The sequence below is a fragment of the Ambystoma mexicanum genome, chromosome 2p, assembly GCF_040938575.1.
Source record: "Ambystoma mexicanum isolate Mex_15411 chromosome 2p, UKY_AmexF1_1, whole genome shotgun sequence".
Classification (NCBI taxonomy): Eukaryota; Metazoa; Chordata; class Amphibia; order Caudata; family Ambystomatidae; genus Ambystoma; species Ambystoma mexicanum.
Window position 1 is genome coordinate 582,646,756 of NC_090923.1, and position 288,358 is coordinate 582,935,113.

The 288,358-nt window shown below is 47.0% G+C and overlaps 2 protein-coding genes across 5 annotated transcripts; one reads left to right on the forward strand and one right to left on the reverse strand.

Annotated features, from left to right (window-relative positions):
* Positions 1 to 10,072: 10,072 nt before the first annotated feature.
* Positions 10,073 to 132,603, reverse strand: DAG1 (dystroglycan 1). 4 transcript variants are annotated; one of them, XM_069644079.1, is made up of 3 exons: positions 132,345 to 132,601; positions 58,281 to 58,680; positions 10,073 to 13,956 (listed from the first exon to the last, which is right to left on the reverse strand). In XM_069644079.1, the coding sequence occupies exons 2-3, from the start codon at positions 58,560 to 58,562 to the stop codon at positions 11,554 to 11,556; spliced, it is 2,685 nt and encodes an 894-aa protein (XP_069500180.1). In that variant the 5' UTR covers positions 58,563 to 58,680; positions 132,345 to 132,601; the 3' UTR covers positions 10,073 to 11,553. The 4 variants fall into 4 exon arrangements, with proteins under 4 accessions (XP_069500180.1, XP_069500182.1, XP_069500183.1 ...); XM_069644081.1 differs by lacking the exon at positions 132,345 to 132,601 and adding an exon at positions 130,929 to 131,108; XM_069644082.1 differs by having other exon boundaries at positions 11,087 to 13,956; positions 132,391 to 132,603.
* Positions 132,604 to 169,246: 36,643 nt separating this feature from the next.
* On the forward strand, positions 169,247 to 169,827 carry LOC138565905 (ran-specific GTPase-activating protein-like). The gene is made up of 2 exons (XM_069643036.1): positions 169,247 to 169,752; positions 169,807 to 169,827. Exons 1-2 carry the CDS (start codon positions 169,285 to 169,287, stop codon positions 169,825 to 169,827), a joined length of 489 nt encoding a protein of 162 aa, XP_069499137.1. The 5' UTR covers positions 169,247 to 169,284.
* The last annotated feature ends 118,531 nt before the right edge of the window (positions 169,828 to 288,358 follow it).

A 288,358-nucleotide genomic window follows, 5' to 3' on the forward strand; every position in this document is an offset into this window, starting at 1 on the left:
ACCCACGTTCAAATTGCAAAAAGCAGGGGGGAAAAAGCTTCCCGGTCCTCTCAGCGAAAACATGGAACATTACCACCTATCAATAGACTAGAACTTTCATTCCACAAATTCCAGAAAGAAGCAAAATCCTGGCTCATACTGAATGAAAACTAAACTTCACACATCAATCCTTCTTGTGAATATCCTCGTTGTTTTCTGGCACTACTGTGTAAATATTTTGTGCCTTATAAAAATTGTGCCTATATAACCTGTGTAAGGAACAAGTTACTTACCTGTAACTGTTGTTCTCCAGCATGGGTCTGGCATGGATTCACATGCTCATGAATATTCCCCGTCGTCAGGCTGGGAATCCTCGGTAAAGAAAAAACCAGTATCAGTTTCGTTTCTGATCTGTCTTTCGTAGCAATAACCAATCACTGGTCTCTGCGTCATACTGACCACAGCCAATGACTGCCCTCTACCTAAGCACCGCCTCTGGCAGCCATCTTCAGATTTGGAAGCACGTGAAGTGGCAGTATGACCAAGTGAAGAGCCGCAGAGTGGTAGGCGGGAGGGTTCGCATGTGAATCCATGCCAGACCCATGCTGGAGAACAACAGTTACAGGTAAGTAACTTGTTCCTTCTCCAGCATGGGGTCTGGCATGGATTCACATGCTCATGAATAAAGAATACATAGCAGTACACACATGCACAACCACGGGAGGTGGCAAAGGCTCAACATTAAGCATCACATCAACTCAACATTAAGCATCTTACCTCCTCACCAGGCCCACCTCAGGCGAACAGGTTGCGCAGCACTGCTTGGCCGACCCTGGACTCCTCCCTGGAATCCCGGTCGACGCAGTAGAATTTCGTGAAGGTGTGCGTCGACCTCCACGTAGCAGCCCTGCATATGTCCAGCAGGGGCACACCAGATAGGAACGCCGTGGTAGCTGCGATCGCTCTGGTGGAATGGGCTCTCGGACGGCCAGGCAGCGGTCGGTTTGCCAACCGGTGACAGTACATGATACAGCCGGAGAGCCATCTGGAGATGGAAGCCTTCGAGAGAGCCTTCCCCTGATTGACAGGTCCAAAGTTCACAAAGAGTTGTGACGTCTTCCGAAAACCCTTCGTGCGGTCCACGTAGAACTTCAGCGCTCTAGCTACATCCAGCAAGTGCAAAGTCCTCTCAGCCGGCGACGAAGGCGACGGGAAGAACACAGGTAACACCAAGGGTTCGTTGAGATGGAAGTCCGACGGTACCTTGGGCATGAAGGAGGGGTGCGTCCTGAGCACTACCCTCGTGTCGTGGAAAGTCAAGTACGGGGCCTTGCAGGAAAGGGCCTGGATCTCTCCCACTCGTCGTGCGGAGGTGATGGCCACAAGAAAAGCTGTTTTCCACGATAGAAACTTCAACGGTGCCGAGTGCAGAGGCTCGAACGGAGGTCCCATGAGCTTGGTCAGCACCACGTTGAGCTCCCACGCCGGGGCCGGAGCCTTCACCGGCGGGAACGATCTGAATAGTCCCTTCATGAACTCTTTCACCAGACGATGAGACCACAAGGACGTCCGCCCCGTGGTTCTGGTGTATCGGGAGATCGCAGCAAGATGAATCTTGATGGACGCGTGTGCCAGTCCAGCTTTGGCCAGCGTCAGCAGGTACGGCAGTACTTGGGAAGCCGTAATCCGTAGAGGGTTAATCTTCTGTGCGTGGCACCAGACAGAGAACCTCTTCCATTTGTGTCCGTAGCATTTAAGAGTCGAGGACGCCCTGGCCTTTGCAAGAACCTTTCTGCAATCGGCCGGTATGTCGTATCCTCCAAACTCTAGCGCTGCAGGAGCCAGGCCTGCAAGTTCAGCGACTTCGGGTCGTGGTGGAGGATGGCGCCTCCTTCCCTGGAGAGTAGATCCGCGTCCGCCGGCAGCTTGATCGGCGGGGACGCTGACAAGTCCAGAAGGTCCGGGAACCAGATCTGCCTCGGCCACGCAGGTGCGACGAGGATCATCCTGCACCGTGACCTCTTGAGCTGGTTGACGAGCCGGATTAGCAGAGGCAAGGGAGGGAACGCGTAGAGGAACAGGCCCTCCCAGGGGAACGAGAAAGCATCGCCCATGCTCCTCGTCTGGGGAAACCTGCTGGCGAACCTCCGGCACTTGGTGTTCGTAGCCGTCGCGAACAGGTCGATCTGGGGTGTGCCCCACCGTCGGAAGAGGCGATCCACCAGATCCTGCCGTAGTTCCCACTCGTGGCACGAGCGCAGCTCCCTGCTGAGTGAGTCGGCGATGGTGTTTTTTATCCCTGCCAGATGAAACGGCACCAGAAAAATCCCTTGGGCGACGGCCCAATGCCACAGGTCCTGCGCCTCCTTGGACAGCGCTGGGGACCTGGTTCCGCCCTGTTTCCTGATGTAAAACATGGTGGTGGTGTTGTCGGTGAAGATCCTCACCACCTTGCCCTTCAGGGACGGAAGGAAGGACCTGAGGGCCCAAAACACTGCACGGAGCTCCAGGACGTTGATATGCAGGGACTTCTCCGTCGGGAGCCAGAGTCCCCTCGCGTGCAGATTTTCGGTGTGCGCTCCCCACCCTTCCAGGGAGGCATCCGTGGTCACAGTCTCCTGGTGGGCTGGGGTTTGGAAGTCCATGCCCGCCGTCAGATGCGCGCGGGTGCCCCACCACCGTATCGCTCGTCGGAAACTCTCGTCGAGCTTGATCCTTTCTTCGAAGCTGCCCGTCGTCTGGATCCAGCGCGCATCCAGGAATTCTTGCAACGGGCGCATCCGGAGCCTGCACATGGGAATGAGGTAGATGCAGGAAGACATCATCCCGAGGAGGGACTTGATGGATCTCACTTTGGCCGCGTCGGCCACCAACATCCGTTGCACTTTGCCCAAGATGGTCCTGGTCCTCTCCTCCGACGGGGAGGCCAGAAGGGACACTGTCGAGCCTCGCTCCCAGAAACAGTGCGACTTGCGCGGGCACCAGGTGGGATTTGGCGTAGTTCACGGAGAATCCCAGGTCCGTGAGGAGTTGGACGGTCCTTGCTGTGTGGACCACGGCGAGCTCCTTCGTCTTGGCGCGGATGAGCCAGTCGTCCAGGTAGGGGTAGACGTGAATCCCCTCGCGGCGCAGCTGCGCCGCCACCGGTGCGAGGCACTTGGTGAATACCCTGGGTGCCGACCGTAGTCCGAAGGGAAGGGCTTTGAACTGGTAATGACGCCCTTGGACCACGAACCTGAGGAATTTTCGGTGCCCCTTTAGGATTGGAATGTGGAAGTAGGCATCCTCCAAATCCAACGACGATAGGAAGTCTCCTTCCTCCAGTTGACCCAGGACGTGCTGTAGGGTGACCATCCGGAACTTCTGCGCCTTGATGAACTTGTTCAGCCGTCGCAGGTCTAGGATGGGGCGCCATCCTCCCGTCTTCTTCTTCACGAGGAAGTATCGCGAGTAGACTCCGGGGCCCCGAAGCCTCTTTGGGACGAGTTCGATGGCGCCCTTCCTGAGCATCGCCTTTACCTCCAGGAGAAGTTGAGGGACGTGAAGTTCTTTCCTGGCCACGGGGGGGACGCGCGGGCACCTTCTTTGAAACTCGAGCGCGTGGCCCCGGGCCAGGGCGTCCAGCACCCAACGGTCGGTGGAGATGGACTCCCACACGCTGACGAAGCCCGCCAGCCGGCCTCCCACCGGGGTGCTTCGGTGGGGGCCCGACCCCACGGCCGGTTCAATCCTGCTTGGACGCGGCCTTGCCGCCTTGACCTCCTTGGCGACGACGGCGGGGTCCGCTAGACTTGCCTCGTCCTCTGTAGGCCTCTTGCGACAACGAGCGGGCCGCTTGACGGTAGGAAGAGAAACCGCCGCCGGAACCTTTGGAGGCGCCCTTGCCTCCGCCGCTCCAAAAGGGCGTCCGTCGTTGCTGCAGGACTCCAAGGGCCCGGGCCGTCTCAGTATCCGCCTTGATGGCCTGGAGGGAATCGTCCACCGTCTTCCCAAACAGGTTGTTCCCGTCGAAGGGCATGTCCAGGACTCTGGTCTGGACGTCCTGCCGAAAGTCCGTAGCTTTGAGCCATCCACGACGTCGAAGGCAAACGCCGTTGCCCAGCTGGCGGAACCCCGCGTCGGCGATGTCCGTCGCCACGGTGATGGCGTGGTCCGAAGCCACTTCACCTTCCTGGAGGATCTCAAGGGCCTCCGCCCTCTTGTCGTCCGGCAGAAAATCCAGCAGGGGAGCCATCTTGTACCAGAGCTCCCTGTCGTAGCGGGCCACGATAGCCAAGGCGTTGGCCGCTTTAATCGTCGTCGCTGCCGACGAGATGACTCTACGTCCCATAGTATCCAATTTCTTTCCCTCGCCGTCCGGCGGGGAAGTCGATGTGGAGGCCGCACCCCCCCCCGCTTTCTTCCTGGCTGCCGCGGAGACGACGGAGTCCGGGGTAGGCTGCGCCCGGAGGCATAGGGGGGCCGTGTCTGGGACCCGGTACTTCTTCTCGTACCGGTCTCTTCTAGCTGGCGTCGTGGAAGGGTTCTTGAGGAGGGAAAGGCCCTCATCCCAAATGTCGTCCAACAGAGGCACTGCGAGGACCGTCTTCCTCTTGGCCTCGCGCCGCTGATAAAGGAAGCCTTCCTTTTTCTTCTCCTCAGGGCAGAGTTGGAAAAGCTCGGAAGCCCTGGAGATCATGGAGTGGAAAGATCCGATCTCGTCGGGCGGAGAAGCCCTGGTGGGAGGCGACGACGGAAAATCCTCGTCGTATGCCTCGTCGTCCGTACCCGTCGCTGCCGTGTCAGTCCCCGTATCATCCCCTCGGGTGGATGGGGAGGAGGGCTGGACGGGGCGCGACGGTTGAAAAGGAGGTGGAGGATGGATCCTTCTTTTCTTGGTAGGGGGAACACCAGAAGGTCCCGGTTCTGGATCCCCCGACGGGAGAGGTTCCTCCGTCGGTAACGGTAGCCTCGTCCTTATCTCAGTGCATAAGGACTGTATGGCCAACAAAATGGCCGCCGAGTTGTCTCGCGGCGTTGGCAGAGGGGAATCCGACGGGCGAGCAGGGGCCCCGTCGGTATCCTCGACGATGTCGTCGTCACCTGCGTCGGGGCCCATTCCGACGGGCTGGTCTTGTTCCACGCCTAGGCCGTGGCTTAAGACCTCGATCAGCTCCTCTTCTGAGGTTGAGGCCGAATCTACGACGACGCCCTGCCCCCCCTTCTTCCCCACGGAGGGTTTCACGGGGGTCCTATCGATGGGCACAAAAGAAGACTCCCTCCGAGGAGGCAGGGAGATTCTGGGCCCTGAGGTCGCCACCACTGGTGCAGCCTCCACAGGCTGGGCCAGGGCCGCCGCGACCGTTTCGATAGAGGGCTTGGTCGGATGGATCAAGGCCTTCACCACCTTAGGTGCGCTCACCGCCTTATCCTTGAGGGAGGGGGCACTGCCACGCTCCTCCTCTGCCTTAGAGCTCGACCGGGGCCTCTCCAGGAGCTTCGCCGGGTGCTCGGCCTTCCTCTTACCCGACCCAGAGCGTTGGCTCGTGGTTGATGGCGCCGGGGAGGGTGCGCCCTGCCTGGCGCCCGTAGAGCCCGACCGTTCGGCGCTCCCGGTGCCAGCGGACTCGCGGTGCTTGGCCTTATGTTGGGCCCCCGTCGCCGGGGCGCCCTCAAAGGTCTTAGAAGACCGCTCGGATTTCTTCTTCTTCTCGCCAGACGGGCTCTTACCCTCCAGCCAGTTGGCGAGACGTTGATGACGGTCCTTCATGGTCCGTTCCGACATGTTGCCGCAAAACGCACAGTCCTTTTCCACGTGCGTTTTGTCCTCATGAAGGCAGTAAAGGCAGAAAGAGTGTTCGTCCTCCTTAAAGACGTTCTGCAGCTGGCATCCAGGGCAGACCCTGAACAGCTTTCCGGGCGTCGAGCTTCCCTTCTCCTGGGCCATCTCCGAGACCGGGCCTGAGAAGCTTCTGGAGTCCTCCGAAGTGTAGCTCGACGAAATCTTCACCCTTGAGGGGCACAGACGAATCCGACACGGGTCCCCGTTGATCGGATGTAGGATCGGTGGAGCTTGAGGCTCTTTTGACCGAAGAATCGAAGTTTTTTTGTGAAAAGCGCGAAAAAATAGCACTAACGCTCGAGAGCAATAGCACGAGGATCCCAACACATGAACGTGCGGTAAAAATCTGAAGATGGCTGCCAGAGGCGGTGCTTAGGTAGAGGGCAGTCATTGGCTGTGGTCAGTATGACGCAGAGACCAGTGATTGGTTATTGCTACGAAAGACAGATCAGAAACGAAACTGATACTGGTTTTTTCTTTACCGAGGATTCCCAGCCTGACGACGGGGAATATTCATGAGCATGTGAATCCATGCCAGACCCCATGCTGGAGAAACACACTACCTGTATACTGTATAAACATTGTGTATGAATACGCCTGTAACTGTAAATACTCTCCATATGTACAAAGATATGTGCCCAGTTGCCTCAGAGCGCTATATAAACACAACACAACACAGATATAGCATGCTTTGTTCTTCCGTGGTCTCGGTTACAATCACCTCACCACAAGGCATTCCATCTTGGTGTCCACGGTCACTTGACAAAATCTTTGTGCTTAAAAGCTTGTGTACAGTGCAGAATTGTTTAATAATAGCACAAAGTGGCCCTTGATTTCATTGTGCCACAATTAATGCTTTGTTGTAATGTGTCCATCCTCTCTCCACGGCATGCTGTTCAGGACGTTTGCACGTGTGAGGTAACGAGTGACCAGGGTATGGAATGCCATGCAAGTGCGCTGCTTTCCCTGCACCACTCTAAATTCTTTAATACACAGTATGAACCCTACCAATGGTATGTATTTTGACAACATCTGAAGCCTGAAAAGTAGATCCACGCAGGCACCAGACCTGTAGATTACTTGCCTGCTGTTAAATCTCAGTTACCAGGTTAATGGTATCCACTACAGAGTGTAATTTGCTTTCTGACTTTGAGAACATTCCGACATGTAATTGCTCATTTTACTATAGCTGGTAAGAGAGCTCAGTGGATTGAGCGCTTGCTGCTGCAATGTGTGTGTGAACTGCAGGTTCGAAACCAGTCAAGGCCGACTCAGCCTTTTCATCCTTCCGAGGTAGATGCATCAGTGCCAACACAGGTTGGGTGATATTGTATGTATATTTGTTCTATATAAAGAGCATAAGTGCTATTTAATAACACCATTATCATTTGGCATTGGACGTCTGCTTGCATTCACACTAATTTGGTAATACGGGCCCATACACACTGATTAACGATACATATGGTGATCCATTCTTGTATAAAATGTATATCACATTACAGTTATTTCATGACCTTATTTTTCATAGTTTACTTAGGGACAATGCTATGTGATGCCACTTCCTGTTTTGTCAAGGGGCGGAAGGTCGTGTTCCATCTCTTCCCATGATATCACTATGGGTTGGGTCAAATGACATCACTTCCTGTGATGTCAATTCTGCTACCCCTTGAATTTTGTCCCTGGGCCTTGGTAAGAAAAATTAATCTTTTAACAAGATATGAGGCTGCTACAACTTGGAGATGTTGTTCTATGCCAATTGACGTGTACTTTGACTGCACCCAACATGAACAAAATAATTTGTTCTAGGCTTTGATGTATATCATTTTCTATACCCAAAAACATATTTGCTAATTATGGATTCCACTTATTACACCAGTCTTACATGATTTGTTACTCTGTTTTAGGAGTTATGAAAGGTAAGTTGTGCTTTATCTTAAGCCACACTGTTAATGTAGATTGCATTTGGGGGACTTTAAACTGATGTTAATAACCAGCCATTTTGGTATTGTCGATACTGTCTCTTCAATATAGAATGCATTAATGCTATTACCGTATTATATTGATGTGTCAATATGATGTGTTACTTGAATTGACTTTAATTCGAATATAGTGACTGATAGATCGTACCATAGTAAACATTGCAGCGTATACCCAGAAAAGAATCTGAAAACCGATAGATTAGCAGTGGAAACTAGGTATGCGTCAATTTATATTGACGAGGAAAAACCAACACACATGCAGACTGGATACAAATAACTAGTTTGGAAAAGATTCATGTTTTCATGACACTTATCACTGCAGTCACCCAATTCCCTCCATAACAAGACTAGTTGACAAGAATCAAAACTATGCAAGCAACAAGCATTGGATACACAACTTCCAAGTGAATTGGTATTTGTCTCCCAGAATCGGTGATCAAAGCCCAACATTAATAGAAAATATAGGAGATCCAAACCATCTCCTATAGCACATGTTGCTGTCTTTGTTTGGTGAGATTGTGCTCACTCCTCGAACCTCTTATTCAGTGACATGGCTTCTCGCCAAGTCGACGTTGAAGTGCAGTGAAAGAAAGGGGAATTAAAGTTCTCAATTCAGCAGACTGTAGCAACGCACATTGGTTTATTGAATTGATTTGTTTCTATACAGAATGTAGAAACAGCTTAAAAAGTAATCTTCTATAAGGAAATAAAAAATAAACAAATCCATGGTTGGTGAACACTTTTAATACAAGATGTCGCCTCAACAGTGTATGGTGGCATAACAAACAGCCCCAGTGCTGAAAGTGAGGAAGACTCAATTTGTTGCCCCTCAGACTATATGGCCAATAAGCAATTTCAGTTGCTAGTATAATAGAGCTTATTTGGAAGGTCTTTCAAACACAAAATTACCCCATTTCCTTTGAATGGCTTGAAGACTGCTATGGATGAGATGTGAAACCTAATCCTACCAGTTCACATATCAAGACAGATGATGGCATCTATGTGGTTGATGGAAGATGGAGACTATTTTAATAGTTCTGCATCAATGCAATTCATATTCTGCATGACCAAAAGCTCATTTTGTAACTAGCACAGTGAACTGAAAATGTAATTTTGTGATAATTAACTATTTGGAAATACTTTAAGAGGTCATTTAGATAGCCCTTGGAGAAACAAAACAGATATTGCTCTCTACCATCAAACCTGTCGCACACAGTTAAACAAGCTGGTAAACGGGTGACTTTATATATGATAACACATGTGGCTTTATTTAACCCGTCAGTGGCACAGAACTTTCTGTTCACACCACTCGCCTGGTATGTAATCAAATTCCCCAAAACAAGGAATCTTCCGATGACCGTCACACCACTGCAACCTCACTTTATGTAAAGTACAGCACATTTTTCTTGCAGGGGTATCATTTGAACACTTTCTCGAGCAGGATAAATGCTCATTAGGTTTGCACTGAAAAGGAAAGACGAAGGACCAAGTCATTCAATTAAAACACAACTAAAATTGGCTAATAATTCTGAGATTTTACTAAAACAAAATGGCGTGAATAGCAAATCAAACTTTCACCAACTTTAAGTCAGTGACCACGCCATCCTAATTGAAGGCTTGAGTAGGTTATATTTGTAGGTCAAAACAATTTGTGATATTTAGCAGTTTGCGGTAGCTCAACAGGAATATCACAATTTGATGTTAATCTATTTGTAAATGTCCTTGTTCCCCCATTCCTATATTCCTACACTCTGCATGACGAGGCAAATTTTGTTTGGCAATCTGACCGGCTCATCAACTAATGCATCTCGACAATGGGTGAGACACAAATTCAATCTGTGCCCAAGCCAACAACTATAACTACAAATACTGTGGTCTTGAGTCGCAAGGCACAACAGAAGCCAGAACACGATTTAAAAACTTTAAAAAAAAAAAGGCAGGGAGGGCATATTGTATTGGTTCCTAAACACAATAAGTACTTAAAGAGGCCAAGTGGAAAATGGGACCTCTGTGTGCAACAAGATAAATTGTTTAACTTGTGTCTTATTCGGGACATATCTGCTCCCAAACACTTTGAAAAACAGTCATATGGCTTAAAAGTGTCAGCTTTGCGTGCAGTCTTCCAATCAAGTCATCACAACAGACAGAATATGGAATAATTATTGCAAACAATTCTTTGCTTCCTTAATGCACCAATAACAATCTGCTCTCAGACAAAAATCATGCTTAAAATGTTTAAGCCTTAATGGAAACCATACTTTTTCTTGAAGCTCAAAATTAAATGATAAATATGTTAGAATACTACTTATTTAAACTTTATTTTAAAGCCAAGAAACTTAAAACAGAACCTTAAAAATTTAAACAAAAACAAAGGGAGAAAAAAAACGCCATTCTGTGAAAACTAATAAGCTTAAGCTTGTACAAACAGCAAGCATTTACATCTTTTTTTAATAAAACGGAGGTTGTATCAAAAATTTAGTTTAAAAAAAAAAATCAGTTGCTTTTGCTTGCATCTTTGAACTACTCATGACTATTTTGTGTGCATTTTCATTTTGTAACTACTGAACATCTCCACGTCTGTGCATGCACACAGAAGAAAAACTCTGTATAGGAGAATAGGTGTCTGGATTGTGGAAGTTAAAGTATAGGTGAAAGTTTATTTCAAATTTCCGTAATTTCTTTAAGTGAAGAAACAGCACACCACAAAAATATTGCACCTTTACCAAAAATACTTCCCCAAAAAGTGTTTCAAAATATACTTTATGGATTTTCTCCTTTCCAAGCTCAAGCCCACAGCAGTTACAATTCCATGGGACACTTGCAGAACAAACTATGTGGAAGGCAGGCGTACACTCTTATACTCGTTACTCCTGTGTTTGAAAATTGCCGAGTAGTTTTGTAAGTGAAAACGCAACCATTGCAGAACCTAGTTACCCTAAAAATAATTGAGAGAACATTTTTCTGCCCCGTTCCTTTAAATCAGCCACAAAGCCACAGCAGTACTGTTCACAGTTTAGATGTTTCAGGGCAGAAAACAGCAAGAGATCAATATCAATTCCTCTAATCCAGCTGAAATGAATGTATACATATACACAGAAGTCATGATGCAGAATGCGTTGCTCTTTCTTTTTTCAACTTAACTCGTTTTAATGAAGTCCCCATATTTCTCTACTCTGGAGTGAAACACCAAATGGCACATATTTTTAGCAAAGCAGGACTATTCACTAATTCTCTGGCCCATCCTCCCCTCCAAAAACCTAACATACAAGTTTAGGTAAAGAGCAGATTAAATGTAAAAAACTCAACATTGAAATCCATTGTCTTTTAATTTAAGTTTTTAGGCTACCTTTATAATGTTACGTCATGTAGCTAGACACACGTGAATAGAAAAAAACAGTACAGTTAGTGTTAAAGGCAAACAGCAGAGAACCAGAAGGCCACCCACAGTGCTGTCTGCACATTCACTTTTCTCTTTGCATGATCTGCTTGACACGCCTGCTGTCAGAAATACTTCGGAGCAAAGACAATTTCTAAGATCAAAAAAGAGAAATCAAAGCCGTTCAGCAAACTGTGCACCAGAAGTTCCATAAGTATCTCTTGAGGGAAGGGGTGATGTTGAAAAAGTCTCCATACATCAACAGACTCTGGACTTTTTGCTTTCAACAGCTTAGTCTTGAATTCTTAGCAATGATTTGCAGATTTTCAATTGATACAGACAACACTGGTGTGGAACTTGTACAGCCCGCCACCCCTCCCGCCCCATCTGTTTCTTTGTTAAGGGGGCACATAAGGAGGTGGCGACCTGTATGGGGTCATGTTCTTAGGCCGAGACCCTTTTCCCTCCATGGGTGCTGTGAAAGGCGGGGGAGGCTGATATGGAGGAGCATTAGGGTCCTCATCCCTCAGTGGTGTATATTCTCCTAGGCTGTCTTGGTTTAAAGGGGTAGTCTCCGGCACATTCTGATTTGGGTATTCCGGTGGAGGGAGAGGAGCTTTTTCTTCCTGAAGGATCAATGGCATACTTGAGGAAGGAGGGGGTTTTGAGTCATCCAGTTCATCTGCAAAAATTATAGGCACACCTTTTTTGATAAATGTTGCCTGATCTTCAATAGTAAGTTTTCCTTTTCGCTTCTTACGGTAACAGATCATAGCAATAATCCCTGCAATAAGCAGTATGGCAGCCACAACAACTGCAGGGATTACAGTGTGAAGGTAAACATCATCTTCACTGCTCTTCTGTGGATCCCGGTCAGCATCTGGAGTTGGAGGTGCCACAGAAGGGATCCTTCCATCTCTTCCCACTGGAACAAACTGTACATACTTACAGCTGCCTGTGCCAATGACAGAAATGTTTACAGGTTTGAACTCTGGCACCATGACATTTGTGAATATCGGGAGTGGATAGCCACGATCATCTGCAATCTTTCGACTCATGGCTTTTATCTGTTCCTTTGGGCATGGCTCCAAGGGAAGGGTATTGTTTGTCCATTCCACGACAATGGATCCCTTTGTGATATTCTTTAATGTAATGCTTGTGCTGTTCCGGTCTCCAAATGCAAAAGCTAATTTTTTGACTAATAGGATTTTCCTATTTATGTCATTGATCACTGAATTGTAGTCACCCTCAAACTTGGCCAAAAATGTTACAGCAGCTTTGTCAGCATTTGTATTGTTATGGACATGGATCTCAAATGCATCAACAGCCGTTTTCCCACCTTTGTCTGAAGCATACATAAAATACTCATGTTTTCTTCCAAGATTATTATGAGGCATGCCATACATAAGTTGGCTTGTACTATTGAACTGGACCCATGAGTTATCTGCTATGATCTGTTGGTCTTTAGTCTTCAGCGTCAGTCTAAGTTTATCAGTAGTACCATCCTCAAAATCATAGAAGGTATCGGAGGGTATTTTTACTTCGAAATAAGTACCCACCCAAGTGTTCACCTTGTCAATATGATTTTTAAGAACTGGAGGATTGTTTGGTTCCAACAGCTGGATAGTACCACTAGTGCTGGTACGCACACGGCTTTGAGTAGAGGTGGTTTCCATTTTGGTGGTTGGAGCTTTGGTAGTAGTGTGAAGTTTGGGTTTTGAAGTCCTTGTTTTTTTAGTAGGCCTTCGTGTTGTGGTTGTTGAGGACTCAGTCGTTGGAGGTGTGGCTGGCTTTTGAGTTGTAACTCTTGATCTCTTAGTTGTAGGGGGTGTGGATAATGCAGTAGGTTCCACATAGCCAGGTCTGGTCATTGTTGGACGAATTTGACCAGGTACTGTGGTGGTTGAATCCACAACTTTAGTTGGCTGGATAGGCCCTGGTGTTGGTGTTTGAACAACTACTCTACTTCTAATAGTGACTGTAGGTTTCACAGGCAATGGCACAGGATCTCTAACTGGAGGAGCTGTGGTTTCTGTAGGAGGTGCAATGGCTGGGGAGGTTGGGGTGGGAACAATTCTCGTTGGTGGCTCCTGGATAGCGGTTGTGGGAGGTCCAATGGCAGTAACAGGTGTAGGTGTTGTGTTTATCTGACGCCTCACTCGTTTAGGCAGTTGGGACTTTTTATTAGCAATATGCCAACCAACAACTGGGACACCGAGTTGTGCAGACATTGTGCCTTTTTTAGCAGGAGACTCAACAGTCTGAATGTCAGGGACATTGGTCTGGTCCAAAGAGCAGCCAAGTTTCCATGAAAGCAAGGCACCATTTTCCACAACTTTTTTAGCATTACCTGGTCCAGCCATGAAGGCTGACATGTCAAACAGTCTATTATTTATAACTGGTACAAGCTTCATATTAATTAATTCTACTTTGGAGAATGGTCTCATTCGATCTAAAAGTTCAAATCTCTGCTTTGGTGTCATTTTCTTCAAGTCTGCATCCAGTATTACAGTCAAGATGGTCTCTGGTTCATCTACACCACACAACAACGGTGCAATCTCATTTGTATCCTGCATGGACGTCCGCACTGATTGAGGCTCATTGTGATCCTCTGGATGAACCTCTACAGAAAAAACATCTGTTGCTTGTGGTATGTGGCTTCCATTGGATAAAAGCTGCATTGCAGTTACTTCGATGTAATAGACTCCCTTGTCTGTATCAATAGGAAGGCCCAACAGAGAGCTACTCTTCAACTCCCATTGCAACCAAGATGGCAATGTAGTCTTTCCAACTTCAGTTATCTACAAGTGGAGGGAGGAAAAAAAAAGAAAAAAAAGAACATTAACGGAAAGAAAAAGCACCATCTCAAGGTACAAAAACTCACTTTCCTAATAAATGTTCTATAATACATTTATTAACTAATGCTTAAATAACTCAGAAAGGCACTTGTATAATTAAAGGCTATGCATTTGCCATTCAACGATCAAGGTGCAACAGATTGAGTGAGTAAACTTTCTGAACGAAAATGCCAACAAGTTAAATGCTAAAGCCACTAGCAGCTCCAGGAGGAGCTGAAAACTACTATAACCATTTTGGAACATAATTTTCATGTTTTCACTACTCGTTACAGGCATCACTAAAACCATGTTTTCTTTTTTTAAATAGACAGGTCAAATACAATTGTTTCCAATTGCTTAACACAATGATGGCATTTGAATACATCATCACTTAGGCATTTAAAAAACCAGCATACTAGGATCTTCTTAACAGTTAGGTTTCAATGCACCTCTAAACGTGGTACGCACAAAGGATACAAGCATTGTCCAGTGAATTATCAATAGGAGCACTTCCACCATCAATCGATATAGGTTTGGTTCCTTTATGCTTTGAATACTGGTACAATTGTCAACTTGTAAGCTCCTAGCCAAACATAAAAAGTCACTCGTCACCTCAATTGAATACTTGCACACAACCGAATTATCATTAGCCAATGGCTTGTGCAAATTGTACGCCCTGCTTTGAACACAAGATATAGAGCAAACTTATAGAAGCTGGTTATATTTAAGGGGTGCCCCCGTCCCACAGAACTGTGAGAATCCAGCAAAACTTCATAAAATGCCCGACATTTGGGCATTTCTGCAATATAGCCAGGCCTCAAGAACATTCTCGAGTGGGAACATTTTTACTCCATTTATAAAATGTGAAGCATTTGCCTGCGTTTACGGAGTTGGTACTCTGATGATGTGTACGACTGAATATTTTATTTTGCTTGCTCATTAAGGAATTCTAGGAAGCAGAAACTTGTGAAGCGCAAAGTAAATATAAGGAAAAGACAGATTTCAGCACAAATCATTGAATTATCATCAATTACCTCTCCCTCGTCTAGTGTAATTTCTGTGTAGGTATCACCCTGACCGATATTTATCCTGAATTAGAATGTTCCTATTAGGGGTTCAGGTTTTTTGGCCTTTATACGGTCTTCTGGGTATTCACGTTTCCTTTTCACTGGCGGCTGTTTCTAGTATTCAATCAAGGAAACCGTGTTTGCCATACTAGTATTAATTTGCTCTATAGAGCAATGCATTTGTTTTTCGACCTGGGACAATAAAGTTGTTGCAAGAAATCGCCCCCGCCCCCCCCTCTAACTCTGAAATGTATCCATCCCTTTTCAGCATTGGTGAGAAAAGGGAGGCTTTCCCTCCACACATGCCTGTGGACGGTGCAAACGTGTTTCTCAACATGGAGGCCTCATTATGTGTCTTTTATGGTGTTTGTTTTCAACAGCTGCTGTCGAGGTCGATATTTCATGTCTGCCATCCTCTGATGATTTGTGTGTGGACGGCGAGAGGTGCGTGACTTGGAGTTACTTTTAACCATTTCAGTTGGTACATTTTAGGTTGTTGCTGAAGCGGAGTGTTCGGTGCAGCACTTCGGCCGAGCATTGCCTGCTTTTGGGACTTTTTAGTTGTACAGCCTTGTGCACGTCAGGGGTTGAGTCCAGAGCCCAACTTAAGTGTGCGCTACGGAGCGTGGGTTGGCAAGCAATGTCTCCTCAATGTGATGCTCTTTGGTACCACTTGCATAACAAATGCTAGACTCCTCAATCTCATGGCCTACCAGTAGTCTCATTCTGATACGTTTTCGCCTGCAAGGCATATGTGGCCCAATGCTTGGCTCAGTGCGCTAGATTTTTTATTTGAAGAGCTGAAATGACATTGTACCTAGTTGTGGTCTCTTGGAAGGATACTGTTGCACAGGCAGTGCATGCTCTTCCAGGGGAACTTTGTTTTAGAACTCTGCCAAAACAGTGGTATTCTCCATGGGAGCCGAGGAGAACCATGGAGTTAACTCACAATGTATATGGGTTTAGGGGCATTCTACAAATAGACCAACTGTATGAACCTTACAACCCCCCCCCCCCCCGCCCTGCCTCCCACTCATCCTTACTGTTGGCAGAGCTTGCAAATTCTACTTGCCCACTCAAGTCAGCAAGATTTTATGTAGGTAGAGTACCACCAGTTGTATGTTATTTGTCCTGGCTGGAGAGTATGGGGGGGATGTTTGAAACGTATTGGATAGTTACTGCAAACAAAAAAAAAATAAAAAAAGTTTCACTATGTGTGGCTGGCCTCTATGAAATGTGCTTATGGCGACATGCACTATTTTACAGAAAGCACTGGGAAAAGCTTTATCAGCATTCACCATGGGATGGGAGCTCTTCTCTTTGGTCGAGTATGAAAACTAAGGACCTCTACCTGTAGGTCTAGTGCGATTTCTTAAAGGATTTGCAAAACCTGTTGCACCTTTTGGCACCGTGTAATGCTGTGTAATAGTCCGGTCATATCGACTCCACTTCCTGTCACATCATCAAAGTAAGTTGGACTAGATTCACTGATGAAGTCGACAGACGAAACCTATCACAGAAGTCTGCCAATGACAGTAAAATCCCAATGAGGACTTCGCACGCGTACATGAAGGACCTTGGACACCTTTACACATATGATAGGGATAGCATTTCAGGAACACTGTACTCCACTTTTCGAATAAAAGAAAAAAAATGATGTAATGCTCAGAAGCACAACTAGATGGTGGCCTATGCAAATCATGTGAATCTAAGCAGACTCACACGGTACACCCTCTGTTGGCACTGCCGTTTTGGCTCGGGCTGGTTTGGCGCAGCCAGCTTGCCCCAGTGGCCGATTTGGAGCAGGAGCATTTCTGGCGCGCCCAATTTGGCGAGAGGGACGCTTGAATGTGGCTGACATTGCAGCCACGTCTAAACTCCCTCACGCCAAATTCAACAGCATCATTCTTTGCAAATGCAGCACATTGAGGTACTGTGCTTGTTGCATTTGCAAATAATTTTTATGATTTTATGAAGAATTGCAGAGTGGAACATGTTCTTCCTGCTTGGTCGACATGTGAATAAGCATCCTCAGAGCCCGCAACGAGATGGTGCAGAGGTTTTTTGTTCAGAAATAGGCTGTACTTCTCCTGCAGAGCAGAAAGGCCACCCTTTGAAGAAGAGAAGTCCCCCCCCATCCCTTCATGGTTGTGCTGATTTTAGTGACCACTGAAGGATGAATGTCAGAGTAACTTGACTGCAGCAGCCACACATCTGTAAATTAACGTCTTTAACTCGCTGAGCTATTTTCGTTGGCACACGCTGATACAGTTAAGACAGCACCTACAGGTGACGATAAGTTCCTACTACACGTGTGTAATGGCAAACTGCGCACAATTCGGGGCGGCTGAGAGGTGCGCACCCTGAAGCAGAGGATTCGGCGGTTTTTGGGTGGGTTATGGCATGGGTTAACATACATTGGCATTCCAACTCGGACACCGGCGGTGTTGGCGGGAATGCAACCCATTCTACAGCCCAGAGAAGAAGAGCGTTGAGGGTGGGGGAGGGCGGGCACAGGCCAGGGGACAAAACGAACGACACTTGGTCAGAGGGGGCAGGGGATGCACGTTCTCATCTCAGGGTCAGGTGTCACTGGCTTTCAGTGCGTGGGGCAGTTTTTCCATATGTGTCTTACAGCCATCTGGTTGGCAATGGTTATCCTGCCTGCCAGGGGTTCTGTGTCTCAGTGCCATGTTTTACAGGTTCCATTTTTTTATTGCTCGTTTTTTTCAGGGATTTTGGCGGAGGCGTACAAAAGGTTTTGTACTCCTGTTTTCTGCATTCGTCGACCAGTTCATGCGTCCTCGCAAATTGAGTGTGTGGGTCCCCCCCGCACCCTCGTGTGTGCATCAGAGCACTGGGAGTTGGTCCAGTGTACATTACTGAACGATCAAATGAAAGTAGCAAATCGAGAAACTGAAATAGGAGGGGGTCTGCATAGGCCAGTTATAAGAATGCTGGAGGGGTCCATGTTTTGCAGTGTTTGGCTTGTTCATGCTTTGCTTTGCCCCTCACTAACCCGCTCACCTGTTTAATGTCTACCTTATACTAAGCAATAACTAGCACACACCCTCGTGAACATTAACACAAAGGGTATACACATTTCAAGTTGCAAGCTACTAACCTGGCATATAAAGTAACTTGCTCCCTCAATTCTCCATACGCAAACAGCACATCATTTCTTTCTTGCAATGAGTTAATTACCAATAGCTAGTGCAAGTTTTGAGGCCTGCTAGCACCTTCCCAACTGTACACCTGCCCCATCAGTTAGCAGGCAGCTGCACTCAACCTCACCCTAAATTACTATCGTTTTCCGCTAAACTGACAATACCATAAACGAGTAGGGCAGAGTGCACGGTCACTGTTCAGACTAGACTCTGATCCGAAGCCTGGGACGAGGCTCAGGTACTTCTTTGGGGGCAAGGGGGGTGTTTGGCGCACCCCATATCCCTCCCCCCTCCCCATGAGTCAGCAGTGTTGATTCCCAAAGTGGGGCTAAGTCACTTGTCTACAGATGAAGTTGTACAAGGTGAGCCAACCCCTCCGTTTCTTTCCCATCTTTGCTCTCTCGCTATATTCAAGGTCGAGTATTACTATACCAAAATAGTTTTAGTGGTCTAACCAAGTATTTGTAAAGGTGTTCTAAATTCATGGAATGTCCCCTTCCTAGAGCAGGGGACAGTTGCCTACCCTGAAGCTTCAGCTATTGGTTACAAAACTAAGAAGCAGTCCCCTCTTAAACTGTTGAAGTTTAATGGTTAACTTTTACATGGAATGTAAGCGGTTTAAGATCCTATGACACCAAAAGGTAATAGAAGCACATGTCCCCCTTGTACAAGAAGCCGCTTCCTGCCAATGAGGATGCCCGACTTAAAGGGCAATTGGGGCCGGGGGTCGAGTCTTTCATTCAGAAGCAAATTGTGCCGAAGGAGGAGTACCTAGCCTCTTCCATAAGAACCTATCGGTCCCAAATTCTTACTTAAAAAAACAAGATGATGTAATGGTGAATTGCTCGATTGATAATGCTCCCAATTATTATCCTAAATGTATGCAAGCTCAATTAGATTTAACCTAAATTCTGGAATGACTTGCGGCAGATATTTCAATCACTAATTAACGCTTCCATCATAATCAGTGGTGACCTCCCTCTGGATCCCATAATGGACAGGAAATCGCTCGGCAGGTTTAGCCCTTCCGAAATGAAGGCTTTTGAGGAGTATATTCAAGTTAGCAACCTAGCAAATGCCGGGCGTATATTTAAGCCAGATGAGTTTGAAAGTACATTTTACTCCCCAGTGCATTCCTCTTACTCTATTTGTTCGAGAAAGACCATGATTAGCTGAGTGTAGGTGGTCATGATCTCACAACTTGTTACATCTGATCACGCCTCAGTAGGTGGAGTCTCAACACACGACAATAGCAACAATAGAGGATACCTATTAGAGGGGACAGCGGACAGGCGTATGGAGGAAAGGGGACTATGAACTAGGAAGTAAGGTAGTCACTATGGTGAGAAACATTGTCATACTCCTACATCCCGTCCCATTTCCTCCATACTTCTGGGAGATTCCCAAGCACCGACCATAGGAACCACGGGTGGAAGGAAAGTCCCTTATTGGAACACATTTTTAAGAACTGCGTGGCCGAATTGGGCATCAGGTCAAGACAGTAATGTCTGCAAAAAGCTGATGGGGAAGCCCACATAGCAGCCTTGGCTATGGACTCCCAAGGGACATACTTTTGGAAGGCAACTGCAGCCGCTTTGCCATGAACAAGATGTGCATGAATGCCCTTTGGGGGCTGAAGGCCTTGAATTTTGTAGGCCTCGGAAATGCATGAAACTATTCAACGAGAGATGGACGCTTTTGAGGTTGGTTTCCATTTCGGGTCACCAAACGTAACAACGAATTGTAGAGCACTTAAGTTTGCTTGGTCTGTCGAGGTAGAACTTCAGAGCACGTCTGATATCTAGATTGTGTAAAACCCCCTCGGCATCTGAGACTGGGTTCGGGAAGAAGACCAGTAAATATATGGACTGGTTTAAATGGAATTCAGAAATCACTTTGGAAGGAAAGAAGGGCGAGCCCCACTTTATCCTTGTGGAAAGTTAGGAATGGATGTTCGACAGAGAGCTTGAAGCTTGCTTATTTATCTTGCAAATGTCACCGCAATCAAAAAGACCACCTTCCAAGAAAGGTACTTGAGCTCAGTAGTGGTTGCGGGTTCAAAAGGCTTATGACAAAGTAGTGAAGACCCCATTCCGATCCCATTTGGGATGAGGGGCACGAACCGGCGGAAAAAGATGAAGACCTGCAAAATGTCTCTTGAAGACTGGGTTCGCCAGTGAAAAAGAACAATTGTCTGTAGACAGATAAGCTGCAATGGCGCATAAGTATGTCCTGCATGATAAGACATGGATGCCGGAGACAGCAAGGTCAGTTACAAAAGACAAGACGCAGTCAATAGAAGCCATTCTGGGATCAAGCTCTTTGGCTAGACACCAATGACAAAAACGGAGAAGGCTTTTGTGCTGCTTGAATTATATGCATGTTGTCCTCGGAGAGGTAACTGCGCTAATGATCTGAACTCAGGCACCAGGCCGCCAAGCTGAAGGATAGTGGGGAGGGGTGCCACACTGGTGGTTGCTCTGGTGAAGGTCAGGAATATGCAGCAATCTGATCGGGGAGCACACCGACAGGTGCTGTAGTTCCCAAGACCAGAACCTGGCTGGCCACCAGGAGCCATGAAGAGGAGAGTGCAGTTTGATGCACTCCTGAGTTTCCAGAACGACCGATGAATCGCGGCAAAGGAGGAAAAGCTTAAGCTTTCATTTTTTCCCCACAGGGTCTCAAGAGATTCCCCCAATAAAGACACTCTGAGGTGGTCCCTGAAGCATTAAGAGCAAGTTTATGGTTCGATGAGCTTGCAGAGGTCCACCGCTGGAGAACCCCATTGCTGGAAGATCTTGGCGAGAACATCTGTGTTCATCTCCCACTCGTAACCCAGTGTGAGTCTGCAGCCGCATTGATCTGACCTGGAATGTGCACAGCTTGAAGCCAGACATTATGTTGGATAGCCCAATTCCAAATTTGGATAGCAAGGTCCACCAGAGGGGGAACTTGGTGCCCCTGTTTGTTGATGTAGAACATCGCTACGGAATTGTCTGTGTAAATTCCAACCACGCTGTTGGTAATGGACGGTTGAAAAGCCTCGAGCGCAAGAAAAACTGCCAGAAGCTCCAGGTAATTGATATGCAACGCCTGTCCTGAGGTGTCCACAAATCGTACACCTCGAGGTGCAGCAGTGTTGCTCCCCACCCCAGAAGGGAGGAATCTGTAGTAACCGTTGATTGTGGGCAGGGCTCCTGAAAGGAGGTCCCCACTGAAAGGTTGCTGGCGGAAGACCACCACTGAAGAGGCGCCATCATGCTGAATGGAACTGGAATCATCTTGGAATCTGGATCCGTAGCCTGGGACCAGCAGCTCCGAAGAGCAAGAGGAGTGTGCATTTTCAGGAATGCAAGAGGTAGAGCTAGCAAGCAAGAGGCCATGAGGCCCAGGAGTCTCTGGCACCACCAGGCAGACATGTGGGAGGACTGTAGGAAGAGTTGGCACGTGGCTGAAAGGTCCAAATTCCTGTCCTCCGTCAGGACCGCTCTGGTACTGACGGTATCCCAACAGAAACCCAGAAAGATCAGATCTTGAGCAACCGTCAATGACTATGTCCGACAGTTCACCAACAGCCCAAGGTGGAACAGGAGCTGAAGAAGTGACTGAAGATTGGCCGTAGCGGCCTGTGGGCAAGGACTGCGCAAGTATGGATATACATGAACTCCCTGCAGTCTGAGGAATGCTGCGATGACTGCCATCATCTTTGTAAAGACACGCAGTGCTGAGCTGAGACCAAACAGAAGCACACAATACTGCAAGTGTTCCGTTCCCACAGAGAATCACAGATATGGGATGCTGGCCCCAGATCAGAATATGCATGTAGGCATCCTGAAGGTCTACGCCGCTGAGCCAATCTCCCTTCCAGAGAGAGAACTTTATCTGGTAGGGTGTAATCATCTTGAATTTCTCTTGGGGTAAAAGAGATTCAACTTGGAGAGGTATAGGATAGTGCGCAGGCCAGCCTGGTTGGGTTTGGGCATTGTAAACAGACAGGAGTAATAGCTCTCCCCTTGCTCCCGCAAGGGAACAGGTTTGACTGCTCTGATGTCTAGAGGTTTCTGTACCTCCGTCCTGAGGGCAGGAAGCCCAGACTGCTGGAGAGGAGGGTGAGAGGGTGGGGCGGGGCAAGCAGAAACCCGCCCGGGCGACAGACAAAACCCATTGGTCTTCTGTGATGGTCTGCCACGCCTCCAGATGAGAGGAAATACGTCCTCCCACCAGAGTCTTGTGCGACCGATGGAAAATATCATTTAGATGTTTAAATCAGCGGGAAGACCACCCGTTGCTGAAGAGGAGGCTGTTGACCGAGAAACAAACCGGCCACCTTGCCTTTGCCGTTTACGCCGAGGGCCACCAGCGGGAGCCTCTGCGCTGCGCGGACAGCAATCCTGAAAGCCTCGGAAACCAGGGAAGGACTGAGACCTCGACCTCCAAGTATAGGGTGCCTTTGCTGGGGTTATTGCAAGGACCGACAATGACTTGGCAGTTTGAATGCTTGCCTTGGTTTCTGCGAGATCCTCATCCGTGGAGGAGGAACTGTTCTTTATTCTCAAAGGGGTGATCAAGCACCTTGTCCTGAACTTCCTTCGAAAACATAGTAGCATGCAGCCACGCTTGGCAAGAAAGGTCTACTCCGACCCCAAGTGGATGTGTCTACATGATGGGCCGCAACCTCAAGTAGATCCTGCGGCAGCACCGCAGCATCGGATAAGCTGCCCTTAATATCTTCAAGGTTATCAGGAGGAATACATTCCTGAAATTCAGCGAGATCCTTCCACATTAGAGACATTAGCAGCCGCCAGCATAAGGTCAGCATTAGCCCGACTCAGCTAAAGAGCCGAATTGGAAAACCCCTTTATTCCCCCAATGGCGCCAAGAAGCTTGTCCTCTTTGGAAAAAATCTGAGATGCTGCAGTGGAGGATGTAGAAGCCGGCTTCGACTGGAGCATAGCTGCCTTCACCACAGTCAATGAGGGGAGTTGGCATGCAGACAAGGATATGTCCTCAGATGCTTGTAGCGAGCGTCAATGTTCTTTGTTTAGGTGTTCCCTTAATGAGGTTTTTCCCAGACCCTGCAGGTTTCGACCAGAACATCGCTTTTAAGGAACAGGCCAGTGCGCTCCATTGTGTCAACAGCATAAAGGCTCGAGAAAGTACCCCTTCTTGTGGAGCCGGAGCCTCAGGTATTGGGTTGTTTAGCAACACCATCATATCCACAACCTGGTCATGGAAGGCTCTAATGGAGTGGGGGGGGGGGGGTTGTCGCTGACCTGGTCCGCTTGATGCTCATCCAGTGAGGCGGGAGCAGAAACCTGACCCACGGCACGTGGCGCCTCATTGCCCCGAGGGCAGGGTTGACTGCACAACAGAGTTTTCCACAGGAGAAAGTGAAGGCATAGGAGGCAGTGGAGGAGGCCGCACAGGAAGTGGAGGAGGTGGCCCTACTGGGACCTGCAGAGGGATTACCAGAGAAGGGGCCGGTATAGGCGGCTTTGGATATATTTCCTTGGTATTACCCGAATTGTTCGTTTACAATTGTTCGAATGACACAATTGTTTGATTAATAGGGGTCTTAATTGACCTTCTGCACAATTGGCCGTATGGTCATTTTAATATATATTATGGGTTGGTGTAATAATAATATAAGGGGATTGGGAGGGGGGGGTTGGGGTTGGATTGAGTGGGGGACTGCGGGGGGTTTCCTCCCCGCATATATATCCTAATTGACCGTTTAAATTCGGTCAATTGTGCAGAAGGTCAATTGTTATTCGAACATTTGACATTCGAACAATTCGTATACAACCATTTCCTTAAATAAATCCTTCAAGTACACCTTCATGGGATCAGAATGCATAAGCGTATGAAACTTGCCAAAGAACGCATCCTCAGAAGGCGGTCTAGGCACTGGAGTGGGCATAGGCCGCTAGGAAGGGGCATAAACCCAGGAGCGCAGAGGATGGTTGCCAGGATGGCCCTCCACCAACTGAATCCATGTAAACCAAAGGAACAGACGTAGGAGGGAGCAAGACTGTCCGGCAGCGGAGTCCGAGCACGCCAATCCAATGGAGAGCAGAACGTATTCTCGTTATCCACAAAGCATGGAAAAGGTTGCTCAGCCCCAAAGACTGGCCACTCAGTACCAGCTGTTGTGAACGTTGGTGAGAGGTAGACAAAATGGCCGCCATGGACCGCAGGTGTTGGACCGACATTTTGTTAAAGCCCGAGGTGAACTGTGTCACAGATGCCAGTGAGGCTGTGGTCACCTCAGGGACTTATGTTCCATTTTAGCCATGTGACAAGGAACCTAGGCAGAGCCGGCGCTAGCAGAACTAGAGTGTTTCTAGGACCCCCTTAGAGACTGCTGATAAATTGAGGGAACCTCGACGGACCCAGTACTCGAAGACTTAACCGGCTTCTTTGCCCCCTCAGTAGGATCGGTTCGACCACAGGCCTGGGTGTGGGAAGGCTTCGAGTCACTCCCTGTAGGCAGAGCCCTCTAAGGGTGCCCCTGAATCTTGCTGGTCTTAGATTTAGCCCCAAGATAGGGAACCTCAGGGTAAACCCGGTACGTTAAGTCACTTTAACAGGAACCTCAAGCCGAGACTGGGTACACTTTGTTCCAGATGTGGAAACCTTGCGACTGACCCCGGTCAAAACAGCCCCAGAATTACTGAGCCTAACTTTAGCCCCTAAAAGGGGAACCTCGGATGAAGATCCGGTCCTGGCAGCCCCTCTGCAGGGGACCTCGGAGCAAACTCCGGAGTGCCTATTGGATCCCTTTCGGGAAACCTCAGGGAGCTCCCTGGTAGCAGAGCTATTTTAGCCTCTCCCAGACCCTGAAAACCCTGGGAAGGAGTCCCCTGGCGTGGGTGCCCTAAAAAAGTAACAAACTTACTGGTTGCTTCCTTTTTTCTTCAATGAACTGCTGAAAATGTGGTGGAGGAATTCGCAGGAACACCTCCTCCCACCTGACAAGTCTACGCTGGAGTGCCCGGTCAGAGAGGGAGTCGCAGTAGAAGCACTAGTTCCACCAGTGCTCCGGGCCTAACCACTCCAGGCAAAGAGTGAGTATCTGCTCCCGCGAAACGACGTTCATACGATGAACAGGACACAAATCCCAGACGCTTCCGGCATAGACAGAAGAAAGATGACCGTGGAACCGGAGCAGGAAAATGAAGGACAAGGGAACAAAAGAATATTCCCTGAGATGCAAGTGCGTCTGACACTGACTGCGCAGAGAAAAGGACTGAACAGCGATGTGCGGAGCTCAGGAAGGCGAGGCTACGGTCACATGCAGTGGCCCTGCATAAAAAAAAGTTGATGCTTTAAAAGTGCCCCAGCTCCGTCCCAATGGACGGAATGTCCCACAAGTATGGAGGAAAGGGGACGGGACGTAGGAGTATGAGGTTTTCCATCACCAGTAATAATGCCTTCAAGGCTAAGGAAGCCACCTTCAATTCTAGAAAGATTGTGTTCCCAAGAGTCCCATTCACATGTTTACTTTGAGATCCCCCAGGTTGCTCCCTACCAAGAAAGGGAAGTCTCTGTTGTGACAGTAAACTGATATGGTCGTGGAAGGGTGTGCCTATCCAGCAGTTCCTCATTATGCCCACCACAGAAGATCCTGCTGGAGTCTGGGCAGAAGCGAGACCACCTTGATTGACGGGTCGGAGACCTGGAGTCCAACTCGCTGCCAGATTTAGCTGGGTGTGGCACATCCGCAATCTGGTTATAGGCACCAGCAGAACACAAGTAACCATCGGACCCAGCAGATAAAGGAACCACAATGCGGTTGTTTGAGAAGACAGGAATGGGGCTACAGTCTCCAAAATATGGTTTATTCATGCTTCTGTAGGACGTACTTTGCCTACTACTCTCAAACCTAGCTGTGTTTAGCATTGCACCAAACCGCTCAATAGTCTTTTCTCCCACTATATAGAACCCTCAAATCTAGCTGTATGTAATATTGTCCCAAACTGCTCTGTAGGCCTTTCTTCCACTGTACAGGACCCTCAAACCTAGCTGTGTTAAGCATTGTACCCTACTGTTCAATCGACCCTCAAACCAAGCCGTACCCAACTGCTCTGTAAGCCTTTCCTCCCACCATACAGAAAAGAGCTTGGCTGTACCAGCCCAGCACCACATTAATATCCACCCTACTAAACCTACACCACTAGACAACCAATCGCACAATAACCCACGGACAGTGCGATTGGTTGTCTAGAATCACCCACCCCACCGACTAAAGGACAGAAGGTACCGAATAATTCTCCAACATAATCATCAGAGGAAACACAGACACCCCTAGCATAAGACACTACTAACACCACATCAAGATCCGAAATGCCACGACACAGACATGGACATGGACGTAGACTAAGAAAGACGAATCAACAACAAACATGGACAAACAAATCCCACTACCCCCAACAGAAATCATATTGGAAACAGGAAACACCCAGTAACATCAACACCATCAGAAAAACCAGCGCAACACCCAGAACAAACACCGTAGGAGAAGAATCGTTATATCTCACACCCAACCTCGCATCCACAACAGAATGTCGATATATCGACGACAACGAAAAGCTAAGACAAAACAAAAAAAACTCCCCATTCGACCGGAGAAAAAGAAGGTAGGACCAAAGAAGAGAGCTGGAAGACGCCAACCCACTTAACCCATTCATTACAAGCACAGAAGAGACCAATATCACCAACAATCCGCACAAGACGTCAAAGCTCTAATAAATAGCAACCCAACCACTAACCTAACTAACGGACCGATTTAATGAAGAAGCGATTGCTGATCCTCAACCAATCGGCACCGTTCGAGAAGCACTGCGATGGAACAATCAAGCTACCGTTCTAGCAGACCGCTTTAATGAAGAAACGGCCTTTGTTGATCTTCATTCCCATTCAATCAACATCAATGCAGAAAAACCTCGATCAAACAATCACAAAACAAACCAAGGAACAACCAATAGACAAAACCAGACTGAAAAGATCCATTGCAATTTAATAAACGCAAGGTCAATGTCCAAACATGCCACCAAAATCTACGACCTGCTATGAGACGGGGGTATCGACATCCTATTTGTCACTGAAACATGGCTAGACAATAACTACAAGATCACCCTCAACAACTGCCTTCCCCGACAACTTCAAATGCATCTAAACAAACAGAAAAACCAAAAGAGGTGGGGGACTGCCAATCATCCATAAAGAAAACCTGGCTATCAAACGGGAAGACCCATTAAACTTCGACAAACGTGAATCCCCCAATCATACGTCTGTCAGTAAACCCCAAAACTAATCTGAAATTCATAATGATATACAGACCAGCAACATACGATGCAACCTTCGTGGACACCTTCACGGAAGCAATCACAACCCTAGCCATCGAACACAATCACCTGATCGTCCTTGGAGACTTCAATATCTGGTTCGATGAAGAAACCCTAACCACACAAAAATCACTAAGCAGTCAATTAGCAGCAATGAATCTACAACAACTGGTCAAAGGAGCAACTCACTCGGCTGGTCACACACTTGATACAATTTTTGCCAATAAAAAAAAAAACTATCACCACAGCACCCCCTATCCAAATAATCTGGAGCGACCACCTCATCATTCCCTTCGTAATCACAATAACCACCCCCACAAACAAGCGACAAGACAAACTACCAACCAGCCTGAAAAGAAATTGGAGAACCATAAAAAACAAACTTAATGGAAGACCGGGAATGCAGCAACCCACAAGTAACAATCATGGAAGAAGCCGACCTACACAAAAAAGTAACCCTGCTCCACACCTGGGTCACATCAACGATCGCCAAAATCGCCAAAGAAAAACCCTTTACCCCTTCACGTAAAAGAGCAACGGCTAAATGGTTCACCCCACTACTGAGCGACATAGAAAAAAGAAACCGAAAACTAGAAGGGAGGACAACAAATGACGCAAGAAATAAAATTAAACAGATCTGTGCCTACAAAAAGGAAATGGCAAAAAAGGAAATACTACGACAACCGAATCTTCACTGCTCCAAACACCCAAAAAGAACTCTTCAAAATCATAAATGAAATTTAAAAAATCCACCATGCTGCAACACAGCAACACCATCGAGGAAACTGTGCAATGACCTCATAGATCACTTCAAAAACAAAATCATCACCATCCAACAAGCCATACAAAACATACCATGTGATCGAACGACGGATCCCGCAAACCCTCAAGAGGACCCCTGAACAAACTGTGAAACTTCCCAGAAATATCAGTGGAGACTTTCGTCAAACTGGTGAATCAAAGCAACAAAACAGACTCCCCTGAGGACACCTGCCCACTGGGCATATACAAATCTATCCTCACACATTGAGCACCCATGGAATACCACAGAAATCTCCTCAATCTTTCAATATCAACAGGGAAAGTGCCACGATCCTTCAAATCAGCTTACATTAGACTGCTACTGAAAGACTCAACTGGAAACGTAGAGGACCTTTCCAACTACAGACCCATCTCCAACATCCCATACACAGCTAAACTGCTTGAAACGTACATCTACAAAACAACCCAAGATTTCATAGAGAAACATTGCCTACTAGACCAGGCACAAGTTGGTTTCAGGCCAACGAGAGGAACGGAATCAGCTCTCCTCTCAATATGGGATGATATGGGATGATCTAAAAACAAACGTGGACAACAGTACAGGAGCCTTGATACTTTTAGACCCCTCAGCAGCATTCAACAATTAATGATGACATCCTCATCACAAGACTAGAAGGAATAGGAATAACAGGCAAGACACTACTATGGATTAATTCCTTCTTAACAAACAGAACAAGGTGTATGGATGAAACCCTTCAAATCAAACAAGAGACATGCGGCGTATCACAAGGATCATACTTCTCCCCGCTTTTATTCAATATCTACCTCTCTCTGCATATCAAAATCAAAGTACATGCCCTCACCTGCTACAACTACGCCGACGATACACAAATAGTATTCAAAATACTAGAATCGAAGAAAACACTTGAAAACTGCTTTCGTGATATTCAACTGGATTAATTCGAACTACCTCAAACTCAACCTGGGCAAAACAAATAATGATCATCACAAAAAATGGAGAAGACAACCAATACATCCCCTGGCCAAGAGAACTAGACACCACCCCCATCCCCTTCCCCATCAATGACCGTACAAAACCTAGGAGTCCTGATGGACGACAAACTCACCCTAGAACCACAAGTGAACGCTTCTTCTTACTGTGTGCGGCAAAAAGGATCCTACCGTTACCATCATTTGTTAACAAAACACTAACCATCATCGCTCTCTTCATGTCCAGAATTGATTACGCCAACAGCCTCTACCTGGGTATGCCAGAACGACTCCTAAAAAAGCTACAACGCATACAAAATGCGGCAGCCAGACTGCTCCTCAAAATACCCCGAAGAGAGCACATCATTCGGCGCTAAAAGCGCTACACTGGCTACCAATAAAACAATGAATCAAATTCAAATCAATATGCATTACGCACAGAGCAATCCAGAACCAAGACGCAGAATTTCTGAGCGACAAACTACAGCGAAATCAACCAACGGGAACCCTCAGATCAAGCAACGATATCCGTCTGGAACCAAAACCTTACAACAAAAGAAAAAACTAGGAGGATCCTCTTTCTCTCACCTCACACCAAAAATTTAGAACAGCCTTCCAAAGACCATATGCAACACAAGGGACCACCTACTATTCAGGAAACTGCTCAAATTTTGTCTCTTCACGGAATAATTATATGAACGCTCACACACTCAGGCACACACTCATCAGAAACATTGGTGAGTGTAAAACACCAACGTGGACCCAAACAACCGACCAACTACATACAGATGACAATGTAGACAATCTATGACATATCACATCACAAACTTAGAGTTAGCCATAACAGGACGACACTAATGACCATAAACACAACTAAACCATGATGTAAGACCATAGATGAATATCAACAACATCCTGAAAGTTGGACCCAAACCCAGCAGACTGCCGTCAAGAGAGACAGCAGCAATATAGGTGCCAGCCAGACCACAGCACCAACACCAGAAGGAGAACGACTAGTCATAGCCAACCTCTACCCAAAGATCCCAACGACACACCCAGGAACACTGCGATGCATCATGACACCTTAACCTAATGAACAGATGACGAAGAATCATAACCAGCTACTAAGAATACCCACAGGTACGCCACCTGTCTAAACTGGAATGCTAATAACCAGGGCACACAGCATACTAATTCATCCTCCATCCTCTGCTTACCTAACGTACCCAGGAAATCACACTACCATCTCTCGCCCAGCAAACTGCACCGACTTCATCACACTCCAACACCAAACACATAATCTGCATCAACAGCACACAAGGTCTCGCTCCGATCCGACATCTACACCAAAGCTCAGCGTACTGTGAAAACCGAACTGAAGCCACCAACAGCAGGTCACTCTCCTCCTCCCTCTTCAGCCGACTAACCTAACCCTCCCCCCTAAACCCCATAGAGATCCGCCTGAGCACCTGGGGACCCACTCCGTTTGTGACGGTGCGCTACATAAATGCCTTTAACATTAACATTACTGCATAGTCACTTAGGATATGAACTGTCAGGTCTTGTTTGAAACAAGGGTGGATTTCATTAGATAGACCTAGTGAATAAGTCGGGTCAAGCAGGAACTGCAGCGGAAGATGCTTAGACAGGGGACTGTGCTCCGATTAGAAAGTCATCCAAGTAGGGATGGAGATGAATGCCTTTGAAGCATAGGAGCATCAGCACCAGAAACTTCATGAAGACCTTTGTGATCAAACGGAAGCTAAAAAGTTACATTTTTGTACTGATAGTGGGCATTGCCTTTAGGGAACCGCAGGTAACAGCGATGAGGAAGCCACAATATGATATGCAGACATGAGTCTTGCAGGTCCACAGCTATCAGCCAGTCACCCAGCTAGAGGGATGATCAGATAAGAGTGAGTCATCATCTTGTACTATTCTTGGGGTAAAAACGAAGACTGAAGCAGGAAGATCTAGTGCCACCTGCAGAAAAAACCTTTTTGGAAATGTAAATAACCTAGAGTAGAAACCCTGCCCTTCCGGGAGAAGAGTCTTAGCCTCTTTGTAAAATGGGGGGGAGGGAGGGAGTGGTAGAGGATAGCCGTTGTGTACCACCGAAGGGGACCAGCTGTGGCTTGTTCTTTTCTTCTATTGAGCAAAATGACATACTCTTCCTCCAACCGATGAGGTGTGGATCTACACCCTCACGTCACTTAGTCCATTTTGCTTTTCGAGTCAAGGCGGACTGGGAAAAGAATTTCAGGAGTGATGGATGAGTATTTTTTTTGCATGGGGCCTTTGGAGCCATGCCTAGTTTACTCCAGAGGTTGTGGACCGAAAGATTCCATAACTCTGGCAGTGACTAACCTAGCCCTCCACAAAGCCAGCCTTCAGAGACAGTCAGAGCTGTTAAAGAGTTTGCTGTTTGTGCACAACTTTTCTTTTCAACTCATCTGTACCAGGGCTGATCAGCTGCATTCATCAAACGGGAGACCAATGATTCACTCCTGCATGTCTGGTTTGAATTTGGCAGTTGGAGCTTAAGGTTGGCTGTCAATAGGATTGCTTCCGGTCTGGCCTATCTGAAGCTCAGGCCAGAGTTAACATTCCAAATAGTAAAGCAAGACTAAGCATGACTCCTCCCCATCATAGGAGCCAACACGATGGTAGAATGAACTGGGTGTGGCTCATCACAAATAGTTTTACTCCCGGAAGGGATCTGCATCTCATGCCAACCGTTTTTGCGACTGGTTGTAAAGAAGCAGTTTTTGCATATTGTATTGGCTTCCCCACCACATCAGGTTGTAAGGTGTATGCCTGACTTCTGTCACTTTTCGCTTTCCACGAGAGGCCAGAGGAAAGGACACCTTGATCAGAAAGGGCACAGTTCTGTACTGGAATCCTCAGGTACTCCATGAGCCATTGCCATCTGTCATGGGATGCGTTATGAGACAAGGGCAGAAAAAGGGCATAGCCGGAAGCCATGAATCACCCATGAGGGCAGTGGCGGTGCCTAAATGAAATGGACACTGGTCACTTATGGGACAAGTAGGCCGCTAGAAATGTGTATTTTGAGAAGGGAAAAAAAACTGCCTTGGGTATAAACCCTCGCTTTGGTTTGGGATTATATAGGACAGAGATGGAAGGTCATGCCATGGACCAAGGGTCCAATTGGCAGAGCTACCTGATGGTCCTGCCAAACATCTACTCTGTACATTTCCCAGTCCATCAGCTTTGTGGCCACTTTGGATCCGGGCTGGGCTTTTAGCCCTCCCTTAGGCCTAATGAACATGGTCTAGTTATTGCCAATGGAACCTTTCCCATGCCCCCAATGGGTAGGGCCTTCCAGTGCCTTCTTTGATGGGGACAATAGCCTTTGGTCCTGCCTGAAGAGTTAGTGAGACCCCCATTGGACCTCACCTGGGGGTGCATGAACCGGGGCAAGGGTTTCAGGTCTACCCTGGGAGCCCCCTAGTCGCTCAATAGACTATTGAGACGCACCCTGGCCCAGAACCTTTTGGTGCCAGAGGCACGTCAGATGGGTGGACTGCTTACTGAGTAACAGTAGTATTAGAGAGAAGTCAGCAACAACAAAAAGATGTAGAGTGCCCAACCTCCTTTGTAAGCCTTCAGCTGATGGTGGGTAATTCTCTCTCGAATGGACTCTCGAATCCATCACTGCTACTCAATTGTGTACATTTTGATCTTTATAATTCATTTATGCGAGAAGAATTTCAGATCTTTCCAAGGAGTGGAAATCAAGCTGGGATAGGCTGGCAAAGGTGGTGGCCGGGACTGAATCCATTTCTTTGAGATGGATCTTGGCTCACTTTATAGAATGCTACATAGGTGATGTATTTGGTCAATACTCCTCTGTGTGAAGGAGCCATAAACCACAACTGACAACCAATCCTAATCACTGAACTATTCCTGCAGAAGTCTGCAGTGGAGTGCCATTTCAAATCAACACTCAAAAGGGTAATTGTTTTGAATCTCACAGGGGTTGCCTGTGGTGATCCAGATACCTCAGGTGGAAAAACCGGAACAAGAGAAAAACCCATTGGTCCTTGGTGCCAGATGTCATGAAGTTACACGTTACACCTATTTCCCCCCTCACCCAGTTCTATAGATAACCCAGTCCCGGCTGCACTGTATCATGTGCTTGCCCTCAAATTAAAAATCAGAAGTGAACATAACCTTTCTGTCTGAAATATCTCAAGCTTCGTGTAGTGTAGGAACTGTTAATGCGCACATGTCCATTTGCAATGGCACGTGTGGAGTCCAGAGAAGTGCATGGCAGTGTCTGAATTACGGCTCCTCTGTGAAACAAAACTAGCATATTCCTGTTTTGAACAGCAACAAGAATGCCCTTTTAACCAACTTTTCTGCACTAAATTCCCATGTGGTTTAAGGATTTCCTAAAAATAAAAAATCAGTGGCACTGGGCACAGCCCCAATGCTTTTTTCTTTGCATGGTCTTTCTGCCATGCCACTGGCAATTGCAAACCATCCAGCTATTCCACTGAAGTGGTCTACAGACATACCCAATAGAGGATGCTGCAGGCAACATAACTGGTGAATTGGAAACTTTAAAGAACCCCCCTCCCCTTGTCCCAAGCAATAGCTTTTATGCTTCATGATATATTCTTCTGTACTCTGCTGGGCGTAGGGGTTGCAATATAGGAGGAGCAATCATACCCTGTCTCGAGGCCCGTTATTATATTTTTGGCCTTTAGAATTTTCCTTTTTCGTGTTTAGAATTCTACCGCTTTAAACTTCTAAGTGCATCAGTGTACTATGCGCTATTGAGTTGAAGTCTGCCAGTGAGACAGACTATTTACATTGAAATGCTACACTCTTGCGATGCCGTTGGAGTCCGTTTTCTAGCTCAGGACTCCCGTCAGCAGTGACATACATGCCACGCTGGACGGCATTCCATATTGGTCCGTCTTTTGTTTTGGCGACGTATGCTTGAAATAGTCCTCATCTCTCGGGGGCCTGCGTATTCGGCAACCGTTTCGAGATGCAGTGTGCAAGGTAAGTGGTTCGGCCTTATGCGACTGTTTGTTCACTTAAGTAGCAGCTCCTCTATAACGAAGCTGATCCGATTCATTTATTTACAGATCGCTACATGAGCAAACGCACACGTCTATCCGGGAAGAGCCTTGTTTTCTTCTTCTCCACCTCCGATGTGTAGACAGTGCCGTGTCCTGCAGTGTAAACAAACCGGGAGCGGTCGAGTGTGGAGAAAGGACCACACAACTGAAACCAATTTCCTCTGACCCTAACAGGGAACGGGCCAGTTGGAAGACAAATTTGCGGAATGAAGGTACACTTCCTATATGTTAAGGTCCCATTTAGGGAGACTAATATGGGTAGTTTGTGCCGTCTGTAACTGATATGGAGGACTCTGATGTCGTTCTGCGTTTTTGCATTTTGCTCTTATATTATTCCTCTTTGAGAGATCTAGTATTATAGACACACACCAGAGGCTACTGGAATACAAGCCATTAGGCGAACCAAATTGGGGGGGTGTGAATAGAGTGGGTTGTACAGCACTAAGGGTAAGTGCTTTTGATTAGGAATCGGTAGTAACATATTCCGTTTGAACCACGGAGTCTCAAATGAGATTAGGGCCCAGATGTGTATACGAAACTAGACAGATTTGGTAGGTTCGTTTTTTTTTCTAAATTGGCTGCATTAGGCTTAGTTTTAAACATTTAATCATGTTTATAAGATCGTGGCTAAGGGCACTTCCACGTGGAGTTAGAGATAGATTTATTCTGTCCCCTAATGTCTGGTTCACATTGTTAGCGAGGTAAACTGACAGAAGGTTGACAGTAGCATATATTTTAAACAATGTTTTAATTGAATGTTTGTTTGCTTTTAGAATTGTGTTAATGTTCATCCAATCCTGATGAAGAGACACATAATTTGTCAAGTCGAAACTATTTACCAACTGGGAAGCCCTTTTCTTAAAGAAGATCGATACTTATGGGCACCAATAGTCGATATTTTGTCTGGAATTAACTGTCATCTACAATGATATGTTGTTTGGAACCATTAATATTATAATGGAAATTTATTGTAATTCTCTTAATATCCTAGAATATCTATATTTTTTAGAGATTCAATTAGTGAGTGAATGTATGAATGCATGATTAGTAGAATCTTTAAGAATGGATTAAAAGTCTCAATGTTTTTACACAAATCTAAATAAAATGAAAATAACGATTTGAGCTTTATATCCTTCTTCCTGCCTTCTTCAGTTGCTCTTGCACTCCCGGTACCACTCTTGTTGTATTGAATTGGAAACTTTAACCACTGCAAACTTTAAGCAAGGTTTTTTCACATTAAATCTTTTTTTAAATGGTATACTATCCTACCTTCACAGGGCTTTCAAAGGCAAGGAGATTATGATAAGGGCAAGTACCATTTGCATAGTAATAGACATTGTTGGCGAGTATGGGAATATTTGAAATTTAGTACAAAGAAACTTTAGCAGTAAATGGCAATTAAAGGTTTTGCTGTGTTTGTCTACTCTTCGGGTGGCAGCATTGCACCAAAGAATAGTTACCTCCCTGTAACTGTTCTCCAGCATGAGTCTGGCATGGATTCACATGCTCATGAATATTCCCTGTCATCAGGCTGGAAATACTCAGTAAAAGAAAAACCGTTTGTTTAATTTTTAAACTTTCTCCTATAAACCAAACACTGAGCTCTGAGTCATACTGCCCCCAGCCAATGACTGCACTCAACCTAAGCCCCTCCCCTGGCAGCCATCTTCAGATCATCCTGCATCGTACCGTCTGAGTTGGATGATGACTCGAAGAAGCAACGGCAACGCATACAGAAACCTGCCTTCCCAGGGGAATGAATTCCGTCCCCCATGCTCCCCGGCTGGGAGAACCTGCTAGCGAAACTCTGGCACTTGCAGTTCGTCGCCATCGCAAACAGATTGATCTGGGGATTGCCCCATTTGAAGAAGAGGTTGTCCACTTGATCCTGCCAAAGCTCCCACTTATGGCACGCGCGCAGCTCTCTATTGAGAGCTGCATCAACAGTGTTCTTTACAACTGTCAGGTGAAACAGAGTGATGAACATGACCTGGGCGATGGCCCAGTCCCACAAGTCCTGCGCCTCTTTGGAGAGCACTGGGGATATGGTGCCCCTCTGCTTCTGGGCTGTAAAACATTTTGGTGCTATTGTTCGTGAAGACCCTCACCACTTTGCCCGTGAGGGATGGCAGAAACGATTTGCGGGCCCAAAACACTGCCCGTAGCGCCAGAAGGTTGATGTGCAGCGCCTTCTCCTCTGGCTGTCACAGACCTCTGGCGTGAAGTCATATGGTGTGGGCTCCCCACTCTTCCAGGGAAGCTTCAGTCGCGATTGTCTGCTGGAATGGGGGACACTGAAAATCTGTGCCCCCGGCGATATTGGAGCGCACGCCCCATCTAATCGCTCGGCAGAACTCATAAAGTGTGATCTTGTCCTGGAAGCTGCCGGACATCTGGACCCAACGGGCTTTGAGGAACTCCTGTAGTGGGCGCATCCACAACCTGCAGAGCCAAATCAGGTATATGCATGACATCATGCAGAGTAGAGACTTGATGGTCCTCACCCTGGCGATCTTCAGTGCCAGAAGCCGTTGCACCTTGCCCAAGATGGCAGATATCATTTCCTCCGACGGTGATGCCAGGCATGACACCGTGTTGAGCCTGGATCCCAGGAACAGAGCGTTCTGGGTTGGAGTCAAGCAGGACTTTGCATAATTCACTGAGAACCCCAGTTCCGTCAGCAGGCGGACATTCTGTGCAGTGTGGTTGACTGCAATGTCCTCTGACCTGGCCCCGATGAGCCAGTCGTCCAGGTAAGGGTACACTTGGATCCCTTGCAGTCGTAGGCGCCAAGCACTTGGTGAACACTCTGGGTGCTGACTTCAGTCCGAAAGGAAAGGCCTCCCACCGGTGTGCATGGGTGGGAGCCCGTCGTCCCGGCTAGTTCAACCTTGCTTGGTGGTTGAAGGGCTGCCCTGCAGTCCCCGACGATGACGGAGTCTGCCCCTGAAGACCTACCTTGGAGCGACGCCGGTTGGTTTCCTGGGTCAAGGAGCGGGAGGGCTGGCGGTAAGAGGAAGAGCCCCCGCCAAAACCCTTCGAAGACCAGATTGACTTTCCTCCTGAGGAACGAAAGGACAGTTGTCGTTGCTGTAAAGTGCCTAATGCATGTGCCGTCTCCGTGTCAGTCTTGATGGCCTGGAGGGATTCATCCACAGCCGTCCCAAACAGGTTGTTCCTGTCAAAGGGCATGTCCAAAACCCTTGTCTGGACATCCGGTCTGAAGTTGGTGGCCATGTGCCAGCCGGGAAGGCAGACGCAGTTTCCCATCTCTCGGAAACCCATGTCCGCAATGTCCAGGGCCACCTGCTCACTGTGCTCAGAGACTAGCTCTACCTCACGCATGAGGCCAAACAAGGCTGAAACATGTGCATGGGGTTTTGGTTGGTATTCTTGTTCAGAAGGGAATTTCCACAGCATTTCGGTGCTGGACTGCCCTTGTGGGCGGGACAAAGACTGATATGCAAATGGATATTTCCCATCTGTGAAAGGTACAATGAGCAAAAAGCAGATGGCTGCAAACTCTCAAAGTGGTTAAAAACCACTCAACAGGTTATCATGCCATATTCTTTCGAGAGAGGGTCGCCTGCTACCTTTTTTGTACCACCGGACCTCGCCCCCCTTGAAGGATCTCCAAAGCCTCTACAAGCTTGTCATCGGGGAGGAAGTCCAGTAGTGGAGCCAGCTTAAAACCACAGCTCCCGGTCGTATCTGGCCGCGATTGAGAGGGCGTTTACCGCATTGATGGTCATCACCGAGTAGATAACCCTTCTACCCATAGAATCCAATTTCTTCCTTTCGGTCTCTGGAGGGGTGGCAGACGAAGAAGACGCCGAACTAGACCATTTCTTCCCGCCGGCCGCCGAGACCACCAAGTCCGGCGACGGTTGAGACTGTAAGAACTTGGGTGCAGCGTCTAGCGCCCTGTACTTTTTCTCTAGCCGGTCCCTCTTCGCTGGGGCTGTCGAGGGGTTCTTCAACAGAGCCAGCCCTTCATCCCAAACATATAGGAGTGGGACCTAAAGGATTGTTTTCCCCATGCCTCCCGGAGTGGATATAAGAAGCCTTCCTTCTTTTCCTCCGGCGATCATTGCATGGAAGGATGCTACTTCGTCCGGCGGGGAGGGCGTGTGCGACGGGAGGCCGCCCATCCCGCCGTCGTCTGTGCCGATCGTCGCTGTGTTCGATTCAGTCTCCCTTGGTGGAGAGGGAGGGGGGCAATGGATAGCATGGGTGCCGCCTCGTCTTCTTGGCCGGCTGTCCCCCGGTGTCAACGGGGAGGCCGTCGGCATCCTCCTCTGTATCTCCGACACCAGCGTGTGGAGGGTCAAAGGATGTCCAGTGAACGATATTTCAGTGGTACCTGGGGGGAGGCGCGCTGGGCACAGGGCCCTCGTCGTCGTCCCCATATATGGTCCCCGGTGTTCCCCTCGTCATAATCGCCTCCTGGACAGTGTGGACAGAAAGGGGCTCAACCTCATTGGCTGAAGAAATGCCGTTCCTCTGAGGCCCTCAAAGCTTCCCCCCTCCCCCTTTTCTTCAGGTCCTGAGGGGTCGGTCTCGGGCTAAGGTCCGTCATACTCTTCTCCGGGTTCTTCTCCACGGGCTTGCTGGAAGCCTCCCTCCTGGAAGGGAGAGACACCCTGGCCGTCGTCTGGGTACCCTGGGTCAGGACCGCTCCTATGGCCTTCAAGAGGGATGCCACCACCACCTCGATGGAGGGTGACTATTTTGTCTGGTGTACCTGGGCCTTCACGGAAATACCGGCTCCCTGGTCTTGCTCCTGCTAGGCCTTCTCCGTCGCGGTTAGGCCAGAACCCGTACCCTGCTTGGACTTCTCCTGTTTGGCCCTCTCCGGATTCTCTCTCAGCTTCCTGGGGTAGCTGACTTCTTCTTGGACGATGTGGTGACTGGAGATCGATGCAGATGGGAATGACGATCGTGCCCTGACCGTCACAGGACCCGCAGCAGCAGCGACCCCGACGGAAGCGGACTCACCGTGCTTGTCCTTGTGTTGGGCCCCCACAGGTGGGGCACCCTCAAAGGGCTTAGAAGCCCGCTCAGGTTGGCCAGATCCGGGAGAGGCATGCCCCTGGGTGTCACCCGGGGCAGAGGTCTGGGCCTGCAGCCACAACTCCAACCATTAGTGTCAATCCTTCATCGTACGCTTAGTGAAGACGCAGCAAATCATAAAATCTTCTACCTTGTGCGTTGGGTGCAGGCAGTACAGGCACTGGGAATGTTTGTCGTCCATGTACACATTACGCAAACTGCAGTCCGAGCAAAGCTTGAAGAGGGAAGTGCCGTCGTCCTCGTCCAACATGATCCACGCGGTGTAAAAATCTGAAGATGGCTGCCAGAGTAAGGGCTTAGATAGACGGCAGTCATTGGCTGGGTGCAGTAGGACCCAGAGCTCAGTGATTGGTTTATAGGAAAAAGACAGTTTAGACACTAAACTGATTTTTCTTTTACTGATGGTTCCCAGCCTGACGGGAATATTCATGAGCACGGGAATCCATGCCAGACCCCATGCTGGAGAAATGTGTTTATGGTGACGGGCAACATTTTACAGCAATCACTGGTAAATGTTTCACCCGTCATCATGGGGAGAGCGAATTTCTCTTAGGTTAAGTAGGTCTAGTGGGATTGGGTGGCCCACTACAGTTCCGAATGGCCATTCCCAGTGGGCGCATTGCCCAAGCATGGTCTTCAGCTAACCCTCTTCCATGTTAAGTTAATGTGCTTTTATACTGTGCCAAATCCTCACTGTAGTAGTTTGAGTGTATAGACTTGACCAAGTGGTGAACTGAGGTGCCGCCAGGGGTATTGTGACCTTCTGCTGGCAGCAACAAAATGAACAAGAGGAGGATGCGATAGTAGGAAAAAGGATACCAATACAGAGAGGGAGGCATGCATTCGGGAATTAATGTTTTGTGATAGCACAGGTGCATACCAGTTCCGTTAGTTGGACAGTAATACTGCAAAAGTCAAAAGGTCCTAACTTGTTGGTAAAATTGGGCTGTTTCTCCTAGGCAGATTTGGAAGTTAGCATACAATGTAATGATGCGTGCAGAAGAGGCTAAAGTGTGTGCACAGTCAATTCTGAACGTATGGTGGCTTTTTTGCACAGCCACCTCCATAGGTTGTATCTCATATCAAACTCCAGAATGTTATTTCTGTGACTGCCAAACCTGAGCCAGGAGTGGAATAGTCGGGAACAGACTGATTAAACGTGAAAGCTAAGGTAATGGAGTGGTTCAACTAGCAAAGTCAAATTGAAAAAGGCTGGAACCTTGATGTCAAAGGGATAAGAATTTTTCCAGGTCATGCTGGACTATTTTAGTTCATGGTGAGACAGTCTGTTGCTGCCTTACTTTGAAGTAGGCCATCAAAAGATAGTAATAAATTGTCACTTGTAGCGAGAAAATATACCCAGAGTGCCCGGTGCAGGCTGGCTTGGACTGAAAAGCGGTGGTGGGTGTGAGACAGTGTACGCAAGGCAAGTTGGCCCAGATGTCGATCTGATCTACATAGCGTCACAGTCTGCCACCCTTCTGTTATATGGTACTATGCATTGTATATACTATGGCACGCTGATGCTTGCAGAGTGCTTTATGTATTAGTAAGGCCACCTCACAGGACTGAGGAAATCGGTCAGGCCGCAAGTCATCAACATTAATACCAGTGACCAAAAGACCAGCACTGAAGGGCCACTCAGGCAGCTAACGCGGAGAGAAGGCATGAAACTGGTGAATATGCCACAAAACAGACTTGTTGCCACAGAAATTGTGATCTGGGTACTTTGTTTATTTAAAGGTTTTTGAGGTGTACAGTTGGGAGTGGGTGCATGTCAAAGATGCAAATTAGCAATTATTGCGACTCCCTGAAACGTGCACATTTTTTTCAATATACATTTTGGGTCACATTTTACGTTTTCTCCCCATTTGCTATGTTACAAAGTGTTTATAATGTCCCAAAGCACCACCATAGTAGTTCAAGTGCATATGCTTGTAATTTGTGGAAATTGTTTAAAGAGAGCTCAGCAGTCAGGCTTTTAAGCCTTCCACAACTGCCAATATCAGCTGTAGGTTGATGCCACTTCCCACACACTTGGTTGACTAATCCTTTAGGTAGCCTCGATTGAATTTTGCTTTCATTACCCTATGAATAAAACTACTGGTGTGCGAGCAGCATTAGTGGTTTGGATGCATCCATGTATCACTAGGGTCAATTACTTGGTCTTTGGTATACCCCAAAATTAAATTAAAAAAATAAAAAATAAGTTGAAATTGTGGTAATGCCTCGATACTCAAACAATTCCTGACAGGTCTTTACCACCTGCACAGTGAGTGCTTCGGAAGAGCAACATTAAGAGTAATTCAAAAGTTACTTAAAAATGACGTACATTATACAAAGTCGTTGACTTTACTATGAGTCCTTAAAAATGAATTGCCCACTTCCGACATAACTGCGAGCCATAAAACTGTAAAAAGAAAACAAACATGTACGTTTTATCTCACCTTCTTGTTTTCACTTCCTGTAGACACAGCAAGCCATTGTGATACTCTTTTTGCAAAATCCAAGCCACACCAACAACGGTGCGATGGGAGGATTAGTAGGACTAAGACAAGGAACAGTATGAGTAATTAAGACCAACTGTGAGTAATCCAGACATTACCTCCTTGGCCATGTTTAACAGGCTAATGCCTTCAAAATAAGGCAACAGAAAAGTATGCCGACGCATACTCAGTGAAGGCTTTAATAAAGGAATTCAAGATAATCCAACCAACATAAATCCCTCCCAAAATCTCTGATCTGACACATTACAAATGTGTAGGGAAGAGTCTGAAGGGCCCCAATCGGCTCACAAAGCATGGTTGAGTTATGGATGGTTCATGACAGGAAACATATTCTTGCTTTAGGAACTACTAGCAAGGTTGTGGTTTTGTCCTGCAACCACAGTCAAATGTATGCAATATGTATACAGATGGGAGGTTACAGTTAATCTCTGTACAACATAAGATGCCTAATAAATGCCAATACCCACCTGTGAGGAGAAAGGGCACATGTAAAACCGACAAGAAATATTTGCCTTTTGCAGGTCGGGCATTGGTTTTAGTTTCATCTGCTGTGCATGGTTTAGCAAGCATAATTCACCTCCTGGTGAAGGTTATGTGATTGGGACAGTATGAAGTTACTTTGTACTGCTTGTCCTACTTGTGAATCTGCCCTTACTTGCGCATTGGTGCAGTAGTGGTGCAGCCTTGCATATGATATTAAGTGGTAAATTTGCCAGTTAGTCAAGTCAAGCTGGTCTTCCAATTATTGGAAGAGCATTGGTTGATCAGGTAGCAGCAGGTTGTTTACTCTCTGAAACCATTCTTGGATACATGGATATATACCATATTTTTTACACACTGAAAAATAGGGACAATTTGTCCCATCACCCCAGTGGGGAGCCACCCCCTCCGAGGCTAGGGAGGCGAGACTGCTCAGCACGACACTCCCTAGGGTTCTGGGCAAGTGCCACCTCACTGGAAGCGACTCCCCTCTCAGGCATATGGACTCTGTGGGAGAAGGACCTCCCGGACCAAACTACTGAGCCAGACTATGTTAAAAGTATTGTTACATCGGTTTTAAAACCACCAAACAAGGACACTGCTTTAATTTTTTACCCCAAGGAAATGGTGGATCTCGTCCGAACTCTACAGCTGAAGGACACACCCCTTTTACCATGATGATTAAGCACAGAAGGAACTGAACGGGGAGATCGCCAATGCAGGGAGGAAGAAGGAAAAAAAAAAAAAGTCCCGTGCAGAAATGCACCTCTATTGAAGAGATGTCAGAAAGGCAGTGATGTCAAACCGTGAAGCCTGCGTTGGTGTAGCTAGCGAACTGAATGCTAGCCGAACTACCACACAGTTGGACAGCGAGCTGAACGCTAGCCAAATGCCTGAAGACTGGCGTCCCATTCCACTACGCAGACAGTGTCGTAGGGAGAGGCAGAGCTGGGGAAGCCCTCATTTCTTTGGTGGCACGATTGCAAACTCAAAGCAGTAGGCTGGGGGTCTGGCAACCAACGCCAAGACCAGATCGCCGGGGATGATACTAATCCCAGACATCCATATCCGATGAACGTCAACCGTCGAGGGAGACCGTATGAAGGACGCAAACAATCCCATCGAGAGGAACAGACACTTTGAGCCAAGGATCAGAGAACCTACCACGTCAGGGGGGAGCTTGGGAAACCCAAACGAACAGACCGCCACTATGTAGCTGGGGAAGAAAGTATGAACACTTTGAATTGAGAGAACATTCGAGCAAGCGTGCGCTCAATGTAAAGGACAGAACCTAGTCACTTTGTACATTGGTTAAAAGAAATGTAGAGGTTCCTGAAGCCAGAGAAACCTGAACGGGCAAGCTACAGAGAGAAACTCTTTATATCCCAGTTGGAAAAATCAACAAGGTTGGGAAAGCCTGAAAAGTCAAACAAGGCAGGTGCGTATGAAAGTCGAATTGGACAAACTCTGTATATCCCAGTTGTGGAAACCAACTAGCTTATGAGAATGTAAGATACCAAGAGGGGCAAGAACTTTGTGGATTTCCGAGCCAACTAAAGAATAGTATTTTGCTTCCTTGGTTTCCCTGTCTTGGAAGCAAACGCTCCCACTGAGAGAATATCGTTGAGATGAACAGACACTTTGACTCGCGGTTAAGAAACCCAAAGGAGCAAGCACTCTGTACAAGGCAGAACAAGGAGGAATACAGACATTTTGTGCACAGGTTGGGGAGAACCTATGGGTACCTGAGAAACCTGAATGGGAGAGCGCCCTTTTAAACCCGAGCGACAGAAACACAAACCTTATGTATTCAGGTTGGGGAAACCGACAATGTTACAGAGCCTGAGAAACCCAAAGGGGCAAGCATACTGTGTGAACCAAATTGAATTGAATACAAACATTGTGCATCCAAGCTGGGGAAGGCAGCATGGTAACGGCAACTTGAGTGAGCAAACACCCTATATAAAGTTTATACCCGAGAGTGAACAAGTCTCACAGACAGCCATAAGACTTGGAGGGTGGGAAGAGCGAGTAAAGGAGCTACAGGCTTGTTCTCAAGAGACGGCGAAAGCATATTGAAGAACTTAACCAAGGTCTCCAAGAAAGATCTGAATTACTGTCGAGCTTCATGAACTTTTGAGTTGGGCCAGGCAGAAGTCCAACCCAGAGATAGTTTCCTGGACTCCTCCTTTCGGTTTGTTTTTCTACAATGGTAGGACCAGTTAGAAATTAGGATTCGGGACGGAAGAACATTGTTTTGGACTAACACCAATCCTTAGTTTTGCTTTGATATGTAGGGGCCTTCCCTCATAAAATAAGGCAAGTCAGGCATTTGATTCTTTTTGCTGAATAAAAACCATTGAACCATGACCCAAAATCGTCAAGAGTCCTTCTGGATCGCCACAACACTCATCCATGTATCGTATGGCGAGAATGGTTACTAATGTTTGTGAACATGTTAAAATCTCCTTATCAAGGTTTTGCTCAATGATCTGTACAGCACTCCATTTCTACAGAGCTAGGTACTCAAAAAGGTATTAGAACTGTACCATCTCTCTTGAAATCCCTGTTTTGCTGAGGACATATATTTGTACAATGGTAAAAGCTGCAGCAAACCGGCTTGTCCTTCTAATGGGTCTAATTCTGACCATTTAAAACAGGATCACTCTTAGTAGGTCTATTGTGTGCACAGACTTTCCGAGAAAATCACTTACTGGTCAGGAGATTCTTATCAATAAAATTAGCCGAGTGCTGAAATTCCACTCATAACGGTGCAGTCTTCAATCGAGTGGGCATATGGAAAGGGAACTGCAGTAGAAACAGGCTCAAACCGGTCGTAAATAATCAAGGAAAAGTTTTTTTTTTTTTATTTATTTTTTGATTTGTATAGCACGCTAAACCCTGAGCCATCAAGGCACTGCTTACAACACAACAGTATCAAGCAGCAAAACATTGTTAGATCATAATAACATCAAGCAAAAGGTTTTTGGTCCGTAGCCACTGTGGCACACTTCTATCAGGGTCCAATTTGGTTTGAGGACCTGAACTGCATAGTGACACACACGAAGATCACGACACAAACCCTTTTACTGGCATAGACGGTGGGAGAAGATGGTTTGTGGAACACAGGCAGGGGATCAACAATACATTTTTGAAAAGAATAGTTCTGGGAAAAAAATATGTAGGTTGTAAAACTCGACAAATCCTGTTGAAATGTTAGGAGTCTCTTAGTTGGTGGCATTTCCCTTTGGTCACAAATGTCCTCAGAAGCCTCTTGAGTCTACGGTAGGGACGCAAGATTCATTCTCGAGTACTGTTCCTATATAGAAAAAGGTCCTTTGTGTAAATATCCCCGTGTAGAGATTCTATTCGCTATCTTGAGACACCCTTCTTTGGGGTATTTACAACTTGTCATTGTCTTTACGCAGAAAACAGATGTTTGTTCAGGGGGTTAGACGCCGAGTTTGAATTTTCAAAAACATTAATATTCTATATCATCTGTTCATAGGCACAATCGTCAAAACGTATCCAATAAGTGCAAAGGTTTCAATGCATTTCTTCCACTCTGAAAAAAAACCTGGAGCAAAGCACTACTGTGGGCCTAGCAGAATCAGATTGAGTTGGTATACCACCGTTACATAATAGCACTCTTCAATACTTGCACCATCAAGTTCGATAACACAGCTTTGCGGATTGAACATCCTTTTTGTACCAAACTAAAGGACAAAAACTGGCTTTTTTGTGCATTTGATATGATGGATTATTTATAACTCGCTTAATACCCAGGTTAACTAAAGGTTTCTAAGCGCGGTTTAATTTAAGGAAAACGTTATTTGCCCAGCAATAATGTTTATGCACATGTGCTGCAAATTCTGCTTCCTAGTGGTTGTTTGGGGGCATTACAGCCTTTTCCTCAAAAACGGAAAGTAGGAGTCGACTGGAGCATTCTTGTCATACTTGCTATACTATCCCCCTCTGTGTGTTTTTAGATTTTGAATACATTCGGCTCAATAATCTGACTCTGCACGTTCACATGACACATCCCTTCCGTCTTCTGCTACCCACGAATACTCGGTTTGTGCGTTTTGCCCTGTTGGCGCTACCATGCCCTCGAGCTCGTCTTTATTTATATTATTTGTAATGTGCTAAAGATTGTTAATATGTTGTGCAATTGTAAAAACATTTTTGCAAAACTAAACAGATCTAAGCAGCGCCAAGAGTTACTCGATAAGTTTCTAACTTAGCTTCTGGAGTTTGTGTATATGATCAGATTCACATCCATCGCATAAACTAGATAGGTTTGAGTGCAGTGGTGGGTTTACCAAAGGTATAGTAGAAAAAGTATTTCTGAGCACCGTTTGTCCAACATGCAAGTTTGCCCTTGTTGTTAGCTACACAGTAATGTTTTGTGAAGTTATGCGTGTAGCACCAGGTTTCCACAATGCAATTAAATATAGGAACAATGGCTTGAAAAGATTGGAGAGCCCTTTTTTGTGGAGTGGTGTTGCAATTAGCAATGTGTGTGAAAGTGAAACTCTTGAATGCATCTTCTATCCCACCCACCATTGCTCGATTCTGTGACTGGGTAGTCCAAGTAGAACATTGCACTCACTAGATTCAAGGAGGAGTTTTAATGGGTATCCCTACATATTATCCCCTCCAGCAATATCGCCATACATTTGTTTGTCTCGCCATTGGCGATTTTTTTGGGGGGGGGGATAATTTGTGGGAGCGGGGGTGTCCCCCGCACATTTAAAAATAATGTGGAGGCTGCAGGGGGTGTCCTCCGCAGGATCCATGGCTCAATATCGCCGCAAAAATATGGCAATATTTTTGCGGGGCTATTAACACATGGAACCGTTTTAATGCCTGTTAAGCTTTCGATTATGATTTTTGAAAGAACTTTAGAAGGTCCGGAGACTGGCTGACAGGTGATTTTGCTATAAAACACAAGTGAAAACCTAGCTTGTGTCCCAAACACCATTATCTACACCACGTGTGTATTATAACATATTCCACTGATTTAAGTAAAAGCCACTAAAAAAGCCAACGCGTACATAGGGTGCCTTAGTGTACTTTTCTGCAGGATAGCTCAGGGGCAACGTGCTCGCCTTGGAAGCAAGACGGCACCGAGCAACACAGCCTCGGTCCCCGGGTCTGCGCTTAGAAAACCTCTAGGTATTAAGCACGTTATAAATAACCAAATTACCAATTACAAGGTCTAGGACGATTGGAGCACCCCACCAGATAATCTTTTCTTGCTATGCGGCTGAGACTGCTAGGGTTGCCAAGCGTACCTTAAGAGAATTGAAGCCCAGACCAGATTCAAGTAGGAACATAAGACCTGCCCACGTATCTAGGTATGCAATCTAGTCGGACCCTATGTTTCACACCAGATTACAAATATTTTCCACTTGTTGCATTAGCATGTGCAGGGTTAAGTTTGCATACCTCGCAGAGAATTATCATGAATGTTTGGTGTACGTTCAGGAGGCCAGATTCTATGAGCCAAGCTGCTAAATTTAGCACAATGCTGGTGCGTGTGAGCAATGTCTGCATCAGTGTTATTTAATACCACACGTCTCATCCACATTGGTACAATTAATACAGGCAATTCTGTTGAGTTGCAGCCCCTCTACTACCTGTAGATTAAGGTAAAAGCATGTTATGTTATGTTATTTTGCATTTATATAGCGCCTTATATACCATTGGTATGGTCTGAAGGCGCTGGTAGGTTGAACGCCCTCGGGAACCGAAGTTCGGGTCAGTAGAGAGAGGAGAGAGTCAAAAGTGCGTGTGTGCACCAGGTATGTGTGCAGCTGATGCGGAATTCAGGTGGTAGCTGCTTCTTAGCGGTAGGTGTGGTGGTTGAGAGATCAGGAGTATGTGTTCGCTCTGGCTGGCTTTATCCAGGACGAATGTGGCTGCGTTAGGCCTGAGGAGAACGTTAGGCCTGAGGAGAACGCCTGGCCGGGGGGTGTGAAACCAGCAGTGTTTACTTAGAGTGTTGTGGAGTGAGCAGGAGATGTAGATATGAGACAGTTATACCGAATGGTGTCATAGTATCTCTGTGTTCTAGTTGAGTGGTGATGTAAGGGAGAGAGTAGGCGTGAGGTGTGTTATGATAAGTACTCTTTCAAATGTTCACTGCATTCCAAAACATATTATGTATGTCACGTAGTTCCGAGCGGGCAGGTCCGTTCTATTCATTTTGTTCATTTCAGGCGTTCGGGATTGTACTACACATTCATGCTTGCTTGACCTATTCTTCTCCAGTGTGCCTCACGCATGCTCTCATGTGTTCCATAAGTGTGCACTTCTGTCTTTCTTGTGCATGCATTCCAGTCTGCCCAGCGCATGAACTCCTGTCTGCCTACGCACTCATCCGCTTTGTATACTCACAACGCTTTCTATACACTCATCCGCCCTCCACATTCATCCGCACCCCACACATCCGCTCCCCGCACTCATCGGTCCTCCACATTTCTCCGCTCCCGCACTCATCCGCTCCCCAACACTCATCCGCTCCCCAACACTCATCCGCTCCCCACGTTTCCTACCCATCCGTTCTCCATACTCCATCTATTTCCACGCTCGTCCACTCTCCATGCTCATCCGTTCTCGGCGTTCATCCGCCCTCCTCGCTCGTCTTTTCAACATGCTCGTTCACTCTTACACTTTCGTCTGGTTAAACGTCGTCCGCTCCGCACATTCGTCCGTTCAGCACACTCGTCCGCTCCACACTATTCGTCCGCACCAAAACGCTCATCCATTCCACACACCACATCCATTTCACACACTCACCCGACACCACACATTCATCATTTCGCACATTCGTCCGCTCTATCAGCTCATCTGCGCCGCTCCTACCTCTGCTCCACGTATTCGTTTGTTTCGGGACACTCATCCGCTCTCCACACTCATCCGCTCTCCACACTCATCCGCTCTCCACACTCATCCGCTCTCCACACTCATCCGCTCTCCACACTCATCCGCTCTCCACACTCATCCGCTCTCCACACTCACTGCATCCTACGCTTCTGCGCTCTTCACTCAGTCGTTCTCCACACTCGCTCTGTGCTTTCCATACTCATCCTCTCTCCACACTCATCTGCTCTCTACACTCATCCGCTCTCACGCTCTCACACTCATCCGCTCTCCACTGCCATCCGCTCTCCAGGCTCAACTGCATCCTACGCTTCTGCGCTCTTCACTCAGTCGTTCCCCACACTCGCTCTGTGCTTTCTACATTCAGTCGTTCTCCACGCTACTGCGCTCCTCACACTCATCCGCTCTCCACACTCTTCCGCTCTCCTCACTCATCCGCTCTCCTCACTCATCCGCTCTCCTCAGCTCTCCTCACTCATCCGCTCTCCTCACTCATCCGCTCTCCTCACTCATCCGCTCTCGCGGCTATACTGTATCTTACGCTTCTGCGCTCTCCGCTCAGTCGTTTTCCACATTCGCTCTGTGCTTTTCGACATTCAGTCGTTCTCCACGCTCCTCCACTCTTCATGCTCCTCCGCTCTTCAATATTCATCCGCTCTCCACGCTCATCCGCTCTCCACGCTCATTCGCTCTCCACGCTCCACACTCATCTGCTCTCCACGCTCATTCGCTCTCCATGCTCCACACTCATCTGCTCTCCATACTCATCCGATTTCCACGCTCGTCCAATCTCCATGTTCGTCCGTTCTTGACGTTCATCCGCCCTCTTCGCTCGTCACTTCTAGATTCTCATTCACTCTAACACTTTCGTCTGGTCAAGCGTCCATCTAGATCTCCTAGTTTTCTGATGATTTATTCATATTATCCACTTCACTGTTTTGATCTACATTATTCGTTTGGTATTGTTTGTCTTATGGTTTACATTCGATTTTATTTATTTATTTATTTATTTATTTTTTGTTGTACATTTCTTGCTTCCGGTCAAAATTGCTGGTTAGTTTTAGGGGAAGAGCCAGGTTTTCAGTAGTTTGCGGAAGGCCGTTAAGTCTTCAGTTAGGCGGATGCGGGGTGGGAGCGAGTTCCATAGGGTTGGGGCTAGCGTTGAGAATGATGATCCGCCTAACCTGGTTGAGTTTGTTTTAGGGATTACTAGGAGGCCGGCTGAGCTTGATCTTAGGGTGCGAGTGGGGTGATAAGGTATTAGCTTGTCTTGAAGATATTGCGGTCCGGTTTGATGTAGTGCTCGATGGGAGAGGCATAAGGTTTTGAAAGCTACCCTACGGGCTACTGGAAGCCAGTGCAGTGTCTTAAGGGCTGGGGATACGTGGTCTCTTGGACCGAGCGCGAGTAGCATTTTGGCTGCCGCGTTTTGTGCTCTTTGGAGTTTGTTTAGTTGGTAGGCATGAATTCCGAGGTATAGGGAGTTTCCGTAGTCCAGTCTTGATATGACAATTGATTGGACCGCGGAGACTCTGTTGGGAAATGAGAGATATGGAAGGATGCGCCTAAGATTTTTGAGGTTGTAGTGGCAGGATTTTGAGACATTGTTGACTTGGCGCGAGAGTGTTAGGTCGGAGTCTAAGGTGCATCCAAGATTTTTCACTGTGTTGGAGGGTGTCGGTGAGTTGCCCATGGCGGGTGGCCAGGGTAGTGGGTGCGGAAGAAGATCGAGCTTGCCGCAAATCATGATTTCTGTTTTGGAGGGGTTTAACAGGAGGTGGCTTTGGGTCATCCAGAGTTCTATGTTAAGGAGGCAGGATGCCAGGTCGGGTCGGGTTTCGAGTTCAGGATTTTTAGAATTAGTCGAGTGTCGTCGGCGTAGTTGTAACACAGGATGTTGTGTGAACGAATTATTGGTGGGAGGGTGATCAGGTAAAGATTGAACAGGAGGGCGGATAGACATGCTCCCTGAGGGACTCCCGTGTCGACAGGTCGGGGTTGTGAGGTAAAGCTGGAGAGTGTCGTTATTTGGTGCCGGTCTTTGAGGAATGAAGCTATCCATTTAAGGGCGGTTCCGCGGATTCCTATGGAGTGGAGTCGGTCTAGGAGGATTGAGTGATTGATCGTGTCAAAGGCGGCCGATAGGTCGAGGAGGATTAGTGCGGCGCATCCGGCGGAGTCTGCTGTCATTTTAAGGTCATCCCAGATCGAGGTTAGGCTGGTTTCAGTTCTGTGGCGTGATCTGAAGCCTGATTGCGCTGGGTCTAGGAGGTTGTTGGTTTCGACAAAGGAGTTTAGTTGGGAGTAGGCGGTTCGGTCAATGAGTTTGGCAAGGAACCTAGTGTTTGAGATTGGGCGGTAGTTTTTTGGGCTCGAGTGGGTCGAGCAATGGTTTTTTAATTAGAGGTTTGACGTGCACCGTTTTGAATGCGTCGGGAAAGATACCGGAGGAGAGGGAGGAATTTATGATGGATCTTGCGTATTCTCCTGCGCAGGTTGAGGCAAACATTTCTTTAAGGGTTGTGGCTGGGCAGGGGTCCAGTGGTGAACCAGAAGGTTTGCGGGCAGATAGCAGTTTGAGAAACTGCTCTGGCGATATTGGACTAAAGGATTCAAACGTTGGTTGCGTGGAGGTTACGGTTGCAGGGCTGGGCGGTATGGGCGGAGGATTGCTCGGTGGCTGAAGTTGAGCCATCTTAGTGTTTAGAGTTTTTGTTCTTTCGATAGCCGTGTTGTGAAAGTGGAGGGAGAGTGAGTCGCACAGTGATTGTGTGTCGGTCGGGCTGGTTGTATTGCAATCAGGATTGGTGAATTCTGAGATGATTTTGTGGAGTTCTTTGCTTGGGTTTTTGCAGTTTAGGATTCGGGTGTTGTAGTGGGCTTTTTTTGCTTTCCGGATTTCGGACTTATATTGATAGAGGTGACGGGCCAAGGTGGTCCTGTTTTCGTGGGTTTTCTCTTTCTGCCATTTGCGTTCTAGGTATTTGTAAAGTCGTTTAGTGGTCTTCAACTCAGGAGTGAACCATCTGGGGAAAGGGGCGCAGCGGGTTGATGGTTTGCATGGGGGGGTGAGTCGTAAAAGAGGTGCGTTGAGCCATGAGTCAAAGGCCTCAGGGGTTAATTTGTTGTCGGGAGGGCAGGTGGGTGGTGGAGATTGGAGGAGTGCCTCGGCTAGGTCCGGGGTGATCGTTAATTTTTTCCAGCATTTGCGTAAAAACAACTAACCATGAGAAATGTGCATAAAGGGGCCTAACGATACCTATTCTGGGTACCTAGAGACAATGGTTTGTTGATGTTTTTGTTTCTATTCGTCAAAGAGATTTACATTTGGCTCCCCTCCCCCCCCCATTTAAAAATGAAATTGCCATGCATTTATGTTGAGCTCCCACTAGTTTTCCTGTAGCAATTGTCTGCTTAGACTGTCCAACAGGCAATGCTCCACTTACGGGACAGGATGGGCTCGACTCCAAATGTTCTTGGATATGCACCATTTCCAAATTTGCTGTGCTATTTGGAAAGTATCAGGGAACACGTTGCCCTCAGCTTGTCTATGTAAACATTGCATTTATGCTGCCTGTCAATAGGACGACATGCATGTGTTGAATGTGTGTAGTGAAAAGGCAAGCTTTCTGCATATCCTTGTGCATCATAAATCTTTCATGCAAAGAAGCAAAAATGTGTTGAGTAGGCAACCTTAAAGATCTTAAAAATCAGCAAAATGTAGGACTTCAGGATCCAAACTGATGGATTTCCAAGCTGCTCAGTTCAGTGTATGGATTTAGGTGTGCGATTATATTTTTCTCGAAAGAGAAGATTTTTAAGTCTATGCATTTTAATTTGTGATATTGCTGCAATCTGTGGCAAATGTGGATGCCCCACTTACTGTGCCCTAGGTTGGAGCCAAGTGTAGAAGTGTGTGTTTGACCCCATCCTCTTTTACACTACACAGTATTATCAACTAACAGTAAAACCACAGACATTGCCCAGAGACCCTCGGTTGTAGATATTGTGGAGCACAGGTGTCATTATGTGCTGTCCATTGTCGCTATGTGCACCAAATCGGGAGTTCCCGCTTGTTAAAATTGTCAGTACCATCTCAGAAAGTAAGTCATTAATGCGCCTCATTAACGTAGATAGTCTGCCAGGTGATCCTATCGCTGGTACATGTTGTGCCACCAAGATGACCCCTTCTCAAGACACCACTTGCAGGTTCATGGCATACTTTGAGGTGTGTTTGATGGCGCTCGAGTACTCTGCACTCGTTACACAATACGATAGACCACGCATACAGGAGTGGAACCCTAAGCTGATGGTTCACCTGCACAGCCAGCATTTTGAGACTTGACTGCTTCGCTTCACCTACCTACAGACTGCCACACCAAGAGCACAACAGTGACCTTGTGATGCATCTGAATACACAAGCTGTGTAAAAGTGTCATCTGGTTTACCGCACATATGCCATTTCTTTACCCGACATCAGGGTACCTTTTGCATTGGGTGATGCTCTGCCTCGCCCTAAGAGTAACTGCAAGGACCCCCTCTTTTAGGGAACCATATAGTGACCCCCAATCGGCACCCACCAGAGCATGTACGAATTGTGAAAGGGATTAAATTGGACTAATATGAAACCTCTCTCTTGAAGAGAGAATTTATCCCGAAATGCGTTGAGCTTATGAATTTATTTACATTGGATATCTCAAAGATTTGTGTTTTATGCATTACAGACTTTAGATAATATTGTGCAAAAGGAATGAAATATTGTAATATGACAATGATGAAATATAACCACACAAAAATATTTAGTGAAAAATTGAAAGGTTTGCGACTATGAAAGTGTTTGTATAATGCAGGTGGACATTGCACTTCACTAACCTTGGATTAACATTTTTATAAATATTGTTTGCTCAGTTACAAAACCCATAGTGTGCTTGGGACGCGAGTGACCACAGATCGAGGACACCGTTTCCTTTTATTCTTTCAACCAAAATCTAGTGTCAAGGTTGCTTCACACTCCCTTGCACCTCACTATAATCACTAAATTTGTGAAATACATACTACCAACAGGTGTGCATCTGTATAAACCTTTGATACTTGAGGTGCTGCAAGCCTGGTCCACCAGTCTGTTGATGTGGCGAATTGCACTGCCTTGGAGGATATATATATATAACACTAACACACACACACACACACACACACACACACACACACTCTCTCTCACACACACACACACACACACTAACACACACTCTCTCTCACACACACACACACTAACACACACTCTCTCTCACACACACACACACACACACACACACACAGATTTCTGTCAGTTAGACATTCCTATTTTGATGCAGGTGTCCCACATCCCTTTCCAACTGGGCAGCAACTAACAGTCCTTTTCTAGGATGTCCTCGATGACTGGGTAACATGGTGACAGTTTGTATTTATTTTCAGGACATGTTGCAGGAATGACCATGATGTGTTTGAACTGCTTGACCCGTTCTTCCATGATGGCAATCGTTTGAGGCATTATTTCTGGCTCATTGAAGATTGAAATTAAACAAGAAAAATGTTTTTTAAAAAAAATAAATGTAAGAAAAGGAAATCCACCAAATTATGGTCTTCCTCCTGCTGTATATCAATTTAACATTTAATTGTGGCCCTTCTAATTTAGTCCAGTCATCATTGGAGACTAGGTTAGAGGAGAAACTGGCCAACAAAGGGATCTTCCCGCCATGTGTGGCATGTTACTGGCCCATTAATGGATTTAGATTTCCTAACTGTTTCAAATAAAAAGGCTTCCCTTTTGATGGGATTGATTAGGCTGCTTATGGTAAACCTCAAAAAAGTCTTGTAAATGTTGGAGCTGTGGTCTAAATAGCTCCTCCCGAGATGTTTTGTGCGATATCTTTGAGACAATTCGCTCTCGTTTCTCAACTGCATGTGTACACACTGGAGTAGTGTTTCATGGTGCCCTGACATTCATACCTTTTGGCACCAAGAAATGTTTCAGCTGCACGAGTTCTCATGGCACAGTTGACCTACTCCGCACACTTCACTGTTCCGAAGACATGTTTTTCACCACCATGTGGTATACTTGGCAGCATGTGCTCCATTGATGCCACTTTCTGTGGCAGCACCCTGCTTGTGGACTGCTTTTTTTGGGCTAGATTTCATTGACAGGTGTAAGATTGTTTCATAGGATAGGTCTTCGGTGTAAAGTTACTACCTCTGCTTTTGATGATTTTTTAACTCTTTATTTATGAAAGTGAAGGTCAACTTCTGCAATACATCAATGCACATGTGAGTAACATTCTGTCGCTTAGGTATTGTCATAACAAAGAAAAGGGAAAGCATTAAGGAAAATTATTGTCCACAGACCGCGATGCGCTCCATAGAAAATAAATGAGACAAAAAAGGAATAGTCAACATCATACATTACTAGACATTCGATCGCGTAAATACTCTAGGAATGGCCCCCAAATATTTTTAGGTCTGCAAGATGGTACAACTAATGAGATATATGTTTCTTCACATTCACAAACATGAGTCATTTCCTTCAGCCACAGATTAATCCCGGGTGCCCTCACAGACTTCCATTTCATCAAAATACATTTCTTGGCTACTAGGCACCCGAGGTTAAACAGCCGCCTCTTCTTTACTGTTGCCTTCCCAATATCACCAAATAAATACTTAGGAAACAGCAGTGCCGAAGATACATTGGTACATTCGTGTAGAATCATCGCCACCTCCTCCCAGAACCGGACAACCGGAGGGCAGTTCCACAACATATGATGTGTGTCAGCCTCCGTAGCCCAACATTTGACACAGCTGGGAGAAGCCGATGGTGCAAACCAAACGACCTTTGCAGGTGTATAGTGCAGCCCATTAAGCAGTTTAAATTGGATTAGCCGGTGTCTCGCATTCATCGAGACATCTTTAGTGAGCCTGCACCATCGCGCCCATCTATAGTCATCAAGCGGGCTGTCTAGACGCCTCTCCCAGTACAACCTGGTGGTGCCAGGTGGTCCCCGCCCATCCTGACAGCTTTTATATAATGCTGAGATCAGACCATGGGTATAGCCAACCGTGACTACAAACTCCAAAGGCTGGCATTCAATAGGCTCTGTTGGAAATTATGTCCACTTACATCTAACTGCAGCCCTGATTCTGTAGTATTGTAGTGTGCGGGTTGGGCCTCCCCCAAACTTTGCTGTATAATCCGGTAGAGTGATGAAAGTGCCTTCTGAGAAGAGATCCCTTAGTGTCATCCCACCTCCCGGGTCCCAACCGTCCTTAATGGTTTTATCATAGGTGGCCGGAAGACCAGGGCACCGCCATAAGGGAATAAAGCCTGCATATGGCTCAGAGAAGTGTAATATTTTAGATATCCTAGCCCAGGTGTTGACAGTGGTGCGAACCGGGTCAAAAGTGCAAGTGTCTAGCTGCTTGTTGGTGCTTTTGATGACCTTTGATGCTTCTTGACCCGAATGATCGGTCATGGTTGTTTCTCCACACCACATACATTTTATTTTAGAGATGTAAGAGTATGTGTGTGGCAAGTCATTATTGGTGCATGTGGATTTCATAGTACTGGTGACCTTCACAGAATGGTGTCCCTAACTTCTTTGGAAATAAAGGATGACTAGCTCATTGAATTCTGCACCTGCCTCGAATGCCATTTTGGCTGTTTCCCTTCATCGTGATGAGTTCTCCCGACATCCATACTGTAGGCTGCTCAGCATATTTCCTTGTCTGTAGCATGCCTTGGGGGCCTACACTTCGTACACGCTTTTCTTTCGTTGTTCCATGGAAGCAATCAAGTGCAGACCAAATGTTGGTCTATCCACAGGACCCTGTGATGACGGGATGGACAGATATTTCTTTTCAATCCAAGATAATAAATAGGGAAGTTGAAATCAAGGACCATGGCATTAGAAGATCTGACTTTGCATCCTTACCAAGAAACCCTCACAGCTACACTAGTCATGTCAAAGGTCTCAAAGCCATGTTGCCCATTCTCTGCTCCCCCACTGTCGATGTAGAGTTGTGAAGTTCTGAGCAAGCAAGCATATTATGCATACGGTCCTTGTTCATTAATGCACATAAAGCATATGCATATAGTTTTTATGGAGAACGTTTGCAAATGTTTTCAGTAAACTTTGGGTTATGTGCAAAGACAGTCTTGCAGCTCCCCCAGCACTAGTTTTCTACCCAAAACATTTAGCTCACAAAGAAAAGGCGATTTCCAACAAAATAGAACTGAATAAGACTGTTTAAACATTAAAGGCACAAATAGAAATTGGGAAGGTTGTAGAATTAGGCATAAAAAACCTTCTGCATGTAAAAACAATAGGGGAATGCTTGGAAAGTGTGCTCAGGCAAGACTTCAATCATTCCTTCTTTGTGCATGAAACAAGAATAACGTGGAAAGGACAACCATATCTGTATAACAAGCCATTCCTTCAACCAGATATTTTATGCAGAATGGGTGATATAATATAGTGGAACAACTTCTTCCAAAATTGGTGCTCTTAAATGTACCCACTGTTAAAGGAACTGAACAGTCTGTCTCTTAAACAGGTTATTTTTAATTCTCAGCAGCGTTTTGTCGGCCGTCAAAATCACCAGTAGGCGCTCAGCCTGCACACTCAAGTTCTACGTTATGCAGTCACCAGCAAGGTCTAGAAGATGAAAGCTAGCCAGAGGGGCAAAAACAAAAAAGGACGTGCATGTCTTGTACATACAACCTTACCTTTTAGGATTACTTTTACGCCACAAAACTTCCAACAAACAGCTGTTCAATAAAAGGACTCAATTTCTTGAATGGAAAATACACACCTGTTAAAACGTGAAGTGAGGACATTTTATTATTTCTTTGAACTGGTCTCACCTTGATCATTCCTCCATTAGAAGCAGCCATGTCTGTTGGGATGGTCAATCTGAATGGTCGCCCAACCACGGCAGAGCTGTCAGGAATTCCCATCAAAGGTCCAACAGTTTCCCTGGGCTCAGAAAATGAAGAATGCATTGATGCTTCTATGTGGTGCTCGAAATCCCTTATGCCTTCCACTGGGTCGTTGGGGGTATGGGACCGGACAGAGGTCGACAGCAGGAGCATCATTAATATGGATGTTCTGAGCGGAGGAAACCGCAATACAAATCCAGCAGTCATTGTTGCCCTGTTTTCTTCTGCAGTATTCCAAATGGGATAGCTAGTACCCGGTAGCGTCTGCACCCCAAATGCTTTTCATGGATTCGTTACATCTGCTTCAATATAGTGTTTCTGAAACCTAAAAAGAACGTAAAAACAGGACTTTAAATGGCAATTAACTACAAAAAGATGTCAGACTAGGCATTCTTGAAAATTGAAATATCTAAACAAGTAATGTATGCACAATGTACATAGTATAAGCTGGAGAGAAGCATATCCTGCCAACCAGTTATAATTATGAACTGTACGTTCTATGTTGTAACTTACTATAGACTGGAATTACATTTGGGGGCAGGGGGAGGGGTCAAGAACAGAGGGCTGTGCACTATTTGACCAGGGCTCCGTATTTCTACACTCACGTGCTGGACAGCATGAATTTGTATTTTGTTTCCATTCCAGATTAGTAAAGTGTAGAAAAACAGTTCAACAAGAACATTCAAACCGAGCTAATCCATAGTTGGGGGCTTTACAACAGTGGGTGTGAGTAGTTCTGTTGAAGACACGGTAAGGGAGAGGACTTATTAGGGAAATTAATTGGAAGGAAACCTGCAACATATTTTAGAGCAGTTTGTAAAGGTTACTCACCATACAGACCCATGGTACTCTTGCCATAGGTTAAGCCCATTGAGACAGGAACTTGCTTTGTACATCAGAGCTACACATCCAAGTGTGGCCAAACTCACGCTCAATGCCACATCCTCCTCAGTATTCAGTTTCACCCAACAACACAGGGACCAAATGATTGAAAAGTATAGCAGAGAAGGTGGAGGGGCCCATGGAGGAAAGGGCTATGGAGAAGGGGTGCAGTAGTCACTATGGCCAATTTTCCATATTCCTATATACTGCACCATTCCCTCCATACTCAAAGGAAATTACCCACGGAATTACACTCGGGGAGGTTGGATTAACCTCTAGCTAAAAGGTTTGCGGAGAGTTGAGCCCATGTTGGGCATCACCTCTGAAAGACAAAGGAGCCATTTTACAGATATATCAATGGGTACATGTCTTTAAAAGACCACATGCTGTATAGGCTTTAGCCGATACTCCAGTCGCATGGAGACCTTTCCAAACAGGAATGTTCAGTGAAAAGCCTGCAGAATTGAGCCAACAACCCACCTTGCAATGGAAGCCTAGGAAGGTTCACAAAGTTAACAAATCTGTCAGCTGCTATGGTTTCCTTTGTTGTGCCAATGTAATATTTGAGGGCTTTCTGCATCTGAAGAACAGTTTGAAAAGAAGGTGGGAAGCAATATTCCTTGTTTCATGTCGAAATCCGACAACATTTGTAAGAAAGGCTAAATGTATCTGCAGTAACACCATGCCTTTGCGAAATACTGTGAAGGGATTTCTAGCAGAACCAATTGCAATTCCCCAATCCTGAACATGGAGATCATGGCCACGGAAAAAGACATGGGTTCAAAGAGCTTATAAGTCAAAGTTAACAAGAGTCCGATAAGAACCCAGATAGGATGGGGTCTACTGAGCACAGCAAAGATGGACACATAAATGGCATCTGACCATTTATTTATTTTACATTTTTAAAGCGCTCACACAGCCCGTGGGCATCGAGGCACTGTTACAGAAATTGTTTGTTTTTTTAGTTGGGTAATTGTTTTTTTTTTGTGTGCGTCTTAGTTGCGTATTTATAACGCGCTTAAACACCCAGAGGTTTCTAAGCGCGGACCCGGGGATGAACCTGTGTTGCTTCGTGTCGTCTTGCTGCCAAAGGCGCACACGTTGCCGCTGAGCTATCCTATCCATGTTACATGTGCAACAGGGACATATCTAGAATCTGAATTCTTGTAAGCTCTGAACAATGCCAGGTAGGTGCTGCAGCAGTCCATCTGGATAGGTGGATGCTATACGAGAAATGACAAACACTTTAGTGAAAATGGTAGTCAATAGGTGCACACCTAGTTTTCTGTCAATAGGTGAAAACGTTACATAGACAATTTCAAATGATTCAGGGTGCTGGGGAGGAATACAAGCCCTGACACTGGAGCCTGAATAAACCATGAACTAAACAAAGTGTCTAAATTTAAAGACACTCCCGTCCCCTGCACACCATTAAAGCTGAAAAAAATCAGTCAATACAATGCTTAAATTTTCAAAAGATATGTAATGGAATATTAGATACATGAACAAAAGTTGAAAACATCAATGTTTGTTAATTAAACCTTAAAATGTACATAAATATAAATGAATTGCACATATGGCCATCGTAAAAAACAAAATGAAAAAGAGCAACCACAGTGTTCTTATGTTGCGATGTGATTTCCAACTCTACGCGTTTTGGGGGAACTCCCCTTCTTCAGGAGTAAAAGAAATCTGCAATTACTCATATACATACAGTTAATAATCACCTTTACATATGTTAAACACAAAATTACTGTGAACAAATCATTATCAATCATCACTCTAAACCAGCTACAAAGCAACCTAGCTCATACTATATAGGGTCATTATCATTTTCTTCATAATCAGTAAACCAAAATTGAATACTGGTATGACTCCAAAGCATGAAATTAGAAGCAAAATAATGGAAAGAATTGCCTCTAGTATGTCTTTCTATGTGTTCTTGCACAATACATGATTATTAAATCGGGTCAATACGCTTCAACTGCTGAATCAGATCAAAAGGGAACCATCGAGTTCCGGATTTAAAAGGGAAGGTCATAATAGTAAAGTGAAAAAAGCTCAATTCTTACGCAGAGTTTAGAAGGGAGTAGGAATACACTCTAAATCCACAATGAAGAGACCACCGGACAACGTACCTCGTGTATCAAGATGAAGTATATAGGAAGTAGTGAAGATCCTAGAGCAAACCGTAAAACCAGCGATTCCACCAAAGTTCAAAGCCCAAAGTTCCACCAATCCACAGTGAAGACCCCAAGGTCATAGAGCCCAGTACTGGGAATGTTAAAGATATTTGTACCGCGCACCGTCACCAATGGAGTTGGTTCCCCAGGAGCCCTGGCAGATCTGTGTACGAGAAGGAGGGATGGGTTAGTAAGGTGAAGAGGGAGGCTAGTGAGCGGAGTGGTGTTCTGTTGGCAGCTTCAACACAGTATACACCGGGTGCTGAGCTTTGGTGCGAGTATCGGATCAATGTCAGTCCTTGCGTGCTGTTCCGGCTTATGTGGTGTTGAGGTGTGGGGAAGTGTGTACGGCTTGTGCGAGAGATGGTTGTGCGAGTTTTTTGAGTGAGATAAGTATGCAGAAAGTTTGAGCTTTTTTAGTGGGTTATGACATTTAACGCGCTACCATTCACAATTCTGTCTACTTGCTAGCCTTCATACTTCTATCCAAGTGTGGCCCTTGCTTACCTTCACCATCCAATATAGTTGCTTCGCAGGCTAATGTTCACAATTCTATCCAAGTGTGGGACAAGGTAACATTCACAATTCCATCTAAGTGTGGCACATGCTAACCTTCACAGTACTGTATGTGTGGCACATGCTAACATTCACAATCCCGCCTAGATACAACGCAGGCATGTTCACAATTCTGAGTGTGGCACTTGCAAACCTTCACAATTCTATCTACGTACGGGACTTGCTAACATTCTAATTCGATCTAAGTGCGGCAAATGCAACATACACAATCCTTTCTAGATGCGACACAGGCTAATGCTCACAATTGTAAGTGTAGCATATGCTAACATTCACAATTCCATCTATGTGTGAAACATGCCAACATTCACAATCCTATCTAGATGTGACACAGGTTATTGTTCACAATTCTATCTACGTGCGGGACATGCTAACATTCGAATTGCATCCAACATTCACAGTACTGCTCAGATAAGACGCAAGCTAGTGTTCACAATTCTAAGTGTAAGGCATGCTAACATTCAGATATGTTTATACGCAGGCAGCATATACCATCCCGTCATGCATAAATTCCGGCTGTTGGTGACAAATGTATGAGTGGTGCGAGTGATGTTTGCCTGACAGACTATGTTTTGGAAAGGTAAGGTAGAGTGGCAGGGCTTTCTGGAGTACAGCAATTGCTCTACTCCCCACCCAAGCCACACTTACTTTGGTGGCTGAGACTGGCTTCCCCTGCCGACACGGTTAGGAGCCGCCATTGTGGGAGCCACCCTTTGCCACAGGGGCTGCCGGGCAGGTCAAGTATGACTATCAGGTAGCCAATCACGGGTGGGTCGTGAGGAGGTAGGGAAAAGAGAAGGGACAAGGCTGCACATGGCCAGGAGAAACATTTGATAATTATAAAAAACGTGCCCAAAGCAGTCCCGGGGCCTTTCCACTCACCTGGCCTGGATGATCAGAGTGGCGAGGCAGCCGGTGGCTAGGCCTGCACTCGCTTCATGGCAGTAGCCAATCACTGGGGGGATGAGGGCGGGTTGGAAGGCGGAAGGAGGTGGGGAAAACGAGGGAGACAACAGGACTAATTTTTCCCAGCGAGAGCGCAGAGGAATTTTCCCCAGATGGCGCAGAGGAATAGGCACGTACAGCCAGCCAAGCGCAGCAGGCGGTGAGAACACTGAGCACCCAACAGATCAGAGTGGGAGAGAGAACTATGTTTGCACGAATGGCAAGCGCTTTCCTGCGACTTGTGGGTATTGCAAGCAGTGCAAGGCTTGTCCCTAGAGTTCACAGGTGAACCAGTGCAAAGGATAGAACCCCATCCAATTCACATGCCACAAGAGCAAGAGCTCCTACAAATCGAGCTGTGCAAGCTAGTAGAGAAGCACGCAATAGAGCGTGATTCCCAGGGGCGACCAGGGTTCCTCAGCAACATGTTCTTAGTCCACCGGGGAGAAAAGAGAAGACTAGTAATACATTTGAAGGCCCTGAAAGAATGGTTGACATACAACCATTTCAAGAAGGAAGGAATTCACCTTCTCCGAGATCTCCTGCGTTCAGGAGACTGGCTAGCGCGTTTAGACATCAGAGACGCGTACCGAACAATTCCGATAGCGACAGCCCATCGGAGGTTCCTCAGTTTTCTGTGGAACGGAGAGACGTGGTGCTTCATAGGTCTCCCTTTCGGTCTGGCATCGGCTCCTTTGGCTTTCACCAAGATAATGAAACTGGTAGCTGCAGCCATAAAGGAAAGGAGGCATGGACAATATCCTAGTCTTAGCCCAGCACGAGGAGGCCCTGCAGGAGAACAAACACTGGCTATGTACCCTACTAGCTTCACTATATTGTGAACACAGGCAAATCGCAGTGACAACCAGTGCACAAGAAAAGCAGTGTTTGAATTGCCGAACAACAAAATCAAAGCAATCAAGAAAGAACTGAACAGTTATAGCGAAGAAAGTTATTTCACTTCGATGTCTAGCCAGGATAGTGGATCTACTGGCAGCCTCAATTCAGGCAATCTTCCCTGGGCCCCTTCATTACAGAGCCTTGCAAAGGCTCAAAATCAGGCATTTACAAGGGGGATTAGGCTACCATCAGATAGTGAGCCTGGACCAAGCATATGCAGCATATGGATGCCTGGAACGGATCTTCGGCGACGTACCAGACTTAGTTATAGAATCAGATGCGAGCAGAGCAGGCTGGGGCACCTGGTGCGACCAGGCAGAGACAGGAGGGAAATGGTTGTCAGAAGAGTTGAAGCTCCACATAAATTGTCTCAAGCTGTTAGCAGGTTCTTTCGCTGTGCAAGCCTTTACCAAGGACAAAGCCAGGTGTTGCGTCTTGTTGAAGATGGACAACATTTCGGCAGTATGCTATATAAACAAGCTGGTAGGTACAAGATCCAGAATGCTAGCAGAACTTGCGAAAGTCTTTTGGCATTTCTGCCTACAGCATCAGATAGTAGTGTCAGCCGAGTATCTACCAGGCACTCAGAACTGTAGCGGATTGAACTCCCGGTATCTCACAGACTCACAGTCACTGGAGGCTGCATCCCCAAAGCAGATACAAGAGATTTGGGGCCCCCTAGACATAGACCTGTTCGCATCCAGGTTGAATGCACAGAGACCAAGTACTTTAGCTGGAGAATAGACCCCGAAGCAGCAGGGATGGATGCGTTCTTGCATCCATGAAGCGTGGCAGTGCACTATGCCTTCCCGCCGTTTGTGATGCCGACGAGGGTGCTAGCGAAGGCTCGCAGGGAGGAGGCTGAACTTGTGTTGATAATACCGTTCTGGAAGTCCCAAACGTGGTTTCCAGTAGTGATAGAACTGAGGATAGTTCTTCGCCTCAGCCCGGCCGGCCAATCGCAACCCTAGTGGAAGCAGGCACGCTTCACCTAATAGCCTGCAGGGTTTCAGGAAACAATGGGAGTTGCGAGGCATTTCGCAGCTCGCTGTTGACTGTATCAGAGACTCCTGGGCACCTTCCACTATACACAGCTGTGGCGCCACTTTGAGCAAATGGTCCCAATGGTGCTCGGACCACGGTTTTCATCCCGTTTTGTCCCCTATAGTACACGTCCTCAATTTCCCAGCTGACAGGTTGCGCAAAGGTTGCGCCTACAGAACGATAGGAGTGTACAGGTCAGCAGTATTGGCCAGGGCACCATAAAGTAGAATGGAAGCCGGCAGGGAAGCACCCAGCAGTCAATCGACTGCTCAAGGGCATGAAGATGAGAAAACCGCCAGAGCCCAAATATGCGGTACTATGGGACGTCAGACGTGTTCCGACTTTTTCTCTGCTGGCCGGAGAATATCAGTTTATCCCGTTCGCAGTTGTTAGGGAAGCTAGCTATGCCTTTTTGCTTGACGGCATGTAGAAGAGTGTCGGATGTGAAGGCTCTTTTTTACTGCGAGGGTGTAGCATTTAATAAAGCCAGGAGAACGAAAACAGATTCTAGTATTTCCTACCCCTATTTCCCAGAAAACAACAAGATATCCATAGCGCAATGCATGAAGGATTATGAAGCAGCGACAGCACACGTTAGACAAGCGGGGGTTAGACCAGCGGGGGTTACGCAGCTGCAAATTGCGCAAAGGAAACCATACCACACAGTAGTCACAGAGACTATTGCATGGTGGGTTAGAGAAGTGATGCACTGGGCAGGCATAGACCTGTCCTTGTTTGGCGCGCATTCAGTCAGGGGAGCTATGGCCTCTCGAGCACTCTCAGCAGGAGTGTCCTTACAAGACATTATGAAATCAGGTTTAAAATAAAACGTTTTAAATGTCGATTCAGAAAACCAGTCAGCTGTGTCTGAAATTATTAATCGAGTGGTGGCGAGCGTTGACCAAGCATAATGCTCGCCTCATGTCTTGACATAGAATGAAGATTGCCCACGCGGATAGCGGAGGGAAAGTCTGGATTCTATTAAAGACACAAAGGCAAGCATTATATCCCACCCTGAAATGATAGACTTCAAGATTGTCAAATATATGCATACTGTTTTGGCTCCAACCATCACAACATCCTCTCTATTTTCTCGCAGGAGATGACCAGAAAGCGACTTAATTAGTATCAAGAGCTTCAGCAAGTTCATCTCCAACTACGCACGTTGTCCTGTTGGACCAATGCGGCCGAGCAGTTAGCACGAGAGTCGACAAAGACAGGCTGCTGAAGTTTACAGACAAAAGTTTCTATAGTTGGAATCGGGCAGAGTTTGCTGTCAGAAAAGAAAGAGGAAAGAACCTAACGCAGGGCTTCTTATACCAAGGGGGAACTCCCGATAGGTGGAGGAGGGAAGCCCTAGACTTAGAGACTGGAGCTTCATGGGGCTTAAGTGTCCAGAGTAGAACTATGGGAATTGCGTTTTTGAAAACACCTTAAACTTTCAATTTCCTTTCCTCAAAATGGACTTATGAGTAAATAAAAAGTTTAAATGTTCATGTTTTTGAAAAGCTGCGAGTGGCAGCATTAAAGAGAGTTTAAGCATAATGCTTACCTCCGCATCTTTAATACAATCAAGACTTTCCATGCGCCATCAGCGTGGGCAATCTTCATTCATTCCTACTGAATAACCAACAGCCAAAGACTGCTAACTACAGGAGGGCAAAGAAAACCAAGAAAGGAAACCTGGAAATAGAGTGCCAAACCAGTTTAACTTTTTATCTCACGCAAACTACACACCTCAGAAGATAGGGCAGCACATGATGCCAACCAAACCATGGGCTGACATGCACCACCTCAAAGAGTACAGAAAATAGTTCACATGAAAAACCTGTGACCAGAGGGTACCAAACAACGAAAATTGAAACTGCACCAACATGGTACTGAAAAACACCTTACGCTTGCCATGAGCAACAACTGTGTACACCGAAAGAGAACATTAAGAGGGAACTAAGCAATGCAGGACCAAAACAAACTGCATCATTACATTTAATACTAGTCCACGGAGCACCCCCCCGACCCCCATGTATGCTGCATCCGGAATGCCATAACTCGCATGCAGCACCAATCGCACTGCATCCAACATCCTTGCACCAAGATTATTCAGGTCTAGGGATGCAAATCAAATTCAAACACCAAACTAAATATTCAGATTATGCAGTCCCTAACCAAATAACCAAAACTACAAAGAGATATGCAGTCTCATTCATAACAAATATCAAATACTTTCGAACAACACCACCCAGCACTAGGGAAGGGACCGAAAATCCAATGGAAACCCACCGAACTGAATGACCCGACCATGCACTGCATCCCCAAGCCACTCATTCTGATCCGTGAACCCAAGTCACACTACATCCAAAAATACTAGGTCACCAGACGATCCAGAGTTTGGGAAGCACCACAACAACAGAACTATGCCATCACAGGATTAGGTAAAACATTCAAGATGCCAGCTATTAAAAAGTCACTCTCCACCTCCATTCTATACATACAAAGCACACCATTTCTTACTCGACAAAAGTAAAATATCACAAACCAATGGTTAGTGGCAAGTACAGGTTTTCCACCCTGGAACAGGAAGACCTTTTCTAGAACCGACTCGGTTGTTTGGGAGGGTAAACTGCACTCCAGCATGCGTTACTCACCTCTCCACAATGTGCCACATAAATAAAGACCACATTTTTCAGGAGATGTCAAACATTAAGAATTCCCATAGACCATACAGGAGGGAGGCCTGCTCCCCAGATCTTTAGACCCACCCCAAAATGTACCAAAACATTGTCCATATTGTTCTAAAGAACCGCACTGCCATTCCATGGATGTGATCAGCCAGGACTAACAAATAAAAAGAAAAATGCGCCCAGCACTCCCCCACCCAGTCCAATAAAAGTCTCAATACATGAGAATTTACAAATTCAGCATGGACCCTCCTCTGAGGGCCCCAGCAAATGCCCCTTGCTAAAGGACCCAACCACCATGGAAGAACAAAATCTCACCTAAACATATCAAGGAGGCCACCACATTGAGAGGACGACTGAAATATATTTAACAGGCACGGCATCCAAAAACTGACATTAACCCCATCTCAACCTACCAGGAGGAAAATTCAATTCCTAACCTGACATGAGACCACTAAACACATGTATAAAACCAAAGGTGCCAAAATAACAACTGGACCAAAGCAACTATTGGTTAACAACCCCTTCAGCTCCTGAACTAAAGATATCAGTTCAGGGTTAAATTCTCACAGGCCAGATAAGCATGCAGTCTGGTTGAGAGACCCAGCAACTGTGCAGTGTGGACTGGGCGTTTGCCGTCACAAATACACATGATCATTTCCTCATGTGAAGTTATCGGGTCCAAGCATTACTCCTCTTTGGGTTAGTGGAAAACATTCTCAGGGTCAGTAGTATCATCAAGTCACTTAAGCGCAGAACCGAGCAGGCATGCGCAACCTAGTCAGCCTCAAAACCAGGAGGTCTGCAACTATCACAGAGAGCCAAAGACTAGTCTGTGTACTGCTGCACAAGGGACACTTGTGTTGCTATATTTGCCTGCTCATAGCACCATTGTAGGTTCTCATTAGATAGATATCGGTACTCGCTGGGACTGAGGGTCTGTTGCCTGAGACCAGGACAGTCTTGGTGTCCGGCGAGTTCAGCCATTGGAAGTGCCAGCGCACACAAGGCCATGAGACCTTAAAGCCACTGAAACCACCATGCTGCCATGGACCATGCGCTGAGGAAGAGATTGCATGTCTTGTGAATATACAGTAATCTCCCCACTGTTGCATATACTCTGGTTTGGGATATGTTCCAATGAGAGCCTACAAATATCCGGTCATGTGCTATATATTGGTTTCCTACAGTTCATGGACCATCCCAACCTGTAGAGCAGATCAACAGTATACAAGTGTGTATCCACCATTTCCAAACACTAAGCACTACCCAGATGCAGACACCTTTGCAAAAACTTGAAGATGTGGGTTAAAGCCAAAGTACAGCACGCTATAATGAAAATGAGCCTGCCCCACTCAAACGTGAGGCATTTTCGATATGCTGGCCATATTGGGATATGCAGGTATGCATCTTGCAGCACCATTGCACAGATCTAATCTCCCAGTTGAAGGGCAGACTATCTGTGTGGGAGTTATCATGAACCTTTTTGCAGAGAGTGAAACATGCCAGATCTAATATGGTGTGCAGGCCTGCCTGGTTTGTATGGGGCACCGTAAATAGGTGCAAATTAAGTCCCTTGCCTCGCTTGTTCTGGGGAACTTCTTTTTCACAAGGGTCGTTATGACTTCCTGCAAAGAGTGTGCACACATCTGCTGGATAGAGGAGGGACAGTGGCAACCAGAAGCTGTTGCTTGCTTCAACAGTATCTAAACCATCCAGAGTGATGATCCTCTTAGACATGGCATTACAACTGTGGGATCATGCATGACCCTCACTTGCTGCACTGGTCTGCTGAGGAGGAAGATTATGTTGTGGGACCTCCCCCCACATATCCTTCCTGTGGTGTTCTGGACTTCCAGAGGATACTAGGAGTCCTAGCTGGCAAGGCTTGCAGCCCTGGAAGTCAAGAAAACCTGCAAAGGAGAGGAAGCAGAACTTCACTCTAACTCTTGCTGCTGGTTTGGCAGATGTTGATTTTTGTGAGCACCCACAGGGACATTTGTTGTGAGGTTCCTCGCTTTTTTATGTGCTAGCTAAACATCAGTTGAACTGTGGAACAGGTCCATGACATTGAAGGGAATGTCAAGAAACTCATCTTGAAATTTCAATAATTTCTTTGCATGTAGCCAAGCTTGCCTGCATAAGTCCGAGCCCAATTGCCACCCCTCTTGAACAGGTAATTTACATGGTGTGCCACTGACTAGCAGGTTTGAGCAATAACTGACATCTGCTGGACCACCCTTGAACTTTGTTTTCCTGAGGAAGAATGTACATCTCACCACAACTAAGGTCTCAGCCTTCGCCCGATTAAGTTGAAATGCAGAATTAGGAAAGATTCTCTTGCCTCTAAGGCTCTGTACTTCATACTGAAGGAAGACGACGGATTTGAATAAAGACTGCCACAAGCTATGAATACCTATTTATTGGTGCAACTGAATGTGGCATGTCCTTATTTCTCTTGCTTCATCAAGGACATCTTTTTGTAGGGCGACTCAAGAAGTTTCTGAAACCTTAAGAGAAAATCCACTTGAAAAAACAATTTCTTTTCGTGGTGGTGGTTCAGGAACAGCAATTTGCAAAATGCACTGGCTTACGTGGGAATCTCATACTAATCCTCTTTGTCACCATTGTCCTAATCAGTCTTGGATGGTTCCCCTCAAAGAGTCTTTGGGTCCATCGGACCAAATTTCGGCTCAGTATTTCGATCTCAGCAGTGAAGGAGCTGCAGTGGCACCACAGAGGTTGAGCAGGGTTATGAGGTCCTGCGGGTGTGCAGAATCTTTCCATCATTTGCTTTAAGTATTCTTTTATGGCAACAGAATACATCAATGTTTGACATTTTGTGAAAAGGCTTCTTCAGAGATTTAGGAGTGCCACAGTGTTTGGGGTACAGGCCTCGGCCTGTCCATGACAGTTGCCAAGTTGGTCTGTCCAACCATAGATCCCATAGATCCACAAATTACATTGAAGCTGATGTGGAAGGAAGAGAGTGGTTGGGGAATGACATCAGTATCTAAGAAGACCATAGAACTCTCGGAAGTAAAAGGGCCTCTACCCAGATATTGAGCTGGGTGCTGATCTGGGGAATTGCGGATGACTTGCAGCTTAAATTTAAGCATACCTCACGAAGTTAAACTCACTGAATCAGGAACCCATGTAGGAGTCAGTTATATTTTTCATGTTGTGCTTTCTCAATGAAAAGCTCAACCTTTTGCATTTCTGTTGATGCGATCCACCATTAATAAAAAATAAACATTTTTAAAGTAAAGCAGCTCCTGTGGATGGTAAGAGACTCTGATAATGCATTTCTTTTTTCGTTTTCCCACGAACCTGCCTGGCAAGTCGAGTGCCTTCTCCGTAAATGTCAACTAGAAGCTTAGTATCAGCATGTTTTAAACCGAGATTATTGATGAAAGCATTAAAAGCCACTGCAACAAGCCTGGTCGCCAAATCGCGGCCCCACTCCAGTGTATCTAAACCTACAGCATCCTATAACTTTCACAACATGCAAATTATGTACAGATTTCCCTCGTATTTACTTCTAAATGCTCAGCGTCCGTTTGTTTGGTTACAGGATGGCGGAACCCGACCCAAATATGTGTGGTTTGTTTACAATTTGTTCCAATCGTATGCGATATTTTTCATCACGGTGTTAAGCATTTCATTAACAAGACGGTTTACTTTTTTTAAACCTTTATTACATTAGTAAATTGATTTCTTAAGTAAATGTGACCCCCCCCCCATTTTCCTTTGCCCAATTCCGTCAACGTTAATGGATGAATAATTTATTAGCAGTCAAGTTGTAGACTTCGTTGCAATATGGTAGCTCGTTGCAATGCGCTAGCTGGAGCGCACCTTGCACGGTTTCTTTAAAAAAGGGGCAAGTTGAGCTTCAAGAGAAACCTTATCTAAATGAAAGCACTCAATTGTAGTACGGTTTCAGAACACATTTAAATCAGTATCCCTGTGGATTCCCACCACCCCCTGCCCCCAACGAGGCACGGATTGGTTTATTTCGGTATTAGGCGCATTATAAAAAAAAACTATGAAATAAATAAAAGCCCATCTTTGTCATTACCGGCCGCAAAAGCACCAATCCAGCCTGTCGAAAGCAGACACCAAGTGACAGCAATACGGCTGGGGTTCTTGAGTGCAGATTCTTGTCGATGACATGCAGAAGCCACTGGATATTGGCATAGGTATTCCTATTCGGGATGAAGAAGTTAGCCTGATCTTGGTCCATCAATCCCGGCAGGGCCCTTTCTATTATTTTAGCCAGGATGCCTGCAAACCATTTCACAGCCACATTCATCAGAGAGATGGTCTATATGAGGAGCACAGCTGGTCATCCTTTCCCTGCTTGGGAATGATAGCGAGCTGGGATTTTTCCTTTGGGGGGGAGGTGGGGCGGTAGCTGCCGGGTCTCCTGTGGTTAAAGAGTCCTTTGAGTCAGCGTTGCCGCAAACGTCTTATAGATGTCCGTGATAAATACATCGGGTCCGGGACATTTTTGCAGCTTCAACTTTTGTATGGCCTCTCCGACTTCCTCTCTGTAGATTGGGAGCTCCATCAAACCCCTTTGCGCCTGTGACAGTTGTCCCAGGGGTGCCTTGTCTATACGGCAATGTTCTGCTGAGTAAAATAACAGAAAACCTTGAACAGACCCATCTTCTCACCTTCCTTTGCCACCCCTGACCCGTCAGCATTCCTAAGAAATTGGATGAACATTTTGTGTCTTTGTTCCCTTAGCTACCAAGCCAGTACCGCACCACTCTTAATACCATATACAAAGAAGCAATGTTTTGCTCTCAGTAACACAGCTTCTGCCTTAACCGTGGACAGCATGTTCAGCTGCCCCCTGGCCACAGCTAACTTCCGATACGTCAGAATGGAGGCTGTGTTCCTTCTCCAGTTTAGCCACCTCCCCCCTCAGCTTTTGAGTCGCCTTTTGTGATTTTGCCCCGCTAATTCCATATGTTTACCTTGCAACACCGACTTCATTGCCTCCCATGTAGTCCCCTGCAATGTATGCTCCTGGTCGTTATCCTTAAAGATGTTTTCCATAGTCTTCTTTAGCTCTGCCCTGTACAGAGGATCTCGAAGGAGATAGTCATCCACCCTCCATCCTGTGGCCCCCTTCCTCTTTTTTGTCGTCACACATCCCAATCCACATGAGTGCTTGGTCAGACAACAGGACACCTATCCCAGACTCTTCCACCCCCTCCCACAAATGCACAAAATGTGGCCGATACTCTAGTACGACCTATGCACGTGGGAGTAGTATGTATAGTCTCTGTTTGGGGTGCCCTGTTATCCATATCAGTCAACGCTAGCAATCTTCCTAGCGTTGAGAGCTTCTCTCCCGAATTTCCTGGGCTGTCCATCAGAATGGTCAACTCTGTCTCAATGTATTACATGAAAAAACTGGGAGGTGGGGGTGTGGGGAAGGGGTTAAATCATCTCCTCCAATACCTCTGGCCATGCAGATATGAGAATGGAATGAGCTGTCATGGGAAGTGGCTTCAAACTCTTCACCTAGACTGAGGAGGTTTGACTGATGTGAACAGTCGGCACAACCCCTCAAAGTGTACCTTTGAGCTGCAACTGTAGCTTACCACAGGATTCCCCATGGAGAAGGTTTGTCAGTCTGAATTCAGATGGGCACCCAGTGCTGACAAGTAAGTTCTGCAGATGTCAGGCTTATTGCCAGACTCCACAAGATAAGAAATAAAGGAAAGCACTTGTAGCAAATGTGGAAGAGGCCAACCTTTTCTCACGGTGGGGGGGGGGGTTTCCCCAGTTGGACCTCTTTGCAATTAGTCTCAACACTGTCCCATGTACGCTCTCTGGTCGCGATTGCTCTATAGTGGCCAGCCAGATTATGGTTCTCAAATCTAGTGATCCTGTCCAAAAGGAACCTCTGTCTCCTTTCCAGTTCATCTGGACCGGTTGTCTGTCTCTGTGGTGGAGGATCCTCCCCTCATAATCGTTGAGATTGGGAGCATGGTTTCTGATGACAGGGCTCTAGGTCATCCCGGCCTCTCAGAAGAGAACATGAAGATTAAAGCACACTGGAAAGACTACCAGTATGCACTACAAAGTTAAGTGGATCAGATTTTGCCACTGGGGTCTTGACAGGCAAAATAATCTGTTGGCATCTTTAGATGATGCAGTTTTGTTTATCTTGTGCATTGCGACTTCGGACTGTATTATGGATACCTGTAGGACCTATCAGTGGGCACTAGGTGCTTACCCTAGTTCAGTGGAAAAGCGTTTTTCTATCTGAAATCCAGTGATCAAGCAACATTTCATGGTCTATGTCACCTTTTCCCTACAGTCAACCCTCCACATCAGAAATGGGATCTGAACGTTTTTTACGACCTTGTGCAATGAACCATTGGTGCCGATGGCTATGGCGGATATAAAACTTTCTTTGAAAAACACGTTTCTGGTCGCAGTCACATCTGCTAGACAAATAGGCAGAAGATCCGTTCAACCTGAAAGAGAGGTTCTCCACACTTGCTCTCCTTCATGCCCAAAAGTAGTGTCGGTGTTCCACATCAAGCAACAGATCTCACTGTGTGTTTTATCCAAACCCAGACTCTGAATTGCAAAGAGTCCTTCTCTCCTTGGGCACCAGGAGGTCTCTGAAATTTTATCTGGACAGGACCAAGGAATTCAGGAAGTCACCTCAACTATATGAAATTTGGAGGCACAGATAGAGGTTCTTCAGCCTCTAAAGCTACAATATCCAGATGGGTAGAGGCAGCTATTTCATAGAGCGACTCACTACAAAATAGTCTTTAGGATAAGGGGCTTCATGCTCACCTAGTCCAAGCGATAGCCGCATCAGCGACTTCCAAAAGGGATGTTTCAGGAACACCATCGTCAAATCAGCAACTTGGCCGCCACCTCCGCTTTTTGCAAGCACTATTTATGTATTGATTATTTATAAGGGGCACTATACAGCAAAATTGTGTTTTCAGACGCCACTACTGTCTTCACATGAGCTAGAGGGCAGCGTGACTAAATCCAGGGATTTGTTAGTGGTCCCTTAAGAGGAAACCCCCCCTGTAAGAATAGGGAGTTGAGACCACTCCACAAGATCCTCCCTAGGGGTCGGGCAAGTGGGACCACACCAGGTGAGATGCCCTCTTTGGGGACAAAGACTCCTGTTCCTATGAGGAACTCCAAGGCAAATACCATAGTGGCATATATGGGACTGTGTTCTATGAAGAAAACTATGTCGACATCAATGCAAAAAGAAAAACCTTTGAAGAAAACAAAGAAAGTGTCTCTAAAGTAAGACGTGCATTTAACTGCGACTAGTCAGAGCAGATGTACATCATGCAAGTGCTATGCGCAGGGACAGCCCCCTGATCTCATCACGCCTTGTTCAGGTAAAGTGCAAGCAGAAACGGAACACGAGAATGTGAGACGCCGGAGCACAGTGTGCAGGACCGCAGAGGAAGCGATACAAACAGTAGAAGGAAGATCCCTGTAGTGGCGAGACCACACATGCAGCGTGGTGGGCAGGACACTCAAAGAACAGCGCAGAGACTACAGCGACGGGAAGTCTGAACACCTTCCGAGCACAGAAGGTGCAGACAGCAGACAACCGACAATGAAGCAAGAATGGGAAACCCAACAGTGAGCCCTGTAAATCATTGTACACATGGTGAAAGTTACAACGGGAGGCCTCTGGGGATGATCCATATGAAGGAACTCGTCCAGTCCCAAGGACGAAGGAATAACCAGAAAGTTAAATTATTGGAACTGTAAAAATCTAAGAACGAATAACAAATAACTTGGTAGGGAAGGACCGGGACATATGAGGAGAGGAACTTTTCCCAGTCCTGAGGACAAAATATTATTGAAAACTCCAGTTAACAAAAAGGAAGTGAACACGATATAAGAGGAAGATTTAAACAACCAAGGTGGCCAACAGAGACTGTGAAGGGAACCCCAGGGAAGAAGGGCAAGGACCCTAGATATTCAAAGTTGAAGCCTGGAGAAAGTGCAACACTGAAATATATAACAAGAGAGGAGATCAGGCTCGCAATTGAAAAGGATAAAAACAGCGAGTGTCAACAACAAATTATAATTTATAAAAGGCTAAGCAAATGGACTGGAGAGCACATGTGGCGACAGGAGTGCGAGTACCTATTGAAAGGATAGGTACTACAGAGAGGACCACAGAACGCACAAGATCCAAGAGATATCTTGAGGAACTACAAGCGTTGATAAAGACCATCAAAGGAGGCTATGCTAAGAAGTATATTAAACAAAAGGAAACTTCTATATAAATATGACTATCCAAAGCAAAGAGAAGACCCAGGGAAGAAGAGACAATCTATTGGTCTATTGCCTTTAGTTAGATTTAGTGGTAGGGCCAGATAGGTTTGATTTGGACGGAGGACAGATTTACTTTGGATTTATCTAAGAAGCACCTTTAGTTTCTTTAAGATGGGTAAGGTATTCCCTTTAGCCATAGGGAGAGATGGGCAGATTCTTGAATTTTATTGAAGAGAACACAGAATGTCCTCAAAGTGTCTTGACTCCTTCCGACCCACCACAGCAGACCGGCAATTCGGTCAGGCAGTCCTCAAGAACCTCCAACTAAATTGAAAATCAGACCTTCCGCCCATTGAGAGAAAAGTGTTCATTAACCCTCCACGAGTATGGAGGAAAGGGCGGTATGATGATGGAGTAAGGCTAGTCACCAAGTCCATAGTCCCCTTTCCTCCATATGCCCTCCCTACTTCTCCCTAAAATGCCTTGGCTTCAGCTGACCTACAAAGGTCGAAAAGGACCGAGGCATGAGGCCCGAAGGTGGGGCTTGAAGAGGCAGAGCCTGTGGCTGCACATACAGCTGGACCGAATAAACTCGAAATGATTGACATTTATTGTAAGGTGCTACAAAAAGCTCTGGTCCCATGCTGTACGCCAGAATGTCACACAAGTATGGTGGAAAGGGGACTATGGACTAGAGAGTACAGTAGCCACTACATCGAGTAACATTTTAGCAATTTTGTAGCACCAAATTTGTTTTAATACTGTGCTGAAGCATGCACTGCCTTGGCCCCGCCTGTGACCTCACACAGTGCCTTTCCAATCACAAAGGTCTGTCCCTGGCCGATAACAGGCTTTTAGTGCCAAGGGAGGGCAGGCGTATGGAGGAAAAGGGACTTAAACAGGTACAAGGAATACAGTAGTCAATACTGGGGTAACTTTTCCTTACTCCTACATCCGGACCCCTCTCCTCCATATTTTTGGGAGACTTCTGAAGCACTTGTGAATTTCAGGAGTGGGTGGTCCCATTTCCAGACTTAATTGAATAGGTTAAGGACAGTTTGGCCAAACTGAGCATCATCCCTCTCTCGAGCTGGTATCAAGAAAAGACTAAAGGGGGGAAAAAGGAACAAGTAAATTACCTGTAACTGTTGTTCTCCAGTAGGGGTCTAGCATGGATTCACATGCACATGAATATTCCCCTTTGTCAGGCTGGGAATCCTCGGTAAAAGAAAAACAGGTTCAGTTTAGTTTCTAAACTCTCTTTCTCCTATAAACCAATCACTCAAGCTCTGGGTCATACTGCCCCCAGCCAATGACTGCCTTCTACCTAAACGCCTCCTCGGGCAGCCATCTTCAGATTTGGTAGCACGGTATGTGGCAGTAGGAACAAGAGAAGAGCTGCAGAGGGGAAGGCAGGAGGGTTCGCATGTGAATCCATGCCAGACCCATGCTGGAGAATAACAGTTACAGGTAAGTAACTTGTTCCTTCTCCAGAATGGGGTCTGGGATGGATTCACATGCTCATGAATAAAGAATACACAGCAGTACATAATTACACAACCACGGGAGGTGGCAAGGCTTAACAGAAGCAGTTATTACCTGCTCACCAGGCTCACTTTCAAGCAAACAGGTAGCACAGCACTGCTTGGCCGACTCTGGACTCCTCCCTGGAATCCCTGTCGACGCAGTAGAATTTCGTGAAGGTGTGCGTCGACCTCCATGTAGCAGCTCTGCAAATGTCCAGTAGGGGCACACCAGACAGGAACACTGTCATAGCAGCGATCGCTCTGGTAGAATGGGCTCTCGGGCGGCCAGGCAGTGGCCTGTTTGCCAACCAGTGACAATGAGTGGAATGATGCAGCCAGAGAGCCACCTGGAAGTGGAAGCCTTGGACAGGGCATTCCCATGGTTCACAGGACCAAAAGTTCACAGAAAGCCGAGAAGTTTTCCAGAGAAACTTTGTGCGGGCCACATAAAACTTCAGCACTCGAGCCACATCCAGCGAGTGCGAAGTCCTTTCAGCCCGCGGCAAAGGCGTCACAAAAAACACGTAACACCAAGGGCTCGTTGAGATGAAATTCCACGGAATCTTGGCCATGAGGGAGGGATGCGTCCGCAGCACCACCCTTGTCTCGTGGAAAGTAAAGTAAGGCTTTTTGCAGGACAAGGCCCGGATCTCACCTACTCTTCTTGCAGAGGTGATGGCCTCGAGGAAAGCGGTCTTCACGACAGAAACTTCAGCGGAGCTGAATGCAAAGGTTCGAATGCCGCCCCCTCCCCCCATGAGCCTAATCAGCACCACATGGAATTTGCACGCCGGGGCAGGAGCCTTCAGCGGCGGGAACTAACGGAAACAGTCCTCGGATGAATTCTTTGACTAGACGGTGCAACCACACCGATGACAGTCCCGGAGACCTGGTATAGCAGGAGAGAGCCACCAGATGTACCCTGATGGAGGCGTGCATCAGCCCCGATTTAGCCAATGACAGTAAATACGGAAGTACTTGAGGGGCTGTGACCCTCAGAGGGTTGATCTTCTGTGACTGGCACCAGGCAAGTCGCAAAACGCTTCCATGTACGTAGCACTTCAAAGTCAACGACGCCCTGGCGAGTACCTCCCTGCAGTCTGCTGGAAACTTGTAACCACTGAACTCTACTGCTGCAGGAGCCAGGCCTTCAGGTTCAGCGATCCTGGGTCGTGGTGAAGAATTGTGCCTCCTTCCCTGGCAAGGAGGTCCGCAACCACTGGCAGCTTGACTGGGTGGGTCGTTGACATGCTGAGAAGGTCCGGGTACCAGATCTGCCTCGGCCACGCTGGTGCGACAAGGTTCATCCTGAACCTGTACCATCTCAGTTGACTGATCATTCGAAGTAGTAGTGGCAACGGAGAGAACGCGTACAGAAACGGGCCTTCCCAGGGGAAGGAGCATGCCTCCCCCATGCACCCTGGCTGGGGGAACCTTGCTGGCGAAACTCCAGCAGTTGATGTTTGTAGCTGTCACAAACAGATCGATCTGGGGACTGTCCATTTGAGGACAAGGTTGTCCACTTGATCTTTCCGAAGCTCCCACTTGTGGCAAGAGCGCAGCTCCCTGCTGAGAGTGTATGTGATGGTGTGGTTTACTGCTGCCAGGTGAAACGAATGAGGACCCTCCACCCTGGGCAACGGCCACCCCTGCTTCAAAACATTGTGGTGGTATTGTCCGTGAAGACCCTCACCACTTTGCCCTTGAGGCATGACAGAAACGACCGGAGGGCCCAAAACACTGCTCGTAGTTCCAGTACGTTGATGTGTAGCATCTTCTCTTCTGGCAGCCACAAGCCTCTGGCGAGAAGACGTCCGGGCTGGGCTCCCCATCCTTTCAGAGAAGCGTCCATCGTGATCGTCTCCTGGGACAGGGGCTCTGGAAGTCTGTGCCTCTGGTGATTTTGGAGCGCACGACCCACCACCATATCGCTCGACCGAAATCCGTGTCAGCGTGATCCTGTCCTGGAAATCCCTGGACACCTGGACCCAACGGGCGTCAAGGTACTCCTGGAGTGGACGCAGCCGCAATCTGCAGAGCCGAATCGGGTATATGCATAACCACATCATGCCGAGCAGAAACCTGATGGTCCTCACCGTGGCAATCTTCAGTGCTAACAGCTGTTCCACCTTGCCCAAGATGGCCGCTATCCTCTCCTCCAACGGAGACGCCAGGCATGACACTGTTGAGCCTGGATCTCAGGAACAGTGCGTCCTGCGATGGAGTCAAGCAGGACTTTGCATAATTCATGAGAACCCCAGGTCCGTCAGCAGTCGGACGGACTTTGCTGTGTAATCGATGGCAATGTCCTTTTGACTTGGCCCGGATGAGCCAGTCATTCAGGTAAGCATACACATGAAACCCTGTAGTCGTAGATGGGCTGCCACTGAAGCCAAGCACTTGGTGAAGACTCTGGGTGCTGACTTCAGTCCGAAGGGAAGAGCCTTGAACTGGTAGCTGCTTCCCTTGGATGACAAAGCGCCGTAACTTGTGATGCTTTTCATGTATGGGGACGTGGAAGTACGCATCCTGTAGATCCAGCGATGACAGTCTTCCCTCCTCCAACTGGCCGAGAACATGCTGCAACATGACCATTCCGAACTTGTGGGACCTCATGTACTTGTTGAGTCGTCTTAGGTTGAGAATGGGCCACCAGTCCCCGGTCTTCTTTCTTACGAGAAAGTATCTTGAGTAAAGTCTGCAGCCCCAGAGTCGCCGTGGAACCAGCTCTATCATCCCTTTTCTTAACATGGCACAAACCTCCAGTAGCAGCTGAGGGCGGTGCTGTTCCTGTCGGGCCACTGGTGGTATTCGCTGACACTTCCGTTGAAATTATAAAGTGTGTCCCTGGGCGAGAGCGACTAGCACCCATTGATGGGTGGAGATGGTCTCCCACACGCTGACGACATTCGCCAGCTGGCCAACCACCGTGGTGCGTGGATGGGGGCCGGACGTCCTGGCAGGTTCAATCCTGCTTGGAGGTCGGCGTGCCACCTTGGGGTCCATGACAACCACCACCACCGAAGGCCTTCGTAGACCTGCTAGCGACCCCGGTTGGCTTCCTGGGTCGAAGAACGGCAGGGTTGGCGGCAAGAGGATGATCCACCAAAACCCTTCGTAGACCTGCTGAACTTCCACACCTTAGGAACAAAAGGCCGGTGTTGTTGCAGAGTGCCCAAGGCACTGGCCGTCTTGATGGCCTGGAGGGATTCATCTAAGGCCTTCCCGAACAGGTTGTCTATGTCGAATGACATGTCCAGGACCCTCATCTGGACCTCCTGCCTAAAGTTGGTGGTCTTGAGCTAAAATATCACAATTTGCTTAGATTTTAACAAAAAACACCCCCTTGGGTACTATTCAAACAGTCTGTGACTAAAGGAATGAATATCCATTTGCAAATGAAGGCCACTATCATTGGTGCCTGAGACATGTGAGGCGCCCCTGGCCATTTACTCCAATCTAAAACTAAAATTAGATAGATATAGATATTTCCCCCCCCCCAATTTCATGCTGGGCTCCCTTTTAGCTCACTGATTAGGAAGGATTATTGCACAACTCTGCTTAGAAACTGGTGGACACTCATTTCCCTTCAAAAACCAGCTGTGCTAAGTTCAAACCATCTGCCACTTGATACATTCCTCAAGCTTGCCTCCAAACACTCGCTCAAAGCACTAGAGAAACGGTGGTGCAAAAACTAAGATCTGGAGACCTCACCAACCTGAGCAAACCATAGGATTGCGATTACTCAAGCCAAAGCTACTTACTACTTCTCCATTGTGGCAGCCTCCAACAGGAGCAAAACCCTCTTTGAAGTAGTAAAGCTGTGTACCAACCCCTCACCTGACCTAGGAGGTACCATCAACTCAGAAAAAAATGGACTGAATCAACAACTTGTTTTCATCCAATTTCTTAAACATACTAAATGCGAGAGCTCATCCTACTATTAGCGCCCCCCCAGAACACTGTGCATCAAAGCACGAACACTGCCCCCGTGTACTGAATTCTCTCCTGCCCTTTCCACCCAGACCTCCTAAAACAGATAATCTCCCCTAAACAGACAAACACTTTTGGGGGTGGGGGGGGCAACAACCTACATGACCTGGCCAACTACAGGCCCATTACAAACCACCCGTTTATTGGCAGAATCTTGGAAAAAGTAGTCTATACACAACTAATAGCCATAATTCAACAACCTCAACCCGCAGTCGGGATTCTGTATAGCATGGAGACAGCCACCATTCAGGTGGTGGATAAAGCCTTCCAATTCATGGATAAGGGCAACTAATTCCTCCTCAGCTACGTGACAGTCAATCACTGCATCTTCCTTGTCAATAGGATAGAATTCTCCGGTATTGTCCTGAATTGGTTTACCTCCTACGTCTTGGGCAGACACCAGGCTGTGCAGATGAATTTGTTGCAATCGGACGCCCAGTCTCCTGAAGGGACATCTTCCCCCTCCCTCCCACCCTGCCAAGGCACCACCCGCCCACCAATCATTTTAATCTCTACATGGAGCCCCTGGGCGATCTCCTCGAAGAGCCCAAAATAGCCATCCACCAATACGCAGACAATACTCGGTTGTACATCAGAGTAAAAACACCACAGGACATTGATTAGCCATCACCCAGTCCTGGATGTTGACTGCCTAACTCGCACTTAAGCCATCCAAGACTAAATGTGTCCACACCGGTCCCCGAGCTAAACAACAACTTGTCCAACATTGGCTAAATGAGATGCGCCTAGAAGAATCTGATCCACAAAGCTCAGATTCTGCTAACTCCTTAGGCTTCACCATTGGCAGCAACCTGCCCTTCTAGAAAAACATCGCCAAAAGTCCCAACAAGCCTGGCTCTAAATCTCAACCCTTAACAAAATTAACCCTTCATCCCGGGACCATTCTGCAGGACCTTGTGGTCTTGAAAAATCGATGCAGGAAATGCCTCCTGACAGGGCTCCCTGCTACACATTGAGCTCCCCTAAAACCAGTCCATCGCTCTGCAGCACATTGTATTACGGATGCAGACATTTGACCAAATCACCCCAGTCTCACGAGAACTACATTGGCTTCCTCTCCAGTCCAAGATATTGTTGGACTACACAGCAAAAATTGACAAACCAGATTGAGTCACAACTCATCCGCAAAGAGCACACCTGCCCAAAACAATCCTTCTCATGTTATTCACCTGCCCTCTGGAACTCATATCACAGTATGGGCTTGTAATGCCCCCACAATACTCCAATGTTGCAAATCTCTGAAAACATGGCTTTTTCAACACCTGAACAAGAACTAATCACAATGGACGGTCAAACCTCAATTCACAATACTGCATTGTATAAAGATGCCAGTCCAAACGTTGGCTACCCACACTCTGTACAGCGCTTTGCAGCATTTTTATGATGGTATTTATTGAGCACAGACCTAGCTTCGAGAAGCATCAGAGCCCTTTACAGAGCTATATAACAGTATAGATGCATAACAGAGCTTTTCAGAAGTAATGGAACAGATGTACAGCAGGGGTGGGGGGGGGGGGAGATACAGAGGGGCACAGGGGAGGGTTACAGCTGTAGCGGGGTGCAGGGAAGAGAGGGGCAGGCGGCATCTAGCGAGTCAGGTGGCACGAGGGGGAACCTGATGGCCTAGGCGTTGATGGAGAGAATCCTTGAAGAGGTGGGTCTAGAGTTCTTTTACTGTATTGTCGGAGTGTGGAGGAAGAGTTCGATGCCGACGGTAAGGAGGTTCCATAGTCTTGTGGTGTAGGCAGTGAAGGCTTGTTTTCTGGCCCTTTCCTTTTTTGCAGCAGCAGATTTCAGGTCTGCACATGTCCTGGCTTCTGGTGGAGCGCGGTCTGCCGGAGATGCAGAGTTCCTCCACAAGGTAGCTTGGTGACTTGAGGGCAACTGCCTTATAAGTTTATGCATCCAGATTTGAAGGCGATTCGTGCATGCAATGGGAACCAGTGAAGGCTGATGAGGGCTGGAGTGATGCTGTCTGAATCTAGTTCAAGCATATGTGCAATACTTAAATTAACAAGTAGTTCTTTCAGCGTGCAGTGAAAACAGGAATACACTTGGTGGGCTAGTTCTGTTGACCTAGCTTGCGGATGCACATTCCAAACTGTGAAGAGGCAAACCAGGTGGCTGACTGACAACTGTGTGCTAAGAATATGTCTTGTGTGCATTACGTTCACTGTGCTCCTTTTTATGGGTGTCATGTAATCCTGCTGGTCAATGTGTATAAACATGAAGACTTGGCGCCAGAAGGCAGAGGTATGGACGAAGCATTTACGGTCATTTTGTTCTCCGTTTAAACACATTCTGAATGAATAAACCTTCGACTGCCAAATCGAGCCATTTCGATACCTCATCCTCTTGGTGTTTCCACGAGCAGACATATTATTTCCCACAGGTTGAATCTTCGTAGACCCTTCATGAGGCACACGCAGGACACCTCAGGGGCACAAGGGAGGACTAAAGGAGGCATTTGAGGCGTGCATTGCCGCCATCCAGGTGGGATAGGACCAGTGCTTGAACGGCGGATCTAAAGCTGCCTAGATGGAGGAAGGGCTTACCGCAGGAGGGAGAGCCAATAGCAATCTGTTCGAGTTTGACAAAGTTACTCACTGTAGTGACTACCTTACTCCCAAGTCCACAGTCTCTTTTCCTCCATACTTTTGGGACATTCTGTCCATTGGGAGGGGGGCACTTCGAAGCATCAAAAGCATTGTCCTTTAATTTTTATGCGGGGCCACCGCACGTGGCTGTAACCCCTCCTTCCTGAGCTCTGCATCGCCCTTCAGTCCTTTTCTATAGCCAAAGTCGACGGACAATTAGCAAGAGGAAACGGCAGGCGGGTGTATGCAGAAAAGGGGACTATGGACCAGGAGTAAGGTAGTCACTACAGTGAGTAACTTCGCTATACTCCTACGCCCCCCATCCCCTTTGCTCCATACTTTTGGGAGATTAGCAAGCACTAACCATAGGAAGGGGAGGATTCCCTTTTCTGGAACAGGTTAAGTACTGCCTAGCCGAAGTGGGCATCAGCCCGGGAGCTCAGGTCAAAACAAGGAGTGTTTACAAAAAGCAGAGGGAGAAGCACTGTAGCAGCCTTGGCTATGGACTTCCAAGGGACATATTTCTGCAAGGCAACAGCAGCCGTTTTGCCTCGGACCAAATGTGCATGAACGCCCTTTGGGGCCTGCAGGAAGCTATCCACCGTGAAATGGAAGCTTTTGGAGCTCGTTTCCCTTTTGGGTCCCCGAAAGTGAGAGTTGTATGGAGCTTCTGAAACCGCTTGTTCTTTGAAGATAAAAATTCAGCGCTCTGACATCCAGGTTATGGAGCACCATTTCTGCATCCGATACACCTTCCAGAAAGAAAACCGGGAGGGACTGGTTTATGTTGAAATGTGAGAATTTTTGGAAGGAAAGAATTATCAGTGTGAAGCACAACCTTATCCTTGTGAAAGGTCAGGAAAGGATTTTCGACGGAGCTTAAAGCTCGCTTATTCTCCTCGCAGATGTAACTGCAATTAAGAAGTCTTCCAGGAGAGAAACTTAAATTCTGTAGTGGCGAGTGATTTGAATGGCTTGTGACACAGAGCAGTAAGGACCATGTTTAGACCTCATTTTGGGCAAGGAGGCCTGACTGGTGGAAAGAGCTTGAAACAGACCTGCAAAATGATTCGACTACTGGGTTTGTGAGAGAAAAAGAGCAACCATCTGTAGAAAGATAAGCTGTGATGCTGACGGATATGTTCTGCAAAATAAGACGTGGATGCCAGAGGCCACAAGGTCCAATATAAAAGTCAAGACACTCAATAGAAGCATGTCGAGGATCAAGCTGTTTAGCAAGACACTAGTGACAAAAATGAAGCCATTTACTTCTGTACTGTGCTCTTGTAAAAGGCTTGCGTGCCACCTGGATTATTTACCCATTATTCTCAGAAAGGTTAAACTGCGCTAAAGCCCTGAAATCAGGCAACAGCCTGCCAAGTTGAAGAATTGTGGGGAGGGTTGCCACACCTGGCGATTGCTCTGGTGTAGGAGACTGGGGATCTGCAGTAACCTGATTGGGTTGCATATTGATAAGTGCTGAAGTTCTGAGAACCAGAACCTTGCTGGCCACCAAAGAGCTATGAACAGGAGAGTGCAGTTGGAAGCACTCCTGAGCTTCCAGAGTGATCGATGAATCAATGGCAGATGAGGGAAAGCATAAGCCTTCATGATATCCCACAGAATCTCGAGCTGATCGCCCCCAGGGAAGATGCTCTGAGACGATCGTTTCCCCCTCGTGATTTGCCATAGACTGGTGGTTCAGGGGAATCTGCTGCAACATTGTTCAGTCCTGGGATGTACATGGCCTGTAGCCAGATATTGTGTTGGACTGCCAAATTACAAATCTGGGCGGCTAGATCCAAAAGGAGGCGCCCTGATGTCCCCTGGTTTATTAACGTAAAACATGGTTACATTACAGATGATGATACAAGGCCCAAAAGATTTCAATGCCAGGAATACCGTCAAATGTTTCAAGTAGTTGATATGAGACATCCTGTCTTGGGTTGTCCACAGATCATAGCCCTCAAGATGACCAGACGTAGATCCTCACCCCAGAAGGGAGGAGTCCGGGTGACCGTGACCTGCGGTGAAGGCTCCTGGAAAGAGGTTCCGACAGAAGTTGCTGGGGGTTGTCCACCACTGAAGATCCGACGAAGATGGGATAGGTATAATTTTGGAGTCTGGGTCCAAAGCGTGGGACCAGCAGCTCTAAAGCACTAGCCGTGTGCGCTGCCTCATTTTTAATCTTGCACGAGGCAGAGCTAGAACACATGGGGCCAAAGTGGCTTTGGAACCACCAGGCTGACCTGTGGAAGGAGTCGAGAAAAAGATGGCTAGTGGTTGACAGATCCGCAATTCTGTCTTCAGTTAGAAAAACTCTGGCACTGACAGTATCCCAACACAAAACTAGAAATATCAGGCCCTGAGCTAGCGTCATAGACTATTTCCGCCAGTTCACTGACAACCCCAGTTGGAACAGGAGCTGGAAGAGAGACAGAAGATTGGCTGCTGCAATCTAGGAGCAAGAACTCTCTGCAGTCCGAGGACCGGTGCGATGAACGGGATGTCCATAAGCGTCCTGGAGATCTACCACACTGAGCCAATCACCCTTCCGGAGAGAGGACTTTATCTGGCTGGGCGTGATATTCTTGAATTTCTCTTGGGGAAGGAAAAGGTTGAAGCTGGAGAGGTTAAGGATAGTGCACAGGCCAGCCTGGTTGGTTTTGGGCACTGTAAACAGACAAATAGCCCTCCCCTTGCTCCTTCAAGGAAACAGGTTCTACTGCTCTGGGGTTCAAAGGTTTTTGTACCTCGGCTCTAAGAGAGGGAGACCCAGTCTGCTGAAGAGGAGCATGAGAAGGTGTGTGGAAGGGGGGTAGGGGGGGGCAGTCGAAGCCCACTTGGGCGATGGACAAAACCCATCGATCATCTGTTATGGTCTTCCACGCCTCCAGATGAGACGATATATGTCCTCCCATCGTAGTCTTATGTGACCGATGGAAAACATTTGGACGATTTATCGTGGGCGAGAGCTCCCATTGCAGTGGAGCCGGCTGAGGAAAAAAACGGCCACTCTGCCTTTGCCGCTTGCATGAAGGCCATTCAGAGGACCCTTCTGCTCGGGGTGCTCGGTGCTCCCGGAAACCTCCAATGCCTTAAAAGGATCTGATTTGGGTCCCAGACCTCTGTGTATAGGCCGCTTTAGCTGGAAGCTGTTTGGCTAGGACTGAAAGATTTATCAGTTAATGTGCTTGCTTTTTGTCTTTAGTTTCTCGTCGCTGGAGGAGTGGAAAAGCTCTTCCCTTCAAAGGGGAGGTGGAGTACTTTGTCTTGAACCTCTTGAGAACTTTGCATGAAGGTATGCCTGGTGGGAAAGGTTTATTCTAACTAAGGTCTGAGCGGATGTGTCCACATGATGGGCCGCATCCTCCAGCAGGTCCGGAACCAGAAATCAGATAGCCCTTTAACAACAAATAAAATAAAAAAATAAAATCTTCTAGCCTGTCCTGTGGCGTACAACCTTGAAATTCCGAAAGTTCTCTCCACTGTTTGAGGTTTGTAGTTGCCAGAATGACTTCAGTATTCGCTTGACGCAGCTGAAGACTAGCATTTGAAAAAAACCTACCCCCTCCCCCCCGACCCTCCCAATGCCATCAAGAATGTTGTCCCCCTTGGATAAGACCCGTGAGGCAGCCATGGAGGAGGTTGAAGGCTTAGCCTGGAGTGTAGCTGCTAGTGTACGAGTGGAGCTTATAACTGAACGCCAAGATTCCACTGCGCTGATCACCTATAATTCTAATAAACCACTTGTTAATAATGGACGGCACAAATAGGCAGCAAAGAGTGGGGGGGAGTGGATAGCTTCCAGCCCTTGAAGCTATAAAGAATACAATGAAACAGATCTTCCGTTCTGCTGCAGTGCCTAATTGATAAACAACACAATGGTAGTGAAGTTTAAACCACCGAAAGCAATTTCATACTAATGTCATAATCTGTAATTATTCAAACATTGGGTAAACTTTGCCAAATGCCTTTAAATTTTAGAATTCAGACAACAGGTGATCTTTGCAGACACGTTTCGAACTTCACATTCAAAGACCTCATCAGGGCCAATTAGGATTTTCCCCAGACCTTTTGGGCTTCGGCCAGCACTTCTTTTTGAAGAAAAAGACATGTGCACTCCTGTGAAGTAAGGTTAAACACTCCTGATAGAACCTCTTGTGGAGCCGGTGTCTCGGGTATCGGAATTTCCAGCAACACCATCATATCTGATGGAGTGGGGCGGGTCTTACTGTCCTGGTCCGCGTGTTCCTAGTCTGTTTTGGCAGGAACAGATATGTGAAACGTGGAACCTCAGACACCTTGGGCATATCCATTTGCACTACTAGCATTTCAAGAAACGGTGAAAGCGGGGGCAATGGTGGCAGAGTAGGAGGAGGCTCCACTGTAAGAGGCACTACTGGAACCTGCTGTGGAGGAGGCGGCAGCACAGGCTTTTTCTCAAGATGCTTTGACATGAAAACAAGCCTAAGTTAAGACAACTTTCCATATATCATGCGGCCTGAAGCCAGTGACACAATGACAAATGTAGATGACAGCTGTTTTCACATCATGCAGGCCTACAGCCATTGATCGCCGAAGAATGGCCGTCAAACATACAGAACACATTTTAGACAGAAGTTTAGTGTGCACGCTTCCTGGACGAATATGTTGGACCTAATCAAAGTCCAGGAAGTGGTGCCTTCCTGTTCTGGCAGATGAGCAAACTATAAATGGCAGAGAGCGTTTATTTCACAAAATGTTATATCTTATAAGGATCCAAGGACAGGAAATAGGCAGATACGAATAGAAGCGTGGTGCACGTTTGCAAGGCTGTGAAGCAACAAGTGACAGAACTGTCTCTTCGCTAAGCCAAGGCCCATGGAATAGTGGAAGCGGTCACTGAACGAGTAGAGAACTCTCGCCAAAAGTTGCTAAAACCCACTTAATGGAGCTGTACATAGGAGACTGTACTCAACGAGAACAGTGACACGCTGAGCTCTAGGCCTTACTCTTCCAGATAGCGGATATGATGCACGCACAAAGGCAGGGGAACCATGTTCGTTCATACATATAAGGTCCAAGCAAAAAGAGTACAGGGATCAGCAGACTTGCCTGTCCATCGAGCCCAGCGGGGCTCGGGAAGAGTGCAGAGGAGTCCTGAGCATAGCAGCAGAAGGAACGGCAGCCAGGTCCAGCTAAGCAGAACTCAAACCCCAGAAGGCGCCGTTTCATTTGAAGCACATTCTGCTCTAAACGTGACTGAAGGGCACGGAGAGCATTTAGACTGATGGTGTATAGTGTAGCAAGCTCCATGGTTACACATGCTGTTGAATAATAGAACAAGTGGTAGTTTTAATTTATCTATTCAAACATGCTCTTTGCCCACATAGCAATCTTGGTTATTGGTGTGATGTTATATTATAGTATATCTGCTTTTCCTTTACCTTGTGTAGTGAGAATAAGAGCCCTCAGAAGATAGGGTGTCATATTAAACACATTACCACGATACCTCCTGTTTCAAGTGTATAATTCAGAGTAATGTGTCAGAGCGGCATCTCTTTGAGTCCAAGAACTTTATAATTCCTGGCTGTACATGTTTAATCATGTTACTAAGCAGACAAACGTATGCAGGCCTGTCTTTTAGCGCTGAGACACAGCCTTTAGTGAATGTTGGCATGAAACGACTGATGATCACGTGTCTATTTTCACAGCCTCAAACGAGGTGGAGCTGAGAGGCTCATGGTCACGCCTAAATCATAGGCAATTAAGTCAGCTTAGGATATATTTCTTTGAACAGATCCTTAAAGTAAGCCTTCATCGGATCTGCCAACAAACGTGTCCACAGAGGAAGTTCTAGGCAGAGGAGTGGATAGAGGTCGCTCTGGAGGGGCATACCCAAAGATTGCCTTGAGGCTGGTTGACAAGATGCCCCGTCCCACCCCCTCCACCTGGATCCACAAACTAAAGGAGCGGACGTAGGAGGAAGCGAGACCGTGTGAGGCAGCGGAAACCTTGCACGCCAGTGAGTTGGTGGGCGAAAAGGGTTTCCATTATCCAGTTTTGTGGACAAGGCTGCTCGGCCCCAAACGTAGGTCCTCCTGTCCCAGCCATTGAAAAGGTTGTTTTGGAGGAGCTTGTCAAACTAGCCGCCTCGCGCATCATGGGTTGGGCCGACATTTTGTCACTGCCTGAAACGATCTGCGTCACAAGTTTTCACGAGGCCAGTCACCACATGAATCATAAGAGCTTTGGAGTCAGTTTTAGCCCTCCGACAGGGAACCTCGGAAGAGCAGGTACTCGAAGACATGGAGCGTTTTTTTCAGCCCCTTTAGCCTTGCAGAAGTATTAGCCCTCAGTGAGGGAACCTTTGCGGGGCTGGTACTTAAAGACTTGGGACCTTTGCCCTTTTTGCACCCTCAGCAGGACCGTTACGATTCATTCTGGGAAAGCTTAGGTTGACACCCGGAAGCCAGAGACCCAGAATGGGACCCCCTGGATCCTGATGGTTTTTATTATAGCCCCAATTTGGGGGATCCTCATGAGTGATCCCAGTATTTTTAGTCACTTTATGGAAAGCCACGAGACTAGGCTCGGTATATTTAGTCCCAGACTAGGAAGCCTCGGGAATAATCCCGGTTGAATTAGCCCCAAAAACCTTGGGCTTAATTTTAGTTCCCAGAAGGGGCACCTCCGAGGAAACTCTTGCCCATTTTAGCCCATTGACCGGGAACCTCGGAGGAAACTCCGGAATCCAGATTAGATCACTTCGGGATACCTTGGGGAGAACTCTGGTACAAGAGCCACTTGGACCGCTCCTGGACCAAGAAGACCCCAGAAAGGAGTTCCCTGGCTGGGCTGCCCTAAAAAGGAAGGAATTTACCAGACACTTCCTTTTTTCGTCATTCAATTGCTGTAAATTAGGAGGAGGTAGCCGCTGGAGTGCCCGGACAGAGAGCAAGTTGCAGTTGAGCCAAGAGTCCCATCAATGTTCCCGGCAGAAGCACTCCAGATAGACAATGGGGATCCACTCTAGCGAAGCGACGTTGCACGAAGAACAGGACATGAATCCATGACGCTCCGGCATAGACGGAGGTGAACACAACCGTGGAACCGGAGCAGGAAAATGAAGGACAAGTGGAGAAAAGAAGAAAAAAAAAAAAAAATCACCATGATGCGTGTCCGACCCGAGCGCACAGTGAAAAGGACTGAAGGGTGATGCGCGGGTTAGAGCTCAGGAAGGCGGGGTTAAGGCCACGTGCGGTGACCCCGTGTAAAAAAGGTTGTTTTTGATGCTTAAAAGTGTCTGGTGCCATCCCGATGGACGGAATGTCCCAAAAGAATGGAGGAAACGGGAAGCGAATATTCTTAGTTGTGTGTCTTGAAGGAGAGGTGTTTGTCGATGTGGAACCAGTGGGACTTAGCACAGAAGGCGAGCTGCTTTCGAGCTAGGTACACGCTTTAAACCAAAACAAATAAAATGGGTCGTATCTGCCATTTGTATTTTTGAATTTCTCTTGAGACCCAGGTACCGGGGGTCTCTTTACCTCACGCGCGTACACCCATAGATTGTTAAATGAGTCGACATGAGTTATATGCTTAGTACATTTGATGTGCATATGCCAATGCCGCTATCTTTTCTGCAACACTCTTTTGTAAGCCATTCTGCCACACTATTCTACCACTTTAGATCAAATGTCACTAAGGTTTACCTCCAACAAACTCACAAAAAAGATTAACGAGAAAAGGTTTAAACACTACAGAAATACCTAATAGGTTTACCACTGAATTAAACCACTTACATAGGGTACTGGGATTTACAATTTCAATGAGGAACTGCACCCTTTTACAGCCTTCGAGAACCCAAGAAAAAGCTACGATTAATGGCATAACCCAAGTATAAATGGAATGCAAAAATCACTAAAGATATGGCAAAACTATAATATGAAGGCTTAACTGTTATAGGAAATGCTAAGGCAAAACAATCTTCCATACCCCCTGCGCTAGCCCCTCCAACCTTTGACCTCCCAGGCCCGAGATGGGCAACATCATTTTTTTCTTGGAATTACGGGACTTCTCGTTTTTTCTTTCCTATTCTAAATTTAGAAAAACTAAGTCCCAGAATCCAAAGAGAAAAACAAGACTAGATGGATTGAGAGCTATGGCGCCATTCACGGAGACACAACCAACAGTTTAAAAAGGAATCTGGAATAAATCTGCATTCAATTAAATATTTTTGTTATTTTGGTTCCCAAGAGATCAGACAAGCAGCATACCACCAATTAGTTCTTAAAAGCAGTAGGTTACCCAAGGACGCTTTCTTAAACCCCTGCAGAAAATCGCATCAATGTGGAAATGTAAAATGTGCCACAGAAACCCGCCCCCTGTCCACAAACCAGAGATTTGTTTTTACAAAGGGCAACCTCCACACGTAGGTGAAAATGTGCACAACTGCTTTTTTGTTATCTCTCCGTGACTGAGCTCGCCGGGCCGTGCAAATTATGAGGAGCCGCAGAGGTCTCTAAAACAACAGCCAGAGACAAAGCAGCATCTATCCCCACGCACTTGCATGCCAATCTATTAACGCATCAACCGGAGTCAGCTCAATCCTGCTTTCCACATTCTGGGAATGTGTTCACATTCGTCCCCAACACCTCTCCCTGCCCTCCATTTTTTCCTGAGAAATTGGGAAGTGTCTAGTTCAAAGCGCGTTGAAACTGCAGCGATTGTAAGTAAGCCTACTAGTAATTGAAACCAATTTTCAAAATGCAATCTGGGGCTTTAAAGTGGTTATGTTCAATGTTCTTTGTTAGCTGCTGTTCTCATGAAGAATAATCGTCTTATTCTAGAAAAAGATTACAAAGATAATAGTCGTACATTCTTTTTGGCTTCCTGTTGTAAAAGCCGAATGCCTACAGGCAGACCAGACCGTCTGAAAGAAATATCTGGAAACATTATTTACATGGTCTATCAAGACCCACTGTACAAGTATCATCACATGATCAAGCATTTGTAGAATAAGCCCAAGTTACCATCATGTGTTCAGTGAATCACTACACCTTACTCCAATGGGCAGCACCACACTGTTAAATAGTAAAGGAAACACTGCATGCACCCCAACCCCATCACATGATTTAAGCAAGGTCTCGTGAAAACTAATATCTACGCACAAAGCACATAACTTGCTGAAAAGAGCAATGTAGGTTCACCCATAAGACAATGGTATATCCAGTGAATAGTGGTATGCGTTATGTTCATGGGTGGCAGAGCTGCACAAAAAGGTTCCATGCAAGATGTCCTTTAAGTCGTCAGGTTCTGGCAACTTTTTCCTGGCTATCAAAGTTCTTTCACCAAATATTCTAGGAGGGGTATAATTATATATTATTACCTCCAGGCCTAGAAAATTTGGGGAAAGTGTTTGATAGCCTGGAGGGTGCATCATTTTTTGAATTTATTATTATTATTTTTTTAAAGTCGCCAAACGGATGACTTTTTTCATGGAGACATTATTACCCGATGCCCACAAGAAGCACAAAAGCAAATTTCATAAGGTATATGCAGACGGAGGCGTCTGCTGCTCAATCTTGCATCATGTTCCAAGTTCGGCATCACTGCCTTGTTTTCTTTCACCCTCAAATGCAAAGATGGGTTATTAGGCACCAGCTGCATACACAGTTACTTCGTGGCACATACAAAGCAAATGGTACATTCATTGCATTGGATGTCCCCCATTTTTGGAAGATGTTTGGATCATCAGAGGAATGCAGCTAGGGAGAGCAATGATGCCACGATATAATGGTAAGTGCAGCGTATTGAGAGCAATAAAATAAAGTGCAATACAGTGTGGTGCTGCCCCTTTAAGGGCACACGGCGGAGTGACTTTGCACTCTGCCGCGTGCACTATAAATAAAGTGGGCGGTCCTGCCGCGGCAGTGAGACCAGGGAGCCCGACCCAGCAACAAGTGTGTCTGTGTGCCTTTGTTAGCGGGGGAGGGGCACATGGTACTCCGTGAGCGGAGACTTGCAGCATACAGGTACAGGGCAAGGAGTATAAATGTGAGGAACAGCTTAGATAATAAAGAAATGCCCACTTTACGCCTACCTCCCTTACACCCATGTCTTGATTTTTTTAATACATTCTTGAGCAAAGGGCAAAACATACTAAAAGCAGGATCTCAAGTCTTTTCTTGAACCAAAGATGGATCTTTTCAAATCAGAGTGCCAACGTGCGTTCATTTAAGGCAACTGTACCGGAAGAGTCAAGTGCTTTGCCAGCTGGTTTATTTTTCCAGAAGATCAGTACTACACTGATCTTGGGGGTTTTGCAACGACAATGCCTCAGAGTATTTCACCTTCTGGATGAGGAGCCAGGGTCAGTGCTCCAATAATCTGTGCACAATGCTGAGAGTCTTTTTCAATAAGAGCTACCACGGAAGCCAATGCGATCTGTGCAGGAGCGATGATTTCAGGCCCAGATTGGTCTGGCCACCTTTTTAGCTGACTGGAGTTGGTGTTAGGTGTTTAGGCAGACAAAGTTGAGAGGAGTTCTATAGTTAGATTGCACGATTACCATTTCCAAAGTCTCAGACATGTGCAAAAGAGGGAGAATATGCTTAAAATGGATGGAGAGGCGATTTCTTCTTGATGGTCCACCTGGTGATAAGAATACCACTTGTTTTTGCAAGTCTAATGCCAGGAGAATGGAGTGAAGAAGAGCAATAGGTATGAAAGTGAATGAGCTCTGTTTTTAAGCGTGCATTTGATGTTGTACATCTTCCCTTCTTAGGTTTGGAGCAAGCAAGAGCCAATGCACTGTAGGCCCACAAAAAAAAAAAAAATTCAAAAAGTAAAACAAAAATAAAAAACAAAAAAAAATATTAACAATGCTTTCAAAAGTGCCTGGAAAATAAAATGAGGTCTGCTAGAGGTTGGAGGTGGGCGTTAAAAAGTGAAAGGCGAATATAGGTCTGGGGGGAGGGGAGTATAAGGGGACACTGCAGTCAAGAAAGAAATGACAGATGTGGATCTTCTTGAGAAACTCCCCCGATGATAAAACAGTCAAGCAAGGTAGTTCATGCAGATGCCGAGGAAGAGATGTTCTCTTTAATGGTCATGGCTGTGCAAGGTGGTTTGATCTGCTTCAAGTCAGCTTTGGTAAAGCATGATAAAAGTCCCGATACTGTAATTCCCATCAAACAATTGTCATAAATTTGGAGGATTTCTATCTAATGCCACATCTCAGAACGGTGGCATTCCACAAGGTTTGTCAATTTCACCACTCTTGTTCAACATTTACATGCAACCACTCCTGGCTATCCTGAGAAACTATTTCACTTTTAAATCATATACCGATGATGCACACATTTACCTTAAAATTAGGTCATTTTGAGGAATCTCTATAGAGTAGTCAATGTGTGGATGTAGCAGTTTAGTTTTGGTTGTTTATTTGTATAGCGCAGCCAAACCCTGGGGTAACTGGGCGCATTAACTTGTAGAACAGCATAGTAAATGATTACACAAGCAGTAAGATGCAAATGACAGTAATAAACACAATAAATAGCAAGGGACCAGGTTACATGATGGTCCGAGTCAATGTGTAGCACAATTGTTACAAAGAGGACCAGGTTACAGAATGGTCCGGGTCTATCGACAGCATAGATGTTACAACAGGAGGGGATTAGTGAAGATAAATATCAACTGTGTAGTGTCGCAGTGGTGTCTGAACAAAATTAGTGTTGCTGGGACGTGAACAGAACCTTCACCTTGGCTCTGTATGACCAAAACGAAGGGTCAGCTCTAATGTCAGTGGAGTGTGAGTTCCAGCATTTTGCAGCAAGCACAGGGAAACGTGCACCCCCTGCTGTTTTCAGGTTGAACTTTGGAATGTTTAGTTGGTGCAGATATGGGGATCTGGTCGGTCTGGAAGTGCCTTGTCTGGTAAATTATTTCTGCTAGGTAACGTGGTGCTGTCAAGGAGAGGCATTTGTGAGTAGTAACAAGTGATAGTACTTTAATTCTGTCACAAATAGGGAGCCAGTGAACTTCCTTTCTAAAAGGTGGAGATGTGGGCCTTGCATGGTAGATTGAGGTCACATTGGAGGGTGTTGTTCTGGAGAACCTGTAGTCTATTCAGATTGTGATTAGTTGAACCAAGAAAGAGTATTGCAATAACCCAATCTGGACAGAATCCGGGCCCTAGCCAAGGTGAGGCATCTGTTGGTAGATAAAAATGGTTTACAGGCATTAATAAGTTTATTAGTGTAAGCAGTAGATGAGATATTGGTGTTTATTTGTTTTTTAAGCGAGAGTGTGGAAAGATACACGCCCAGTGTTTTGACTTCTTTTGAGACTTTTATAATGTTGCCGTCAAGTCAATGGTGAAGGACTGGTACTGTGGGTCTAGTTTGTTGAGAAGGGCCTGGGAGCCCACGATCAGCAGTTCCGTCTTGTCGTTGTTGAAGCAAAGGCTGTGGGTAGCCACCCGGGCTTGGATTTCAAGGTAAATTTCATTTAGTTTTACAACATCTTTCGCATAACCTGCGAGGGTGATGAGGACCTGGGTATCGTCAGCATAGTTTGTGTGGCTTGGATTTCAAGGTAAATTTCATTTAGTTTTACAACATCTTTCTCATAACCTGTGAGGGTGATGAGGACCTGGGTATCGTCAGCATAGTTTGTGTATGTGACACCCAGATCATCAAGAAGGTCGAAGAGGAGTTTAGTAAAGATGTTGTAAAGCGTGGGGGAATACAAGACCCTTGGGGGACTCCACATTGGATGGGGACAGGGTCAGCTGCAGCCAATGGGGCGAAGACCCTGGTCTTTCTGTCAGACAGGAAGGATTGAATCCAATTAGTGGCATCATGGGAGAATGCAGCAGCCGAGGAAAGGTGTTTGCTTAGAATTTGATGGTTGACCAGGTCGAAGGCTGCAGACAGTTCCAACAAGAGCAAGATAGCCAATTTGCCCTGGCCTTTAGCTTCGTCCATTTGGATTTTTAGGTCCAGGAGGGCGGTTTCCGTCCCATGCCTGGGCCTAACACCAGATTGTCGCAGGCATAAGAGGTTGTTCTCTTCCAAATGTTTTATTTTGAGGTATGCCACTCTGTCTATGTGGCAGAACCCACGCTTCTTTAAGATTGTTAGGGTCAGACAAGTTCTTAAATGATGAATTGAGCAAGGTGGTGATGAATGGAGCCAAGTCTTTAGCCCCGTCCTTGATAATTGGGGTGGCTAGCTACTTCATCCTCGGTGACTGGGGAGAATTGGAAAGCGTGACGGTCAGGTCGAGGAGAGTTGTGAACATTGTGAGAGTGGTCTTTGGGTGCAAGGTGGCTTTTTTGGATTCTATCTTGGCTTATAGGAGAGGTATTTTTGTTTGATAAAGATTGCTGGATGTTGTCGCACCAGGTTTGTGCTTGATGCAGTCATCGGGGGGAGGCACTGGCGTTTCCAGTTCGCTTAAGATAGAGAATAGCTCTTTAGTGCCAGATTTGACGTTGTGGATTTCTAGTATTGAAAAACCCTTTGGCAGCTTTTTAGGTGGCGGCTGTGGTGGAGAACCTTTCTTTAGTGGAGGGAGAAGGGGCTTTTCTCCAGCTAGCTTCAGATGTTCTTTTAATATTCCGCAGCGCTTTCAGTTCTGCCGAGAACTATTTTTTCAAATGAGCGATTGGTTTAGCCTTTCTTAGTTTGAGAAGTTCTATTTGGTTTAACGCTTGTTGCATTGTGTCATTGTAGAGGTCGACTAAGGAGGTGGGATAAGTGTTAGAGATAGTCTGGGTGATGGTCATCGGTTGTAGAAGGGGTCTTAGATTCTATATGGTGATATTGCGTTTGTTCCTAGAAATAATTTGAGGTGCAGTGGTTGTGGGTGCATAGGACACTGGATATCCCTGAAATTGTTACAGCTAAACCCAAGCAAGATGGAAGTGTCTCCGTTTGGTCCTAAACACCCGCTGACCAAGGTAGCAAAATGCCTCCCCGCTCTTGCTTTCTGGGGTCAAATATGAACTATGCTGCCAAAATTAAGAACCTGGGCTGCCTCTGATAATCCAACCTAGGGTGTTATAGCCAGGTGGGAGATAAATTACAGTCGCCATTTTATTCCTTGCGACTTTTGTGACCTGCCCTTCTGTATATCCCACAAGAAGACCATGCCAATGCAGTGGGGACCCCAATTAATTCCAGTTTGGACTATGGAAACTGCATGTTAGCGGGAATCCCCAAGAGAAAGTCAGACAAACTCCAGAGAGCCCAAAACACGGAAATTATACATTGTTAAAAAGACTTAGATTTATGTACTGGCTTTTGGTTAAAGACATAATTGATTTTAGATTTTGTTCATGGTTTTTAAGTGTCTACATGATCATGATCCTCTTATCTAGTGAAGAAGTTGCCTTTGTACAAACCTGATCTACTTCTATGTTCAACCGATAAGTTGCTACTGGTTATTCCGCCATTTCGGTGTGCTTCCAGGAGAGACTTATCTCAGTGTATAGACCAAGACAGTGGAATACTCTTCCCTGTAAAATTAAAACTTTAAAAAAAAGAGTTTACCCAGTGCCATAAAGACACATCAGTTTAAATAATCCACAGAGATAAGTTGTTTTATTGGCTCTTGGTTCCAATTGGAATGGTTTGAGCCTCATTTCAACATCTGCGCCCAGATGCAGTTAGGTCTACTCGGCCATGGGCATTATAAGTAACAATTGTTTTTGTAATCAGTTCTCAATTAGATATTTGTAGCAGTGGTTGCTTTTTTATCTCTATATGAAACCCTTACACCAAAGTCTTGCACTTTCCCCACAATACAGGTGGACTCTGGTGGGACCAGCCCACTTGGATGCAGCAGTTCATCCGCATTTGGTGTAGCAGTAAGGTGAAGGTGCGGTTTAGGGTACAGTGAATATTAAGGACAGTAGGAAAGGAGTGGGTGGGGGTGTGGAAGGGGTTATGGAGGGCCTGCCCCAAAAAGAATAAAAAAAGGGCCAAGGCACATGTACCAGGAATCTTTTTTGGACCAAGCAAGATTCCCTTGCTACCAAAGCCAATTAACTCTTACAAATACCCTCCATCCAAACTTCAAATTACACTTTCGACCAGAATGTTGTGCCAAAAGGAGAGACCATGCCATTTTAGCTACACGGTCCAAGAAGTTAGTCTCACCTCTTACTGGTCCACAGGGATAGAGGCTCTGAAATAAATGAGACGAGTCCATGCAAACAGAAAAAAGGTTATTTCAATCTGAAGGGAGCTGGGCAGGCCAGTCTGGGTGAGCGAGCAACGGGCATCTACCTGTGGCCAGAATCAACTGCAAGATGGCGCCCAGTAGCATTCTCCAGATTCTTCCAGGCCCGGGCTGGTTCCGAGCTCCCTCTTTCTTCATCCCCTGCCAGACATGGGCTGGCTCTAGAATGCTCCCCCCTTCACACCACAGACCCCCGGGGAACACCACAGGTTCTTAGGGAGATAGAGGATAAGAAGAACCCAAGTTGTGCCTGGGAGGGTCGATCAGAAAGAAAAGCGGTCAGCCAGGCCAGGGCCTGATCGGTGATACCCAGGATGTCACGCAGACAATTGAGCAGGATAGTATATGGTTGACCGTGTCGAAAGCAGAGGAGAGATGAAGTAGGACGAGGACAGAGGAAGTGTTTAGAGTCAAGGTTGGAGAGGAGGTTTTCATGGATGTTCAGGAGAGCAGTTTCCATCCCTCTGGCAGCTTGGCTTCAAACCCTATTTTCCGGGTTGTAAATGTTGTTAAAATGTATGTAGTTGCTGGTGCAAACTCAGCGCGATGACTAGTGATTATCACCCCGATCCGTCCTTTCCTGTGGCTGCTGCGACCTTCCAATCTACTGGCCTACACGTGACGGTCTACACGCCTAAATCACCTCGCCACCTGCAGCAGCGCTCAACTGACGGTGCGAAGGTCATCGCGTGAAGGCGAAAGTGACGGCTCAACCATTGACACTGCCATAGTGGAGCCTGTTGAGCCCCCCCTTTTGCTGCCTCAATATTACTGTGGACAAAATAAATTAAAAAAAAAAAAAAAAATAAAATAAAAAAAAAAAGACTCCTAACAAAGAATCCTGGAAGAACAGTGCCCCAGAGTTGCAATAAGGGCTATGATGAGTGAGGAGGTGGGGGCAGGGGTGACTGTTTCCTTCTGTCACAGGGAGTTTTCAGCAGCCCAGGGGTCGGGGTGTTGTCCGAGGCCAGGCACCCCTAGTTATCTGCATTAGGCCAGTGCACCCCTACCGATGCTGGCCAGCCCCCTCATATATTGAGAGACAGGCTCTGGTGGCTACCTCTGAGGTTGCCAGACACCGAGGGCGATCAGCTCCCTCGCCGCAACAAGGCAGTAGCAGCTCTACATGATTTTACTACGGATATGGGATGCACGGCTGGTGGGCCCCATTGAGGGCTGCCGACAGCTAGAAGACCCCTTCTACCCAGGGCATACACACAGTACTGCTGCCCCCCTGGTGTGCCGTGCCAGACATCCTGAGGCACGGTTTCAGTGAGTAAGTGCGCGCGGGACACGCGGGGGCTGCCGTTTAGAGAAGACATCCACTTCCAGGCTGTGCTGCTTTGAAACTGGCCACTGATCGCATGCAAAGACAGTAACCATGCCATCATGCAGCTACAAAGGAATACAACAAAGACACACCCCTAAATTGTACTCCACTGCTGCAGAGCAGTCACACTTTGAGATCCTTGTGCCCGTACCCCCGGCTCAGGGGTGCATTACTGACGAGAACCGCAGTGTTGGGTTGTCACTTTTTGGACCCTGGCCGGCCACAGCAACAATTGGGCACCAAGCACCTTGTGCAAGCTGAAAGGGCAGCCCACCTCGTCAACTATTGGAAGTTAAATGGACATACAACCAAGGAGTGACGACACCCTTCCCATATATACAGTCCTCGCTTCACTGGTGAGTGGAGGAAGAAGTGGCTGGCACAACTCGAAGCGCAATTCAACGGCATTGCGAGGAAGCTGTAACTAAACATAACCTATCAGGACAGAATACCGTGGCTATATAAAAACTCTCCCACAACATTAATAATACTTTGTCACAATTGCTAGTTGCAAGAGTGCAATGACCAAAGGAGTGTGAAAAAACAAAGCTCCAGCAATACGTGCAAAGACTACACCTAAGGTGGTCGAGGGGGCAGGAAGTACGAATGAACCTCTAGGGGATGGAACCGACAATCAAGGTCCCAGCGAGCTCCAACGTATGATGGAATACATGCGAAAGGGGTTCACTACGCTACACTCCAAATTGGATGACACAATGTGCTCTATAAAAGCCTAGATGGACAAAACCAATACAGGCATTACAGAACTTCAGAACAGAGTGGGCACGACTGAAGATTAAGCGGCTGCTCTCAGGTCGCACATCACTGCACTGTCGAATGAGGACCTAGAATCTAGATCTCCCCGCAACAACCTTCGAATAATTGCCATACCCGTAGATAACGCTGAGTGACTAATAGAAGACTAGATGGAACGAATGCTGATGTCACTACTGGACGCACCAAAGATGTCGCCATACTTCGCTATCGAGCGGGCCCACCGCACATTAACTCCCAAACCTGGTGCCCCTCCACGACCGATAATATCCAGTATGCTAAACTACGGGCGACAGGGACAAGTTACTCAGCGCTGCAAGGGCAAACTACTACTAGGCTATAGCAGAATTCACCTCTACCCGGACTTCTCTGCATCAGTCCAACGAGATCCTAAGTCCTTCATGGTAACCAAAAAGAGACCCCATGAGCACAATGTGAAGTACGCCAGGCTTCATCCTGCCAAACTACACATTGAACAGGACAGCAAGGTATTTTTTTCCACTCTGCCCGAGGAAGCCATGCGCTTTGTGGACGAACACTTTCCGGTGTGACCGGAACGATTGGCTATGGTTTCTTAAAGTATTCACTTGCAGACCGCAATAGGAACACTGAAATGGTTGGTGAGGTCAAGGTGAAGGCAACCCGCCCCCACCATACAAACAATGGCTACTTACTACCCAGAAGCTAACAAGTCGGAAATGTTATACTTGTAATGGAAGATGCCAACGCCAGCAGTGCCGGGCCGGAATTATTCAGCCCGCAGCCCTCCCCATGCAATATTGCAAACGTAGTTGGGGTGTTCATAATGGGGGAAATCATTCCTGATTGGGAGAGGGATCATTGAGGGGGTGGGCGAGTTGGGGTAAAGTTATGTAAAATGTGTTTGACATGTCCATAATCATTGATAGCAAAAGTAATAACTGCATAAAGAACATACTTTTATATTTAATGAACAGTACTATGGCATCTAGCAATTACATCGGGAAACATATCAATGGGAACTAAACCGATACACCTCATGAGCTGGAATGTACAGGGATTGGGCAACCAGATTAAGAGGAGACGCCTACAACTATATTTAGAATAGCATGAAGTACAAATCCTGTTTCTGCAAGAGACGCATGCACTAGCAAAGTGCAGCGAGGCCTTCGTCAAAAGATGGGGCCCACAGCGCTACTATACCATATACTCGACCCAATGCAGAGGGGTAATGACCCTTCTTCACAAGTCCACAAACTACACACACACAAAGGCGCACCTAGACCCTTTGGGGCGGTACGTGCGGATATATTATATACAAGGCCAGGAGGTAGTATTGCTAAACACATATGGTCCCAACACTGACGATCCCGACTATTATATGTAGATGTTTGATCTGCATGCACTATACCCTTTGGTGCCTGTCCTTTGGGGAGGCGATTTTAACACAATATTAGACCAGAGTCTTGACCGATCTGGCTCCAAACCTCGGCAACCGAGCAAAGCCGCTCAAGTGCTACATAGGGATTTTAAAGAGGTGGGCCAGGTAGATGCCTGGAGTGTGCTTAACCAGGCGTCACAGCAATATTCATACTATACAACAGTTCACGACTCCATTCCCGAATAGACATGCAGTATATATCTGACTCAATAGTTAGTCATTTAAAATGGTACTGGTATACTGCCCAGAACATTGTCTGATCATTCCAGTAACGATGCAGCTAGTTCTTGGTGAAGCAGTAAATGTGAGGAGGCGGTGGAGACTCAAGCCACAATCACTGTTGGATCCCATATTCAAGGCTGAAATGGCAAGGTGTATTGATTGAATTGCGCTTCGAGTTGTGCCAGCCACTTCTTCCTCCACTCACCAGTGAAGCAAGGACTGTATATATGGGAAGGACGTTGTCACTCCTTGGTTGTATGTCCATTTAACTTCCAATAGTTGACGAGGTGGGCGGCCCTTTCAGCTTAAGGCATATATACGAGTGGTAGCCCTAGCAAAGGAAACAGGTATTCAACACACAAAGGGACATAAATGATCGAAGCCCATCCGCGCCGACTAGAGCAGACATACAAGTCCATCCCCAGAAGCCCATCCTAGGAGAGGATCAGTTCTGGGTGCATGTGGATAGGGAACTGAGATTCCTAGACATCCCTAACCTGGCAAGGAAGTATGGCTAGAGTGAATCCCGGCAGGCTGCTTGCCAGGATGGTTCAGCAGGCTGAAAAGGTAGCCAATACATCCCATTCAAACAGGATTTATCGGGGACACTGGTCCACACCACATCAGGGATGAACCAAGAGTTGCAGGCCTTCTAGTCAGAGCTATATGTTAACACTGATACAGTGACCCCCCCCACCCGCCCCTCCAAGATATAAATAAATATCTAGATGATCTCCCGTTGACATTGCTCTCAAAGGTAGCTCTTGCTAGCCCCATTACCTCTGAGGATATATCCCGCACCATTGAGGCTCTTCCAGCCGGCAAAGCCTCCGGCCCCTGGCCCGGAAGGACTAACGTTGGAATTTTACAAACACTTTGAGCACCGCCTCATCCCTGAATTAATGGCTGTATGGTCGGAAGCCTGCACAAGGGAATACTCCCCACCCCCCTTACACTAGGAGAAGCAGTGATTACAGCCTTGCTTAAAGCCGGCACTGCATTTTTGGAGGTACTTAAAACGTCAATTAACAGCTTCATGTGGCATGCCAGCCCAGTACGCCTCAAATGGGATACGCTGACGAGATCCTACGACATAGGGGGGCCTATCTGCCCCAAACTTTGAGAGATACTGGGCTGTTGTAAAGAAGCACACTACGCAGACTACTGGTTTCGATGAGTACGCACTATCGGCGATGTATGGAGCACGGATTCCTTCATTGCATTTTCGAGACTCAGTTAAACCCCCACGTAGGCAATCTTTAAAGTGGCTACAATATGCTGGGTGCCGCCGAGCAGCTAAAAAAACATGGAATACATTCCCGGTACAACCACCTGATGAACCGCTGCTAGATACCACCATGAGGGGTACCTCCACGAATGGGGTGGTGGCTAGATTGTAATAGGTACTACAGAGCCGAGGTTGTAAACTATTAGAGAAGCTTAGAGAGTCCAGGTCAAAAGACTTGGGTGAACATATAGTGATGAATCCTGGGAGTCCATGGGCCGCCAGACCTGAAAAGTAACCTTTAACTCGAGATTTCAGTTAATACAAATCAAAGTATTACACTACAGCTCGGCTACACCACTTTCACACTCAACAAGGTGTCACATGAATGAAGCAAACTATTTTCACATGCTCTGGAGCTGTCCGAAACAGGAAGAGTTCTGGGCGGCGGGGCTGTGACACTATGTCAGTTATATTGAACTCTACATTAGACCCTACCCCAGCTAACTGTTTCATCAACTTCAACATTTAAGTGGGGGTCTCTGTAGACTGACAAGCCTGTGCATGCTACTGGCAGTCCGCTGTATATTACTGTTGTGGCTCCTCCCTATCTGTCCAATGGTTTCCATGTGTCTGAAAGCAGTCCCATGGGTGTCAGATATGGAAGAATGCTGGTACACACTACAGCCAATGAGCTGCAAACCCAAAGACATATGGCTACTGTACTTCAGTTCTCTCACGACTGTCAAGACGAGTGCAAAAGACATTGAGAACTCAACCACCAGTGTATTCCCCTATCCTGTGCACCTAATCCCAAATGTATTGTTCCACAAATTTCACGCATTATTAACTGAGTTTTTCATTGCTGTATAATGTATGTCGATACCCAAGGAAGGACTGCATACTCTATTCTGTACTACTCTTGTTGCAATGTCAATCACTCTCAAAATATATCCATCAAATCCTGTAGTGAAACGCCATTTCGATGGTCTTTGACCTCTTTATAATCCGGTTAAATTTCCTGATGCTAAGTGGGATCTCAATGTAGTGCTCTTCATGCAATATGTCAAATCATTTGAGCCTGTGGCAGCTACAGATATTGGAAGGTCACTTTTTTTGTGGTCATCACATCTGCAAGAAGGGTTGGCAAATTGTGGGAACCTTTCATTGAGATCAAATTGTCCTTCTGGTTCAATCTTTTTTTATTGAAATTTGTGATGGAATTTCATATCAAGCAATGCACTTACCAGTGGTCATTCTTAATTCATCTTCTGACGCAGAAAGGGTCCTTCATAACTTAGACATTGAGGGCCCTTAAATTCTATCACAACACGATTATTTTGGACCATCTGCACACAATTATATATCACCTTGCACACCGCAACAACCTTTTGAATGCAGCTATCCTCCACAATGAATTTGGCCTTGCTGCACACATGATCGGCCATACCTCCTACACACAGCGCAGCACTACCTCCACTAGTATGCAGCTACCCCCATGAAAGATTCGGCCTAGCTTCACACATACTGTGCCTCATATACCCTGCACACCACTTTCAGCATTAGAATGCAGCTATGCCCCACAATAAATCTGGTCTAGCAGCACACATACAGAGTGCACAAGCACACACTTCTACTTATCTCCACTTACATTGACTCTGGTCCCCAATGGCGTTCAACCTACAGCAAATTGAGATCACACCAATGGTGAAAGGCGCTATATGATATGATAGTTTATTTATACAGCGCCTATACACAATTTGTTTCAAAGCGCTTCGAGGGAAAATACAATGACATTCTTACAGGTCATGAGCAGTAAGGATGTGAAATTAACTATCGTACTCGGCCTGACGACATTTCAGATAGATAGTGCAAGAGCTAAGACAGATAAAGAAGGGAGTGGGGAGAGTGGGAAGTAAATGGAAACAGACAGGCGACTACCGTACTAGGCCTGATGACATTTCTGGTAGAGCCAGAGAAAAACAAAAAGGTGAAGGAGAGGGGTGCAGAAAGAGAAGGGAAAAACAAAACAAGCAACTATCGTACTAGGCCAGATGACATTTCAGATAGTGCGGGGGAGGGAGAGGGGACAAGTAAGGGGGGGGGGGGGGGGGGGAGACAGACGACGCTGCCATCATACTAGGTCCAGGGACAATTCTGATAGAGTAAGTGCATAGAAGAAAGTAAGGGGAGGAGGGAAGGAGATAGGAAAAGGGAGAAGGGGAGAGGAGGAGAGAACAGAGAGTAAGCAGTCAAACGAGTGGACAAGCAAGAGGGGGATAGCGAATACAATTGGAGAAAATCAGTAGTCACACATAATATTGCATGCAAGGATACAAGATGAAGATGCGAACAGCATGATTCAGGGACACCATGAGTACAAGATGCAAAGGAAGTCCAGCATGAGAGTTGAGAATGGGTGACGCAGTGTGAATCAATGAAGTCCATAAATGTAAACTCCAGCATTGGCCACAAGACGGTGATGGTGAAACCAGAATGCATCAGGACAGACTCCTGAAGAAGGGCCGGCGCATGTGCAGTCTTATTCATGCCTTCCTGTGCCCCGCCCCAAGCTTCACCCTTCAATCCTTTTCTAGTCACAAAGCTTGGTGATCTACTACAAATACTTTACGAGTAGAAGATAGGAAGGCGTATGGAGGAAAGGGATCTATGAACTGGAGTATGGTGGTCAATACAGTGAGTAACCTTTTCTAAAAGTCCCTAAGGAAATGCTGGACCAGTCTTGTGAACCTGGAGATGGCAGCCAAATGCACCTTGATCGACAACAACGCCAGGCCCCTTTTCACCAGTAGCAGAAGATACAGGAGTATCTTGACTGGAGACACATTCAAAGGCTGGAAGCCCAGCTGCTCCTTGCACCAGGCACAGAACATAGTCCATTTCCTACTTTAAGACAATGGTAGAAGGCGCCCTTGCTGCCGCCTGGATCGGACGACAATCCTCTGGGATCACTAGATGTCCACTCAGCGTGGTCAGGAGCCATGCTGCCAGGCTGAGTGACGCTGGGTCGTAAAGCCACACCTTTCCGTCGTCCTGCAATAGCAGATCCAGACCAGACCCCCGACAAAGCGGCTCATCCACTGCGTGGTGAAGGAGATCTGAGACCCAGGTCTGGGTCAGACAGAGGCCGCCAAGATCACTTTGCACTGGTACTGGCGCACCAACTGGATTGTCCTCAGAAAGGGAAGCAACACGAACAGGTCCGTCCACGGGAACGAGAAGGCATCCCCCTTCGATTCCAGATGAGCCACCCTGCTGGCAAAGAGAGGGCACTGCTTGTTGTCCGACGTGGCGAACAACAAACAGCAGAGGAGACCCCCATTTCTTGAAGAACTGTGCCACCTGCGCCTCCTTCAGCTTCCACTCGTGCAATTGACCCGCGTCTCTGCTTAGAGAATCCGCCTTCACATTCGGAACACCCGTAAATGGAACGCAGTGATGTAAATCCCGTGAGCAATGGCCCAATGCCAGACCGTCTGAGCCTCTCGAGATAGAGGCCGGGAGTCAGTGCCCCCTTGCTTCCGCAAATAAAATATTGTTGTGGTGTTGTCCATCAAGACACGAACCACTGTACCCTGAATGAGAGACAGGAAAGACTTTAGAGCCCAATGCAGCGCCCTCAAGTCCAACAGGTTGATGTGCAATGACGCTTTGTGGAAGAACCATAGGCCCTGAACCTGAAAATGTCCGAGGTGAGCTCTCCAACCCACCTGGGAAGCGTCCGTCACTATTGTGAACTGAAAGTCCTACTGCACCAGGGACATGTACAAGGTTCTCCAAGCACTTCCACCAACTCAGAGCCTCCACTAGAACCTGGGAGATTACCACCTTGTCCAACTATGTGACCACCTGGATACTAGGAACTCCTGCACGGGCCTCATGAACAGTCGACAATCCGGGAATTAGCGGAATGCAGGATGCCATGGACCCGAGAAGAGACATGCAACGCCGGACCGAAACCACAGTTCCCGGCCCCCACTCACCCGCCTTGGAGAGCAACTTTCCCACTCTTTCAACGGACGGCTGCACCAGATTTCACTGCATATGGAACTGGGCCCTGATAAAAACCAAATCCCTGGATGGAGTCAGAGACAGGATTTGGCAAAGTTGAGAACAAAGCCCAGCCGCTGTAACAGGAGAAATGACGCCTGGAGGGATTCCGACATCCTTTGTGGAGACACACCCCTGACCAATCAGTCGTCCAGGTACGGATACACATGATGACCCTCCCTGCGGAGAAATGCAGCCAGGCACTTGGTGTACTTCCCTGGACCAGACTTTAGTCCAAAAGGGAGCACCCAAAACTGGAAATGTTCATCGCCGACCACGAAGCGCAGATATTTGCGATGTTCTTGCAGCATCGGGATGTGGAAGTAAGCGGCCTTGAGGTCCAACGGTGCAAAGATCTCCCCAGCTGCACAGAGTGAATGACGTACTGTAACGCGAGCATCTTGAACATCAGGCGTTGCAGATTCTTGTTCAAAGATCGAGACAGGGCTCCACTTTCCATTTGGCTTTTTAATTACTAAACATCGGTAATACACCCCCTGGCCTTGTTCTGAAACCAGAACTGGTTCTATCGCCCCTTTTTCCAGCATGAGACGCACCTCTTGCCGTAAGGCTTGGAGATGCGGCTGCGCCGCCTTAACAGGATGAATAAGGAGTTGCGGACGACAAAAGTATGAGTGGCTGTGTTGCACTGCATCCAGCACCCAACGGTCCGTTGTAATTAAACACCACTCGATGTATTTTGCCACCCTGTCCCCTAGCTGAGTGCCCATATGGCAGTCTATGCTGTGGCTTGGACTGCCGGCCTCGAGCAGCCGAGGCGGCTGGACCGCTCTTCCGCTGCGCCTGATAGTGTCTGTTCTGCATGGATTGGAACGACCGCCGGAACCATTGGGACGAATAACCCAGGGCGACCGCAACCCCTGTCATGGGAAGCAGTAAATCTGGCAGTTCCAGAGGCACATCGAAATGGGTGAAAAAAACAGCCCCTCTGCAATGTGCCCAAGGATCTCGCTGTATCAGAGTCCTCCTTCATCCCCTTCAATGCCTCATCAATTTTTTCACCAAACCATTGCTCACCTTCTTCACACGGCATATCGACTACTTTATGTTGGACCTCTGGCCGAATGTCAGTGCAACGCAGCCATGCCTGCCTCCTGAGCAGCACTCCATTGTTGATTTGCTTGAATCCAGATCCCCCCCCCCCCTAGTCCACCGCAATGTGAATGCTGTGGTTTGAGGCTTCCTCCCCCTCCCAAACCAGCAGCATAGCCTCCCTGCGTTGTTGCTCCGGGTGATGATCCAAGAGTGGAGCCAACCGGTGCCACATCTCCCGGTCATAGCGTGCCATAATGGCCAAGGAGTTGGCGGCCTTGACAGTCGTAGCGCCCACCGCAAGCACCTTCTTGCAGAACAAATCCTGCTCCCGGCCCTCACTGTCGGGGACGTAAAACACTAGTACCGACTCCTTGCCTTTCGACTAGCCGCTGACGACACCACCGACTCCGGCATGGGCTGTGACGTGAGGCATTTGGGTGAAGATTCTGGCGCTTTAAGCTTATCAAGGCACCCCTTCATCGCCGGTTCCGAGAAAGGATGGCGCATCATGCGCAGGCCCCCCTGCCAGATGTGGTCCAATATGGGGACGGAGTAGACCGCCTTCTGTTGCTTTCCCCGTGTGATCAAAGAGAAAACAGTCCTTTTCTCTCCTTCAGGAGTAAGGCCAAATTCTTACAAGCCTTCACCATCATCGCGTGAAAGGCACCAACATCATCCGGCTGCGACGGCTGAGCTGGGCTACTAAGAGGATCCACTTCACTGTCCGTATCCCACATGTCGGCCCTCCTGGGCGATGAGGACACCAACGACAGCGAGTCACGAGAAACACAACCCGGATCCGAATCTGCTAGTTGCCCCTCCTCCGGATGACCAATGGAAGGCCCGAAACCAGCCCCCCGGGAGACCCAGCTGAGGGGCATCCACGTCTGGGCACCACGTCCAGAACCACAGGAAGCCTTGCATCCAGTTGACCTAACAGCGACTGCAGCGTGCTTAATGAGGATAAGAAAGAAGAGATAAACGAGAATATAATAAATGAAGAAAAGAGAAAAACAGTCAAGAAATTATAGAGGGGTAATCAGAAAGGCAAATATGCAAGAATATATACATTCCTTTTTTTCTTCAGACCAATGTTGCATCCCCGTGAAGGCATAAAAGGAGAAGGCCGAAACTATACCCCCCTCTAATGGGCTACACAGAAATTTTGCTGCAATTAAAAAGAAAATATACTGCTCCGAAAGAACAACAAAAGTGGACAAAGAGGAGCTGCCTTTCGTAAAAATAATATTTGTCTGTCCTTATGTGAAGATCGGGGGTCTGATCTTTTACAATCAAGGCAGTACTGAAAAAGAACAGACTGTTCTTAAATCAAGCACAGATTGTCACTAAGAGATTCCAAAATTAAGAGTAATCAATGTCTGACTGAGAAGAATTTATTAACAAATTTGACTATCATAGTACACGTGAAATCTAGGGTGGGGAAACATTCTTAATTTTAGGCTTTGATATCCAAAAGTTGACAATGTAAGATTCAAATAGCAGGGGTTCTAAACGTGACGGTTTACTCCCAGAACATGTTGAGAGGAATACACTTTTCTTGGCTGCCAAAAATACTCTTGATAATTCCCGGTTTATGACACGGATGAGAACCAGAGGGAAAGTAATGGTTGTCACAAGTTATTCTGTCCTGGAACACTAGAGGCTATAATAGCTTCTTAAGCAATGCAAACTTTGAAGCATTTAAGCGGTAACCACACCTTGTACTTCCAGGAAGTATGGCAAAAGAATAATGTGGCTATTGATGGTTATGTAAGCTACCTCAATTCAGACTCTAGGCGTCGTCCTTCAGGTGGATAGTTGGATGCGATCAAAAATTAATTTAATAGAAAATCGTATGCTTTACCTAGAATGACGAAGGAAGTGCTTGCAGTACTTCTATATTGGGAGAACAACATACTGTTAAATATAAAATCCTGTCAGCCGGATAGAAAGGTAGAAATACTAGGAATTCAGTGTGCGAGTGATTGGGGAGTGTCGAAAAGTAAGTTAGTAGTTGGTGCTCTGAATGCGAAATGCCTGGATATTGCTAATTAAATGTTTCTAAATGGAGGAGTTTTGAATGTGAAGAAATTCTTATTTAATCAAAAAGGTTGATTAAAAAAAAAAAAAAAGTGATCCATATGATCACTGCGCCGCCCATAATGTCGACTTTCAAGAAGCGGACTGGCACGGCGCAGTGATCACATAAATCATTGTGCCCTGCGTCCCCCTACCCGCATCCTCCTACCCACTTACATTTCCGGTGGCACACACAGTAGTGTGCTGACGTCTCAACTGTAACCCTGCAGGGTCAGTTCGGTCCCACTAACGTGGGTTAAAACTCGCACTGCAGTCTCCTTTTTTTATTCTCTTTGTCGTCATCCGCTACCATCGAATTGAAGCAGGGGACACCCCTGCAAACCCCCCGATATTGATATTTTATTTGTATTGCACTCGTACACAAGTGTTTCAGAGCGGGACGAGGCACGGGAGAAGAAAAACAACGATCTTACTAGGCCCAGTGACATTGAGAACGCGCAAGTGCATGGGAGGGGGGGGGGGGGGGGGGCGAGAAGTGGAAAGTGCAGGTCAGAGGAAAACAGAAATAAAATGAATAAAAAAGGCAACACAGTGGTAGTGCAGCCAGCAAGAGGCAAGTGCTGGGTTTAAGGCAGCAGACAGGGTATGTTTGATTAAGTGCAGGGGAACAAAAAAGGTGTGGGGGTGGGGGGGGGGGTGAACTGTATGGTTACAGATACAGACCCCAGTACAAGGGATTGCCCGGAGGCAGTGCGGGTGGGTGGCAGGGTAAGCAGGTACCTGGGCCCGGAAATCTGAGAGTAGGCCAGGTGCATGGTGCCGAGAGAGAAGATCAGCAGGTGAGAGGAGGTGTGAAGGAAGAAGCAAAGAGGAAGGTATTGAGGTGCTTCCGGAACCGGAGATGGTTATCCTCAAGTTTCAGAGTGCAGGGAGGCTGTTCCAGAGGGAAGCCCCAGCCGAAGACTGAGCTCTATCCCCCAGCTCATTTCTTTGAAAAACGACTGACCCCGAGAGAGAATCTTTTCCGGCGCCCAGGAATGGGCAAATACCGGGTCCGGCAAGGCCGTAATGACCCGGTAATTGCCCATTTCTGGGCGCCAGAAAAAAAAATACCAGCGGCAGCCGTGCCTGTATTAAAGACACGGCTACCGCCAGCATCGTAATGGGGCCCCATGTCTCCTAAAATAATTTGTCCTAAATTTCAACCAAACCTGCTGTTCTAGGTTTAGCACCCAGGCCTGATATATGATAAAATGACAAATATTAGTTCCCAGTAATAGTCTATGATGCTTGCATCTGCCAAATGTTCTGTGTCAGGGTGGAGCACTTTTGAATGAATTCTGCCCTGCTTGTTGGTATAGAACATTGCAGTTGATGTATCTTTGTGTAAGGGCGATGATCTTTTCCCGTAGAACAGGAATGTAGTGCCATCTTTATCATTACAAGTTCTAGCCAGTTTACGTGATCTGCTTTTTATTTTGCTCTCCATTTCCCCTGGGCAGTGCGGTGAATACAACGTGCTCCCCATCCTGCCAGCGATGGGTCAGTTATTGTGGCTGCTCATGTTGCTTGGTACCCACCAACTGAGACTTTAGTTTACTTTTTGCGAGACTAACGCTAGATCTTCCCACTGGTCCGATTTCATTGACCAGTGTTGCACTAGCCACTGTTTTATTATTCAGGTTCTTTGTTGTGCATGTGGTATTATGAATTTGTAAGATGCCATCATGCCTAGGAGTCTCATAACTTTTCCTGACTGATAACATCTGACCTTGCTTGAAAAGGGAAAATCAGAGTGTATGAAGTCTTTACCCTTTCTGGTGCTGGGTACGCTGTGGTTGTCTGAGTGTTTAGAATTACCCCAGTAAAAACCCTCTGCTTGGGGGTCAGGCTGGACTTTTCTCGTTGATTGTCAAACCTATGCTGTTTAACAGTTGTACCGTCTGCCGGGTGTCCTAGGTACTCTTGTGCATCCCTTCCCGTTAGGAGCCAAACGTCATGACATGGGTATACTTGTATGGACTTGCAGGGTAGATGTGCTGTGAGCACTGCGAGCACCTTGTTGAAGAAACGGTGCATAGGCAATTCCATAAGGAAGTACCTTGAATTGGCAGTGTTTTGTTAGTATTTTTAATCAAGAGTTATTTTCTGCGACTTTGGAACATTGAAATAAACCAAGTTACTCACCATAGTTATGTTATGTTACTTTGCATTTATATAGCGCCTCATGTACCATTGGTATGGTCTGAAGGCACTGGTAGGTTGAACGCCCTTGGGAATTGGAGTTCAAGTCAATAGAGCGAGTCAAGGGGTGTGTGAGCACCGGATGTGTGTGCAGCTGGTGTGGCATTCGTGTTATAGCTGCTTCTTAGCGGTAGGTGTGGTGGTTGAGAGATCAGGAGTATGTGTTGGTTCTGGCAGGATTTATCCAGACTGAAAGTGGCTGTGTTAGGCCTGAGGAGAACGCTTGGCTGGCGGGTTGTGTAACCAGCAGTGTTTACATAGAGTGATGGGGAGTATGCGGCAGATGTTGGTATGAGAACAGTTATACTGAATGGTGTCATAGTATCTCTGTGTTCTAGTTGAATGGTGGTGTAAAGAAGAGAGTAAGCATGGTGATGTGATATGATGGGTTACATGCTCTTTCAAACGTTCCATGCACTCCAAACCATTCCATGTATGTCACGCAATTCTATGCACTCCAACCCGCCCCACACCCTCCAATCAGTTCCACGCACTCCAATCTGTAGGCCACCTTCTTCCATACTTGTCGATATTCCGTCGTTTGGGATGGGACCGGAGAACTTTTTGAAGCATCAAAAAATTATTTGTCCTACGCACGGGAGCAGCGTTTTTAGAGGGGAATGGGGACAGACATATGGAGGAAAGGGGACTGTGGAGTACGTTAGCCACTACAGTAAGCAAGTTTGTTTTACTCCTACGTCCTGTCCCCTTTACTCCATAATTGTGGGTGATCACAAGCACCAATACTAAACTGAGTGGGTGGAACACCTTTACTTAAAAACAGGTTCATTAGAACATCCTGACCACACGGAGCATCCGCTCGTGAACTAAGGTCAAGGCAGCAGTGCTTACAAAAAGCAGCGGGAGAGGCTCTAGCAATGGCTTCCCAAGCAACATTTTTGAAAAGCTTGGGGCGGCAGCTTTACCCCTGAACCTACTGGGCATGAATGCCCTTGGGGCCTTTAAGTCCTTGAACTGAGTAAGCTTCTGAACTGCAGGAGGTAATAGTGGGAAATGGAAGCTTTAGATGCTAGAGTTAGCTTTGGATTGTCAAAGGTAACGAACAGATTACAAGAGGCTCTGAAGTCTTTCGTTCTTTCTAAATAAACCCTGAGAGCCCTTCTGACACCCAGGTTGTCAAGGACCCGCCCCAGTTAGATACTGGATTAGGGGGAGAAGAAAAAAATTTAAAAAAAATAAAATAACTCATTTTTTGTGAAATTTTTCCAACTAAATTTTCGGGAGAAAGATGGGTCGTGCGAGGAGCACCACTTTATCGTTATAAAACCCAAGAAAAGGCTACTCTACACAAAGAGCATGCAGCTCCCCTATTCTTCCGGCTGATGTAATGGCAGCCAGGAAGGCCAGCTTCCAGGTGATGAGCTTTAGCTCCACTGTTGACTTTCTGATAAGAGCATTGAGAACCACACTGAGGTCTCATTTAAGGTGAGGTGAGGTGACTTGACAGGCAGAAAAAGGTGAAGACCAGCAAAATGCTGTTTTATCACCGGATTCGTTGGCGAACAAGCTAAGCAGTAAGATAATCAGCAACAGCAGACAAGCATGTTCTACATGACAATGTATGAATGCCCATAGCTGCAAGATCCGAAATGACCAAAAGGACACAATCTATACACGCCTGGCGAGAATCAAGCTGCTTCTCTAGGCACCAATGACAGAAACAGAGCCACTGGGTTTAGAAGGTTTGCTCATTTTGAGCCTCGCCCGAGAGAGGGTCAAGACACATGTAGCCAACACCCCCCCCCCAAATCTCTGAAACCACCACGCAAATCTGTGGGTAGAGTTGAGGAAAAGGGAGCATGTGTGCGATAGTCCCTCACCCTGTCCTCAGTCAAAGCCACGGGCACAGATGAAAACCCAAGAAAATCAGGTCCTGCGAGACCACCATTGAAGATTTTCGCCAGTTCACTGATGGGTCACGCGGAACATGCTGGAGAAGCAGCTGTAAATGGTCTGCTGTGGGCTGAGAACAATGACTGAAGCAACCAGCCGTCCAAATACAGGTAAACATGGACACTCTGGAGCCCAAGAACGCTGCAATTACAGCCATAAATTTTGTAAAAACTGGTGGTGCCGAGATAAACCCGAAAGGGAGGACTATCAAAAACGCTCAGCACCTACCGAAAAATCAAAGTAACTTGGGGGTGTTGGGGCCAAAGTAGTGCATCTTGAAGATGCCAGACGCAGCGCCAATCGTACTTTTGGAGGCAGGAGCGGATCTCCTTGAGCGTGATCATCTTGAATCTTTCTTGGGGAATGTGAAGATTGAAATTTGACAGGTCCAAGATAGTGTGCAGACCAGCCTGGTTGGGTTTCGGCACTGTAAAAATGCAGGAATAAAAACCTCACAGCCTCTTCTGCCGGAATAAGTCTAGAAGCTTCGGAACTTCAGCACAGAGGGACCCTCTCTGGTGTAAAGGACAACAGGCTAGAGGAATCACCAGAAGGGGGAGCCGGAAACTTGAACAAGACCCACCGGTGGTCTGCGACGGTCCTCCACGCTTCCAGGTGTGAGGAAATTCAGCATCCCCCACCGGAGTTCTGTGGGACTGGTGAAAACCATCATTTGGCAGGTTTATCCGTAGATGGTGTTTTGGACCCAATGGAGGAGGGATGAGTGGGAGGTAGCGGGGAAAAATGTGCCTGCTGCTTTCGCCATGGACCACTTCGGGAGCGGTCAGGCAGTCCTGCGGTCTTGGAACCCCTGAATCCTGAGAAGGAGCTGGAGAGGAAATGTATCTTCTGAGAATAGAATTATTTGGCGGGAGTAGGCTTTGCGAGGACCGGAAAGGATTCGTTGGGCCCCGGATAACACCACTCATGCATTGTCAGGGGATCAGGAGTTGGGATGTCTAAAAAGCCATCAAATCCTGCACCCCATCATGAAACGCCACAATAGAAGAGGGCAGTTTCTCGCCGTCCTAATAAGCGCCTGCTCCGTCGCCCTAGGCGGGAACATCAGCAGGCGCCAAGGAGCATGCTGGATCGGTATTTTGGGCTCAGGATGTCACTCAACTGGAGGGGGCAGCAGAGGAGGCATCTCCCTAGGGGCCAGAGGTTTAATGAGGATTTCTTTGAAGAGGTTCCTAAAATTTACCTTCATGGAATCAGCATGCATTAGGTTTTGGAAGAGACGGAAGAACGCCTTTTCTGAAGACGGCCTAGGCTGTAGCGCTGGAATTGGGCGGTCCGGCGCATTGTATCTCCACGAGTCAGTCAAAAGTGACTGCCACGACGAGCACCCCCGTCCACGGATTGACATAGTGCAGCATGGCTGATGTCTGTGGAAGAGAGATTCTCGTATTCCAGTCCAACTGCAGATTGAAAGGATTTTCCCCCATAGGCAGAGATGGATAAAAACACTGTCACTGCTCGGCTGCCTTACTTTAGACGTCAATACAGCTTCTTCAGTCTTTGGCATAGCAGTAGATTAATGCGTGTGTCTGATCAGTCTTTTTGGTGCAGGGGTTGTGTTCACAGCAGGATCAGACATCGGTCCTATGTAACTGTGGGCCAGCTCAGAGGATACAATCAACGTTTCCTCTATTTTTTGCTCCTCCGTTTCACTAATGAAGCTGCTGCCCATTTTCTCTGCCTCAGGTTCTTCCATGTTAACAGTCGACTCGGCTAAAAGAGCCTACAAGCCTTACATCGAGAGTCGCCGTGGTCTCTTGGAAGGCAGCTGTTGCACACACCGTTTGTTTACTTGCAAGGGGATTAGTATTACAGCATGGACAACATTTAAAAGCAATGTTGTCCATCGGGCTGGCTGAGACCGAGCAAGCTAAACGCTGTGCAAGACTGCAATGGGAGTTAAACGCATGATCTAATTTTACAGAAAGTTTGAGAAATATTGTGCCTCACTCACTCTACCTACTGCATCGCCTTTTCGGCACGTCGCCCCTTCCGGTGTTTGTTGGCTGCACTGCCAATGCAGTCATTCAATCAGAGACTTTGCGTTTAGCACCCAACCACATGGATACCCATACAAGTAGAGCAAGGATAATGTTACATTCACTTTGATTTTTTTTAAAAATGCAATACTCTGTACCAACCTTTAGATGGCGGGCTACGCAAAGCATGTGACTAAGCACAGGGTGCACAATTTTAAATGTGAAGGCACTAGCACCACGAAAAATTCCCTGGCTCCCATTGTTGAAACAAAGGGCGGTGCACGATGAAAACGATTGCACACATAACCGTCAATACTAATGTACAGGTGTAGCACCCCTACATGCAGTAAGTACCGAAAGATGGCAAAGCCAACAGGTTTTTGCTGTTGCCATATGATTGTGGATGTGGCTTGCCATTGTAACTGCTCCGTATGCCTTAATACTTATCAAATTAGATGTAAGCCAGGAAGACCGCTCAGCAGGCTTAATCACTCGCAAGTCAGGTGGTCACCTTTCAGATCACAAGTTCGGTCTGAAGCAGGGAAATCTCAGCACTATATCCTTCCGAGGGGCAGAAGTTCAGCACCAATAAATTGTCCAACAAAAATGCTTAGAAACAGGAGGAAGCATGGACGGTTATATAGAACGTCATCTCTTGTTCTTCGTGTTCGTTATATTGCTATCCATGGTTCCACTTCCACCACGTATCAAATCACATTTCCAAATTAAAGAGATGAAGCTATGTGGCATTGAAGCCCTGATTTACCTCTCCATTCTGATTTGGTGTTCATGGTAGTTTATAAAATTCTGCTTCGAATGCACATGTTTTAAAGGGGGCGGTGGGTTGGTTGGTTAAGGCAGAGAAAATAAACTGCTTCCTGTTCGGAGCAGTTCGCTGTGGCCCAGATAACACTGCACACCATCATGCGTCTTTTGACAAACCTCCGTGTTGAGCAAATGTTTGAGCATTTTAGAAAAATATAAAGTGTCCACTGCAAAACACAAACCCAATAGATCAGGATTTTAAAAAGTATATTTTTTACTCTTATAAATAGGGGCATGCCACACAAGAAGATCTGACCTTATTATCTATTTCCCTTTTTAAGAATCAATATAGCGTGATGCTTCTTTTCCTTTCCACTTACTCAGTTTGTCAGCAGGTTAATTAACAAAAGATTATGTATGGGCTGTGCGAAGTTGAGGAAAATAGCAGGGGTAAAGTGGAGGGCATAAAACAGTGAAGGGGGGAGGGGGGCGGCAACCAAGATTACAAAATAGTAAAGGGTTTCTTTGTAAATCGAGCCATCATTTTTAGCCTCTGCCGTTTGCACTCTGCGGGTCCGACAGTCTGGTTGGATGGACAGAATGCAGCTCGGGTGAACAGTGCGGAGCTGGCACATGTGCCACTTCCAGTCTCTCATTCCTGTAATTCTGTAATAAAAACAGTCAGAGCGGTAGAAGAATAGGATTTGAAATACAAAATCAATTAGCGAGCAGGTGCTCTTTCACTCGAATTTTAAAAAGAGAGAAGTCAGAGACCGAATACACAGTGAGGACATTCCAGTACTTAAGGCCAAGGAGCCAACAGGAGCAGCAAGGAGAGGACGCACAGGGCGGATAAGGAACAACCAAAAGAAAAAAAAGCGGGAGCAAGAGAGAATAGAAAGACCAATGACGAGAGATGGGGGAGAGCGAGACCATAGGGACACTTGAATACCAAACAAAAAATGAAAAACAAACATCAGGATTCAAAATTCAGCCACTGAAGAGAATACATGGTAGAGGAAATTGAGTCATAAAGGGAAAGGGTGCAGAGGATACAGATCAAAGTGCAAAGTGGAGCAAGGAAACCAAGTAATAGGCTGGAACAATCTAATTAGAGAGAGAAGACGAAGGATGAGATAACAGCATGAGAAGTTGAACTGGCTGGCTTTACGGATGTAGAAAAATGACTCCCAAGATTGCCTGCAGAGGTAGAGATAGGGAGTAAAGAGTGGGAAGAGAGCGAAGGTGGAGGCAGAGGTGGGACAAACGGTAGAGGTAGGGAAAAACGACTTCCGTTTTTGAAGGATTAAGATCTACAGAGACATCCAAGAGTGGATAAATAGACGAGCTGAGGGAGAAAGTAGTGGATAGATTATGAGGAGGAAGAGAAAGGCAAAGATCTGTGAATCATTCAGAGATGGTAAGAAAAAAAAATAAAAGGAGAAGTGTAGAAAGAGAAAATAATTTTTATTTAAAAAAAAAAAAATGGGGAACCAAGCACAGACCCTTGAGGCACATCATAAAAAGGAGGGAGAGCTTGGGGGGGGGGACAGACCAACCCAGGAGACAGAAATGTTGTAGTTGAAGAGATAGGATTGAAACCAGAACAGAACCGTATAGGCCAAGATGAGAGCGCAGAATAGAGTGATTGGCCGCATCAAAAGCCACCGATAGGCCAAGGAGTTCCAGCAGAGAGAAACGTTTAACATAGCGTTAGGATAGGAGAGCCTCTGAGACTGCAAGAAGGGCTGTCTCAGTAGAATGATGGGGATGAAACCCAGATTGAAAGAGGACAAAGAATGTTGATTGACAAATGAGGAGACCAGAGGCTCCAAGTGAAAAACAAAGAATGTATGTACCACCAATATTGCTGCAATAGGTTCACAGAATACTGTAATGAATAGATTAGGCCAAAACCCACAACAGTAAGGCATTCAGCGTAGACACACAATGGGGTCGATGTATGGTTGGCAGGGATCTGATGTTCCAACAAGAAACAACACTTTCCTAGACTGCCATATTGGGATCGAAGTCATTAAGAGGGTATGCGCGGCTCACAATAGTTTTGCCCAAGTTTAAATGGACAAAAAAGAAGCAACTTTAAAGTGCAAGTCTATGCATGGGGAGCAGAATATCGAAGAAACCAAATGTAAAATTGTAGATCAATCCTTGTTCAATGATTATAAAAAAAAGGATAGGCCTCATCAGAGCAGCATTCGCCAATTCAACAAAATTAACTCACCATTGGTTACAATTCGTGGATCGAACTGAGCAAAATGTGCGATGTGTAAAATGGTTAATCCCCACCCCCTTTTTAAAAAACAATTTGAGATTGTGCAACTTCTGGGTGTGATACGCTTGCAGGGATAACTGGTTTCACTGGTTGGAATCACTCGGTGCATCGAACGTGCAGTTGACGCGAAACTAACATCACCAACATACTACAGATGCATGCAGTCTGCCGATGATTTCTCAGTACACACAGGTTTCCTTATCACACGCCATTCAAACTTTACCGAATTCACTTGTATTCAACGATGGAGCTCCTTCGAGACCTTTTTTGCTCGCCCAAACGCTCCTGTTCTCACAACTCTATGCTTATTACTCCTTAGTGGTCGGTGGGAGCCTCCCCCTCATTCCTACACAAACCGCAGGTAGCCCACAGCCCACCTCCCTTTTCAAACAGAAAGCTTCCCCTGACCTGCCTAATTCGGTCTCAGTGCACAAGCCCATATTTCCGCTCTGCTTGACAGTCCCTCGCTTTGCTTATGCCACGTCTGGACAACAAAAACTAAATGGACTGTGGAAGCAATGTGCACACTTTATTTGTTGGTTTCCCTCAGATGGGCAAGCAAGACTTTCTATACACTCTACTTGCCCCAAGCCTCACTAGGTTAATCTAACCTTTTGAAGTATACACTTTCATATTTTGTATTTTTGGTCAGTCATTTTGTTAGCACTCCCAAACTGTCCATCACTTTTTGTCATCTTTGTACTATTGTACAGGCACCCTTTTCAGAGAATGCAATCGACATCTGTAAATTGTTATTGCAATTAATTTAAGATCGAAATTGGCATACCGGTTCTTCAAATATATATCAACCCAGTAACACTTTCAGGAAACGGTCCGTTTGTGGCAGCCGTACATTACAATACTGCTTCAGATGGCAATAATGACTTCACAAGCTCTCCTCTGGGCTGCAAACCATCGTCACTTACACAGGCCCGCTTCCATTAACATACACAACACTCTTCCAAACTTACGGTCATGCTCGGCTACATCCTTTAACGTAACCAAAATGTCATCCTGGAAATACTTCACTGCTTTGACCTTTCCCCCAACAAGTTGTACATCGCTCTCTGAAAGAAAGCAGCACCTGACACCAAGCTAACAACATTTTTTCCGAACCTTAAGGTACCCTCATGGGAAACAAATGTGGCGATGCCCTTATACTCAGGGTGGAGCTTCACTTGATGGTAAGCCAAAGCTAAACCCAGGGTACTAAAAATCGTGGCCCCAGCAGCCATGCTTACCACTTCTCCAATGTTCGGGAGAGGACATTTGTCAACCACCAACTCACGATCGAGTCCCCTTAGGTCTACACACAACCTCACTTGGCCACTCGCCTTTCACACCATCACCACTGGAGAAACCCATTCTGGCACCTTCACTTCCGCACTCAATCAATCTCCAGCTTTTTGATCTCGCCGCTCACCTCATGCAAACAGGCACTGTCCTAATTTTCGCTATAACAGGTATGGCACCATCTTTCAGGCAAATACGATGGTGGTACCCCTTCAAGTGCCATACACCCTCTCTGAGCACTGTTTTAAAGCTCTCTTCTGGGCATTTTTCATCCCGTACAACGGCCACATGTCCTGGAACACTAGGATCAACAACAATGGCCCCCATTTCACTCCGTTTATACCATACTAACAGGCATCCACCTTTCTTAGAGACATAACATCTACCACAGTAGAGTTCCCTCTACACTCCAACTTGGCCTTAAACACTCACATCTCAATGTGTACACCACCATAGGCACTCGCTTGAATGCTGGCGAAAGGGATTGTTGCCCCCTTGAACTTACTGGTCCAAAAACGATCAATAAGAGTGTAGTCAGTCCCGGTATCCACAATATTCACACTACAATTGTGTGCAATTTCTCACACGCTCCAGTATTAAGCTGGTTTCTTATGGTGCACATCCATTTTATGGGTAATAGACTCAAATATTAAATTCTTAACCAGCAGCCGGACCCTTACCATTCACTGCAGTTCAGCACAGATCGGGTAAGCTTTTCAAGATCCTGTGGCCCTCAAACCACAATGAGAAGTACACAACATATGTAAGTTAGACAAGGGTCCATGTATAGCCAGGACATAATCCTAGAAGTCTCCTACTTTACAAAAGTTTCCTCTGGATTCGTCAGAAACTGGAGAGGAAGGCTGCTATAATATGAGAAAGGCAAGCTGCTATGACCATACCATATTACTGCGCCAGAAAAGATATTAAAGAAAAAATGCTGGATCAGAATGAAGTTCGGTAATGGGGAAGTTTAATTAACAATGCCCTCTGGATAACACGTGTTTCGGCATGGTGCCTTTATCAAATCAGGGCATATCCAGTGATGTTTCTCATGAGCATGACTGGGTAGGTAATAACTGGGGTCAATCCCAATGTTGTGTAATGGGGAAGTTTAATTAACAATGCCCTCTGGATAACACGTGTTTCGGCATGGTGCCTTTATCAAATCAGGGCATATCCAGTGATGTTTCTCATGAGCATGACTGGGTAGGTAATAACTGGGGTCAATCCCAATGCTGAAAATAGCCTTGCTGCGTCCCGCGCCCTGCCAAAATGGTGCTCCAATGGTGCTATAATATGAGCACTTTCTGCTGCCCCTGAAATCCACCCCCTAACCCCAATCTGAATGGGCTGCCAATGCTGTCCCATCCTCAGAGGACCCCTTCATCTGAAATGACACGAAGAGACGTGAGACAGTAAGGGGAACATTGGAGGCATCTTCTGAACTGCAGTGCTGGGCTGACAATCATCTAGACACAGAGTCCTGATCCATCTGTCCAACCGCAGCTTTGCCGAGAGCTTTCGGGGGGTGGGGGGTAAACAGAGGGAGACCTCCACTAGAGTGCGGGTACTACTATGTTCTGCATCCTGCTTACTCATCGCCCCTTAAAGCCAGCATCAAAGCTTTCTGCATGCATCAGGTTGATGCGCCTTAGTCTCCTGCGAGTTTTCTTTTCATTGTGCATTTAACTGAGCTGTAAGGAGGCAATACATCTTTGATCAATCCAGAGTTTCAAGTTTTTGGCAATTGACACACAAACACAAGAAAAGGGCTGCGGCTCCATGCACACGTGGTAGCCATTTTGGAGCCATTCCAGAAATGTCCACAAAGCTGCATGGATTACATTAAATATTGGAGTGAAATGATCGCCAGGTTTTGAGGGCCAGCGGCTACAATTAATGCCTCCCGCACGAACATCTTGTAGAATATCTGCACATGCGCCCTCAACCGAGAGCCTGGCCGTAGGATGAAGACGTTGCTTAAATGTGTTAAGGTGTGCACACCTTAAATCTGGTGAGATCAATAAATGAACAAGCAAGGTTTGAAATTGCTGAGAGCTATTTAGGCCCTGTTTGTAACCCAGCAGAGCCTGGTAAGCAGGACGGCAACAGCCACTGTTGACTCCCTAAGTCCACTGGTCCAAAAAGAAACATTCCTACGTGACATTAACTCTGGGTTTTATGGGATTTGTTTAAAGGACCATTAGAGCCCATCAAGAAGATATTTACATAATAATGGGCCATATATAATGTTCATGATATGCCTCCGTTATTATTACCACATTTATTGAACAAGGACCTAGCTTCGAGAAGCAACAGAGTGCTTTACAGCGGTATACAACAGAACATATGGATAACTGAGTGCTTTTCAAAGCTAACAACAGAACAGATATACTGCAAGGGGAAGGATACAGAGGTACAGCTGTACAAGGTAGCGGGGGAGAGGGGCACGAGTCAGGTGGTGTGTGGGCAATGTGATGGCCAAGTTGTTGAGAAGGAAGGCCTCCTTGAAGAGGTGGTCTTTAGTTATTTTCTGAATTGTAGGAGCAAGTCCGATGCTGATGGGGAGGAGGTTCCATGGTCTAAGGGGGTAGGCAGTAAAGGCGTGTTTTCTGGTCCTTTCCTTTTAGCAGCAGCAGATTTGAAGTCTGCACGTGTCCTGGCTTCTGGTGGTGCACTGTCCACCAAAGATGTTGAATTTCACCTCGAGATAGGTGGGGGACTTAAGGGTGACTGCCTTATAGATGATGTAACAAGAGTTGAAGGTGATTTGTGCAAGCAGTGGGAGCCTGTGAAGGTCCATGAAGGCTGGTGCGATGTGGTTGTACCCATGCAGACCCTTGATGAGGCGTGCGGTCGCATGCAGTGCACTCATGAGAGGACAATGGTGGGCCTCGAGAGGGACACTGCCCCCCACCTGACGAGTGCTTGAGCGGTAAATCTAAAGCGGTCCGGAGGGAGGAAAGGCTTGACTTTCCCCAAGAGGAAGACCCGATACCAAGCAGAGTTTTCTTAGCTTTGAGTGTCTTGAAGGAGAGTCGTTTGTTAATGAGGAACCCGAGGGACTGGCTGCTGAAGGGGGCCTCGGCGTGAAGTCCTCAGGGTTCATGGTAGATACACATCGGAATATCTGGGTATTCATGGTTGGTGAGGGGTAGGAAATTTGGTTTTGAAGGGGTTGAGGATCAACTATGCACTGGACATCCAAGACTGGTTCAGCAAGAGGCAGGTTTTGAGCCGGTGGATATCCTTGATGGGGTTAATCTTGAGATACAGCTGTGTGTTGTCGGCGTATTGGTGGATGCCGTGTGTGGCAAAGAGGACTCTGAGCAGCTCCATGTATAGATGTGAAGAACACGGGGGAGTTATTTGTAAGTCACTATGTACAAGCTCCTAGCTCCACAGAGGAAGCTCCTGCTTACTGGGTGATGCCAGATACCTGGGAGCTGAATTAGCTGCTGCTCAACAACTCTTCATTTTGATGCCTGTACTGGTCAACCATAATTTTACTTTGTGAGTTGAACCCGCTTAAAACTACTCCAGCCATAAATGTAGCCCACTCTGTACGCTAAGCTCTACAAGTATATCAGGGTGATTGGGAAGTGCGGCGCCCAAATATGCTGTGCCATGCTGCCACGCTCTCACAATCACCCACCCAGTCTCGCAGGGAGCAAATTGTGCATTCACCAGTGCTAGTGGTAATTGACTCTTGGCAAGTAAGAAATTGAGCACTTTGTGCATGTGCAGAATTGAGGAGGCGGGTAGCTTTATGGCTGGCTAGTAGCTTGCAACTTTTATTCTTACCACTGAATTTTTAAATATGCAATTACTGCATAGCCCGATAGGAGTAAGCACCACTTCTAACACTGTGGGGTTGCCAAAGAAATAAAGACGGACTATAGGGAGTGGACGAAAAGTATTGTCAATATTTACGTTTTTTCCTCCAATTCAAGAAACATTAATGTGCCACCAGGTAGCTAGTTGCCCCCAGAAAAGCATTGCATTCTTGATCCAGTGAACACAGAACGTATTAAGTAAACCAGTACTCAGCAACACACTCTGCTCTGTAACCGAAGTTGCAGAAGCAACTCCTCCACAAAGCCCTTCACAGCCTATGTGCGAGTCTACCCCCAATAGAGCCAAAACAGCCATCACTCCTGCTTTTGGTCTGGTCAAAGAGATAGTCAAACCCAACTTCACCTTCCAAACAGTGCTAAGAGACATCACCAGTGGAGCTTTGGGGAGAAATTGGCTCTCTGAAACACTTCATGACCCAAACGTAGGACATTCAACACATCAGTACAGATTATCCGTGCAATCAGAGCCAGCCTTGACAAATTGGATATCCGTTTTGAAGCTGCAAAGAACAGAAAATCTGTCTTCAAGGTACAACCATTAATACAGTCAAATTAACAGCCAAACGGGGAACACTAAGAACCACAATGGAAAACCTTGAAAACAGAAGTTGTTTGATTATTCCAAGAGTGCAGTGAGGGAGACCACATCATCAAATTCATGAATAAATTCTTAACAAGGAGTCCTACCCTCTCCCATGTACTGTATATACACAGCATGCCCAAAAGAGGCTGCAAATCAGGCGGTATTAAAAGTTACTCACTTTAGCAACTACTGTACTCAGAGACCCCTTTTCTCCATACGTTTGAGACATTCGTCCATTTGAGATGAGACCGGAGCACTTTGTAACACCCAAAAAATAAAGGTTTCATCCCCATTTTGGAATCCTCAGCTTTGCCAGCGTTTGCCTTAGCCCTGGAGTGGGAAACCTCAGGAGAAGCCTCTGGTAAGGTTAGCTCCAAATACAGAATGCTGTGCTTTGCAGGTGCATTTAGCCCCTCAGTGGGGAACCTTGGAGTTAGCGCCAGTGAGCAGTTCACTTTGCTTGCAGGATATCTCAGGGTGAATACTGGTACACATTGTTTGAGCTGGTCCCTTTGAGGACAAGCCCGGGAGCCGTCTGTTGCTGTGTCCCTAATTTTCTTCCTGTGCTGCTCGAACTGCATAACTACTGGACTACGTAATACCACTTTAAGGCAGAGTCAGCACCAGTCCCGATGATGCAGGATATCTCTGGGCGAAGAACGGTAGACATTGTTTGAGCGGGTTCCTATGAGGAGGGAAAGTGATGTCACACGGCTGGCTAGTAGAGCAACCTTTTTACCCCTGGATAGTTTCTAGTGTTGCACACACATACTACAATGGTGCAGCCACTCTTGCTAAATGAGGCAAACGTAGCAGGCTTTAACGCCTGCTAATTAAGAATGGAAAAAGCTGCAATTAACAAATAAACCACGCTGCATTTTGGGAAAGGCATTCAATGAACCATATTAAAACAAAAGTAGGGCTGCAGCAACTTAATTATGGCAATATTTTCACTTTGGACTCCGGCATTGCCAATGCCAACGTCTAGCAGCATCTGTACGCCTCAGAGGATTTCTCCTCACCTGAAAATATTAACTCCTTATGGCACATCCCCAAGTTTCAGCACGATAAATTCAATGTAGTAGAATGCTCCATTCCTAGAAGAAAGTGTGTCTGCAATTTTAGTTATTGCCTAAGGCAGAAGATGGACTGGAAAACGCTCCTTACCAAAATGTATTATACATTTTCTGACATACACCCACCTTAAAAATCATCTTAGTTATGGACCTAGTACAGAAGTCCCGCTGATGGAATTCCCCCATGTCTTCAAACCAAAAACTATCCGACTGCTCTCCTAGGCTACAAGCATAAAATAACAGAAAATCGCACAATCAGAATGAATACCATTCTGAATTTATATCCACAGATAAAGTAGGATTTTCATTAAAATGCATTGCGTCTCTCAACACTGAAGATGGGATCAAAATGCCAAATCAAACACTATACTAGTCGGGCATAAAAAGTCACTTGCCTGCTCAGTATATATGCACAGAGTACCAGTTCTTATTCACCAAAACTCAGTTATCACTAGCCAGTATCTAGCGGGACGTGCAAATTGCGGCCTGCTAGGTTATGTAAAATATTCCACTTTGCTGGCAGCAGGCCAAAACCGGCAAGCATAGCCATGCATCCTAAAAAAGAAACTGATCAAGTTGAGCGTGGCTATTTTTCTTTTAGGTGCTGAAACGGAAATGATTCAGACAGAAGATGCTACAATCCACACCACCCTTCAAAGATAATATCAACAGCACCACGTCAAGTAGTTTGCACGTGGTACGAGGAACAGAAACGTGGCTATACTCTTCTATTCTTGCCTTTGAACTTTTATTCTAGTGAATTGTATCAATCATGAAATACAGGTAAACATTATACCGTGAAGGAAGGTGCATATGCTGTCAAAGAACTAGACCAATCCATCCCAACTTTTATGACGTTGATCAAGTCCCATGGAGCAATTTCAGGTAACAAAGCAAATATGGGACAAAAACAGACGTTCGTCCCCATAAATAAAAATTGCTTCCCACACCATTCTTTCGGCATCACCCCATGAATATGAAGCCTTTCACCTTGCAGTTAAAATTGCCGCCACACAAATCACTTAACCTGAACCATCTAATCCTCGATTACTCAGTGGTACCAACTACTCCTCTCATGGTGGGGCAGATGAGAAACTGTTATAATGGACTAGCACTTGTACCCGTGATTCGCACATAATTCCTACTAAAAAAAATAAGCAAAAAAGGTATATTTGTTACATTGTCTACACCACTGAATCTACCCCCACATGCCAAATTTCAGGTTTGTAGCATGTCGGGAAGTATGCTGAACATTTCGAACACATACATATCCACACATTTGCTAGGATTGTTGGATAGAAGATATTACCCAGGGTACGAAATAGCTGGAAGCTATTAAGCTGTTTCTAGCCTGGTTAGCTTGAAACCAATAACTACCAGGAGCCAATGTTCGCTATCCAGGCCAACTGGTACCATACATATGTGAAATTAAGTTTGAGCATTTGAGAGTACTAATAAAAGGACAATTGTGACATCTAGTGCACATTTAAACTGATCAGTAGAAGTTAGTTTTGCTGTGCACCCTGTACCCTCTCCTGGCTCCCTGGCAGTAGCACCTGCCTACTGGGTGATTGATGTCTGACACCAAGGAGTGGGTTTTAGCCCTTGTTCATGGAGTCTTAATTTCAAACCCCAATTACCATACCAAACATGTTGCCCATCATGGCCAATTTATCTGTTGCTCTTCTCACCAATGTTTTGTTAGATTTACAAGACATTTACCTCCGTCCTTTGGACCGAGGTGTTAACTTTCGCAGCTTTCAAGACCACCATAACAGGACACCCTGTAGATGGACAAATGTCACTTAAATGCAAAGTTATACTCGTCAGTGTCAATCCAGATTATCAATTAGTCTGTATCTCTAAACCATGGCAGTTGATTTTCTTCCAGTCTTAACCGAGCTCAGACACATTATCGTGAATGGATTACAAATGTGTATGCTGCCGTTAGTGGGGAGACACTTTTCTCAACAAAAGATTAGCCAATGCGAAAACAGATACACTCGTGGGGATTATTTAAGGAGATCTTCCAGCTAAACGGAAACTGTGTGCAAAAAAAAAAAAAAAAAAAAAAAAAGCATTCACACAAAGCAAAAGAATGTAATACCAAAAATGAATAGTCACCAGGAAATGTTGTCATTTTTGTAGGAACCCCTCCCTATATTGCACAAACAGTAATGTTTGAATTAAATAGGGGTTGCTAGTTTCTCGCTGGTTAAACCTGCAGCGTACCCAAAAACATTTAAATTTAAAAACACAAAAAAAGACAATTCATACTTCTGACAAGTGATTAATGGGTGAATTTAGGAGTCAGAGATAAATGAGCCATGTCAACTTAGATCGTTCCATATAATTCAGACAACTCTGCTTGCTAACAGGCAATATAAAAGCACGCACGTTAACTGAACTTCCAAACCATTAGTAATAGGGACAGTGCAAACCACTGTTTAAAATGTCAAACCTTGACCCTGAAACACACGCCCATAGTACCAAAGAACCCCACTGCAGACGGTGAACACAAAAGTGCGTCCACCTTGATCTCATCTTACAGGACCTTCAACACGCTGGTAGTGGGCGCACTTCTGGCTTGGGAGAATAACTCAAGGGCAACGCGCTCGCCTTGGAAGCAAGACGACGCGGAAAAACACAGGATCAATCGCCGGGTCCGCGCTTGGAAACCTCTGGTTATTACGCTCGTTGTAAATAACCAATGTGTGCATTTAAGACAATTAGTCTTTCCGCACCATATACAAAATCAACATATAAAATTTAACCTTTGACAATTGTAAAAAAAAAAAACACAGCAGCTTTGTTTTTTTTCTCCACGTATTACATATGTTATGTATTATGCATAAACTCACTGCATGATATGATATATACATTTCTAAAACATTACATTAAAAAGAAGTCATTCGCACAAGGTGATCTAAAAATATTACTTTGGGACTGTTTGCTGTGTGTTGGTATTGGGAGATTTCTCATTGTAAGGACGCCTGTCGGCCCCCGAGTTAACACATAGTGCACCATTGGAGGTCTGGCCCGACTATATCATGGGTCTCCAGGTTTTTCATGGGGGAGAAGATCTGCCACCTGCAGCCAGCCTAACATTCCCGGCGGCGCCCCCGCCCTGCCTGCCGACTTGAAGAATGCGTCTCCGGCTGTGGACTCGTTGTGGGCCTAGGAGATCCATTTGAGGGAAAGGGGTGGGGGGGGGTCTGTTCGCTATGTGGTGGCCTTGGGAGATTTCTCCTTGTCAGGACGCCTGTCCCCCTCCTTCCTCCCCCCCTCAAATGGATCTCCTAGGGTCCCCCAAGGCTCACTTGCTCCAGCCCCCCGCCCCCCCCCAGGCTGCCAAAAGCACTGCGGTACTTAAAGGGGGGCTCCAGTAATGAGGAGGGCTACTAGAAGCGCGGAATGGGGGGGGGGGGGGGAGGAGCGGCGGGAAATCGCCTCCACCAACAGCCGAGCGAGGGCCAGGCAGGCAGGCAGGGTGCGGTGTGCACTCCCCGCCGGGCGCCCGCTATCACGTCCACACTCACCTCCTCTCGAGCTGATTGCTGGCCCGATGCTGTGCCAAACATCCACAGCAGGGACGAGCCTGCTCCCCACTCACACGGTCTCCTTATGCCATCCTCTCGACCCGCAGCTCTGATTCCGGACGGGCAGCGGCCCAGCCAGCAGGCAACCCGCAAACGCTGGGACAATCCTGAGATCTGAGGAAAGAACCCTCCGCAAACGTGACCAACGCGTCGCAGCCCGTGAGAGACCGTGTCAAAGCGCACTGCCAACAGGACGAGCCCGCCCACAGCAGCTAGCAGCAGCCGCCGCCGCTTCCGACACAGGCACAGGCGGCTGCTCTATGCCAATTACCAAGTGCACGGCGTCCACCCTCTGCACCGGGGTGCATGTGACCCCAAGACACCGCTGGTGGACTCTGGGGATGTCCCCTCTGCACCAGGGAGCCCCTTGAGAGGGATGAAATAAATCATGTGTTACACAGCTTCCAGTGTATGTTAATATTGGGCCACTGTAAAAAATAAATAAAATAAAAAAAACACATTGACAGAGGCACTCTAAGTTCCCTGTCCAGCCCTGAAAGACCTATACATCAAATGAGGATAGCCAAGTTCGCAGGATGTCAAATGTTTTTGGTTGTTCTGCACATTTGTCAAGTACAGCAAATTTAAAAAACCTAAAAAGAAATTAAACACTTGCCAAATACGTCTGGCTAAACTACAACTCTGGTGCCACTAAACTCAGAAGGAAGTCGTCTCTGAATCGAATCATTCACAACGCGAGGGTACAGGCTGTCGCTCAACCGAAACGGATACATTAGGTCTACCTTGCGCGAACAGGTTTAATTAAAAGGGTACCGAATGTTCCAGCAATGGGGAAAGGAAGGAATGACAAAGCAAGCGACATGAAATGGCGAACGCTCTGAAGGGAAAAGGCAGGAACTAAGTCTTCTGGACAACCTTTAGAGCTCAGCCACCAAACCGGACATGAGCAGCTTCTGCAGGTGCCGCGCATAGTCGCAAAACAGCCATCTTTAAATTCAATGCAATCCGTGTAAAGAACACAAACTCCCAAGCTGGCAGCGCCTAGTTCGGCGCGGCTGTAATGTAATCCTACGAAGACAACCCCACCCCCTCCCTGAGAGCAGGAATAACGTGTTAAAAATAGGTACCGGCAAAGCCCAAGTGCCTCGCTGCATTCCGTGGGCCTGCAGAGGGATCCGGCGGTTCATGGAATTTCTGCCCCAACGGAGGTTCTTCTCTGATCCAATGCCAGCCTGCAAATCAGGCCTACAACCTGCCAAGCACAACCTTTCAGGGTTCCCCTGCTCACCCCTGAAACCCGCACATAAAGGCTCTGGACCTCTAGCCAACACCCACGCGCCCTGTTCCTCACAACCCCAAATGCAAATCGTAAGCAAATCAAGACCTCTCCCTTACCTAGGTTTCTTCCCATGGATTCTCTCATTTTTTGTGCATCCCTTACTTTGTTAGCTAGGTTCACGCACGTTACGTAAACACACAAAAGGACCGCGGAAGCTCCTGCCCCTCCATCCTGGGCTGCAGCGACTGAAACTACCCTTTGCCTCCAACTGGATCGGCTCCAAGTCCACAAAAATCCCTACTCTTCTGTTGGCAGGTTCCACTTGCGCTTCGACTGTCCCCGGTGTTACGCTCCTGGTGTTGTATGATAGTCTGCATCCCCCACAGATGACAAGATGGGCAAGGGCGGAGCTACAAAGAGCATCACTGGCCAATCCCTCGAACAGAGCTGTTGGAGGGCGGGCTATCACGCTGTATTTTCATATTTTCATTTTCACGCTGTTTGTATGGCTGTGGCTATCTGTGGGTGGGCGTGGTATCCAAGTGGGCGTGGTCCCGAATATTGCCCACTGCCCCCCCCCTTCATGCTGCCATGGGGATGCAGGATTTCATACAACACCGGCCTTAACACTTCGGCATCCCGGGTTTCCCGACCCCTGCCAAAGTAGCTGATCGCCCTGATCTCGGGGGCTGCCTAGTATTCGCTGCACATTCCCGTACACAAAGAATCTTCTGAGCTAGAACGCAGATTGGCTCCCCGCAGCCTCCGTTCCTTCGCTGCCGCCCAAGAACCAGACACGGCTCACAACTGGGTCACATTGCAGTTCCCGCCGAACCAGAAGAATCCCAATTAGAATACCGTGTGATGCACTAACTACGGCTCGCCCCTACAAAGTCCACAAGGCCAGCTTCTACACTGAAGGTGACATGAAGTAAACGACTCTTAGCGATCAGGCATAGCTCTTGCACACCACGGGTCGTGTGAGTGTTAACACCCTGCCAGCTACCAATGAATAGATCAAGGATCAGCACCCCTCACCTGTGACACATCCCACAGACTGCCCCCCACAGACTGGTCAACATCACCCCTCACCTCTGACACACCGTGCAGGCATCCCCCTCCACAAGGTACACCTCCACAGGCAGCCCCCTCCAGACTGGACACCACCCCCCAGCACCCCTCACCTGTGACACCCCCCCCCCAGGCAGCCGCCTCCAGACTGGACACCATCACCCCTCGCCTCTGACACAACCCGCAGGCAGCCCCCTCCAGAAGGGACACCTCCGACAGGCAGCCCTCTCCAGACTGGACACCACCCCCAGCACCCCTCACCTGTGACACCCCCACAGGCAGCCCTCTCCAGAAAGGACACCACCTGCAGGTAGACCTCTCCAAACTGGACACAACCCGCCCCAGCACCCCTCACCTGTGACACCCCCTGCAGGCAGCCCCTTCCAGAAGGGTAACCCCCCAGGCAGCCCCCTCCAGAAGGGACACCCACCACAGGCAACGACCCCCCAGCACCCGTCACCTGTGACACAACCTGCAGGCTTCCCCTCCAGTTTGGACACCACCCCAACTCCCCTCACCTATGACACCCCCCGCAGGCAGCCGCCTCCAGACTGGACACCATCACCCCTTGCCTCTGACACAACCCGCAGGCAGCCCCCTCCAGAAGGTACACCCCCCACACGCAGCCCCCTCCAGACTGCACACCACCCTCCAGGCCCCCTCACCTGTGACACTGTCTGCAGCCAGCCCCCTCCAGAAGGGACACCCCCCACAGGCAGCCCCTTACAGAAGGCATGCTCCCCTGCAGGCAGCCCCCTCCAGAAGGGACACCCCCCAAAGGCAGCCCCCTCCAGACTGGACACCAGCACCCTCACCTGTGATACACCCCGCAGGCAGCTCCCTCCAGAAGGAACACCCCCCACAGACAGCCCCCTCCAGACTGGACACCACCCTCCAACCCTGTGACACCCCCTGCAGGCAGCCCCCTCGAGAAGGGAAACCCCCCAGGCAGCCCCCTCTAGAAGGGACACCCCCCACAGGCAGCCCCCTCCAGAAGGGACACCCCCCACAGGCAGCCCCCTCCAGAAAGGACACCGCCGGCAGGCAGCCCTCTCCAAACTGGACACAACCTCCCCAGCACCCCTCACCTGTGACACCCCTCACAGGCAGCCCCCTCCAGAAGGGAAACCCCCCGCACTGGCAGCCCCCTCCAAACTGGACACCACCCCCCAGCACCCTACACCTGTGACACCCCCTGAAGGCAGCCTCCTCCAAAAGGGACAGCCCCCTCCAGACTGGACACCGGCAACCCTCACCTGTAACACCCCTTGCAGGCAACCCCCTCGAGAAGGGTAACCGCCCAAGCAGCCCCCTCCAGAAGAGACCCGCCACAGGGGCCCCCTCCAGACTGGACACCACACCCCCAGCACACCTCCAACTCCCCTATGACACCCCCCTCAGGCAGCCCCCCGCAGGCAGCCCCCTCAAGAAGGGACACCCCCCACAGGCAGCCCCCTCCAGACTGGACAACAGCACCCATCACCTGTGACCCACCCCGCAGGCAGCTCCCTCCAGAGGGGACACCCCGCACCGACAGCCCGCTCCAGACTGGACACCACCCTCCAGCCCCACTCACCTCTGACACCGCCTGAAGGCAGCCCCCTCCAGAAGGGTAACCCCCCCCAGGCAAGCCCCTCCAGAAGTGACACCCCCAACAGGCAGCCCGCTCCAGACTGGACACCACCCTCCAGCCCCCCTCACCCATGACACAGCCCGCAGGCAGCCGCCACCAGAAGGGTAACCCCCCCAGGCAGGCCCCTCCAGAAGTGACACCCCCCACAGGCAGCCCCCTCCAGACTGGACACCAGCACCCCTCACCTATGACACAACACTCACTCAGCCCCGTCCAGAAGGGACACCTCCCACAGGCAGCCCCCTCCAGACTGGACACCACCCCCCAGCACCCCTCACCTGTGACACCCCCACAGGCAGCCCTCTCCAGAAAGGACACCACCTGCAGGCAGACCTCTCCAAACTGGACACAACCCCCCCAGCACCCCTTACCTGTGACACCCCCTGCAGGCAGCCTCTTCCAGAAGGGTAACCCCCCAGGCAGCCCCCTCCAGAAGGGACACCCCACACAGGCAGACCCCTCCAGACTGGACACCACGCCACAGCACCCCTCACCTGTGACACCCCCCGCAGGCAGACCCCTGCAGAAGCAACACTGCCTGCAGGCAGCCACCTTCAGACTGGACACCACCCCCCAGCACCCTTCACTTGTGACACCCCCCACAGGCAGCCCCCTCCAGAAGGGACACCCCTCACAGGCAGCCCCTTCCAGACTGGACACCAGCTCCCAGCAACTCTCACCTGTGACACATACCGCAGGCAGCCCCCTCCAGAATATAGAACCCCAACAAGTAGCCCCCTCCAGACTGGACACCACCACCCAGCACCCCTCACATGTCACACCCTTCTCAGGCAGCCCCTCCAAAAGGGACACCACCCTCTGGCAGCCCCCTCCAATAGGGACACCCCCCATAGGCAGCCCCCTCCAGACTGGGCACCACCCCCAGCATCCCTTTCCTGTGACACCCCCTGCAGGCAGCCCCCTCTAGAAGGGACACCCCCTGCAGGGAGCTCATTGCAGACTGGACACCACCCCCCAGCACCCTTAACCTTGGACACCATCCGCAGGGAGCCCCTTCCAGAAGGGAAACCCCCCACAGGCAGTCTTTGACAGAGTGACACATCACCACTGCAATGATTGTGTGTTGCTCACCTGATCCTCCGTGGTGTGACCGCACCATGAATTTCAACATTAACATGGATCCTGCACATCCAAACAACTGCAATCACCAGAGCTCCATCCATGAATGGAGAATCTGCTCACACACACACTTCCTGGCCTTAATCATCCCCCAACATACATATGTGACAAGTTATTGCTAAAACAGGTGCATGATGACCATGCCACATTGCCATAGCATCAAAGCACAGTGACCGAATGTGTGCCCACGGCAGAAGCAAGCATACCAATACTTTGTGCAAGATTCACAAATAATGGGCAGTAGTGTCACAGCCCGGGCATTAGTGAGCTGCGTGGCAAAAAGTCTGTCAGAGAACTATTACGTGACCGATCCATGCATAGGTGATGGGAGGGCAGTCGGAGAGATCATGACTCACAGAGAGTGATTATTTGTGCAGCGACTCAGGAATATTAAATATGTGCCACTACTGCATCCCAGTGATAGAGGTTGACCAACACCTGAGAGAAGGCATTGGGTGATTGCACATGCTGCTAAAGATGTATGCACGACGTGTGTATTACACAGCAACAACAAAGTTTAGTGCCATGACAGTGACCATGGAACACTCCCACAGTGAGCCCACCTCCCTCTACCTCAACCACAGTGATGCGATGCAGCACAGATCAATGTTAATCCAAATAGACAGTGCACACCAAATTGTCTGATTGATATACCACCACATGTCAGGCACATGTGCATTCTGCCATCTGCAACCATCCCAGCAACAACAATACATAAGCATGCACGCAACAAGACACATGACTTGAAATTGAGAGTTGCACTGGCTCAAAATAGAACTAGCAAACAGGCCGACACACAAATGAAATGCACGAAGTGTGGAATGTATCAAACAGTAAGATATATATTCAATAAATATGTACATGAAAAATTCACAATTGAAACTTAAAGTTGTTCATGTAAAATTTTACAACAAATAAATATATACTGTAAAAAAGGGGAAGGAATGTCCAAAAAGTCTGGTGAAATTAAAAATCAACTAAAGGAAACCTACACCTAAATAACTATATACACAGGCAGCGGGCTAGTCCATCTCCTCATCCCCAATCTCGCTCAGTCTCTCATCCAGGGCATCGGCCAGTGCCACGTCCACTTCTCCCAGGTGGGCCTCCGTTGTTGCCTGGAGGGCTTGCAGGGCCTGCTGGGAATATGTCTCTATCACCTCTGCTTCCCTGCAAGTGACCTCCAGGATGGCAGCTCCCCTCCTTGCCCGATACAGCGCAACCTCAGCCCTGGTGAACAAAACCCTTGCCTCCCAAGCCCACTGCCACTCAGCTCCGATTTGCTGCCCATGGCGCCGGAACACGGAAGACATCCTTTCCCTGAGGCCCACATCTTCCTCCCACCTCACATCTCGCACCGGTCCCCTTTTGTTGGGCCCTGAGAAAAGTAGCCTCTTCCTTAAAGCCTGCTGCTGCCACAGTGCCCAATGCCTGCTTTGTGTGTACGCCCTCTGGACTGATGACGATACCCGGGGGATTACAGCCTGTGCCCTGCTTCTGGTTGCCTGCTGTCCCTCCATTGCCGGTGACCCTGTCGATGCCTGGGTAGGCATGCTGACCACCTCAGCCGATTGACCTTCGACTCCCAACTCTGGCAGGGATGTTGGCTCCACCAGACTGGGCAATCTGGGTTGAACAGGTGCACAGAGGATGTGCCCCGGAGGACAACTGGTGCACAAAGGACGAAGACAAGGAGGGGGTCACATTAGTAAACAGCCCAGGCAGCATCAACTGGACTAGGAATGTTCCAAGCCAGCTGAGGAGACGGCATACCTCATCATGATGACATGCAAGCAGTCTAAGTGTAGCCTGCACATCATCACGTATGATGGATGTATGCCTCGCCACCCCGGCCTGCAGGGGTATCACGTAGTCCTGAATGGCAACAGCAGATAGTAATGGGGTGTCGGTCTGTGTGGACACAACCGACACCAGAGGCTGGGCCTGGGGGGAGGCATCCCAGCCCATGCATACAGCTGCATCTGCCGGCCCAGGGACAAGATTGTGCACAGGCACCTCCAGGGTGGCATGCACAACCTCATGCCCCAGGGACAGGACTGCAATAGGCACGCCCACCTCAACGCCCCCACCGGACCCCATCGGCTGTGATTCAACGGCCACCCCCACAACCTGGATGACTCTGGGGCGTCTTCAGCAATGGATGGCTCCTGTTTGGCATCACCTGCCCCCCCCCCCCCAGCTGCTGAGGAGTCCACTACCACCTTCTCCTTTTTTGACTTACCCCCAGCAGCATTGCTCAATGGTACTGGCGTGGCCCCAGCCACCTCTCTCCCGGCAGATGTGCTCTCATGGGGGCGTGGCTGGGCTTTGCGCCTCTGCCTGGTGGAGACATCCCCGCGGCCATGCTCCACACCACTGGTCCCGCCCTCTTCATCCGATGCAACCGTGGAAATGGAGACACAGAACAGAAACATCAGTGTACTGCACTGATGTGTGCATGGCAATAGCAACATTCACATGAACTTGACTAGTCAAGCGAACAACCATCATTCTCCACCCCCGCACACATGGATATGCAATCCACATCCATGCAGATACGTGCATGCCTATCGGTCCAGACATTCACATCAGTCTACCTGCCACTCTCACGACCAATAAATTGCGCATGATACACACACATGCATCACGTGCACATACATGTGTCATGCACAGACATCAACAGAGAGTCCTCAAGCAGTGTGATGAGCAATCACATCAGAGAACCCGTTAACTGTAATCGCGCTACATGACTACGTCACACATCCAAAGGCACGTGTTGCTTCCATGCGTGAGTGATGCCAGTCTCAAATTCCCATCTTTGCAACATTCACATGAACATCATGCATGCACATGACACGGGCCATACTACCTCAACTGTCACACTTGTCAGACAGGCACGTCTCAGACAAAAAGAATAAAACATGTGCACGGTATGAAAGGCATCAGTACAACACACAATGCAAGAGATATCTCATTCAGAAGACATATGGTCCAAAGCACACATGGAGAGCAATGTCTGGGGCATGCACGCAGACATCCATCTCATTGCTTCAAGCCTAAGGGGCTCACTGACAACATGCAGCAACATGCACATGCACTGTAGAGCATCGCAAGACATGGATACTCACCAGTCGACTCTAGACTTTGATGCAACTCGCATTCTTGGGTGTGCAGTGCCGGGTAAAACTTCTGCAGCACCCGCATGTTGGTAATAGTCAGCCGGCACCTGCGCACATGGTGCACCTCTGTGGTGGCACAGGCCTGAATGCAGTGCAGGGCCTTGCTGTGGGCCCTGGATTTCAGGTACACCCAGCGCTTGTGCACGTTCTTGAAGGTTGGGGATACCACCCCTTCCGCGTTGATGGCATCCATTTTCCCAACCCAGATCAGCTGACGTCCTTCCTTGCCGCATTGCATCTGTGGGTTAAAGAGGGCATCAAAATTCTCCAAGACCTTCTCAACCAGGATGTCAACTTCCCTGGCAGTGATGTTGACAGCCCTCTGCCTCGCTGCTATGCGGTTGTCACTCTGGCCAGAGGATGATGGTTCTGACATGGTAACCCCAGAGGCAGGTGTGGGAGGGCAAGGTGATCCTGGAGATGGGCTGTGGAGCGGTGGTGGTGGTATGGCACGGTGGGAGTCTGGTGAAGCAGCTGAGATGGTCACACGGTCAAGGACAGGAGCACTGACAATGGCTGGGTAGCAAGCATTCAAAATGCAGGGCAGGTGGGCAGCAGGCACACACACTGGGCAGGCAGCAGCAGATTGGTCAGTAGGAGGCAGCTCAGGGCATTAGGAGGCAGGTTAAATGACTCAGAGTCTTCCATGTAGAATGCCTGGGCAGCGGGAAACAGAGTGATGGTTACTTTGCGCATTTGAAATTAGCGTGAACACATGAAATCTGAGGAAAGGCCCTCAGCGAGTAACTTGCGTCCTCGCACTGCGTGCTGGCGTACAGCATGCCACATTTGGGGATATAGAAGTATGTGTAGAAGCAACTCCGACCATTTGTGCGATTGGGAGTAGACCGACGAGTGGAATACTGTGATTTTTGGGGTGCCACGCAATCGTTCACTTCTGGGACTGTGCAAAATTCTTATTTTGGTGGGGGATTTGCCTCAGCAGATACACGCATCTACTTTTGTATTTTCTGAGGCTAACTGTGAGTCGTGTATGCATTTTTCATACTCTGGATGCCCCTGTGTATCGGTCACCTCCATTCATACCTTTACAGTAGCTTTCCTTGGTTCGTGTAAGCATTATTTGTGTTGCTGGGTGCCACTGCGTGTCGCATAATGCCGTTTCTTATTACGGAAGCTATCGAGGTCTTTCGTACGCAATGTTCGGCTTTTTCTGGGGTGCCTGTGCATTACGTTTCCTGTATTTCTTTCACCTGGGATACTTCTGAGCCTTGCTGGACCTCAGAAGTACGTTTTCCATCACATACACTGCCCGTCACTCGAATTGCCCAGGACAGTTGCTTGGTATGCCTTCCATTGTTCAAGTACACCTGTAAAATGAGTGGGAAGGCCCCAAGAGGGAAAGGTGGTGGCCGGGGACATGCAGTGGACGCTGCTGTCCCACCCCCAAGGGTTCCGGGACCTGCAGTGGAAGCTGCTGTACCACCCCCAAGGTTTACGGGGCCTGAAATGGAAGCTGCTGTCCCAGCCCAAAGGGCAAGTGTCCCTGCTGCGAAGGGTAAGGGATGTGCAGTGGAAGCTGCTATCCCAGCATCAGTGGTCCAGCATCACCAGGCAACTACTGGTCCAGCATCTCGGGCCCTGAGTGGCCCAGCCACACAGGGTCAACACCAACATCACGTGCCAAGAAGGCAAAGCCTGCACAGCAGGAACAGGCTCAACCCCATGGCATGGCACAGGACAACGGCATATTAAGGAAGAGGAACTTCAATGATGAACTCCAGATCCTCATGTACTACGTGATCGATTACCACCATGAAATGTGCTTGCATTTCGGGAGCACACATACACCTGCTTAGCATATGGTGCATTGGCAGCATGTCATGGATGAGATAAATGCCTTGGGTATGAGAAGCGCCTGGCTGCTCAGATCATGAAGGGCTTGAATGACCTCACCGTCGCACCAAGTCCAAGATGGGAGCCACCCTTGCCTCTGCTATGGCAACTGGAGGGGGGGTCACCAGAGGAGGAGGTGCTCACCCCGCATGAAGAGGCCATGAGCCAATTCATTCTACCGGAGCAGGTGCAAGGCGTGGGAGGCCTGGTAAATTATGAGGGCACTTCAGGTGAGTGACCAAGATTGTGCATCCTGAGTACATGTGGTGAAAGATAACAAAGATGTATGATTGTGTTGCACTTCTGCCTGCATTTGATTGACTGCCATGGGTGAAGCATGTCGTGGTCTACTGACTCCTGTTCAGTTTACTCAAGAGTGGATACAACCCATGTGTGGTACATCAGTTGCACATGCATGGCATTGTGACAGCACTCATCCCCCACTAGCATACCCACTCAGCATCTGCAACATGATAACACAACGTGTCATCTTGTTAGTTGCATCATTGATGTCAGTCACTCTGTCTGGCTAGACATGTGCTTGTGTCTGAAGCATGAGTTACGCTTCAAGAACTGCATGGTGTAGATTCTATATTCACACATGTAGGTAGGTGCTTCCATGCTACATAGACCTTCCAGGGAGACTACCAACACGCCTCGTGGCTTGCCATGAGCGAGTGTGCATATTTCTAGAATGTGCACATCCACACTGCCGCTATGGCAAAGACTATGGAGTTGATTTATTGTGAGGCCTGATCCCTGTTACCCTCCCACACTCACCATGCACTCCATGGGCCCATGCTCCTGTCCCTCATGTGGGTCACTGTACCTTCTTCCTATCTCCAATTGCATGTAATTACTCTCTCCACTTCACAGACCTTGGCTAGGTGTTACTCTTACAGTCATACTTCAACCCGGGACTGTTTCCTTTTTTTCAGACTTAGGGCATGTTCCCATTGTGTGCTGTTCCTGTGCCAGTTCAACACTGGTGTGGCATGTGACGGTTGCATACTAGGGTGTCAATAAATGTGTCTGCCTGTTGACATGTCATTTAATAGCAGGTCACTGAACCACATGACCATGCCCATTTCACAGGTATTCGTCAATATATTGTGTCGTCTGCCATGTTTATTGTCATTGTGCCCACTGGCTGCATGTCCCTGAGCATGCAATGTTGTAACCAGTCTGCATGCGCCATGATGATATGGCTTCTTGTGCATAGTCTGTGTATGCTGCTTCTCTCATGGTGACATGCCCTGCATTTTGTTGCATGACATCAATGTGATACACATGTTTACTGTAGACACGTTTCACATGACTCCTCGTGTCTTTTTCGGTCGTTGTGCAGCTGATGAGGCACCAGAAACAGAGGAGGAGGAAGAGGAGGAAGTAGAGTCTGTGCCGTCCAGGCCACCAGTGGAGGACGTGGGGTGGCAGGCCAGGAGAATCCACTGGTGCTACAGACCATCCTGGGACTTACGGCATACGACACTGACTCTTTTGACTCCAGTAGCTCTGGTGCTGAATCGGATGTGCAGTCTTCAATTCTGGTGGGGGTAAGTGCACCAAGTGTTGGAACAGTTAGGGCCCATGAGTCTGCAGGGGTCAGGTGCCTTCACAAGGCCAGTCAGTGGTGTCAGGGCCGTCTGTGGTAGTTACGGATGCAAGTCCAAGCTCCCATGTATTGGTTTCTGGTCCTGGGCGAGATGTCCAAGGGGGGATTGCAGTCCTGCAGCCAGAGACAGTGGCATCACAGCAAGGGGCATGTTCCCTTGAGTAAGGCAGGCGTGGGCCTCGCACACATGGGGAACGTGTGCAGCCTTGGCAGACCGAATGGGAGCAGCAGATGTTGCATTCCGCACACCGACAGGGTGCTGCCTTAGAGAGCTTGGCTGAGGGCATGGATAGGGTGGCCAGTTCCATGATCCCACCAGCAACAGAGGTGGAGCAACAGCTGCAGGTAATGCGGTCCACATGCCTCTCACACAGGCTGCACATGGAGGCCAACAGCAGGCGCTGATATGCAGATCTGAGGTCTCTGCAGGCAGACCTGCTTGCAGAGGGGCGGGCACACAGGGAAGCCCTGAGGCAAGAGTTATTGGCCCACAGAGCAGCAGTCCATGAGGAACAGGCAGCCACCAAGGGTGATGTTGTGCATGCTGACCTCCAAGCCCTCAGTGTGATGGTGTATTCAGCAGTGTCACGCATGGCCGCTGCCACAGAGAACCAGGCCTGGGCACTGAGTGGTGAGCCTCCAGCACCACTACCACCAGTTGAGTCAACCCAGGAGGGTAGTGCCAGCAGAGACATGCCTCCCATTCCACAATAGCAGTGTGGTCTGTGAGCCCATGGAGTTTATTTTGATTTTCTTTCAACTTCCACCCATGTGGAAGTTGACATGCACCTGCCCCTCCCCCTCCTGAGTGGATCCTCTCCCCGGTCCATGATGGACATTTTTGATTTTTATTTATTTTGTTTTATTTAATTTTTGGATACTTTTGTTCACCCCATGGCTGGAATTTGGCATTTTATTTTTGAGTTGCCCTTTCCTGGTTTTATTTTTTTGCATTATATTTTCCTTGAGGTGTGCTGTTAACATCCCAAGGCCATGCAGTTTGGTGGTGGACATGCAGGCATGCATAGTGAGGTCAACTTGCATGTTTGCATGGTGGTGCACAGGATGGCATGTGCAGGTAATTATGGTTTCTGTGTTCCATGGCACATGTGTGCTGTATGAATGGTACTTCACTGTGCCTGTTGTAATCTCTTCTCACTTGTTGTTTCAGTAATCTGTGCTCTGGCGGTGACTGTTGTCCAGGGGGAGACACCCTGCAGCCTTTGACGTCAATGTTCCCCATGCCCTCCACCAGGCACTGTCCCTCCTGTACCTGATTAGGAGACACAGTTCCAGGTGAAGGTGATGTGGGAATCACACCATGCCATCGCAGTCAGCGGGTAAGTATGAGCACTGTCTTGCATGTTGAGCATGCATCATTGGTGTGCATGTTTGCTGCATGTTTTATTCAACTTATATGTGCTTTACGTGCTGACATGGCGTTATGGTTATTCGAGTGGTGCTCATTTCACTGTGTTACCTATTTTGATGAATTCCTCTCTTGCTGCACCTACTCTGCTGTAGAGCATGTCATTCTCCATCTCTGATCTAGGCCGTGTACTCCGTGATATGGCATTTCTTTGCCCTTCCCTCTCAGTGTCACGCTCTCTCCCTCTGTTTATTGTGGTAAACTGATCTCCTGGTCTGATCACAATCTATTTCCTGTCATCCTCTGGCACCCAGTGTTGCTCCTAAAGTATGTGGTCTCTGCATATTTTGTATAGCAAATCATGTGTTTTCATGGATATGCGTATTGTTTCTGTTGTTACTGTGCATGTGATTGCATTTAGGAGAAGCGTCTCATAATGATGTGCATCGTATGCAAGGCAGGTGTGTACCCTGGACAGGTAAGCGAAGGGTATTATTAGACACTTGTGTGGTGTTTGCGTGGGAGTCTAGCACACTTGGGATTGACTTATCTTGTGGGCCACCAGTACTTCTTAATGTGTGCATGTTTCACAGGGCATGCTTCTGATGATGGGTCTGGGCATGGCGTAGTTTTGCTGCATTGGTGGGGCCACTGTTTTAGCTTTCTACATTCTGGGCTTTCCAACTGTGTATGCCTTTCATGGGTGTTTGGTAGTTGGTAGCATGACCGGATGTTTGTGGCCTGTGACAGGTGTTACTGGTTATGATGATGTATGTCTCATGACACTTTCATCGTGTGTAATGAGTGACACTTCAGTTACCTTGCAATATTTGTGGGTTTATGGATTGAGGGCACATTTGGACTGTCTTGATTATGGATCAACCATGTCGGCATGCTGCACCAGTTGAAAGACACAAACATGCAGATATTTATGCAGATTTATGGGATGCTATGTTGTGTACCAGCACATTAGGGTTAGTGGTGTTGGTGCTTTCCCATGCATGGTCCATACATGCTGCACCATGTTGGGAAGCTGCTATTGTTGCAGCTTCAAGTTCACCACAGCTGGGTGCATGGTACTGTTGCATTTGATGGAATGCAGTATTTGACCATTTGTATGCTGTGACAATTGTCATGATTCACCATTTCCACCCTTTCTGCACTACATGGTCCATCAAGTACCGCAATATTGTGTCTGATATACTACCAACAGGGCCGGCGCTGTTGAGAAGTCCGCTGTCTAGTGTTTCAGCTAGACCTGCCACTTCCTAGAAAACAGACACGCCCCCGCGGCTCTGCGCGTCTCAACGCTACCTCTCTGAGTTACCGGCAAGTGCGTACCTAGCTTTTTCCCCTACTCCGGTTCTACCCCCCTTTTTTGTCCGTGGACCCTAATTCCTTCCTGGTATCCACTTAGTACCGCTCCTCGCGGTTCCCACTTGTGGAATTGTTCGAACCTCTTTCCTTCCCGGCGTTTCGGCCCTGATCGGTAACCGTTCTCGCATTCTGTTTTCGGCACAGTGCGAGTTCCTTGATTCCTTCCTGGTTCTCAGACCCTTCCCGGACTTTAGATCAATACTCACCTGATCCTTCCTGGACCTCTGAACGTCTACCATCTCTTTGAGGCAGGTATCCGGTGTGCACACTGGCGACAGAGGATACTTGTCTGTACTTGTACAAGTCCCGAACGACAAGAAAGAAAGACCTCCAAGAAAGAAGACGTCAAAGGACAAATAGGTGAGACAAGAGGCAGAGTGTGACAGTTTGGGACGCCCAAAACTTCATATTGAAACTAACATGGAGGCTGCTGTCCAGGACCTCATGAGAGGAATGCAAGAATTAACAACAGAATTTCAGAATCTCAAAGCCGAAAATGCAGCACTAAAACAACTTGTGCAATCCAGGGACTCGGCATTCCAGGAAAGTGCCTTGGTAGGGGGCATAGTGGACAAATACGACGGTACCTCCAAGGCACTGCATTCCTTCCTTGATTCATGTCTGGTGCATTTTACATTCAAACCCTACTATTTTTCTAGACCCAGGGCTAAAGTGGGATTTATAATCTCCCATCTCTCTGGAAATGCTTTTGCCTGGGCAACTCCCTTAGTGAATGCGGGAGACCCGCTCCTGGACAACTATGAAGGATTTGTGGATGCCTTCAAAACCATGTTTGACCGTCCTAAACAAGTGTACAGTGCCCAAGAGAAGCTGTTGGAATTCCAACAAGGAAACCGAGATATGCTGTTTTATGTAACCCGCTTTAAGCAATTGGCTGAGGAGGCAGATTGGACCCCAGAGGCATGTTTTATCTTGTTTCGTCGTGGGTTAAATGACCAAATCAATGATGAATTAGCTAGAGTGGCTCGTCCAGGTTCCTTCCAGGCTCTTAAAGACCTGTCCTTACAAATCGACTTTTGTATTCAAGAGAGAAAGGCAGAGAACAGAAAAACACGGACATTACCACCAAAGGCCCCTTTGGATTATCATGCCCTAAAGAAACAGACACTCCTCACTCCCCGGATCCTGACCTATACAACTTGGCTCCTTGCGGGGACCTATCTCTCCAGAGGAAAAGACTTGCCGGATCAACACTGGACTCTGTATGTATTGTGCCTCTAACAAACACCTCATAAGAAACTGTCCAATAGCCCCACCTCAGCGTTCGGGAAATGCCAGCTCCCGATCTTGAACGGAGCCCAGCTTCGGGAGAAAGGAACTTGCTCCAATTCTTCTTCTTCCTTGAACTGCAATCATCTAAACACCTTGGTGGTACTTCAGGTATCCTTGTCAACTGCCAATAAGGAGAAACATTCCATCCTGGCCCTAGTGGATTGTGGTGCAATGGGTATCTTCTTGGACCACAAGTGGGCCTTTAAGCACAATATTCCCCCAGAATCCAAAGGAATTATCCAGGTGGTCGAAGGAATAGATGGGAAACCATTGTCTTCTGGACCCATAACCCAGCAAACCACGGAATTACTGCTTTCAATAAACAACCACCAGGAGATGATACTTTTTAACATAATAAAGGCAGCTCATTAACCAATGGTTCTGGACATGCCCTGGCTTCAAAAACATAACCCATACATCAAATAGGCAGCTGGGCCTTTGTTGTTAGGTTCAGAATGTTCTCATTGTCTGTCCCGGAATTTGATGCAACCCATATCCGTGGAAACGCAGAACCCAGAACAACCACCTATATGTGTCTCCAACATCACCCAGGTACCTGAGAAATATCATCAATTTTCAGATGTATTGTTCAGTCCCTACCTCCCCATCGACAAGAAGTCTGTGCTATCGATACTGAAGTTTCTGCAGTTATACCATTTGGAAGGATGTTTATTCTTTCAGAACCTAAGAAAAGAGCTCTACGAGAATACCTGGACACCAATCTCGCCAATGGAACCATTCATTCTTCTAAGTCTCCTGCTGGGGCCTCTTTGTTCTTTGTGCCCAAAAGGGATACCAAGGAACTCCGACCATGTCTGGACTATCGGGGTCTTAATCAATGCACTGTCAAGGATGGCACTCTGCCAAGAGTGGCACAGGGCACCCAGGTAGGTTTTGGGTGGATGTGCCGATGTAAGGTGACAGATAAGCACACATAGCAGGAAGCTCAACAAGAAAGAAGAATAGGCAACAGTAGCTGTGAACCAAAAGGGGCAGGGAATACAAATGTACAAACAAACTGGATTACCTCTTGGGGTGTATGCAGAAATGGAAAAGAGTGTTCCACGGACCTTTGGAAACTCCAGCCTTCTGCACAGATTGCTATTACAGGGGCCCACTCTGTATGCGCATGGCTGGGAACTAAGGCACGAACATGGTAACAGTACTTCACAAGACTGAAGCCTGTACGGGTCCAGCAGGAACCATACAATGACACGAAGTACAACACTGAAAACGCGACAAGGGAAGGGGCAGAGGTTGCCGGCTGTAAACCAACAGTCAAGTTCTGTACAAAGGATTTACATAAGACACAAGTGAAGACAAGAAAAGAAATATCCAGGGCAAAGGAAGTCAAAGAGAACAAGGTTAAGAACAGAATCCGGAAGAAAGGAAGGGCAGAAGCCTAGTATCTAACTGTGGTGAATGGTGACCGGAAACTATACACGGAATAGTAGAACAGTATAACTGAAATGGATAACCTAAGGGGAGGACAGAAGACTCAAGGAAGAGAAGAACAGGGATCAAGAACAGGGAGTTGCAAACAAGGAAGAGCGCAAGGGAGCATTAGCCAGGAAACAGGGGGGCTGCAAACAAGGAAACAGGGCTGCAGTAACGGATGGCCAAGGTGCAGGCAAACTGTAGTGGACTGCAGAGGATTGTAGTAGGCTGCAAGGCAGGGAGTCCAGAGGAGCAGGTCAGCAAGGAGCGAGCCCGCAGGAGCAGGGCAGCGAGGCAGGGAGTCCAGAGGACCAGGGCTGAAGGCAGAGGAGTGTAGCAGGCTGCAAGGCAGGGAGCCCAGAGGAGCAGGGCAACAAGGAGCGAGCCCACAGGAGCAGGGCAGAGAGGCAGAGAGTCCAGAGGACCAGGGCTGAAGGCATAGGAGTGTAGCAGGCTGCAAGGCAGGGAGCCTAGAGGAGCAGGGCAGCAAGGAGCGAGCCCAAAGGAGCAGGGCACTGATCAGAAGCAGGATAATACGGCAACAGGAACAGCATACAATCCGTGGCTCAAGGCAAAAGGGGGCTGGGAGACTGAGCTCCTGCAGGCAGCTGCTTAAATACAACCCTGCCCTGTAGTTAGGCAGGCTAATTGGCAGCACCTGGAGCAGCACACCTGAAGGTAATATGCCTCCTCCCTCTCTGGTCATGAGAAGGTGGAAGCAGCACTGATCGCTAGGGCTTCTGGGGATTGTGGTTACAATACTGATGAATGGGAATAGCCAGGAATTGATAACTGTAGCAAGGTGCTTTATGGTACATGTAGTTAGCTGAATTAAATAAGAAAGTACCAAAGTCGTGCAAATGGAAATTAAGGACCAAAGTGTGAATAGGGGTTGTTCAAAGAGTATTATGAAGATGAATGAGTTCCAAATAGTCCATGATGGTTGCCAATGCGTGCGCCAGTGGCACAGGCATGACATGCACACTCAAGGACCGTTATCCATTATCACTCATCTCTGACATCTTGGAAGCGGTACGCGGCTCTGTGATCTTTACCAAACTCGACTTGCGGGGTGCTTACCATTTAATCCATATAAAGGAAGGAGATGAGTGGAAGACAGCCTTCAGGATTCCCTTTGGACATTTTGAATATTTGGTTATGCAATTTGGTCTTGCCAATGCTCCAGCGGTTTTCCAGCGCTTTATGGATAGAGTCTTTTCAGATGTGCTGTTCCTTTTTTTATTGTTTACCTGGATGACATATTGAGATATTCCAACGATCCCATCCTACATCAAGAACCCGTGACCTTTGTTTTACAACGCCTGCAAGAGAATAAGCTGCTGGCCCAACCAAAAAAGTGTATTTTTCATGTCCCTACAGTTCATTACCTTGGATTTGTTTTAAGTCCCCGAGGAGTAGTAATGGATCCTGCCAAGGTTGAATCTATTCTTTTGTGGCCTGCTGCTATATCAGCAAGACAGATACAATCCTTCCTGGGACTTGCAAATTTGTATAGGAAGTTCATTCCTACATTCTCTGCCATAGTACAACGTATAGTTGCATTTTTAAAGAAAGACATACCCTTCGACTGGTCAGTTGATCAAGAAACAGCCTTCCAACAACTAAAACAAAGATTTACTCAAGGACCCATCCTGGCTCAACCCGACATCAATACACCCTTCCTGGTAGAAACGGATGCCTCAGATTACGTTATTGGGGCATTGCTAAAACAAGAATCTGAGGATAAAGAAGAACATCCCATTGCATACCTATCTCGAACTTTGAATCCTAGTGAAACACATTACTCAGTACTGGAGAAGGAATTGCTCGCTATCCGACAGGCTTTTACTGAGTGGCGTCATCTGCTTTTGGGTGCCAAGTTCCCTGTACAAGTTCAAACTGATCATCGGAATTTACAGGTCCAGCAATCTCTGCAGTGCAGAAACAGTCATCAGGCTCGTAGGGCCTTTTTTGGCCAATAACAGTTTCACATTCAACATGTACAACCAACATAATCGCTGATGCATTATCTAGACGTCCTGATTACGGAACAGATGAAGCCTGCACCTTTCCTAAGATGTTTCCCGATACTGTATTTGTAGCCCAGGCCAGCTCTCTATTGGATAACATCCACACTGAGACCCCACTTTCTGATCTCTGGAAGGATTGGACCAAGACCAACCAATGGTCCCTAATTGCTAAGGGTGGTGTCCCTAATTGCTAAGGATGGTTACCTTTTCAAGGACAAGAGATTGGTTATACCTACATAGACCCTGAGAACCAAGATAACAAACCTCTGTCATGATACCTTCCATTCCGGGCATCGGGGCATTAAAGCTACCCTTCGACTCATCCAGAGAAACCTTTGGTGGCCTAGAATGATTGATGATACAAAAGCATACATCCAGCCCTGTGCTGTCTGCAGTCAGTACAAATGTGACAATAGAAAACCAGCTGTTCTTCTCCATCAACCTGCATTGCCAGACCGGCCTTGGGAGATAATTGCCACTGATTTTATCGTGGATCTACCTCCTTCCAAGGGTTTCACTACCATGATGGTTACCATCGACCTATTTTCCCATATGACCCATTTCATTCCTTTGTTTAAGTTACCTTTGGCACAAGAAATGCCAGGGATATTTTTGAATCACATCTTTAGACTAAATGGTCTCCCTTCCAAAATCATTTCAGACAGCAGGCCTCAATACATTTACCGTTTTAGGAAGTACTTTTGCCAAATGTTGGGTATTTAACGTGCCCTATCTTCAGGATACCATCCTCAGTCTAACGGGATAACCGAACGAGTAAATCATACCCTAGAACAATACTTACGATGCTTTGCTTCCAAAGTCCAGGATGATTGGTCAGTTTTAATCCCAGTAGCTGAATTTGCATACAATAATTCTGACCACTTTGCTATCAAGACAAGCCCTTTCTTTTGCAGTCAATGTTTCCATCCATCTGTTCTGCCAACTCTCCTGCCTCACTCCACCCGGTTACTTCGGTTGATTCCTGGATAGAGCATTTAGTCACTGCACACAAGGACGTAAAACGACATCTAGAAAGAGCCAGGATGGATGTTAAAAGACATGCTGATACCAGGAGGAGACCTGGTCCTATGTATGCCATTGGCGACAAGGTCTGGCTTTCTTCTAGACTTTTGCCTCAACACCTACGACCCAATAAGTTGGCCCCTTGATTCTACAGGTTCTTTGCAATATAGGAAATCATTAACCCTGTGGCTTTTCGACTTCAATTACCAGAATCCTGGGAGAAGATTCATCCCGTTTTTCACACTTCCTTGCTCAAACCATATCCTCAATCCATCAGGACAGCTCTTTGACCTACCCCTGTTCTCGTCAATGATCAATCAAATTTGAGGTTTCCAGGATATGTGATTCCAGATATAGGAGAGGTCGACTGCAATACTTGGTGGAATGGAAAGGTTATCCTCCCAGTGAACGAACATGGGAACCTGTGTCCAACATGAATGCCCCCTGTTTGGTACAGAGGTTCCATCTGACTCATCCAGGTAAACTTGGTGGATCGAAGTTTAAGAGGGGGCATGCTGGGGGCATGTCATGATTCACTGTTTCCGCCCTTTCTGGACTACATGGTCCATCAATCACCGCAATATCGTGTCCGGTATACTACCAACATGGCTGGCGCTGTTGAGAAGTCTGCTGTCTAGTGTTTCAGTGTTACCCTAATTGCATTCTGGTATCCACTCAGTACCGCTCCTCGCGGTTCCCGCTTGTGGAATCGTTTGAACCTCTTTCCTTCCCGGGCCTTCGGCCCTGATCCGTAACCGTTCTCGCATTCTGTTTTCGTTACAGTGCGAGTTCCCTCGTTCCTTCCTGGTTCTCAGACCCTTCCTGGACTTTAGATCAATACTCACCTGATCCTTCCTGGAACTCTGAACGTCTACCATATCTTCGAGGCAGGTATCCGGTCTGCACACTGGCGACAGAGGATAATCATCCATACTTGTACAAGTCCTGAACGACAAGAAAGAAAGACCTCCAAGAAAGAAGACGTCACAGGGCAAACAGGTGAGACAAGAGGCAGCGTGTGACAACAATGAAGTCTGCATGCACCCTGCTGTTTTGGTTTGCATCCTACACTTAGTATGCATTTATCCTTGGTTGCTGTATCACATTGCTTTGTGGCGTCTGCTTATGTTTTCCATAGCTGTTCCCTCGGTGGCCAGCATTCCATTTGGACATCAGCCTCTGTGCATTTATGCATCAAGCATGGTTCTGCCCGGAGCGCAAAAGGTATTTGTGTACTTGCATTCTAGATGTTTGCATCACGGCTGAACTCTATGAAATGTGCTGTCAACTTGCCAACCCATCTACTGTATCTTCTGCACCTATTCCTTCACAGTCCCTTTGTAATGCACATGCATCTCATTTATTTACGAAAAGCCAGGACCTACTAAACCTCCTTGTGACAGGCTCTTCCACCAGAAACCTCCTCCCTTTGCCCCACTACCACTCACCCTCCTCATTCCTCCCCCTCCTTCTTCGCTCCTGTCTCCCCTAAAAAAGTCACCAGAGTTGTCAACTCCATGAAGGTCTCATCCAAACAGGTGGGCCCATGCTCATCCATAACCATTGAGGTCAACATCTCCTCTCTGGCACTTGTTCTTGGTGATCTCCGCAACAACCCCTTTGCTGCTGTTTCCTTTCTATCCTCCGTCAAGCACTCCCTTGTGTGCCCCATCCTTACAATACCATCTGCAGAGCATTCCTGCTCAGCCAACTGCCGCCCCTTTTCAATCACCACCTTCCTGGGGAAAGTGCTGGAAAAGTTTGACCTCCCCGAAGTGAACACCAATGATGTAATTTTTGGTGGTGTACATGTACACCGGTGTGGATTCCAACCTTCCTGAGCCATGGACACTGCTCACCTGAACACCCATAAAGAACTGGTAGAATCCCTCAATTCATCATCCCTTGCTGTCCTGATCCTCCTTAATATCTCTTCTGCATTTGACACAGTGAAGCATTCCATACTCATTAATATGCTCCATGAGCGGGCAGTGGATTGGCTTTACTCATTCCTAACAAACCATTCCTACGAAACCATTCTGTGCACTTTCTACTGCCATACTTCCTAGTCCACCTGTGGCGTCCCGCAGGTCTCCATTCTTTTGGCATGTGTCTTTAACATATACATTTCCCTGCTGCAATGCTTCATTGCCTCATTCTCCCACAAATTCCAGTACTACCGACACACTTGCACCTTCATTCACCCTGACTGCCTCTCCACCATCCTGGTCTGGTGCACTGCAAATGACCTCGGCTTGTACGCCATCCGAAGTGGAAGTCTTCCTATTGGATCACCTGCAGCCTACTTCTTCCAATCACTGTGTCCTTCCTCCATGGGCTTACCCACAGCCCCCTCATCAGAGGCCAGAAATCTTAGAGTCATCTTCGACTCCACCCCTTTCCTTCATCCCTCATATTCTGCACATTGTCAAGAAGTCCCACTTTCAGCTATTCCTTCTCATAGTAACTGTACCCTTCCACACCTTAGCACAGAGATTCAATGTTACCCGTAAGCTGGTTATCTCCATGCTACACTACTGCAACAGCCTTGTCTTTATTGGTCCTTGGTCCACCCTGCTACCCCTTCAGTTTACACAGATTTGGGCAGCAAGACTTAGCATTGGCCTCAGGCCCAGGTACCCCATCTCTCAAGCACTGCAAAGCCTTCAGTGGCACACAGTCTCAACACAGATCACATTGTATTCCCTGTGTATCATCCACTGGGTTATTTGTGGGTGGAACCATTCTATCTTCAAAGCTTCCTGATCAAATACTGACCTTCTAGACTCATGCGTTGCTCTGGCTATAGAAAGGGCTTTTGGTGTGTCCATTTGCTCTGCGTGCTGCCTTCTGTATTATAGCTTTGCTCTCCCTCTGCGTCTTGAGCAGGAACTCCTTAATTTCCCAATAAGCCTCAGGTCTTTTCTCTTCTCCTATTCATTCTCCCCCTCTCTTCCGTGCTAATCATACAGTAGCGTGCCTGATGTGCAGGGCCCTTATGTGTCCTCGGGCCCTGACTCCTCACATGTATCATTAAAGCAACTGAGTATATACTGCACTTGCTCACGCTCAGCATCACCACGGGAGGTTGTACTTATGTTTGTCTTTTAATTTCTGAGCACTTCACTGCAAGCTGTTCTCCATGAACAAAGCCAAGACTTTTCACTTGCCACCCTCCCCTGTAACACGTGCACATTGTGAACACTCAAAAAACCCTAGTGGGTTTGTCTCCCCTCCCGGTTATTGACATGATTTGTTAGTAATATTGATTCGATAATTTTTCTCTGTTAGTAATTGATTGTCTTAACTTACCCTGTCCCTGCCCTGTTGCCCTGTGTGCACTTAGAAACAATTTTGGTTATTGTATGAGTGCCTAAGAAATGACCAGTACATTCCTTTATTAATGATGTGCTCCCGTGACTGTTTTCAGTGCACTGTCCCAACGCTACGCAGGTGATGCCATGCCTTATCATGTCATTGGTAAGGTTCCAGGGATGTACCAGCTTTTCGGTGTGATACATTGGGCCTCATTCTGAGTACGGCGCTAACCAATGGCGCTATTAACGCCTTGGTTGACGCCGCACCTGGACCGGCAGCGCCTTGGTGGATGGCGGAATCACCGCCCCATTCCAAGGTTGGCGGGGCGGTAATTCCCCATTCACCAAGGCTCTTCCCCTATCCCGAATGAGCCCCCATAGGGCTCAATGGGAATGGGGAAGATGCAAATAACGGTGACCGTTCATTACGGTCACCGTTATTGGCTTGGAGGCCCCTTTGCGCCCTCGACTTTAACACCTGCTCAAAGCAGGCGTTAAGGGCGAGGGCGCAGAGGGAACTCGGAGTATGGCGGTAAGGGATTACTGCCACTGGTCTCGTTACCGGTGGCCGCTATCCCTTACCGCCATACTCGGAATGAGGCCCATTGTCTGCATATGTGATGTCTTAACATTTTCATGCAGCATGTTTACTGATACGTGCATTGTGTATGTGCCATCGTCTAGTGAATGCGGATATGTGACATACACATTTGCTCCCATGTCATTAGGGTGAAAGGCAGTGTGGGGGATGTTGTTGTTTGTCAGTGTGTGTGTTTCGTGTGTTTGATTTGCATGAAGTGTGCAGGTGTATGCGCATGTGTGCTGGGACATATGTTGATGGTTGTCTTGTGAGTTGTTGTTTGCATGTGTTGTATGTCACTGAGGGGTGCCCCTGGGTCTTCATTTTTTCTGGGGGCATGTAGGTGTTTGTTCTTTGTCTGCAGATGCTTCCATCAGGGAATGATGGCTATTTCATGGGATGAAATTTGACTGTCAACTGCATGCCAGGGGGACAGGTAAAATGTTGATTTATATTGATCGTTATGGAAGCTTCAAGAACTTGTGGGTCGAAACTGCACTTCTTTTCTACACCCCACAATAGGGACATGTTTGTGCGCATCATGCACAATCTGGGACATGTCTGCATATATTACCAATTGTGCTTGTTGCAGTTTGTGCACATGGGAATGGCTGAAGTCATGTATGGCTTGCCGAGCAGACATGTTTCAGAATTTATCAATGCTTACACATTTGACCAGTATGTCACTTACTCAGATCCAGCAGAGCAGAAGATGACCACTACAGTGGGTACGGTGCACAGTATAATTATCCTTTTACATCACAAATGGGATGGTTTTGGTGAAACAGAGGGGATTTAACTGAATAGTTGGCATGGTGGTTGTGGAGTTCTCCCTCTTCAATGTGTTTCATTCAGAAGCAGAATATGAAATGTGCTTTAGTTCTAAGCGATGCACACAATTGAGCACTTCCAAAGACACTTTCTCAGGGTGGTTTTGTGGGCACAGTGAATTGGCCCATTATCATCATTCAATGGCACCTGGGATGTAGCGTTCTCATGTGCACTGCACAGAGGGGGGAGGGGTGAAATATACGCTTGCACAAGCTGGGTACCAGCAGCCTCTCCATGTGCCCTTTGCCCAGCCATACGCAAGCGGTGGGCCTGAGGGTGTGGATGGGGTGCCACCACCATGTCCACCGAGATGCCACTCCGTGTTGCAACATTGTGCAGGACACATGCTGCCACAATGATCCTGCAGACTAGTGGTGGTGCATATAGCAACACACCACTAGACTGGTCAAGGGAGCGGAAACGTGACTGGAGCACTCAGAATGTGCGCTCCACTCTGCCCCTAGTTGCAATATGGGCAGTGTTGTATCTTACCTGGGCAGGTGCGTTGGGGTTGCGTATTGGCATCATGTATGTGCTCAGAGGGTAGGCACTGTCCTCTGTAGAGGTGAGAATGGTTATCATTGTCATTTGTTGGCAGTGTCTATTTGTCTATGGGCAAAATGTATGCATGTGCATGGCCATTCCTACTCACCAATCAGCCATGTGTTGCCATGCTTCCCAGCTTCCAGGGTCTGGTGTAGTGGGGACATCCTGAAGATGTAACTATCATGGGTGCTGCCAGGATAGTTAGAATAGACTGAAGTAATGATGCCCTTGGCATCACACACAACCTAAACATTGATGGAGTGCCAGTGTTTCTAGTCGCAGTAGATGTGCTCTGTTGCTCGAAGTGGACATAGAGCAACATTGGTGCAATCATTGGCAGTTAGCACTTTTGGGAAGTGTGCTACCCCCTTAAAATCCTATGACCACTGCTTGCCTTTTGGCAGTTGTTCTGGGCCTGTATTTATGCCGGCGCACTGAAGCATGTGCTGTCATTATTGCCAACACCTGGTGTAGACAGCATGACTGCGTGGCCTGTGACATTCCACCCCACTATGGCGATGGTCTGCAGGAATGAGCTAGTGGCCAAAAAATGCAGGACAGTGAGCACATTTGCAAGTGCTCAGTGCTTGGGAGCACAGGGCGGGTGATGTGAGGTCATCTTCCCACTCCTGGCCAGGTCTAGGGTGACATGGGGGGGAACTGATACCTGCCATAGACCTGGTCATCGGGCATCCCAAAAAGGCTGGTCCTTGGTTGAAAGATCTGGGCCCTGGCCATCCTCCTCCTCATGCAGTGTCCCAGGATGACTGCTGCAACAAATGGTGCATTTATTGTGGCTGTATACGTACGTTTGTTAATCGTGCATGCTTTTTGTCAATTTTCGTGTGTGCGCATTGACGTTTACGCCAGCTATCGCGTGGTGTAGGTGTATTGGGACTTGCGCATACTTTTTCGCGCGCCGGCGATCCCTGTTCAATCCCATGAATACATTTGTTTTGCACGTGTATGGGCTGTGCGATTGTTTGACTGTGGAACGTCCCTCATACCGCCCACATTTTCGCTTGTTCTTCCTCATTCCACGTGTTCCGCCCCCTTTTTAGGTGGATGTGTAGGGCCGGCCAGCCCATCACTTGGAGTCTCATGCAAGGCCTTTGTGCTGTCACAATGATGTGTTGGACCGGCGTGGATTCCTCCAATGTCCCAGTTAAGCCCTGCTCATTGTTTTCCATGAATCGATGAACAGGGACTTGCGCACGATTTCGCGCGCAAGTCTCTTATTTTATACACAAATAATTCCATGAATCGGGCCTTAAATCTCTTTCTCTACTTGCGGTTGCAGATGGATGGGTATCCGCCGGGGGTGCTGCACCACTGGAGGTCTTGACCTGTCAATGTGAAAAGTGACTGGGTCCCCCTTCAGGCACCCTGTCCTTTGAAGAGTTCTGGAAATCGTTGCATCACTGGGATTCCATGTAGCATTGTGTACATTATGGCAAAGATCTTCATTTCGAGGGCTGCGAGTCAGTCTAGCAAATTGTTTTCCACACTTCTCCTTGAAGAACATGAAGCTCTGCCATGACCAGTCTCTCTTGTAGTTCAGAGAACTTTCCATAGTTTCAAACTGGCCCTCGGGCAGCCCACGGAAATACCTTCAGTTCCAAAGGTTCCAATTCTGGAGGATGCATCATCTTGTGAAATTCTGATATGAACATGGTTTTCAGTGTAGCCCTGTGTCAATGACGAACCCGGCAGGGTGTTGATCCACCTGAATGCCGATATGTACTTATGGGGAAGTCACCATGTCATTCATCATTTATGCATACTCATGGTGCCTTGTCTCTCTCGCTCTCTGGCGGAGGTGACCGCCCGGTGATCTGCCGAACATGGCTGACCAAGTCTCTTCTCGCGTAGGTATCTCTCCTGAGACCTTGGGCACACGGGTTGTACTCTGGTCGAGTCCCGCTAGGACCACTTCCTTGTGTCCTGTTCAGCGGGGCATTGCACACTCTCGCCATGCGATTTTCCCCGCACACAGTTGGTGCACTTCTGTCCAAAAGCAGGGCATTGTTTTCCTTCCTTGTGGGGAAAAGGTAGGCCACACCTGTAACACTTTTTTGGCAGTACCCTATCTTCTCGTTGGGGCGTTACCACCGCTGTTGCTTCTCCCACTTTGACTGATGTAATACACTTGCTCTTTCACCGGTCCCATGCTGGCCTCCTTCTGCGTGGCTTGTGATTCGGCCCTCGCTTCCGTCCATGCCATTTGTAGAATGGTGGCAAGGGTAAACGGTTCCCGGAGTAATTTCTTCCTAAAGGTGGATGATAACCACCCTCTGATGATCCTTAATCTGATGGCCTCATCATTTGAGAATTTATGAAAATCACAATGGGCCACCAGTTTACGCAATCGAGTTGCAAATGTGTCCATGGACTCACCAGTGATTTCACAGGCTGTGTTGAAAGTGTGACTTTCATGGTCTATGAAATCTCTTCTTCTCCACTCCCCTCTCTGACACTCTTATCCCCTCCTTCCACCTTCCACCTTCCCCTCTCCTCAGCTCATTCCTCTTCCTGTTTCCCACTTCCTCTCCCTTCGCCACCCCCTCCTCCCTCATTGATCTTCACTGGCAAATTGTTCTACTTCCTGTATTACTGGTTTGATTCATATTTTGTAATTGCTTCTACTGTTGTTAATGTATCCTTGTTGTTATAATGTAAAGCGCTTTGGCGTAAAGTGCTATATAAACACAATAAACATAACATAACATAGTGCCCCCTTGGGCCCCTCATACGTTTTGACTTCTGCAGGTGGGAATGCAGGGATGAAGTCCTCAACGTCGTCACAACCAGGTTGAAAAGTAATCTCCTGGCAAACATGTCTGGAGCCTTTTCGTCGTAGGCAGCCATGTAATTCTCGAATCTCAGTAGCCATCTCTCCCATCTCTGTCCCAGGGCTTGTCGATCACCCATGTCAAAAGGGCCTGGTCGACAAAATGCAGCTGCACTGGGCCCTTCATCATCAGATGCATCACTTGTTTGCCTCCAACTTTCTCTCTCCTCATTCGCCGACATCTTGCTGCTGTGAGGCAACCATCAATTGTGCACGTTTGTTGAAAGGCTCAAGGATGCTCACCAACTGGTGTGTTTCCTTCTTTTTTTTCTATATGAGGTGGTGTTGGAATCCCATCCTCATCTACAGTTTTCACATCGCAGTGTAGAGAATATATCTATATCCCTTCTTAGGCTACCAACGCACTGCGGCACTGAAATGAGTGACACAGAGCCTTGAGAACGGGATGCTACATCTTTATTTCATTTTGCATTTTTTCTCAGGGGTCAAGTCCTAAAAATATAAAGTGAGGGGACTCATCAACAAATGCATTGGGATGTAACGTCCCCAAAAATTAGCATATCAAGGTGAAATATGCACATTTCATTAAATTGGCTTTGCATAACCACCCAAATTGCACAGGACAAATGGCACTTGCCTTTCATAAAAACAACACACACATATAACCAAGAGAGCTTATTTTCTTCAATAGTGTTTTTAAAAATGTCAAAAGTTGTGCATGTTTTAAAGTCCAAGAACCAATACAAATGTTTTCCCTTAGACCTTCAGTACCGAAATGGGACAATTTATCTTTAGTTATGTTATTTTTCATCGGGTTATATAGTGCAGTGGTGAAGTGTCTGGCCTACAAACTTTCGTTCAATCCCCCTGGTGAGCTTTAATGCATAAATTCAAAGAGGAAATTCAATGTTTCTAATTTTAGCTGGGGGGGACTGAGTCCACCCTCTGAAAAAAGTGAGTGGACTCCGTCCCCCCACGTGTACCTTCGACTTGAACCCTGTTTTTTTCTACTGCAAAGGCCGCAAACTCCCTTTGCTCATGCGCGAGAATCATTGGCTGTGTTTGGTTTGACAAGCTCTTCTCATCACGCCCTGTTAACTGTGTCTGTGGCGGACACAACACATGCTTTAGCAAGAACAGGAGGGTGTACCTGCAGGGCAATGTCACAGCATAGTTTGTCCCAACGGTACAATGCTTTGCGAAGCCTTCAATATGGTCATATTACACTTGTCTTCTGTGCTAAATAAAATAAGGACCAATTAAGATTGGAGAAGAAATTAATATATATTTTATGTAAAGCTTTGAGATACAGATTCAATGTATACAATCCTGGTGTAAGTGAAGGTTGGCAAAACCTGCTTCAAGGCACAATAGAAGAGTTACATGTAAAGCCCACCTGAGTGGGTTTTTGATATCACACCACCATATTTGCATTGTGTTGGAGTATGTTTTTGTATAAGAGATCTTAGTACCAAGAATTGAAACCATGGTGGTGACACACTGCTCTACTAGTGATCATGCGTTTTTATCAGTTAGCCTAGCAATAGCGGCACAGCATCAAGCACTTGGAGAGGAGCCCATTGCCATTGTTGCAGTGACACAAGCAAATCATATTAGGTGGTCTAATACGTTAATTATTAACTGTAACACGCTTTTAAATTCAACATGGAACTAACCTCTAGGTATGGGGAATGAATGATAGATTCAACTTCATTCACTAATTTGTTACAAGTTGTACGGAACAGATTCCTGGTAAATTATGTAAATCGAATGCAAGGTTTTTTGTAAGGACACACGATTTAAGACTCTTTAAGAGATATAAAGGGGATGCCCCAATTTCGAACAGCCAGAAGTTTAAGCATATAAAACGAACCAAACAAGGCTTTCGTACCTGGTTGAAATTCTATCGCCTCTGTTTAGACAATGGAGACAGTGGGCCTCATTCCGAGGCTGGGGCAAAGGGATTACGGGCACCGGTAAGGACGCCGGTGCCGGTAATCCCTTTGCACCCTATCCCGAGGTCCCTTTGCGGCTCCCGCTAAGGCCGCCTGGTTTTACCAGGCGGCCTTAGCGGGAGCCGCAAAGGGTCCAGGGAGCAAATAACAGTACCGCAAATTGCGATACCGTTATTTGCACCTTCCCCATTCCTATTGAGCCCTCTGGGGGCTCAAATGGGAATGGGGAATGGTATTTTCAATGGGGACTTACTGGTCCTGCAAAGGTCCGAATAGAGCGGTTAGTCCCCATTGAATGAGGGCGGACCCTGTAACGTTATTGGAGGCAGCCATGGCGCTGTTAGCGCCATGGCTGCCTCCAATCTCGGAATGAGGCCCAGTCAAAAGATGGAGACAGTCAAAAAATGCTAGATATTGCTAATAATTTGCTAATAAATTCAACCCACGTATGTTTTGGGGACATGTTAAAAGTCCGAAGGTTCTTGACAATCATTTAAGCTGTGCTCTGGACAATGTCATTTCGGAAGCAAGCTGGAACACATTTTTCACTGTGAAGATTGGACACCTTGGTACTACTCGTTTCAAATTCGACCCAACTCTCTTGGGGCCATAAAAAGGTTATTTCAGCCAGCTCGATGTGGCCTGTTTGATCAAAAAATGTGGAGCCTTTCGAGCCACCGGGCCAGATGGACTTCCAAATCATAAAAAAAGACTGTTATTTATGGGCTCATATTTTATACAAACTATTCTACATTGCCTTGGCGGGTTATATCGCAGATTCATGGAGGGCTTGTGGCATTGTACCAATATACAAAATATGCGACTACAATAACCCAGCTAATTACAGAGCGATTGCACTTCATGACGCTTCATTGAAGATCTTTGCTTTTCTACTTCTGGAGGTGCTTTCTGCTTCGGCGTTAACAATAGCAAACCCTACAAAATATAAAACCTTTTTCGTAAGCAACTTGGGACCACATTAAATGATTTGATTATACGTCTTTTACAAAAACATGTCCAGGTTAAGGAACAGCCACCAATGTTTATGGCTTGTGTTGACCTCTCTAGTACCTACAAATAGTGTAAATTGCACCTAATTATGTAACAAGTTATTTTCCTGGGTTAATCCAGGGGGATTATTAAATGTGCTCATTAAACTTCTCTCCAACACCACAGTCCAGATCAGGCTTGATAATAATAGGAGTTTAAGCACCGTGGTCAACGTTTATTCCGGTCTTCAACAGGTATGTGTGTTAGCTCCCTGTCATTAATATATGTCAAACCTAATGGAACACTTAATTTATTGTCAAGCCTTTTGGTCAAAGATTGGTCACTTAAGGATTCCTGCCTTATTGTTCACCACGGATATTGTATTGTTTGACAGAACAACTATCAGGCTTCAAAGGGCAATTCATGCTTTTCATGAGTGCCTGATGTTGAATAAGCCTAAAATAAACACTGGTAAATCTACAATTCTGGTTGCTACATTCTCAAGAGTAAGGCATACAGGGGTCAAGCATATTAATTTGACAAACAAATTCACATATATGGGCTCTCCGATCTACAGTAAAGCAAGGACGAGTGATATCATAGCACGGTTGAAAGCAAAATGAGCTCCTTTCTATGACCAAAATGTGCAACATGTTGTTAAAATTTAGTAAATACACTATGATGTCGGTAAGGAGATATTATGTCGGCAAAGTGATTCCATCAATTTTATATAGAGATGAGCTTTTAACAGTGTACTATATGTAACCTGTTGAACAGAGTAGAGTATATTTTGGAAAAGGCTATTGGAACTCCCTGCTGCTGTGCCTTTTGTCGTATTAAGACACAAAATGTGTGACTATGCTGGAGATCCTATGTTAATATAACAAAGTTGAGGACTGATCACAAACTATTAGACTCCTACTCCCCCATGTCTCTTTTTTCGTTAATGCTAAATAAATGTGTTCAGGAATGTGAGGATATCCTTCCCAATATTGCATCTAACAACCATTTACAAGAGGATTAACGTCGCTGAATGGTTTACAGATCATGACCATATTTTGAGATATAAATTATACTCAGAGTTTGCTCGGATACAGAGGCCTCCTACTTGTCTACCGTTTCATTTAACTAAATTCCTAATCATAATTGCTGACTTTTTAAACAATTCTTTTTACATTTGTTGGGGACCGTACAAAGGTGGGGACCAATTAGAGGCCTCTGCTTGCGGATAGGAACTGCAAGCTATGTTGAGATATATTGTCACTAGAAACTTTAAAACATTGCTTAACATCATGCTCAGCCACAATAAACTTGCAGCGAATAACATTTGAGCGTTCGATAAGATTTGTGAATAACACAGATTATTGCACTAGTGAGGATTTTTGGGTCAGACTGATTGAGTGGAAAACGACCATTAACTATAGATTTGATAAAAGTTTAAATAGAACTTCACACTATCCCGTGAGAGAAAACGATTACAACTAAATTAATGTGTGTATAATAGGGTGTCATTTTAGAAATGAGGAATTATGAATTGTAATTTGATGAATATTGATGGTCTTAGATATGCTGTTCTTTTTTGTGTTTTTTTAAGGCATATATTTGGTAAATGGTTTACTTGTCCTAAGTATGTTGTGTTAATAAAAGTTTTAACAAACTGAAAAACTAACAGTGTGTGTTAAAGTCTCTCAGTGCCTCCACTTGTCCAGATAAGCAGTCAAGGAGCCTCAAGAAGCATGCACCTACCTGGACAACTCCTCTTGAATATAACATGAAGGCATTTTTTAGTTTATGTATGGCTTCAACACCAAGTGAGCACCTCTGAACTAATACCCCCTCATGTACAGTCCCTCCCCACAGTTAAGGGCAAGAAACAGGCGGCTTGTTCAAAACTCAGTTATTTAATTAAATAAATTAAAAGTTGTCCCCGCCTTTATGTAAGGAAAGTCACCACAATAAAGCACAATCCCAGACAACTTGTCGACAAAAATGGAAAATAACCTGCTTGCTTGAATATGACTATTTTCAGACACAAGCATACATTTACATAGTCAATTATGTATGTATTAAGTTATGAATAGCAATGGGACTTCTAATTTCACTTCTGTCGCTCGTTGGTTAATATATCAACACTTCCTTATCCAGCATGAAACATTACCAGACTACTCATAAAGTTACATTTGCAAATGATACATAGAGCTTTGCTTTCCCCAATAACACCAGCAATTTATGGAATCATAATTTGTTCCCCACAGTGTAAGTGTGGAATTGGGGGTTTCCAGCTTGTGCATGTATTTGCATGTATGCTAATATGCATTGCACGTAAGTCTTGCAGCTTTGAAAGCAATGTTATCAATTTAGTATGGACAGACTATTTCAACTCACCCACCCAACCTGGGAGAATGGTTTGACAATTGTATTAAACATGTACATGTGTTCCTGCCCTCTCACCTCAATAATAGATTGGCACTGTGCAGTTTCAAGAATTAGTTGTATATGGGATTTACATTCGCTTCATTTTTTACGCATGTAGACCTGACACAATTAAGCTTGCTCCTATTTCCCAATCCTTATTAATTAGCTATGGCCTTCACAGACTGCATATTATCGAGCAGCTTTTCATTAGTTTAGGGTACGGATATCATCATATCACAGCTCAATGTTAACTATGTGAAAACACTTTACAATTTTATGAGATTATTATTTACACTTTATAAAATACTATTTGTATCACTTCAAACTGAGCTCAAAATGAAGTTTGGGTTCGATTGAAATGACTTCTCACTTGATTTTTGAATTCAGTGAGAATGCCTTATATTTCCCATTTAATCAGTGTATTTTGACATCGCCATCCCAAACCACCCCTCTTTCTGTGAATAAACAAGAAATACAAATTATGGCTAGAGCTAGAGGAAGATTCATACTCGCTTTTACTTGGTCACAGAGCCTGCAGAAACCCTCAGATGTTCCCAGGCAAGTCTCAGTGAGCAGGCCCCTCCTGGTCCCTTCTCCCCTTTTCAGGAAAGAAACAGGCCTGCCTCAAGGTAGGATGGTTCAGGATACGTCGTGGACTAACCTTCAACTGCAGAAAATATCCATTCAGCACTCATCTAATAGGTACATCTAATCCTATCCACTCTGTTCTCCTACTTTTAAAGTGTTTTCTGTATTTCTGTATATTATATACTTTTTCCATTCACTTCAGATTGATGTGATGGGCGTGTGTTTTCTAGCAGTTTGCCTTGACGAGGCTGGCTGGAGGGTTGAAACACGTTTTGGCAAACTAGTCATATATCATTAGAATATGATAATGCATCTATGAATGATTGATACGATTTCGTTCAGACTCAGTTTGGATTTCAATTGACTGTGATGATGATAGGCGCAACTGCACAGACTCCCTTGTTTGAGCTCTCTATAAGACCTTCAGTCATTGAATGATTTTGAGTAGCATGACAGGTCCCTTGTTCTCATGTGGTCTACCGAATGGAAGGCAGGCTGGAAAAATAAACACTCTTTAGCTCAATAATGTATTCTTTGAAGTACGAGCACGGCCCTGACAGCCTATTTACTTCATAGCTCAATGTTGGTGAACACCATGAATTTCATTTGTGTTGGTATTTTATGTGCATTATTAAGAATAACTTGTCCTTAAATAAACTTGGAAAAGTGGGAGATGCTCATTTACTTAGAATACTTGTTCACAATGCCCTTTGTCCCCAGAATGCTATGGGTTTTGTAGGTATCGAAGGGAAACTTCACTTCAAAATGAATATTTCTGTAACAAATGCCATGTCCTTCGGTTAGCAGAATTATACTTTTGACACATTTGGGCCTTGTTATTGTTGAATATACAGTTTTAGTGTGGCAGGCATGGTTCTCCATGAATATAGAGAGCGTTTTCTTTTTTTATCTTGGACCGTTTCAGAATTTCCTGCTGTCAATTAAAAGTTATTTAAAGCACAGTCTTTGGGGTCAGTTCATGAAGATGTTCCTTGTGTGTATGTGAAACTCCATGCAATTTGTGGGATGCTATTTCTTAATGGAGCAGGTCATTATTGGTATCTCAAAAGCACACCCTTGTGGAAGATAGTGAGGGGAAGAAATCATGAAGAAAATTATGCATTTTTTGGCACCCATCTTACTTAAACTTGAGGCACTTTTCATGTCTCATTTACTGGCAAATATAAGCCCTCTACCTCGTTTTTGAAAAATGCAGTGCATTTCACAGTTATTCGGCATCAGTTTCGTTCTATGGAAACACTTTAGGGTTCCAGTTATCTGCAAGTAGCCCCCGTCCCACTCCCCTGGACAAATGTCTTTAGGGGAAGGACATTTGTCCTGGGGTTATGACTTCCACATTACATGGGGCTCACATTGGCCCCTCAAAGGGGATCAACTTCCCCCAAGTCATCTTTGTCCAGAGCTTCGGCTTGACTTTGCTTGCCAATGCAGTGGTTTTGGTTCAGCCTCCATTTGTTCGGGTGAGGATGCTCTGATTCCCACCTCTTTTCTTTCGTTGGGGTGACAAGATCACGCCCTTTCCTCACTCAATTTCCCCTTGTTTTCCCACTTTCGTCCAGGAGGCTGGAAGGAAAAGCTGGTTAAATATAACATAATAATAGAGTTTCCATTCTACATTTTTCCTTTCTACCTAAGCTCTACCATGAATTCCATAAATATTCCTACAACGAATTCCATAAATATTACTAAACATATCATTTAAATTTGGTTTTAAACATTACACAAACATGTTTTTATTCTTAATATCCATATTTAGAATTTTATGCTGTTACCTTTTTATTCAGAAATCAACTCATCGGTCGGATGATCTAATTTCTCAATCTGATTGAGAGCGTTTCGGGTATTACACATCTTCAGTTGGTTCACATGGACCCAGTGTTCCTCTGTCTTTTCCACTTTTTGTATTTGGAGTTTGTAGGCAACAAGAGAGATCTTGTCTTTGATCTGAAAAGCCGCTCACCATTTGGGAATTTGCCTATTTGTATTGGTTTCTTTGGAAATTATAGGAGTACACTTGATTACCTACTTCATACTCCTAGGAAATAGTCAGGTGATAATATGATTTCATACTTACAGCTGCCTTCTCCAAGTTACTTTGGGTGTTTTCAAAAGCATGTTGTGGATGTTTCTGCAGGTTTTCTACAGATTCATGAGTGGCAGATGCATTGGTCAACATCTGTTCTTGTGTTCGGTACAGCAAATATTGAGTCAAGACCATTTTACTACCAGTCATAATTTCAAAAGGAGACATCTTAGTCACAGAAGTAGGATTTAATCTCAGAGTCATCAGGACTAGTGGTAATCGTAAGTCCCATGTGGGTCCAGAAGCCACCACAAACCTCATTATAATTCCCACTATAGTTTTATTACATTACTGCACCCTCTCACTGGTGAAATGCCTTCCCTGGTCAGACTGAAACCTTTGAGGGACCCCAAAACTAGAAAGATTTAGATCAATAATATCACTGCTGTCTCTGCCTTGCAATATGGGGCAGGGTGGCATTCCATCCATTTTGTAAAGAGACACGTCACAGTCAACATCTATTTGCTGCTGCATGTAGAACGAGTCACTAGACCAATACATTCGACTGAAGATCAGACCATGTAATGCCATTCCTCTATTTCCTAAAGTAGCCCAGTGAGTGGGAGAACTGTGTTGGAACTGAGCATGCACTAGGCACCCTCTTAAATATATATTTAGTTCTTGATCCATGTGTGGACAGTAAGTGACCTCCCATAGGATCTTCATTGTCTTTTGAAATCCCAGATGACCAGCTGTTGCTACTTCATAGGCATGATTTAACATGTAGCATATTTTATAGATAATAAAGATGGCGTCTAGAATAAATAAAACCTTCCTAACAAGAGAAATAAAATGTAGCAACTTTGGTGCTTATTAGGGCTTTCTGGCTTTTGCTTGCTGTCACATTAAAAAGGAAAACATGTCAGATTGCAGTGCGCTCCCAGATGTTGGAAAATAAACTGTTGATGTAATTTATTTCAAAGCAAGATTTCCTAATACCAATACACAGTGGCCCTCATTACGACCTTGGCGGAGGACCATGGTGCTATTAGCACCATGGTCCATGCCGCTAAGGTTGCAATTCCGCCATGGTGGTAGGCGGACTTACCGCCCCATTCCGAGGTCGGCGGGGCGGTAAGTCCCCATTTCCCATTTTACCCTTCCCCATTCCCATTTTTGCCCCATAGGGCATAATGGGAGTGGGGAAGGCGTTAATTACGCCACCGTAAATTACGGTGGCGTAATTAACTCCATGGTCCCTTAGCGCCATGGATTTGGCGCTAAGGGACCTCGTACTCAGGCGGTAAGGGTCGGCGCTGTTTACGCTGCCGTAAACCCCTTACCGCCTGGGTCGTAATGAGGGCCAGTGACATATTTTCTTTCAGCCATTGGCCACCAATATAAACGGTATCAGAAATATATTTCCATTAATGTCCATCTCGAATATGTGTTGTGGAGTACAGAAACCTTCTTGGCAAAACATATCCCTGTCGTGTGTGAAATCCTGAGTCAAAAATATGAAGTGCAAGATGTCATTCATTTGGGGATGCAGCTTTGAGCAGCCAAAACTGGAAGGTTTAAAGTGTTTCAAGAATGAACCATGCAACATGTGAAAGGCAAGCCCAAAATTAATTAGTTGTTTTGCAGGGGATTCTGCAAGCTGTTTGATTAAATCCTATTGTAAGGGTGCTGAAGAAGGAGGCTGACACAAAGGTGGCGTGTTTGGGGCTGAAGACTTTTATTTAAACAAGAAAGCAAGAGCAAATCTATCTCTCCCTATTCCTAAGAGCGGTTTTCCTGCCCCAACTAAAGATCAGGGTTCTGATAGGATGTCTGTCAACTGAAGTGTCCACCGTCCCATGTCCAGGAAACCTTACTTCTATCCTTTACAATTGTTTCCTTGCTGGAGCAAGACATCAAAACACTCAAAGGCGATGAAGAGGAACTTTTCAAGATGCGCGCAAAAAAATTTAGATTTGCATTGGAAAATGAACCACCGGAGTGGAAGGAGCTAGGCACCGGTGATGTGAAACTGCTGAAGCACAGAGAGAGGGGAACCATTCGTCTTCTTATGAGGAGAGATAAGACACTGAAGATCTGTGCAAATCACTATCTATCACCACTAGTGGAGCTGAAACCCAATGCTGGCAGTGACTGTGCATGGGTCTGGAACACATACGCTGATTTTGCACATGAAGTGTCTAAATCTGAACTCTTGGCAATTCGCTTTTTAAATGCAGAACATCCTCAGAAATGTAAAGCAAAGTTCGACAAGTGCAAAAATGAAGTGAAGGGCAGAGAGCCAAAGGACTTGGGAAAAATCAATACTGCTGATAAAATTGCAGAGAAACTGGAAGAATTGTCGGTGAAAGAGAAGATAGAGTTGCCTTCAAAAGAAGAGAGCAAAACTCCCAAGAAGGACGCAACCAATGATGAAAGCAAAGAAGAAAGTGCTCTTGAGAAGAAAGAGACTGAGCAGGCTGAAGAAAAGCAATAAGTCATCTTGTGCCTTGGTTTCTTTACTTTTTTCATTTTTTTTTGCAAGGGACTTAAAACTGAATTGAACATTCGAGTTATTTTCTGAGCTTTGGACTTTGGAAGATGTCTTCAGAGCAGTGCGTTCCCCGGTCATGAAATTGTACTGTGCTAGCTTTCTTTTCCATACTAGAAACACTTATTTATAGTCATCCAAATGAATGAATAAAACACACTTAAAAACGGCATCAAAGGATAGAACTGCGTAATAACTTAATTCAAGGCAAACGTATGACCAACTTTCCAGAGGTCATTTTTTTCTGACCTCTGATCTACTTGTCTGCTTTTAGTACCCTGAAGCAATTTTCAGCTTTGAACAAAACTATGAACCATTTCAGGGGTGTTAAGAATTACTGTGTGCTGTTGTCCAATGAGTTTGAACCTGGCATATAAGCTTTTGGCGTTCGGAAGCAAAATCAGTTTGCAAGGTGTGTTGGGCTAAAATGAACACAAGACTGCAGATCTCATTGAGCATGTGGTTGGTCTGATGCTTCTGCCCATCCTCTTACACATGTTGCATTCCGATCTTTAGTTTTTGTTAATGCTTTGATCCAGTTGTAATCACCCCGGAAATGTGTGGGGCCTGCCATATGTGCTATAGGGATCAAGCTTTTCGGGCAACTTCAACACTTAGGGGGTCATTACGAGTCGGGCAGTAGGGGATACCGGGCACCGGAACGGAGACCGGTGCCGGTAATCCCCTACCACCCGATTCCGAGGTCGCCTAACGGGAACTGCAAGGGACGTGTAGTCGGACCACACGTCCCTTACGGGGCCCGTTAGGGGACCTGGCCGCTAATTACGGGCCTGCCATTAGCAGACCCGTAAATAGCGCCTTCCCCATTCCCATTGAGCCCTGTAGGGGCTATAGGGGCTCAAATGGGAATGGGGAATAGTTTGTTCAATGAGGATTTACCGGTCCCGCCAGGGTCGGACTACACCGGTAAATCCCCATTGAACAACACCGGACTCGGACCCGTTATTTGAGGCAGTCATGGCGCAAATAGCGCCATGACTACCTCCAATCTCGGAATGAGGCCCTTAGACTTTGTCGGGTATTTCAACTTTCAATGTATCTTGTTTGGTATGTGGAAGGGAAGACTGGACCTAACTAGATTAGTTCTGCATTGTGGAATTGGTCACCTTGAAATGCAGTAACTTGCTTTAACCCATTTGTCCATATTGCTTATAAGCATTCATCACTTCTGCCTTTAAGTCTAGTGAGTATTGTGTACTGTTGTGATGGTGCTGGTAGAGATTGGGTTAAGCTCACTTATATTTTCTTCAACGGGTAAATTACTGGAGGGGCATGGGGGTGACTGGTTCAGCACCAAAGCACAAATATTGGTTATGCAGGATCATATTTGCCCATTATGTTTCCATCCCTTTTGGTTGTTTCCATCCCTACTGGGCCGTGGAGGAAATGGGGGGCTTAATTTACACATTTCTTGGAAGGATGTGCATGCAAATTCGAGCTACACAACCAGGAGTTTCCTATGCTGGAATGTTGGCAACTTAAATGCAAACGTTTATTTCTAATTAGAAGTTGATACCAATATCTAATTTTGTATAACAAACTGAATTTATTTGGTGTTGAACAATTGCATTTTTTAATTCTTAAATACAAAGATGTTACCTTTTTAGAGGTTCTCTTGTAGAGCATTTTAAGCATTTTAGCTGACTTTCTTGCAATACAGCAGATTAACTCAAACAAAATATACTGTAGACCATCTGATGCTTTAGTTGTCACGCTCATCTGGTCTCCACGGGGGCGTAGCTCGTGGCTGTAGGCTACTGTCTGCACTGGTGTTGCACTGCTTCTAAGATGGTGCTAACCCGCGCCTTCCCTTCGTTCTCACCTCGGAAGGCGTTTGCCTGCAACGTTGAAGCAAGATATTAGCCAACTGAATGGAGCCGGATTGGCTTCACCACTTTCCGATTTCCTTCTCTTCTTCTGGCTCACCTTGGGTTTTTAAAAGGTGGGCTCTCTGTCCTGCACTCTCTGGCAGGGGCACGGTATGTACAGTCTTTCCCCAAGATCAAGTTACTTCACTGATCCGATGGAGGTTGCTGCTGATTTTGGAAGAACCTGAGTAAGCAGGTAAGTCTCTATACCAATGCCTTCTTGGAATAGATGCTTAAAGTCTCTGTCGCCCAAGTTTTTTAACTAGCGTTTTGTTCTTTTCTTTGAGGCGTATTGTCGAGCGGTGTCCGGGTGATGGATTGACTCTCCTTGCAATGTTAAGCAGGTTTCTTGCAGGTGAGTATAGCTCTATGCGAGGCGCGCCAAATGTTTGAATAGCCTTTCTTGCTGTGCGTGACTAACCCGCTGTGTCTTTTCTATTCAGCAGGTGCGGTGCGATTCCAGGAAGATGAGGGAAGGACCGCTCAATGAAGTTCCTGGAAGATGCCGGCCCAGGTGTGGGTGGATGCTTGTGCAGTACCTTCTTTTCTGCTTCTTCTCTGCAGATTCGGCGGTCCGGGAATAAGCAGAAGGCAGGACCGGAATGTTCGATTGCAGGTAAGGCCTTCGTCGTTTAATAACTCCTGTTCTTCTCTTTTCCATTCACAGGTGCCGATGGGATAGAAAACTCTGAAGGGGTGTGGCTGAAGTAGAGCTGAGCAGACACGGTGAGCGTTACGCTGCAGGAGTGCAGAATAACGCAAAGCGTGTTCTTTTTGCAGGGTGTGGTTTAAATAGCCTTGCAAACAGTTCCAGGCAAATAGCCCCTTAACCGTATCCTGCCACTTCAGGTAAAGTAGTCCCACAGCCACACCTTGTATCGGAAGGCTCAGCCTCACTAAGCGAGAATATAGTTCCATGAGTTCAACACCTACTATGAGCCTGGCGCCAGCGGCGCCAGGACTGAGTCCAGGAGATTCTAGGGTACTCCTTAGGGGCTTGATAAGCCCTTAAGGATGCCAGTGTCAAGGGTGCCCTCACCAGTTTCAAGGGTTTGGGAGCATGCACCATGCATTAGTTGACATACTTACCTTTGTGCCTTCCTCTGCCTCCATCCTCCACATGCAATTAAGGGGATGTCAAGCTACCGGTCCTAATAACTGTTTTAATAGTTCTTAAACCTTCATACCAACACGATTCTAGAGGGTCTCCACCCGTTTGTACTCCTCAAAACCCTTTTTGTACATACGGAATATGCGGTAAGTGCAGTGTGAACAGCTAGTGGAAAGTCTGTCCAAACGTTTGACTGAAAGCTTCAATTTGCACATTACAATTGTTTTAAGGGGTTGTCAGCAAACCTACATTTAAATTGCCATAATGCTCATTACATCTAGCATCCCGAGGCTTCCCTAATGTGAAGTAGATTGTTCATGCTTTAAGATCTCTTGGCCCATGATTGACACGTTTTACCATGCTACGCAGACTGGTTTGGGGGTGCGGGAAGGTGCTGGGTGTGGAACGGAATTTATGAAGTCTTGAGTAGTTTCAGCAGTCAAGTGTTCTAGGTATTACTTTTTAAATCTGGTAGGTATCCAACATTCTGGATACTAGCTGGTTTTCTTTTGTGGTTCTGTGTGCCTGTTTATGAATGAACTTGAATGTCTAGCCACTGTTCATTGTTTGAATCTTTTTTTTATTTGAGCACAAATACCTGTGGGGTCATGTTTTCATAATGGCAACATCTTGACTGAAAGCAGATTTCAAACCAATAAAAACTTCTTGTTCCAGAAAAAAAAGAAAAAAAACTTCTGTCCCTTACACTCTAAACTAAAGAATAAGGCAGTACTGTTCTGGTCCCAGGGGAATGACACCCTTCTCCATGGTTATGGATCCTGATTTGTTAGAACAGTTCCCAAATCTTAGAACAGTCTCATGTCTCACACTTTGTCAGGGGGGAATGGCTCCCTTCCCCTGATAGTAAAGTTCCACACAGTACTTTCTTGGTGGGGCAAGAGAATGTCTCCCTTCTCCTGAAATCCAGTCTCTGACAGCCATGGGGAATGATTCCCTTCCCCAGGCCTTTTGGACCTTACTGCTGGTCCGGGTTACCAGGAGAATGACTCTCTTCTCCTGGTAGCTTGTTATTAGTTCCTTACAACTAGGGGGAATAACTCCCTTCTGGACTTCCTTTCATTAGGCTTCACAACACCCAACTCTCGAGTGTTAGAAGGGTCTGCAAAAGTGGCTTCTCTTTGTATTTGACCTGGCCCACTTGGTTCACTTCCCTGCCAAGTGCTGCCATGAGGAAGATGACTCCTATCACTTTCTTGCTGTGGGTCCCAGACCATGGTTTCTTTTCTTCTTTGAACTGTCCCACCTGGTTCACTTCACTGCCAGGCACTGCCACGAGGAAGAAGACTTGTATTACTGACTTGCTCTTTTCTTCTTTGAATTGGCCCACTTGGTTCACTCTCCTGCCAAGTACTGCCACAAGGAAGATGATTCGTATCTTGTTTAGGGTCCCTGACCCTCCTTTGGCTGTCAGTGGGTTTATCCGCGTCACTGCCACGAGGGACTCTCCCTCTCAAGTTTTCTTTGTGGTACTCTGAGTCCTCGACCCTTCCCTGGTGGTCAGCAGGCTTTGTTGCATCACTGCAATGAGGAGGAGAAGGTTTGTAGGCTTTCTGCCCCTGCCGTGCCATCCGAGTGTTATGGTTGCAAAGGTACGTACGGTACATAGGGACAACTGCATGCACTCACTTGGTAAGCCGCCCGCATCCCCTCCGGGTCTACCGTGCCGCCCATTACCTTGTTGGGGGCTTCAGCATATCACCGGGACTTCCTGGGATTCTGTTTGGCTTCTCGTACATCTTGGTTTCCCTCCGGCTGTGCAACGGGGTTCCTGGCTGCCTCCAGCATTCCTTCCTCCTTTCTACACTGCCATGCACCAGTCTGCTCCTGCAGACATCCCGATCATCAAACACGGCGGACTTCCAGCATCCTTGGAGTTCTCTCTCGCCGGATCAGCGGCACAGGTTTGAATCGCCAGTTGTAACGCTTAATTTATGGCTTGCGGTGGCGTCACATCAGGACTCTCTGTGGACCTATCCCACACCACCTTCCACCCGAAGCACATGAGGTGTAACTGAAGATGCTCAGACGTGTTTAGGATGAGGGGGAGCAGGGCTGTGACAAAGGATGTTGCAATGGGACTGTTTCCATCAGCGGTATTCTTGATGGGAGAAAGACTGTTTTACTACTGGTGTTAGACTTCCACCCACATTCCCCAAGGACTTCTTAATGGGGGTGGGAATCGCCATATAATGCAATTGCTAAGGTGACTCTCTAACCAGTTACGTCACTGGTGCTGGTCCAGTCCAGCTACGACCAACTGAGTCTCTTCTCCTTCTTTTCTATCTTTGATGTACTGTATTTGCAGTTAGTGCAGTTCTTTCTTACTTTGCTGTTGTGTGCATGGGAATGCGCCTGTTTTGACTGTATTTCCACTGCCTTTTGTGTTTTCCTTCTGTCTTGTGTCTCCCGTTACTGTGCGCACCGTTTTTCTTCTGTCTTGTGTCTCCTGCTGCTGTGACCTTGTCAACACGCTCCGTGCCAATTAGTAATTATCTCTGTTTGTCTTTTCTTCCTAGATGCGGCTCAAACGAGATGAAGAGCAACCTCTATCAGGACTGCAGCATCAGGTAAGTGTTTGTTTCATCTTCTGCTAGACTGTGTGTTACTCGCACCACAGTGCATGTGTTTTGGGCTGAGCAGATCTCTCTCTCTGTGAAATGTCTGTTAAGCTTCTTCAAGAATGCGCGTTAGCAGTGTCGCAATGTGTGTGTGTTCAGCAAACTTAACTAGCCTTATTCTTTTCGTTTGCAGGCGGACCATGCAGGATCTGAAGCGGAGGTCGGGAAATCAGGTAAGCGTTAGACCGCGAGGAGTGCTTGTGCTCAGGTAGGTAGCTGGAAGAACGCTAAGCACCAGCATGGGCCATGGGTGTGGTTGATATAGCTCTGGGCCTATGCTGACTGCACAGAGCATTAGCAAACAGACTGTGTCCCCAGTGCGGGCCATCTTGATTGGTTGAACTTGTTCTCTCCCTGGCTACCATCTTACAGTGGGCTTTGTTATGCAGCCAAACATACATTAGAGCGGTCCAACCTTCAAATGCCCCTGCTACAGGTAGGGTTTTCGGGTCTGTATGAGCAGTGATCATGACACCCGCATTCGGTGCGCAGCACACCCGTCGACTTGCCAGAGACACAGTGTTTAGTCCATTGTCGATTTTTATACAATGTTGCCAGCAGTGTCTGGGCCCATTGTACAAGTCTTTTGTCTCTTTCACAGGTGTAATAAACGTGCTGATTCAGCACCAGACCTGGTGGCCCACCTACCAATTGAGGGAATAAGCAGGATAGGCTGGGACATCACCTGGGGGGAATCAAGGGGGACTCTGGGAGCTATAGCCAGCCTCCGGATCAGGCCTGGAAAGGAACAAGGGGGGGGAACACTTTGTTTATGACACAAAATCAACACAAAGATCTTGTATGCATAAGAAGGGTGGAACCACAGCTAAGCACACTTTATGGTGATCCCACAGGTTGAGCCTCACCCTGAAGGCCCGCTCCGAACACATGACCCATGCACTACGGTTAAGGGAGGGGGGAAGCTGAACTCAGGCCGCTCGTCTCCAGCAGACCGCAGTCTCTGAGATAGCACTGGGTGATGTAATCAAGGTCGGCAAGCTGGTCTCACAGATGCTCGTGGGAGCTGAGGAAGTCGACCTGATCCAGAGAAGCGCTCACGTGACACCAAGGCAGGCTTAAGTTGCCCTTTGGTCAGCGTGTGTGGGAACGGGGAGGTGGAATGGAGGCGCGTTCCCCGAAGAACCAATCAGATGGTAAATTATGGTGTCCCTCAAAGGGACAACCCCCAGAGTATCCACTACAGTGTTAGCGAAGGTCGCTTTCTTGCAAGTGCATTGTGAATGTCTCCATTCCCACTAGTTCAGTGTGTCTCGTGTTCTTCACCCTTTGGTGCTGGCCAATGGCAGATGAATAAAGGACCGGAGGCCAGCACAAATATGTTATTACTAATTGCAAACTGCTTGCAGGTGGAGTGGGAAGCAATGTGGTGCCACATGGGAAAGAGATTACCCGAGAGAGGGCAGATCTTTTTGCTCCAATCATGTTTGAATAATGTATGTCTACCTATAGGGGTATGACATATTTTACCCAGTAAGCTTTGTGGGAACCGCAAAGACGTGAAGTTTGAAGTGCAACTGTTTCTAACTCCATGAACATTGTATTAGCAGTATAAAAACAATGTTTGCTGTGTGCCAGTTTGTCGCCTCTCATCAACCAGTTCTGTTCCACTGTTGTGTTTGATTTGTGCTTGCCCAGCTGTAATAAACAGCGCTATGTCTTGCACTCCTCTTTTGACTACTTGTGGTAACTATTTATTATGAGCTTTGGAGGACCCCTGGTACACTTTTGGAGGCCCCAGCGAGATCCTCAGTTCTCTCTGGCAACTGAGGATATTCCAACTGCCCTCCCTGGGGGCATGGATCCGGCGACCACAAACCTCATCCACACGCATCACTGAGGAGGCCCTGCAGATGCAGAGTTCACAAAGGTCTGCCTGGTCCTGAGCGCCGCCCTTTGCTCAGGAGTAGGCTCGGTGCCGAGGGGACTTGAGAATCTCTAGGGTTTGAGTGTAACCGTGCAAGAGAGTGCTGCATCGTGGTTTCATGCCCACAGAGGTGAGAGGTACTGTATTCTTTGGTGTCTAGGACGCATCCTCAAGGTGGGAGGATGATCAGCCGTAGTAGTATTATATTTTAGCACATGTCACCCTATAGGGAGTGGGTGTAGGCACACCTGTGTTAGAGCAGGAGAGTTGCATAGTAGGAGGCGGGTGCCGTTAGACAGGAGTTGCGCGTAGCACTGGCAATTGTATAGTTGTGCCATTTGAGGAAGACGAATGTCATTTTTATTGTATAATTGTTTCAGAAGTCTTGAGAGGGACGCCCGGATGGTAGTTAGTGTCGTTCACATTGTTTCTTGGTGTTGGCCCAAGGTGGACGGGTCAACATCGACAAGATCCTTGTTTATAATAGCGAGCTTGGCACTTTAGCAGTAAGCCGGGTCAAAGAAGTGGAGGTGGCTCAGCGCTTATCTTTACAAACATATGATATGATATGATTGATTATTTATAACGTGTTTAATACCCAGAGGTTTCTAAGCGCTGACCTATGGATCGAACCTGTGTTGCTCCATGTCATTTAGCTTTCAGACATTGAACAGAGCACACAACAGCAAGTGGATGCATTATTCAACGAAGCGGAAAGGGTGATAGAAGAGGAGGTGCAGAGGAAAAATGAAGGGGACAAGGGAGAATGGTTGTTGTGGAGGATAACATTTAGACTAGATATGACGAGGAGGAAGAAGGCAGAGAGGAGGAGGCAGACAAGGGTAGTGCGGCCTCAGATGAGGAAGCAGTTGGGGGAGAGTGAAGCGATGAAGAGGTTCACCAATGGACACATGACAAAGAAAGGAGAAGGGGGTGGAAATGAAGATGACAATACACCAAAGAGTCTGGAAGGGACTGGTCAACTTCCCTTTGCAGTAGAGTGGGAAAGATAAAAGTGGGTCTGGCCCAGGCCACTAAAGGGGTATGGGAATAGAGCCCAGGATGAGGTAAATGATGTTGTTACAGAAAGGGAGCGGGGATCCACATTATGTACCATGGCAGACAATGGACCGGGACAATCTAATATGCAGCCTGCCCTCCCTTTTGGCAGGGGCCAGCAAATGGATACAGATGCTCGAGAAAAAGACAGCTGGGGTGACACTGGCAAAAGGGGATATGAAAAGTTTATTTGCCATAATAGGACAACAAGGAGTGGTTCCTTCCTCTCTCAAGGAAGCTTGGATCACACCATTGCTAAAGAAAGCCAATCTTGACCCACATGTCATTGACAACTACCGGCCCATTGCTAATAGGCCATTTGTCCTGAAGATCATGGACTAATTGGTTTATCTTCAATTACAGAAGCATATCAAAGACCACAAGATCCTTAGTTCACGCCAATCAGGAATCAGAGCTCAGCATGGGACGGAAACCGCCATGCTGGACCTTAAATCCACCTTGTCTGGCATGGTGGACAATGGTCATCCTGCCGTGCTGATGCTTCTGGATCTTTCCGCAGCCTTCGACCTGGTTGACCACTCCCTTCTGCTGACAAGACTGTGGGAGGCTGCACACTGCTCCAACCAATCATCCCAGTGGATATCCTAATTTCTCGGCCCTCAGACAGTCTGGGTGTCTGTAGGTGAGGAAAGTTTAAACCCTATCTCTCAAACATGCATCATCCCCCAGGGTTGCTGCCTGTCCCCTACTTTATTTAACATATACATTCGCCCTCTCCTAGACATGCTGGACACCCTGGGTGTCCGGTAAACAACCTATGCCGATGACACCCAGGTTGTCTTCCAGCTCAGTGGAAGGTATGATCGTGGCATCCAGAGCTCACCTTGGCAAATTAGCCCTGGCATATGCCAATTTCCGCATTGGTGGTAATATCATCCTGGTGTCAAAAAAAGTCAAGACTCTGGGGGTTATCCTAGATGAGGAACTATCAATGAGACCACATGTGTCTTACATTCAATCGTCCTGTGTCCTTATTACCAAGCAAATAAATTATAATCACCCTTTTCTGTCTGCCAATAGTTGTGCATTGCTTGCCACTGCGCTAGTTAATTCCCGACTTGACTATTGCAATAGTGTCCTAGCGGGCACTACACACCTTAACATACAAGCCCTGCAGGTTGCACAGAATAATGGAATTTGGGCCATTCAGGGTCTGCCCAAATGTGCACATGTCTCAGATGCTAGGAGGGCATTTCGTTGGCACCCACAAGATCCTGACACTGTCCTTCAAATGTCGATCAAATACCTGCCCTGCATATCTTATCGATCGGGTAAAGCCTCAAGTAGGCGGAAGGAAGCTTTGCTCCTCGCCTATCCCACATTCATCCAGCCCAGATAGAAGCTGGTGTGTTTTGGAGGTACCTCCTTCGATACTCAGGCTCCGCTGCAGTGGAACCTACTTTCCGGATATATACGCCTGGCTGAAAATCTGGAGCTTTTTAAGAAGGAAATAAAAACCTACTTGTTCAGCCTTACCCCAGGCTGAACCTAGTCTGTTCTCTTGACCTCCGCTGCCTGTTCTCTGTCCTCCACTGACTGTTCTCTGTCTCCTTTCCCTGTTTTCTTTTTTGTGCGGCCAGAGACACAGGGGCGTGTGGCGTGTTATAAAAATGTAAATAAAATAAAATAAATAAATAAATAAATAAAACATATGGGAGCAAGCAGGGTACAAGGGGGTGGGTTTAAGCACTAACGCTCACGATGGGGCTCCATTCAACAACTGTCAAGTACACGTATGGGAGGTCCTGAGAAGCATGACAAACTGGCCTGTCACCTACTCCAAAGGCAATACCGACTCTCTTTTTGCACCAAGAAAAGGGGCCACATCCAGGCTCACCTCTCTGGTGCATCCAACAACACGGCTTAACTCTTTAAAATCTGCATGGAACTAGCCAACCCTACCGCAGTCTCGACCTCACCTCTTGCCTCCCAGGCCCCCTGCAACGCTCTGGCCACATACTTCAGTGGGTTGCCAGTCAAAGGATCGAATCTAAAGGGTCGACAGGTCAAAGGATCGACACCAAAGGGTCGACAGGTCAAAGGATCGACATTTTTTCACATATTTTTTTTTTTGGGGGGTTTTGGAGGGGTCCCCCCAAACCCCCTTTTTTTGTTAAAAACCACTTTTTTTCCCTAAACGAAAAGCTAAAAAATATATATATAATCAACCAAAAAAAATTTGATCCTTTGACCTGTTGACTTTTTGGATTCGATCCTTTGACTAGACACCACTTCAGTGCAGTAAACTCAGGACATCCTGAGCTCCCTCGCTTCCCTTCTCTCCCCTCCCTGACCCCCTGCCTCCTATTGCCTCCCATAACCCCTCTGCTTTTCTCTCCTCCTTCTCGCCTTTCACACCTGAGGTGTCGTGACTTGCCACGAAGTGAAGAGTATTGAGCCTCTGTCCACAAATCACCCACAGGGAGAGAAAGATAAACACTCCCTGTGCGAGCTTTGAGGCCACAGGTGGTTGATGGTTCGCTGAATCAGATGGCGCCGAGGACCCCAGAGGCTGTTGGAAGGAAGTCGGGGTTAATACAGGCAAAGACAGTGCTTTAGTTAAATGCAAATAAATGATACTCTCTTACCTATGTTCAGTGGAAGGGAGCCTGAGGTTTTGGTGCAAAGGAGCGCCAACGATTCAAACAGTCAAGTACCTGGAGGCAGGTACGGGCTGACCAACCGTAACCCTTAAGGTGCACGTAATGGTTTCCAAGAAAGAACGGAAGGAAGGTCGCAAGCAATCCAAGGGTCAAAATCCAGGTTGTAGTAAGTGAGCAGATAGGGAAAATCCAAAGCAGTCCGTTATGCGTAAGCCAAAGGTCCAAAGTACCAGTATCCGTGCAAAGTTCCAGCAACCGTATCCAAGGAGCAAGAGTTAACCAAATCCGTGATGTGTAAGCCTGAAGTCGAAATCCGATGTGGCCAAAAACAAGAATCAAGAACGCCGAACAGTGTTGTGAAACAGCTGTGAAGCGGCGAGTGATTCAAAGCTCCCGGCTTTTATGTGAGCCGCCTCCCGATCACGTGAGCGGGACTTCGTGCACGTGATCGGGAAGTCGATGTGAAACCAGGAAGCAATCGCGATCGGCTGTTCCAGCCCGATTGCAATCTCCATGGCAGTTGCCATTGGAGACGAGGAAACAAACAACGCCGTCCTCTGCGTGTGACCTGAAACCATCGGTGATGGCGACTCCCCTGCACCCTAGGTGATGGGACAACTTGAGGGTTTGACTGTGTCCCGGGGAGCCTGACAGTCCTTTGTGTCGGAGTGTTATGCAAGGTGTTGTATGAGTGTGTAACTGACCTATTGTGCATGACAGAGTCCCCCCTCAATGGCCCGTGGTCGTGGGCAGGTGGGATGGTCGAAATGAAAACGGGAGACAAGTCTCGGGGCATGGACGTCAACCGCGGGGACCCAACACCGTTCTTCCGGACCAAAACCCGCCCAGTCCACCAGATACTGGAGACAACCACGAATCATACGAGAACCCAGTATACCCGACACTTCATATTCCACAGAGCTACCCACAGAGACAGGGCTAGGCGTAGACCTGAGACGGGTCGGGGCAGGACAAGGCTTTAGCAAGGATGTATGGAATACAGGGTGAAGGCGCCAGGAGGCGGGAACTGAGAGGCGATAAGCCCACAAAACGGCGTAGCAATTTGCGACAACCAGGCAGCCGGAGGTGACAAGAGGAAAGCCAAACCCTGTCCCCCACTACATAGGAAGGTGCCACAGCCCTCCGCCGGTCAGCCGCAGACTTCGCAGAGACTTGGGACTCACGAAGGTGAGCGAGAGTCTGGACATGAACGGCCGATAGGTCACGTGCACAGGTAACAGCGGCAGGGTTAGCAGAATGTGTAAGGTCTGGAACAGGCAAGGTGCGGGGGTGTTGGCCATACAAGACAAAAAAGGGAGAAAAGCCAGTAGAAGTATGCAGAGCATTATTGTATGAGAATTCAGCGAGATGCAGTACACTCAGCCAGGATTGTTGGTGCTGTAGAATGAGGCAACGTAAATACTGCTCCATGGCCTGGTTCACCCTCTCCGTCTGGCCATCTGTCTCCGGGTGGTATGCGGAGGAAAAACGGGAATCAATGCCCAAGAGGCCTGTGAGCGCCCGCCAGAACCGAGAAGTGAACTGGGGTCCCCTGTCCGAGATTATAATAGTGGGTAACCCGAAAAGACAGAAGATCGATCTAAAGAAAAGGTCGGCCAGAGCCGGTGCTAATGGGATGCCAGAACAGGGAACGAAACAGGCCATTTTGGAGAAGGAATCGACCACCACCCAAATGGTGTCGAAGCCCTTGGTTCGAGGTAGGTCTGTCACAAAATCCATTGACACTGTGTGCCAGGGCCTAGGAGGTATAGGTAATGGGAGTAAGAGCCCCACCGGACGTCCTCGGCGATGTTTGCATTGGGCACATACAGCGCACGTGTTGACATATCCTTCAACATCGCGTTTCATGGAGGGCCACCAACACCACCGTCTGAGGAGGTCCAGCGTACGCTTCTGTCCGGGATGACCATTAATGGCACTGTCGTGGGACCATTCCAGTGCAAGATTGCGAGTGTCGGCTGTTGGTAACCATAATTTGTTCTGTATGAAAGGCAGCCCATCATGAAACACCGGATCCCACTCGGAGGCCTGTTCGGGATGTAACGAAACCCATGTGCGAATGGACTCTAGAAGTGGCAAAGGAGGAGTACAGAGGCAAATGACGTGCTGATCTAGTAGTTTTTCAGGGAAAACAGGCAAGGATACCCCACCAGGAGAACGAGACAATGCGTCCGCTTTCCCGTGGGACAGACCTGACCGGTGTTTGATCTGGAAGTCAAAGGCTGCAAAGAATAAATGCCACCGCACCTGCCGACTATTGATGCACTTGAGTGAGGCCAAGTCTTGGATGTTACGGTGGTCTGTGAATACTGTGACTGCATGTTTTGCCCCCAACAGATGATGCCGCCAGACCTGAAAGGCATCCTTGATGGCCAACAATTCTTTCTCCGTGACCGTATAGTGCGTTTCCATAGGAGTAAACTTTCGGGAATGAAACGCCACCGGGTGTAGCTGACCTGAACAAGGACAATGTTGGGATAATACCGCACCAAGAGCAAAGGAGGATGCATCCGCCTCTACAATGAAGGGGAGTTCTGGGTCGGGATGCTTCAGTACAGGAGCAGTAGTAAACGCAGCTTTTAGCGCATGAAAAGTTGTTTGGTGTTCTTCCAACCAGATAAAAGGTAACTTAGGGCTGGTCAAGGCAGTAAGAGGTGTTACAAGAGATGAGAAATCCTGGATAAAGCGCCTGTAAAAATTTGAAAACCCAAGGAATGATTGTAATGCCTTAATATTACAGGGCTTTGGCCAGTCCAAAACTGCACGAACCTTGGATTGGTTCATTGCTAAACCCCCAGGGGTAATGTGGAATCCAAAGAATTCCACACTCTCAGTATGGAACTGACATTTGTCTGGCTTAGCGTAGAGTGAAAAACGGCGAAGTCGAGACAATACCTCGCGGACGTGTAGTACATGTTCCTTCAGGTCCTGTGAGAATATCAGGATATCATCGAGATATACCGCTACACAGATGTCCAACAAGTCATGAAAAATCTCATTCATGAAACGTTGAAACGTAGCGGGGGCGTTACAAAGCCCGAAGGGCATGACCACGTATTCAAACAGTCCGTAGCGAGTACAAAAAGCCGGTTTCCACTCGTCTCCGGGGCGAATTCTGATTAAATTATAGGCTCCGCGGAGATCGAGTTTCGTGAAGATATTGGCGTGACTCAACCTGTCCAACAATGGTGTAATTAGGGGAATCGGATACCGGTTTTTTATGGTGATAGCATTCAAGCGGCGGTAGTCCACAGAAGGACGTAAGTCGCCCTCCTTTTTGGGGACAAAAAAAATAGGGCTAGCCGCCGGAGAGGTGAAAGGGCGTATATGGCCAACCTTCAGAGCCGCTTGAATGTATTCTTTCAATGCCTGTTCCTCTGAGGGGGACAGGGAGTAAATACGTCCCGAAGGGATGCTGGAGTCAGGGATGAGGTCAATAGGGCAATCCTAAGAACGATGTGGTGGTAGTACCTCCGAAGAACCCTTGTCAAAGACCTCATGAAAGTCCTTATATTCCATAGGTATACCTGTTGCAACCGCCCCCACCATGTGAGGCTCCAAGGACGTGGAAGCGTCCTCGTATAGTGTAAGTTGTGCGATGGCCCCCAAGGCACGTGAGGGAGATTCAGTGTCGTCAGGTGCAGTGAGGCAAAAATTCGGACAGATTTCCGATTCAAAGTGAACCTGCCCAGACTTCCAGTCGATCAGAGGGTTGTGTTGATGTAACCATGGGAGACCCAGTATAATCCCGAATTGGGGCATCGTTATTAAATCAAAGGATAAGACTTCCTGATGTGTTTTCTGTATAGTCAGGGTGATCGGGGCAGTTTGTTGTCGAATTGGGCCAGAAATCAGTGCTGTGCCATCCACCGCCTGTACTGGTTCCGGATGCTGTTTGGTAATCAGGGGCAGATTCAATGACCCGGCCAGGTTTATATCGACATAATTGCCAGTGGCATCAGAATCGATATAGATCGAAACGGCATGAACGATGTCGGGTGTGGGTTTTAACGTAGCCTTTACCATCACCGGCCTGATCCTGCCAAAGGTGGGGAACTTGTCCGAGGGAATTGAAGGATTGCTCGATCCGGCCCCCGGATCTAGGGTCGAGCATTCCGAAAAACCGGATTTTTTAACTTGGGGCGTCTGGGACAGGACTTTACAAAATGCCCACTCAGGCCACAGTAGAAGCAGACGTGGTCGGTTCTTCTGCGGTCCCTCTCTAGTTGTGTGATCGGGCTACGAATACCGCCTATTTGCATAGGTTCACCACCTGTATCAGAGGAGGGGGAGGCCAAACTAGTAGTAGGGAACCCTGTTTCGAACTTGCGTTCGGAACGCCTTGCATCGATCTGTAAGGCGAGGTCCACTAAGTCAGTATGTGATGTGGGCAAAGAAGGAACGACGGCCATAGCATCTTTCATGGTATTACTGAGCCCTCTGTAAAACACAACTGCCTTTTTGGGTTCGGGCCAAGATGTTTCAGCAGCCAGTTGGTTAAATCGGGCAATGTATTCTATGAGTGACCCCTTTCCTTGAGTCAGGTCTAACAGCTCAAGATCCCAGGATTGGCCTTTATGACGTGTGTCGAATACATGACACATTTCTGTGATCAATAACTCGAAATCATATAAGACAGGGTTGTTGTTCTCCAGTAGGGGATTGGCCCATGCTGCAGCAGTGCCGGCCAGATGGGACAAGGTGAAAGCCGCCTTTGTGGTGGAGTCGGGAAAGGCCTGAGGTCTACAAAGAAAATGGAGTTTGCATTGATTTACAAAAGTGCAAAACTTTCTGGGGTCTCCGTGGAATCTTTCTGGGGCGGCCAGGGGAAAGGGCGCAGGCATGAGTACAGGAACTTGTGGCGCTACAGGGGGAACAATAGGTCGGACAACTGGGGGTTGAGCGGCGGCTTCCCCGAACTCTACATCAGCGGGTAACGGGTGTTGTACACTTTGGATCAAATCTCATCTCTGATGTATAGCCGCATTGGCTGCTGTCATGTCTGCCCTCAGTACTGTGAGTGCCTGTACCAATGCAGCCATGGGGTCTTCGGCTACAGGCTCCATACTCGACACAGCGCAACGGCTTCACAGTCTGTCGTGACTTGCCACGAAGTGAAGAGTATTGAGCCTCTGTCCACAAATCACCCACAGGGAGAGAAAGATAAACACTCCCTGTGCGAGCTTTGAGGCCACAGGTGGTTGATGGTTCGCTGAATCAGATGGCGCAGAGGACCCCAGAGGCTGTTGGAAGGAAGTCGGGGTTAATACAGGCAAAGACAGTGCTTTAGTTAAATGCAAATAAATGATTCTCTCTTACCTATGTTCAGTGGAAGGGAGCCTGAGGTTTTGGTGGAAGGGAGCGCCAACGATTCAAACAGTCAAGTACCTGGAGGCAGGTACGGGCTGACCACCCGTAACCCTTAAGGTGCACGTAATGGTTTCCAAGAAAGAACGGAAGGAAGGTCGCAAGCAATCCAAGGGTCAAAATCCAGGTTGTAGTAAGTGAGCAGATAGGGAAAATCCAAAGCAGTCCGTTATGCGTAAGCCAAAGGTCCAAAGTACCAGTATCCGTGCAAAGTTCCAGCAACCGTATCCAAGGAGCAAGAGTTAACCAAATCCGTGATGTGTAAGCCTGAAGTCGGAATCCGATGTGACCAAAAACAAGAATCAAGAACGCCGAACAGTGTTGTGAAACAGCTGTGAAGCGGCGAGTGATTCAAAGCTCCCGGCTTTTATGTGAGCCGCCTTCCGATCACGTGAGCGGGACTTCGTGCACGTGATCGGGAAGTCGATGTGAAACCAGGAAGCAATCGCGATCGGCTGTTCCAGCCCGATCGCAATCTCCATGGCAGTTGCCATTGGAGACGAGGAAACAAACAACGCCGTCCTCTGCGTGTGACCTGAAACCATCGGTGATGGCGACTCCCCTGCACCCTAGGTGATGGGACACCTTGAGGGTTTGACTGTGACCCGGGGAGCCTGACAGTCCTTTGTGTCGGAGTGTTATGCAAGCTGTTGTATGAGTGTATAACTGACCTATTGTGCATGACATGAGGAGGTCACCAGAGTTGTTTGGTTCAAGCAGGTCTCCTCCAAACAGGTCTCCACCTGCTCCTCCAGAACCGTCAAGGACAATATTGCTTCTCATGCCCCTGCACTCACTGATTTCTGAACCACTCTTTTGCTACTGGATCGTTCCCCTCCTCCCTCAAGCACTCCCTTGTGTGCCCCCTCCTGAAAAAATCTTCTGCAGACCGGTCTTGTCCAGCCAACTACCGCCCCATATGGATCACCCACTTCCCTGGAAAACTCCTGGAGAAGCCGGCATTCCCCCAACTGACCCAGCACACTGAACTTGTTGGTTGCCCACATGACCATCAATCTGGATTCCAAGCATCCAGAGGCATGGACACTGCTCTTCTGAACACCGGTGCAGGACTGCTCACATTTCTTGATTCTAACTCTCCAGCTATTCTCATTCTGCTTGATCTCTCCTCTGCATTTGACATGGTCAGCCACTCCATCCTCAAAAAACGGCTCCACGATACCCTAAGTATCTCAGAGTGGGCACTGGACTGTCTTACCTCCTTTCTCATTAACCGTCCATCCCAGGTAATTCTGGGCTCTTTTTTCTCCCCCATCTCTATATCCACCTGTGGCATCCCCCATGGCTCAAACCTCTCTCCCTAGCACTTTAACATCTATCTTGCACCGCTTGCACACCTTATTTACACCTTCTCCCCTAACTTCCAGCATTATGCATATGGCACACAACTCTTCTTCAAACTCCCCTCTGATCCTCTCCTTAATTCCTCCATCATTCCTGACTGCCTATCTGCCATCCAGTCCTGGTGTGCCTCCAATGATGGCGCTAAGCTCGACTATTGCAACATCCTACTTTTAGGCACCTCCACCACCCACAGCAACAGACTACAAACAGCGCAAAACAATGCTCTTAGAGCTGTCCTTAGCATCCCTAAGAGAGAACACATCTCCCAAGCACGTAAAAACACCCACTGGCTCCCTATCAAAGAACGCATAACATTCAAAGCACTTGCCATCACTCATAAATGCCTTCCTCAGACCGCACCAGCATACCTCTCAGAAAGAATACACCAAGTCCCAGCTCATGGACCTAAACGTGCCCAATACACTCACCTTCTCGAAGTCCCAGCCTTCAACAGAGCCAAAGCAGGTGGCACTAGCTTTGAAGTACTAGCCCCAAAAGCCTGGAATGAACTCGGCTTCAGTCTAAGAAACAAAGAATCCTTTACAGTATTCAGAAAAGCACTAAATACCAAATTATTCAATTATACTGGCCTCACTGTGTTATCTACAACACTGTTCCAATGTAACCGCGGAACACCTTCTGTTGTACACTGCTGTAAATTGTTGTCACTGACTATTCTGTAACATGCCTAACCCACTTGTAAGTAAACATTCTGTAACAGCGCCACAATGCCTCTGGGCCGCTGGGCGCTTTATAAGTCCAAATAAATAAATACATAAATAAACAAATAAATAAATAAATAAAATGATCTCTGCCTCAATCCCAGCACGACTGAGATCCTTCCCATTGGGACTGCTGCTCCCTCTTCCTTCCCCTCACTCTGGCCACCCTCTTTTGGCTCTTCCCCCCTCTCCTTCATCGGAAGCCAGTAACCTTGGAGTCATCTTCGACTCCTCTCTTTCCTTCCTCCCTCATATTCAGGACCTTGCCAACAAGGCCCACTTTCAACTCCACCTCCTCAAAGGAATCCTTCCTTTCCTCACTTTCCCCCAGAAGCTCAATGTCTCTAGAGCTCTGGTACTCTCCAGGCTAGACTACTGCAATAGACTCTTCCTCAATCTACCTTCTTCTTCTCTACAACCCCTCCAGCTAATCCAGAATAGGGATAGGAGTCTTATCCTTGGCCTCAAACCCAGGAACCACGTCTCTCCAGCCATAAAACTCTCCACTGTCTCCCGGTTTCTGCAAGGATCAAATTCGAATCCCTCTGCATCATCCATAAGGCTTTCTGGGGAGGGGGACCACACTATCTACAACTGACTCTCACTAAATACTCTCCCTCCAGATCTTTACGTTCCTCCAGCACCAATTCTCTGTGTGTCAAGTGCTTCGCTAAATAGCGAGCGGGGAGCCAATCTCTTTCCTCGACTGGCTGCCTCCTGGGGAACAGCCTCCCTCTTCCTCTTCGTCTTGTGCCGAATCTCCTCAAATTCTGGAAGCTCCTCAAGACTTTCCTTTTCACATCCTCCTTCCCCTCTCCTCTGCTAAATCCTACAGTTGCTGTGATTGGTGACCAGGGCCCTTCTGTGTACACCTGGCCTCACATACCCAATCGCCTTCAGCCTCCACCCGCTCCCAACACTTGCCTTGGAAACCACTGGCCTGTGCCACCACAGCCCTGCACTTATTTATTGGCAGTTAACCACTCTCACTAAGTCACTTAACAGCTGCCTACCCCTTCTAATACTCCCCCCGTGGCAGTGCGCGCACTTAACGGCTTCCCACATCCCTTCTCTATCTCTGCACTTGCACGTTCTGAATGCTCACAGGGCCTAGTCACAGGGCCTAGTAGGACCACCTCTATCTTTCATTGTTATATTTACATTTCATTCCCATATTCCCCTCCCTGTTGCCCTATGGGCGCTTTGAAAGACAATTTACTTGCTGTATAAGCACCTTACAAATTCACAATAAAATAAATAAAATACAATACCCCCACTGATACAACTTGGGTATAGTAATGGCACATAAGATCAAGCCAGATGACGACCCTGCAGGTTACATAAAAGAGGTGCAGGATCTCTGGACACAGGAGACACGAAGGTCCTGGGACGAGTGCATACCTTTGTTTTATCACATACTGGTAAAGGGGTTGCCGACAGATGTCCAGGCATCATTGGACAAGATTGTGGGAATAGAAGCGAAGAGATGGCCAAAGATACAGGCAACGATAGTACACTACTGTAAATGAAAGCAGGAGAGCGAGATATAGGCGGCAGAAAATGCTTCAAAAGCAGAAAACAAACTGGTACAAAATAAATTGGAGAGGTTTACAATGGAAGGGGCGATGCTTGAGCCTGACGCTGCTGCTGTGGCACACTCCCAACAGAGAGGGTTTCCCGTGAGGAACACGCCACAGCAAGGGGTCTCATGCAGCCGCAGTATATGCCATACATCAGGGGAATTATATGCGTGGGGGTTTCTTTCCAATGAGGAGAGGGTATATGTCAAGAGGAAGAGGAGGAGGATGATACAGGGGGGCAGGATACAGGGTATTCGGGCCGTGCTACATATGCCAGAACATAGGGTAATTCACACATACATGTCCTTTTCGGGCAGCCACAGTGGCAGCAGATGCAGCCACTCCCAGTTCAGCAGCAGCAGGGACCGATGCCCCTGCAACAGGCACCTCCGCAAGTCCAACAGGGGCCAACAGATGGTGGAATGACCCCCCCCCAACTGTGACACCAGCACTAGCCCGGGGAAGCACAGTGGTGTTAGGGCAGAACGTGGTACCCCACTACACTGGTGTCAGCATTGTCAGGGAAAACCCATTTCCTTTCCCACAGGGGAGGGAAGAGACACAGCATCTGAAAATGTGTGGTACAACGAGATGAAAAGGGTAAGGTGAGGAGCACCAACGGCAGCTGCTATGTGTGCTCACTAATCTCGCACATTGCAGGCACACCAACACAATTCTTGCCATGAGAAGTAGTAGCTGAAGAGGGGGGACACCTGATGCATTTGTCTCTATGCAAAATTAGAGGGCTGTTTCAGGGGCACACAGTAGAAGTGCAATAGATAGATGAGGGGAGGAGGTATATACAGATAATTATATATAGCTTGAAAGCATTGCCAGGGAAGAAGTCACAAAGCATGTCATACTGGAATATAGAACACAGATTATTATTTTTAGTTTATGAAAGATAAACATTGAAAAATAATTGCTCCTGACTGAGAAGAACTGGGAAATAATTGGATCGAGTGTGCACATTTCAGACTAGGCTCTAATGCCAGCTACCCAACTTAACCCAAGTGTTTTATCCTGGGCTACTCATTTGCTCCCAAAGTGTCTAACTGCCAAAATTACCAGTCCCTAAATATTTCAAAGTTGTCAGCTCCTAAATGGGATTTAGTTGTCTCTTCAAAAGATACTCATGCCTTAACTGGCAACACCACCCAAAGATTGTGGCCTTTTTCTAATACCAAATTCTAATGTTCAGATATGGGCAACCTTTTGATAATTTCGAATCTGTATTCCCTGTGCTACAGCATGTGTAGCTTCCTTGTTGCCTCAAATCTGTGTCAATGTCGGGGTCTGTATACCTTTTTCATATGCTTACAGATCTGTGCCTTGCATCTATTCTACAGCTGGTATACCTTAATTGTGTCTGGTATTCTTAAATGTCTTCTGTGGCTATTCTATAACATAAGTGCCCACATCCAATAGCTAATGGTACCTTTCAAAATGACAATTGTACATTATTCTCATTCCAGAACGTATGAAGGATTGTGGGACCTCAAGGGAGTTCTGGTGCTTATATTAATTGCTGCCAGGGCAATATATTAAACTATGGGCTGCAATCATGGAAAACAGCAGGGGCATAGATTTTTGGGTCCCTTTATTTTTTTGGTTCAAGATGGGGCCAGAGGTTATCTGTTCTTTTTCCTCTAGGACCCAAAATCCCTAAAGATGGCCATGGCTAGGCTAGCCTACTTCCAGCAATTCCGCCATACCACTAGTTTCACTTTACTGCCAGACATCAGAATCACTTAACCAAACTGTTTCTTCATTGATACACACAATGACTGCTGAGGAGATGAATCTTTGTAGCCACTGGTAAAATAAGGATAATGCCCACCAACAGCTTATTTCAGTTATTCAGGTTTTCTGCTCTACTATCCAACAAACCTATTTTACAACTTACAGCAATACTGACCAAGCTATACAAGACTTGAAATATTGCTTGTGTAAACCTTGGCCAAAAATGGGTCCACTTTGGATGGGGCTACTGTCTGCTAGTTATGCTGTAGCATCAGAAAAATGAGACGGGCAGATACACTACGGCTTGCTTAAAAGTTGTTTATTAACATTGTGTAACATGACAATTTATTTGTGATTACATTACTGTGAGAAACCAGAAGGTGTCTCTCCCACTAGTGCCTGGGGATCTGTCATCCAGGTGGACAGGACATGGCCATCGTTTTTGGATCCAGTTCCTGGGGGTGGACCAGTCTGGGAGGATCATCTGGGTGAGGGGTCTTGTGTGAGTGGGACACCGGATGGTGAAATGCGGTATCCCCTTCCTTGTAACACTTTTACCCCATCCTACCAGGTAGGGTATTTATGAACTCTACTCCCCACCCCCATGAACACTTTCTCATGGACAGCCTGCTATGAGAGAAAACAGACTAAGACCTGAGCAGTATACCTGATGTGTCCCAACACAATGGTCATGCGAGGTCAGGCAATTACTGACCATCACACACACCTGACTTCCATTACACTTCCCCACAAGGATAAAAGGCGGAGCACCAGATACACACTCTGAGCGAGGCAAAGAACACGAGGAAACAGTAGTTTCGAGATGGCAGCTGAGCAAGAGACGAAAGATGACAAAAGCAAATGGGATCGCAAGAAGGAAAATTCCCTTGACCTTTTCGACAAGGAACCGTTACTTTCCAGATACCTCAAGAATAGAAAGCTGTGTCGGAGATACCCGCGGCACTCCCACGTTAATTATCAAGGCGGGGAGAATCACCAGCCGCTGTGTTACTGTCCTTGGCTCCAAGAACAAAGCAGCTTCAGTGAAGTCAACACAGCTGGTGAGTTGGGGAGACCGACACAAGACTGGTCTGTGTTGAAGCCAAGGTTGCAAGCAGCAACATTGTTTGGCGAGCACTGGAACGAACATTTTCAAAACACGTGTGATAAGAGATGCAAGTGAAGCTGAACTGCTGAGGAGTGATTGAACTTTAAAGCACCCTACAATACCTTTGACAGAGTGGTCAGGCACCAAGTGGGTGCTTAATCGAAGGTCTCTGTAAGGTATCCAGCTGAGAAGTAACAAAAGTAGATACATTTGGTCCGAGCCCAGCGGAGGGAGACCGATTGAAAGGGAACTAATAAATGTGAATCAAAGTGGTCCTGCGATGGGTCCAGCAAAATCCCACGCACAGTCAAAAGTCTTTGATCTTGATGAAGTAGAGAAAGTTTGAAAAGTACATGAATTTGTTCCGAGTCCGGCAGATGGAGACCAATTGAAGGTTTTGTGTTAAAGTGGGTGTGAGCCTGGCAGAGGGGGACCCGGGGTGAACAGTAAATCACCCAAGAAGGTGTACAAGTGAAAATCCTAAGAAGAAAAGAACTTTAATGTTTTGTCGTGGAGCGTGGAAGCACCAGCACCATTAGTAACGGTTCTGGTGCTTCCGTGAACCCATTCTCGTGGAGTCCTACTGGACTCCACGGGATTGGGAACCAACATTTTCCGGCACCTAGCATCCTGGCCTGATGGGACTTGTAATGCCCCGGTAACACTGGGAAGCTAGGTGCCGGTAAAATGTTATGAGTCCGGCGGCAACTTGCTGGAAGCACCAGCGGGGGTACCGCCTCACTTGTGATGAGGCCATTGTTTCCCACATTATTTGTATTTAGAAGTAAGGATTGGCAAAAGGTTTATTAGTATAGGCCCTTTTATTTTGACAAACTTGACTAGGACTGCTATATTATTATTTGATGGTCCTAGCTTGCTCGCATCTTTAAATTTATGATTATATAGGCGTTTTTCAAACCCAATTGAAGTTCAATAAACACCTTTGAACTGTGATCCCTTGTGTCTGTCTTACTGTTTGATACCATGCCTTCCTTACAGTACTTACTGTTGTCCTTTCAGTAGGCTGTACCATGAGCAAATGGGGACTTCTGGAATATTGTAATGAGACAATGGGGTTTCAGGTCCCTTCTACCAGGTGGTCTGGGTTGTGGCCACCCAGCAAAGGCCAGCTGAAAAAAAGCATGTGGGGGAGAACAAGAAAGAGGTGACATGAAGAGTAGCACAGCTTCATTAGTGCCTGGGAGCTGTGGGGCCAAGCGGCCTTCTGGGGCATGGAGTAGAGGCCGCGAGGCAGTATCAGAGGAGGAAGAGTGTGTGGGCTTCCTTGGCTTTGCTGAGATGTCTGCAGCATGCAAATGCAGTGGCCACTAGAGAAACGTGCTGCATGAGCGGGGCAGCCCAGCTGGGATGCGGGAGAGATAGCAGCACTCTGTACACGTGGGTCACTGGGGTCCAGGTAGGAGCCTGGGTCTGAGGAAGGGGTGTGAGATCCAGAGCAGCACTCCCGCCCAGATAAGCAGATGCCTGAGTCAGTGGGTGCGGGTGACCTACATTGTTGTATAGATGAACTGCGGTTATCTAGGGTGCATGCAGTTGGCCACACTGGCCTGAAGCAGCAGGAGAGTGCAGGTGCTGTGAATTTAGTGGAGTGGTGAGGAGTGAGATGCTCTTTTGTTCTTCGGCCTATACGTGGGAGTGAGGGGTACCCAAGGGGTGCCCGCTGTTGCTTACCCCTGTATGATAATGAGGAGCCGATTTCCTAAAAGGTGAGTGATGGCGCAGAGTTCTGTTGCACAGTTTGTGCACCGGTGCCCACCTTTCAGGCATTTTGAAAAACAAATAAAAAATCAAGTGTCTGAGTTTAGCGCCCCTGCACAGAGCGTGAAAGGCCTGTCGGTCTTATGACTTATGATGCCTCCCTAAATAGCATAGAGGCATTTCTATGGTAATTAGGGAAGCGCGGACCAAGGATGGCCGACAGGCATTTAGAAAAACAGTGTGGCAACGTCTTTTTTACAGCAATTTATTGATGCCTGTGACGAATCTGGAGAATGTGTCCCTTCTTCCCGAAAGGGAGCCACCCCCTTTAAGGCTTGGGGCCTCATTACGACCTTGGCGGAGGACCATGGTGCTATTAGCACCATGGTCCATGCCGCTAAGGTTGCAATTCCGCCATGGTGGTAGGCGGACTTACCGCCCCATTCCGAGATCGGCGGGGCGGTAAGTCCCCAATCCCCATTTACCCTTCCCCATTCCCATTTTTGCCCCATAGGGCATAATGGGAGTGGGGAAGGCGTTAATTACGCCACCGTAAATTACGGTGGCGTAATTAACAACAAGGTCCCTTAGCGCCATGGATTTTAACACCTGCTAAAAGGTGTTAAAACATCCATGGCGCTAAGGGACCTCGTACTCAGGCGGTAAGGGTCGGCGCTGTTTACGCCGCCGTAAACCCCTTACCGCCTGGGTCCTAATGAGGCCCTTGGTATGTGAGCCAGCTAAGCACAACCCTCTTTAGGGGTTTGGAAAGCGGGACGTCAATGGGAGTGACTCCCTCCAGGGGACAAGGACTCCCATTCCCATGCTGAACTCCCTTTAAAAAAAACAATATCGGCATACATGAGAATTCTGGAAGAAGATGTTTCCTTTAACCATGGGACTCAAAACAGTCTTGAAAGTATATAGGAACATTTGGCTCAAGGCAACGCTGGTTACTACGAGGACTTGACAGCTGATCATACCCGAAAGGCGCTTTCTTGGTAGCGGGACAAGAATTACAGGCGTGACCACACCCAAGAAACTATGCCGAATCCAGGCAGTGAGGGAGGAACGAGGTCTCCGCTCACCGCATTGAAATCGACAAGCAAAGAAAAGTTGAGACTAGTGAGGTGCAACACTTTGAAGAAACCCGGAGAGCGACACCATGAACGAGTCGAAGCCGCCTCTTCGGAGCTAGCCCCATGTCAGAGAAGGTGCATGGGTTTCTCGCGGAGGAGGGGGACAGAGAAGCTAGAGAGAACAAGGGGAAACAGGAAGAATTGTCCAGGTCTCACATCTTGGGCACAAAGGCACAGAGGAAGAAAAAGAATACCTTAAGCCTAAGGATTGTGAGAGAGCCGAAGAACCAAAAATAATAGCGAGCTAAACAGTAGAGACACTATGCAGAACTAAGGGAAGAGTATCTTATAAGGGGTTACCCTTGGGAATAAGTAAGAATGTAGCCAACAGCACCAGAAGGAACGAAGTAAAGAAGAACCCAATGACAACCAAAGTGTGAATACATGGAAGAGAGACCCTTAGAATACCTATGTAGGAAAGGAATCCCCTTTTAGCAATAGGGATAAAAAGGTGCTTTTCCCTTTTTATTTAAATACACACTTCTAAACACAATGGCGCTCATTACAGGTCCAGCGGTAACCCTGCCGGTGCTACCAGCGGGTTGCCGCCGTACCCGTAAAAAATGACTGGTGCCTGACGATCCGGTGTCACCGGGCTATGCCAACTGTGACCTATGTGCTCAGCAGGGTCAGACCTGTCGGGTACAGTGGATCCGGCAGGCAAACCCATAGATTGCCAGTCCGGAAACAAGGGTGCTGTTGAGCCTACCGGCACCATTATTTCCGGACCGGAAAACTCAGCATGAGGCCCATTGTCTTTTGGTCCGGGTCCTTCTTCTGGCACAAATTTGGGCACAATGAAAAAATGCATATTAAAAAAAAAAGGGAAATGTGCTGGTGCCATCTACATGGGGGGTGGGGGGAAATAGGTAATGTTCAATATTTTTAATGTATTTATAATTGAAAGTTTGGCTTTCTTGAACGGAAGAGAGTTGGGATGCAATAGCTTTCGAGGTAATCTGCTGTATTACGCTTCATCCAGCCTCAAACAATTTCTGTTAGAGCTGGGGGAGCCAGAGAACCTAGGGTAGGGCCGAGCCTGGGGTCTGCCATGGCTCAGGGGCCCAACGCGGGATGAGCTTGGGAAATAGCTGAGCAAAACGAGAAAGTGGGTTGGGGGGCAATGTCGGTGACAAAAAAGGGTCTGTGGGGAAGGAAAGGGATTGGGAAAATAAAAGCACAATAGAAAGCACAAACACGAACTTTGACTTTACCTCCACGTTGAAATGCTACTCCTTGGCGCACACTGTTCGTGTGATCCACAACAAGCCATGCAAACAGCTCTTCATGGCAAATGGGGAGCCTTCTTCCTGCCGGCTGCCCCCCATGATCCTGGTGTGCCAGGCCGGCAGCAGTCCCTGACTTCCTGTCCTGCCGCCACACAACTTTACAATAGCACCCTCTACCTGCTGCCAGGGGTGCCGAGTACATAGGAGCTCCGGGGCTGGGGCACCGCCCGGGAAATGCTATTTTCATGAAAGTCCCTATTCTTAGAATGGGACTTTTTTTTTTCTTCCCGCCGCCCCTCCCCACATCACCCCTGGGAAAACAAAACGTCAGCGCCCCTGCATGCGGCTGTGCCTCCAAACAACAATCACCACACAAATTATAACTTGAGTCGATAATCTCAACTCTACCATACACCTTTGCAACTCGCTGTACCCATCACTAAAATGCAGGCAGAAAACGTCTCCTGCTTGCTGAACACCAACATTCAGCAACACCCTAATGCAAACCACATAGGATCACCCCAGCTCAGACAACTTTAAAACACGGCATGCCTCGCACAATCTAATAGCAACCTCTGTTGCAGAGACCCAAGCCTCAAGCAGCCATGCCAATGGCAAAAACAGCTCCAGATCCAGTAATATAAAACTATCCCTGCACAATAGTATTGTTTATGTTGTTAATGTAGATTGTCCCATTTTTCATATTACGTGTCTGCTCTCTTTTCGGTGAAATAACCTGGGCCTGATTTCCCATCACAACATTTTATTAGATTTTACACATAATCACAACATCAACAGCAAATCAGCAAAAGATCATAGCATCAGCAGTGTATTGCCATTAGAGCTGTCCGGCAGGGGGAGGTGGATCTAGGTGGACTGGTCGCTGATGCCCGGGGCCTTGTCTATTCGCGGTGTTCGGGCCCATAACCACGCTCTGGCTCTGGAAGGTGTGAGTCTGCGGCTTAATAGAGCGGGCTGCCTTGGAGCCATCTTCTCAGTGGAGGCCTTCTGGTGAGAGCTGGAAATTTAGCTGCGTAGTCCAAAAATGGGTCCCAGATGTTCAAGGTCTTATTCAGGGAACCTGAACGGATTGCAGTGACTTTTTCGGCCACTGCTATGTCCCAACATTTGGACCACCATAGTGCCACTGAGGGACCATCTTCGTTTTTCCGCAGCCGGGCCATAGCGATTTTCTCTGCTAGGAGTAGGTGCGTGCAGAGTCGAGGGATAAATCCTGAGATTGGGAATTCACCTCCTCTGGTTTCTCCCAAAAGGATCACCCCCGGGTCCCACGGGATGGAGAGCCTAGTGATTTCCTTGATATGTTTTATTATTTCTCTCCAGTATGACTCTGCCTTCGGACAGGTCCAGACCAAGTGAAATAGTGAGCCAGGGGCGGGGCAACCACGCCAGCATGTTCCGGGGATGGTTGGATTGGCTTTGTTGAGTAGGGCTGGGGTGATATAGTACCCGTAGCAGAGTTTATAGCCGGCTTTCCTTATTAGTGATGCACTAGAGCTTTTATGCAGTCTGGACCATATTTTCTCCCATAGCTCGACCTCTATTAATCGACCCAGGTCCTTCTCCCATTCCAGCATATACCTTTCTTTTTTGGCGGGGTCTGCTTTGTCTAGAAGGTGGTAGAGGGCAGAGGTTCTACCACTTTTCGTTGGGGTTATTAGTGAGAGTTCCAGAGCCGATAACTCCCTGGAGCATTTTTCCCGGATCGCCCTATGGGACAGCCAGTGCCGTATTTGGGCATAGTGGAATCTTTCCCGCTCATCCACCCCAAATTTTGCCTTGCACCTTTCAAATGAGATCGGCACTCCCACTCCTAGGAAGTCGCCCCTTTTCAGCAGACCACCCTCCCTTCAGGACTGGAAGCTGAGTGGGGACATGCCTGGTGAGAAATCGGATGGTTCCATGTGGGGGTTAGGGGACCCAGAGCTCCTCGGAAGCCCCATTTCTGGGAGGCAGCTTTCCAGCAGCGGGCTATTGTGGCTGTGGACGAGAGGGGTCTCTGTTTGCCTGTGGCTTTATATTTGGTAGATGTGGGATGTCTGAAGGTCTGACCGGGCACCAGGGCTCTTCAAGTTGTGACCATTTCGGGGTGTCTGTCTCTTGTACCCACCAAAATGCAAGCGACAGCTCCGCCGCTAGAGTGTATCTGGCCAAGTCGGGTACTCCCAGACCGTTCTGCGCTTTCCCCCGCATCATTATTCGTTTACCGATTCAGGGTTTCTCCTCCCCTCAAACAAATTCCTGCATTTTCTTCTGCAGAGCTGCCAGAGCAGGACCAGGGATGTGGATCGGCAATGCTGTGCATTGGTACAGCCACCTGGGGATTAGGTTCATTTTTATGGCAGTGATCCCCCCGAACCAGGAGCTTTCTTGGGACTTCCACCTCTTTAGGTCCTTTTGGAGCTCTGTAAATAATTGCGTAAAGTTGCTCGAGTACAAGCGGGATGGGTCCTTGGTAATCTTTACCCCTAGGTATTCGATAGGGCCTTTTGCCCAAGGGATAGGCATTAGGGGGATGAGGGTTGCTCTTTCCTGCTTAGGGAGATTAATTGCCAGGGCTGAGGATTTGTCCAGGTTTATTCTGAACCCTGAGAGAACCCCAAACTCATTGATCTCATCCCATAGGGCCACCAATGACGAGGATAGATCGGACGCTGTTATTAACACATCATCCGCGTAAAGCGCAATTTTATATTCGTGGCCACCCACGGATATCCCTTTTATCCTAGTGTTTAGTCTAATTCTTGCTGTGAAAGGCTCCATGGATAGGGCGAAAATCAAGGGTGAGAGTGGACAACTCTGCCTGGTGCCCCTGGAAATATGTATTGCTTCGGACCTAGTACCGTTTACCCGCAGTTGTGTGGTGGGAGTTTGGTAGTTGGCCATTACCCAGGTTATAAAGTTTGGGCCGAAGCAAAAGTGCTTGAGGACAGCCCGGATGTACCCCCAATCTACCAAGTCGAAGGCTTTGTGGGCATATAATGATATGACCGCCATTCCCACCTCTAGTTTATAGGCACTTTCAATGATATTTATTGTTCTCCTGATGTTGTCATGGGCCCCTCTCCCCGGATTGAATCCCGTTTGGTCACAATCAATTAGGTTTGGTAGAATTCCCCCCAGCCTGCCAGCCAGAACCTTGGCATAGAGCTTATCGGCGTTGTTCAGGAGTGCTATGGGGCAGTAGGAGACGGCAACCTGCGGGTCCTTCCCGAGTTTATGCAGCAGGACTGTGAGTGACTCCGCCATTGAGCCTGTGACCGATTTTGAGGACAGGAAGGATTTAAACAGGGCAGCCATCTGGGGAGCTAAAATTCTAGCATACCTTTTATAGAAGTTAGCGGATAGGCCATCAGGGCCTGGAGCGGTGGATTTGAGAGATTTAATGGCTTCAATGATTTCTTCGTTGGTGATGGGCGATTCCAGGGGCTCCAGCTGGGCTATGTTCTGGCTTGGTATGGATCGCAAATATTCTGGCAGGTTGTCTAGTACTGTGGGATTCCCCGCCATTATGGCCCTATGGTGCCTCACCAGTTCGTTGATTTTGTCCATCTCAGAGTAAAGCATTTTCCCGTCTTCGCCCACTAGTTTGAGGATATTATTTCTGTTGCGGACCTTTTTCAACTTTTGCACTAGGATTTTGTTTGCTTTATTCCCTTTACTGTAGTAGAACTGTCTTGTGAAGGCCAGGGATTTGGCAGTTCGGTCGGCGCAATGCATTTCGAGTGCTATTTTGTTCTCCATCAAGGCTCTTCCTACTTTCCTGGAGTAGCGTGCTTTCAGCTCAGCCTCTAGTTGGTTTACCTCATTCTCCAGTTTGGTTGCCGCGATCTTCAAGATTCTTCTCTGTTCCGATCCAGCACTGATTAGGGCCCCTCTGACTACTGCTTTCATTGCATCCCAAATGATGTTGATGGGGGAATGCTCCGTTGTGTTCTCCTCGAAGTAGTTGGATAAGGTTTCCTCCACTTCCGATCTGATCCAATTGTCTAGTAGTAGGGAGTCATTTACTTTCCAATGTCTCTGGACCGGTTGTTTTTGGCCCGATATTACTAGAGTTGCCCACACTGGGGCATGGTCAGAGATCATGCAAGTGTGAATATCAGTCTTGTTTAGGCAAGGGAAGAGTACCCCGGAGATTAGAATGAGGTCTATCCTTGAGAATCCTTTATGCACGCAGGAGTGATGGGTGTAGTCTCTCGAGGTGCCATTGAATAGGGCAGCGATTCTATCCCTGTCCTGTTCCTCTTCAAATCTTTGGTCGCAGACCTCGGATTCGAGTTCGGCTGTGCGACGCTCCACCTCCACCACTCTCTTGTCCAGGGAGTTGATTTTTTTCATGACCTCTTCCGTGCTTTTTCGGATTTCTTTGGTTAGGGCCGATAGTAGGTCTTGGAAATCGGCCTTTGTGACCATTTGTGATGGGCCAAGGGCAGGAGGTAACGGACCTCTGGGTCTCATCTTAATGTGATTTTGGATAGCGGGACCTTATCGCTGAGTAGACTTGCAACCCCACTTTCTTTCATTCCGATGTGGCAAAATATGCTCTTTTGTACCTCTTGAATCTCACTCGGCATTCATCTTCCTGCAGCAAGTGAATTTCCTGGAGGAGAACAATGTCTCCAGTTAATTGCACCAATCTATGTTTGACCGATCTTCACTTCTTTGGTGAGTTTAGGCCTTGGACATTCCATGTGAGAATTGTTACCTCGCTTGTGTCAGCCATCACCTCTCTCTTCTGCGATGGCTATGTGCTGGCTTGTGTCCCCCGCTGGTCGCTGTGCTATTGAAAGCGGCGAGAGATTGCTATGCTGGTGTGATTTAGAGGTTGCTGTTGCTGTGACACTGCTAGGGTAGTCTTAGGCCTTTTCCCTAATGCGGGGCCTCCATGTTGGGAGGAACTTGACACACTCCGGCCTGGTGTAAACTAACAGCCTATAGTTCAAAACTTCTGGAAGAGCTGTTGCCATGATCCGGGGATCCTTACTTCACTGGTAGCGTTGTTGCCTGGTCAACCCGGGTTGGAGTCCTTCTTGGGTGGGCCGCGGAGTCTGCGCTTCCCTCCAGCTCTCGACCACGCTCTCTCTCTGGATTTCCCCGGGGGAGCACGGTTTGACTCTTCGGATTCCGATTCGCCCTCTGTTCTTCTGACCCCCATGAATTTGTCAGCCTCCTTCATTGTGTGAATTTGTTTCTGGGCTCCTTCCCACGTGAATCTGACCGAGGTCGGGAATCCCCAGTGGTATGGGAACTTCTTTCCGCGTAGCCACTCTGTGAATGGGCGAATCGCTTTTCGTTTTTGGAGAGTAGAATTCGATAGGTCTTGATAAAGTGAGATTATTGATCCTTGGAAGGTGATTTGGCGCATTTGTCTCACCTCGCGCATGATTTCTTCTTTAATTTGGAAAAAGTGGACTCTCTCCAGAATGTCCGGGGGAGCGTGGATGCCTGTCTAGGGGTTGTTCTGTGCACCCGGTCCAATTCCAGGGGTGACTCATCCGGGAGGATAATTATGAACCTTAGAAGGTCCGAGACGTAACCTTTGAGGTCTGCATCTGGGATGGAGGATGGGATCCCTCGTAGGCGGATATTGCTCCTTCGGGACCGATTCTCTGCGTCCTCCTGCTTTGTTTCCAGGAGTTCGCATCTCGCCTCTAGGGCAGCGATTCTATCCCTGTCCTGCTCCTCTTCAGATCTTTGGTCGCAGACCTCGGATTCGAGTTCGGCTGTGCGGCGCTCCACCTCAACCAATCTTGTCCAGGGAGTTGATTTTTTTCGTGACCTCTTCCGTGCCTTTTTGGATTTCTTTGGTTAGGGCCAATAGTAGGTCTTGGAGATCGGCCTTTGTGACCATTTGTGATGGGCCAAGGGCTGATGTATCTGAGGTGGATGTGGAGCTGTTGGTGGGGTCCTCGGAGGTCTCTCCTTTTGGGTTTTTCTATGGCTGAGTTGGACATTAGGGCAGCGATGTCCGTTTGATTAGATGCCGTCCCACTTTTTGACATGTTGCCTCTCTTGGGGGCGTCCAGGCGTGTTTTCTGTGGCGTATTCCTTGCTGTCCCCAGCAGATTAGGGACAGGGACCGACTTTAATTCCCGCACCCCAGGGATTAGATGCTGCTTTGAATTTTCTGGCGGGGAGGGGGGATTGTAAGCGCGCAACCCTTAGCGGGCCATTTGTTGGAAGCGGCGCTGGCTGCAGGAGGCTATGGTGGGCACTTTGCCAGGGGCCGAATGTAAGTGTTGAAACCACTTGCGGGTGGGCGAGGGTCAAGGATGCCGATGGTCCTGAGTGGGTGTCCTAGCTGGGGCCCCTTAAGGTTGGAGCTCAGAGCTACTGATGGCAGGGGGACCGGGAGCCAGTCGGGACTCAGCTGGGCTCTCCACCCCACAACCCCAACTCCTCACCTGGTCCGATTTGGAGTGCTGTGACTCTGTGGGCTGGGCTGATGATCTGCCCCAGAGGAGAGCCCCTCGTGTAGGCTGGCAGGTCTGGTATCACTGGAGGAGCTGGGGACCTGGATGGCTCCCCGGCGGGGGAATGCTTAGTTGCCTTAGTGGGTATATAGCCGGGTGCTGTCCTTGGCGGGCCCCAGTAGGGCCGGTTCACCCCGCTGATGCGGCCAGTCAGGCCCCTGCAAGTTGTTTTCTGGTGCCGCTTTTGCTTTGGAACTTGCCCAAGAGTCAGTTGCAGCTCCCCAGCCGCCAGAGCCGTGTGTAACTGCGGGTGGTCGATCTTCAGATCAGCACCTCTGGAGGAGAGATCTGCCGGCGTAGGGCGGCGGGCGGGGAGCGGGAAGCTCCAGGGTAGTGGGACCCGCCCGGTTCAGTGTTCGCTCCCGGCTAGCGGGACTGATGATACTGGAGGGGCCGGCTGCCTGTCCGAGGTGGGCCCCGGCAACACCGGGTCCTGCACTGATGCAGCCGAGCGGGCCCCTGCAAGTTGGCACCAAACCAGCGTGCTCTTGGGACTCACACGGAAGTCAGGGGCAGCCCCCTGGCTGCCGGATCTGAGAGGAGCCACAGGTGATCGTTTTCCAGGACGACGGGGGAGACTGTGGGTGATGGGTGGATGTCGGGGAGTAGGAGGCTCCGAAGCAGTGAGCGCACTGGGCCCTGTTTCACTGAAGTGCCCGCTCTCCGGGGTGCCATCGGGTTGTTTCTGTTGGTGGGTCGGCCCTAGGGAGGTCCAGGTGGTCTGGTCAACCTACCAGATGCTTCCGGTTCCACTTGTGCAACAAACTCCGCCCGGGGGTCAACACTGTTAGGCAGTGCACCTGAGGGTGCTGGGCGGGTGAAGGGGAGTGAGGGGCTTCGGGGCTGCGGTACTCAACCAGCAGATTTTTGCTGTGTGCTGGATCTCCTCCTGAGGTAGTCACGGGGAGCCGCTGGGAGGGATGTCGGAGCAAGGTGTTGTGGACCTAGAGGCAGGTTCCCTTGTCAGGGTGCTGTGGTGGCTTATGGCAGTGCGGGCGAACGGGCTGTCATCACTTGGCAGCATTGGCGGCGTTAGCATGCTTGCCCCTCCGCCTCATGGACGATCTTCAGGCCTGGGAGTCGCAGCGGCCATCTTTCCACCGAGCGGGTCCTGAGGGACCCACTCGATCGATCGCCGCAGCAGGGGTTGCCCCAGCAGGATGCTTCAATTGTGGGCTCCGACGGGTTCTGGAAACGGCACTTTTATTGTGCGATGCATTGGGCCAGGCAGGAGCTGCTAGGAAGCCATGCCGCACACGGCAGCTCCGAGCCACGCCCCCCCTGGGCCTGATTTACAAAAACGTTTTACAATGGCGTGGTCCCATTGAAAAAGGCTTTGTAAATCTGGGCACCCTAACTGTTAGCAATGCACAGCACTCACGTGCCCTCTTGAACGGTTCCTGATTTTAAATAAACATATATATATACAACTAATAAATACTACTACTACTAATTGCTCTTTCTTTTATCTATGGTATAAGCCCAAAGGCATCCTGGCCGAGCAAGGTATTTTGTGAAGAGAAATTTGCCTGTTTTTACTGCCTACACTTACTCTTTGATGTACCAGGGCACTTGCACCATCATGATGCAAGTCAAACATGTCTTTGTGACTTTGCCCCACAGATCTCAGAGCACAGGTGACGATTTTTACTGCTTGTGCCTTTTCAGCCTGATAGTGGCTGTAATTTCACTCCTCGGCTCTGTTCTGTGGTTTGCTCAGGTCTGGCCACGCCAGAGCACCTGGTGGGGCTCATGGCTGATCCCTGCTTTTGTCAGACACTGGCCCGAGAGGGGGGGTCAAGCCAGCGCCCTAGGTGGCGCTTGGGCCGGCCTGAGCCCTGCCAAGCTCTAATTTCTGTCTTGCATCCTGTTAAATACTGGCATGCAGTGATAATAAGGCAATAACCCTTTATTCAATCAGGTGCGAACTGACTCCCTGGGCGGAAGCCCCACCCACCATAACACGTGGGTCACAGCCCACTCAGCAATAATAACAATAGAAATGCGACATTACATCTGCCCCTTCCTTAACATATTAACTGGGGTTGTTAGTTAATTTCCTCTATCCATCTTGATGGTTTGCATATTGTTCTCTGCGATGGGCTGGGTGCAGGTGGATGCTAGCTTGTGTTTATGCAGTCACTGTCATCAGCGTCTCTGTCTTCTTCTCTGTATTCAGAGTCTATGTTGGATGAATCTCCTGCCCTTGTCGACTCAGTGTTTGCTGGGTTTCGGTCGCCTTCGAAAGTCCGGAAGAACGAGGAGTTCCGAGTGATTGTGCCCTGCGGGCTTGCCGCGGTTATCACTGACCCATTTATGTGAGTCACGGTCATTGGCTCTGGCTTGAAAGCTGGGGTATCTTTGGCATACAGAGTGGCGTGTAGATGGCTTGCATGAACGATCCGTTGGTAATGGAGCAAACTTGGATGGCACGTTTTAAGTTGTTAGGTTGTTCATTAATTTCTCCACCATTCCATTCGATTGTTTCCAGAGTGGTGTGATCTTGCTATGCTGGAAGCCAAGATGTTCCGCAAACTTGCCGAAATCATGCCCACTGAATGGTGGGCCGTTGTCTGATTTTACTATGGATGGAATCCCATAGTCTGCAAAAGTTTTGTATAGAGCTGGTATTACTGCTTTGGCGCTTTGACAATCACATACTTGCCATTTGCCAGGGGCCCGAACATGTCAATGGCCACTTCGTGGGATCAGGTAATATTATCCCCATATATATGGTCGCCGTAAATAATATTGCAGAGAAAAGGTCATGGTGATATTATATCGGTGACCATATATATGGGGACCGGGGCAACAAAAAAAAAATAATAATAATTTAGAAAAATAAAAAAATGTTAAAAAATTGAGGGTTGCGGGGGTGTCCCCCGCATGTTGCATGCAATAATGTCGCCACAAAAAAACGGCAATGTTTCGGCGATATTTTTGCATGGCAAGATTTTTTGTGGCGACATTATTACATGGAACCCACTTCGTCTCATACTTGCAGAGGCACCAATGATATTTTTATCGGCTCTGGGAATGTGCGCGGGGTGACTGCCTTGCATACAATGCACTTGCCCAGTAGTTGTTCCACATCTTCGTCCATCTGGGCGAACCATACTTTGGTTCTGAGTTGCTGCTTAGTCTATAGTATTCCCCTATGTCCCGATCGTGCTAGTGCTAGCACTTGTTCCTGCAGACTAGCTGGGATAATGATTCTGTTTTCTTTCAACAGAAGGCTTTCCGGCGATGTCGATAGTGTGTGTCTGATGAGCTTGAATGTGCGGAAATGTCTTTCTTCACTTGGAGATAGGATTCGTCCTAGGAGTCTGTTGTGCTACTGATCAGACTTCAGGCACTCCTGTATTTTTTTAAGTAGTTGGTCCTTATTCAGGGCTTCTATTAGTTGAGCCATCGTGATGGATTTGGGGAGTGCATTGCTTATCAAGTAGTTAAGTAGTTTATATATTGGTTCGCTTTGGCAGACTGACGTTCATCGTGAGCTGGAAGCGGGTATATGGATAGGAAGTCTGACGGGATATTGTCCTTGCTGGGGTGATATGATTTTGAAGGAGTACTCTTGTAGCCTTAGTCCCCACCTGGCGATGCGTGGCGGCATCTTGGCGGTTGGTTTGCCATACATGGTGATGAGAGCCTGGTGGTCAGTGATGATTGTGAATATGCGTCCATACAGGAACAGGTGGCAGTGTTCACATGCCCATACGACCGCTAGGCTTTCTTTCTCGGGTTGTGACTATGCACATTCAGTTGCTGAAAGACTGCGGCTTGCATTGGCTACAATGCGTCTCGAAAAGTCTGGTGCAGCTCGTGGCTTGGATTGCACTAGTATTGCTACTAGTCCAACTGGGCTTGTATCTACTGTCTGTTTAGTGTAAGATCCGGATCATAGTATGCCAAGCAGGATGCTGACGCAATGCGCTTCTTAATTTCCTGGAAGGCTTATTCACATTCATTTGACCAGTGGAACTCTTGATGTTTTACCGTGAGTAATCTGAGAGGCGTGCTTACTGACAAAAAAAAGTGAATGTAGCGCATGCAGTAACTCGCCATTCCCAGGATCGAGCGTACTGCTGACACGGAGGTGGGCGTGGTGGCCTTGCACCTTTTCGGGGTCAGATTGTAAACCGTTGCTTGAAAATATGTGTCCAAAGAATTTTAAAGTCGATTTGCTGATTTCACACTTGTTTGGGTTGAGCGTCAGCTGAGCGTTTTCAAGGGCCATGCACACTCTTCTTAGGTGTTGTCATTTATTCTTGGGTGATGCCAAAGATTAGAATGTCATCACTATGAACCTCGTCTAGACCTTCTAGAATAATCAATACTAACTGCCTCATTACTCCTAGGTTTAAAGTATCTAAGGTGGGGGCTGCAGCTTCCTTGTCAAAGCGGCGCAGTTTTGGAACTCCCTGCCACCACCACTCCGAGCTGATCAATCTTACCAGAACTTTAGACATGATTGTATAAACTGGTTTAAGACATCTGATTACTAAGGCCTGCCACCCTCATGACACTGCACGTTTCTCTTTAGCCCCACCCAGACCATAGTAACAGCACCCTTGCTGCTCCTATCTCTGTCTTTTCTCCCAACATGTATATTCAACCTTTGCATAAATTTGCTACACAACTGTCTTATGTATTTATTCCTGCAACTCAAGCTGCAAACATGCTTGTGCCCAATTTGCAAAATGCCACTTCATGCACCCACCCTCTCCTTAGCTCGCTACGTGTATGTATGCCTGTAACTCAAGCTCTGAACTTCCTTGTAACCTGTATTTTTGCTTGTAATTTAAGCTGTGAACTTCCTTGTAATCTCTGCACCCTGATACCTCCGGGTCTGGCGCGCATTCCAAATAATAAACAAACAAACAAACAAACTATAATTTGGGATGTGCTTAATAACCTGGTGAATTTCATTTTGAAATATTTCAGCTGCTGATGGCACACCAAAACTGAGCCTTTTGTATCTGAATAATCCCAGGTGTGTCGAGAATGTGGTGGTGTATCTAGAAGATGGATGCCGTTCAAGCTGGTGGTAACCCTTGTTTAAGTCCAGTTTCGAGAATACTTTTGCCCCATGAAGTAGGTGCATCATGTCCGTTATCCTGGGGGCAAGGTGACATTCTCTTTCTATAGATACATTTGGGGCCCTTATGTCTACGCAAATGCGGATGCTGCTCTTGTTCTCCTTTTTGGGTACGGGCACGATAGGGGACACCCAGGGTATGGGTCCTGACGCTGGTTCATTGATGTCTTGTTTTAGCATGGACTTAATTTCATCTTCCATGTGCCTCTGGATGTTGAGGGGTAGTGCTGGGCCATCAGTGGAATGTGTGGGTTTATGTGTAGCATGATCTGTTTGTCTTTTAGCTTCCCCAGACCCTTGAACAGCGTCAGAAACATTTTCTGTATCATATCCTTCGGAGTGGTGTTGTATGTGGACATAATTTGGTACATTATGTGAATGAGGCCCATTTGGATGGCTGACTTGAAGCTCAATATGCTTCCCCCTGGTACTTCTCCTTTTATGACGTAGATCTTGACCCTTTGGCTTTTATTTGTGTATTGGTATATGGCCGTGAACATGACTCGGCAGTTGAGGGGTTTATTCACCCATAGGGGTAGATCAGGGTGTCTGCTTCACTTAGCTCCTTCTTGGTGGCCAGAGACTTATATGTGTTGTCATTGATCACAGTTAATGTGGTTCAGGTGTCAATTAAGAATTCATAACTCTGACCGTTTAGTTGTAGCAATAATGTCAGATTGTATTCGGCAGCGATGCTGTTTCCAATGGCATGGACGCATCCTCTCTTGTGGTCCCCGCTGGATGAGGATGACTGTGGGTCTCGTCGCCGTTGTGGCGACTCTTCCAAATATCAAATTTTCTGTCTCAGTTTTCTTCGTTGGGAGTAGTGCCTGCTCCTGTATCGACTAGAGTGGTCTCTCTTTTTCTCCCACCATCTGTTGTTGCGTGAGGGCTCCCGTGATGTGCTGTGGGAGCAGCGCCTGCTGGCGGTAGGTGAACGTTGCACGTACGGTTGTGGGCTTTCCCGCCTAGAGTGGCGGCCATCTTGTCCTCTGGAGTCTCTACCGGTTTCTGCTGGTTGAAAGAATTTAATGCTCCTACAGACAGACTGGAAGTGTTTTTCACCTCTGCATTTATCACAATGATGACCTATGGCCGAGCATGGACCAACATGTGGGAATTTGAATCTGCATCTGCAACATTTCTTCTGTTCTGCAGAGTCTCCTGGCGTGCAAATGGGGCACGCTGTTGCTGCTGAGGCGGGCTGCGTAATTTTGATGTTGCTGAGGGACTCTGTTTGCAGAGCTAAATCAGAATCAGCTCTTGCTAGCTGTAAAATTTCTTCCAGCGTTCTGCTTTTCTGGAGTAGTTTCTTGCGGAATTCAAGAGATTCAGAGCCAGCTATTGGCTGTGATTTGAGTGCTTCATCTGTCGAGTATCGATCGAAGTCACAATATTATGCCTGTTTTCTCAGTCTCATTGTGAAGTTGTCCACTTCTTTCTTGGGTGGTGGTGTAAAAATATGTCTCTCGTTGTCTATATTTCTCAATGGTGCAAAATAGTTGTTCAGGGAGTCAATTATGCCTTGAAATGTGTCTGTGTTGCTTTCTGGCAGCTCAGATATAATGGGGGTAATTATGACCATGGCGGTAGCCATGCCTGTAATACAGGCACGGCTGCCGCCGGTATCATTTATCTTACGGTGTCCAGGAATGGGCAATAACAGGGTCATTACGACCTTGCCGGACCCGGTAATCGGCTATTCCTGCATGCCGGAAAATATTCTTCCCCATTCCCATTGAGCCCCATAGGGCACTATGGGAATGGGGAAGCCGAATGCACTGGCATGCTCTGACATGCTCTGCTCGCGGGAGCCGGTACGGCCGCTAGGCCAGTCCTGGCGGCCACAATGGCACCCGCAAGCAGAACTAGTAGTTTGCCGGTCCGGGAACTACAGTACCGGCATGCTTACTGTTACCTTAGTTCCGGAACCAGAAAAGTTATAATGAGGCCCAATGCCTCTTACCACCGGGCCAAGGGAGTGCATTAAAATTCCCCTTAGGCGGCATTTCTCGCAAACCCCAGATGCATTAATATATATCTGCAGTTCTTTAAGCCATCTGGCCCATTTAGGCGCCAAGCTACTGGTGTCGGGAATGTAGCTGTAGTGATTCAGTGCCACTCTCTGCTCTGTGGTCTTGGTGGCGAGGTGTGGAGCTGGATTGGGGGCTCTGCAGACTGCTGTCTGCTTCATTACTTGACATGATGGCAGGTGCAAGGTGCACAGGGTCTCACCTTAAGGTTTGGGTGTATGATGTCCTTAGTGAACACTGCTGCTGTGGGGAGAAAACCTTATTGTCACCTTGGGAGCCTCGCCTCCGGGCACGTAGATCAATGGCAGGTTGTAGTAGTGTAATATCAATTGGAAATGATTCCGCTTTTGGTGGTCCACCTTTGTGAAGTAGCTTTTGCTGGCAACGTAAACTTTTTGCTGATTGTTTCCTCTGTGACGGTGCAGTATGAATGCTTATGCACAGGATCTGCGTCGGATCATTCACTCTGTGGTGGTATACTTGAAGCGCAGGAGAAATGAGGTGTGCCTGGAGCGTTCTGCGGTGCGCGTGTGGTGGTGCACCGTGATACGCAAGCAGCGTTGTGATTAGGCAGTCTGTGCAGCACACGTGCGATGTCGCAAAGTGGTATGTAATCAGCTGTCCCCTTCGGCAATGCAATCTGGCGGCAGGTTGCAACGTTCGCACCCTCTGTGGCGTATGGAGCGTCCAGCCACATGTAGTGCCGGTCCGTGCGTCAATTCGGGTTCCCGCCGCATGTGTCTCCAGGCTGGAGCTCCGGATGAGGCAATGTGAGCGGCATACAGGGTTCACAGCGATTGTTCATCGTTGAAGTATCCTTGTTGCCATTGTTAAATACTGGCATGCAGTGATATTAAGGTAATAAAGCAGGAATATAAATGAGGCACAGAGTTGACACCTCAGCGTGTAACCCTTTATTCAATCAGGTATGAACTGACTCCACGGGCGGACGTCCCACCCACCATAACACGTGGGTCGCAGTCCACTCAAGCATGACAATAGAAAGGAGACGCGGCTCCTCATAATAATAATAACAATAGAAATGGGACTTTACACATCCCCTACTGACCTGCCCCAGAGGTGTGCCTCATTAATATGCCAATTATCCTAAGCCACACTATTTGGTCTAGACTTTGCATGAGGTCTTGCTCTTTTTCAAAATACAGAGCATTTTAGGACCTCTCCACAAGCGCAACACAGAATGAAAGTGTGCCACACAATGCTCTCCTTTATTACATAGGAGCCCGAGTGCCAAGGAGGCCGCAGATGCGTGGACCCAGGGCTGCAGCAGAGACTCAAGCTGTGCCGGCTTAGGGGGTTGTGCCAGACAGGACATAGACCCTGTGAGCCCCTCTTGGAGAAGCAGCGAGTACCATGAGCTCTTGCGAGGAGGAGGGAGAGGAGCCCCCACCAAGCTGGCCAATATTCAAAGACACCAGAGGGCTCCATGAATAGTAGATTCTAGAATAGTGAGAAGTGTTCTGTATTAACCCTTCCATGTGTGTTGCCCTTTTAAGGGGCTGTGCCCCTCCCACGTGTATTGCCATTTTAAGATGGGCCATGACTGTGTCATGGCCCAAGCAAATAAAAGGGAGGTGCGTGCAACAGAACAACTGCTGAAATGGAATCACCTGAGTCCTTGTCTCATTAAGGCCTGCAGGCCCACCCTGTGTAAGCAGGGCCTGCAGGCCAGGTTGCCATGGGAATCCCCTGCCAGCAATGCAGCCTGGGTCCGCATGTGCAGGGAACGCTTGCCCTGCCCCCCTCTAAGCAATGGGCCTCCGAGGTGCTGGTGTCCCATAGCACCTCAGGGGGCTGGTGCGATGTCCATGACCAGCCCCCCATAACAAGAGGTACTCTGGTCGACAACAGCAGTCCACAGGCATGTATGGTGCTTGGAGAGTAGATATTTTCACTTGGTTCTGCCTGCAAGGCTTGCTCTGTGGTTCAGTTATGGGTTGGGCCCGGTAAGGAGACAGCTAGAGATAAAAGGTGAAACCCAAGGTATGTTAAGCAATTTGCAATCTTTATTTCAAGCTAACCAGTGGGGTGCTGCAGGGTAAGAATATAACCTAACAAATGCCAGAAGTCACTTTGGAAATAGACCTATATGGTGTTTGGGGCAGTCACCCATCATGCCTAGAGTCACCCTCAGTGTCCTCTCCGAGCATGGCCAGGAGGTGTGGTTTGGAGTGGTCTGGATAGCCCCCTCCAAATGGTAACCATCTGAGATATTCAGCCCACTACCTGCCATATGTAAGTGGTATTCTGTTGTTCATGCTTTACAAAGCAAGTAAATCCCCATCGGGAAGGAAAAAATATCAACCATGTCTCATGTGTTTACCATTGTTTTTGAGGAACTCGGGATTGTAGCCCATCTCCTGTGTATCATCAAGCTTGTATGATATTACAAGTTGCCTAACATGCTCTTCCTTCCACAGCCTATCTGAGGAGGGTGTTGGTATACATTGGACTCCCTCTGGCTCGGTGGGAAAGGGTCCGCCAGCAGTCCAGAGTGAAAGTAGCCTGTGCTACACTTGTTGGTATTAGTAATACACTCGTTTATCAAGCAGCAGTAAAATGGGCTCCAATGAAGGGTACAGAATTAAATGATACATATCCAATAATAGCAAAAAACCATGCCATTTTTAATGAAGAACAAATCTTTGTTCATGCTTTCGACTGGTAGTTGTCAGTCTAATGCCTTGACTGACAACTACCAGTCACTGCTGCCACTACAACATGGTGTCAAAGCAGCACAGGCAATTCGGTGAACCCGTCTGTTGATGATCATACACAGAGGTGAAGTGATTCCATGTTGTGCAGTGTACATGCATTATTATATGATCTTTGAAATATGCACAATGCTTCCTCAAGACACTATGGATTGCAAGGGAAAACATCAAACTGGAAGCAGAGAAATTGTGATGAAGCGCACCATTGCTATCTTGAGCAAACAACTGTGATAAAGTCCCATCATTGAGGCTTGTAGATGGACCAGTGATGGTTAAGGGAGCTGGGAACCACCACCTTCACCAAGATACAGGCCCTTGCGGGTTTGCATAGAGGATCCTGTGATGAATCGCGGGATCATGTCACTTCTCCCCATGGGGATCACTTCCCTGTGAAGCTAGGGCAGTGAGACCACTACCCGATATTCCCCTTAGGGGTGGTAAAGTGCGGGAGGAGCTCACAAGGATGGATTTCCCTCATGGGGACTCCAGTTCCATAGTTGAACCCTCTAACCCTCCAACCTTTGAGTCCCTGAAATACCTAAGGTCTGTGAGAAAAACCTCTGACAGTACCACTGTATGTCATTGTGACACTTCTCCCTTTCTTCCTATAAAACCTAATTTGTTGTCTTAGGCAAATACTATGAAGACAAGGGTTACAGGAGGGTGTCCAGTCATTTGGTCGACTACAAACTGGTCGACTGCAATGTGGTCGACGTCATTTGGTCGAAAACCAAATGGTCGAATTTTTTTTTTTAATTTATATATGTGTTTTGTGGGTTTTCGTGTAGAAAAAAAAAGAAAAAAAAGAGGGTTGGGGGGGGACCCCCCCAAAAAAAAACGAAAAAGGGGTAAAAATAAAAAAATAAAAAATTCGACCATTTGGTTTTCGACCAAATTGATTCGACCAGTTGTCCAGTCGACCAATTGTTTTCGACCAAATGACTGGCAACCTACAGGAGTTATACAAGCTACTCTTTCATGTGACTTCCAAAGTACTCAGAAGAGGTGGCCCCCCAGGGGGCCTGAAGAGTACATCATCGATACAGACAAGCGCTGGGAGGTCCCAGCTACTGACATACAAAGGACTGTCCGAAAGTGAACCAGGGAAACCAGAGAGACTGCAACGTGAAGACACACCTGCCAGGGAAGTTCAAACTCGGCAACACAGATGCAATTTCGGAGAAGCAAATCCTTGGTCGAGAGGACGTGGCTGGAAGGTCAGAGGAAGCATCAGGAGTTTGAAGGAGTCCCTAGCAATTCTGAAGTGATTATCCAGATAGCAGTGGTGTAACCTCAGTGAGGTGGATCTGAAGGTCTGTTAACCACGCCGATATTGTTGAACTGGATACCCTGCAGAACTGAAACGGGGTAGAGAGAAGCAAGGAGAGACTGGTGACAAATGATGAACGCAGACAAGCAGTCCCAACATCCCAGGAAGAACCGGCAACGTGGTCCCAAGATGAAAGAGGTAACAGGAACCATTATAGACCTGTTAGGGGCTTGCGGTAGGAGAGTGAATATATTGATTGTGATCTCCCTCGTTTCAGTCATTTCTGCAAAGCGGATCAAAGCATTGGGAGTGATCTCCCTCGTCTCACTAATTATTGCGAAACTGTTCAAAGCATTGGGAGTGATCTCCCTCATCTCAGTAACTGTTGTAAAGTTGGCCAAAAAATTGGGAGTGCTCTTTCTCGTCTCAGTAACTGTTGTAAAGCCGACCAAAGCATAGGGAATTATCTCCATTGTCGCAGTAATTATTATACAAGGAAGCCAAATGGAATGAGCATCGATAGTGATCTCCATTGCCTTAATAATTGTTGCAATGCTGACCAACGTGTCAGTCTCCCACCTTTCAGTAACTGGTGCAAAGCATACCGAAGCTTTGGGAGTGATCCCGCTCATTTCAGTGATTCTGGCAAAGATAACCAAGGACACTGGAGTAGTCTCTCTCACAACATTACCTATGGTTACAGCAAACCAAGTGAAGAGGGAAAACTGAAATTAACTCAGTGACATCCTGGAGAGTAGTACCAAGCTTCATAAGAACTGTTAAGAAATATTGTCATCAAAAGTCAAGTGAACCAGGCGAAAAGAGTAATTCTTATTGCCTCTCAAAACAGTTTTGTTGATTCAGATACTAGGGCAACGGTTGCCAAAAATATGGTCATCCTCCTGGTATTCTATATCTTTGCAGAACATGAACTCTTAGTTATGACTTTTAAATACAATTACCATGATGGAAACCCTTGAACCAGGAGAAGGGAGTCATTCTCCTGGTGTTCTTTATGTTGTTTGTATATATAGTGGTAAGGCTAGAGTTAAGTAGTTTTGGACAGCGAACAGGACTTTTTTTCATTTGGACAACCACCCTGACGATGAGCACCCGAGTATTCCTCAGTTAGGTAGAGAATAATCTTTAGAATAGGGAGAGTTAGGCCTTTTTGTTTATTGTTTCATAAAGAAGCGTTCATACCATGCCGACCTTTGTCTGACTCCTTCCTTCAGCATGCCACAATCCACAGATGCCAGAGTCCATTTATTGTTTTGCTAGTTTTCCCTACCCCTAGCAGCATTCAGATAAACACCAATCTCAGCCCATTAGAAAAATCGAAGACCAGTATCTTATTGAAAAACTACTATTTCAACAGTACAATAGAATGGCAGACCGTGTACTGTAATTTGTGGAACTGCCAGCACTGGTGTCGTGTCTGACAGATGTCTAAAAGAGAAACCTTATTCAGCTGAAGGCCGTAGCTCGAAAGCGCAGCTGACTGGCAGTCCGCAGACTGTGTGCATTCTGTCCCGCAAACTGCAAATGTCAAAGGCTCGGTCCTCGCCTAAACAATCCCCAAGGTTAATGGGAAACGAAGATGGTGGTTGGTCTATATGATATGTCGACCCGCAGAGCCATGTTGCGGTCTTTGGGCTGAGCAGTTGCTTGTGACACTCTTGTAGTGCACAGACATGTTGGCCAATGACATACATCCCTCACAACGCACACACAGTTGAACACACGTATGTCCTTAGTCATCCAATGTTCAGCAAGTATAGAGTGGGGCAGAGGCTGATAGCTGCTCTCACCATTAGAAGAAGGAGAAGAAAAGATGTTCAGGGCATGGCTGTACAGCGAGGAGGAAAGACAGATTGAGGGGCACACAAAGGAGTGGGAAAGGAGAGTAGAGGAGGCAGAAAGATAACCAGAGGCAGAGATCAGAGAAAGAGGAGTGGGGATAAGAGCAGATGTGAAATAAAGAGGAACAGAGGTCGGGAAAGACCAGAACAGAGGGGGATAAGCAGTAGAAGAACAAGAAAAGGTGAAACATTTGGGAGCAGGTGAGTGAAATTAGGAAGTGAAGGCGGGAGAAACCTCGAAGATAGCAAAAGGCAGACGGAGGGGAATGATGGAAGGAGGTGGCAAAGAGATACATGAGCCTCAAACTGAAAACAGGAGGTTGATAAAAAAAATGGGGATAAGGCGTGGAGTTTAAAGGGGCCAGAAGGGAAGGAGAGCTGAGGTGAAGGAGCAAGTTGTGTAGCAGAGGCCAAGGGGAGAAAAGGAGGGGAAGGAGGATGTGAACAGCTGACAGTAGAGAGCAAGAGATAAAAGAGCTGCAGGAAAAGGGTGAAGGATAAAGTAGTGCGGCCAGAGGCGAGCTCCCCAGTGTCTTGATCCTCAGCCTAGTCCTACAGTGGTGGAAAAGAGCCTGATGAACCGTATAAGAATGAAACAGCTGAGCTATGTCATGCCACCAATGTTGGAAGGACAGAAACCCGATATTTCCCAGGGGCCAACAGGAGTTCAAGATTCTGAATCCTGTCCCTTGTTAAGATTACCCAAGGAACCTGGCAGGTGGTGCCCAGTATTTCAACATTCCAGAATAACCAACATGACCGCATGACAAACCCAGCCGAGCCACAAAATGAGTTTACGAGGTGTCAAGAAAGATGTGTCAAAACTCCAGAGACTGTGAGTGACAGTTTTCCAACCAAGAAAGCAGATTTGTTTATATGAGAAAGGTAAGGACTGAGGGCCACAGCCTTAGCCTTAAAGGGAAGGCACTTATTATTTGTCGTTTGCTTTCGTACCCCACCACATGGGCTCGGTCAGATCAAATCCATTGACTTTCCTGTCAATAAAGAGCCTGTACCTAAAAATTGGCTTTGGGTTGTATTTTGATAGCTTGGCCATAAGACATCATACATATTCATTTCTCAATGCACTATCTGGTTGTTTAAAAGAATTATAAAAGTTAGCAATTATTGGCCTAGCACTCTCAATGCCACATTTCCAAATGTTTTCATTATTTTCTGTGCTATTTATTGCGGGGTCCGCCAGTAATGTTGTAAATTTGGTTCTCAAATGTACATATAACAACATGTTTTTAGAACTAAAATAGGATTTTAACAATGAGAGCTGGAAGAGAAAAGTAAGCTCTCCTATGCATTTGTCTGTATGAGACAGATACAGAAACTGCCTGTTCACAGTTTCATCCTACACTTACAAGTTCCTTATAACACCTGCCCAAAGAGTACACATTAAACGTCCAAATGACAGTGCCCTACTTAGTTTATCACTATAAAGAACTAAGGGTTGCATATAGCACTGTCATCCCACATACACTTCATCTTACTTCAAACATGAATTCCTCCTAAATCCTATGATTTGAATGGACCTCAACCATGTTACATACAAGTAAAATAAACAACTTTAGCAAAGGGCCTCATTCACAAGTGTGTTTGGCACAAGTGAAGAAATGTGCCTGTTACTGTGCTTTTGTATTGTGCCAAACCACCAATGTAGTAGGTTCTAAGCAGTAATCTTTGTCTGTGGCGTATTGTGTCCTGTATAACTGTATTCTGAATTTCATCAAAGGTAGCTCCACATTTCAACATCCACATTTAGCAAAGGTCTGAATTTCAACTAGGGCCAAATGTGGGAGACTCAAGTGTGAGATTCATGTGTAAGACTCAGGCTGTATCTAATAGATGCCAATATTGGGAATGCACAGAACACATGCTAGAGAAATAAAGGTTTTGAATTGGTCATTGCATAACAGGGTGTTATCACTTTATACCACAGTTGTTGGCTGAGTTGCACTCAAATAAAAACATGAAACTAACATATACTAATCTACCTTATCCATCTAACATATAACATATCCCCATACTAAAAATCAGTGCAAATCAGTTCATGCCAGTTTTATATGCTTACATTTGGGCTGTGAAGGGTTAGTTTGGAAATATAATTTAAAAAAGTGCAGAATCAAAGCTGCGCTGTGTTTGAATGAAGACGTGACAAGTCAGAAGTGTGGAATGTGAAATCTGTTTTGCTTATTGTTTAAAAGACTTTCAGAGGAGGAAATGGGGCATATGTAATTTTTCCTTCCAATTTGGTTCCACTCTAAGCCGGCAGATTGGTCATGTGCTTCAGAACTATCTGGACGGCTGGCTGATTGACAAAAAGGGAGTTGGTTTTGAATGACACATGATGTCATAGAGAAAAGCAGGAAAATTCTATATTTTTGTACGTAGGACCTACATGGTGGGCAGGCTTAGCTCAGAGGGTTTAAAAAGGCTGACAGGGGGGAGGAAGGCATGTTCACATATAACAAGAAGCCACTTAAACAATTCAAGATGATTGAAGTTATAGACAAACATGTTTCAGAAAATTACCTGATAATGCATTGGAGGAAAATATGTAGTCATTTGAAAACAGCAGGTGAGGATAAGGAAGGAAATGACAAGTCACATCAATTAGTCAAAATTGGAGCTGCAATGAGGGAGTTATATTCTATTGAACACCTGCTTGGTGAAGTACAGGTGGATGCCATAACACACTCCACATCTCCAAAAACAGTTGAACAGCCTGTGGCACAATGGAGTTTTGATAGACCAAGACTTGATTAAGGCACAAAAGGAGGATCTTATTTTAGGCCCATTTTTCAACCATTTGCTAGATGCAGAACAAGATCCTCTGACTGAAGAAGACTGCAAAGGGAAAGAGGAATTCAGGGTGTTAGTAAAAACCAAAAAGAGAATTTGGTTACAAGATGGACTGATGATTAGGGAATATGTGACAGGCCAAATACGATAGGTAGTACCTTTGTCATTTCGGGGATTGATGTTACATCATGCCCATGATGCTATAACTGCAGGCCACAGTGGTTTCCAGAAACGTTGGAAATTTTAAAAGATTATGCATATTGACCACACATGTCACAGGATGTTGAACTCTACACCAGAGTGTTTAGTGTGTGCGCAGTTTTATCCTGTATCAGTGGCTCACAGATCGCCACTAATGAAAAGAGGTTGGACACTGCCATGGTCCGATCTACAAGTAGATTTTGTAGGGCCTCTGCAGTTATCAGCAAGGGGAAACTGGTACATGTTAACGCTCATTTGTTTAATGTCTAAATGGGTGGAGTGCATTCCATCTCCAGACTGCAGTGCGCAAACGGCGGCCACTGTACTCCTGAATCATATTTTTTCAAGGTTTGGTTTACCTTAAAGAATAGAATCAGACCATGGAAGTAATTTCACTAGTGCAGTAATGGCAAAAATATGGCAAATATTGGCCATGAAGAGGAAGCTACATATTTCTTACTGGTCCTCCTCTTCAGGGGGAGTGGAACAGTGTAATAGATCAATAATTGACTTGCTAAAATGTTTGTCGCTGAGGCAGGATCTCACCGGGATCTGCGACTTCCTTTGGTATTAATGGCTCTGACACCAACTAGAGCAACACATATCAGCCCCCATAAAATTTTGACAGATAGGAAAACGGTTTTGCCACAACAACTGCTTTACAGAAGAAATGAGCAGGTCTTTGTAAATGTATCCACAATCCATGAATATGTGGAAGAACTGAGAAAGCACTTGCAATATGCTTTTGCATTTGCACAGCGACATTTGGAAATAGCCGATGACGGTGCAAAGTCATATTATGATCGGAAGACATCTGTGAGAGAATATGGGATGGGAGGCCAGGACAACAAATTTAGCTTTGGGAAAGGTAAACATAAAAACGCAAGATTTCTTGCTGTATGGCATGGGCAATATAGAATTGTAAATAAGGTTTACCTGTGGTCTACAGAATTGCTAAAAAGGAAAGAGAATTAACAGTGGAACAATTTGTCCATGTTAATCAGATTAAGCCCTTCCACCCGCAGCATGAGGTGAAAAGGCTAGAGCAAATTGAGGCTAGCGGGGAGTGAAACGTGATGGTGTAAATATTTTTTTTAAAGCAATATGGTGTTTAAAGGGGTAAAAGGAGAGAGATATATATCTTTATAATGATATGTGAGAAAAGGAGGGAATATGAGCCCCTGAATGTTCAGGAAGTAATTAAATGTATAAATAGATAACTAAGAGAAAGTGGTATTGCAAATAGGTAAAGGCTTAGTTAATTTGTACATTAAAGTCCCCACATGTGGAAGCCAGACCAAAGTCTGCTGGGAAGGAGAGCAATAGGGAAAAGGGGCAGGAGTTTGCAGAAACAGGAGTGGCATGGGGAAAATGCTTTGTATTAGTGTGGATGTGTGTCAGTCCACTATATATCGACTATCTTCTAGAGAGATTGGACACAGAAAAGTATGTTTGGGTTAATGTGAGAATTGGGGTTTCAAGGCAAAAAAGTGACCCGTTTGCATTACCTCATGTAAGTTTGCATTCACAAATACTGTCCTCTATAATCCATATTTCTGATTATGAACCCACATTCATACTATATTTCCTGCCTTTGTGGGTGCAGTTCTCTATAGACATGTAAATGTGACTTTCATTAAACCAAGATTTGCTTTTTCTTTTATTGTATGTGTGTGTGTGGTTTCCCTTGCACATGAATGGATTCCTTTCTAACCAGGGCCTGCATGTAAGGCTTTCAGTCTCTTTATATTTCGGGCCTTGAGATGTACTATTCTCCACTAACAGATATGTAGTTGACAATTTTCTTCCGTCCCCACTACACCTGACTCTGCCTATGCATTGACAGACAGGAGCAGGCAGAGGAGTGGCACTTTGTGCAGTTGTTAATTAATAGAATTAATTCTTTCAACATGCATTTCATCGCACAAACATTCAGGCTATACTGGGGACAAGTCTGGCAGCATCAAAGCATGATATCATCTAGGTGATAGTACTAGCTCTGCACTATCACCCACCGTGAATCAACAAAGTGATTCAACCACTAAATAACTAGGTTTCGACCACTAACTAAATGTGCAAATAATACTTAGCTTTACGCAGGCAATCCCATTTTAAAGCGATGGGCAATATATTTGCCTCATCACGAGTGGGGCGGTAGCCCTTAAATGCAACAGTAACAGTGTTACCACCGCATTTACCATGCCGCCCAATCTCAAGTCTGGCATGTTTACCCCAAGCGCATAGCTCGGGTAATCATGCCGGAAAATGCCAATTCTCGGCGCAATTACTGCTGAAAATTCCCCTTTGGGTCCAATTGACCCAATGCAGAATGGGGAGTAATGGTTAGTGCCCAACCCACAATCTGCCGGTAATAACACCAGATGGGTGGGCACTAGCGCAAATAAAGTTGGCCGGTATCCCACTCGGGATACCGCCCAACTCGTGATGAGGCCCATTTTGAATTTCTTGTTTTATTGCAAAGTGGAATGGGGCCTAAACAAACCACATTTCAATTTGTATTTGATATAAAAAACATAAAAGGAACACAGAACATCGGAATATTAGCACCTGTGTCCCCAATTTGAATTGCACCCTTTTTGCATTCCCATGTACTTTTTCCTTCCCAGATTTTACCCTCATAAAAGTTTAACAATTTTAGGCAAAGTTTAGGGGTGTCTTTTGATTTACCTTTCAAGATGCAACTTCCACTTTTGGGAAAACCAGCTAGGGACCCAGCCAACCAGACGTCATCCTGTGAGCAATCCCTCTTCAACGTCTTTCTTGATGGCTTACGCTCATCTCAGCTTCTCTGTACCCTTTCCGGTACAACATACCATGCACCATATTATACAACCAGGAAGACCCCTTGTTTCCATTAACCTCTTCTTTTTATCTGTCCTTAGCTACTGCTCAGTGCTCTGACCCACCTCTGGGCTAACAGTGTGGCATGCTCTTGTCATGTCAGTAGGCCCATGGCCTCCCTTGTTGTCTGTTCTCCCTTGTGCTTTGTGAGTTTGTGTTGGCCTGCATCCCATGACCATGAAAGACTCGGTGATATCTTGTGTTAGTGTCATTCAAGTAGGTCAGTTTTGGACACAGTCTGCATTTGTTTCACATTCACACATATAGGGCCTCATTCCGAGTTGGGTGGTAAGGGAAAAATGATGCCGGTAAAGGAATACCGGCATCGTTTCCCTTTACGGCCCATTCTGACCCACCACACCGTTATTTACGGCGTCGTAAAGTACGATGCCGTAAATAGCGGTTTGTGGCACGCGCACGACATGCCATGCCGTAATTAGCGGCATGGCGTAAACCGGAGCTGATCCCAAGTAAAGCGGACATGGAAAAAATGGCCTCCACAAGACCGCAAAGTACCTTACCGCCATGGAGTAAATACCGGCATCGCTGAGAAGGTGTAAAGGACCCTGAGCAGTGTTTCCAAGAGGAACAGGTGCACTCACTCAGCACAGGTGGAGGCAATGGAGTCTGGCACAGCACAAAAGGAGCACACCCACACACCACACCCCCTCCCACACCAAAATGATACTGATTGTAGCAGCATTCCTGGAGCTGGCGGCCCTGCTTGCAAGGCAAGAACAACTACAACAGCAACAACAACAACCACAGCCACCACCACAAAGGATACACAGGAGGAGAAGGAGGGTGAGACAGGGCCAGCATGCCCTACTGGTGCAGCCACCATTACCACGCCGGCAGCCCCCAATCCCCCGCATCAGAGCCACCCCCTTCAACCTCACACCAGAGCAGATCCACACCCTGTACCGGCTTGACTGGGACACCATTACCAGCATAGTGGACATGATACATGATGATATTGTGAGCCGCATAGAAATACGCACTGCCATCCCCCCTCTACTGAAGGTAGTGTCTGTTCTCCACTTCCTTGCCACAGGCACCTACCAGCATACAGTGCGGCAAATGCATGGCATTTCTCAGCCCATATTTTCACGGATACTCAAAGAAGTGTTGGATGCCCTCCTCACCCACACAAGGGAATACATATCCCTACCCCAGACTCCCCAGGAGATCTACGACACCAAAGCTGCCTTCCATGCACTGGCAGGCATGCCAAATTGCATAGGTGCCCTCGACTGCACCCACGTTGAATTGGTGGTCCCGCATGCCATGGAGGTGCCGTATCGCAACCGCAAGCAATACCACTCCATCAATGTCCAGATGGTGTGTAATGCCAGTAAATCCATCACACATTGCAATGCCCGATACCCCGGATCAACTCATGACTCCTTGGATCTGCGGAACTCAACACTACCACGCTACATGGAGCGACATGCCGGACGTCGTGCCTGGCTGCTTGGTGAGTCATCTGAATGGGCCATGGCGTTGCTTTGGGGCTGTGAGTAGTTCTGGGAAGGGGGGGGGTTCATACTCTACCTGGCCGGGAAGGGGGGGATGCATGCTCATCCCAGTAATCATCTGTGGCCATGCATGACCAGTACAATTTTCCACCATGAGGGCACACACGATTACCTCATTTCCACTTCCATGCAGGTGATGCTGGCTACCCTCTGAAGCCGTGGCTCATGACCCCCGTCCGCAACCCACAGAACAGGCACGAGGAGGACTACAACAGATCCCATACCCGTACACGCGTGGTGATAGAGCAGACCTTCGGGCTCTTGAAGGCACGATTTCGTAGCCTCAGCCGTTCAGGTGGGGCACTCATCTACAGCCACGAGAAGGTGTCCAAGATCACCATGGCATGTGTAATGCTACACAACATGTGCATCCGTCGGAACGTGCCACTGCCCCCTGACGTGGAAATGCCACCACCAGATGACGATGAGGGGGAGGAGGTAGGAATGGCAGGACAGCAGCCGGGTCCCGATGCACAGGAGGGACGTTCTGTGCGTCAAGCATTGATTGGACAATATTTCTGACTCACAAGTCAGCTGAGGGTTTCAGGATGAGAGGACATTGGGCACGGGGTGTGGGGATACATGTACACCATGTACTGTGCGACATTAAAATACACAAGCAAAATGATCAATGTCCACTCTGTTTTAGTGAATGAACAACCAGTGTATTAAAAAGTTTAAGTTTGAACGTGTACAACAAAACCACCACCCTCACCCCCCTCCCCCTCCCCCCAACTCCCAATGACACACCCTCACCCTCCCCTCCCTCCCCCCAACTCCCAATGACACACCCTCACCCCCCTCTGACTCCCCCCAACTCCCAATGACACACCCTCACCCCCCTCCCCCTCCCAAATGTGTGTGCCAGGATGTTCATTGGCCACTTCCGGAGCCAGGGGGATTCATGTTCTGGCGGCGGAGTGTCCGCATTGACCGGCGGACAGGGCTGGTCTGTGTGGATGAACTTTGTGATGGTGGGTACTCCCACTGGGGCTGTGGTCTTGGGTGTGCTGCCTCCAGGGCATCAGCAATCCGGCCCAGCACCTCACAGAGGCGGTTGGTGTTTGAAGTGATTACCTCACCCAGGGCCTGCAGGTCATTGTGGCATTGTGAATGTGATTGACGGTTGTCCCGTAGGAAGTCCTCCAGCAGGGCTGTGATGCACTGCCCGTGCACTCCATCCGTGGATGGTGTGGCAGATGTGGTAGCCAGCCGTGGTGTTGACCGTGCAGGGCTCTGTGGGCTTTCGGCAGGGGAGGAGGATACAGGAAAGGCAGGTGGTGCTCCTTGGCCTGTAAGGATTGGGGTGTCACTCTCCCCAGAGTCGCTGAGTGCGACTTGTGTGTGAGATGGTGTTTCCGGCCTGTACGCTGTGTCACATGTCTCCCCCACGTCAGATAGGTGAACCGATGTAGGGCTCTCCGGCTCGTCGATGAGGCACATGGCAGCGTGCTCCCCTGCCACACTGGATTCCTCCGAGTGGACTGTGGGGTATGTGTCCGTTCCCAGTGCAGGCATGGGTAGGGGTGTGGGTGGGGGTTGTGCAGCCTCCATGGGGGTTGCTGGTGCAGATGGTGTTGCCTGTGGCCTCCTCCTTCCTACAGGCTTCCGCTGTCCCCTGCCTGTGCCCCTGGAGGTGGAGGGCTGGGTGGCTTCATGGCCCTCAGCTTCATGTCCGCTGCCTGTGGGGTGGAAGAGAGAGATGGCATTAGCTATGATTTGAGGGTCAGCATCGCTTCAAGGCTATGGTATGAGAATGGTGTTGCAGCGTTTGGGTGACATTTGGGTGGTGAGTGGGACATTGATCTGGGCTAGGATGGTAAATGCAAGCAGGTGTCTGGGTCAATCAAGCTGGCAGAGTACTGTGCTGACTCACAGTGACTGCCTCTTTGTGTGCTATGGGCAGTATGGGTTGTAGCCTTGCAAGTGGCATCAGCCTGGGTCTCACTTGTTACGGCATGATTGGGGGGGGGGGCATATGTGACATGACTGCTTGCCCATCCCTTGGCGGTGGCTTGAATTGGGAATGCATTTACTGTCTTCACTCATGACACTCACCTCCATCTGCGGATGACGGGGCACCGCACTCCATCTCGCCGACCCCCTCGATGGATTCAGGGCCCATCATGTCGGCACAAGTCTGCTCCCAGGGCATCATCTTGATTGGAGATGCTGGGCCTCCTCCTGTCTCCAGGGCCTGGGTCCTGTTGGCCGATAGGATGGCCCGCACCCTGAGACAGAGGCCGTCCCACCTTTTGCGGCAGTCCCTTGTTGTGCGGGGGGTGTTGCCGACAGCGCTCACCCTCTGGGCAACCAGGTCCCATATTTGTTTTTTTCTTGCTATGGTGGCCTTGCGCATATCAGTGCTGAACACCACTTCTGCATTGGCATGCAGGGTGTCTACCAGGACCTGTAGCTCATCCTGTGTAAAGCGCTCCTTGCGGAGGCGTGCAGCTCCTTTTTTGAGTGCTTTCGGCATGATATAGGTGAATGCTGGGAAGTCTCAGGTTCAGAATCTTCCTCCGGCTTCTGCATCAAGGGGATGGCAATGGATTGTGTTTTTAAAGATGGCCGCCGCTCTCCTTCCCGTTCCTGTGCGATGATGTAATTTCCCTATCCGTTAATTAGCGGTGACCGTAATTTACGGTGTCCGTAAATTACGGTCACCGCTAATAACGGATAGCAGAGCTTCGGTGGCGGTGTTGTAACGACCGTCTCGCTTCATGCCGCTAAGGGGTTTTACGGGCCCTTTAGCGGTATGCCGCTAGGGGATTTACCGGCATGGCGGAAAGCTCGTGCCCGCGAAGTCGGAATGGCCTGTAAATTGCGGCGTTGTACCAGACCGGACTCGGTCTTTCCGCCATGCCGGTAAAAACCCATACTTACCGCAAACCTCGGAATGAGGCCCATAGACTAACTCTGCCTTCTCCCAGAGCATTGAAGTTCACTCTTCTAATCAATCTCTTCTCTGTTTCTCTCTTCTTAATACAAAGCGTAAATATAGCCTAGAAATTGCCTTCTCTTAAAAGCTGCTCTATAATACAAAGACACGGCTACTGTCCAAGCAAGATGTGCATAATGCAAGAATTAGAATGCGATGCTCAAATAATCCCTGGGCATCCTTTTGTCCTAAAATAAGAAGACAAAAAAAAACCTTTTAACGTTCTTTTGCAGGGGCAGGAGGGTGATATATATTGGGTGGAAGTCAAAATATGTGTAATTCCAATGTTGACTTCTAACTCGTAACCATCACATGATATTCACTGCGCGTGCAGTTGTGAAGACGATACAAACATGCAGTATTTCGAATACAGAATGTCTGTAAAGTTACTTGATACTCACAATGAAGGCCACAGTCTCCAGATCGGTCTGAACTGAAACAACTACGTTCACATTCCCTGATTAGTTGATTTAAAAAAATAAAAAAATACTAAAGGGGGCAAAGGCAGTCTTGATCAAAGCCATCGAACTGCAGCATAGTACACAAACCTAAACCCCCTGTGAGGAGAGGCGTTGCCAGCCACGTTTAGCAGAGTGAACAATGCTAGAAATATTATGGTCAATCCCGCAGATTAGCTTGATCAAGACAGATCAGAAGTGATTAAAGCGGATTTGGAGCATCTCTCCAGATTAAGACCATCCTGATCAGCTTTGCAATGATTATCATCACTAAACCCAGAGGCGCATAAGAATATTTTGCACTGAAGGCCTGCAGAGATCTGCACAACAGAAGGCGCTAAAAATGTCAGATGTGCATTTTCATATGTTGAACAACTCCAGGCTCCGTGTGTGGTCTGTGACGAAACAATACTGCAATAGTAACCAAACAAAACCATAGTCTGCTACCTGTCATAACTACAGAAAATAAAAACAATGTAAAATCAAAAATGATGCTTACAAACATCCAAAAAGAAAAGCATTGTTGCAATGATGCACTGTTTTCAATGATAACAATAATTTATAAAGCCATTACCCGAAAATCATTAACCTCAATATGATTTCAGTCACACTGGTGAAAATAGACCAAGTCATGGGGCATAATGGAGGAAACTCAGATCATCACAACAGGATCACTTTACATTGGAACTACTCCCAAGATCTTCAAGGGAATACCCTAGGAATTCAAGCTGCAAAACTGTGTTTTACTCAATATCTCTTTCTTAAAGAACAATATCGAATCACTTAATTATATTGTCCGCATTACAGCAAGAGTAATAACACCCAATCGAAAAATGTCAACTGCGAATTACGATTCGTTGCAACACATTTTTTTACAATTGTATTTTGGAGAGAGTTGCATTTGAAATAAAAATGAATTTACAAGCATATTGGCACCCACTAGCAAGTCATTCTCTCGCATGATTGTAAAACTACACTCTCCTGACGACCGAAGGCAATTTCAAACCCAGCTACCCTGTCACCTATACAGTGTAGGCATTATATAAAGTACACAGACTAATCTTTTGAGACCCCATATCTTTCACAAACAGCTGATGTATTGCTAGTTGCAGAATAGGACTAAGTATGTTCTTCCATTTGTCCTTTCATCTTTAGTTGGCCCTTGTCATGTACTATGTACCATGTACATGTGCCACTTCCATGGGAAAGATAAGGGTTTCTGGAGGCATTCCCAAAAGCAGACCATTTTAGCGGATGACTGATAAATCCTCATATGTCTGGGAATATGCAGTGGAAATGGCCATATAATTCTGGAATACCTGCTGCAAATCGAGAATTGGATGATACATAGCTCCCTGGTTCTAAACAGGAGTAAAACCTTAATAGAAATGTTTGCCCCCTCTTAAGACCAACAACCTCCCTTTCAATTGGCTGTTATCAGTCGAGACCCTGCACCATACTTGGCTGTCACTTGAGATAACCTGCAAATGCCATGTCAACATGTTTGTGAAATGAGCCCATTGCCATCTGTATAGGATTTTCAGAATCCTTCTTCTTCTGAATGTACATCACAAAGTGAAAGCCATAATGACGCTGGTCTTATGGAAACTGGAATACTGTAGTATCAGTTATATGGGAGTACCAAAATGCATGTTGAAGCACTTACAGGTAGGCTAGTACAGGGCACCATGGATGATCCTAGGGCTGAAAAGAAGAGGCAGCCTCAGCCCGGCTCTGAAGAGCATACATTTGTTGCCAATGGAGTATAAAGTAACCTTCAAGAACCTATGCCTGGTTCACAGAGCAATCTCGAACACTGGTCCTGCCTACATCTTCAATATGTCCATCTCTTTATTTAAAACATACAGGTAAATAATCAAAACCTAAGAAGTATCCAATTGACATATTTGACATGCTTACATATTTGTGCACAGAGGCAGACAGACACAGCCGGGGTGGAAGACAGAATCTTCGGGTGTATCAGGTAAGTGTGTGTGTGTCTGTTGAGGGGAGAATGTTTGTAGTGTGGATGGAAGGGGCAAGGGAGAAGGCAGTTGTAAGTGTGTGTGTGGGTGTGGGGAAGAGGAGTGTTTGTTGATTGGAAGGGAGGGGACGGGTGGGTAAGTGTGTGTTTCTGTTTTTGTGTGTGTGTGTGCGTGTGAGAGAGTCTTTGTGGAGACGGGTGGTCAAATAGGAATGTTTATGGCCGAGCATGGGCACTGAAGCAAAAAGGAGTTTGGGAGGTGAAACCCCCCATTGTAAAGGGGGATGACAGTTGTGGATTGGTTGCCATGGAGGTTGATTTTGCACATGAAAATTCCTAAGTTCCAGCAATGGACATTTTCCAGCCATAAAATCTGCCTTTCTACGTCCACACATATAAGACATAAGAGAATAAATATGTGTTTGGGGGTCATATTAGTCCAATGCAGTAGAGTCAGTATTCACTGTTGTTTGGTATTACATCAGTAGGATTGCATGGTGGGGGACAATAACTTAGATGAATTGGTTACAATAGAGTAGCTGGGAGTACAGTGACCTTGCATCTGTCTTTAAAAAGTATTAATTGTAGTGTTTGATTAAAATTGTGGTTATTAGTCTTTGATTCGTGTGTGCATGCTGTGTTTATGTGTATACTTTCTTATATGGTGGTTGTTCAATTGTTACTTTTAAATGTGCATTTGTTTATGTTTTGATTATGTATTTTTAATTATAGTAGTATATATGTAATTATTATTACCTTTTTACACTTTGTATGTGATTACTTGTACGTCTATAGATAAGGGTGAGTTAAGTTACCATGATGTTTGATTTATGTTTCATATTTTTTTTTACATTTTTCAGAAACAATAAATCGTGTTGTATCATTAATATTATTTCTAATGTTTGTTGGTATTTTTTTTTGTTGGTTTAATATGAACTCCGAGGTGGGCTTTGATACATATAAGACCCTGTAGGAGATGTGCATTTCATGCATGTAGGAAATGTAAATCTCCTATACATTTCTTATACATATGAAAACTCACATCAAAGTCAGCCCTAATGTACATTTCCTACATGTGCATTTCATAAAGGAAATGTACTTACATTCTTTGCATACGTGAAATATATGTAAATCTTAAAATGTAAACATCTTTAAAATGACCTGCTTGAAATTCAGTAACAGCAATTTTTCAAAAGCAATTGGAAAGAGAGAACAAAGCAACCAACAAACAATGTAGAAGTTGGATAATGAACAATTTCCACCTAGTAGTGGTTCTAGAGAAAGATGAAGTTCTGAGTACGGGGGATGTTCAAAGGCCAAGGAGGGGGGTTTTTCACACTAGTTTGGTAATGACCAATCCTTGAATGAAGGCATCCAGTCATGATTTTGTTTTTAACCAGAGGTTGCGACCAAATGCCCCAGGTCTTCTAGAAACCTGCTCAAGTGATGGAGGGAAAGAAAACAGAGCGGAATAGACAGCAAAGTCCTCAAATTGTACACCTGGGGAATGATAAGTGGGTTTCATGATTGGTCTGCTTGACATGGTGGAGCAGCAGAGAAAAGCAGGGGCTTCCTCAAGGACATCTACTCTTGAACAGGTCAGTGACCACTTGGAGGGTCAAGGTCCCTATCTTCCACTGAGCAAATAAAGCATCATGTAACAAAGTATACACATAAACACAACAACATGCATACACAAATCAAACAAAAATATCCCCTGATATGTCCTGCACTGCAGGGACGATGGGATCAGGTTAAGGTCAGGTCTCAGGACAGGAGTCAGAAATCACACCAAGAGTGTCAGCTTCCTTAGGGGGAGCGTCAAGACATGTGGATATGTGCGCCCATTCTTGCGACAGGGCAGGGTAGTGGTCACCGTCAAAGGCCAAACTGATCGCTTTTTGCATCTGGGTCAACATTGTCTATTCTGGATGTCCTTCCTCTGGTCCTGGTGTCTCAGAAGTTTCTCAATACATTGCCTTGCTGGTCTTCAGCATTGAGTCACTGCTATCTGGTCACAGACCGAGTGGGTTGAGGTTTATCTGCCTTTGCTTCAAGTATCTCAACCTCACCCATGACTGGCAGTAGGTGATCATGGTATAATCCCTTAATGTTCTTTGGTTGAACTTCCATACACAGTTGGTAGGTAGGGAGTGTGCCTAGCCGATGCTTTACAATGTAAGGTTAAGACGTCCATTTATCTGCTAGCTTTTTTCCTCTCCTCCTCCCCAGGGTGCAGATTGGCACATGATCGTCAGCCTGAAGGGCATAGAACTGGACCTAGGGATTTTAGCAGCATTTGTTGTTCTCTGGCTCCTTGTCAGCAGCAGTAGGAAATTCCAGAAAGCTTGCTCTAGCTGGCATTGGAGCTTGACATAGCTGAAATAGTTTGCACTGTCTGGTCCTTCTTCAGACTCTAAAATACAGGTGTACAGGCAGCTGGGCATCTCTTCCAAACAGGGGATTAATTCCAGTGGCATAATTCCTTGTACAGTTATAATCCTGGTTGAGGGCGGCTACATGCTGACTACATTGATTCTTCTTCTGGCTGCTGGGTGCCCAGTCTTGCCAAGTGAGTGCAATTATACCTCTGTACCTGGGTATCTTCCTGGGCGTCAAAAGGGCTAAGGAAGCCCTCAAAACCACAGGTGGGAGACATATCAGGGAGATTACCAGGTGTATCCCTGAGGTGAGAGGAGGCAGCATGGCAGTCCAAGTTTCCTGCCCTCCCTGTGCCAAGTTCTTTCTATGCAGAACCCGGTCTCCAGTTTTGCCTCCTAATGAATATGCTCTCCAGTTGTCTTTTGTCTTTCTAGGGAGTGAGTTTACAGAACAAAGTCCTGAGAGTCCTCGGAAGCGAGAAAACCCAAGAGGTAGAACAGAAATTAACAGCCCAACCAAAATCCACATACTGCGGAGCTCCATGTGACCTAGCGAAGCCGTGGGAATGGAAAAGACAATAGACCCACCCGCAGAGAGGTTCGGAAGAGCAAAGCCAAGCACAGCTGCCCAGAACCCTCAAGCAGTGCTCTCCTTAATGAGATCATTTGGGCTTGCTGGCAGTCATGCAATGAAACCATCAAAGACTGAAAGGGAAACAAAATCTCCAGATTTACCCACAGGACACCATCAGAAGCAGGGCAGGAATCACACAGTAGGTCACCTTTTGATCTCCCCGAGCAGCGAGCCCGTGTGGGAAAGGTGGGTAGGGTCAAGACCCACTTTCAAGCCTTCCATTGCAGATACATGCCCTGGGATGGGGGCAGACAGGAGATTGGACAGGGGTAGTTAACCAACCCCCAGCAATGGAGGAACGTATAAGCAGTGTCTTCTTGATGCCAAACTGCTCCAGCATCTGTTGGATGAGTGTTGATTTGAAATCTGGTCCTGGCTCAGCATGTATTTTGGCAGATCAACGGTAGTGAACCAAGTATTTGTCCAACAGCATTTGTGTGGTGGCGCACTGCTCTTTGGTCGGAAGCACCTGCACATACCGAGTAGGTACTGCACATTCACATCTAGGCTGAGAAAGTCACTGTAGACAAGGTCCATGGCTGAGAAAGTCGCTGTAGACAAGGTCCATGGGTCCGGAGCTCCACAGCTAGTGGAAAGAAGCTGCTGTTTTCCTGCTGACTCATCTGGCATATGAGCAGTTGCGTTCTCCATTGGCAAGTATTCATGGACAGTAGAAACTTGAGTGGACCAACTCAATGATTCCATCACTGCAGAGGCATACATGCTGGTCATGGTACAGTACAATTGGGCAAAATCAACTTGGCGTCACCAGGGGATGTAATGTCAGGTCACCAACGTGGTCCCCTGGTACAGAATACCACCCTTTATGTGAGCATATTGCATTTTCTCCGGATGAGGCATGATCATGGGCCTCATTACACGGTAGGAGGTAACCATGGCGCTATTAGCGCCATGGCTACCCCTTGCTGCCTTCTGGGTCCGGGTAGGCGGTATGGGGACTTACCGGATCATTCCGACCCTGGAGGACCCGGTAAATCCCCATGCCAATTACCATTCCCCATTCCCGTTCGAGCCCCCATAGGGCTCAATGGGAATGGGGAAAGAGCTAATAATGGTACCGCTATTAGCAGTACCGTTATTTGCTCTGAAGTCCCTCAGCGGGTCCCTTCCTTAACGTGTGGTCTGACCGCTGAGGGACCTCGTAGTAGGGCGGTAGGGGATTACCGGCACCGGTGCCCTTACTGGTGCCGGTAATCCCCTACCGCCTACCGTGTAATGAGGCCCCATGTGTCTCAGGGTCAGTTCTAAATAACTCTGTGCACTGATCTTGGCTTGGATTGCCGGATCTCTTCTTTCACCAGATGTCCCAGCTCAGGTGCATACAGCCTTGTAATGTTGCAGTACATGTCTGGTACAGCCTTCCCTGTTGGCCCTCAGCAGCCCACACTCGTGGCTCAATCTGGTTCTTGGTAATAAGGCGTTTGACAGATAGCTCTAATGCTGGCAGTGAATAGATCCAGGTGACTTTTTCTGGCCGGGTATGATGCCTCCAAGAGAGGACATTGGCATCAATTTGAGTGAACCCAGGTGTATACTGTAAGTTGAATTTGGATGTGGATAGTGAGGGACACCAATGAGTTTGCATTGCATCCAGCTTTCTGACTTCCAAGCATACGTCACATGGTATTGCCAAGTGATGCAAAAAGTGAGGGATGCTACTGATGTCTCATAGCATCCATCTTCGTCGACTTCAACACATAAGTCGTGGGTTTATTATCCGTCATCACCATGAAGGTGGCATCATAAAGGTAATCCAGGAAGTTCTCTGTGACGTCCTACTTCAACACCAGGAACTTTAAGTTGTAAACGGGGTAGTTCCGCTCAGCCACATACACCCTTCGACAGGCATATGTCTCACCTTAAGCATTTTGATACAGGACAGCTCCCACACACTCCACACTCGCATATATGTGCAGGATGCATGCCTGCTGGTGCTCTGTGTAGGCCAGGAAGAATGCTGTGGTGAGAATTTGCTTGATCATCTCAAAGGCCTGCTCTCATCAGCTTCTCTCATCCAGTTGTGGATTGGTTGCCATGGAGGTTGATTTGCACATGAAAATTCCTAAGTTCCAGCAATGGACATTATCCAGCCATACAATCTCAGCTGCAGCTCTGTGCCTTTCTACGTCCACACATATAAGACATAAGAGAATAAATATGTGTTTGGGGGTCATATTAGTCCAATGCAGTAGAGTCAGTATTCACTGTTGTTTGGTATTACATCAGTAGGATTGCATGGTGGGGGACAATAACTTAGATGAATTGGTTACAATAGAGTAGCTGGGAGTACAGTGACCTTGCATCTGTCTTTAAAAAGTATTAATTGTAGTGTTTGATTAAAATTGTGGTTATTAGTCTTTGATTCGTGTGTGCATGCTGTGTTTATGTGTATACTTTCTTATATGGTGGTTGTTCAATTGTTACTTTTAAATGTGCATTTGTTTATGTTTTGATTATGTATTTTTAATTATAGTAGTATATATGTAATTATTATTACCTTTATACTTTGTATGTGATTACTTGTACGTCTATAGATAAGGGTGAGTTAAGTTACCATGATGTTTGATTTATGTTTCATATTTTTTTTTACATTTTTCAGAAACAATAAATCGTGTTGAATCATTAATATTACTTCTAATGTTTGTTGATATTTTTTTTTGTTGGTTTAATATGAACTCCGAGGTGGGTTTTGATACATATAAGACCCTGTAGGAGATGTGCATTTCATGCATGTAGGAAATGTAAATCTCCTATACATTTCTTATACATATGAAAACTCACATCAAAGTCAGCCCTAATGTACATTTCCTACATGTGCATTTCATAAAGGAAATGTACTTACATTCTTTGCATACGTGAAATATATGTAAATCTTAAAATGTAAACATCTTTAAAATGACCTGCTTGAAATTCAGTAACAGCAATTTTTCAAAAGCAATTGGAAAGAGAGAACAAAGCAACCAACAAACAATGTAGAAGTTGGATAATGAACAATTTCCACCTAGTAGTGGTTCTAGAGAAAGATGAAGTTCTGAGTACGGGGGATGTTCAAAGGCCAAGGAGGGGGGTGTTTCACACTAGTTTGGTAATGACCAATCCTTGAATGAAGGCATCCAGTCATGATTTTGTTTTTAACCAGAGGTTGCGACCAAATGCCCCAGGTCTTCTAGAAACCTGCTCAAGTGATGGAGGGAAAGAAAACAGAGCGGAATAGACAGCAAAGTCCTCAAATTGTACACCTGGGGAATGATAAGTGGGTTTCATGATTGGTCTGCTTGACATGGTGGAGCAGCAGAGAAAAGCAGGGGCTTCCTCAAGGACATCTACTCTTGAACAGGTCAGTGACCACTTGGAGGGTCAAGGTCCCTATCTTCCACTGAGCAAATAAAGCATCATGTAACAAAGTATACACATAAACACAACAACATGCATACACAAATCAAACAAAAATATCCCCTGATATGTCCTGCACTGCAGGGACGATGGGATCAGGTTAAGGTCAGGTCTCAGGACAGGAGTCAGAAATCACACCAAGAGTGTCAGCTTCCTTAGGGGGAGCGTCAAGACATGTGGATATGTGCGCCCATTCTTGCGACAGGGCAGGGTAGTGGTCACCGTCAAAGGCCAAACTGATCGCTTTTTGCATCTGGGTCAACATTGTCTATTCTGGATGTCCTTCCTCTGGTCCTGGTGTCTCAGAAGTTTCTCAATACATTGCCTTGCTGGTCTTCAGCATTGAGTCACTGCTATCTGGTCACAGACCGAGTGGGTTGAGGTTTATCTGCCTTTGCTTCAAGTATCTCAACCTCACCCATGACTGGCAGTAGGTGATCATGGTATAATCCCTTAATGTTCTTTGGTTGAACTTCCATACACAGTTGGTAGGTAGGGAGTGTGCCTAGCCGATGCTTTACAATGTAAGGTTAAGACGTCCATTTATCTGCTAGCTTTTTTCCTCTCCTCCTCCCCAGGGTGCAGATTGGCACATGATCGTCAGCCTGAAGGGCATAGAACTGGACCTAGGGATTTTAGCAGCATTTGTTGTTCTCTGGCTCCTTGTCAGCAGCAGTAGGAAATTCCAGAAAGCTTGCTCTAGCTGGCATTGGAGCTTGACATAGCTGAAATAGTTTGCACTGTCTGGTCCTTCTTCAGACTCTAAAATACAGGTGTACAGGCAGCTGGGCATCTCTTCCAAACAGGGGATTAATTCCAGTGGCATAATTCCTTGTACAGTTATAATCCTGGTTGAGGGCGGCTACATGCTGACTACATTGATTCTTCTTCTGGCTGCTGGGTGCCCAGTCTTGCCAAGTGAGTGCAATTATACCTCTGTACCTGGGTATCTTCCTGGGCGTCAAAAGGGCTAAGGAAGCCCTCAAAACCACAGGTGGGAGACATATCAGGGAGATTACAAGGTGTATCCCTGAGGTGAGAGGAGGCAGCATGGCAGTCCAAGTTTCCTGCCCTCCCTGTGCCAAGTTCTTTCTATGCAGAACCCGGTCTCCAGTTTTGCCTCCTAATGAATATGCTCTCCAGTTGTCTTTTGTCTTTCTAGGGAGTGAGTTTACAGAACAAAGTCCTGAGAGTCCTCGGAAGCGAGAAAACCCAAGAGGTAGAACAGAAATTAACAGCCCAACCAAAATCCACATACTGCGGAGCTCCATGTGACCTAGCGAAGCCGTGGGAATGGAAAAGACAATAGACCCACCCGCAGAGAGGTTCGGAAGAGCAAAGCCAAGCACAGCTGCCCAGAACCCTCAAGCAGTGCTCTCCTTAATGAGATCATTTGGGCTTGCTGGCAGTCATGCAATGAAACCACCAAAGACTGAAAGGGAAACAAAATCTCCAGATTTACCCACAGGACACCATCAGAAGCAGGGCAGGAATCGCACAGTAGGTCACCTTTTGATCTCCCCGAGCAGCGAGCCCGTGTGGGAAAGGTGGGTAGGGTCAAGACCCACTTTCAAGCCTTCCATTGCAGATACATGCCCTGGGATGGGGGCAGACAGGAGATTGGACAGGGGTAGTTAACCAACCCCCAGCAATGGAGGAACGTATAAGCAGGGTCTTCTTGATGCCAAACTGCTCCAGCATCTGTTGGATGAGTGTTGATTTGAAATCTGGTCCTGGCTCAGCATGTATTTTGGCAGATCAACGGTAGTGAACCAAGTATTTGTCCAACAGCATTTGTGTGGTGGCGCACTGCTCTTTGGTCGGAAGCACCTGCACATACTGAGTAGGTACTGCACATTCACATCTAGGCTGAGAAAGTCGCTGTAGACAAGGTCCATGGGTCCGGAGCTCCACAGCTAGTGGAGAGAAGCTGCTGTTTTCCTGCTGACTCATCTGGCATGTGAGCAGTTGCGTTCTCCATTGGCAAGTATTCATGGACAGTAGAAACTTGAGTGGACCAACTCAATGATTCCATCACTGCAGAGGCATACATGCTGGTCATGGTACAGTACAATTGGGCAAAATCAACTTGGCGTCACCAGGGGATGTAATGTCAGGTCACCAACGTGGTCCCCTGGTACAGAATACCACCCTTTATGTGAGCATATTGCATTCTCTCCGGATGAGGCATGATCATGGGCCTCATTACACGGTAGGAGGTAACCATGGCGCTATTAGCGCCATGGCTACCCCTTACTGCCTTCTGGGTCCGGGTAGGCGGTATGGGGACTTACCGGATCATTCTGACCCTGGAGGATCCGGTAAATCCCCATGCCAATTACCATTCCCCATTCCCATTCGAGCCCCCATAGGGCTCAATGGGAATGGGGAAAGAGCTAATAATGGTACCGCTATTAGTAGTACCGTTATTTGCTCTGAAGTCCCTCAGCGGGTCCCTTCCTTAACGTGTGGTCTGACCGCTGAGGGACCTCGTAGTAGGGCGGTAGGGGATTACCGGCACCGGTGCCCTTACTGGTGCCGGTAATCCCCTACCGCCTACCGTGTAATGAGGCCCCATGTGTCTCAGGGTCAGTTCTAAATAACTCTGTGCACTGATCTTGGCTTGGATTGCCGGATCTCTTCTTTCACCAGATGTCCCAGCTCAGGTGCATACAGCCTTGTAATGTTGCAGTACATGTCTGGTACAGCCTTCCCTGGTGGCCCTCAGTAGCCCACACTCGTGGCTCAATCTGGTTCTTGGTAATAAGGCGTTTGACAGATAGCTCTAATGCTGGCAGTGAATAGATCCAGGTGACTTTTTCTGGCCGGGTATGATGCCTCCAAGAGAGGACATTGGCATCAATTTGAGTGCACCCAGGTGTATACTGTAAGTTGAATTTGGATGTGGATAGTGAGGAACACCACTGAGTTTGCATTGCATCCAGCTTTCTGACTTCCACGCATACGTCACATGGTATTGCCAAGTGATGCAAAAAGTGAGGGATGCTACTGATGTCTCATAGCATCCATCTTCGTCGACTTCAACACATAAGTCATGGGTTTATTATCCGTCATCACCATGAAGGTGGCATCATAAAGGTAATCCAGGAAGTTCTCTGTGACGTCCTACTTCAACACCAGGAACTTTAAGTTGTAAACGGGGTAGTTCCGCTCAGCCACATACACCCTTCGACAGGAATATGTCTCACCTTAAGCATTTTGATACAGGACAGCTCCCACACCCTCCACACTCGCATATATGTGCAGGATGCATGCCTGCTGGTGCTCTGTGTAGGCCAGGAAGAATGCTGTGGTGAGAGTTTGCTTGATCACCTCAAAGGCCTGCTCTCATCAGCTTCTCGACCTCTCAGAAGAGTGGTCCCATTTACAATAGAGATGTTCCTTGGGAATTATGGTACTCCTCATTGCCTTTTGGGTGGAGAGACATCCCTTGGTGAAGTCTCTCTGACACTCTGACCTTGAGCACTTGATCAGTCAGGTAGTCGAGTACTGTCAGGCAATCCTGTGTCTTATCCACCTAGTACATGGTTTACTGGTCCGGAATAGTGCTGATGTTCAGTCACCAGTAGTCAATGTTCATCTGGACATGCTTGCTCTTCTACCGGGTGATGATAATGGGATAAGTGAAAGGGCTCCATGACTCCTGGCTGATCCATGCCTGCAGGACATCATCCAGATGGAGAAGTGCTTCCTCCACATCTACTGGGGCCAGGCATTGTGACCTATGCCTGAAGAGCGCCTCATCATTTACACTGATCTGGTGTTCCACTCTGTGTACTCCCAAGTATCTCATGTGCTGATGGAGAAAACGTCTGCACGCTGGGCAAACTCTTCCCTCAGCCACTCCTTGTCCATCTCTCAGAGCAGTTAATCCCCAACATGGAGGGTCAAACCTCACCTCTGGCTTGCTGCTGGTGAAAATTGCTGTGCCTACAGAAGTAATGAGATGGAATGGTGCATCACGGTAGGCAGACAGTCCGGTTGGTCACATTTATGATGGGCAACTGGATGTCCACTGCATCAGCAATATTCTTGGGAGCTCCCCATGTTCTGGTGCCTCCATCACTCAGTTTTTCTGGTGATGCTCCCTACTGAGTCACACTTGGCCAGAAATCATCATCATGATGGTCTTTGTCGGGATAGGGATTTGCCCAAATCGGGTGGTGTGAAAGTCTTCAACTGGTCCATATGATGGTGCTTTCGACTTGATCTCTCTCTGCAAGTACACCTGCTGACACCTGGGGTGCGTGAACATCATGATATCTCACAGTCTTGCCATTTGTCGATACAGTGAGCCACTGTGATGAATATTGCAATGAGGTGTTGAGTCTGATCACCACAGTGTTGCTGGTTCTTCCCTGGTTCTTCCCTGTGCAGACCAGAGCTACATCTCGTGGAATTTATAATCTCATCCCAATGAATCCCTGATAGTTGCTGGGGTTGGGTTCCAAACCGAGAATGTTAATCTCAATCAAAGACTCCAGTGGTATCTGTACCAGGTGTTTGCGATAGAACTACTTGCATAAGATGATCACATGTGTGTCACTATTCAATAGTACTGCCTTCTAGTGATAGCAGCTGTCACAGTGGATGGTGGTCCTATGAGCCCTTCAGGTATTCACCATGATCTTTGGATGCTGCTCTTGTTGGTGGTGAGATTGTATGCAGTATTTATCTAGCGTGGGCAAGCTAGTTTGTTGACCCTGTTGACTTATCCACTGGTCATGTCACTGCAGCATTGGGTCCATCTGGTCGTGCAGCCTTGATGTAATTTGTCTTCTTTCTGTTAGACCACAGTACTGATGATGTTTCAGGTGCTCTGCTTCCTGAAGCTCACTGGCATTTTTTGGAATTGTGCAAGCTGGAGTCATCAGGGCCTGAATCTTTCTGCCACTTTGTTATACTCTGGTGTGTTGGAGAACACAAAGAAGGTGTGGTCCTCCTAACCACACCTATTGCAGAACAGTCATGTCTGGAGCAGTCCGATATACGGTTGTTAGTCTATTAGCTGCTCAGGCCCCCGAGTATACTATAAGAGCTGATGTTCCCTCACATGAGATGGTGGTGCAGAGATTCCTCTGAGCTTTGGTGGACTGGTTGCTGCCTTAGGCACCCTTTGGAGCTGAAAGGCCTGGATCGTCTGCTGCAACTCTTCTACCTAATGTGTCAGATCGTACTCTTGGGCAGTAGATGGGGCCACCAGCTGGCTGGGATAGCTGTACAGTGTCTCCTCCATCTTTCTCTCCAGGGTACGCACCATCTGGATAAGTTAATGGAAGAATGAAGGTTTGTACGTCCATTCTCGGAGTATCTGATGTATGAGCATTAACAGCAGAGTCTACAGATTAATGCTGACTGTTTTCTGCCATACTACACTTTTGCTGAATTCTTTTTTCCGATTTGTTTTCTTTTATACACACCCAAAACCAAACAAACAAGAAATAAAATCGGTACACAAATTTCTGTGAAAGTGTAGATTGGCAAATGTGGAGTATACTTAAGCAGCATGGATCTGGCTACACGCAAGATTTGCTGAAGCCTGACCAGGTTCCGGCTAATCTACTTCTGTTTGAAAGGCCAACTAAAGACCTTACTCAGTCCTGGCTAGGTTCTCAGATAGCTTCTCTACTGGCTGGAATGGGACTGCATAGTATTTCACCATCATCTCTGTGCCTGACTCAGTGGCTCCAAACACTCTATCCAAGGTGATCATGATGTGAGCAATTGAGGGTTCTGGATATGATATGAGAAGACATTTATAACGCGTCTGTAAACAGGTGCGTCAAGACAAGGAAGGGGAAGACAAAGGGAAACAAAACAAACAATCATACTAGGCCTTGTCATTCAGATAGTGCAAGTGCAAGGGGAAGGGAGAGGAGAAGTGCCAGGGGGAGGGATAAGAGGACAGTGCAATAAGCAAAGTTCAAGTAAGTGCTGCCAGGGTGGCGGCCTCTACGTAAGTGCAAGGAGGTAGGAGACTGTAGGGTTGCAGATACAGTCAGCACTGCACGGTAGGCCCAGAGGCAGTGCTTGGGGCTACTGGTCGTGAAGGAGCCTGGTCCTGAAAAGGTTCAGGGGGAGGCCATGTAACCAGCTAGTGCAGAAGACATGAACCTCAGCAGGGGAGAGAGAGAGAGAGAAAGCAGAAGGGAAAAGAATGGTCTTGTGTTGCTTCCAGAACCTAAGGTGGTCCTGCTCAAGTTTTAGAGAGGCAGAGAGGCTTTTCCAGAGGGAGGCACCACCCGAGGAGAGAGATCTACCCCCCACTCTCTGCCTGGAGAAGCGTCTGACCCTCAGGGAGTTGGCGGTGGATGAGCAGAGAACTTGAGAAGGAAAGTGCTTACGCAGAGAGAGTTGGATGTAGTGTAGTCCCCGCCCCCAGAAAGCCTTGTGGACAGTGCAGAAGGTCTTGAACTTGATCCTTGCAGCCACTGGGGGCCAGTGGAGAGATTTCAGGGCTAGAGAGATACGATCCCTGAGGTTGAGGTCAAGGACAACTCTCACAGTCCTGTTCTGGATTAGTTCCAGAGGACGAAGAGTAGAAGCAGGAAGATTTACAAAGATGCTGTTGCAGTAGTCCAGCCTGGAGAGAAAGCACTGAGTGACTGGATGACACCCATCACATGACCTTGCAGACTCTGCAGCCCCCAATGCCATGCATGGCATTCGTACAACATCTATGTGATCTGGTCCTCCCAAGTCTGGCCTGCTCTGATGGTGCTGTGATAGTCTCCTGTAGCACGCCTGAAAATGTCAACCCTAGAGGAGTTCATCCAGTTGAAGCTTCTATCCTCTGGTGGGGAAGACCTGATGCATGTGCTATGCACAGCAGTTGTGGTAATAGTCTTCCACTGTGATGGTAGCAATGCTGTGATGGTAAATAACGATAATCCAGTGATATTGTCCAAATGAAGATCGAGCACATGAGAATTGTGCAAGACAAGTGACATAAACATCAAAGGAGGGTGTTTGATGAGTCTTTACGGAGCTTCACGTGGCACAGGAAGGAGAGAGACATAAAATGCAAAGGGAGTAAGAATGTAAACATCCACTGGAGCACAAACAGCTTGAGGCAGCAAATGATTGACCCTACATCCAAGCATCCAAAGTTGCTGCTGCCACAAGATAATTAAAAGTGACTAAAGCAGTCTGGCCATGCCACCAAATGGCCCCCAAAACTAATGAAAGTCATGCTCCAGTGGTCAAAACAATACCACCAGGGCCCAGAGCGACCGGTCCTCTTACATCACCAGTCATGGCGCCTACCAATGCAGTGGAGCCATATGGAGAATCAGAGAGTAACTCTGCTCACCCCAAACCACCAATCCAGTCCACCATCCTCGTTGTAGTACTGCAGCCCCATGGCAATGCCAGGAGACTGGAGCAATAGCAGAACAACATCAATGAAACCCGAAGAGAAGTCTGTACTCTGAGCAGGAGGGCCACACAGCACATAGCATAAGGGCAGCACATTCCATGACGGACCATCAATAGTCCACCAGGCAAACTGGCAAGCAAACACAGGAACCACACAAAAGCCAGGATCCATTACAACTCCAACGACTCCCACCATGCCACCCACAGCACGCACCTGGCTCACAGCTTTAGCCTCAGCAATGAGCGAGATTGCAGCTCCTGGCTCCATGGCATCAACAGAGCTTCATTTGCCATTGCACTGTTGGCTGGACACTACAGTGAACTCTTCCTCCGCCAACATGAAACATAGAAGTATTATGCAGGCGCTCCACAGGTCTAGGATGGCAGAAAACGAAAGCAATATGTCTGTCCATTAAAATGAAAGAAGTCAATTGTAGCAATCCTTGCTTTAAGAACACTCATGTTTTTACCTCCTTGAATTCAAAAAAAGGTAGCAGGCGCCCCTCTCTCGAAAGAACAAGACATGATAACCTGTTCAGTGGTTATTAACCACATTGAGAGTTCGCAGCCATTGCTTTTTGCTCACTGTACCTTCACAGATGGGAAATATCCATTTGCATATCAGTCTTTGTCCCGCCCACAAGGGCAGTCCAGCACCGAAATGCTATGGCAATTCCTCTCTGAACAAGAGTACCATCAGCAACCCCATACACGTGTTTCAGCCTTGTTGGGCATCATCAGTGAGGTGAAGCTGAGCCTCTCTAAGCACAGTGAGCAGGGAGTCCACGTCTGGTTGCCCCCAGGTAACCTAGGGTGACCAACCCCAAGTTCCTTTCATAAATACAAAAAAAGGTAGCAGGCGCCCCTCTCTCGAAAGAACAAGGCATGATAACCTGTTCAGTGGTTATTAACCACATTGAGAGTTCGCAGCCATTGCTTTTTGCTCACTGTACCTTCACAGATGGGAAATATCCATTTGCATATCAGTCTTTGTCCCGCCCACAAGGGCAGTCCAGCACCGAAATGCTATGGCAATTCCTCTCTGAACAAGAGTACCATCAGCAACCCCATACACGTGTTTCAGCCTTGTTGGGCATCATCAGTGAGGTGAAGCTGAGCCTCTCTAAGCACAGTGAGCAGGGAGTCCACGTCTGGTTGCCCCCAGGTAACCTAGGGTGACCAACCCCAAGTTCCTTTCATAAATACAAAAAAAGGTAGCAGGCGCCCCTCTCTCGAAAGAACAAGGCATGATAACCTGTTCAGTGGTTATTAACCACATTGAGAGTTCGCAGCCATTGCTTTTTGCTCACTGTACCTTCACAGATGGGAAATATCCATTTGCATATCAGTCTTTGTCCCGCCCACAAGGGCAGTCCAGCACCGAAATGCTATGGCAATTCCTCTCTGAACAAGAGTACCATCAGCAACCCCATACACGTGTTTCAGCCTTGTTGGGCATCATCAGTGAGGTGAAGCTGAGCCTCTCTAAGCACAGTGAGCAGGGAGTCCACGTCTGGTTGCCCCCAGGTAACCTAGGGTGACCAACCCCAAGTTCCTTTCATAAATACAAAAAAAGGTAGCAGGCGCCCCTCTCTCGAAAGAACAAGGCATGATAACCTGTTCAGTGGTTATTAACCACATTGAGAGTTCGCAGCCATTGCTTTTTGCTCACTGTACCTTCACAGATGGGAAATATCCATTTGCATATCAGTCTTTGTCCCGCCCACAAGGGCAGTCCAGCACCGAAATGCTATGGCAATTCCTCTCTGAACAAGAGTACCATCAGCAACCCCATACACGTGTTTCAGCCTTGTTGGGCATCATCAGTGAGGTGAAGCTGAGCCTCTCTAAGCACAGTGAGCAGGGAGTCCACGTCTGGTTGCCCCCAGGTAACCTAGGGTGACCAACCCCAAGTTCCTTTCATAAATACAAAAAAAGGTAGCAGGCGCCCCTCTCTCGAAAGAACAAGGCATGATAACCTGTTCAGTGGTTATTAACCACATTGAGAGTTCGCAGCCATTGCTTTTTGCTCACTGTACCTTCACAGATGGGAAATATCCATTTGCATATCAGTCTTTGTCCCGCCCACAAGGGCAGTCCAGCACCGAAATGCTATGGCAATTCCTCTCTGAACAAGAGTACCATCAGCAACCCCATACACGTGTTTCAGCCTTGTTGGGCATCATCAGTGAGGTGAAGCTGAGCCTCTCTAAGCACAGTGAGCAGGGAGTCCACGTCTGGTTGCCCCCAGGTAACCTAGGGTGACCAACCCCAAGTTCCTTTCATAAATACAAAAAAAGGTAGCAGGCACCCCTCTCTCGAAAGAACAAGGCATGATAACCTGTTCAGTGGTTATTAACCACATTGAGAGTTCGCAGCCATTGCTTTTTGCTCACTGTACCTTCACAGATGGGAAATATCCATTTGCATATCAGTCTTTGTCCCGCCCACAAGGGCAGTCCAGCACCGAAATGCTATGGCAATTCCTCTCTGAACAAGAGTACCATCAGCAACCCCATACACGTGTTTCAGCCTTGTTGGGCATCATCAGTGAGGTGAAGCTGAGCCTCTCTAAGCACAGTGAGCAGGGAGTCCACGTCTGGTTGCCCCCAGGTAACCTAGGGTGACCAACCCCAAGTTCCTTTCATAAATACAAAAAAAGGTAGCAGGCGCCCCTCTCTCGAAAGAACAAGGCATGATAACCTGTTCAGTGGTTATTAACCACATTGAGAGTTCACAGCCATTGCTTTTTGCTCACTGTACCTTCACAGATGGGAAATATCCATTTGCATATCAGTCTTTGTCCCGCCCACAAGGGCAGTCCAGCACCGAAATGCTATGGCAATTCCTCTCTGAACAAGAGTACCATCAGCAACCCCATACACGTGTTTCAGCCTTGTTGGGCATCATCAGTGAGGTGAAGCTGAGCCTCTCTAAGCACAGTGAGCAGGGAGTCCACGTCTGGTTGCCCCCAGGTAACCTAGGGTGACCAACCCCAAGTTCCTTTCATAAATACAAAAAAAGGTAGCAGGCACCCCTCTCTCGAAAGAACAAGGCATGATAACCTGTTCAGTGGTTATTAACCACATTGAGAGTTCGCAGCCATTGCTTTTTGCTCACTGTACCTTCACAGATGGGAAATATCCATTTGCATATCAGTCTTTGTCCCGCCCACAAGGGCAGTCCAGCACCGAAATGCTATGGCAATTCCTCTCTGAACAAGAGTACCATCAGCAACCCCATACACGTGTTTCAGCCTTGTTGGGCATCATCAGTGAGGTGAAGCTGAGCCTCTCTAAGCACAGTGAGCAGGGAGTCCACGTCTGGTTGCCCCCAGGTAACCTAGGGTGACCAACCCCAAGTTCCTTTCATAAATACAAAAAAAGGTAGCAGGCGCCCCTCTCTCGAAAGAACAAGGCATGATAACCTGTTCAGTGGTTATTAACCACATTGAGAGTTCGCAGCCATTGCTTTTTGCTCACTGTACCTTCACAGATGGGAAATATCCATTTGCATATCAGTCTTTGTCCCGCCCACAAGGGCAGTCCAGCACCGAAATGCTATGGCAATTCCTCTCTGAACAAGAGTACCATCAGCAACCCCATACACGTGTTTCAGCCTTGTTGGGCATCATCAGTGAGGTGAAGCTGAGCCTCTCTAAGCACAGTGAGCAGGGAGTCCACGTCTGGTTGCCCCCAGGTAACCTAGGGTGACCAACCCCAAGTTCCTTTCATAAATACAAAAAAAGGTAGCAGGCGCCCCTCTCTCGAAAGAACAAGGCATGATAACCTGTTCAGTGGTTATTAACCACATTGAGAGTTCGCAGCCATTGCTTTTTGCTCACTGTACCTTCACAGATGGGAAATATCCATTTGCATATCAGTCTTTGTCCCGCCCACAAGGGCAGTCCAGCACCGAAATGCTATGGCAATTCCTCTCTGAACAAGAGTACCATCAGCAACCCCATACACGTGTTTCAGCCTTGTTGGGCATCATCAGTGAGGTGAAGCTGAGCCTCTCTAAGCACAGTCGTGGTCTCCCTCTCACTGTGCTTAGAGAGGCATCAGCTTCACCTCACTGATGATCCCCAACAAGGGTGAAACACGTGTATGGGGTTGCTGCCCCTGGGCAGGACAAAGACTGATATGCAAATGGATATTTCCCATCTGTGAAAGGCACAGTGAGTAAAAGCAGTGGCTGCGAACTCTCAAGTGGTTAATAACCACTGAACAGGTTATCATGTCTGTTCTTGCGAGAGAGGGGCGCCCGCTACCTTTGTAAAACTATTTGTTAAGGAACCTGGGATTGGTAACCCTAGGTCTCCTGGGGGCAACCAGACGTGGTCTCCCTCTCACTGTGCTTAGAGAGGCATCAGCTTCACCTCACTGATGATCCCCAACAAGGGTGAAACACGTGTATGGGGTTGCTGGTGGTACTCTCGTTCAGATTGGAATTGCCATTGTATTTCGGTGCTGGACTGCCCCTGGGCAGGACAAAGACTGATATGCAAATGGATATTTCCCATCTGTGAAAGGCACAGTGAGTAAAAGCAGTGGCTGCGAACTCTCAAGTGGTTAATAACCACTGAACAGGTTATCATGTCTGTTCTTGCGAGAGAGGGGCGCCCGCTACCTTTGTAAAACTATTTGAATTTTCAGCCACTCACTTTCTCTACATGAGGATGCTTGTGCGAAAGGAATGAATGACCTGGCATGTGCGTGTAGTGGATGTTGATAGGGGCAACAAATTCAGTGATGCTGTTGGTGGTTAGGAGCCACCACTCCTCTGATTTAGCTGGAAAATTGATAACTGCACTGTCAGGAATACATTCCTGCTGCCTGATCTCTCAGTAGCATTTGACAACGTGGTCCACTGGCTCATCTGCAGTCATCTTTACCATCGTAGCCTCTTGATGGCAAGAGCCTAGGATGGCTCAAAACTACCATTCGGGCTGAGTGTGCACCACTACTGAAATACATCATATATACAGGCCTCACACCCTTTTTAATCTCTATCTTTCACCTTTCTTGACAATTGTTGAGTCCTATGACTTATGTTCCTTTATGCATGCTGACAAAACCACTGTTCTCATCCACTTGAAGGAAGCCCTGGAGATTTAACAGTCAGTTTCTGGGGAAACATATTCATAGTGGACAGATGGATGGTGTCTGAACCACCTTATACTGAATGGGGAGAATAAAAGGTTTTGTCATCCAAAGATAGTTTATGAGCCATGTGCACTGATTTCTGGACAATCTTCTAGAAGAGTGTGAACAACCTCAGGCACGATCATCAAAACGTTAAGGGTGAAATTAGATGCAGATAAGTCTGATTTGCATATGGTCTTTCATATTTGAAGTGTGGCTTAGCGAGTGTTTTTCAAACTTGCAGTACTTCATGGATACTAAATTCCTCTCGCTAAATGCTCCAATCGCAGACATAAACAGGCTGGTCTCCAAAAGCTAAAAGTACTGTAATTTACTATGTCTCCATCTGCTTTCTAAAGGCTGCAGTAAATTCACACCCGGCAGCTACATTGCTTAGAAAATGAGGGCCCTCTGAACAGACATCAGTGGTATTTGGGAAAGTGATTTTCTGAAAAGTGATTTTCTGAAAAGTGATTTTCTTGGTGCCCTCACTCTTATTGTATGTCCTTCTACTCCATATCTGATAACCCTGCATTTCGACTCTTTCACGGGAGAGGTATACAATTTTTCTGTAAGGCATTATGCAATTCCTTGTTGGTAGGCATCAGACTGGCTTCTGATGTATTGAATTCTGAAAAGCGTGTTAGGACCCAGATTGAGCAAAAACAGGAGAGGTGATGGCTCGAAGGTTTAGAATTAATTTTAAACTCGGTCATTGCTCTCTGCAACCCTCCAGACCATCGTTCTTCGCCAGCCAAGCCATTACAGAAAGGGGAAATGCCATATGCAAATCAGGCTTGATCCCTCCCTCAAAGGGGCAGTCCAGCCCGAACTGCTAGATCGGAACTCTTCTGCACGAGACCACAAGCACCCCCAAACATGTTTCGGCCTCATTGGGTGTTATCAGTGAGGAGTAGCTTGGTTCTCTAGGCCCACCAGGCATGGGACCCACCTCTGGGCATACCCGTCCCACTCGATTTGACAAAGCAAAAACAAAGAGGTGATGGCTGGAAGGTTTAGAATTAGATTGACCCACAATAATTAAAACATATGTATGATTCTATTGGCTTGCAGCAGTCTGCTCTGAGTGCCAGGATGCGGCAATGTGATAATGTTGCACTTTGGAATTACCAAAAGAATAAGAAACGACTCATGCAAGCACTGAAAATATTGGCAGGAGCGGAGAAGGGAGAAGATTGGGATTTGCAACATGTCAATGCCTTCCATAAAACCTCCTTAATTAGTACCTAGGCAAAAGATAGACTGTGTACTGTGACACAAGGCCCTTGAGTGATTGGTCTTTGCCAGTCTTCAACTTCCCGTTCGGGCGTCTTCACAGGAGTGACTTTAAATCAGAGTCAATGGACTTGGGCTCTTTACCAAGCACAGCCAAATATGTAGGCTTTGTACAAAAATGTACTATATTTTCACAACCCACAAAGAATTCCATAAACTGCACAAACCCTGGCATGATGCAATGACAATCTGTCACAGAATCTGATAATCGCTCTCTGAAGACCGCAAGCAAACGACACAATCAGGGACCTATCATACCTTCAGATACACTTAGCTCCACAAAATGGCAAGCACATTTTTATTCCAGCAAGCCCGCCCTCCCCTTCTCCCAAAAGGGCATGTCTTGCAGGACACAGAGGAGCAGAACAGCTGAGATACCGTATTCTTCTTTATGGAAAAATCATAAGAACAAAGACCGAGTTTTACATGCACCCCAGATCAGCTACCCTCTCCATCTATGGCACCTCTCCAGTGAGTGTCCAAGTATCACAGCAAGGTCCCTCATGAGATCCAGGAGGAGCCAAACGACAACGCACAGGAAATTCACATCTTCTCTGCTGGGATTGCCCGAGATGGGCACAATGTAGAAAGGACAGTCATGAGGTTCCACGCTTGGACTTTATAGCCTTGCATTCACCCTGTGGCGTGGCTTCTAAGGACAAAATGACATCCAGTGCTGTGAACGAAGGAGAACTGGAAGTGCTCAGATCAGGACGTACTGACCTACAGCTAAAAGGCATTGGCGTGGATGACCGGTCTCACACAGTCACATATCTACAAAGGGTATTTCCCACTTTCAGTGTGGCAATTGCTTGACAGGCCACTTTGGTTGCACTGGGTATTGTTGGTATACTGTTGGTATTGCATGCATGCCTGTTTGCCTTAATAAGGAAAAGCACGGCAGAGCAGTTAAAGGTAAGGCTCTCTCTCTCTCTCTCTCTCTCTCTCTCTCTCTCTCAATACAAACTGAGATTATGGAAGGACCAGACAGAACAGAAATAAGACAAGATCCTATAGCATAGGTCTACCACTACAAGTACCATGCTACAGAAAACACTGAACCAAAATAGTTCACATTTTATATAGAGGCGCATTTGGTTTTAATTATAGTCATTTTAGTTTGTTTTAAACATTGCATGCCTTTGAGACAATGACCCTAAATTGGAACCCAGTTGGTATGAAAAAAAAGGCACTGGTGGTTTGTCTATAATGAGCGAGAGGGCACCGACCCACCAGTACCCTTGCCCATTATGGAGGTGCCGAGCTAGTCCAGAGTAAACACTGAGTACTCCTTCAGATGCGTTCTGCTGGCCTAAGCCCTTTGACAGTTTCTGTTCTCCAGTGCACATGTCCAATGGACCATGCAAGGCTGACTGTGTTTTGCTTCCACCACTTTGCATTGCCCAATGGAGATGCAGGCTGAGAAACTGCACCTCTGAAAATGCATGGGAGTGCTCCCAGACCTTCCTGCACATTCAGACCGGCCGGGCCAGAGACATAGTAGCACTCTGGCTCCTGTGTGCATGTGTAGGAACCAGGAAGTGCTCTTTGCTTCCTCATTCCTGTGACATGGGAGCCGTATAGCTTTCATATTTCCTGGGAGTCTGTCAGTCAGCAAGCGGTAGAGTCCTGTCCAGGACTGAAGGCAAGACTCTGTATTATGTATGCATGCATGCATGTGTGAGTCTTTGATGTATAGGTGTTGTTGGGTATGGATATGAATGAGTGTGTGTATGGTGTAACTAAACTAAAAGCCAACCTCCTCACCTCTGAGTTACCTTCTTAATCTACCTCTCATCTGACATATAGCTAATATTCTTCCCTTGCCTCTAACCTGCCTCTGACCCTCACTTTCTCTGCCTCTAGCATTTCATCCATCATGGTCACCTCCCTAACATAGTTGGTGGTCCTTCCTACATTTGCTTCAAAATGCCTAATGTTAATTGTCCTTAATCTATGTAAATCCACCCATGTATTGCCCATGGTGACTGTTTTATTAACTCTCCTTCACAACATGGTTAAAATGCCACAAACTCACCCCATTTTAAAACACTCACTGCTTCCTGTCAAATCTCATTTCTTATCTATTGTACGTTCTTTTGTGATGAAAAGAGCATTGTATCTCCCTGTATAAAATACATAAATAAAGTAAAAGTTTGGGTGCATGAGTGAATGCTCTCTGAAAGAGTCTGTAAATATTGTGTGGATGTGTGATTTAGTGTGTTTGTGCCAGTTGGGCCACTGGCTTGAGGGATGGTTGTGTACTACTGTAATACCAAAGATGCACTGTAGTAATTGAGGGTGTGATGCCAAATATTTATTCTGGCCATATTTTATAAAGCAAGCATGATAAGTGTTATTACGTGGCTACAGTGCCATTTTGGAGCAGCCAGTCTAGCAATTTCTTACTGTGGAATGGCATTTTTGTTTTACTGGGCATCTTTGATAAAGCAAGCACGTTAAGTGTTATTAAGTGGCTAGACTGGCATTTTGGTGGAGCCAGTCTAGGTATTTCTTACTGTGACGTGGCATATTTTACTGGGCATCGAGGATAATGCAAGCATGATATATGCTAGAATGGCATTTTTGTGCAGCCAGTTTGGACATGTTTTCATATTCATTACTGACATTATGCGAAATGCAAACATGAATATGTTTTTATATGGGAACATTGGCATATGTTGGTGCAGCCAACATGGAAATGTATGGTCACACCCAGGGTGAACATGTTTTTATACTGGCATAAATTGTCGGAAAAGGCATCATGAAAATGTGATGACAAAAACTCCTGTGCATTGTTGGTGATTTGCATCTATTGGATTTATTCGTGAGCTACCCTACAAAAGGAATTGCACAATTGTCTATGTACCCAAGTGTTCTGTAAAAAGTACCATTTAAACAATTATTCAAATAATGTCCTCAGTGAGAGAACCCCACGAAACCTCCTTGGTTGGTTTAGGCTCACTCACCCTCTTGCATATTTATGGGCAATAGTTACGCCCCTGCAATAAAAAAAACACCGGCCTCCACTGACCAAAGGTTTTATATTTCACAGCAATTTGCTCTGCTGTTTTGTTAAGTGCTTGACAGACCTTGTTAAGACTTTCCTACAAATGTGTGTAAAGGACAACGCTTGGAAATTGAGTCGTTCTGGGAGTCTTGTGCTAGCTAAAAATACTTGCTCTCTCTCCCTGGCACATTTAGAACGTTTTTGTAGCTTAGACTCTTTCCATCATCCTTTGATTTCAATTTGCAGCATCATCCAACCACAAGAAAAAAATGGCTTTAGAGCTGCATGTCTAAGGGACATTTGGCAGAAAGTTTTATGGCCTGATTTACAAAAACACGTTTGAATGGGAAAACCCCATTGAAAAAGGCTTTGTAAATCATGCCCTTATTAATTCGTGTTCATGAATTCCATAGCTATGGGCTGGGTATGTGGTACATGCCCTACGCTTACTTGTTCTGCCCTGACCTTGATGTTGTGTTCTACTTTGCCATTTAAGTTCCACTCAACGGGCCTCATGACAATACTAGCGGTAGCCGTGCCGGTATAACAGGCACGGCTGCCGTCGGTATAATTTTTTTTCCGGCGCCGAGGAATGGGCAATTACCGGGTCATTACGGCCCCGCCGGATCCGGTAATTGCCCATTCATGGCCGCTGGAAAAAATTGCTCCCCATTCTATTGAGTCCTATGGCTCAATGGGAATGGGGAGGCCGGATGCACCGGCACCATTCAGAATGTGCCGGTCGATCTGCCATGGTCTGCTCACGGGTGCCGGTCCACCCGCCAGGTCAGAAAAGCACTCGCAAGCAGAACTCATAGTTTGCCGGTACGGTAACAACGGTACTGCAAGCTTACCGGTACCATACCGGCAAACTCGGAATAAGGCCCAATGTATATGCGGTAGTGGTTCTACATTTGTCCTGCCACTCATATTTCCTCTTCCTTACTCCCCACCACCTTCTATGCCATTCCCTCGCTCAATTCTTCACCTCCTCAGTTCCAAAAGATAATTTTTGGGGAAGTACATTTCTCATTCATTACTATCTTTAATCAACATGCTAGTGGGGCCGCTGAAGCTCCTCAGTTTTAGAAAGCTCAGCGGGTGCAACAGTGCACTGACAGTCCATGTACTTTTAACTAAAGAAATGATTTTGTAGTCATTTATATTGTGGAATATTGAATTTTTACTTTGAACGTCTTTTTTATGGAGGTTTCCCCCCAAACCCCTCTTCCAGTTCACTACCACCCTTATCCAAAACCCCTCCTTTTGCCCCTTATCCCACAAATACATATATTCGAAGTCATGCGAAGTAATTTCCGCGACGTAAATTAACAAGAAGTGATTTACTTTGTGAATACAAGGAGAGACTGCACTGACTTTTATAAATGTTTCACTTTCTCCATCTCTATTTAAAAACATACATTGGTGGGCTATCTTCAGCTCATGTTTCGCTTTTAGTTCCAGCAACTATCATTTCCAGCATTGATGACTCAAGAGTAAGTCACTGCGGTGGAAGCCCAAATAAGCAGTTTGCGTCTGTGCCCACTGCTTGCGGGAGAAGCACATCTGTGTGCCAGCCCTCCAGATCTGACTTTAGCCGGAGTGTCACTGCATATAAACCACCTGTACATTCGGCACATTGGTGTTTTGTGCACACAGACAAAAATAACTATAGACTGAGGAAGACTGAAAATAAAAAAATCAAAATAACGTGTATTGGTTATAAGAAAGTAAAAAATTATTCCAGCTAAATTAACAACAATAAATAGATCAAAATAAAGAGAAAAACACTTATGGACGGAGGCAGCACTGACAAGAACAAACGAGGCGGCCGAGTGGGGGTTGAAAGTTATTCTTGCTGGATGGAAATGACTAAGCACAAACGCACGTGTGCTAGCATCAGTTGGGAGCTGCAGGATTTCTCTGTCACCTGCCCCGGTTTACTGCATCAATAACAAATCAATTACTCATTTTTAAAACAAAAAAAACACATATTTAAACAACATTTTCTTTAAAAGAAATACAACTAGTAAAATAATAATTACAGGTGATTTTAATCGGTACATTAAAAACATCTTTTTATTTGACTTTTATTGCAATATTACTTATGTTACTTGTACCCCTATATTTTTCTCCTGTTGCTTGTAAGTTTGAGTTTGTTTTACATAGAGCCAACCATATATTCATTCACCTAACAGAAGGTCTGGTGATAAATCTATAAGTCTACACACAATTTGCAAATCATCCAACAAGGCACCAAATTAGATGTGGACTGGAACGGAGAGGAGAGGTACGGAGTTTGCAAGCATGAGAAGTGTTGTGAACCTTTTTGACCACAGATTACCAGGGGCCGCAGATGGTGGCAACATGTATACCTTTATCACATGGACACTTGGCCAGGGGCTTTCTTCTTCTTCTGAAAGGAAAGCACATTCAGATCTCTTTCAGCGAGGATGGCTCAATGGTGAGGTGGTGGACAGTACCTCTGCGGTCACCCCATGCTGTGGACTTAACCCTTTATTGCCTGTGATCCCAATTAGGGAAGAACACAGATGTTTTCAGAAATTGGCCACAATGCTGAGGAAAGTCTTCCACCCTATCACGTGCCCTTGAGTGGCGTGACTTTCCTCTGTACCCAAGGACACTGTTCCTGGTCTGTCTACATGCTCAGAGTTGATCTCTGGTAGGGAATGATTTCCTAAGGCCAGAGCTGGATTAACCGATCACTCCTGGGCCTCTCATAATTGTTCATGTGCCACAGATCTTCTCTAGATGGGTTTAGAACATAAACACCCTCTCCCACCTCTCCCAACGCCCCCAACACCTAGTATACTTTCGAGTGTGTCAGCAGCATGATTTGAGACTGAGACCATACGCTTCTAATTTGGGATATTTTATGAGCTGCATGACTGGAACCATGTGTACCACTTTATTTGAGTCGTTGGGACACAAGCCCCAGCAATCTTTACAAAGGTGGCACCTTGGGGATAGAAGGGACTAAGAAGGACTCTTTTAGAGAGTGACATCAGCAGCACTGATCTAAACACTTTCAAGTTGTTGTTCTGATATACCACACATAGAATATGTCTGAAGATACCTTTGCTCTTAGGGAGAATGTAATGTGCATTGTTGGATGGCCAGATAACCTTGCAGAGAAGTCTAAAAATGCAACCTTTCATTCCAAACTCTCCAGGGCTGCCATGGAGGTCTCAACTTATCCAATATCAGTTGTGAGCTCATCGGCTAGGTCCCCTTCTATTTTTAAGATGGGTAGTACTGGAATGCAAATATTACCAACTCTCCTGAGGGCTTCGCCTACTTGCCAGTCATACTGCCATGTGAAGTGGCCATTTCTGTTGTATTCTCTGTTATTCACAGCAGCCCTGTGTTCTCCAAAATCAGTAAAGGTTCGGGTTGGGAAATGAAATATTGCAGTGGAGCTCTGTGAGGTTAAGGGGTGGGATCTTTATTTTAACTCTGCAGCCACAAATTATGAGACGCAAGCAAATACACCTGAGCTGACCTTCCTTGTGGAAAGTTCACAAGTAGAGATGACGATTGTTGATTATACAATGGCATACATTCTCTACCAGTGCGGTCCCTAGTTTGCAACACCAGAACATCTGATCTGGAAATTAGAACTGTCTGAGGGCACTTGAGAAGCTAATAATGTCAATGGTTTAATCCAATAACTCTATGAAACTATTTCTTAAAGACGCTTAAAGAGGCTATTCATTTACCAATAACCAGAGGTCATTTTTCACCAAGTGCCTTTAAAGTCGATGTAGAAGCCAAATCAAGTCCTAGGTCTGAAATGTACTCTACTGAACGACCAGTCCAGATGTGAAAAGGAAGCTTGGGAGGTTGTCTTAATGGTGAACGGGCATTCTCCAACATTTTAGACAATGGGCCTCATTACAACTGTGCCGGTCCGGAAACAACAGTGCGGGTAAGCCTACAGGCACCATTGTTTCTGAACCGGCACAGTACAACTCTGCCGGCGGGTGCCGTTCCCCCTGCCAGGGTCAGACCTGCCGGGCGGGACAGCACCCACTCGCAGAGTTCTCACAGCGGCACCGGCACCATTGTTACCAGTGCTGGTGCTCCCGTGTCCTCATTCCCATGGAGTCCTATAGGACTCCATGGGAATGGCAACTAACAAAATTGCTGGCACCGGACTTCCCAGCCACCAGACTTGGAATAGCCCGGTGACACCGGGAAGTCAGGCGTCAGTAATTCATTACAGGTCTGGCAGCTACCTGCCGGTTTAACCGGCACAGTTACCGCCGGACCCGTAATGAGGCCCAATGTCTAATTTAAGGCTTTTTAAGGTCAATTTATGGTCTAGTGCAGGGCTCTGCAACCTTTGGCTCTCCAGGTGTTTTGGATTACATCTTCCATCAATCCCAGCTAGCATAGTCAATGTGGAGAGATCATTGGATTTGTAGTCCAACGTATCAGGAGAAACGAAGGTTGCGGACCCCTGGTGTAGTGGGATGAGGCACAAGCCCTCAACTGTCACACGCATACTGCCCATCGATGTAATGGTAGTGCTTTTTCCAGCTCTGCTTCAGCAGCTCAGCCTCTGCTTTGCCCATCTAAATTCAGCAACTGAAACCACTGCTTGATTTAGGGTTGGGTGGGGTAGTTTTGTGGCACTGGGAACCATGCTACTCGCCAGTGAAGACCGCTGATTCATTTTCTTGTAGGGGCCTAAATGATTCCCAAAAATATGTGCGAGTAACCCAGTGCAGCGTGGGAGCCAAAACTAGCCGAAAGGGACTCTGCAGTGTTCTCCTCTGAAAAATATTTTAAAATATTGAGTTAAAATGGTGCATTTTATGGCAGACATATTGTGAAAAATTATGTTCCATGACATACAAATAATAATTGGTTTTGTAAAAAGTAACACATGTTATATTATGGAAATGTATATAGCGCTAAATCCACCCAGAGGCATCTTGGCGCTAAGCAGCAATGAGGAGGAAAAAGAGGAGGACATGTAAGCCAAAGTTAAAACAAATGAGTTTTAAGAGAACGCCTAAAAGACAAGTTATTGACCATAGACCGGAATGACAGAGGAAGGGCATTCTATAGCACAGCTGCTGCAATAGAAAAAGCTCGACCCCCAATACGAGAAAGCCTTGCCCGGGAAACAACAATCAGGCAAGCTCTGACAGAGCAAAGAGAGCGAGTCGGAACATATGGGCAACATTTTGCCTGAAGGTACTCTGCCCCAGTGCCATGCAGAGCGCGGTGCACCAAACCCAGTGATTTAAATTGAACACGTTTGGCCATCGGAAGCCAATGGAGGCGACACAGAACCAGCGTAATATGGGCATGCTGAGATGCCCCTGTGGCAATTCTCGTGGGTGAATTCTCTAGGACTTGAAAACACTGACTCAGGAAAGCAGGTTGAGCCAGGTAAAGATAATTAAAGTAATCCAGCGAAGATAGAACTAGAGAAGCCACCACCGGAGCTCTAAGCTCAACTGGTATGAATGGGAGGACTTTACGCAATATCTTCAACTGGAGGTAGCCCGTCTGACAAACCGCCTTGATCTGGTTTTCCACCGATATTTTAACCCCTAGGTCACTCACAGCTGCCACTGGAATTGGAATAGGAAATGTGCCAAGGGAGGGGGGCCAAAAAAAGGAGTCCACAGAGCCATACTACCAGCACCTTGTTCTTGTCGCCATGCACCTTGTACCAATTATTGCTCATCCATCCCTCACTGCCCTAAGCAGGCCCTAAGCCTGAGCGTAGTGTCAGCTTGAGAGAGATCAACTTGCACAATGATTTGAGTATCATCTTCGTAGGAATGACACCGGAAGCCATGAGAGAGGTTGAGTTTGGTCAGAGGCTGACTGTAGATGTTAAACAAGACCGGGGAGATGGCAGACCCTTGATTGACACCACAAAGAAGAGAGATCAGAGTAGAAGAAAACAGCAGAAGGGAGAGAGTTTCAGTACGATCTGAAAGAAACGATGAGAACCAGGCCAAAACGGCACCTGAGAGGCCAGCGCCCACCAGACGCTCCAACACGATGACATTGTCAACCGTGTCAAAGGCGGCGGAGAGGTCCAGGAGAATTAACGCTCCCACGCCGTCCACATCCTGCAGACGCTTGAGATCGTCAATGGATGACACTATGACTCCCTCAGTGCCATGGCCAGTTCGAAAACCGAATTGAGAGGGATAAAAAAACAGAATCTTACAGAAAAGAACTAAGACAGGGGCCCATTAGAGAGTCCAACAATTTCAATAACAATGGCAATAAAGAGATAGGATAGAAATTAGAAGGAACAGAAGGGTCCAAAGAAGATTTCTTCAAGAGAGGAGTAACCAAAGTGTGCTTAAGAGTAGCATGAATAGAACCAGAACTAAGTCAAAGATTGACGGTCCGGGTAACCATTGGGTAGCCAGAGGCATAATGTCCTTCCAAACCAAAAGAGGGATGGAATCTGCCAGAGAGGTAGATTTGAGTTTAGCAGAAGCTGCTAGAATGTCATTGATAGAGAACCCAGGAAAGGAGGACCACAAAGTGGAAGAACTACGCATGGGAGAAGAATCAGAAACATCCATATGAGGACACCCTAAGGCACTAATCCTATGTACTGAATCTTTTCCACAAAATAAGAGGATAAAGAATCACATAGAGGCTGTGAGGGGAGAATCACTTCTACAGGGGAAGAAGAAAGAGAGCGCACAATTCTGTAGAGTTGCCTAGATGTATTAATAGAGACCTCAACCTGATGTGCAAATTGAGTGCACTTAACTTCACTAACTGTTTTATGATATGAAACAGACAACGGTTGCAAGGCTAATATAGCCGCGGGGCAATAAGTAGCATGCCATTTCTGCTCTGCCTGTTTCAGTTGGAGGCAGAGGGCCCCAAGATTATCATTAAAGCGGGGCTTGGCTGGACAAAGCTTAGGTTTTTAGGACATAAGGGGAGCAAGGAGATTAGCAACCACCGTATCAGCTTGAGAAGTGTGATACAAATCAGGGGCAGTTTTCCCCTCACAGTGGGCTTTAAGTTGGTAAAAGATATCAGCACTGGAGACCTCTCTCCAATTGTACTGAGGAGCTGAAAAATGTTCATGGCCTAAGGCAACGAATTAAAGTTCCCACGTAAAAGGGATAACAAAATGGTCAGACCAGGCAATTGGCAGAAAGGGATAAACACTAGTCAGCCCAATTGCTGGACAAACCAAATTGCTGCCAGGTCACCGACTGTACATGAAAGAATTTTTCAACAGTTTTCATGATGACTTTGCCCACAATAAATACAAAGTATTCTGCCAGTGTAAGAAGGTACGTTTATGCTGACTGTGCCCATAATGTAAACAATGCCATTGCAGTTGAATATCTACACGCTGGCTGTGCCAATGTATGCCAGCATTCCCATATCAACAGCCCATTCATATTTATTTTGCCCCTGTCCTATATATATATATATATATATATATATATATATATATACCTGATTCTCTTGGGGTGTTTGTGCTTTGGGAACTGGGCAAATACACATCCTTACCCTCAGACCCGGGTAAATTTAGACTGCAAAGGCATAACTAACATCACAGCAAACTTACCCTCTCATCCAAATCCCTGTGATCGTCTTCTTCTTCTTCTCAATTATCGGAGGCGTGGGCGGACCCACGCAGGCGCTTCCCCATTCTAGAGGATGATGTGCACCAGACCCACCAATCAATACTTAGCACACATAAACTCACAACTCCTCCCACCGCCCCGTCTGCCTCACAATATCCAACATCACACTGCTCCTCCTCCTGCCTCTCACCCCGTCACCTCCCAGCAAAGCCCTCCCACTCAGCTCAGCCACACCCAGCGCAGTCAACCGAACCCTCATCAATTCTCTCTCTGCAACATGTCTCTCACACCTAAGCAAAAAATGTTCCACAGTCTCAGGCACCCCACACACCGCACAGTCCCTCGATTCACGCTTCCCCACTCGAAACAGACATTCAGCCCCACATGCCCTATCCTCAACCGATTCAGCATCACCTCCTCCCCCCTCCTCCATTCCAGACTCCCCGCATCCACCTTCACCATTTCCAGTGTGCATTATGTACTTTGTGATTCTAGCCTACAACCATTTTATCACAGACATAGTAGACCTATGGTCATTGTTATGTTCTCAAAATGATATTTGATGATATGCAAAGCAGGCTGAAACCTTCACTTGTGGCATGTGTCTCTTTCCCCATTCTCAAAGGGGTATTACTGTCCATCTTGTAATGACTGCCTTCTATCAGAAAATCATTTACACAGTTATTCCAGGTTTGAGTACTATGGTTTGCTTGTTAAGACAAGTGCAGTGCTCTTATAATGACTACAGTACATACCAGAAGTAATAGAGATAACCATTGTAGCATTTTAAAAAGTGCCTGTATTAATGATATCTAGTGCCACCAAACTGTCCAGCTCTTTGTCGACGAGGTCCCGCAAATCGAATGGGACTCGGCTGTGCTTGAGCGCAATTGGTTGTATTGACTGATACTGCGCCAGCAGCCCCTGCACTTCTTCCACATACACAGAGTATGCAAAGCTCACGATGCCCAGCGCTTCTGCTGCCATGCAACTCAGGAAGGTATTCCTGTGTCGCTCGTTACATAGAACCGGGCCTTGATGGACGACCCTCTATGCTCAACATTTGCCACAAATGCCCCGGCCAATGGGATTGGCTGCTCGCTACCAAAAGTGAATATGCGTGCTCCGGATTCTGTAATGTGGGCGGTGCCACCATGGCATCATAGTGCACCCTGGCCATTACATTAACTGACGCCCCTGTGTCCACCAGCACCAGTACCGTAGACTTGTTGACTCTCACGAGGCACCGTGGTTATCTTCTGGTGGTGGCACGTAGCGCACTGACGCTCGAGATAAAGAAGATGTTCTTCTCCTCATCCTCCTCTTCATCGTCGTGAGGTGCACTATCCTCCCCTTGCTCTGCTTGGGAAACATTGGGCGGGCGCTGTGGCCTAAAGAACCCTGCTCGCAATGGTGCCCTTGGTACCACCACCGTCAATGGAGCCCTGCACATATGGGCATAATGGTCAATTGTTGCACAACTTCCACAGGCTTTCGCCTGCGCCGGGCACTCTCCACGGTGCGGGAGACCATACCCACACTTTATGCAGGATTCAAGGGCTCTAGCACCTCTGTCTCGCTGGCCACCACTTGTACGCCTGGCTCCTCTTCCTCCTTGACCCCGGCCCACAGCACATACCTCCTCCGTCTTCCCTGGACGCACTGCTGAATCCATTCTCGAAGCACGCACCTCTGACACCTCCTGGCAACGGCTGAGGTCCAATATGTGGGTAGCGTGAGTCCAAGTTCCTGCAGCACCTTTCTGCGCAGCTTTCCAGAAGAACTGCCCTGTATGAGTTGGTTTCTGATCATTGGGATTCTCCCAGGCACACGACAGGGACATTCGGCGCAGCCGTCTATAGAAAGTGTCCAGAGACTTATTGTCCTTCTGTCTAGCACTGCACATCATGAAGCGTTCATAATACGCATTGGCCAGTGGCATGAAATGCTCGCGCAGTGCTTTCTTGGCTGCCATGTATATCACATCAGCAGGTGTCAGGGATTGAAAGACTTCATGCACCGCTGGTCCCGCTTAGTAGAGAAGTGTGGCCACTTTACTGTCCTCATCGGTCTCACCGGTGGCCCGGAAGTACATGGCGAGCCAATCTATCCATAACTTCCACCTTGGTCCGTGGCTTGACGGGGCTCCCGAGATATCAAACTCGGGCATTGGTGTGAGTATCCCCTGCTGTCTGGGCATGCGCACAGCCACTGGGCAAGCTGGTCCTGCCACTGGTGCTTGAGCTCCCGCCCCACCACCCACGGTCATCCATGATGGTGAGCGCACAAGCACCCCACCAGAACACTGGGGCTGCAACTCACAGATGCCCTCCTCCAGGCAAACTGCGCCAAAATATTGAGCGTGACCATGTTGGCCCAAACACTCCCCTTGCAGCTGCTTGTGATGATTGCTCTTTACCACACCACACAGTTACGAAATGCCCTGCATGGCACCCAGTACAAAATGTCCAGAGATTGGGTGTGCAGCCACTTGCCACTACTCCACCCTAAGGCTTACCCACATAGTAGCCCCTTCCACCAAAGTCAAAACAGCTAGACTAGATATTCCATAAATTCCATAAATTGAGTGGGGTGGGCCCAGGGGACAAACAATACACTCCAAGCCTCCCCTTGCTCCTCACACGCAAGAAACAATGAAGGTGCACCACAATGCTGTCCCTTGTACTGGGGTTCCAGAAATTCCATGTGGGGGGCGCATGGGCACCCCTAGCAGAAGCTGCAACCCTCACCATCGCATGGACAAGATGGTGACCGACCGCATGGACTCTGCCGGCTCAGCAGCATGAAAACTGGAGAAAATGCCTCAACGTTTTTTTCACTGCCTGCACCCGGGTCAGCGTCGGATGAAACCCCTGTCTCATCACCACTGTTGTATGTGACCAGGTTGCCCCTCTGGCCCGTAACCCCCCCCCAGCCACAGAGCACACTTCGAGGTGTGCTTGCTGTCCGGTCTCCACGTCGTTCTGACGCAGCTGCGGAAACGCCCTGTTTATTCCAGGCACACACAACGGAGTTACGTCCTTTAAGGGACAGACACCACAATTAGTACAATCAAATGCTTTCTTTATTTAATAACTGCTTTTGCAAACAAACAAACAAACACAGGCTGTGAACTGCCCAAAAACTGTTTTTTTAATGTTTGCACAGCTGTCAGCAGACAACTGGGGGCTCTAGCAAACATGCACCTGACTACACTTCCCACACCCAAATGGTATGTGTGCGAGCAGGAAAGCTAATTGCGGTTACCAGACATTTGGTCGAAAAAAATTGGTCGACCAGACAAATGGTCGAACCAATTTGGTCGAAAACCAAATGGTCGAATTTTTTTATTTTTTTATTTTCACCTTTTTTTTTTTTTTGGGGGGGGATTCCCAGGGGGGTCCCCCTCCCCAACCCCCTTTTTTTTCAAAAAACCCATTTTTGTAAAAAACGAAAACCCGAAAAATAAATATGTAATTAAAAAAAAAAAATCGACCATTTGGTTTTCGACCAAATTGCGTCGACCAAATGTCATTCGACCAGTTTTAGGTCGACCAAATGTCTGGACACCCAGAAAAATGGATATATTATGGTTGTAGGTATTTTTAACAAGGTCACTTCCACCATTTTGCACATTATTCATGCATTTCTTCCCATTTTCTTTCGCCGTTTTCGTCTATTTTCTTTTACAAATGGAGGGTTCCCCTGCTCAACGCCCATCACCTCACATTGCAACCCACCACACCCAATCCTCTACCCCCAATCACACAGCATATACATAATAGAGAAAATTGATGAAAACGGCCGCAGGGAGAAATGCACGATTAATGTTCAAACGATACGTCATATGAAAGATATATGGGCCTCATTACGGCCATGGTGCTCCCGTAATGAAGGGTGCCGGTACGGGACCGGCACCGTTCATTACAGGATGCCTTATTACGAGGTCCGCTGGCGGGACCCGGAATAGGCGCCTGGTATAACCAAACGTCCTTTCCGGGTCCTGCGAGGGGACCAAGAAGCTAATAACGGGCCCGTTATTAACGGGCCCGTTATTAGCTCCATCCCCATTCCCATTTGAGCCCTATGGGGGCTCAAATGGGAATGGGGATTGGTTTTGTGAATGAGGAATTACTGGGCCCTCCAAGGTTGGAATGACCCGGTAATTCCTCATTCACAGAACCCGGAGCTGGAACCCGGTATGGAGGCAGCCATGCCCTTATTAAGGGCATGACTGCCTCCATACTCGTAATGAGGCCCATAGAGAGCGAGAAGGTGACAGAGTCCAACATCGACGTATGGTACGCCAGGTCAGGCGGCAAGCTAGCAGACACTAATGACATTGGAAGTAAACATTAGTCTGTGCCACTGTGTTCCAGAGTACCTATGTATGCTTGCTTTTCGCTCATGCACTCACACTCCCACCCCTCACCCCATAGTCCGCACACAATCTCCCACGTGCATATACACACTGCACTTGCAAACAGATTCAGACACATTCACAAACTTCTGCAACCCTTCACATGCACATACTTTGATTTGATCATTATTTGTCACCTTAGTTCCCAGCTCACCCTCACACCGCTGCTCTGAAAACACACTTAATATCGGAGGTCACTCTCTAAGTGAGGGACTGGGATTCACCTGTGTTGCTCTGCATTGTCTTGCTTCCAAGACAAATGTGCTGCCCCTGAGCTATCCTCCTGGCTTTCGTCAGCGTCCACTCTCTGTCTTTATCGCAACAATTTAGATGGAATTTATCTGTGCATCAACAATAGTTTGTTATACCCTGCTCCCGTGGCCACAGCTCAGGAGTTCTTGTCTTGGCTGAGCCAATTCATTTGTAGACCATGGCCCATGGATGGATGGAGCCCAACATTCTCTTGAGCATACTGGCCCTGGGACTAAGCCTGAATCCAACAGAAACCGGTATACAATTGCTCACGTTAATATATAAAACATTATACAGAGTGTGGAAAAGATGCAACAGAGTGAATTATCCACATTTCCTAAAGGCTGTTCATTTTCCTGTAGGCACAGTGATTCTCTGAGAGGAGATGGTAACTATCTTAGGACGACCCTCTTATACTGATGATACATCTAATGCTATGTTCAACCCATCAGCCTTAAAATACCAAGTACCTATTTAGTATGTGATCTCTATTTTCAAGCTGCAAATTATGTGTTATCGAACAGTGGATGGGTTGGTGTTTCAATAAGTGTGTGTGTGCGCATGTGTGTCTTTGTGTATCTGTGTGTACATATGTGTACATGTGTACGTATGTATAGCCAGTGTTCAGCGGTAGAATATGTTCCCAACCATTATATGACTCACGGGCGTCCGCAAATTACTAGCATCTGTGTTCCCGTTGTTACTGCTTTTGGCGGACCAAGCGATTGCCGGTTGCAGCTCCGGGACCCGGGACCCTCTACAGTCTCTGGTTTCGGCATAGATAGCTTGGTGCCAGGCCCACCTCTGCTCTTCAGTGGTCGTGCCGCCAGAGAAGACGGTTGTCTTCCCCTTTGAGTCTTGTTCCCTGACCAGAGCCTCTAGCTCAGTCAAGGCACCTGCTGTCCAGCCTCCAACTAGCAAGTCTCTCTCTGTTCACACCACTGCTGGCTCCGCAGCTCGATGTGACTCCACCCCTCCAGTATGGTGTTGCTACAGAGGCTCTCCTCTGCATAGTGGTTGCTCTCCTCCCTTTGTAGGAGTCTCTCCTCCGTTCACAGTCTGCTCTCTCTTTATACACGTCATTTGATAAAAAGGAATTATGTCTGCCTTCCTTGATCATGACCTTCATGCGACATTCAGCAGTACCTGAATTCAACAGAGTTAAAGAAGGATCTTTGTCAATTATGATTGTAACAGGGATTGCCAAAGTATTTCCAAAATCCATATATGCAGACAGGGTGATTTGGTTTGTGAGTTCCTCATTGGAATGGGAGTCCTTTCCTTATCCCCAAGAGGGGAGTCACTCCCAGTAAAGTCCAACTTGTGCAGACCCCTAGTGAGGTTCTTGCGTAGCGGACTCATCTCCATAGCCTCAAAGGGTGTGGCTCCCCTCAGGGGGGGGGGGGGGGCGAATTGTCCAGATTCATCATAGACACGTGTTTTAGCCTTGTTGGGCCTCAAAAATAAAAAGAAGGGGCGAATAAATAAAGCAATACTGTGCATAGAAAAAATAAAGCGTGTCTTGGAAAACAACGTTTTCTAATTATTCTGGAGTGGCTTCAAGGCAACATTTAGCAGTAAACAAAACACCTCAAACATACATTAATAAATAACAAAATAAATGAAAACATTTGTAACAGGAAATAATGCAAGATGTAATCCAGCAGTAGCTAGAGTCCTTGGGGGTGCAGGTGAGTGGAGTATACCTAGGGGAGTTAGAATGTGAAATAGTATCGCTTCTAGACAGTGCAAGATGATTTCTGCAGAGTGTGCATAAGGCCTAGTAGCAAGTCTACCTTGTCAGGTGTGAGTAGACCATGACGACCTTTTATCTTTGCATTCTAAGGGTTAAAGACTTGAATTCATCAATCAAAAAGGAACATTATAAGTCCTTGAAACAAATAAATAACCACAAGCTGTTAAGATTATTTCTTGATTTACTAGGAAAAGATTTGGGGTAACTTCTTCATCTCACTTCAGTTATATCGAAGTGTCTATTAGGCTCTGACCGCAACAGACCCTGAAACTCCTTAGTCATTCTTAGCATAGTGTGATGAGGGCTGTGTTTAAAGATTGTTGAATTAGGTTTGCTTATACATAGACAAGGGGTCTGCATCCTGCGGCTCTCCATATGTGTTGGACTTTGACTCATATGATCCCTCACCATTGACTATGCTGGCAAGCTAGGGCAGAGGGTAGTTTTAATCCAAAACACCTGGAAGCCATATGTTGTGGTAGTTGCATTTCAAAATCTGGCATACAAAAGGTTGCAGACCCCTAAAATAAACTCATTAGCTTAATCATCAATATCATGCATATATGCAATATGGGCGTAGCAGATCTTGACGATGTTTTACTGCAGGGTCTTTTTTGTTACATTGTTATGTATTTTTGTCATGCAATTGTCTCCTTGAAGCTGACAATCTGAGCAAACAACATCACAACTAGCACCTGCTTGTGTTTTAGACTAGGGAGATGCATGTATTTTTGAGCAACATGGCAACAACTTGAGGAGGTGAATGCTTAGTCATGAAGACTTTTCCCCTCATATTTAGGTGGGACATAGAAGAAGGGAATGTAATTAATGTAATAGTTTGTTTATAATGCGCCTAAAACCATACTCGAGTTTGGTTTCTAAGCGCAGATACGGGATTCAAACCTCTGTTGCTCTGCGTTGTCTTGCTTCCAAGACCAGCGCGTTGCCCCTGTGCAATCCTCTGCGTGGGATATCAAGATCTCTACTTTTCTGTCCAATTGATGTGCATTACCTTGTGCATAAAAACACAGGGTACAATGCACAGGAGCCATTGCACTGAGACCTTTGCAGAAGACTGTTGGCTCGTATAGCTAGTCAGGGGATGAGTCGAACATCTGTGTATGTACCAGCTGCAGACACTGGAACAGATATTGAGGAGCCATAAGGAGGGTAATTCGGAGCAATAGCCTCATATCGTTCAAGATGTATAAGTGACTTCAGGGCCTCATCACGAGTTGGGCGGTAATGCCGGCAGAATTACCGCCAGCGGTATTAGCCCTGCTGCCAAACCCCCCGGCGCTATTAGCGGCGGATCACGGGTTTGGCGGTAATGGAATTCCCCATTCCCCACTGAGCCCATTCGGGAATGCGCCGGATTTAAGGTTTACCGCCAAACTTGTGATGAGGCCTGTGTCATTTACTATTTTCTGAATGGTCGGGCTGAAATAAATAAGCAGAGAGTTGAATAGTAGCTGGGTCATAACAGTATAGTATTATGAAGCAGCTGCATTTCGTAAGTCATTTAGGATCTGACAATACATTTTTCCTAAGTGCCAAGACAGAATACTGTTGAGGTAATATACATTTTATGCAATACACTTGTATTCTATAGGTTCTCAACTATCTAAGGTAATTTATTTTAAGGTACAGAAAAAGTTTTTCAAAATAATTTGTGTGTGCAGAAGTTTCAATGACCTTTTATTGAAGTGTACTTTAAATCAATGTTCAGGAAGGCAGTTCACAAAAGGCAAGCATACGAACCTAGGAAAATAACAGTGTTTACGTCCTTCTCCTAACACTCTTAACAGCAAGATATGTTCCTTTGTATACACTCCTGCTAGTGACCATTCTAGAGAACTGAACAGCTCAATAGTTGTCCACAGACCTGCTTGCATATTTGAAAGCCTACGTGTTTGGAAACATGTTGTGATAAGACTATTATTAGTATTATTAAGATCCAGCTCAATTCAGTTTATTCACTAAACATTTCAGTCAATAAATGTATTACATAAAATTCTGCTACCAGGAAGATGCATTTTGCAGAAAAGCGCACTTGGTGTGTCTGACAGGACGCTGCTTTTGTCTTGCTTCCTCAATGATCTTGGCATGTCATCTTACAATAACCCTAAGCCGTTTATTGTACATTTTCATCATAAAAAAATAAATAACGCTCAGGGCAAAATTGTAACACAAGTAAAAATGTGATGTTGTCTCAGGAACGTCGTATATAGACACAAAAAGAAAGTAGGACTGTGCTTTGATCACTGGTACTTCAAATTCTTCAATTTGAATGAAGACTCATTCATCCATGTAAAAGGCCAAAGGAGACTAATTAATTTCGGCTTCCAGTGTTACCTTTGGTGCCATTAGATGAAAAGTAACATTGATTGTGGCTTCTTATTATTGGACCCAGCATCAAAAGAGGGACACTTTTTGTATTGCCCTTTTACCACAGGATTGCTGTCTCTGTACCACTGTGAAATGTTTTCACCAGGGACAAAGTTAACTTTGTTTGTGTAGAAACATACAATAATTCCATCAGAAAAGTGATACTTAAACAGTGGACACTGGTTGCCCTGAGACTGACACGTGAACAGAACACACTCTTTACATTTCAGAGAGTCCAGCTTGTCCTTTGGGGGTGTACGAAAACCCAGAAACACTATACCAATCACATGGGGACTACTCCACCCCACTCCCCGTTGTAGGTCAGCGTGTGGACTTGACATTCGGCCATGTAATGAAGGCAACACCATGGGCCTCATCACGAGATGGGCGGTAACGCCGGCGCTATTAGCGCCGGCGCTAATAGCCCTACCGCCAAACTCCTTGGCGCTATTAGCGCCTGATCACGGGTTTGGTGGAAGGGTTATTGCCCATTCCCCATTGGGCCCATTCAGGAATTCCTCATCCCCCATTGAGCCCAATGGGGAAAAATTCACGCTATTACCACCGGCTGATTTCCCGCCGGCAGTAATCGTTCCGTAAATCGGCAAATTTGCTGTGGATTTCCCCCCAGCTCAGAGCTGGAGGGAAATCCGCCAAAGCCATGATCTGGCGGTAACCCTTAAATGCGGCGGTTATTACCACTCCATGTGTCCTATATAGACTAGAATAAATGGAGACTGATTTTGGATAATCTGTCACTGGGAAATGGCACCTTTGGTGACATATCTCCTGGCAGTCTGTTTGGTCGTAGCAACAATAATAGGCAAAGAGGACTTAAACAAGTCAGAGACACGAACGAAAATTCATCTGCCTTTTAAATTAACATGAAAATAAATAAAATCGTTCAGTGGTCCTTGCTCCTGTTTTTAAGATGTGCCTAACATCTTATCTAACAGCATGTAAGGAATGCTCAGTGATACCATTTGACAGCTAGGCCATTATACATTATGATGGCTCAACAGTAATGACTATCAATGTCATTTGGTTTAGGCATGTTTTCACCATCACCGCCAGTTGAACCTTGCATGCCATACACTTATAGATACCATCCACAGGGTCCCTCTTGATAAAAACATGAGCCGTTCAGCTGTCATTAATATCAACGAATAATTTCCCTACTGGTATTCACCATGACTTACAGTAATTTACAACCCCTCACTATTATTTTACCATGGTGACTCTGGGGACTCACTTTTAGAAACCAGTGTGATCAGTGCAGGACACTTGGCAGTGACGTCACATGCATTACAGTAGTGATGCATGCTCTGTAACTCATTGGACAGGAAACCACTTCCTGCCATGCTATGACTCTTTTCCCTGCGTTGCTTACAATTTTTATGCAAACACGTTCATAATGGCAACCTTTTTGGAGAGATTATATAAAGGCGCTTGCAATCCCCTATTAAAAGATGGCAGATTGGATTACTAATGTATTACACAAGGGAGATCCTGCACTTTGCCCACATTAAACATGCTCCATTCGGTGCTATAGGACATTTCCTGGGGTATCCCTGAGCCTGTTTTGCAGGTTTGTCACAAGGTCAATATGAGAGCGTACAGGACTACATCTGACTCCATTCACGAAGCAATCGAAATGGATGTTGTTTCCATGGAAGTCTCTGGGCTAGAGGTCCCACTATAGGCCACCCACTTTTCCCTCACTGCATGAACATCAAAGCAAACACATTTTTTAATTTTTATTGGTTTCAAAGAAAATTTTAAAAAGCAGACAAGTACAAAAGAACAGAATTGCAACACAACGAAAACGTCCACACAAACTCTCTAAATGACAACATCAAGTACCATGGTTTCTGTCAAATACAGTAGTTGTCATATCAAGAGTAACACAATACCTTGAAACGACTTTTTTTTGCCATTTAGGAAGGAGGGTTAAATTCTGCTAGACGGATTTTCAAGTCTTTCAAGAACGTTACTAACTCAAATGTGAGTTTCCGCTCTGACCCATCAAACATAGATTTCCACCAGTCGTCGGCAGAGAAAGTTTGTCACGCCCCAAAGATAGAGCCAAATAGGCGAGTTCTTAGACTTCTAAGCTTTGGACAGAACAGAATTAGATGTTTAAGAGTCTCTGTTGTTTGCTCACAGAGACGACAAGTTAAATTTGCGTTTTCTTTTAAACTCCAGGTTCTGGTGCTATCCTTGGTGAGAAAAAGATTGAGTCTAAATTGTATGAAAAGCAGCCTTGAGTTTTGGTCTGGCGATTGAAGCAGGTAAGCCTGTAGTTTGTCGTATGCTCTTGCTTCAAAGGGAACGTCCTTCATGAGGCAGGAACTTGCTCTATCTGCACAGGTTGTGTGCCAGTCTTCTCTCCATAACTGTAGCTTCGCTTTGTCAGGGTTTTCCAGCAAGGTCGTGATCTTTATGTCGTTTGCACTTCGAGACATAGTTTGCTCCACATAGAGAGAACCGTATAATCCGGATCGATGTTTGGTTTATGTAAAATTTTGAATTATGGTGCCGGATTTGTTGTAATAGCCTTTCTGTAGAGGTTTAGAAGGTTCCATCACACTTTGGTGTGTATGGATATCAGGCCTAGTTCATATCTCAAGTTACAGGTAGGACAAGCCCTTGGGAAGGTGAAGCGCTCTAGACCAGAAACTGTTCTCAAGTGTGTTCCATGGTCATGTGGGCAGCCGAACATGTTTTCAGCTCCATAGATAAGAGCCGGAACGGCCTTTTGGCGATAAATGTCCAGTATAGGCTTTATGGTTAATTTTCAAAATTTGTTATTGATAATAGCAGCTTGGCAAGCAAGCTGTTGACATTTCTTTTTTGTTGCTTCGACCCAAGGACCATCATTTATGTTATGCCCAGGTACTTAATAGTAGGCAAAGTTCTTAAGGTTGTTTTTTCAAGATACCAGGCATGTTTATTGCGTTCCCCTTTTTGAGTTGACAGGCTACGAAGGGTCATGATTTCACATTTTTGTTTATAGATATAGGGTCCGTTTTGGATGACATAAGTTTCGAGGGCATTCAGCTTGCGTTGGAGTCCGATGGGCGTGGCATCTAGAACAATCAGGTCATCTGCATAGATCAGCCAGCCGATATGTGACCCATGTATTTTAGGAGGAAAGGCTGCCACTGCGTTGAATGTATCTCTAATATCTGAAATAAAGAGGTTATAAATAATGGCCGACAGAGGACAACCCTGTTTCAGTCTTTAAAGATTTTAATTGCTGGTGATAGAGTGCCTTCATAATCCAGTCTGATGTTAATGGTCGTATTGGAATGAAGTTCCTTTATTGCAGTGAGCAGACTAGGTGGACACTTCCATGCCTCAAGTTTCTTCCACAGAATTTGGCGATCTACACTATTGAAGGCGTGGGAGAAATCAATTGCTGCCACGTAAATTTGAGAATTTGTTCGAATAGTTTCCATTTTTAGTAAGTTCAGCAGAAGAGTGTTAAGGCCGCATCCGACACCTTTTACAAAGCCAGCTTGCCGACAGTCAATGTAGTTGTTTTCTGTTGACCAGTTCAGCAGCATTTGTTGTATTTGGCTTGCATACATTTTTCCCAATACATCGAGAAGGGCGATGGGTCGATAATCTTTAGGATTTGACCTGTTGCCTTTTTTCAAGATAGGGACGATGATGGCGCTTTTCCACGATTTTGGCATTGCGCATTTAGATATTATTCTTTAAAACAGCGTGACGCAGAAATCTGCCCATGCGTCAGGATTTAGTTTTATTGTGTAGTTTGTGAGCCCCTCAGGTCCCGGGGCTTACGATACAAGGGATTTGTTGATGGAATTCAGGATGTTGGCTTTGTCAAATTTCAGGTCCCAAGTGACCAAGTTTGAAAGATTTGCATGGGCTTCGTCTTTGTTTGTGCTGAACATGTCTGTGTAGTATTTCACTCAAGTTTCTTCGGAAATAATTGAAGCTTGTAGCGCATCCTGGGCAGCAGCAAGATTGTTAAAGAGGCTCCAGAACTCGGAGGAGTTCTTGTTTTTCATCTTCATCAGCATCTCCTCCGAGTCATTCTGAAGAAGAACGGAGTTATGGGCCTTACTCCAGTTCATATATTTCCACATTTCAAGTTTTTTTTTTAGATGATAGGGAACTGGATCTTTGTGAGATAAATTTCTTATCTCACAACGCAACAAGCGTTTGTGCTGCAACACTTGGATGTCAAACTTGTGTTTATGACGAAACTTGTGCTGTTTGAGGCCCTGTTTATGTTTCAAGAATTGAGACAGAAGATGCTGATATTCTATTATGTCAGTTTCTAAGATTAAGCTGGAGACAATCTTGTTGACATCGGTAGTTTTGAGATTAAGTCTTAGCCTGCCCGAATGAAAGGAGATAGCATGAGGTCATGTTGGTTGTGTTAGGATGCTTTGGATGTTAAATGTCATCTTCAGCATATCATGGTCGCTGTGTTCCATCTTAATAACTTCTAGGAGGCTTGCCTTTATTAGAAGTGATTCAGACACAAAGATCTAGTCAAGTATTGAGAATTGCTGATCTCTGCTCCATTTAGGCTTCGCTGCAATGTCGCCAAACAGATTCCCATTTAAAAGTGCCAGCTTGTGAGAGTTAATTTCAGAGCACCATGAGAAGGCTGCTGGGTCATTTGCCTTCCTTCTTTGCGGTTTTGTTGGCACACTGGTGTCATGATTCAGGCAATCAATGTTTAAGTCTCTGCAGATAATAATTTTTGCGCCATTCGAGTTCTCAAGTATTGTGTCCACAATAGTAGTCACATGGTCAAAAAATGGGGTTATTCCTGTGGCGATCTGGTTCCAGTATAGATTGATAATATATAGGAACTCAGATTCACGAGATCCAAGTAACAACACTTTGGCAGTCTGAATATAGGGAGAGATGTTTGTAGTGCCAGCAATTCTGAGGCCAGATGATTTTTTACAGCAATTAGAAGCCCAGCCATTGGTTTTCCCTTCCGCTGTTTAAGCGCAGGATTTATGGCTATCTCAAACAGTGGTAAAGTTGGAGATTCCGTTAACCATGTTTCTTGTGAGCACACCATGTCTAGATCATGCATCCACGGTGTGTGAAACAGGTGTGCAAAGCCGCGGGTATTCCTGGATCCAAAGGTCATGGACGAGCTGTCTGTGGGTTACTGGCATTACTTGTTCTGCTTCTAATTGAGAGCAGATGGAAGCCATGCCCATTTTCCACTATCAGAGGAACATGTTGTGGGATCCTCCTGAACAGCTACGTCAAAGTTTCTGCTTGGACCCTCGATGGTTATTGTTATTTGTTCGACCGCTGTGAGGTTGTTCACCACCACGGTTTTGTTTATAGAGATGGTCGCGGTTGGTGCTAGAGACTCATAGCCTCCTTGGGCTTTTTCATTTTCGATCGTTATAAGGGTCGTCACATGTTTTTGAGGGGCTTTGAGACATGAGCTATTGTTTGTGAACTCGTAGTCTAGTGTACAATTCAAAGCCCAGGACCTGCTTCCAGCAAGATGTCTCGTATTATTCTCGATGCAAGATGTAAAGTCACTGTGTGATTTCTTTTTTCCGAGTGAAATTCCACAATTTTCAGGTCGTCCGGAAGAATCGTTCTCAAACTAGGCACAAGATACAATAGCCTAGTTATGTAGTGACGATTCAGAATCAGGTCATACAAAGAGTCCACTCTTTCCAGAATCTGCTGGTGATATTGAGAGAACTTTTAAAATCATTTTTGAGTTTTGAGTTGGCCGTGTCTCGTTTGTCAACAGTGTGCGTTGCCTCTAAAGTAGGAACACGAATATGGGAGTTGACTTGCGCCGAGAGCCTTAGGGTCTGGTTTGGATGCTCGTGGACTTTGTGGAAAACTGGAGTTGCCTTGGATGATTGAGTTTCGCAACTCGGTACACGCGGCTTCCTAGCTGCAATTTTGACTCTTTTTTCCTCCATTGTTAAGAAGGGGGTGCCCATATTTGTATTCTTGTTGGAAGCCAGCGAAACAGGTTGAACCAAAGTACAGGTTCTCTGGCATTTTGGTGAAGTGGAAGCTCTTGGTTGCCCAAAGTAAGGCGCGATGACAGGTGCAGTAATGTTCATGTTAGGGGGAGCAGTAGTTGGCAGGTCAGTTTGTGAATTCTTTGTGGAGGGTTCCTGCTCATTTTGGAGGTTCTCTTCTTCATCCTTCGTACGTCGACAGGTTAACCAGGTCACTTTCGATGTTCCGAGACTTGTCGAGAAGAGTAGTAGGGTCAGCGTTTAAACTTGTGTCCTCGCACGCCACTTTTTGTTTTGAAGGTTGTGTTCTTTGAGCCCAGTATTATTATGTACGGTTAGATTTACAGTTTTTATGTTATGCAGAAATGTTCTTGATCCGTTCCCTCGCTGCATTTTGGTTGCTGGTTGGTTTTTGGATTTTCTTTTCATTGCTTGGGTTTTTCCAAAAAGCAAAGGTGGTCCCGGAATTCGCTGGATGTTGGGCTCCTTTGATATCAAAGACTCCCAGGCTCTTGGAAGAGCTAATATCGACAGGAACTGTAGAATGCTCGAAGATGAGGCCATTTGTGGATTTGCGAGTGCAAGATTACTAGGTTGGAGGCTAGTTTCCAAAGGTTCACCAAAGGAGCAAGTCCATCTAAGGCAACTGGGTGAACTCTTGTAGAGAGGCCCGTGTAGAGAAGATCAATCTGGGCGTTGTTGCTCGGTGTAGTTTTTTTGTTCTTAGATTGGAGTTCTTTAGGTGTCAATTTGCCCACAGACAAAGTGGGACTTGAGAGCGAAATGATCTTTGTCATTTCAGTTTTCGATCTCTCAAGTACAGTAAGTACAGTAAGACATGTCAGAGACTTGGTAGGAAGGCACATCCTATCATTGACGTCCACAGAAATGACCACATGCCCATACGGCTCTAGTTGGAGATGTCCAGAGAACTCATGTGTAACTACAGAGGGCGTCTGCGTCAGTCCGGGTTCAGTTGGAGCAGGCTTAGGGTTGAGTATAGTAGAGACATATACTAGTTCTCTGTCTTGTGTATCAGCGCCGAGTTTGTGTGGCTCGATGTTGATGTTTCGCATAGGGTAGTCAGGCTTTGTCCTGAAAAGTTTCAGTGCTTCTTTAGCTACTTCAGCAACACATTTTTTGTCCTCGTTGTTATTTTTGGTTTGACCAGGAAACGTGTTAATCATGGACTCTATTTTACTGATTAGAGTAGTTATATCTTCCTTGCAGTAGAAGCTTGTCTGCTTGACGTCAACTAATTTAGTGTTAAGAACTGCAGTCAGAGTTGTGAGATCTTTAATATTTTCATTGAGATGTTCGTAGAGTTTGATTGATGGAGCAATAGATATCGCCATTGATGCCATTATGGTCGCCTGAAGATCTCTAGCTGAAGTTGGATCAATACAGTTCTTGGAGTTCTGGTTGCTGAGTACCTGTTTATGAAGACGATACCTTCCACTTGTCCTGATTTTCAGATAGGGACGTTCCATTATGGAGGAGTCGGTGGGTGAAGTATCCGATAGGGAGGAGTCTAAGTTCAAGGTGCCAACGGCCCTCGAAGCTTTTAGACCGGGCTCATCTGCAAGAAGTGCAGTGCCAATTTTTGGTGAGCACTGAGCAGCACATGCGCCGTATTTCAGTTTTTTCCTCTGTGAACATTGCATCGTGGAAGAGCTGCTGGCGTAGTTCCTCCTGCGTTTGGCACCGCCGATATCTCTAGTTGGAGATTTCGCCGCAGGGTCAGAACAAGTGGCCTGGCCTTTGATTATGTTCATTTGGGGTGTGTAAGCAAGCTTTCCCATGGTTGCAGTTTCAACTTGGTGAGTTTGCCGGGCCTTATTGATCAAGGCTAAATCAGATAGCAGCTTATCAGCAATGTCCAGTGAATTGCGACGATTTTCAATGATGTGTGCAGGAAGCGTGGTGCTCAAGCTTTGTGGATGAGCAGCCGGGAGAAAGGTTGAAGAGCGCGTCGTTGATGGATTTACCTGACGGTCAGGTAGCTGTATATCATCTGTAAAAACACTTTACAGCAAAAACCGTCAGCGTTCTCCAGATAATTGGCTGAAGCACTAAAGTCAATTGAGCGGCCAGGCCTGAGTGGCGCTGCAATCAGTGCCAAGTCCGTGGTTGTAAATGGATCAAGCCCCGCAATGGGGCTCAGCAGTGTTTTAGGGCCGTAACATGTCTGCTCCGTCTGCAAATCCGAGCAAGGTGCAGAAGGGCGACGTTCGGAAGAGTCAGCGGTGTCCAAGACAGCTTTGGAGTAGTACAGGCCCACCTTCTCCTTCAAACACATCGCGTCTGCCCCTCCTGGCTTTGCGGTGTCCTCCACGGGTGCCGACTGTTGGGTAAGAGGCACGATCACTACCGATTCAGGTACTGAAAGTATTGAAGGGTGTTTACAAGGGGTGAGTTTGGCGGTTATGTTATTGTTGGTGGCCTTAGTGACCATAGCATACTTTGAGGTTTCACTTTCGTTTTCGCTGGGGACGCTGTGTGTTTGTGAAGTTGCGCAGGTCATTCGAGCTACACATTCATCAACAAACGCAGCATCCTGTCCAGAGCAGCGTGACTGACTTACTTGGTCACGGTGGATGCTGGGAAGCTGAGAGGCAGCAAGGGTGGACGGGTCCTGCAGGTCCTCAATGGATTTCATCCATTTCAGTGGAGCCCGCGTTTTGAGAAACGTTTGCGCTGGCACTGGCAAGTCTGGCGTTCCTAGAAGACTGGTCATGGTTGCGTGATCTGGTGTATGGAGAGAGGGGGAGAACAGGGAGAGGAGGAGGTGCGGTCTGCTGGGATGCTCGGCTGCCTCAGACTCCTCAGACTCAGCCCTGACGCCGCACCCACTCCGTGGGGAGAATGAGTCTTTAAGCACATGCCCACAAGAAGCAGTGGACAAGGTAGACAGACAGAATGGAGCAGCACACCAGCGCCTGCAGCTCCTCAGACTCAGCCCTGACTCTGCGCCCGCTCCGCGGGGAGAATTAGTCTTTAACCACACGCCCACAAGAAGCAGTAGACAAGGTAGACAGACCGAATAGAGCAGCACACCATCTCCTGCAGCTCCTCAAACTCAGCCCTGACTCACACGCCCACAAGAAGCAGGAGACAAGGTAGACAGACCGAATGGAGCAGCACACCAGCTCCTGCAGCTCCTCAGACTCAGCCCTGACTCTGCCTGTTGGCCTTTACTGTTTCGCTTCTTTGGGCATCAGATTGCAGCTTCACAATTTAGTGCCATATGACTGAAATGTTACCTGTAGTTTTCCTTTTCAGGAGAACAGAAAAATGGATTTCCCAAGCACCACATCTCACAGGAATAATTGTCCCTCTATGAATCACATGCAGATGATTTGATGGACCTTGCCTAGTAGGCCCACATGAAACTACTGCGTCATTGTACTTATTCTATCCTCTTCCCCAGTTTTTGCTAACCTAGAAGATTGGAGGATTTCTACAGTGTTTTGATTTCCAGCAGTCAAATCCCAGAGATGATCCATATTGTTTAGTCAGGTACATCTCCTACTTTTATTGATTAACTCTCACCAGTCTTAGTTTCATCTTAAATATTTTATCCAGCTTTTCTAACATCTGGGATAAATAAATGGCATCTTGCCCACACCAAACACTCTTATAAGGCTTCTCAACATGCTTCCACTTGCCTTATCACAACATCAAAGACATTTGACCACTTCTCTGCTGTTCTAGGAGAGTCGCACTGGTTACCTTATCCAGACAGAATACTCTTCAATTATGCATTGCATACAAGAAAACTACAGTCAGGACACCCACCGATCTTGATATGATATGATAAAAGTCATTTATAACACGCCTGTACACGAGTGTTTCTAGGTGTGACAAGACAAGGAAGGGTAGACAGAGGGATGACAGAACAAATGATCTTAGTAGGTCTTGTGTCATTCATATCCTGCAAGTGTGAGGGGGAGGGAAGAGGAGAAGTGCAGCGGAGGAGAAGGGGATAGAGTGCAGCGGCAAGACATGGTAAATGCTGCCAGGGTGGTGGCTCAAGTAAGGGCAGAGAGGCAAGGGGACTGTAGGGTTGCAGATGCAGTCCCTAAGTGGGTGGGAAGCCCGGGGGCAGTACAAGGGACTACTGATCTTGCAAGAGCCTGGTGCCCGTGAGGTTCAGTGGGTGGCCAGGTAACCCATTAGCGCAATAGAGAGGAGCATCAGCAGGAGAGAGAGAGAGAGAGAGAGAGAGAGAGAGAGAGAGAGAGAGAAAGTAGAAGTGAAAAGAAAGATCTTTAATTGCTTCCGGAACCTTAGGTGGTCCTGCTCAAGTTTGAGAGAAGCATGGAGGCTGTTTCAGATGGAGGCCCTAGCCAAGCACAGAGCTCTACCCCTCATTCTCTGCCTGGAGAAGCGTCGGACCCTCAGAGAGTTGGAGGTGTATGAGCAGAGGGCTCGAGAAGGAAGATCCTTAGGAAGAGAAAGTTGAAAGTAGTGAGGGCCCTGGCCCCAGAAAGCTTTGGGGATGACGCAGAGGGTCTTACACTTGATCCTTGCAGCCACTGAGAGCCAGTGGAGGGATTTGAAGGCTGGAGAGATGCTGTCCCTGGGCTTGAGGTCCTGTTCTAGATGAGGTGAAGAGGGAGAAGAGTAAAGATACGCAGATTGAGAAAGAGGCTGTTGCACTAGTCCAGCCTAGAGAGAACCAGGGCCCTGGAGACAGTGAGCTTCCGGGGGAAGGTGAGAAAAGGGAGAATACCTCTGAGATGGAACAGCTGGAAATGGGCCTTCTTGGCAAGGTCCGTGATGTGTGGAGAGAAGGAGAGAGTGGAATCGAAGATGACCCCAAGGTTTTTTTGTCTTACAAGAGGGTAAGGGCAGAGGCTCAATGAGGGTGGCCAGAGTGAGAGAGGAAACACAGGAGCACGGGTCCTAATGAGAAGGATCTCAGCCTTACTGGCATTAAGGCAAAGATTGATAGAGGTGCACCATGCCAGAATAGCAGATAGACAGTCAGGGATGAGCAAGGAGGAGGAGAAGGCTGAGGGTAGCCTGAATGAGAGCTGCATGTCATCCACATAACACTGAAAGTTTGAGGAAATGGTAGAGATCAGGAGGGCCAAAGGGGCCTCATAGACATTGAAGATCCAGGGGGAGTGGATAGAACCCCGGGGAACACCACAAGTTGAGAGAGAGGGGTAGTGGCGAGAAAGGACCCAAGCTGAACCTGGGAAGGTCGATCCAGGAAGAAGAGGACCACCACACCAGAGCCTGATCCATGATGCCAAGGGTCTCGCAGAGGTGAGTAATCAGGATGTTGTGTTGACCGTGTCAAATGCAGTGGAAAGGTTGAGGAGAACGAAGACAGAGGGAGAGCCAGAGTCAAGATTAGAGAGCAGATCTTCATAGGTGTTTAGGAGTGCAGTTTCCATGCCTCTGGATGCTCGTAAACCAGACTGATGGTCATAACGACAACCAACAGAGTCAGTGTGGAGGGTTATCTGGAAAATAGCCAACTTCTCCAGGAGTATGCCCAGGAAAGGAGTGATAGAGATCAGGCCATAGTATGCCAGAAAGGAGGGGTCAGCAGAAGGCATTTTTAGTTGGGGGTTCACACCGGAGTGCTTGAGAAGAGAGGGGAAAGATCCAGTGGTGAAGGAGTGTTTACAGAAATCGGACAAGGCTGGAGCGAGAGAACCAATGTTGTCCTGAATGGTTATGGAGGAGAAGGGGGTTACCTATTTAGATGAGACTTTCATAGACCAGACCTGCCTGGAAACATCTTCAGGCGTTACAGGAGAGGGGATGGAGAGAAGGAGAGGAGGGTGGGCGACCAAGGAGGGCCTGGAAGAGGTGGAGGGAGAGAGAAGAGAAGAGGAGGAGAGTGCGGGCAGGATGGCCTGGGTTTTAGTGGTGACATGAGAAGCCAGAGCCAATGAGAGGCACTGGGTAGGTGTAGAAGAGGCAGATCAAATAACAAAGAGGAACTCCAGGGAAAGGAGCTAAGCGGTCAACCCTGGAACAACAATAGTCAGACAATTTACAGAGACCGGTCGCTATAATATATCCAAAAGGAAGAGCAAACACGTATATAGGGCAACCTCAGGAAAGCGACTAAAAATTAAATAGTCATTTTATGCAAAGTAAAAGGATAACAAATATGTAATAGGTGAATCTTCACTCAATTTGTTTTTTAAATATACAATAGTAAATGGAAATGCAATTAGTAAAAAAAGTATATCTTTACACTGTCATGGTAGCAAAAGACACGCCAATCAACACATACCAAATATTCAAATGTTCATCATTCTCAAAATGTATCAGTGAAGCATGAAACACAATACATTACAATTGCACGTCAAAAATACAATCACACATTTAGACAAATGTAATGAACAGTTAGAATGAGCAATATTAATAAAGCTCTACATGACCCGACATATTTCTTTCCCATATCTGAAAAAATGACAAATCATTTGCAGGAAATTCTTCAGGGATTTTAGTACTGAGTGGCAGTGTCTCTGCTGTTCTTTCTGAACAAAACAGTATGTGCTGTCCCAATTCGTGATACTCGATGGTATTCAATTAACATCAGCAATTTGAGAAAAGGGTCTTCAATCCACCGTACCAGCTGCACCATCAAGTCTGTGGTTCTTCTAATGAGATGTCTGGCGGTCCGTATGAGGTGGAATGCGGTCAATCAAAGTGAGAATCTGTCCGTCCGTTGCTCCTGTATGTTGAAGAGGTAGATACAGCAGTCCGATAGGCCAGCTCCTAGCAGATTTTGAAAAGTTAATCCGTGTTGTTAGAGGCCACAGAGATGCATGCTTCAATATGGACCCTCTTCTTAGAGGAGATGGAGTGTCTGTATTGCCTTTGGAGCAGGTGGCAGGTCAATTTGTCAGAGGGTGCACCTAAAGCTCCCTACTTCCATTCAGCTACTCTTCACCTGCATTCAAAGCGGCCAGACCCAAGTTATACCGACAATTGCACTTGGTGGCAGGCTTCAGGCGGATCCTCATAACAGGGTCAAAGATATCCAGAGTGTCAGAGATGGAAAGGTGAAGGTTGGAAAGGGCTGTGTCAGGATGGGAGTCAGCCACAGGAGTAGGTGGGGGAGAGGAAGTGGAGGCAAAGGCAGCAACTGACACTCACTTCATAAGTCGAATGACCGTGAAGGAAGGTGGATTTGCTGGGTGGGACTTTGTCATGGGAACAGGAAACTTCAAGTGAGAAGAAAGAAGAAAGTGGTCAGTCCAGGAGAGAGGAGTAGTGAGAGTATTAGAGAGGGGGATGTCTGAAGAGATGAAAACATCCAAGGTGTGGACGGCAGAGTGAGTCATACAACAGGGTAGAATGGAGAGGGAAAGAGTCACATAGGTTGGGAAAAAGCTCAGAGAAGTCTGGCGAGTCCAGGTGGATGTTGAGATCCCCAAGTAGGAGAATCTGGCAGGTAGAGGAAAGGAGAGAAGAGGTGAGGTAAACCAATTCGAAGAGGAAGAGGTTGACCTGGCCAGGTGGCCTGTAGAAGGAGACCAAGGTCAGAGAGAGGCTAGGAGAGATAGAGAGCCTGCAGACCAGTCATTCAAACGAGGAATTGGACTGAGTGGGGATGATGGAAGCAGGGATCCAGTCAGGAAAGATCACTGCCACTCCGCCTCTGGGCCTATTGGGCCTGGGCTTGGAGAGGATCTTGTAGCCCTGGGGGGAGAAGTGTGTCAAAACTTGTGATAGAGCTTGCCTTGAACCATGTCTCGGTAAGAGCGAGAACACCCAGGTCCATGAGTTCAAGGAAGTGGCAGATGTCAGAGCAATGTTTGACAGCAGAGTGAGAGTTGAGAGTAGCCACGTGGAACAGTTTGCCACTGTTTAAAGAATTCCGTCCGGGGGAGAGGGGTTTACAGGGGAGAAGAGTACCCATCGGAAGTGGCAGAGAAGCCAGAGAGGTGGAAGGAGGAGGCAGCAGAGGAGCCAGAGAGGTAGTGGATGGCAAGGGAGCCAGAAAGATGGAGGACGGAGGTGGCTGAGGAGCCAGAGCAGTGGTAGAAGAAATAGCAGAAGAAGGGAGGAAGTTGATGAGGAGAGGGAGGCGTTATATCAAATGGTAGGAGATTGGGTTGAGGAACCTGGACCATGACGGTGCCATTTAGATAGACATTAATGATGACTCTGGAGGACTGGAAGGGGGCCAAGAAGACCATCCATCGTGTGCCACCATTAATGGGAGAAGAGGAGGAAGGAGAGAGAAGTGCAACCATATGAAGGGTCCATAGGTCGGGTGAAGGAACAACAAAGAGGAGAGAGCCTGCCTGGAGGAAGCACTGACATAGGTGTCAGCGATGGGAAGGCCTGGATTGTAGACCAGAGTTTTCTTCCTGAGCTTCTTCCTTTCAGTCTTAGTGAGCAGAGTAGGATAGGGTATAGAAAAGCAGTAAGAGAAGATGGTGGAAATTGAGAGCACCATAGTGGGTGTGATAGAGGGAAGAGGACGGGCAGATGAGAGAAGGAGAAGAGAAGGAAACACTGCACAGAGTTATTCCCCACTGGGTGCACAAAGAGAGGATCTGTGAAAAAAGGGGGCGTAAACAGAGGGCGCAAACGAGCAACCAAAGAGTGCAGTCGTAGACAACTAAGCAAGGGCAGGAACAGGCAGTGAAAGGAGAAAGCAGTGGGGGCTGACCAGGCTGCCATGGAATAACTATACTGAACGACTGAGCTTCAAGGATGAAGGGAACAAAGAGAGCGATGACAGTTTAGGGATAATGGGGCCAGACGAGGAACAAGGGGAAAGTGATAATGAAGAAGGGAGGAGTAGTTAGCTCTGCCCCTCCAAGGGAGAGTGCCCAGAGCGGGAGACACAATGGGACGAAGAGGAGGATATGGAAAGAGGGAAGCTAGAACCTTAAGGGTGCACCAAGCGCCCAAAAGGCCGATCACATAGCATCAATGAGGTTACACTGTACGCTCAGAGGTTGAGAGCATTACCGGGTGGAAGAGAGCTAGCATAACTGGAGCATTTACAATAACGAAAGACATAAGGAAACATGAGAAATAAATGTGCTGCTAGAAAAGGGTGGAGGATGACCACAATATATACCACTACAGTTCTCCTTCTGTCAGTATGTATCCTTCGCCTACTGCGATAACCAATCTCCAAGCTTTCCCTGCATCATCAGTCCTGTGAATGGCTACTCTCTCTTCCCTTATTATGACAGTTTCCAGTTCTAATGGGGAAACACGTCCTTCCTCCTCATCCATGGGAATTCCCAGTCTAAGCTAAATCTTGTCTGTTAAATGAAGTAGTTTATCCTGTATCCCTGGGAGCCATGCTAGCAATATATTCACTCCATACTGGAATACCTCGGGATCTAGGGGCACCTCCCTCTGCACAGGCTAGCTGCAGAACGCTTGAATACATTCTTGTGCATTCATGTAGTGAATGCCTAGGGTAGAGCACACTATTCCCTTATCAGTGAATGAGATGGTCATGTTGAGCTTACACATCATGTCCCTTCCCATTATGTTAGCTGGTATCTGGCAAGAATATAAAAATGGCATGGTAAAATCATGCTCTCCAACTGAAATTTGCAATTCGTCAGTGAACGGAACCAAATCTGTGGCCCCAGAAAACCCTTGAGCATTCATGGCAATGCCTGACGTGGGTATCTCAAGTCAGGCATTGGGTATCTCCCCTCCCGAACACAGGACCTGGTGGCTCCCATATCTATGAGAAAGAAGAAAGTCTTGCCAATTATGGTTACCCCCACTCGTGGCTCCTCGTTTGGGTTGGGTGTAACAGATAGGACTGAACACATCAAGTCAGTCTGTGGGCTGTCCTATTGTGGGTATAGCCTCACCCCTGTCCCTGTCAAAGGATTCCCTCCCACTATAGCCACATTCCCCAGCCTTGGTGCAGGAGTCTATACTGCGGTATCCAAATGTCTTATGGATACAGTGTTCAGCTGTGCCAGTGTTTGTGATGCTGCTTGCAGTTGCTGTGGGTATACTGGTGCTTACAACATCTGTGTCATGGGTTGTTAGGACTGTGCTGGTGCGTGCACATAAGGCAGTGGTTGTGTGTGATCCTGGGCATAGTAGTTAGATTGCTCTGCACTGTATGCAGGTGGGAATGCCATCCACCCTCTTTGGTCCTGCCGATTCTGTCGCATCACTCCCCTTCCCTACATACTCGGGCTATGTGTCCTATTTTCCAACATGGCCAACATTGGACCAGTGGTCCTAGGTGTTGGGGCTGTCCCAGTTAAATCCTTCCCCTGAGCACACCTCATCTTACCCGTGGCCAATGGCTACCATCCCCTCTTCTGAAAAACCTCCCCCTGCCATTTGCTGCTGGTGCTGTGTATTATGGGTGACCACTCCCTCTCGACTTGACAACATTGCCCCAATACAAATGCCCACTATGAGAATCACCTTCTGGATGAGAATAATGCATAGGGAACTCCCACAGAGGATGGCCCAGATGAAAAAGACGCCACCATTTCTTGAGGATGATCTAGAATAGGTAGCAAGCATATTATGAACCAGCAGCCCGTATGGCATTGGCCTGTTGAGAGGGATAGCAGCAGTCAAACTAAAGCCAGGAGTGATCCTGCCGAGGGCAAAACAATACCCCTTGTCTAAGGAGGCAGACAAAGGCATTTTTTAAACAATTTACACGCTAGTGCAACAGGGAATCTGAATACTATCAGAGTCTCAATGCAACACAACTTTGTACCCACTGAAGTACCCACTGAAGAAGGCGACAGGGGATTTGGGGGGTTTGCAGCATTTTTTACAGGACTTGCGCCCTCTGAACAATATTGTCGAAGCATAGCTTCCCTTAGTTCCGGATCCAGCAACAAAATTATGTAATATTCCACCAGAAACCACACATTTCATGGTGATTGACTTGAAGAGTACGTTCTTCTCAATCCCCCTTCATGAGGAATCACAAGACTTGACCGAATTTATATATAAAAAATGAAAAGTGGAAACATACAAGGCTACCACTGGCGTACTGTGAATCTCCTTCCATATCAATAGGGTCCTTCAAATGGACCTGGGGAATGCACATATTTTCTTTTTCTTTTTTTGTGTGCATTTAAGACACCTTAGGTCTTCTCGCACACAAAACAGTAAAATATCAATACAAAACATTTAAAATGTCTACGAAATACATATAAAACCAATAAAATACAGCTGTAAAGCTTTACATTTCATACAAAAGCATTTCTAATATTGCACATATTTTAACCATACCCCTAGGAAGTTACTTATAAAAGTTATACTCTGCATTGATTCTAAGCCAAACATGGAAGGCTGAGGCAGAGATGACATATGATTCGCCAGAGCATAACATGCTCCAAAACTGATCCGATTCAATATTAGGAAATTTAGCACAGCCTTGGGGAATGTACATAAAGACAGTACACTGATCCAATACATGGACCACATTCTGGTATGTAGCAGGACAGAGGCACAGTGTCGAAAAGACTCAATACAGTTGATGACAGTTTTGGTAGAGAAGGGATAAAAGGTGGACAAGGCAAAATTACGATACTGCCAGGAAAAGGTTCTATACAATGGACAGTTAATTTCTCAGGAAGGCAGGAAGGTGACCTCTGCAAGGGCAGAGGCGATTATGAAACAATTGCAGCTAAAGACTTTCAGAAATTCAGAATTAAGGAAGCTTAAAGGGGTGATGGCAAACTAATCTGGACAGGTGACATGACTGAAGCATTTGATGAATTGTAAAGGGCAAAATGCACAGCGCCAGTTTTGGGGATCCCTTATTACAGTGCTGAATTTGACTTATTCTCGCACTCGAATGAAGTAGCGATGACAGCGGTACTGATGAAGATAACTATATTCGGGCACAAACAGAAAGCCTACTACAGTGGGCTTCTGGGTCCAGTGAGGAGATGTCATTATCCTTGTGAACAAGCATTGGCTTCAGCTGCCTTTGGAATTGAGAGGTCAGCAAGTATAATCATGGGCTGTAGTACAACGCTCTATGTGGGGCATGCCCTTTTTGCCATTCTTGAGAACCCCAAAAGTACACTGACCATGCCGAGAGCATCTAGATACGAGGTGATCATCTCAAACCCAGCAATAAAAGTAGTGAGATGCAGGGTTGTAAACCCAGCGACATTTATAGCAGTGCCATGGCTACACTAAATACACAGAACACTATGACGACATCCCATGGGTCAGGGAAAATGCCCTCAGGGGAGGGGAAGTACTCTTTATTGACCGGTACTCAACGATTGACCGGACATTAGGGGAATGATATACTGGGACAGCAGTGGTAAAATTGAGACTTAACGGGACATTTGATGTATTGGAAAAGTGCAAGGTTACCCTCGCATTTCTCAGCACAAGCAGCCAAATTGGTAGCACTCATCATAGCATTAGAATTAAATGAGGATGAGGAGATAACAGTGTACTCCCACTCCACATATGTGACGTCAACAGTACATGCAGAGTTGTCACGATGGAAAAGGTGGGACTTCCGATGCACTGACGGCATGCCAATGCAGCACGCGCCTCTATTGGACAGACTCATAGATGCAGTACAACTCCCATCAACCATAGCCATGTTGAAGTACCAAGCCCACACGATGGGGGAGGATGTAGTTTCCCACGGCAACACAGCCACAGATGTAGAAGTAAAAAAGCAGCGTACTTTCCAGAGATAAATGAGTTTGATACTCCCCCTAATAGACACACACAAGCGCGTAACATGGAAATGCAAGAAGGGTTTAATTAATTGTTCATTACCTAGATAATGGAGTCATAGGGATGAGTAGATCATCGGAAAGCCAGACATGCCTCTTGCACTGCAGCAGACAGCCTTAACACAGCTTCATCACCCAACCCATACAAGTAAAGAGTGTCTTGCAGCGCAGCTAGTGGAAGACTGGTTCTGTCTCAACTTGGTGGAGCATGTAGCTCCCTTTATGTATAACTGTATTGTGTGCCAACGTTTCACAGCATGAACCATGGTGCGAGTAGTGAGAGGCGCAATACCCCACCCTAATGGGCCCTTCCAACATTTACATATAGATTACGTGGACATGAATCAGAATTGCAAGGACTACAGGCTAGTGGTCGTATACCCATTTTCTTGATGGATCGAAGCCAGTCCTTGCTCCCAACCCAATGCTATCTGTGCAGCCAAATTCCTCATTAGAGAGGTTTTCCTACGATGGGGGGTTTGCAAGGTCATACAGTCCGACAATGGGCCGCACTTTTTAAACAAATTATTTGAGCATATCACAATCCTACTTGGGAT

Coding starts and splice junctions, on each gene's coding strand:
- DAG1 (XM_069644079.1), bottom strand. CDS start 58,562: ATGACTGCTGGATTTGTATTGCGGTTTCCTCCGCTCAGAACATCCATA. Junction 13,957..58,280: donor CTAATGGAGGAATGATCAAG/GTGAGACCAGTT, acceptor CTCCACTTGTAG/ATAACTGAAGTTGGAAAGAC.
- LOC138565905 (XM_069643036.1), top strand. CDS start 169,285: ATGCGCGCAAAAAAATTTAGATTTGCATTGGAAAATGAACCACCGGAG. Junction 169,753..169,806: donor GCAAAACTCCCAAGAAGGAC/GCAACCAATGAT, acceptor AAAGAGACTGAG/CAGGCTGAAGAAAAGCAATA.